We start from the raw sequence: 288,358 nt of genomic DNA, 5'->3' as shown, positions 1-288,358 counted from the left end.
TGTTACCTTAGCTGGAGGGGTGAGACGGGGTGGGACAGGCCAAAGAAGGATTGTCTTGGCAAAGAGTATGTGGTCGATGCTGGAGGCTCGTGACAGACTAACCTGAATCTCAGACAGGAGGACAGGGAGAATCTGACTCAACAGGTCAGAAATGACAGTTGGTAGAGAGTGAAACTGACGATTAAGTGTGCCAAAGAGAATTCTCCAAGGCTGGTTGATACAACTGTGGGGGAAAACTGAACTTTGACCTAAAATCCAGTCACCAGACCACATCCTGTAGAGAGAAAACTCAGCATCCTCAAAGGTCTAATCAGTGAGCTTGGATGGGATGTGACTTGACATATCACTGTGCTGTCTGGGCAAGACTAACTGAAAGGCTGTCCCCTGAGATATGTATTTTTTTCCCCTTCAATTGAGCCCTAGATACTAGGAGGAAAACTCCTGAAGTTATTCAATTCATTGCTTTTGGAACAAATAACTGGGAGAATAGTTCTCAGTGAAGACAGATTTCCATAGGCAGTTATCACGCACGGAAGCTTTTCTTGACCCAGCTTGCATTTCTTTGACGTTGCTTACAACCCAATACCAGCTAGAATCAGATAATATTACATAAAAATTCTCTTTGTTTCTGGCCTAATTTTGCATATTCTGAGAAGACAAGTATGAATCACAGGTACTTAGCAAGCTAACAGGCTCTGAGTACTTGCCAACTTCTGTAGTAACTTGAAAATTTCCCTGTTGGCTCCTGGCCAATGGGCCCTGTAGGCAGCATGGGGATGCTGATCTTTGAACTTCAGGGATAGTAAATGCTTTAGTGTAGTAAAAAGGGGATGAAGGACGGCTTCTCTCCTTTCCCTTACAACTCCATTCTTACTCAGATGGAAACCTCAGACAGTGTTTCGACTGCCCGAACTCACTAACCCCCCTAGTAAGTTCTGTGGCTAGTATGGATGCACTAGTCATTTTTCACTGGGGAAGTCACTGAGAAAACAATGTAGGGGAGGGAGACTTTGGGCTCACTGCTTTAGTCCATGGGCACTTTAACCCCATGTCAACTTCACGACCCATGTAGGGTAATAGGGGACTGTATGGTAAAGTGACTCACCTCATGGTGGATAGGAGACAGACAGAGGAAGAGGTTGAGGACAAGCTACATCGTTTAGAAGCATGAGCCCAGCCACCTGCTTCCTCCAGTCGGATCCACATTCCAATAGTTTGCTCGCTTACAGTAAATCCGACAATGGTGAATCTATCGGTTACATCATCTCTCTCAGGATCCAATCTCTTCCCCAAGCCGTTAGCATCTAAGCAAACCTTCAAACACATGACCCTCTCTGGATGGGATACCTTAGGTCCAAATCACAGTAGAGCTAGCTTTGATTTTATGAGAGTTTTAAATTTTCCTACCAGGGCTGAAATTTAGTCATAATATTGAAGAGCACGTTTCTTGAATAAAAAGAGAAACCCTGTTTTCAATATAGGGTAAAATTAAAGTCCAGTAACAACCCCATCAATAATTTTGACTCCAGTGATGTTTATTTCTTTTATTTCTCCTTCTTGTCTTTGAGAGGAGCCTGTCAGGGAATGTCTTAAGGATCTTCTAAGAACAAGGGGTTGTTCCTTGTCAGGCTTCTTCTGGGTTGATAATTGTCACTGTCACCTAAAAAATATCTAATCTATAGAATAAATAATTTTCTAACATTACATAGTTAACAGTAAGGAATACTTATTTTGGCCTAATTTCAGAATTCCAGTAGCATAATTCTCAGCAGGGAGTGGAAAAAAATAGCTACTAGTCAAATAACCTTTGTTTGCTGTGACCTCATAACCAAGTGTTTAGAAGTAAGACCTTTTACCATTTTCAACCTCTGTCTCCACATAAAATTGTCTTGCTTTCATTTTATTCTACACACTAATTTTTAACATTCTTTTGTACAGCTCTGGGACCAACTTTCAACCACCCTTAAAGACCCAAAGATGACAACTGACTCAAAGGAACAGAATTCAGTTACAGAGGGCAGGGACCAAGAGGTTTCCCAAGAGTCTTTTCTCCATGAGTGAAGGTTGAGGTCAAAGCTCAGTGGTCCACTGCATAGTGACAAAGCAGTATGGACAGAGTTGAGTAGATTGGCACTAAGGACACTGTAGCTTGGTCTATATAATGTTGGCCTATCAGCATTGAAAAGCTTTCTTGTCTGACTCCCCCTGCCCTCAAAGACAGGGTTTCTCTGGGTCACAATTCTGGCTGTCTTGGAATTCCATCTGTAGACCAGGCTGGACTCGAACTCACAGAGATCTGCCTACCTCTGCCTCTCAAGCGCTGGGATTAAAGGCGTGCACCACCACTGCCTGGCTAAAGTGATTCTGTTGTACATTATTTGGCAGGTACAATTACGTTGCCTCTCCATAGGTGTGGGCAGAGTGTTCAGCTCGCTTTGCCTATGTCTTCTCAGGTGTGTGGTGGAAGGAATTTCTGTCCTCTGGAGTATTTAGAGAAGCTTGTCTGGGTCCACCTCAGTGGAATGAAGCAATGTTTTAAGGTAGTGGCTAATAGACGTTTAGCCTATAAATTGCCAGAGATCTCTTGTAAGGTGTCACAAATGACTGTGGGTTTTAGTTCTAGTGAAACTTACTCTAAAATATGAAATCACATTTCTGAGGAAATATATAACCTGGGACTATAAACATCATATAAAAAAATCAAACCAAGAAATCACCATAGAGGCATGTGCTCTGACTAGAGAGTATTCGAGATGCCCTAGAGCATCCAGAATGAAACATAATTTTCAAGAACTTGCCTTATGGCTCTCATAGGTCCTGCTTTTCTTTAAGCGCCCCATGTGGCAAGATTATTGACTTTGTATGTCTGAACACTTGCTTGACCCACTCATCTGGTAGCTGTGTGTTGCTGGGTACCACCACTAACTTCCCTGAATTTCATGGCTATGGCTTGGCTTGTATGAAGAGATTTGGCTACTTGCCACATTATATCCTCTACCATGTTTAACATTCTGTGATCTGATGGTGTCCTATTTGGTTCCTTGGGGGGAGTGGGATCCCCACAATTCACCCCACACCAATGATTTCCTTTTATTGTTATACTGTTTTGTGAATACCATTACTCTTAATAATTTCTTCTTAATTGTTTCTTAGACTGTCATGGTATAAGTTTAGTAACTACTGGAAAGAGTTTGGAAAATATATCTTGACCTATCAGGTTTTTTTTTTTCCTTAAGGAAGTGTATGGCTCCAAGGCTTCATGAAGGAATGTGTACTGTACTTGTCTACTGATCTGTTTAACACACATAGAGTTGGGGACTGCTTAGGCTACAGGAAGCTGGAAGTCACCTTAATTTTATTCAAAGCTGAGCATTTTACTTCCTGATATTTCTGTTTTGTCCTAATCGTGTCTTTGTTCCCTTTCCTTTGCTTTCAGGCCAGATAAGCTGACATGTTATTTTACAGAGTGAGGGTGTTGATGGTGTCTGAAAGGAAAACAAACTGATTTTTGGGCAGATTGTTTTTTTATGGGTCAGCACTTTTGTGACTATAACAGACCGTGACTGATTAAGACGAATGGTTGTTGGATCGCTGCAAGGAGCACGGTTTTGTTTAGTGAGTGTCTGTACAGGGCAAGAACTCTGGGCTCTGAGAGCTGCCAGGCGTTTGTAGTTGTATGGACGACATACTTTAGCTGTGGAGATGCAGGCTTTGCACAATCAGGTCTACTTTCTGCAACTTCTTACACTGGACTCTCCTAGGTTCCTAGGTGGAGAGGGGCAGGCCTGGTGACATTGTAGCTAAAGACCAATTTAATAAGGTGAAAGTGCTGTTCTATTGGCTAAATGGAATTCTTGGTCTTGCCTTGAACTTTAGAGGAGACACAAATGCCTAACGGACGCCCTTGGCACAAGCAGTACCAGTGGATTGAGGACTGTAAGAAAATAAAGTGATCAGAAGAGGAAAGTGAACTGTTACTAATGTCAAATTTTCTGACTTTAATTATTGTTCTGTCATTATGTAGACTAATGTTTCCCTTCCCTGGGCACGCATAAAGGAGCGTGTTGTAAGAAAGGGTCTGTTGTACGCAGGTGATTTTTTTATATATTAAAAATATTTAAAACAACATGAAAGAAGAGAAAAGAGGAGAAGAGAAGGAGAGTGGTAGTTCTCTTTGCGGCTTTGGGGAGGAATGCTAGGCAGTAGCTAGGTCCCCATCAGCAAGATGGCAAACTTCTAAACAAGAAATTCAAAGATTTAGCTGAAAATAACAGTCCTAAGCTTATGGAACCACAAACCCTTTCCCCTGCATCACAACCTGTTTTTTTTTTGTGTGTGTGTGTGTGTCTCATTTTCCCTTGTCTGCATCAGACTGGGTAGAGCTTGAGCTAATCAGTTTCACTCACTCAGAAAGTCCATCTAATACCTTGACCTAAGTCAGAAGAAATATGTGTCAAATCTCCCCAGGAACTGGGGTATTTTTCAAGCCAGAGGGTCCCTTTTTTTTGTTGTTGTAAGCCAAAGTCTATAGATTGTGTTTCACCTTTCTCTCACCCTGGCTTAGTCTAGGCTCCCCCTTCTCATCATCACGGGCTAACCCCTATATTCTGGCTTTTGTGAAGCCATGTTTGTAGGCAGGGGCATGCAAGTTCAAGTTTGCTGAACCATCTGGGACAACGCTGCCCAGCCAATAGTGCATAACCAGTTTACCCTTTCTCAAGCATCGAAATTAAAACAGACACACAATCCTATTTTCTCTGAGTTTCTTGCTAGAGTTGCACCAGGGGCGAGGGAGAAGGACACAGGTGGGCTGACACACACACACACAGAGAGAGAGAGAGAGAGAGAGAGAGAGAGAGAGAGAGAGAGAGAGAGAGAGAGAGAGAGAGAGAGAGAGAGAGAGCGCAACGGCCTAGAGTCTTGTTTTAATGGAGCGTTTGTTTTTCCACGTGGAGGGGCTTCACGCTCCTGGAGCAGCAAGGGCATAGCACGAAGGATGCGCGTCTCATATTTTCAATTCCCACCCAAAGAGCTACCTTTGATCTCATCTGGAGTTCATATTCTGGGGAGTCTCGGGGAATAAAGGGCTTTTCTTGCTACTTCATAGCTGTAAAAGCATGCCTGACTCAGGAGCTTCGTGCAAACGGCCTGTGAAGCCGAGGCTGCTTTGAAGGAGTCTGCTCAGCTGGAACCTTCCTTCAGGAGGAAGATGGCTTGGGAAATGTAAGGTTTCTTTCTCTTTTTTTTTTTTTCTTGGAAACAAAGACTTGCCAGGCTGAAGGAGGTTAGAAGGATACCTTTGCCTTCGGGGTGTCCCATCTCAGCCGCTGGGTGCTAGTCCGGGCAGGTAACGCTTTAGTTGACACCTTCAGGAGGAACAGACAGGGAGAAACTTGTAGTCATTTTTCTTGGCAGAAGCCACAACCCAGCCCAAGTTAATTATGTCTGAGAAGAAGAATAGTGTCTGGGCACCTGCAATTTTCAATTTGGTACCTTGTTTTTCCCGTGCCAAGTGTTCTATCGAGCCACTCACATGTATCGCCACAAAGTCCTTTTCTGGTTTCACATCAGACAATGGGAACGCCGAGTTTATAAACGTCTGTGTAATTGTCTCTGTTTACTGAGAACTTTGTATGTGCCAGGACTGATTAAGTCCTGTGCATGCATCCTGTCATTTAATCTTCCTAACAGCCCTGTGAGGGATGCAAATTTATTGCTCACACTTAGCAGTGGAGAGGATGGGGGCCTTACATAACGTCTTGCCCCAAATCATGTGACTAAGTAACCCGGAACTGGAGCTTGGAAATTAAGCCTAGCAGCCTGAAAGAATCAAAGGGTTTGATAAAGTTCTGTCAGCATAACACACACACACACACACACACACACACACACACACACACACACACACACACACACTCCACATGCACATCCCTTTGAATTAGAGGGTGGCCAATATTAGCCTTGACATCCTAAATCAGATTTAACTTAGGAATAGTTTCTGAGAAATACAGTTTGTTGATGCCAAATACAGGATTTTTATTCTCCGTTTAGCTTTCTACATTTAATGGGAAATATTACACATGTTGGGCCTTAGACCATAGTGCCCCAAAGTGTGGCCCTGTGGCATACTGAGTGCTTTGAGCTGAGGTAAGGAACTTAGAAGCACAAAGTTCATTCTGAACTTTTGTCCTCCTGTCCCCTTCCCTCCCTCCCTCCCTCCCTCCCCATTGACATTTTTGTCTGCTTGCTTAGACTAATTATTAGCATAGGATGTACTGAAACACCTAACTACAGTTATTGATTACGTGTCTCTCTCTAAGTTCAATGAGTTTTTGTTTTGTGTATTTTCAACGCGGGTATTAAGCACATGCACATCCGTGGCCCTCTGACTCCTTTATCACCATTAAACGTTTCTCCTCTTCCCTGACGTTCCTTGCTTTGGTGCCTGTGTTCTTTGGTAGTGGCTTTCTCCATCCTCCCACTTCTGAGTTTTGGTATTTGAAGCAAGGTTCTCAAAAGCAGCACGGGTTTTACCTCTGCATCCGAGTGAATAGATTCGCCATTTGCACCGAGCATTTATAGCGATAGCAATTGACATGACTCCTGCTGCGATTCTGTTTCATTCTACCTTCTTTGCATTTGTTTTCTTCCAAGGCTGTATAATTTTTGTTTGTTTTAGCCTCCCTTTGACATGAGTATGCCATGTGATTAAGCTTCTACCACCTTATTGGAAATAATCCTTTGCTTCATGTTTTAACCACTGCAGTTAGATTTACAGTATATAGCCAACTTATCTCCATCTATGTTCCAATCACACTCACTAGCCTATTTATATTCAAGACAAGGCCCTTACAGCAGTATTTGTCTATTCTGCGTCCCATCTCTTTGGTTATTTTATAAGAGATCCACAGTACATGATTAGTGTCTTAGTTAGGGATAATGTTGCTGTGGTAAAACACCATGACCAAAGCAACTTGGGGAGCAAAAGGGTTATTTGACTTACACTTCCACAGCACAGTTTATCATCAACAGAAGTGAGGACAGGAACCCAATCAGGGAAGGAACCTGGAGGCAGGAGCTGAGGCAGAGGCCATGGAGGGGTGCTGCTCACTGGCTTGCTCAGCCTCCTTTCTTATAGAACCCAGGAGCACCAGCCCAGGAGCAATCTCACCCACAGTGGGCTGGGCCTGTCCACACCGATCAGTACTTGAGAAAGTGCCTTACAGCTGGATCTTATGGAGGCATTTTCTCAGTTAAGGTTCCGTCTTTCAGATGACTCCAGCTTGTGTGAAGTTGACATAAAACTATCCAGCACAATTAGTATTTTGGTCTTAAATGTTTAGTTCTTTGAGGTATAAAAACATTTTGGTATGTGTGTACATATATGTTATTCCTATTTAGTCCTTTGTATAGATAGATCCTTTAAAAACTTGGTATAAACTTCCCTCTGCTCAAACAGTGGCTTGCGGTGCAGACCTATTGAAAATAAGAAATTTGGAGTTTCACTTGTTCCAAGAACACTTATTTTGCTTTCATTTTGGAAAAATATTTCCACCAGACACAGACTTCTAGGTTGACATTTGTTTTCTTTTATCATCCAGAAGACGGCATATCAGGAGAGGGCAAACCTTGTAGCCTCACACTACATAGCCTCCATTCCCGCATGTAGCAACTCCATGTTCTAGTCCACGCACAGGTCAGGGGCTCTCTGTGGATGTGATAAAGATATGTGCGCTTCCTCCTTCCATCTCTAATCCTGTCAGTTTTTTATTTTCTTTAAGATCACACATATCCAACCCCCCCCCCCAGACACAGACACAGACACACACACACAGAAACACAGACACAGACACACACAGACACACAGACACAGACACACACAGGCACACAGACACAGACACACAGACACAGACACACAGACACACACACGCAGACACATAGACACACACACACAGATACACATACAGACACACACCACCACCACACCACCACATGTACACACACACACACACACTTCTCAGTTGTGTCTGGTCCTCTATGAAGGCAAAGACCATGTTCTATGCAGTCAGTATTATCTATCCATACCATGGCATCTAACCCTACACAGCATCTTCACACCCTCTTTTTCTGTGCTGGATTCCATCATGTAACTTAAGTTACTCGTTCAAATTTAGATTACCAGAATCGAATAGGTAATAAACTACTGGCCAACTTCTTTGTCTGTCCCTGCTAAGAACTGGAAACTTAAAAACCTGAGCTAACGAGCCCTTACTATCTTCCACTCAGAAGAGATGAGGCAGGTGTTTGCTTGGTTTTCACGCTCAGTTTCATCTGGGTAGCATTTTCCTCTTTTGAGACTGGGGATAATTATCCCCTCCAAGCCTGCCGTTCTCTGGAGATCAGAACTGCGTCCATCTACCTACACATCAGTGTTAGTCTATCCTCTGCCACCCATAGGAAAAAATGTACACTCGTGTTCATGATCACAGAACGTGGCCCAATTCATTTGATATACTGGTGTTCTCAAGGATATTTGTTGAATGAATGAAGGAAGGAAGGAAGGAAGGAAGGAAGCAATTAGGAAGCAATTACTTGAGTGCCACTGCCTGAATCCTGAAGTTGCCCTAGAATCTGTGATGGGCAGATGATGCGGAGTGTAGATTTTAGAAGTATCAACAAACCTTCAAAACACAGATAGTCTATTTCCTGAAGTCACTATGAAGACTGTATTGAGAAATCTGTTTGGAGGAAAAAAGGAAAACAAACCCTCTGTGATATCTGATGGGGGTGGTGGTGGAAATCTTCCAATGTAATAAAAGTGTTGGGGATACTGCTAAGTCCATGCATCTTAGATGATATTTGTGATTTTCAGACATGTATGAGCAATTCGGTAGAGGTTGGATGGGGAAGAATATTTTTAGAAGTGGTTGATTTCTTTAATGTGTGAGGCCAAACCCTGATGTAAGAGTGCATGGATAGGGAACACGGTGCAGGTCCCTGGAGGATTCAGGCCTATTTATATAGAGACCTCTCCAGATTGGAGCCGGCAGGGTCAGGAAATTGAGGCAGGGAGTCTCCTGTGTCTCCTCTTTTCCATTGCAGGAGTCCAAGAGAAATGCTTTGGCAGGATTTTAGAGGTTTAGTCCAATCTAAACATAAAGTCACCCTTAGGAATGAACAGTAGTCCACTGACTCTTGATACGATCCACAGGAAAAAAAAAAGCAATTTTTATTTATTTTGTGAACGGGTAAAATACTCATTAGCAATTTCTACAGTTAACACAATAGGACTCAAGTATACAAAATTATTCAGGAAAGAAAAGAGAGAGAAAGAACACTGCTGGGCGCATGCTCATCACGGTGTCCTGGGGATGTTTATTGGAGGTAGGCAGGGATGTTCCAAATTTTGCATAATTTAGTTTGGGAGCTGTTTGTACTAAGAGAACCTTGGCAAGGACTACAAACAATGGATTCAGAATTAAATTTATTATTTCTTTTTTAGAGAAAAACATATTACACGATAATGAGACTTCAGGATTAACACTGTTATGTCCAATTTTTTTTGTCACATCTGTGCTGCAGATTTGGGTTTCTTAGCCCTAGATCTGGAAAAACGTGGCCATCAGTTACTATGCCTGTAAATATGATCTAAGTGAGGCAACACATGTGAGTTCACACACAAGCACAGATGCCTGATAGGTGCCTTTTCACAAGTGGGATTGCAATCCTCACATAGGCTAGAGCCTATAGGTTATATTTGCATGCATGTGTTTATCTTTTAACAGGTGACTAGACTTCCAAGGTTATTTATCAACCAGCCATTGCAAGAGCACAAGGTCAGAAGCTCTCAGGATAGTGTGCATCAGAATTTGATGGCTTCACTTTTGGTGTGTGTGCTCTATTCTGCTCCATACTCGTGCCATCCGCAAACAAGGCAAAGTGGCATCCCTTTTGTTTTGTTTTGTTTTTCTGAGACAGGGCTTCTCTGTGTATCCCTTGTCTGTCCTGGACTCTCTCTGTAGATCAGGCTGGCCTCGAACTCACAGCAGCCCACCTGCCTCTGCTTCCTTGAGTGTTGGGATTAAAGGGGTGCTTAAGCACATGTTATGGACTTGTTTAGGTATCATTGATAGGACAGTACAGGCCACCTGCATATAACGCAAGACCCGAGCTTTCAAATGGGGGGGGGCAGGGTCTTGGTGACAGCTTTGTATGTCTGTTTGGAGCCACACAGCTATGCTTATGTTAGGCTGTAACTTCTATCTGTGAGCCTTCAAGATGGAGCACCCCTCATGATCAAGCAGGATTTATTCTTTAGATTACATTTGGACACAAGCTTTTATTAATTAATTAATTAAATAATTAATTAATTTTGAGACAAGGGCTAATATAACCAATGCTAGCCTCCATATGGTACGCAGCCATAGACTGCCCTTGGTCCTCCTGCCTCCACCTCTTGAGTCACTGGGACTATGTGCATGCAACACTGAGAATTGAACCCAGGGTGCTGTTCGTGTTGTTAAGCAGACACTCCACTAATTGGCCTAATTGGACGATATTCCCTACCCCGATTTTAAAACATCCACAGCCTAGGGCTTTAGCTTTCCAACTTTGTAAGTGTCTTTGAGCACCACGCTCTTGAACTTCGAACGCTTGCGTGCTGTTTTTAAGGAGTGTCTTTGTTTTGAGGTCAGGCGGCTTGACTTTGTCAGGTAATGCCTTTACTTAGAAGGTTTTGTATTTGTAGCAAGGGGCTACCATGGCTACCATCTACTGCATGCTGTTATTTTGTGGGGTCCAGTGGTGTCTCACAAGATGCTCAGTATCTGGGAAGTGCTTGGTAAACCTTAACTGTCCTTACTACAATTAGAACCTTTATTAGTGTACTATAGTAATTTGTTCTGAGAAAGTGATCAGGTCTGCTGAGGTTTTGGTAAATATTCAGCTTCATAGTAAACATGAATTTTACTTCTGTGACTCTGATATACAAGGAAAGAAGCCATATGTAATATTTAAATAGGCCTGTATTTTTAGAGCATAATTAAATGTGAAAGCAAAGTTAAATAAAGAACATTACGAAGCCAGCCCTATTTTACTATCACGTTGGCAATTAGATGGGGTTATCCTAGAGCAATTTTCAGATGATTTCCCTTATCACAGGAACCAATTCATTTTTCACACACACTGCAAGCACCCACTTGTATGTGAACATGTAGTATCCAATTATCGATTTAGGAACAAAGACTCTGTAGTGGAATTAAAAAAAAAAAAAAAACTGCTCTGTCCCAGCATGCCATTCTATAGTGTAGATCCATGTCTGAGTCAGCAGAAATGCTCAAGGAATCCTATAAACTCTGATAACTCCCTTGCTAGTCCATGAAGTCAGAACCCACACATGAGGGTCGGACGAATTGCTTAGCCTTTCCTGGGTCTGGAACATATCATTACCACTGAATTCATTGCCTGCGCAATCACCAGAGATGATGGTAACGTGAGAATAGCTGGGGCACGAAACCACAGGAAGCTGACAGGAGGGCTGCGCATAAGGTGGGTCAGACACAGAGGTGCTGCTGTGTGATCTCTGCGTAAACGACAGCGTATTGAGAGCCGAATGGTAGACCACCAACTTCGGGGCTGAATGATAAAAACCATATCTTTGCCATTAGCTGTGGTGAAATCCACAACCACTTACTTGCTTTTAAAAAATATGTAAATGAACATACACTTGGAGACCTCCTGTGCCACTGCAAATTGTTTTGGGACAAAACTAAGGCAAAAAACTGTAGTGTCGTCTTACAGAACTCTTCCTCATAATTATCACTTGAATTTTGGGGAAGAGACATTTCGTGTGTTCAATGAGCACATGCAGTGAGTAGCTACATGGCAACACGTCTTCATCTTGCATAGAGTATCGAGGTGTGTCTTGTATGTGAAGTACACACACACACACACACACACACACACACACACACACACACATTTTGGTTTTTCGAGACAGGGTTTCTCTTTGTAGCCCTGGCTGTCCTGGACTTGCTTTGTAGACCAGGCTGGCCTCGAACTCACAGTGATCCCCCTGTCTCTACCTCTCTAGTGCTGGGATTAAAGGCGTGTGCCACCATGCCCAGTTGCTCTGAATTCTTTATGGACAGGATGCATATATAATGTATTTTTCTTCTCTTTTCACAATTCACATGACACAATTCACATGTATTGAATAGCCACTCAATTAGTGGATTGAACAAATGAGCATATTATCATAGAAATGAATGAGTGATGAAAATCTCTGAAAGGCCAGGTTAACTGTTTTTATTTATTTATTTTTAATCTGTGAACCGGATGACTTGACACTGGTGCAGTTCTATTTATAGTCATATCAACTCCCAGGATTGTCTTTCCCCTGCTCCATTCAACTAGATCTTATTAAATGTTTACCATTGTATAACTGTATGTTATATGGCTGCTATGTGACTTCAATAAGGTATTGTGCTAGAAGACACTACTTATTTAATGAGGCGACTGGCATTACTGTAACAGTCTTTGTCTCAGTCTACTGACCTCAGTGTCAGGGCCAGGTTCTCACACCATCCAGTCAAGTTGGTTGTGAAGCTGGGCCCCACAGGCAGCTCTTCTGGGGGTACTATGAGCAAAGTGGTCTCCTAATTTAGAGAAAACTTGCAATTTCCAAACACCAGCTTTGAAAAGGGACATACATCTCAGCATGCTGGTCAGTCCTCAAGGATGTTGCATGCCTAAAGAGTGAGGTGTTTTTGCCTAGGAATCTATTTTAAGGGTGCCAAACAACCTTCATCAAAATGTACTCTCTCAAATGACATTATTTTTGAACACCAAATGAGAGAATATTTTAAATTCATGTCACTAACTTGCAGTAAGTTATCTCAAGGGAACTTAAAGAGTAATATTATTTTGGGCACAGGAGGGAAAATTAACATTGTGTACTATAAATATATCAAAACACCAATTCAGTTCAATGGTGTGGGAGCATCAATTCCCTGAGAGAGTTTCAAAATCCCTGTTCTGGCCCTGAATGCTTAATCATGTCTGTGTAACTTTAGTTGGTAAAAAGTGTTTGTCTCATACCTTTCTTGAACTGGGAGTTTTCTGAAGGTTAGGAGTAAAAATCTATCTATCACCTATCTATCTGTCTATCTATCTATCTATCTATCTATCTATCTATCTATCTATCTATCTATCATCCTCATCCTCATCCTCATCTATTATCTATCATCGATCTTATGTACCTTCCTAACTACCTACCTCCCATCTGCCTGCCTGTCTCTCTGTCTATCCCTCCAGTTGAGCGCATCGCACAGTTTCTGGTGCATCTTGGTAGTTCAGTGATTGTCTGTTGAGGTAATACAAAGCACAATTCATGTTGGTTTCCACTTGTGAATCATGCTGGGAATCCTCGGAAATCAATGATGTGCATTTGCCAAAGAAGAAAAATGTGAATGACGAGAGTTGTGCCTTCCGCTGTATTTCTGTTCACTGACTAACCCTGTCCGCAGGTTGTGGTGCGCTTTCCTATAATGCCTTTATTTCCTCACACACTTCCCTCTCTGTGTGACTCACATTGTTACAACATTAATCATCTTGAAACCACAGTGCTCTGAATCATGGCTGAGTCCTGGGTTACACGGAAACCTGTCCACTAGGAAGTGAAAGAGCTTCTAGGAAACTTCTTGCCACATTCATACTTTGATAAGACTCCTGGCTGCCAACCTGGGCCCATGTAAAGCAGAGGCCTGGAGTCAATCTTCAGTCCTCCTGTGGGTAACTAACACGTATATTCTCCTCAGTGCTGGCAGTTTCTCAAAGCTATTGCATGTATGTGAAGATCGTGTGATCCAACAGCTCATGATTTTTATGAGCATAGCATGTAATATGTGATTGAGAAATGAGTTTTTACGTAGAAGCTCTATAGTGGTCATTAAACTGCATTCCTTCTCCTACTCCTGATTCATGCGTGCATTGTTAGATGCTGAACTTCCAGGGTTTGTTTGTAGACATAAAACTCGGTTGTCAAAGCCTCTTATGGTAGAGGCCTTTAATCTTCCTATCTAACCATCTTAACATGGGTTATGTTTGTTTTTATAAACATACTAGCAAAAGATTTGAAACAGTTTGGGCTCTGTGAGAGAAAAATTGCCGACCGAATAACTGAATGGATTGTTGGAAGAGTCTGCAGCGGGTGTTTCACTGGTTGTGAAATCAAAAGCTGCATAATCTCAGTTGATTTTCCGTGTCACACTCCGCTGCCTCCAGATGAGGGAGGTAACACATTTTAGTCAGGGGAGAACTTGGAGGCATTCAACACCCTCTGTACCATTGTTCACCAGCAATGGCTCAGTACTTTGTTTTCCAGAAACGAATAATTGCTCCTTGATTTTTATTTTAATTTTCAAAAGCATGTGACAGATGTGCTGATGTTTTTGGAGATATTTATAATTTCCTTTGTGATCACAAACTCTGCAGGATTTCAACACCCTCTTGACCCAATTTAGTAAAATAGCATACGATGCCCGAATCCTGAAAAGCGGGGCTCGTAGTTTACACTTGAGACAATAGTATGGTTTTAATGTGCTCCATCTAAGTTCAGCCCTCAAGTCTGGCTTTAACTAGGCACTAGCTTCATGTTGTCCATACCGAACCACAGATAGTGTGAGGCCTGCGTTTTGGAGCCTCTACCAAAGCCGAAACCAACGCCTTTCCACTTCTAACAGTTCAACTTAAGCCTAAATTAATTTCTGCTATATTGTTTATTGACATTAAATTGGACACAGTATTTTATGAATTTGTTTAATTTTTTAAATATTTAATTATGTTTCATCTCTTATCTGTGTATATATATATATATATATATATATATATATATATATATATATATATATATATATCTATACCCACATACATACGCCTTTGATTAAATTGCTGACCGTTACACTTTATCAGTTTCTAGAGCCAGTTTTCTGTTTGATAATTCGCTACTGTCATTATCACCACTTTTTTTTTTTTTTTTTGCTGTAATTTTTCTCCGTTCTCTGGTTTACTTTACTTGTTGCTTAGCTTCTAGAGTTCAAGGTGTATTTAGTTTATATGAAAAACTTATAACTAATCACTTTTTGTGAATATTGGCTTAATTGTACAGCAAATGTGCCCATTCAATGTACATCTGCCTGCTTTTTTCTTTTCTTTCCAATTTCTGAGACTTTAGTAATCTATCCCATATCTAGATGTGTGGTTTTCTTCCAGTGTTTCAGCTTGCATTTGATTTCTTCTTTTATCTAGGGGTTCTGTTGCTCTGGACATCTGTTGTCAACTTTTGGGCTGCTGATATTTTGATGTGAACTCTGAGTTTTAATTGGATTTTATTTTATAGGATTTCAATATAATGGTACTAGATTCCAACACATTGAAATTGTCCATTTGTCTTTTGCTCTGAAATTATTACTTAAAAAATTCCTAATACATGGAGTGTTTGTAAATGCCCCATCTGTTTGTAATGACCAGACACATGTATGCTTAGACAACAATACTCTACAACAACTCGCATTCCAAACAAATGAACATTACAAACCTAGATCACTGTTAATGTTTCAAAGGTACTTGAGTTGGATTTCTCACTGGTTGTGGTAGTATCAGATCTAGGTTTTATAAGAGTTTTAATTCTGAGGCAAATTGTGAGGTGTTTGAATATCCATGACCACACCAATGGTTTTTTTTTTCTCTTTTTCTTTTTTTTTTTTAATTTAAATAATTTATTCAGATGACATCTCCCTTCATTACTGTGAAACATCAATCTCCTTTCCTCTTTTGGCATTTTATCCTTAATTATATTTTGTCTTTAATTTTACTTTATCACTATTTTTTGGTAGCTCTTGCTTTGAGTAGGCTTTTTCTTCCCCTCCGTGCTGGTTCACTGCACTTGACTTTCTCAAGAGAGTGTACACTACTATTTCCCCCACTGTGAGCGTCTCCGCCTCTCAGTCTAGGTTGGTTGGAACTGCTCCAGAGTTTGAGACAGTTTGAATGCTGCTATGATGCCATGGGTGGGAAATTTTATATTTGGAGGCTCTGTTTCATGTACACAGCTACTACCATCTCTTACAGAATGGCCTCCAGGCAACTGCGTAAGCGAACATGAGACTTTAACTTCAGGCCTGGATTTCATTCCCAGTGTACCTCACTGTGTACATGCAGGTATTCCTCATGTCCCAGAATTCCTGAAACTGGAAATGATTCTGATCCTAAGCATTTGGAATTAGAACATTCAGCTGTGCATGGGCTTAACCCAGAGACAACGTGATGATTACTGATAGACTTGGCTGTGATTTGGCCATTATATTTTGTGATTTCTTATTTGTGTGCTTCTTGCTAAGTCTTTTTCTTTAGGTACATACATACATACATACATACATACATACATACATACATACATACATACATACCACCTATGTGTTCTTTGCACATTTTTTCTCCAGCTGGCTTAAGAGTAACATGACATGTTCTAATCTGCTGTAGTCAGCCTTGAGTATTTTTTTTACAAGCATGCTATACTGTGTAAAACCCAAAACCCACAGCTGACCAGCACCTGAATTTCTTCTCCCATGTGATTGGGCCATCTTCCCTCAGTTTTGCCCTTTTCTGGTCTTCGCCACACTCCATTGGCTTCTTTCTCTTTCCTTTTGTGCTCTGTCACCCTCAACCTCCACTGAGGCTGGGAACAGGCGAAACCACAGGCTTCAGTTCTTCCATGTTGATGGTAGAAATCTTTAAGTGACCAAAGTACTTCAGACTAAATGCAGGCAAAAGACAATCTTTTAGATGAAAGAGACTATGGCTTCCATATTAAATTCCAGTGCATAATTTCAAAAATATTAAACATGAAGTAAATAAAGGGACAGATAATATGACCCCTCCTTTAAAAAAAACCTCAGCTGAAAGTTTCTCCAAATTTAACTTGATGAAATATTCTACATAAACCATGAACATAAGTTTCATGAAGAAACTCAAACAAAGATATGGAGTAAGTCAGGACAAGATTTACAAAGAAAAATGAAATCACCAGTAAAGGAACGGACACTCTAGAGATTTGAAGTGGAAATTACAATAACAGATGAAAAAAAAAATAAGGCAATTCAAAGTCAGTAAGAAAGCAACACTACTTGAAGAGGAAAGATGGAATTACTGAGTCAAGAATCACAAATCAGACCAAACAAAAAGTGAACAGAGCTTAACAAATCCTTGGAGCACTTTCAAACTGACACTGCAGAAATTCCAGGAGATAAGTAGAACAGGCAAAGAAATATTTAATAACTCCTATAAATTTCCTAAATCTGACATATGACATAAGTATAAAAATTCCATGGCCCCTCATTGCCCCTCTGACTGTGGGTGCAATATGGCTGGCTGTTTCAACCTCCGATTTTCTTGATGTCCCAGCCATTATATATTGAACTATAAGCTACATAAACTCTTCTCCCGTAAGTTGCTTTTGTCAGAGTATCTTATCACAGCAACAGAAGAAGAGACTAGAGCATTTGATTATTTTTATAACACATATTTTTCCTGATACCTAAAATATAATCAGCCAAGGTATCACTGCTAAGAACTGACTCTGTGAGAACATTACACTGGAACATAAAAACACATGCCTTTTTCCTTTAACAAATGCGTTTGATGGCCCTTAGATGCAGATCCGTAAATCCAGCGTATGCAGATCTTTAGTTTGTAAAGATCTTAATCAGATTGTCACACAGTAGATCAAAATGATTTTTATTAATGATCACTATTAGGTATTTGATGTTGCTAATAATTTAAATTTTTAATTTTTTCTTTAGGTAAAATGACATTAAGCAGTGAATAAAAAGTACTGTGGCAAACCAAGAGTAATATCTTAAAGAAAGTGACTGTACATACTGCCATTAATTTTAAAAATTTAATTGATGAAAAACCTGTATGAAAATCTTGTAGTACTAAAATTAGATATAGGCACACATGGCATTATCAATTGATATTTTTATCTCCCCAAATATTGTGATCATTTCCTTACAATAAGAATGCACGCTTTCCTTTAACTGTTTTGAATTGTGTAATTGTTATAAGACTACCGTATTCCCCCCATACTTCAAAGCATTAGAACTACTTCCTCCAATCTTGCTATAGTTTGATACCCACTATTCACCCTCTCTCTCTCTTTCTGTTCTCATTTTAACCCATTAGTGACCTCTATTGTGCTATTTAATACTATGTGGTCAACTAACTGGTTTCATCTGGACAAGTGAGAAGATGCAGTATTTGCCTTTTGGTGCCTTATTTCAGTTAATATAATACTTTCCACTTCCTTTCATATTACCACAAAATATTTTATTCTTTTCATTTTAAGATATACATATGCTACATAAAAATCTATTCATCTCTCTATGTCTTAGTTTATTCTGTTTTGCAATTATTCATAGTGTTAGAATAAACATGCTATTCATGTTTGATATAATGACCTTATTTTCTTTGGATACATAACAGTGAACTTTACCAAATTATATAGTAATTTTATTTTCAATATTTTGATGACCCTTCACACTGTTGTCTCTGATGGCTGAACTTATTTACAGTTCCACCAATAGTGTACAAGAATTATCTTATGTCTTCATCTTTACTGTTTGTTAACTTTTGTCTTTTCAATAATAATAATTTTCACTGTCATGAAATGATTTTGTGGTTTTTGATTTGTTTTATCCTGATAACTAGTGAATGAAGCTAGCATTTTTCCACATACTTGCTAGCCATATCTTGTATCATTTCAAAAGAAATGTTTCTTACCATTGCTTTATTGATTTTGTTCCTGTTATGCTGAATTTCTTCTATGTTCTAGATACTAATATTCTATCAAATGATAAATTTACAAATATTTTCTCCCATTCTGTCACTGTGTAGATTATATCTTTTTCTATGCAGAAATAAGTTTGTAGTTTTATATAATCCCGTTAGTCTAATTCTGCTTTTGTTGCCTGGAGTTTTAGGAACATTTCCAAAATTCCTTGTACAAATGCCTTGAGATGTATCCTATGTGTGTATATATACATATACACACAATATATATATTAGTTTTAGATTTTGAATGCTAGCTGTTAATCTATTGTTTTGTGTATATACGGTAAGAGGAAGAACTACTACTCAGGAGAGGGTTATTTCTCCAAATATGTATTTGCAGCAACGTGTTGAAATTCACTGGCTATAACTGTATGGGCTAACATTAGGATTTCCCACCCTGTCCCATTAGTCTATCTGTCTACCTGACTTTATGCTGGTAGCTTGGGAGGATGCTTTAAAGTCAGGCATCGTGATGTTTTTCTCTCTGACCTCTGATTTTTACATTCAGTATTGCTTTGGACGCTCTTGGTTTTATATGGTTTCCTACAAATTTTGAAATTGTTTTTATACTTTGGCAAATGTCGTGGGTATTTTGCTGGATATGTCATTGAATCTGTGTATTGCTTTGGGTACTATAGACATTTAAGCTAGATTGATTTACACAATCCATGAGGACAGTCTCCCCCCCCTCTCGATTGGTGTATGAAAGATTGATTTACACAACCCACAAGGACAGAGTCCCCCCCCTTTTGGTTGGTGTGTGAAAGACTGATTTACACAACCCATGAGGACAGAGTCCCCTCTGCCATTGATTGGTATGTGACAAATTGATTTACACAACCCATGAGGACAGAGTCCCTCCCCCCTTGATTGGTGTGTGAAAGACTGATTTACACAACCCTCAAGGACAGAGTTCTCCCCTTGATTGGTGTGTGGAATACTGATTTACACAACCCATGAGGACAGGAGTCCCTCCTCCCTTTTTGGTTGGTGTGTGAAAGATTGATTTACACAACCCACGAGGACAGGAGTCCCCCCACCCCTTGATTTGTGTGTGAAAGACTGATTTACACAACCCACGAGGACAGGAGTCCCTCAACCCCTTGATTGGTGTGTGAAAGACTGATTTACACAACCCACGAGGACAGAGTCCTCCCTTCATTGATTGGTGTGTGAAAGACTGATTGACAACCCACAAGGATAGTCACCCCCCCTTGATTTGTGTGTGAACCCCTTATGATTCAGTTCATTAGTTTCTTATCTTTTCATTGTAGAATTTATTTACTTCACTTTTACTTTTGGTGCAGGAGGCTGAGGCAAGACTATTAGAAGTTCAAGATTAGCCAGGACAATTTAAGAAGCCCCTCTTTTAAAATAAAAAAAATGAAAAGGAAGGCTTGGGGTATGATGAAGTGGTAGGGTATTTTTCTAGTATGTATGAGCCTTTGAGCACAATTGTCTGTAGCTCCCCCCCCTCCACTGCTAATTTTTGTATGGGTGAATAAGCATTTTATTGCTGTTCTATTTTATATATTGATTTTATTATCTTCAACCTTTGTTCCCTCATAAATTCTGTTTTTTTAAAAAAAGATTTTAGTGTTTCTATTTATGAAGTAATATGAAAACAAGAGTAATTAGACATCTTCCTTTCTCATTTGAGTGTCCTTTATTTTTGTTTTTTGTTTTTTTGTTATTTGGGTGTCTTTTGTTTTTTTGTTTTTTTTTTTTTTTTGTTTGTTTTTGTAGTATTTGTAGTTTCTTGTAGTACTAGAAGGTGTCATGCAAACTGCCAAAAGAGAAAAGTAATCAATATTCCTGTTCAGTTGTGCCCTGGGAGTCCATAGCGCAATGCTTCTCAACCTTCCCATTGGGGCAAACTTTTAATACTGTCTCTCACGTTGTGGTGACCCTCCAACTATAAAGGTATTTCATAGCTACTTCATAACTGTAATTTTCTATTGCTATAAATCATAATGTAAATATCTGTTATGCAGCACATCTGAGATATGACTCTCCAAAAGGGATTGTGACCCAGAGGTTGAGAACCAATGCCATAGAGGGCACTAGATCCCTTGAAATGGAATTTCATACAGTTGTAAGCTGCAGTGGGGAAGCTGGAATATCAACCCAGGCCCTCGGCAAAGCAGCTAGTGCTCTTAACCAATAAACCATCTCTTCAGGCCCTCTAACTGCATTTTTAATACTTATCTTGTATTCTTAATACTTATCCTTATAACCAAAGACAAGTGCAACTCTTATCCAGGCAGCAAAGAAGCTTTTCCTGCCCCCAGCAGATGGAGACCATTAGAGAAAGCCCCATTTGTTCTAAGTGCAGAGAACCACTTGACCATAGATGCTCAGCCCCGATGAATACATCTACAATACAATCCCAAGCCCTTATAGCTCAGGAAAGATCAATGTAAGAGGAGGAAGAATCATTGCGAGAGCCAGAAGACCCAGAGATGTGCAGCAGGAGTGTGATGTCTGTGTATTACATGAAATCTGCACTCATGGAATCTCAACAGTGTGCCTGGCTGAACTAGACTCGAGCAGTAACAATACTAGCTGACATGCCAACGTGGAGAGGAAAATCTCATAAACCCCACCCCTAGATGAAGAGCAATCAATAGCTACTAAAAGAGAAAAAAGTACTCTTTTCCAGAAATGAACCTCCAACTTGATTATCTGGTATCAAGTGGTCAGCCATAAAAACAATATATGCAAGTAACACTAGGACTTGGTAGGATATATTTATGTATGTACTCACATATGTGCATATATATATATGTATGTAACAATAATGCTAAAGAAAAAGAGGTCATGAATTTGGGAGTGAGCTAGGGGAAGATGAGATGGGGGAGAGATGGGGGAACGGTATAAATATTGTATACATATATGAAAATTAGAGAAAGAGTTCTGGTGCTATGTTGAATGGGAGTGTTGAAAATGAATGTCTTTGTCTTATTCCAGGTATTTCAAAACCGATCCTCAAGTTACCTCCCTCAAGCATGTTGTAAGCTGATTTTCATATTTCATATTGAGGTACATTATCATATTGAAGTACAATTCTCCTTGCACAATTTGTTGAGGGATTTTAAAATGAAGGTCTGTGAAATTTTTTCAAATGCCTGTCTGTATCTACTATAGACTGTTTTGTCATTCAATCTGCTGGAGTGATGTATTGTGTTTATTGCTTTGCGTATGCTGAGCTATTTTTGCATGCTGGGATGAATCCCATGTGATTGTGGTGTGTATAAAATTTATGATGTCTTGTTGGATTCAGTTTGCTAGTTCTTTCTTGGTTGATAATTTTTGCATTTATGGTCATCAAAAATGTTGGGGTTCTAGTTTCCTTTTGTTGTTACGTCTTTGATTTTTGTATCATTGTAATGCTTGCTTTGGAGGATGAGTTTGTCAAAGTTCCCTCATTTCTAATATATTGAAATAGTTTAAAAGGAATTCACATCACTCTTCTGTAGGCTTTGAACTTTTCCAAACCTACTTTATTTGAGATTCTTTAATGCTTATATCTCCCTTCCAACCCACCCACCGTAGATAGGCGAGAAAAGAGGTTCCTGGAAACAGGAGTAGACCTCCTTAGACTCGGTTCCTTGGCGTGATTCCACTGGTGTAGTCGGCAGGATTCCAGCAGACCTGTTAAATAGCAAACCAGCAATTCAACAGAAGTGACTGAACTGCAGCAGCTGGAACCCAGAACCTAGAAGTGTTCGCTAGAGCCATTCTCTCTAGGAGCATCTAAAAGTGGAGTGATGAACAGCCAAGACCAAAAAGCCCTGCCTCTTGTTTTGGGCAAATATATATATATATATATATATATACACACACACACACACATATATACATACATATATATATATATGTATATGTATTTGCTCTCTGATTCCATACTAGGATGTTTATTAGTTGGTAAAGACCATGCCCCCACAAGAGGTGGTTCCTTTTCCAGTAGACAAACATCACCTGTTCTCTCACAGGTCTGTTTTCAGCAGAAAAACACTGCACACCCTTACACAAGTCTGTTTCACATCTGACACTTGGGATCAAAACAAAACCCTGTTTGCGTCCACTGCGTTCTTCCTCACATGTTTTGTAGAGTTAACCACTGAAGCCATCAGGTCCTGGTCTTCACTATGTTTTGTCTTCTTATGACTTTTCTGTTTTCTTGTGGTTCAATATTTATAGATTTTTATGTATTCTGATGTTTATTCATTTCTTACAGACTTTTCAGTTGGTTGGTATGTAGTTGTTTTTAATAATTTTTAATAATCCTTTTATGTCAAAGAGGCTAAATCTTAAATATTTGGTGTAACTTAATATATTAATTGTAATGGCTCCTTTTCAAGTCGTTTTATTTTGGGGGGGGTCTTTACTTTTCCGTTTGTTTAGCTTTCTCTGTACATTTATTAACCTCACTTTTGCACCCCAAGGACAACCTTATTCCATCTTTTCAATTTGTCTACTTTGTTCATTTCTGCTCTGATTTTTGTCATTTTTATTCCTTCTACCTAACGTTGCATTTGTTCTGTTTCGGCTTTTATTTACGTATCATAGTTGGTGGTGTAACTGTCGGCTTGCAGAGTCCAGAACCAGCCAGGAGATGGACTTCTCAGTACATCGGTAGGGCATTGCCTTGATTACATTAATTGATGTTGAAAAGTCTATCTACACTGTGTGTGTGTGTGTGTGTGTGTGTGTGTGTGTGTGTGTGTGTGTGTGTGTGTGTCGGGGGGATGTGGGTACTTCCAGGCCAAGAAATCCTGGACTGAATGAAGTGGAGAAAGTGAGCTGAGTATTAGCATAGATGTATTTATTGCTCTGTGCTTGTGGTTGTTTCCCAATCTGAGCCTTGAATTGAGAGTGAAAGTAAGACCTTTTCCCATTAAGTTGCTTTTGTTAGAGTACTTTTGTCTTGACAAGAGTGAAGGAAACAGAAAGTTTATTTATTCTCTCTCTCTCTCTTTCTCTCTCTCTCTCTCTCCCCTTGATTAACAACTTTCTAATAATATTGCTTTCTTTATATACCACAAGCATTTATAAGTTGTATTTTCTTTTTTGTTTATTTCAAGACAAAAATACAATTGTCCTTTGTATTTCTTCATTGACTCATTACTAATTTAAGAGCTATTATTTTGTTTTAATGTATTTTTATCATTTCCTATGTTATTTCTGATTCTTATCTTTTGTTTCATTTCTTTATGACCAGAGAAGAGGATACGATTTCAATGTTTAAAAGTTGTTCAATATTTGTTTTGTTGGATAATGCCTGGTTTCTTTTGACTAGTACTCTGTGTGCTTGTGAAAATAATATTAATTATTTTGCTATTGTAGAAGATGTTCTATAAATGTTTGCCCATTTGGTTTATAGTATAGTTTAACTTTGCTGTTTACTCACTGACTTTATTTGGTCTGTGTGGTTTGTCCACCAATGAAAGTAGGTATTCAAATCCCCAAAGACTACTGAATTGATATCTTTCTATCCCTTTAGGCCTTACAATGTTTTTTGGTTGTTTCTTTTGTATAATTGAGTTTTCAGAGTTGGGAGTGCATTTATAATAGTTATCTCCTTATCTCCTCTTGTTAAATTGATCCACTCATTACAATCTTCCTTATCTCTTTAATCAATTTTAACAAAAAGGCCTGTTTACTTGATTTAAGTGTAACTAGTCAAGCCAATTTGTGTTTCCATTTTTGTGGAATACAGTTTCCCCTCTTCATTTGCAGTCTATATGGTAAGTGAGTTTCTTATAGGCAGTATATAGCTGGATTGCATTAAAAAACTCATCAAGTTACCATATTTACTTTAATTAAGAAATAAAACTTTTTGCATATAGGGTTAATAAGAAGTAGAATTACTGTAAATTTATTACTGTAATTTTCTTCATTGTTTTAAAATTATTTTGTATGTTCTCTAATTCTTACTATTTACTTTTATGTTTTGGTATTTTCTGCAACAATAAGATTAAATTACTCAAAATATTTTTGTGTGTGTGTATCTGCTTTACCAGTGATTTTTTTCCTTTGTATGTTACTGTGATGGTAGCTATTATATGTTTTTTCCAGATATAGGACTCCTGTAAACATTTTTTTATATGTTCACCTTGGTAAATTTTTTCCTATTTTGCATATCTTAGTAAGTAATTGTCCTTCACTTCTGAAACTTGTTTGGATATAATTTTCTCTTTTGGGGGCATGTTACCCTTAACAGACACATTCTTTCACAAATTTAAATGTCATCCTATTTCTTCCTAATCAGTAAGTTTACTGCTGAGAAATATTTTATTAGTTTAAAAGTGATTCTTTTCACTTTGTTTTCACACTTTTCAATTTGTTATTTTCTGCATTTTCTTTTTAAAGAGGGCTTTTCACAAATTGGCTATAGCATATGTGGTGATTGGTATTAAATTTCACTTGGCAGCATTTAGAATAAATTAGGATGTGGGCCTCTGGGCACGCCTGTGAGGGATTACCCTGAGTGTGAAATGTCCCCATAGGCATATGTGTTTAAACACCTGGTCCTCAGCTCGTGGCACTGCTTGGGAAAGTTGTAGAAGCTTTATGAGCAAAGCCTTGCTGGAGTTAATAGGGCACTGGGGACATGCCTTGAGGCATTATAGCCTGACCTCACTTCCTGTTCACTCTCTGTTTCCTGAGTGTCAATGACCTGTGATAAGCCAGGCTTCCTCTCTTATCATTTTAGGAGGTGATAGAGGCAGAAACTATGGCAGCTAGTCATGGCTACATCCACAGCTAAGAAGTTGAGTGATGGTGAGCATGGGTCTTCCAGCATAAATTAACCTAATTCAGTGTCTTAGTTACTGTCTTGCTGTGGTGATAAGAGACCCCGATAAAAGCAACTCAAGGAATAAAGGGGTGGCCTTGGCTTATAGTCCCAGGGCTTGTAGGTCATCATGGTGGAGAAGATGTGTTAGCAGTCAGGGAGGTCATAGCAGGAGCAGGAAGCTGCACAATCTTGGACGACAAGATCTCTTGTCAGGGATGAGAGGCATGGGGCTCAGTGAGTACCTCACCAGGCCCCTCGGCAACAAGATCTTTAGTCATTTGGAGCTTTAATAAGTGATGGTACATGAAAAAAAATGAAATATGTGTCTTTGGAACCAACAAGGGGCAGAATATTTCAGTGCGTGAGCTTATTTTATATTTGGACTATAACAAGCACTTTTAGCCCCCTTAGATCTATTCTAATGGTTTGGTTTTCTGCATTTAGTTTGCTGAATATTTTTATTTTTGTCTTTTATCTTCTATTATCCTTCTGGAATATTCATAGTTATTTCCTTAATTGTTCTATAATTTTCATAGGCTTTGCTAATTTTTTTCCTTTCCTTTTCCTTTCCCTGCACCACTCTTCCCATCACTCTTCATTCATTTCTTCTTTTTTGATTATTATTTCAAAAGACACGTAATATTCAGAAATTATTTCTCCTGTTCAATCTAGTCTGTTGTTGAAGCTCTCAGGCATAATTTTTCTCCCTCATTGATTTTTTTTCAGCTCCAAGATTTTAATTGATTATTTTTCATGATCTCCATGCATTTGTTGAGTTTATCATTCAAATAATGATTTTTCCCACCAATTTCAATGAATCGCCTATTTGTATTCACTGGCATTTTGCTGAGTTTCCTTAAGATCATAATTCTGAATTGCCTTTCAGGAGTCTCACAGATTTTATTTAGTTTGGATAAATTATTATTTTCAAGAGTCATGTTAATTTATTTTTAATACTTGTATGTCTTTACAATGATGTATGTCATGTACACACTTACCTGTTTTTATATATGCCTACGTATGTTTTTATATATGCCTACGTATGTTTTTATAGAGGTGCTTTCATAAGGAGAGATGTTTTCCAGTAGAGAAGTCATAGGATGTCAGTTGGTTGGGGTACACTGGCCTTGCTTATAAGGAAGCACAAAGGAGTAACATGTGAAAATTCTCCAGAGGTAGTTGATGACATCAGGAACCAAGTGTCTCAGTGGTTTATACTTTGGGTGTTATGAATGTGGTATGTGACTTTTGCATTGGATGGAGACTTCCAGAAATGAATGATTCCAAGAACATGGGGCTGGCTTAACTTCTGGTGGTAGGAAAGGCAGTGCTGGGGTACAGGCAATAGAGGCTTCTCAAGGGCAGAACTTTTGGGAGAAGGAACTACTGGCAACACAAGTATTGATACTAAGGAGACGGAGCATGGGGATATTTGTTTATGAGCTCTGTAAGGAAAAAGATCTCTTGTCAGGGATGAGAGGCATGGGGCTCAGTGAGTACCTCACCAGGCCCCTCGGCAACAAGATCTTTAGTCATTTGGAGCTTTAATAAGTGATGGTACATGAAAAAAATGAAATATGTGTCTTTGGAACCAACAAGGATGAGCCTTTGGAGGGGTAGGTTTTTCTGCCAATGGTGGTAGCAGTGGAGGATACAGAGTGCAGTGGCCATGACCCCTGTCTCTGTAGATTCAAGTGCTACAGGCACAAGAAGAATGGTAGGTATCACAGTCTCAGCTTTACAGTGTTGTATATGGATGATGGTTGAATTGGCGTGCATGGGTCATAGAAGGTACATCCTTAAATGGCACTAGTAAGTACCAGTGGCCTTCATGGTTGGTAGAGTGGCATATATGTGGGATACAGGTGTCAGGTTCTAGAGATGTGAGCCTTAGTTTGTTAAGGATTTGAGCCAGCTTCTCTTTTTGTGTGTGGGAGTGTCTGCATTCCATAGTTCAAGCCACTGAATGGGCTTGGGTGCTGGCTTTAACAGGAAAGCAGCTGAGTCTAGTTGTGGTCACAAGGTTGCAGCTCTTTGTGCAAGTATACTACAATATACACATAGAGAGGGGGAAGGAGAGAGAGAGAGAGAGAGAGAGAGAGAGAGAGAGAGAGGAGATGGGAAGGAGGGCTTCTGCTCCTTAGGGTAGTCTAGACTCAAATAGGGGCCCTACTTTTAAAGGTAGCATGTTCTGGGTCTTAGAAAGAGCTGATCCCTTCTGAACTACTCTGAAGCAGAGCTACTTGGAGGACTCTAGGCAACTCTTTCCAATTGGCTCCAAGCCTGTCTCTATTGTGAAACTCTCCTGTGTCTAGGATTTCTGCCATCTATAGCAATGCGGTTTGAGGCCTCTTCCATTTGCTGTTTATCTGAAATTTAGAGTCCCCAGTCCCCCTGACCCGAGGCTGGGGAATCAGGGTTCCACTTGCCATGCCAACTCTTTGTTCCTCACAGGATTCCTAATTCTCCATTGCTGAGTTCCAGCACACCCACCACACCCCCAACCATCATCTTCAAAGTGAGGACTCACCATTTTTACACTTCTTTATAGAGAAAGTTGTGCCTGGGTACCTCTGCTCCACCACCTTGGACTCTCTTTTCTTTATGTTGCCTTCACGCCATCCCTTTGGAAATTGTGTAGTTGACAACCCCCTTCTCTTTCTTTCAGAAACAGTCCAATAATAAGCATACAACTCTCCATTTTGGGGAGCAGGATGAGGTGAAATGTGAGGGTTAACTAGGAGAGTGCTCTGAGCTGCCTGGTTGTGATCTTTTTTCCAGTGACTGAGCGCTAATTCAGTGCCAGCTCAGAGGAGGAGATTCTTGATTCTATGCCACATTCTTCAATCTAGCTGTACCAATAACAAAATGACAGTTGGATGACCATCTGACTCTGTTGCTGCTTTCCGAAATAGAAATAGAGTAAAATTTCAGTAGAGAACTTGATTTTCTGTTTCTCAAACAGACCTTAGAGGCCGAGAATGCATTTTTTTAGTCTTAGGAAACAACACTGTAGCTACCCTGGTCTTTAAAAGGGACTTTTACACTTAACTACCAGATGCAGAAAGCAGATTTTGGTAGGGAGATGAGAAGAAATGCATTGTCGCTATGGTTCAGGTATGTTGGAACCAAATAACATGGTGGTTAGTGTGGAATGCTACCTATGGAGTCAGCTAGAATTTAGCTCACTCAAGGCTTTTGCTCTTTCCTTAGTGTGTAGGACGGTATGATTTTCCTCATATATGTCCAGCACATAGACATGTTTGGAGGATGATAAAACGCCAAATAGCATAGAGCCTGGTGTAGAAGTCTTTAGTGAATAAATGATAACTTGTTATTATTGTTAAGATTTGGAATTACTCTCCACACAGAAGCATATGCACTTTCCCCAACTTCTCTCTTTTCTCTGATTTTCTTTCTTTGCTCAGTAAATTTACCCCTTAAGGACAGAGATTCCTAGGCCTTGCTTGGATGGGACAATGTGGAAGTATATTAAGAACAACATGGGTAGGGAACCATGTTGGTTCCCAGACCAACAATTTCCTCATGTAGTACGCAATTGCTAGTTTCTCATCCAGGCATGTGTTGGGGGTCTCTTTGCAATCAGAGGGGTTGTACTGTAATGGGTGAACATTCGTCTAGTCTTGATGAGATGTCATTATGATGGTGGGACAATGAGGAGGACTCCACCTGGTGCAGTCACTGATTTCTGGAAGCCTTCTTGGAACTGACGACAAATTAGCTGAATTTGAAAAAAAAAGTTATTCAGAGGGACAGAAAAAGGCTTAAGCTCAAAATATTGAGTTTGTTGACATTTTCATAGACTTGGGGAATAGGAAGATTGGACAACAGTCATTTATTTTCCCTTATTTTATGGAATTTGTAGTGGCACCATCCATAAGGTGGCCTTCCAGGAAGCAAAATCCCTCATACTTGGTGCAGGTGGTCACTGTACATGTGCTCATCTATACAAACTCTGCACTTTCTAAAAGAAAGTTTGCACCATTTTGTGGTTCCTGTAATAGTGCGCTTTAGTAGAATTGCGATGAAAAGATTATGAGTCATCTTGGAAAGATACTCCTACCTCAAAAAGTGTTTTTTTTTTAATGTATCTTTTATGTATCTCCCTGCCCTTGACTTGCCAAACAGAAGTCCAAACTTGTTCCTGTTCCTAGAGAAGCATTTTAGTCGATGACATTTAGCTATGGCAGGGAACTCTTGCCGTCCCATGCACTCATGTCCGGCTGCTTTCTGCACGGACTGATTAGTGTGAAACCCTTCTCCAGACACTCAGAAATGACACTCAAAGTGTGTCCAGTCACGTGCTTCCTTTTTAGGATGAGTGCATATCTAGTGACTTGTCAGTAGAGCCAAAGGCCTGGCCCTTTGTGATATTTGGGGCACCTCTAATTGGTTATATTGACTTCGGTGTGCCGTAAAAGGTGCTTACTGCCATGACTTCCTATTTGAATTCTTCTTTCCCCTATCAGCTTCCCTTCATCCAGTTGTTGAGTACTATTCTCCAGTATTCTCTCCCTGATTTTTTCCCACATACCTTTTATCTGGGTGCATTTTCCTACTCTGTGGTGTGTATACCTCCAGATAGTCAGGACGTAAGAATTAGAGAATTGCTTGAAACCACACAAGTCATTCAGATAAACAGAGATGAGAAAAAAGTCTTTGGCTTAAAATGATTTTGTTAGGTGTTTCAAGATTTATAAATGGTGAAAGCACTATCTAATATCACTGTTTCCTAGCTCTGTATCAGCTGATTTTGACTCTTCTTGAGAAAAAACTACCTTGGTCAAATGTGCACATGAAATAGCAGGTTTCATCAAATACTGCCATTACTTCATTGCTATGACTCATCACTTGAACTCCTGGACTTCACTTCCACTTACCCAATCTCTGTTATTTATTTGTGGAAATTCCACAGTGGTGGAATTAATTTTTTTTTGAAATTCACAATTTGTCTATTAAGTCACACTTCCCCAATAGGTAATATTGATCTCTTCTTCAGTTGCAGGCGCAATGCCAGATAGTATGGGTAAAACCACAAACAAGAAGACTTGGTTCTCAAGCTATTGGCATCTACTTTGTGTTCGTCAGGGCCAGGGCAGAAGCTGAAGTCATGTAGGGAGGTGAAGGCGCAGAGGGTAGACAGTTCAGCTGTAATGTAGGAGGTTAGGGACAGTATCCATGGCCTCTAAGAGCAAGAAGCAGAGAAAAACACCCTAGGTGAAATAGCTTCCCTAATGACAGTAGAGAAAAGAGTGACAGTTACAGGAAGCTTGAGCAGTTACAGTCTATGGAGATTAACTATAAACAGAAGCCCTAGAGACACAAATAAGTCTACGTTGGGTTTTCCAGTCTCAGTCTGTTCCCTGCATATCTACAGACACACAAGCAAAGCAAAGCTACAGCTGGAACCTCCTAAACACTGCCCTGGTGAAAAGCCTCATATTGCAGGGCCAGGGACTGATAGGTGACAGTTATTTCAGTGTTGTTTTTCAGGGCAATTTGTCATACAGCAACGAGTAAGACAAATACGTGAGTTAATTATTTATCTAAGCACAAGGCCCTTTACAAACCAAGTTCCCAGTAGCATTCCTCTAGAAAAATCTGTTTTATGGAATGTGTTCATGCTGCCCCAGGTATGGAGACGAGAGGCCTTTGCTGTTCTCCAGCTGTTCTTTTCTATATCATCCAAGTTTCAGCAAATACTTGCTGGCCTGAAACACTCTAAGACAGGGAGAGATACTCAAGACAGAGCCCAATCCCAAAAGGAAAAGTTTTCCATTTGGTTTTATTTGAATATAGCTTGCTTCATTCCAACCAGAATTGCCATAGCCAAATAGAACTGTCTCTGAATGATTAAAGTAGTGTATTGATGCCAGCAAAGCAGTTCTTTGGGAAAATAAAAACCAATAACGACAACGACAAAATTCCTTCCCTACTGAAACTTGGTTTGCATGAGCGAACAAGCTTTAGAAACTCCTCTAAATACTTAGAAATAACAAAGGGTGTAAAAGGAAGAGCCCCGGGGTGGCTTGGATAAAGGGAGACCTCTCAGAGGGACCAGTATTTGTGTTGGGGTAGGAACAATTGGGCTACATCTTAAAGAGACTACTTTCTATATATGTAAATAAATTGATGTCTTTAAAGGATGCTAGGGCAGGTGAGCCTATCACCTTTTGAGGAGGAACATTTAAAAAAAATCATCTAAGCACCCACCGGCAGAGTTTGAGTTGTCTTCGGCATATTTTGTAATAGCGAAGGGCACGTTTCTGTCTCTCTAGGGAAAGAGTCTTCGCTTTGACGAGGTGGCTCCCCAGAACCTTGTTACAGGACTCGTTACAGAACCTGCCCTGGCTCTAGAAATCTGCAGCAGTTTGTGCTGAACTGACCCTCCCAAAAGCCTGGAGCACTTGGCAAATATACTGAGATATAAAAGGCAAAACAGAGTTCAGCAATTTATTATTTTTTCTATTAACTACATGTAACCTAAATGGACTCCAAATGATGACTCAGAAAGCCAATATCTAGTTTTGCTTAGCAAACATTTGATGAAATCGTTGCTCATATGATAATCCTTATCATTACATCATTGAAACTTGAGACAAATTCGAAAGAGTAGTGGGCGTGGTGTAGGCTGGGGTGGTCCCATCCCTCTTAAGCCCTAGTATAAAACATCTTTTTTATCTGGTTCTATTTATATGCTGAAGCAGTTACATTTCTCTGGGAACAGAACCTTTAATGTGCTATGAACTTTATTCAAGGAAATTTGACCTAAAATTCTTTCCCAGTGTTCTTGATGCCCATGGGTATTTCCCTTCTAACACCCACCTACTAACGAATCTTTAGTCATCTCATGTGTTTGCCAACAATCCTCCTCCAGCTTGGTCACCATAACTGATACCAGGAATGATTCTCCTGAAAGCGTACAGAACCCCAACAGCCAGCTCTGTCCTTATGTCTCGGATCAGTTCTTGCTCCACGTGGTCTTCATCCTTCACAAGCACAAGGCCTGTCGTCTGCTGCCTTCTTTCCTCTCGTCAAAACGGCTGCTTCAGGCAGAACCTGGCAAGAAAACAGAGGCCACAGTTGGTGTTGGTCCAAGGATAGTGAGTGTAGAAAACCGATTACATAAAAATGTAAAAACAAAAAGACCAAAGGCCCCCAAGCAGAATGGGGAAGTTGAGGATAACCCATGAAAGTGACTGCAAGAAATATTTATTCTCTCTCTCTCTCTCTCTCTCTCTCTCTCTCTCTCTCTCTCTCTCTCTCTCTCTCTCTCTCTCTCTCTCTCTCTTCCAGACAGGTTTCTCTGTGTAGCCTTGGCTATCCTGGACTCACTTTGGCCTTGAACTCACAGCGATCCACCTGCCTCTGCCTCCCAAGTGCTGGGATTAAAGGTGTGCACCACCACACCCATATTTACTCTTAAACCTAGGGAAATCAAAAGAAAAGTTGGGGGTATTGAAGCTTGGTGACAGGAGAGCTGCAGAGCTCAGGCCCCTGTGGAGAGATTGCTGCCAGATTTTTGAAGGCTCCAATGAGGATGAGGGAAAGGCCCCAAGAAGCTGCCAAAGAAGTCAGGGACATGTGTTTGCAGACCTGTAGTGCTATTATGTTAAAGGGACAGTGTAAAGAGTGTCACTGGAAAAGGCAATCGCTTGGTAACTGGGGCCGCTGGGACAATCAATCACTGTTCTCTCAAAAACAACGAACTTTCAGACAAAGCCTTATCAACTAAGTGAGCAGTAGATAGTTGTGAGTTCAGGAAAACAGTTTAGCACACTGTTGTTTTCCATTTAGATTTCTTCTTGGAGTCCATTCCCCAGCTGCTCAGCACCTCAGCTTTTGAAGGCTCACAACTTAAAAGGGCCCAGAAATTGTCCTTGAGCAGAGGACACTGCTTTCCTCAAGGCTACTCTACCGTGGGTAGCTCAGAGTCAATGTCTGGCATCTAAAAGCTCCAAACCCTTCCTTTGCTTTGAGACAACTCTGGCGAGCCATCCTGACACCCTTAAGACTGTGAAAGCATCTTGAATGTCAGCTACCCTTCTGCCTTCCCACCATTGGTCCTCAGGTCCTTTCCGTTGTATCTGACTAGAGTAGTCTCCTACAATCCCCACTGACTTTCACACAACCCTCCTTCTCGGTTTCCAGAGCCTGAATGGCAGCTGGTGGACAAGGACTAAGCCTGGGAAGTGGTTCCTGGAGTGGAATTTCGTGGACAGCTCACTCACAGATACTTGGCTCCAAGGGCACCGATACCGGTGGTGGGTGGAATGACGGTAATCCGTGGCATGCGAAGGAAGTGCAACCATTAGAACTTTTACCAGGAATGAACCAACAGAGCATAAGGTGGAAGGGGACGCACCAATAATGGAACACACTTTAGGCATTTCAAGAGTATGAAGGGAATGCTGAGGATAGGAACTATGGAATTGATTGGCTCTTTTGAGCACTGTTAAATTATTAAATAGATGGTGGCCAGTGTGGAGGTACTGTTCACTAAGTCAAGTGGAAAGATAAAAGCTAGGCTGTCTCCCCCACCCCCCCCGCCCCTCCCCCCACCCCCGTGAGCATTCCGGGAAACCTTTAAATGTCCTGGAGTCAGAGGACAGAACCAAAGAGCAGGCTGGGTTAATCATTCAAGCAGGAAGGCTTGACAAAGGTAGAATTACTTTCAGCAGATGTTCTGTATCAAGCTCAGGGAATGAATGGAGAAGGAAGGTGACCCTGAGATGTGGGACGGTAAAATCCAAGCGTATGCACTTTAGAACCACGGTCCCAGAAATAGAAAGTTTTCTAGAGTCAGCCTGTCATTCCCATTAGAAACTAGGGATGTGTCCTCTTGTTCCAAGGCCTGAAGTGAGCCAGGTTCTTGCATGAGTTGGGCCTAGATAAAACTCCCTGTTGGGCAACTGGTGTCTTGCAACAGGAACCAAATATCTGCACAGCCAGACTGGAACCTGCTGGTCTGATAAAGTAAGAGCATTATTATGCTAAAGAGACTGAAGCATATATGAAAGATGATGACAAGCACTGAGGAGGCTGGGTCAGGCAAAGTGGAGCGTGCAATGCGATGAAAGGGCATTTAACACTGGCAAGAATGCCAACAGCCAGTCCTGTGTGCCCACTGCCACACATCTGTTTACTCACTTTCTCACTAAACCATCGTGTCCTAAAATGTTTACCTTTGTTAACACAGCGCACTGGCCTATGAGAGGAGGACAATGGTGCACAAGAAGGCAACTCTAGTCATTGGAATTAGTTTACAAATATTAGGAAATGCTCTTCATATATTAACTAAAGTTGTATGCCTTAAAACAATAGGCTGACTCCTCCTGTCCAGTGAACAAAGATTTAAAAGACTGAGGAAAATGATAAAAGAGAATGTTGGAAATTAGGTGCTTCCATTAAAATAAAAAAAAACTAATAAGATTTCAAAAGGCTATGGCGGTTCGTGAGAGGAGTACTGGTGTACATTATCAAAAGGTTACATTGTGACAGGGCAGGACAGTGCAGAGGTTCCTCCATGTTGTATTTTTGCTGAGGCCATTCTAGGACTCAGCAAGAGTATCAGATACAATGTATTCTGATCTACTTGATGGAGCATCTCATGACAAACTATACAACTCTATTCTAGAAACCAAAGCTCATGCTGTCCTTACTGACTCATGTTAACCTTTGTTGAACAACCTATTTGTGCAGAACCGCCCCCACCCCATAGCCAACTGATTATCCTTTTTTGAGGTTTCTTTCTTTTTTTTACATTTTAATTTTTATTATTAATTTTTTTACATATACCTCTATATTATTACACCTACATAAAACAAACTATGTACAGCAAAAGAACCACAGAACATTCAGGAATTACATTCATGTTACATTCATAGTGTTTTGTCTGTTTGTATTTGGCAACCTTGAAGAAAACATTTTCCTATCTCAGCGAGTCTAAAATTCTAAATGTGACTCAATATCTATCACATCTCATCTCTATCAACTTAAAACATATCTAGACCTAAAGACATCTCAGTCCCCAAACAACTGGGCTCAACTGTGACACTCAACTATTTGGTCTTCAACCCCATCAGATATTTGAGAAGGAGTAAAATTAATTACCTGAGTAAACAGGAAATGTGGGTTAGCAGCTTCCTAATTTAATAATAAAAGAAAAACATGACAGAGACAGTTTGCTGCCTGAACAGTGACCCATAGCTCTCTAAAATGTTGGAGCATCATTTTCAGCCTTCTGGCCCAGTATATGTCTGATAGACATATTTATGAGGCAGGAACCATTGAGGACTTGCTTACCCTGTCTTGGCAGAGTTTGGCCAACAACTCTGCCTGCATCCAAGCTTGAGCTTTTTCGGGCAGCATTCTGTCTGTGGTAGAAATGAGGACATTTTGCCCAGTCTCTTGTTTGCCACATTTGAAGCCATCTCCATAAGGAGGTTCTTTGATGCTCATCATCCTCTTTGAGGTAGGCTGGGTGTTGTCAGGAGTTAACCTGTCTTTTTATCAAGACAGGTTAAACATTAAAACAATATAAACATCTTTAAATGCAAAATTCTGTAGGAATCTGAGGTTTTTGAAGACCTTAACTAAGTATTTTACCTTACATGTCTATAGAGTCCTATCTATTATCTGTTATATCTGTCACATCTAGGATGTACATTCTTGTGGTATAAATAGACCAGTAGTTGAAATGACCATGTTTTGATCAATTGACAATTAACTTGTCTAACTTACTTATCCTACACAGCCTGCAGAAGCATTTTCAAAGTATTGGAGGTAAACTTCACATTCTACTTGAGTGGGATGAATACAACACCTCATAATAAAGTTTATATATGTACACACACACACACACACACACACACACACACACACACATGTGAGTGAAGAACAATCTCAAATTTGAATTCTAGACCAATGGATCCAAATTAAACTTATTTTGCATCAACATATACATTTCTATACCAATGAATTAAAAATAACCTTGTGTGCACAGTTAAGGTCTTCAGTTGAGCGATCTACTCAACCATCTACTTTTTGTCATGTCGTTCCCATGCACCTCCACATTCCCCCCAAACTGAGTACCTTAGCTGCTAATTTTTGGTAGAGCCTTCCCCCCCAGCCTCCTGCTGATCTTAGCTTCTGTCAAAACTGCTTGATTCAAACTACTTAACTGGATAAGGTCTCTGCCCTTAAAAACCTCTTGTTTTGGACACTCAGGGCCACACTTAGATCCCCAAACCTTTGGGTGTTGTTCCAGACAGCTAGAATAAAGCCTTTCAGTTGGCTGCCCTCTCTGTCTGAGTGGTCATCTCTGGTGGGCTCCCTATGACAACACATGAATATTTTCATGTTTGACCGTGACTATGAAGAATAATAGTTATTGTAGTCTTCTGCATTGTTTCATTTTTCTTTTAAAATTTGAAGAAAATATATAATAAATGCCACTCTTCGATTTATCATAGATTACAAATATTTCTAGAGTTTTCCTTTGTTTCTAAGTTGTATTGATCAAGACTGGAACTGGGATGAGGAAAAGGAAATGTTTATCAAGTAAAATGTAAGGAGTTACTGCGGGGTGGGAGAGAGAGAGAGAGAGAGAGAGAGAGAGAGAGAGAGAGAGAGAGAGAGAGAGAGAGAGAGAGAGAGAAGAAGAAGAAGAAGAAGAAGAAGAAGAAGAAGAAGAAGAAGAAGAAAAAGAAGAAGAAGAGAATGATTTTTGTGGTTTTTTATCTGGTGGGACTTTGTAAATAATTTCCCATGGAGAAGAGCCCAAAATATATGTCATTGCCTGAACTGAGAAACCAGATAGGAGTTCACAGCAAGCTGAGCACCTGATGGCATAGGTCTGTAATTGTAGCTACTCAGGAAGGCAAGAACAGAAGTCTATGTGGGCTTCAGAAAGAGTTCAAGGCCAGCTTGGGCAACTTACTGAGACCATGCCTCAAAACGAAGAATGAAAAGAGGGCTGATGACCTAGCTGTGGTGGAGCACACGGCGAGTATGCACAAGGCCCTTGGGTTAATCCCCAGCGTTCCCTCCACTGGCAAAAAAAAGTTCATGGTAGCTTAAGCAGTAGGAATTTGTGGCACAGAGGACAGGAGGAGAAAAGCTCCAGACTTGCAGAGGCATTTCTTGAATGATCTCACTGATGAACGTTGAGGCATTCATGCATATGACAAAATTGCACGGGCATGAACAGAAAGCTACTGGTGAGTGATAAGGATAGACAGTGCACGACTCACAGAGGGAAGAAGGTATTTACAATGAGACCAATTAGAACAGAAAAAAAATCATCATTGAATACCTAAATATTTGTACGTTAGAACAAGCAAATGGGACTTATAGAAAAACCATTTTGAGTATATTTTAGCACATCTAAATCCCAACCCTTCAAGGAAATCTAGTTTATTTACAAATAATTTAATCGCCTACTTCCATTTAATCTTGGGTTCTTTGTGTGTGTATATATGTGTTTGTACATGTATGTTTGCATGGTTCTGTGTCATTTCAACTACTGGTCTATTTATACCACAAGAATGTACATCCTAGATGTGACAGATATAACAGATAATAGATAGGACTCTATAGACATGTAAGGTAAAATACTTAGTTAAGGTCTTCAAAAACCTCAGATTCCTACAGAATTTTGCATTTAAAGATGTTTATATTGTTTTAATGTTTAACCTGTCTTGATAAAAAGACAGGTTAACTCCTGACAACACCCTGCCGACCTCAAAGAGGATGATGAGCATCAAAGAACCTCCTTATGGAGATGGCTTCAAATGTGGCAAACAAGAGACTGGGCAAAATGTCCTCATTTCTACCACAGACAGAATGCTGCCTGAAAAAACAAGCTTAGTACATTCCTTGATCCTTGAACTAAGGACTAGTCCTTTGATGGATCAGGCATTTGCCCATGTTTTGGCAGGTGTTGGCTCTTAAGAGCTGGGTTTTAAGGTCAGAATGGTACCTCCAACATGATGTTAGTTGTGTCCTGGCCTGGGGGCCTGTTACATCAAGTGGCCTTTGGTTGTGGTGTTCTATTGCAGCCATAGAAACCTAACGGAAGCACTATACAAAGACTTATGTATGAGCAAACACATTTGTGAGTCATAGCCCAATCTAGAAGTGACCCAGATTTCCGTGACAAGGTAAAGGGATGCATCGACATTGTGTGTATTAATTTTATGCACCAGGAATAAGTGGGGAAAAGAAATGAACTACTGACAAATACAATAATGTAGTCGAATGGTAAAACATACTGAGTGAAAGAAGTTAGATTTAAAAAGCACATGCAGAAGAAGAGTCCATTTCTATGCAATTCTAGAAAAAGGAAATTAGTTTAATCCAGATGGGCCAGTGACAATGTGAGGTTGACTGCGAATTATCATAGGAAAACTTTGTATTTAATGCATTTTGTATCCTGATTGTAGTGACAGTTATGAGTGTATCTGTTAAAGTATGTATATGTAAATGATAGATCTATAAATTCGATTACAGTAATTAAATATGAGTAGCCTTTGAAATAAATTCTATCTCTCAGAATTTATCCTGGACAAGAGCTTTAATAATACCAAAAGGTTGCTGGGAATTGACCTCTGGAAGAGCAGAAAGTGTGTAGGCAGAACATTGTATATGTAATAATTAAGTAAATCTTTTCTAAAAATACCAAAAGGTGTTTATTGCTATGGTCTCCACATTCTTTGCAAAGCATGTTTAAGGTATATTCATATGATGATTAATGTAATTCTCAACCTGATGGGACCTGAGGTCACCTAGGAGACACACCCCTAGGCACGCTGGGAGGAATTATGTAGACTGACCTGGCCTTTGAGCACGCCTGTTTGATTTGGTTCGTTGAAGTGGAAGATGCAACCTTAAGGAGGCTGGCACCATTCCCTGGGCTTGGGTCCTGGATTGCATGAAAAGGAGGAAGCAGTCTGAGCATGAAAATTCATCATTGTCTGCTTCCTGATTGCAGGTGCAATATGACAAGCTGGCTCGAGTTCCTGTTGCCATGATCGCCCCTGTGACACACTGTGACCTCAGACTGTGAGTTCAAACAAAGCCTCCCTTCCTTGAGTGGTGAGTGGATCTGCGCATAACTTGTAAAGCGTGTTTTGATCTGTGTCTATCTACGCATATGTATGCAAGCATTTGTTGGTGTTCTTTGGAGAAACATAGCCAATGGGATAGATTTTGGCTTCTATATTTTCTTCACTTACATTTAGGAAATCAATTTAAGTGATGATGGAGGCTTTGTGAGTCCCACATGTGCTGGGGGAGGCGAACAGGCTGCAAGCCCAGGAGAAGTGCCGATATCTTTCAGAGGCAGTCTGGGATGGAAGCATGCAGAACAGAGATCGTAGTGTGACGAAAGTGGCTCTGCGGGAGAGCTCCCCCATAAGAGGTGGAAACGGGACAACCTCTTGTTCTGCTTACTTCTGACCAATTGGACAAGGCCACCACCACATTGGCAGGCATTCTGCCTTGCTCAAATTTCACCAATTTAAATAAATGCCGGCTTTATCCAGAAATGATCTTGTAGAAACTTCCAGAATAATGTTTAACAAATACTGAGGCACAAGCCAAGGTATATGCAAAATTAACATTAGAATATCACTTTTTCCTTTTAATGCTTTTTTGGAGTCATCTGTGTTTTGAAGGTGGGGTATTTGCTAAATATTTAGCCACTAGATTCAAGACAGTTCTGTTTGTTTATTAATCATTTTTCATTTCATTTATTTTCAAAGTTATTCTTACTGAGGTAGCGAATACAAAGCAAAATTTATCAGTTTTACAATTTAAAGTGCATATTTCTTTGAAGTTAAGAACATTCACATTATTGTGTAACCAGCACCATTAACCATTTAACACAAGCATTAGCAAAGCAAAAGAAAGCCGTGAAAAAAATGTTACAATCTGACTTCCTTATATTTAGTTTTACTTGTGCTAAGCAATAAACTCAGGTCCTGGGTGTGCTGGGTGAGTTCACCTTCATCAAGCCATAAGTTCCTGTCCAACTTCATGTCACCACTATCATCACTTTGCTGAGTCTGGGAGTTGAGCCTAAGACCTCATGTATGCTGGCCTATAACTCTACTATCGGCCCAAGATTCTATTAAAATTTTTATTTACTTAATTTTTAATTACGCGCCTGTGTGATGTGAGTGTCTGCCATGTGTGCTGGTGCCTGAAGAAGATAGAGGGTCCAGTCTCCCCCAGCTGGGTTTACATCAGTACTAAGGCCCGAACTCAGGTTGTCTGACAGAGCAGTGAGTGCTCTTCACCGCTGAGCCATCTCTCCAGCCCCCAAACTCCACTCTCACCGTGAAAGCCATATGTGAATGGTGTATTAATTCGGTTTTAGCAATCTTACTTTATTTGTGTTATGTCGTCTTTGTCCCTCAACCTCCTTTTTGAGTAGTTTACTCACTGATATTATATACAATCCTTCAGTGAAAGAGACTGGAGAGTCTGCATTAGGGGTGATTTTCTAATTCTGGCTATTTTCTTTCATATGAAAGAATCCTCTATTAAAATAATCTCAGCCTTTTAAAATTTATTTATTTATTTATTTATTTATTGCCTTTCTAAGGGAACATTTCACTGGTTCCCAAAGGAAGGAGAAATGCTGCGACTGGTGAATTTGTATAAAGTAGCTGGGCCCCTGCTTCAAGAGAATACGCTTTCATCTAGTCTATCCTCTGTCCGTTTGATGTAGATGCCATTTATCTGATGGTCAGACATGAAGGTTTCCAGTCCATCTGATTCTGGAGTTGAGATTTAGGAGCCGACGGCATGGCAGAGCGAAGACACGTTCTCGAGCATAAGCCTCAACAGAAGCAAAGCTTACATGCTGCTTTTCCTCTGCATCACCCCTGATTCCGTTAGTTGGCTGCGGGTACCTATGTCAAGCCGAGAGCTTATCTCTTTACATCCAAACATCCATAGACCAGTCCCTATGTAGGATCTGTAGAAGCGAGCCTCACAGCCCTGTAGATCTTCTTGGTTGAATATCTGTTGAAGGTGAATATTCCACATGAATAGCTCTGAGCCCTGAATTTTATTTTTAGTGACTGTTGAATGTGGATACTGCTAATTGAACATCATCATTTTTATTGCACGATTCTAGTGCAGATGTTTATGCGTAGAAAAGAAGTAAAGGCTTGATACCTAAGATTTGGTTCTCACAGTGTCTGCATGGTTACTCGTAGCTGTCGGCTTCATCTTTCCCAAAACCTATTCTATTTGGAGTTCTTTAAATGCTTATACCCCTCTCTCTTCTAACCCACCTACCCTAGACAGGAGAGAAAGGAGGTTTATGGGAACAGGAGAGGTAGACCTTGTTGAGTTCAGTTCCTGGGAGCGAGTCCCCTGGTGTAGTCAGCAAGATTTCATCAGACCAGCAGTTCCACTAAAGTTGCTGCTGGAACCCAGAACAGCAGCTGGAGCCAGGGGCCTCGAAGCCTTCTCTGGAGTGGTCCTGTCTAGGAGCATCTCAAAGTAGAGTGATGAACAGCCAAACAATACCAAGACACAAAAAGCCCCGTGGGTGGGGATATATATATATATATCCTCTCAGAGTCTGTACTAGGATGTTTTATTCAGCTGGCAAAAATCAAGCCCCCTCATAAAGTGGTTTGACTTCTAAATGGATAAACATCACCTGTTCTCTCACAAGTCTGTTCCCCATCCCACACTTGGGATCAAAACAAGAACATGTTTACATCCACTACACATCTCCATTTTTCACATAATATTGAAATTACAGGAAAAGTGAAGCTATATGCTCGTTCCCTTAAAAATGTTCTGAGGGCCAGTGTGATGGTGCACATGATCAATTCTTGCATTCAGGAGGCAGAGACTGGTGACTTTCTGTAAATTCCAGACCAGCCAGAGCTACCTAGTAGTACCTTATCTTGAAAGATTTACTTTATTTCCTTACAAAACTATGACCTTCGTGTAAGAAGTATATGTAATACGATGCCAGCATGTTCAAAAACCATGTTCTTTTATAGCAGCTATGATTATCTGCATGAGATTGTGTCCAACTGTATGCTCTCATAAGATGGGGAGAGACACAGAAGTCTCCACTCCTCTCTAAGGAGCTATTGGAAATCAGTGGTTTCTGGGAAAGAGGAAGACATTTTCTCCCACGGTGTGGCCGTGGGTTACATTTCCGGGCTCCTGTCAGCAACTCTAATGAGGCTCACTGTGCCTCATACACAAAACTAGACATGAAAGTGGAAGGGAGACCAGTTGGGAAAGGAAAAAAGATCAGTGAAAGAGGGAGGGGAACAGCAGGGGAATGTCAGGAGAACTCTGTCAAGACACACTGCATACACACAAGAGAGTATTCTAATAAATTACACTCTGGTTATGAATAATTAACATATGCCAACCAACTTGTGTTCTTGAATAAAATCATCAGAACATTAACTTAGTAATGTGTCAATAAGGGTTGTGCCTATTCGAAACATTCATTCAAAACTTGAGTTTGAATTTGCAAGTTTTTGACCAAGCATGATGGTCCAACCTGGTCTATAGAGCTAGACCAAAAATCCAAAGTAAACAAACCAACGAAAGACTATGAACATCCTAAATTTATGTGTAAACTCTTCTACTGCATATTTTCTTAGATGAATCAAATAGAACTTAAAATTTTCCATCTGCATTGTTTTATGTGTTCAAGAAAAGCTTGCCAAATCTTATGTGTAGACATCTAGTTTTATTGTCCATCAAGTATTTTTGAGCAATCTATACTCCAATGAAAATGTCCCTAGGTACTAAAAATGAAAATTGGTATTATACAGTCAGCCAACACATACCATTAACATTTGAAAAATCAGTGGGTGGCTATTGGTAAGACAGCACAGATTTAAAATGGGAAAAACAGAGAAACTAATTTTAGTATTGTTAGCAACTGAGATGGATAATACATGCATTTGGGAACTATGTTTGTATTACACGTCAAATCCCATTACAAAATATGTCATTAAAGGGGAAAGGTTCATACTGAAAAGGATGTCCACACCCTTGGCTGAGGGCCCATTTGTTTCAAGCAACATTCAATATAAAACAGAGACATTTTCCCTACCTTTGGAATTCACTAATAACTTTGGCTTCCATTGTCGTGTACCTCTGGCCAAAGGGTCCCATCTAGGCCCATTCCTCGACACAGAGAGCCGGAGTTGCATTCTTTGTCTTTCCTTTCCACACTCCCTTGAATTCCTTCTGCATTCCTGCTAGTCTCCTGATCTGGACCACAAATTTTATTTTTTATTAAAGCTTTAGAAATGGGTCAAAAGCATTTTGAGACAAGTCACCAGTTCTTTGGGAGCTCTTCTGCAACCTGATTATTCTAGTTGATAAAGCATTGTCTTCGAACACGGGTCAGGACTGGGAACATAATCTGTGATGTCTCAGGAATGTGGCTAGGCAATCCCCTTGGTGTCAGGGCTTTCAGAAGATTGACTTAGGTGGGCTCCAGTGAGAAACAGAATCCAATTTTAACAATAGGAACACAAACTGAGACCACATATGACAAAATCGTCGAAGCTGAACTGATATAATTGAACAAGTCCCCAATACAAGAACCAAGTGACTAACGCCTGGAAATAGACTTCTCCCTGAGTTAAATAATTTTACTCTTAAAGTTTGTTAACCTGAGTTGGGACCAGTTACAAGCTAAGTAGAAGGAACTGAATTTCAGAGAGAAAGTACTTCCTGGTGTTCAGATAGACACAGATTAACACGCAGTTGAATAATGACTTAGCTGCTTGGTTGAGAGCTAGTTAAAACTAATAGGGATATCACTTTAAACACCAACCATGGGAATCTTTTTCCAGTAGAAATGATTGGCAATTTTTTTTGGCAAATGTAGAAATCATGGCATCTTAATTTAGACTTATCAATCCATTTACTATCCTCAGCCAAACTTATAACACTTGCCTGCCAAAGAAGCTCAAATCCCCTCTTGGTTAAGGAATAGACAATTTAGGGAGATCTTTTTGTGGTCATGGGTAGTTTTTGTTGGAAGAAAAGCAAAAGGGAAAAGAGAAACCTTTAAGAACTCTTTGTTCATGTTATATCATGTGTGAGCTATGGAGGTGATGACCATACAGCTCAGTTCAGTCATGTGTGGGGAGGCAAATGGGCAGAAGAGTGAAGAAAGGAATGCTTCCAGGCACCCATTTGCTGCAATGTGACACTATTTCTTACTGTCTGTGTTCCAAGGTCATGACTCTTAGCTAATCACAACATGATCTAGTGTTCTTGCTGCCCACAAAGGCATCGTCCCAGTTTTCTCATTTAACACATGAAAAATAGTTTGTTGTCTTTCTCTGGATACAACAGGACCTGGAAAAGTTGGAATCCTACATATTTATGAAAGGCTAGCTCATGTGCCCATCTTGAACTTGAAAGTCAAGAATGCAAAGGAAACATCTGAAGTCCTTTGTGTTAATTCCAGAAGTTATACCAACTCTTGATACCCCTCAAGAGACCAAAGGGAAAACAGCAGCTTCTGTCATAAGGATTAGCCTGAAATTTCTGTCAACAAACACCAAGTTCTTCTTAGTTCACTTTTCTCCTTATTTAGTGGCCTGCTCAGTTGAAATAGCAGAGTTTTTGTTGTTGTTTTTCTTTCTAGTAACATTCATGATGATTTCATGAATGTTGTCTAGCTTTTATCTTTCTAACACGTTTGTCTAGTTTGTCCTACACAGCTTTTAAATTGGGCTCATCCTATGTTTTATGTCCTCCCTGAGTACAAAGAATGATGCAGATCCTTATTAAGAACTTACAGTGGGAAAATAGCTTTTTTGTGTGTGCTTCTACTGCAGTTTTCAAAATATAAACCAACCAGGCACCTGTACCTTCCAGGGCAATAACAACCAGTTGTACTGTATGGTTTACTAATTCTGAAATAAAATAACGGGGTTTGTTTGCACAGCCCAGCCAGTAAAATGGTTGCTATGTGAGCATAACAACTTTAACTTAATCCCCATAACCCATGTTAAAAAAAAAAAGTTGGGTTTGGTGGTAGGTGCTTTTCCTCCCTATATAGCACAAGCAGAGACAGATGCTGGCTGGCCAGATGGCCTAGCCTACTTGGTAAGCTTTGGGCTAATGAAAGACTCTGTCTAAAAACCAAGACACACACACACACACACACACACACACACACACACACACACACACACACACACACCTAAACACCAAGGTGGACGGTACCTAAGGAGTGACGTCCAAGAGTGGCCTCTGGTATCCGCATGTACACACTTCACACACTTATGTATGCACATGCACATGCACATAAAAGAACATGCGCACACACAGTGTTTCAAAAGTAAATACAACTTTAATTCACCAGTCACACTAGCTACATACCCAGTGGCCATGTGACTAGTGGCTTTCCTGTGGTACCACGAAGGCAGAAGACATTTGCATCATTACAGAAATGCCTACAGAACAGCTTTTGCTTTTATGAGAAGAACAGAATTTGCACTTAAGTGTATTTTAAATGTATTTTATGATCTTGAAAAGGAACTGTTATGACACCCAGTTGTCAAAATTCCAAAGCAATCAATAAGAAATCTTGTACAGTCATGTATTTTACTCTGCATTGCTTATATTATTTTACACTTCACCATCAAAATGAACTACAGGTATGTGTGCAGATATTCTGGTGGAAAGCCACGCTTCCTTGTTCTTTTTTTCATTTGGTTGCCATGATTGAACATAAAACTCAGCAGTTGAAGAAATGGCCAGAAATCCATAGGAAAAGACTCATAATTACCAATGAGTAATGCTGAGTCCTCCCCTGAGAGACCCACTACTAACTCCTAGGCTAACTTAACTCTTCGCAAAAGGAAAAGCCCTAACATTCCAAGGGCTGATGGTTCTGTCGTTACTGATCCCAATACTGAGAGTTCAAAGTTTCTCACTCAGCCCCTGTTAGAACAGAGATATTTGGTGTCAGGTAAGAAAATGAATCTTGGTTTTTGTCTATTTCTGTTTCTTGAGGTTGAGACTCACCCACCATCCATGAATGCACATTCAAGCTCAGTGTGTTTAGCTTTTATTTCGTTTTCCGTTTATATAAAAACTACAGAGCCAGAGAATCCCCAGAGACTATCTCCATTTTGACAAAAAGAAACGGATAACAATGCCACTTTTGAAGATGGTGGAAGATTAAAAAGGTAAGTGATGCGAGGAGGGTAATTTTCATTCCATCCCCCAGTTAATGCACCAGTCTTGTTCCTGCAAAAACTTATGGTGCGTGACCAAATGGCAGTCGGCTAATGAAACCGTGACTGGGCCCAGCTGTTTTGCCAAATGTAGCCTCTTCATCTGTGCAGGGTGTCCCTCCCCTGAGCTGGCATGATGCTGCCGAACCGACGAACTCATTCTTTTCAGTAGCCAGCAGACACGAGCATCCGCAGTTCACACTGCCACTGGGCAGACAATAGTATCCACAGCACAGTCAGCCCTGGTCTGTGAGCATTCCTTCTGTATCAAAATATTGTTCATTAGATACAATGAAAAAACAAAACAAACAAACAAACAAAAAAACAAAACCATAGGCCGTCAATGCCTATCTCCGTAAGACACGGACATCCCTGATGAAACAAGGCAAATTATGGAAAGATTCAGGACCCTGTTGCAGTCATGATTTTTTAAGAGGTAGACCTCACGCTTTGGAAGGCTGCAGCACCTTCACCCAACTTTACTCTCCCTAAGGTGAGGAGGAGGCACATCTTTGTACTTGGGAGAACTGTTGTGACCCATTTATCAATAATTTAGTGGATCCATGAACAGAAAGGATGTTGTGGCAAGCTCAGGCTGTGTAACAAGCATCACCACCATTTGGGCTACAGAGCCTGCAGAACCAATAGTGCTGGAGATATCTCCAGAAGAGGACCCTCCTTGGACTCCTGGAGAGCTTCGGCAAAGGAATTGCAGCTAAAGGCCCTGGAATAAGGCCCTGCCACCTGGTACAGAGCATCAGATACTATTTTATAGCATAGGCACATTCCACTAGGCCATGGTAGCATTCGAGCATCTATTTGCTTAATACCTTCTGCTAAAAGTAAGTTTGGGCCTAGCACTGAATCTATTACAAAGCGGGAATAGTAGATCCAGCATGGGTCTGGAGCAAGTGTCAGGCGAGTACCACCTGTCCCTGTTTCACATGCCAGTGTTTCACTAGTGCCCCTCCCTTGGCTCCCAGATAAGGGATCTTGGGAGTTGCTTGCCACTAACAATGAAAGAGACAAAAGCCTGAGCTTGCTTCATTATTACTCAGTCTGGTACTTACGTGCAAGCTGGATAAGGACTGCTTGCTGTTTGAGTCACATAAAAAAGGGAACTGAATGACAGGTGGCCCTTTCTTTCAGACAGTGATCTGATTTAGTCATTGTTTTGGGGGGCGGGAAGGGGAGTAGGTGGAAGTAGATAGCTGGAGACCTGTGTACAGCGATGAGTGGACGATTGGAACACAAACCAATGGCAGTGAATGGTTTAGTTGGTTGGCTAGAAACATGGTTCAGCAATACTGAAAGAGCGGGGATAAAGAGTGTCTATGAAAGAGAAGCCCGGAGAGCCTCTAACACTCGGCGTAAAAAGTACATGACTTTGGGACGCAAGATGTTGGTAGTATGCTAATCAATGATGTGGGCATGTGCTCAACCTGCCTCTGTCCTCAGCCACTTCAGGCTTATACAACGAATGGGCTTGTGAGCGATGTAGATGTGATAGGAGCAAAGGATCTCGGTATGAGTTCCCTCTCGTTCATAAGAGCTGATTGAACTACTCGTGTTAGTGACACTGAGCCTACTGGTACCCAAGCCAGTGCTGCGTCTCCCTACCGAGATGCAGTTTCTTAAGAAGACCGAGTTTTCACTCTGGATTCCCTTCTATGCTAAAGGGAAAAGCGATTCATTCTGACAGAATTGTCTTGTCCTACAGAAAGGGTTGACACTCTGAGCCTAGGCTAGCATCGCTATCCGAGGGTTCACAAAGTGTCTACTGATGTGGGCTTTCACACTATATTGCCTAAACAAAGGAACTGGTGCTACAGTAGAGGAGAGGGGATCATGAGTTCATGACTATGGAATCTACCAGCCCTGCTACACAACATGTCATCCCCAAACTAGATGGCCTGGTAGAGCACAGAATGGAATTTCTTCTCACCGGCTTGAAAGGACACTCACCATGTGGTATGTACAATAACCAGTGATATATAGAGGAGCCAACGGTTGAAATGGTCTCAAGGGTCTCAGACTTTTCAGTGGTAAAATGAAACAATAAAACCACCATATTGGTGCGGATGCCAGTGGGCAGGGGGACCTTTGGAATGCTTTAAGGGTTGGACAGGAGGCATACCATGGAGAAGGGAACTTCATGGGAGAGTTGCGGGACTCTGAGCACTATGGGAGTTAGATGACAATGATGCCGCTGAGGTCCTGATCAACTCCACTTTAAAGGAAGGTGTACTTAACTCTCAGCTTCAGTGCATGCTGGATTGCCACCTTCCTGTCTAGTGTTTGTCCTCAGCCGATGGAGGCCCTCTTTCCTGGACGTGGTTCTTCTTCTCTGGAAGCTGACACAGGCCATAGAACTGTGGCTTGCTTGCCTGGAGTTGGGAAGAACTGCGGCATGGTGTTTACCATCACACTTCCCATGGGACCAGGGAGAAACCCATATCCAATCTCAATAGCATCTTTGTTTACCTTCCCCCTCTACCCTGGCCCTTCGCAATTAAAGATAGTATATGCTATAACAAATTGTCAAAAGCTGAAACAAAAAAGAGAAACAGAATCTTCTGCTGTATATAATCCTTACTTTCCTCCCCGATACCATTTTTCTCAAAAAGTCTTTGCACAAGTCATCACAGTTTCTGTTTCTAGGGAGCTTGGAGCAGGATGAGGCATGAAGCAGATTTCCAGGAATCCTGAGGGCTATGAATCCCAAACACAACTCTTTACAATCCAGTGGATTTCTTAGTAGAGGAAGAGACTTACCCACACATAGATTGCATGCTTCCATGAGTAAGCCAACTTCTACCATCCCTCTTTGCTAATGGTCTGGGAATCCTTTCAGTAACCAGAGAGAGTGGAGCTTCAATTGCTGCATGGTGGATGTGCCTGCTTCAGTGGCTTGTGGGTACACGCATCCTCTTGGACAGGCATGTAGCATGGGAGTGCCTGGGATGACCGCATGACTCAGTCACATGTCTTGGAAAAGAAGAAGTAGGCACTCAGGCTCTTATGTGGGAGACAGGTGAAGCAATTTTGTATTATAAATGTACTTTATAAAGACTTTTATCTTAGGTAACAAGCAGGACCTTTACATTAGGCTTGGATCTAATTCCTTGGACTTGACTATGAGCGGAATTTTTTTTACAGTTAGAAATATTATATTGGGAAGATAACTTATAGATAGCTGAAAAAGAAAAACGAAAGATAAGATCATCTTCCCTGTAGACAGAGATGTGTGTACACTTTGGAGGTCATGATGATGAGAAAATACGCTCAATGGCTTGCACAAAGCACCACTACAGCAGGAATAAACATCTAGATCAGAAGATCTGCACCTCAGAACACCCCCAAATAAAAATTTAAAAACCCTCTTTATTTGTCTGCTAGAAGCTTTCCTGGAGCCACATATGTGGTTATTGAAATATTTGATAAATGTCAGAGTGACTCTGGCCCAACATTTTAGTACACTTGGTTTAGTTTTATTAACAATTTAATTTTGAAGGTGACCTTGTCAGTGATCTTTCATATGCTAAAAATATCAAAAGAAAACTTAGAAAATTGATATTATCTAATAATAAATAAAAGTTGCTCAAGCTGTTTTTTTTTCATGAGAGCAGGGATATTTTAAATCCCTCAGAGGGATTACCCATCAAGTGACTTTGGGTGAGGACAGATAATGTGAATTTCTAATAAGGGCTGATTTGGAACATAGATAAGACTTCACAGGAAAAAAGGGCTACACTGATAACTGGCTTTTTGTTCCAGACAGGTGAAAATTAAAGAACAAATAAGGAGCTGTGGGTTGTATTTTTACAGATTCTCCCTCCTCAGCACCCTGTGGAACCTCTCTCAGGCATTTGGGGCCTTGTGTCTAGCAGCAGCCTCAACCCTACCAAGTTCAGCTTTATGTAATTGTCCTGCAACTTCTTCCTGCTTGAGGGCTACTCTCTGACCTGACCAAGAAAATGTCATTTTGGAACATAGTTGCTGCAGGCTCTCTTCCATTCGGCTCACAGGGCTATTTGCTTCACACAGGTCCAGTCCCCTGAGTCATGCATCATGAGCTGGATGTTTGGGACCTGGCCATCGAGTGACCCAGGCAAGCAATAAGACATCAAAAGATTTGGCACTCAGATCTCTGGAAGCACCTACGAGGACAGACACTTCCCCAAACCCCATGTGCTCTCCAGTGCCAGGAAATCTGAACTGGAAATCTTACAGTGAGATGATTTCCCATGACGTGTTTGGTACTGTACTTTGTTTCCTACTAGGTCATAAATGCCATGACAACACATTTCAAAAGAGAAAAAACCCACCATATTTTATATTACTAATTCCAGTTATGATCTTGTCCCAAAGATAAAAACTCAGAAAGACAAATCACTGGCAGAAGAGAAGGTATGAAGGAGAGATAAACCTGGTTTTTTAGGATCCCAAGTGTGGGATTGGAACGGTCTTGTGAGAGAACAGGTGAGGTTAATTCACTAGAAGACCGACCACCTCATGTGGGAGCTTGATTGTTGCCAGCTGAAAAGATCCCATGAACAGACTCTGGGAGGAGATATATAAATTTAATAAATATAAAATCTGCCCAAAACTGGAGGCAGAGCCTTTTGGAGACTTTGGAAAGTTTTGGCTGTTCATCGCTCCACTTTGAGACGCTCCTAGAGAGAATAGCTCAAGGGAAGGCTTCGGGGCTCCAACTCCTGCTGAGGTTCTGGGTTCTGGTTGCTCCAGGTTCCAGCAGAAGAAATCCTGCTAATTAAGCCAGGAGAATCGCCCCTCGGAACTGATATCCTTACAGTTTTGTTATTGTGTTCCTTAATCCTCTTTTCCTATGGTTTTGGTTAGTCAGGTTATAAGTGACGTGTGCTCAGATAATACATTGTAATAAAAAATATTGGTTAAGAAAATTGATCCTACAAAGGTAGATGGCTATATAAAAGGAGCCCAGGGGAGTTTCTGACCCAGGGGAATCTGAGGGGGGTTCCCATGTAGAAGTCTCTAGTTCCTCTAGCAGTTGAAGTGATGGTTCTACTGGACATCTGGATGACAGCCTCTACTAAAATTACCCATCTCTGGAGGAGCAACACTTTCTGTAGACAAGGTTAAGAACTTGACAGCAGAATCTCAACTGCTCAAGGCTACACTTGCACATCCTTTGATTAATATGAAGCCATCTCTAAAGATGCCATTGTCTCTCTTTCTTTTTCTTTTCTTTTCTTTCTTTCTTTCTTTTTTTTTTTTTTTTTTTTTTTTTTGCCATTTTCTTTCAGAGGAATCACTAAGTCTGCAGTGTGGAACTTGGCAGTAGTAAAAACAAAACCAACCAACCAACCAAACAAACAAACAAAAACCAAGGCAATGTAGTAGAACACTTTGCTGAGATGGGTGAGGGAGATATGTGTGGGGACAGAGAACCCAGGCTGGTGGTGAGGGTGTCCGTGTATGGGGAGAGAGACATCTGTAATGATCACCAGCCCCTGGATGCCTAGAAAGATAGCAGAATCCGCTACTTAGAGACTAACACCTGATGGGGGCTCCTTTACCACTTTGACTTTCCTAAGAATCTCTAAAGAAACAAACGTCTAACGAAAAGAATGAGAATTGTGGAGAAAAATATCCTTTAATTGAATTCAGTCTTTTTATTGTTTACTTTTCTGTTACTGTGACAAAATACCACAACTGAGAATGACTTCTGGAAGAAAAAGTTTATTTTGGCTCACAGTTCCTGAGGGCTACGGGTCCGTCACACTGGGGAGGCATGGCAACCAGAGGCAGGCATGGCAGCAATGGACAGCGCATGCTCCACGGTTGTCGGGGAAGCAGGGACTGCCTCTGACATGAACTCTGGGGCTGCTGATTAGATCACCTCCCCTTGGTGGGGAAACCATGTGGGCAGGCCATCCTGATGAGACCTGATAGCCTGTGGTCAGATGGTGAGGAAGGAGCTTCCCCAGTCCCTCCCCCCCATCAGAGGTCTAGTGGAGGGGCGTAGGGTGGCAGAGGGAGAGAGGGAGGGAACGGGAAGATATAAGCTAAGGGATAACAATAGGGATGTAATATGAATAAATTATATATAAAAAATAGCAGGAAGCTGAGTGATTACACCCTCTCCTGTGACCATGAACTGGAAGTGGGGTGAGACCATGAACTCTCAAATCCCACCCGAGTCATGTACTTCCTCTATAAGACTTTATCTCTTAAGCCTCCCCCAAGCAACGGTGGTGGTGGTGGTGGTGGTGGTGGTCACAAGTGTGCAAATATGTGAACCCATAGGGGACATTTCTCATTCAAACCAATACATTCTTCACTTTTATCTAACATGCATAATGTAAAATAGCTTTCTAATGAGGGCGCACTCTTCACTTGCACTACCCAAGGTCTACCTCCCCCCCCCCCCACCACACAATACATTAAGAATGATTAGGCAGAGGGCCTAGTCTTTCATTCAGTCTTTTAGAGTTCTTTTGATAATGGTTTAGTCTCAGGTACTGTGATTCTCTGGAATCTCAAATATAAACAGGAAGTTGACTGACACCCTCCAATGAGTGCAAGGTTCCTGCACATGGATACCCCAATCCCACAAAATGTTCCATTTAAAATGCCAGGGGACGCCGCTGACTTAATTCTCAGGTGCCATTGTCTTAAAATCCTTAAACTATTTGAGCAAGAGCCTTGTGTCTTCACTTGTACTGAGCTCAACGCAGCTGGCCCTGTTAACAAAGCTTTTTGGGGGAATAAAAAAGCCTAAGTAGCTAAAGTAACTAAACAAAATACTAGTTCATATATTGTGATAATGCAAGAGAAAGAAATGAAATGAATCCCGGAGGGACATGTGTCTACATGCACTTGCTAGAAGCCAAACGCTTTCATGTAAGATCTGCTCTTTTAGTGATAATTTCACAGAAATTTGCACCTTATAACTTATCGCTTTGCTTAGACACTGAAGAATTACGTTAATTTGTGCTGGTTGCTGTAACCGTGCACAAAAACCCAGCAGTTATAATGTAGAGGGGTCAGGGAGGGTGGGGTCAGGGAGGGTGGGGTCAGGGAGGGTTGGGGAGAGGTCAGGAAGGGTGGTGTCAGGGAGGGTGGGGGAGAGGAGAAAGGAAATGGAAAGGAGAAACAGGAGGGTGCACGCACGCGCACACACGCGCACACACGCATGTGTGTGTGTGTGTGTTTAAGCATGTGCACGCACATGTGATGTCAGAGGACAACCTCAGGTGATGTTCTACACTGCTTGGGACAGGTTATTTTGTTATCTGCTGATTTGTCAGGTTTGCAGGCCTACATTTGCAAAACTATCTGCACCAAGATGTTCTGTACATATTGAGAACTGTGTTTGGTGAAGAGTTTACGATTGGGGTGCATGATTCGAAATCCACACAGAATCATTAAAAAGTAGACAAGAAGATTGGAGTTTGAAAGAACAGCTTACCAGGCTACCAAGATGAGACTTGATAGCCTATGACCATAAAGTGGGGGAAGAGATCCCCCTCAGTCACAGTCATAGAGGGGGAGGGAGGGAAGAACAGGAGGATACAAGTGATGGGATAATAATTTAGTTGTAATCTGAATAAATTAATTAAATAAAAATTTAAAAACCCAGCTTACCAAGAAAGAAATGCAGGTTCTCTCTCTCTCTCTCTCCCTCTCTCCCTCTCTCTCTCTCCCTCTCTCTCTCTCCTTCTCTCTCTCCCTCTCTCTCCTTCTCTCTCTCTCCCTCTCTCTCTCTCTCCTTCTCTCTCTCCCTCTCCCTCTCTCTCTCTCTTCTCTCTCTTTCCCTCTCTCTCTCTCTCTCTCTCTCTCTCTCTCTCTCTCTGGGGTACTCCTCCCCCTTTCCATCTCTCCCTGTGCTCATTTAATAAATTCCTCTATTACATAAAAAAAGAAAGAAATGCAGAACCCTGGAAAATCATTAAACATAATTTGGAAAATATGAATGACAGAGAAGATATCTAAAAGCTAGAAAGGAGGCAGGAGGACAGAAACTGCCAGGCACATTGTTCAGCTTGGGTGGCATTCAACATAACAGCACCACACCATGCTAATGTCACATTTCAGGCATGAATGAAGAACTGAGATGTTTCCCCGAGATCTTTGAGGAAAGGAAAACACTGAAATATGGTTCCTAATGTTCAATATAGAGAAATTCTATAGTGCATTGCTGTGTAATGCAAAAAGTGTGCCTCTTTGGTAAGTTCTCTGGGGGAAAAAAGTGACAAGAAGAGTTTTTTTTTTTTTCTTATCAACTTTTGTACATCAGAATAATGATGCATTAGCGAGTGTTCCTTTGAGTATATCAGAAGTGTTAGCCCTGGTTCCACAGATAACTTTGTGTACACTTGTGGTTTTAGGGCCAAAGGGCCCGGAGAGAGGAACACGTGGAATAGTCACTCCATTACTTTCACCATTATGGCAACCACTACCAACATACAGCCAGGGATCTGAGCCCCATGATGTGCTACAAATCTCAGCTGCTAAGAGGCTTCTAAATCTTCCCAAGTAGTGAAGTCATTGTCCAGCTCCAATGCTCTCTCCGAAGCTTGGGCTCTAGGTCACGTTCATTATCTCCAGCCTCTCTGCGGAATTGTTTCTTTCCTTTGTTCCAGTCTCTGCCCTGGGTTTTCTCAGGTGAGACCGTCTTTCTTTCCACTCTTCACACCACTTGTCCACTTGCTCCCACTCTGTTTTTCACTTGCCCTGATTGTTTCTTTCAAATGTTGGAACCCTCCGCCATTACATGATGGTTTGGAGAGATGGGGTTTTGAGAAGATGATTACATCAGGCGCTAGAGCCTTCAGGATAGAATTGTGTCCTTAAAGGTAGAGACACAGGATAGATTTCTTCTCTTCAAAGAGGCCATGTGTTGACATTATCAGGGAGAGAAGAGGTGCTCATCAAACCTTCCAATCATGTGAAACTCTGATCTAGATCTTCCAGCCCCCAGAGCGACATACAGGAATGTTTTGTTGTTGTTGTTGTTTAAACCACCCACTCTCTGCTCAAACTAAGACTGTGATTACACAGCACCAATGAAAAGCCAAACCGATAAAGAGAACATCAGTCATAGCTGCTTTCACCTCTGTGAACAATTGCCTGTCTGCCCACACTGTTTGATGGCTCTGTGTCTTCCCTCCCTTTGGCCAGGCCTTTGTCTTGTCCCTGGTTCCACTCTACCAGCCTCTAGTGGCCTGAACCCATGCACTTCTTATTATAGTATAGCTTAACACCTTGCCTCCTGCTCTTAGCTAGTCATACCATGGACAATGTTTTAATATAAAATATTGCTCCTGTTACTTTACAATGCAAATGTTTGACGGAGCTGTTTCTGTTTGTCTAAAAGGTAGTCTACCATCAGTGTAAGACTTATCTCTCTGAAAATAATGTGCCAAGACAAAAATTAAAAAAAAAAAACTAACCAAACAACAGTAGAAATTTAGAAATTTCATTTAAAAAAAATTAAGTGAAAATTTACACATGGCATTAGACATGATCAATGATTTAGATAAGAAGTGCTCTTCCTGGTTAGCATGTTGTAGCATGTTGGACAGCATTCTTTCTTCTGGGGGTACAAACATGATCTTACAGTCTTAATGGTACAATGGAAACAATTGTATGCCAATTGCATAAACACAAGAATCTATAAATATAAAACTTCAAATTGAATTGTATATATGTATTTCAATTATATATACAATCAAGAATGCTAACATTTAATTTATCATAGGATCTATCCCTATTCCCAATGGCCATAACATCTGCGTACTTGGTAGTTGGAAATTGTGTTCATCATCCTGGAATCTAGAAAATTGAGGGTCAAATTAGTCATCAAAAAGTTTGAGAGCCAAAAAATTATTTAGAAATATGTAATAGCAAACTGTAGGGAGACATTTTTCCCTATTCAAGAAATTCTGACGAACTTTCACTCTCCTGGTGTCCCTTATGAAAAAGTATTTTTCAGTTCAGGCCATTCTCTTTCATTTGACACACAATTTTAGAAGCTCAATTAATAGTCATGATTGATATATAACTAATCATGGTTTGTATATAACAGAGAGGAGATAGCAGGCTCTGGTCATGTGATTCAGTGTCCCAGTGTTGGCTTGGGCTTCTACCAGCTTTTACTAGTTGTTGCTGCCACAGCAGCTTTGATGCTATTCGAGCGGTGTTCTGAGGGGTGAGTGGAATCAGTGCGTGTGAGAAGGGCCGTGTTTAATAAGATGGATGAAATCAGATCTGCATCCCCGCTGCGTAAGTGTTGTAGTTTGTTCTGTGCTCCTACTGGGATAGGGGAAGATCAGGTCCTTGCCCTTTCCTTAATCTCTGCCCCCTTCGAGGCAGAGACTTTTATTAATGGGCAAATCAGAAAAAAGTGAAAGATCTCTAGGAGCTCAAGTTAGATGATTAGTTAGCTAGTTAGTTGATTAGTTAACCTAGTTAATTTACACAAGAGCTGAGAGAGAGAGAGAGAGAGAGAGAAAGAGAGAGAGAGAGAGAGAGAGAGAGAGAGAGAGAGAGAGAGAGAGCAGGATAGTGATGGATTTTGTATAAGGGAGAACTTGGCTCCAAGTTGGTAAGTCAGGAGTAAACAACGAGAGATTCTAGAGTCAGCGTGAGGAAACAGGATCAGAGGGATGACCAGGAATTGGGTTGCAGTGGGTAGTGCATCACACAAGGTAAGATCAATATAGTTTGTAGTGATTTGTGGTTATGTTACTGGACTGTTTCTTTGAGTGAAAGCTCTTGGATAGGCTGGAGTTCTGTGGTTTATTTGATCCCAGGCGAGAGGAAAGATATATTGTTTCTTTAGACCGAGTCATATCAAGACGTATGAGTACTGGACTCCTGAGTGTGTGGCCCGCACAGGGGCGGAGAGAACCGTAAGATTAGAAACATACCATGTGTTCCAGATCTGCGGTAAAATTCTTGGGAATTATATCTGTGAATTTATGTTTTTTTTTTTTAATCTGTAGATCAAGGGAGTGTATTTTTGAGGTCTTGGGTTGGACAAAGAAGAGCATTGGTTGGAGACAGATGGTAATTGGATGATTGGAGGTAGGACATGACAGAGGGGCAGTAGTGAGCAGTATTACAGGGAAGGACATCCTGCTGCTCCTGGGTGCAGGCACTGAGTGATTACTGGTGTGTGGGTGCCCATTTGCTCTGAATTAGGCAAGTCACAGGAGAGGTGCTTGAGGAATGATTTCACAGGAACTGGTGAGATAGGAACCCAGCCGAGCGAACCTGTGGGAGAGCAGGCCTGTGGGAGTGCACAATACCTTCCATGCTGCAACGCCCAGGTTTCCAGAGCCTGGAAGCAGGGAAGAGAAGGCAGAGTCTGCAGCTTGGGTTGCTTCCCTGTCCACTTGTGTTTGTGGGCACCCACTCCTCCTCCTTCATACTTTCCAGCGTCTAACTTGTCTCTCTCCTTTCTGGTTAGCTCAGGGGATCTTCAAGGATAAACCACTCAGTATTAACTGGGAAATTCCAATATTTCTCCCCCTACCCCCACCAAGTAAGCAATGTATTGGCATTTAAAATTGTCACTAAAAAATGTGCAGATAGATATTAAAATTTGTGTTACTCATCCCCCGGATGGTGAGGCCTGGCGGCACTCAGAGGAAGGATAGCAAGTTACCAAGAAGAGACTCGATATTCTAAGAGCATATATAGGGGGAGGAGGTCTCCCTCAATCATAGACATAGGGGAGAGGAGAAGGGGGGAAGTGGGGGGGAGGGAAGAATGGGAGGAAACAGGGGAAGAGCTAACAATCGAGATGTAATATGAATAATAAAATTAAAAAAAAATTTGTGTTACTAACTTAAAATTTTAATCTTTTCCTTGCTTTGGTTAACATCAAATAGCAAATTTCAACTTTATTTATTTTTTATTTTTATTTATTTATTCACTTTACATCCCAGGTGTAGGTGCCTCCTTCCTCTTCTCCTGGTTCCATGCTCCCTCTTCCATCTCCCCTTGCTTATTCCTCAGAAAAGGGGAGCCCCCTACCCACTAGTCCCAGCGCATCAAGTCGCATCAGGACTGAGTTTGTCTTCTTTCCCGATGGCTTGGCAAGGCAGTCCCATCAGGGGAAATGATTGATCGAAAAGCAGGCTCAGAGTCCATGTCAGAGACAGCCTCCTCTCCCCTTACTAGTGTCCCCACGTGAAGCCTGAGATGCCCATTGGCTACATCTATGTAGAGGACCTAGGTCCAGTTCATGCATGGTCTTTGGTTGGTGCTTCAGACTCCACAGGCTCCTCTGGGCCCCGGTTAGTTGGCTCTGTGGAGCCTGTGTCACCTCTAGATCTTTTTATCCTTCCCCCACTTTTCCAATAGACTCCCTATCCTTTGCTCAATATTTGGCTGTGAGTCTCAGTATAAGTTTTGAACTGGTTGTCTTTCTTCCATGGGGTGGGCCTGTGTTGGGCCAGACATCATTTGGGCGTTCCCTCAATCTCTGCTGTATCTTTATCTCTACACATCTTGTAGGCAGGATAAATTTGGAGTAGTGGGTTTGTGTTGCCCTCCCTCCACTAGGCCTCTTGTCTAGTTAAAGGGTGTCCTCTTCAGTCTCAATGGCCTCTGCTACTAGAAGCCTCAGCTAGAGTCCACCTCATATCCTCCCAGAGGCTTATTCTGACTTGGGTCTCCAGCTTGTCACAGAGATGCCCCACCCACAACATCTCTTTTTCTCTTCAGGCCTTCTGTCTTCCAGCCCCTGCTCTCCTCAGATCTGATCTTATTTCTCTCTGCAATTCCTGTTGGAGATTTTATGCTTATGAGAAATAGATAAGAGCTTTCATAAAGATCAGTAAATGGACTGATTAAAGCCTTTTAAATATTCTTAATTTTCAGAATATATCTAATTTTATAGCCACAGAAGTTAAGGTCCTGTAAGTAAAATTACTTTCATGCACACATGCAGATAGATGCTAAGGGCTGTGTCTTCTGGCTTACTTCTCTTCTGTTAGTGATTAATTTAAAAGAACATTCCGCTATAAATATTTATATTTGCAAAATTTCAGAAATGTTACTAAATAGAAAATGTCAATAATAATCTTTACTTAAAATTTCTAATAGTATTAACCTAATCAATATATAGTTTTTATATTACCTTGTTTTTGTCAATCATAAAGCTAATCTTTTTTCTTTTCTTCTTTCTTTCTTTCTTCTTTCTTTTTTCAAGGTAGAATCCTCTCTGTATAGCCTTGGCTATCCTGGAACTCTCTCTATAGACAAAGCTGGCCTCAAATGCAGATATCCTCCTATCTCTACTTCCTAAGTATTGGGATTAGAAGGCATGTGCCACTACCAACCAGCTAATCTTTTTCTTTTAAATGGAATTTTAAACTGAAAATAAAAAACCACATGATCATCTCCTTAGATGCAGAGAAAGCATTTGATAAGATCCAACACCCATTCATGTTTAAAGTTTTGGAGAGATTGGGGATACAAGGCACTTTCCTCAACATAATAAAAGTTTCATGAAATTTTAATGTTTTGTTTATTAAACACTTCCAAATGAAAACAAATCTCAATTATGAAATGTTATAATTTAAAGATGAATAGCACGTTTGGAGAAATTTTTGCAAACTCTATTGTTGAAGTGTCAGTGCCTTCAAACAAAGGTACCTAGAAAGACCACAAAGAGAAAAAAATTGGAAGAAAAATTTTCCTTCCCAGCGAAGTGCTGTAATAATTAATTAAGTACAATGCTAGGCAGCTCCTGAGTTTAGAACAGTTGTCAGCTGCTGTGGCCTTATAGTGAAACTTGTTTGTTTGTTTGTCTTTGAAAATTGAATGAGAAAGGGTAAAAAACATTACCTTGCTTCTATTTTTTTTTTTGTTAAAAATTTTCATCAAAATTCTTATTTGTAGAAAAAAACTATGATAACTACATAGGTACATGTGTAAAAAGAAAATTCTGTGTGTAGGGGCCATAGTAACCTGCAGTGAATGCTGAGAGTTCTCTATAAAGATAAAGATGAGGAAATTTTCATCTTCTATGTCTAATTTTCTGTAAAAATAGATTTAAAAAATGAATACTTTTTGCATAAACAAAAAGTAACTTAGATGCCGAGACCCGGATGAGACCACACACATCCTGTGAGCTCTGACGGAACTGATTAAAGGGGTTTAAAACCCTTCGTCTCAGTCAAGGGAAGCACAAGGCACAGTTGGGAGGCGTAGAGGTGTGTGTGAGACAAGTTCACAAAGCGCTGGCACGTGGAGGCATCTGTAAATCAACGTCTGTTAGCTTTGGTTTGCAGTGTGGGCAAACACATTTGTTGAAATATTCCCCTTCTTTAAGCGTTCTCCTGACTATTGACACAGCGAACTCTGGTTTCCCTACACTCTTGGAATGGGGTTGAGAGGAGGCAGAGGCGAGCAAGAGGAGGAGGAGGAGGAGGAGGAGGAGGAGGAGGAGGAGGAGGAGGAGTCCAAATCCGGGAGAAGGCATTCTTCAAGGCGGGCTGCGATTTGCAGAAACATCTCGGAGTGTCTCTCAAAGGTACTCCTGTTCTTAATTTTGCTTGAAGCCACGCACGCTCTTTGATGTGCTGGCCCTAGTAACACACACCTCCTTCCTCTCCAGACAGCCATATGAACCCATTTAGATCACAGTCCCCTGCCAGAGGCCAGGAAGGAGATGTGTACAATAATTCCAAACATGGCCAGAAACAGGAAGTGGCTCGGCGGTTTTCATAAAACTCACCGACACCTATCAAATGGCATTAGAAATATGTAGGGAGGACTGTTCACAGTTGCTTCAAATTGACATGCTAGTACCTGCCTCACATGAAACTGCGCATTACTGGACGGTCTTCTAACCATTCATACAAAGTCATGCAGTCAGCAAGAGAATTTCAACTGCCCAGAAAAAAACAGATGTTAAGTGCTGGTCGCTCTTTGATTTAGAAACGAAGTCAAGGGTCTTCTATTGCTTTTGAGTAAGTCAAGCTGTCTGAAAGCAAAACAACTCAAATGAAAAACATTCTTTTTGTATTGTGGGCTCCCCCCACCCCTTGCAACTCACGTTGTGTAGTCTTTGTCTGCAACAAGATCTGTCATATATAGTTGGGAAAAGTCTAAAAGCAAAGATTGAACTTAAAATTGCTAATAGTTGGAAAGCACTGGCCTCCAGATCCTTTGTTACACTGCAAGGAAATAATTAGTTTATCAAAGCATGTCTCTTGTGTTGACAGGCCAAAAGCTATTTGTTACCTGCTCATTTTACATGTTAAACAGACAGAGATAAATATGCCACTTTAATTATACATCGTTGGCTCTGTCTTTTAAAACAACAACAACAAAAAAGTCTAACTTTATAAGTGAAAAAATTTTATATTATCAAAATAATACTGTCCTTAAAAGTTCCTCATTAAAACTTACACGCTGGCTTCAGGCAGATGCAATAGCACCTAGAAACATCTTGTTAGTAAAGCATTTAATTTTTCACAGAGGGCTAGGTTCTCTCAATAAGCCCTGGGATACCAGCCACCAAAAGCAGCTCAGTCTGTTCTCTACAATCCTTCAGTCCAGCTGCTTGAGGCATCTTCCTTTCAGTCTCTCTATGCACAGAGATCACCACCCACCTTTCTTAACCGAGAGCAGAAGGCTCACTCAGCACTCTTTCCCGTTTCCAGTACAATGGCCTTTCCTCGAGTGTGATGGCAGCCCAAACTCATGATTAAGATGAGAAATAATTATCAAGAATGTGGCATTCATGTCTTATTCCGTCTTTAACTACCCAAGGGAGTTTGGTTAGCTTAAGTATGCATATGTATATATCCAGACACATACCTTATGTGTGTGCTTGTATCCTTAAGGAGCAATTGAGATTTACATAGCATGTTGATTGTAAAGGAAATGTTAATTTTTAAGTATTAATATTTTCTCCATGAGCATACAAATCCCTGAGGTACAATTTAGTCCAATACTGCTTGGACAAAATTGCTAAGCAGTGACAGCCAAATTCCTGTTTACCAAGTCTTAGGCTGTTGCTCACGTGTTTCAGACAATATTCCGTATTTTAAAAAAACAAATTAGGGCACTCCCTTAGAGACTGAATTAATAAGACTTTCTAGAATTTGAAAACCAAAAATTTAAAATAATAAGTAGAATATTTCCCCAAACCCAGATGTTTGGCATTATATAGCTAAAATGCCTGGGTGGCTTTTTTTGTTTGTTTGTTTTTTTGTTTTCAGGAAGCCCTTCATCCTATTGTTTGAAGTCAGGTGGCAATGGTCTATGTCAACTATGAAAGTAAGCATGGGACCAGGATTTGCCCAGGGTTTCTACGGGGTCAGTGTGTGCTCAAAGGAAACAGGCAATGTGCTTAATGGGCATCAGGCACCATGCCCTGGAGATGTAAAGGAGACACTCATTTCTAAAACAGTGGGTTTCACATGTGGATTATAATCAAGCTGATACTGTTACCTATAGATAGTAGAGTTTTCTAGAATTAGGCTCCAGTAAATGCTAAAGGCATGATGATGGGTACACCTTTAAACCCTACAAACAGCTGCCCTTTAGCTTTTGTGTCCACCTTTCATGAAATTTCACTAGGTGGTTTCTTTCTGCTTCAGCCTCCAAACTCTCAGAATGTTCACATTCTTGTGGAAAACTGGAATTGAGACCAAGTAGTTGTCATTCAGTTGGGCTAGCCACTTATTTAATCAGAAGAGAAATAAATTGGGGGACTTTGATGGGCACATTGGAGGCAAAGGAAGCTGCTCAGAAAACAAAACCAAAAAAGTGAGAGGTGGAAAGTGTTACTCTGAGTTCCACAGGCCTCTGGAATGGGGCTATGGGAGGCTGCCTAGTCTTCCTTGGGCCCCCAAACCCTATCTGTGGGAGATGAGGAACTCTTCTCCGGTGCCCCCAGGACCTGGCTGTGGGAGGCTAGCTTTCATGAGAGCGGGTGATGATGATCAGATGATCGCTTGATGTTTGACTTCATTTGTAACCAAGACTTGTGACTAAGCCACTACAGGTGTGCTGTGAGGCTCAAATCAGAACAAGGCACATACCACCTATAATGACTGTCAGAAAGTGGTTTTCTAAGAAGGAGAATACCAGGTATTATCATTACTGTAGGTCCTGGGGGGCACCATTGTGCACTCTGCCCACAATAGTCCATTTTGGTTTAGTCTGGTGAGTGGATGAAGAATAGGAATAAATTTGTCCTAACATGGGACAAAGTATTAAAAATTTGGGGAATGTTAAGATGTTAACATCTAACTCAACATTTTAAAGCCAAGGATTTCATGTTATCTAAGTATCTCTAAAAATATTTATAAAAATTCCAAAGCAGAATAAGCTGAAAAACTTAGCAAAGCTCCCAATTATTCAAATATTGAGGCAGACTGACTAATAGAACTTAAACCAGCTATTAAGATGCAGGAACAGCTTCAGAGGTCTAGGGGAGGGGAATAGGGCAGGGGCAGGAACAACAGGAAGATGCAAGCAAGGGAATAACAATCGGGATGTAATCTGAATAAACTATAATAAATTTTAAAAATTTAAAGATACAGGAACAGCATTGTAACTGACAGATTTTCTTTTAAATTATTTTGTTTGTCTGTGTTTCATGTCAGTGACCTCATGTCAAGAATGCTTAGCCTAATGTCATGACAGGGCAGAGTGTATTGAAATAAAAAAAAAAAACTCCTTAACTACATACTTACATCAGGTATTATCTGCAGTGGATGTAAACATGTTTTTTGGTTTGGTCCCAAGTGTGGGATGGAGAACAGATTTGTGAGAGAACAGGTGATGTTTATCCACTTAGAAGTCAAACCACTTTATGGAGGGGGCAGTTGAAAAACATCCTAGTACAGACTCTGAGAGGATATACATACACACACACACACACACACACACACACACACACACATATATATACACACACACACACACACACATATATACACACACACACACACACACATATACACACACACACACACATACATACACACACACATACACACACACACACACACACATACATACACGAGCCCACACAGGAGGTGGCGGCTTTTTGGGTCTTTGTATTGTTTGGCTGTTCATTGCTCCAGTTTGAGATGCTCCAAGAGAGAACGGCTCCAGCGAAAGCTTTGAAGTTTTGTGCTCTGGCTGAGGCTCCGGGTTCTGGTTACTCCAGGTTCCAGCATCAAACTTTGGTGGAAATGCTGATCTGCTCGCTCCCAGGAACTGAATTCAACAAGATCTGCTTCTGTTCCCATAAATCTCCTTTCTCTCCTATCTAGGGTAGGTGGGTTGGAAGGGAGGTAGAGGCATTTAAAGAACCCCAGATAACGTAGGTTTGAATGGTTGAAGCTTACAATTATCTATAGATTCAATAAATATTTTCTGTAAGATGGAAGATAAATATTTTCATTTTACAACTAGCCTATAGACAAATGCTTGTTGTAAATAATTATCTGAATTCATAACTGCTTGTAGCACACCTGAATTGTGAGTCCCAAGCCTCCCCCTCTCTTAGTTTGGGCTTTATTGCTGTGAAGAGACACCATGACCATAGCAACTCTTATAAAGAAAGATATTTAATGGGTCTGGCTTACAGTTCAGAGGTTTAGTCTATTGTCATCATGGCGAGAAGCATGGCAGCGTGCAGGCAGCAAATAGACTGTGTGCCACACTGGGCATAGCTTGAGCATAGGAGACTTCAGCGATCACCCCCACAGTGACACACTTCCTTCAACAGAGCCACACCTACTCCAGCAAAGACACACTTCCTAAAAGGGCCACTCCCTATGGGCCAATCATTAACACATGAGTGTGTGGGGATCATAAGTATTCAAACCACTACACCCCCCAAACTTTATTATTTCTACCATAGATATTATTTAGTCGAACCATGTAATACTGCCATTTTCATTAAAAGATTAGTGATATTGTGACTCATTTTCATATTAGTATTAGCTTTTTATAAAGAACAATAAATTTGATTATTTGACCAACATGCAATTTTTCAAGATGAGTAAATGTAAAATATAGTCGCTGTCTTATAAAGTCTTGTTCTAGTTTGGGTTTTCTAAGCGTTAGAACTTGTCAGGAAGACGAAAGAACTTGGGCTATCATTTAAGGTAGAAATCCATAACAGCCAGAAAAACAGAGAGGGGAAACAAAGCAGGGTTGGGAAGCTGGCCCTTTGTCTGGTCAGGTAATTCATCCATTGATATATCTCACTACGGAACCAATGGAAAATAAAAAAAAAAAAAAAAAACAACTCTCTGTGCTAAATATGAGAAAATATTTTTCTTGTCATTATTCCCTAAGCAATGCAATACATCATCAATGCAGCATTTTTCGTATATTAGTTATGACATATAATCTAGGGATAATTTAAGGCAATGAGAGGATTGTGTAGGTTATGTACGTATACTATGTTACTTTGCTTAGGAACTTGAGCTCATCTTCAGACTCTCACATCTGTTGCGTTCTGGAGCCAACTCTCTGGGGTTGGCTGGACTGAAAATTACTGAGCTGGTCACAGCTTAAAATACACACAGGCGCGCACACACAACATATTTCTGAAGTATCTTGTTTAATACACCATTCTGAAACTGCATGTCCACACAGCTTGCTTTGTTCCTGTTTCCTCATTCTCACTGGTCCACATTTTATCCCTTCTTTGGGGAGATGCCCTTCCCCTCATCATCTACAGCTGGAAGTCATATGGAAAGCCAGACTCTCAATAGGTCAGGTTTGACCACTACAAATCTGACCTGGGTTCAAAATAAAAAGTTATGGGGGAGAACCAGCCTCACTCTTTCATCCATCCCTTTGTGTCAGTCGCCACCAATACCCAGACGCAGTCTCCACCTGGGAACCTGCTGGCCACGCTGGCCTGGGGGTCAGGTAGGTAATCCTCACTTTCCTTCCTTGTCCTCCACTTTAAGTTTCCCAGTCTCAACCTCAGCCCTGTAGCAGACTGCTCAAAGGGACCCATTATCCCTGTCTAACTCACATCCTAGGGACTCTGTCGAACCTCGTGGGAGATGCACTTTTCCTCCTTCTTGTGGACCTCTTCAGATCCCCCTCTTTTAGCCCATCCCCATTCCTTTGTATCGCCCCCAAATACCTAGAAAAAAGTTTACCCAGAATTCTAGTGGACACACATGCCAGGGATTAACACACACACACACACACACACACACACTGCATATATATTATTTATATTATATATAAACATATATATTTTTTCTGCACTTCTTTTCAAAAAAATTTTATTTATATTTTGTTCACTTTATATCCCAATTGTCACCCCCTCCTTTGTTACCTCCTTGTCCCACCCTCTCTTCCTCATGCCCCCTCCCTCCCTCCCTCCCCTAGTCCTCAGAAAGGGGGAGCCCTCCTCCCCTAACATCTGACCTCAGCCCATCAAGTCTCATCTGGACTGCCTGTATCTTTTCCTCTGTGGCCTGGCAAGGCTGCCCTTCCAGAGAGAGTGATCAACATGAGTCCGTAACCAACCAGAGTCTGGGTCGGTAGACCCTACACCCCATATTATGAGACCCACAAGGAGACTCGTTCTTAACAAAACTGCCAGGCACCAATCTTAAACTTTTATAAATAAGCCAGAACCTCTTAAAACAGTAGGAACAAACCCAGTCTGCTGCTAAAGGAAGATGAACTAGAAATATTATGTGGCCCAAACGCGAGGTTGCGTCACTCATAAATGTCTAGGGCTTGTCTCCATTTGAAGAATGATGTTTGCTATTTTTAAACCCTTCCAGAGACTTCTCTCTCTCTCTCTCTCTCTCTCTCTCTCTCTCTCTCTCTCTCTGGAGGCAGTGCCTTTCATGACACAGTGCCCCAAACACTGCTGGATGGAATAAACCCAGAGAAGCTCTCAGTTCCCCAGACAGCATTTGACCACTCTTTAGTTGTTGTTGGATGAATCCCGTGGCTGGATTGACCTTTCACAGTTGATGCATTCCTAACAGCCCATGGCTTGAGGTGTTAGGATGTCAGCCAACTTGAAAGAAATATAATCCTAGAACACAGTGTATTGTTAATTTTTTTCTCTCCTTTAATAGATTTTCAAAAAGAGCTTAGGAATGAGAAAGTGGAGTGGAGAAGGAGCCAAGAGGACAAGAAAGAAAAAAGTAAAAGACACGGCTCACACTCTCATGTTGTGGGGTTGCTACCGCAGTGACCAGCCATGACAACGGCTGCTAATGGTCTTTTCCTTAATGCCCAGGCCCAAATATTGCTTAGCACATAGAACCAATGACAATACAGTGTGTTTTGCCTGCCCAAGGGGATAAATGTAACAGAGATGCCCCACATTTAGAAGAATATAACTTGTTCTTTTCTTTCCTTAATAGAGCTCTTGTTCCTACTTGAAACCTGCTAGAGAGCACAGGCATGATGGAAATGTTTTTCACACTAAGTGTCCTTCAAAGCTTCACCAAAGCTTGTAATTTGAAGACTATGTGTTAACTGTAATTTGCTGTAGAATTGGCCACAACTCACCAGCTAAAAGGACTACAAGTCAAAACTAAAAGGTCACAATAGAATTGCATAAGGGTGGGCAAGAGAGCTTGGAACTGTGTCAGACTTTGTCTTAGTCTTTATGGCCCTAGATTTGAGAACATTTTTGAAGTTAATAGTAAAATGGATTTTGAAAATCTGTGCCTGGGCACTCCATGCTCCATTTCCCTGGTTTGCTCCATGCGCTAGCTCCCATCGTGCTCCATTTCCCTGGTTTGCTCCATGCGCTAGCTCCCATCATGCTCCATTTCCCTGGTGTGCTCCATGTGCTAGCTCCCATCGTGCTCCATTTCCCTGGCATGCTCCCTGCTCTAGCTCCCATCATGCTCCATTTCCCTGGTGTGCTCCATGCGCTAGCTCCCATCGTGCTCCATTTCCCTGGTGTGCTCCATGCTCTAGCTCCCATCATGCTCCATTTCCCTGTCGTGCTCCCTGCTCTAGCTCCCATCGTGCTCCATTTCCCTGGTGTGCTCCATGTTCTAGCTCCCATCATGATCTATTTCCCTGGTGTGCTCCGTGCTCTAGTTCCCATCATGCACCATTTCCCTGAAGAGAGAAAATGAAGAAGATGTCAGAAGATGGAAAGATCTCCCATGTTCATGGATTGGGAGAATTAACATAGTAAAATGGCCATCTTACCAAAAACAACCTCCAGATTCAATGCAATTCCCATCAATATACAAACAGAATTCTTTATAGAACTTCTTTATAGAACTATATTAACTTCATGTGAAAAAACAAAAAACCCAGAATAGCTAAACAATAAAAGTCTTCTTGATATATCTCCACCCCTGGTTTCAAGCTACACTGCAGAGCAATAGTAATAAAAACTGCATAGGACTGGCATAGAAACAGACTGGTTGACCAAAAATTGCCTTACCTAAAAGATGTGCAGAGATAAAGATGAGTAGAGAGTGAGGGAATGGCCAACCAATGCCTGGCCCAACCTGAGGCCCACCCCATGGGAGGGAGCCAACCCCCTTGACACCATTAACGATATTATGCTATGCTTACAGACAGGAGCCTAACTTAACCATTCTCTGAGAGGCCCCACCCACCCACCAGCAGCTGATGAATCAGATGCTGAGACTCACAGTCAAACATTAGGCAGAGCTCAGAGAGCCCAGTGGAAATGTAGGAGAGAAGGACCTGAAGGAGAGAAGAACTCTGCAAGAAGACCAGCAGATTAATCTAGACCCATGGGGCTTACAGAAGATGGAAACACCAACCAAGGAGCATGCATGGACTGGACCTAGGCCCCTTATACATATGTAACCTATGGGCAATTTGATCTTCATGTGGGTCCCCTAGTGGGTTGAGCCGGTGCTATCTAACACATGGACTCTTGCTGCTTTCAGTCACGTTGCCCTCACTGCACTGCCTTGCCTGGCTTCGGTGGATGAGGATGAGCTCAGTCCTTTTGCACTTTGAGGATCTGGGGTGGGTTAGTGAGGAAGCCTCCCTTCTTCTAGGGACAAGCGGAGGGCGGATAGGGGAAGAGGGTGGGAGGGAGGGACCAGGAAGAGAGGAGGGAGGGGGATACGATCAGGATGTAAAGTAAATATATAAATTAAAAATAAATTTAAAAAAAGGAACAGGAGAGGAGAGGAAGTGAAGAAGGATATAAGGGTGGGGATAAGATATGGGGAAAGCAAGGATGGGAGGACAGAGGGCTTGTAGAGAGAAAAGAAACCATGGGTGAGGACATTTCTGAGCCAAGCTGGAGACCTATGACAGGGTAGGCTCCTGGGAGGATATGGGAGTGACTCTAGCTGAGATCCCAGTAGCAGGGGTAATGGAGACTAAAGAGGATCCCCTGTAACTAGACAGGACTCCTAGTACAGGGAGAATAATTCCAACTGACCCACAAAAACTTTGACTCAAAATTTGCCCTGCCTACAAAATGTACAGGGATAAACATAGAGCAGAGATTGAGAGAATGTCCAACCAATGCCTGGCCCAACCTGAGATCCATCCCATGGGAGAGAGCCAACCCCTGACACTGTTAATGATACTGCTGTGCTTGCAGACAGGAGCGCAGCATAGCTGTCTTCAGAGAGGTTTCACCTAGAAATTGATGAAAACAGATGCTGAGACTCATAGCCAAACACTGGAGAGAGCTCAGGAAGTCTTGCGGAAGAGTGAAGGGAAGAATAGAAGGACATGGAGGGGCCAGTAGTGCCACATGAAGACCAACAGAGCCAACTAACTTGGGCCCAGGGGATCTTGGGGAGACTGAATCACAAATCAAGCACAAACCATGCATGGATTGGGCCTAGGCCCCCTACACCAATGTAGCTGATAGGCACACTGGCTGATAGGCATAGCTGGTCTACCTGTGGATCCCCTAGAAAGGGAAGCAGAAGGTGTCTCAGACATGAACTCTGCTGCCTGCTTTTCTATCACTTACCCCTGGCAGGGATGCTTTGTCAGGCCACCTTGGAAGAGGGTGTTCTCAGTCCTGATGGAATTTAATGGGTAGAGATGGGCTAGTGGAGTGTGGTGGGTGTGGGGGCTCCCTTTTTCTGAGGAGGAGGAGGAGGAGGAGGGGGAGGAGGAGAGGGAGGGAGGGTGGGGCCAGGAGGGAAGAAGGGAGGAGCCTATGATCAAGATGTAAAGTGAATAAATAAGTAAATTAATTAAAGAAAATCTACAAGACTCTGTGTGATATGACAAACCACGGTCAATTTTACTCCATTACTAAGCTACATCCCCAGTGTTTTCTTTTTGAGTTGTGAAATCAGGTATCACTAAGTTGCCTAGATTGGCCACTGCCTTAAGATGTCTCTCATTGCCCTCCTAAGTAGCTGATATTCCAGGATTGCATATGTATGCCTGGCAACAGCATTATTCTGGTGAAAGTCAATAGTAGAAACCAGGGTTATGCATTTTCCCCTCTAAAATTTTCCATTCTGAATTATACTACTTATTTGAGACTGTTTTGGTTACTATGCATTCTTTAATGATTAAAATACCCAGGAACACAGAAATGGTCAGAATATACATGGGTTCAGAAAAATGACTGCTATTCAAATATCTGAGTGTGGTTTATTGATAAGTTGAGATCTAGAAGTAGCACAGGCTAAAGTTTCTGAATTTTATGAAATTTCTAAATGCTTCATATCACTCGCTTAGCCTCATCTAACCTTCTACTCCTTTACCCTTGCCCTTCCCTGCCCTTCCTCGCCCTTTCCCTCACCTTTTCTCTTTACTCTGCCCTCCTCTCCTCCTTTTCTCTCTCCTACCTCTCTCTTTTCCCTTCTTTCTTCTCTATTCACCCACCTCCTCCTTCCTTTCTTTCTTTTTTAAAGTTGGTGCTCATTGTCTTTAGTCATCAGGGAAATGCAAATCAAAATGACTCTGAGATTCCATCTTACACCCATCAGAATGGCTAAGATCAAAAACTCAAGCAACACCACATGCTGGCGAGGATGTGGAGAAAGAGGAACACTCCTTCATTGCTGGTGGGAATGCAAACTAGTACAACCACTTTGGAAATCTATCTGGTGCTATCTCAGAAAACTGGGAATAGGGCTTCCTCAAGACCCAGCTATTCCACTCCTTGGAATATACCCAGAAGATGCTCCAGCACACAACAAGGACATATGCTCAACCATGTTCATAGCAGCCTTATTGATAATAGCCAGAACCTGGAAACAACCTAAATGTCCCTCAGGCAAAGAATGGATAAAGAAACTGTGGTACATTTACACTATGGAATACTACTCAGCTATTAAAAACAAGGGATTTCTGAAATTTGTGGACAAATGGATAGAACTAGAAGTGATGATCATAATAATGAGTTAACCCAGAAGCAGAAAGATTCAAATGGTATATATTCACTTATATCTGGGCACTAGCCCAAGGGGCAGGTCCCACGAAAGTCTTCACTTTCCAGGAAAGTGGGACAGAAGGGAGGACATCTTATTGGGACTCTAGGTGAGAGAAGCATGGGAGAATGGGGAAATAGAAGGATCCAGAGGGTCCTAGATTCCTACAAGAAGAACATTATGATGGGCGGATCTGGGCCCAGGGGTCCTGCTCAAACTATGGCACTAACCAAGGACAATACGTGCAGTAAACTTCAAACCCCTACCCAGATCTACTCAATGGACAGAACATTCTCCACAGTTGAGTGGAGAGTGGGGACTGACTTTCACACAAACTCTGGTGCCCTATATTTGACCACGTCCCCTGGATGGGGAGGCCTGGTGGCACTCAGAGGAAGGATAGCAGACTACCAAGAAGAGACCTGATATGCTATGAGCATACACAGGGGGAGGAAGTCTCCCTCAGTCACAGTCATAGGGGAGGGGAGTAGGGGGAATGCAGGAGGGAGGGATGAATGAGAGGATACAAGGGATGGGATAACAACTGTAATATGAATAAATTAATAAAATATATATAAAAACAAAAAGAAAAAAATAAAGTTGGTGTCTGGCCAGAGATAGGAAAAGGAACATGCAACTGTACTATTGCCCCCAAGTCAAGCAACACTTACCTTCTGGTCGTTAGATATGTGACATGGGGTGACAGAATGTCCTTCAGAGGTTCATCTCTTTGAACACTTGATCCCTGGTTGGCAGAATTGTTTGGGAAGGATTGGGCGTGGCCTTGTTCAAGAAGGTGTGTTACCGGGGTGGGCTTCAAGACTTCAAAAGACTCACAGCATTCCCAATGCACTCTCTGTTACCTGCTTGCTCTTTATGGTGTGAGCTGTCAAGTGCTGCTTCTGACACCGGCTGCCACCACTCAGACATCATGTATTCTAGCCCTCTGAAACCATTAACAAACTCTACCGGTTGCCTAGGTCATGATGTCTTATCACAACAATAGAAAAGCAACTAAGATATATGGTTTGACTAGAATCATATACGTAGATTCTTCCTTCAACTTCAAGGTATTGATACATCTAGAATAAAAGGAAGAGAGACACATTATTGCACCGTAAACTATGGTTGGTTGAACATTTCCTTAACCTGTCTCCACCACAAACTATTCACACATGGTATTATTTCATTACTACTCTAATTCTTAATAATTCTTGTCATTAGGAGCAACCTTCATGGTACCTCAGGAATCAGGTTTGGAGGATGCAATCTTAGACTTCTGGGCTCAGTGTGGAAACGGACCCACCATCTTCAGATAATTAACTTCATATATATTGTTTTTTTTTTTTTTGAGACAGGGTTTCTTTGTGTAGCCTCAGCTCTTCTGGACTAGCTTTGTAGACTAGGCTGGCATGAAACTCACAGAGATCCACCTGCCGCTGCCTCCCTGAGAGGTGTGCACCACTACTCTCGGCTGCTTCTCACATTCTTACGTCATCTCTCTCATAAGATGTAACTATCCTAATGGAGTCCCACGTGACTTTTCAGAGAACACTCATTTGAAAACAATATGTTGCTTAACAATAAAAAGACAACTCAATTAAAAAATTGGCAATGAATTTGGATAAACATTTCTCCAAAGATGATGCATAAATTACCAGTAGGCACATGAGAAAATTCCCTGTGCTAGTAGTCATTAGGAAATTCAAATCAAAACCACAGTATGGCAACACTTACACCCATCAGGATACAACAATAAAATAGACAGACAGGAGCATGTGCCAGGGAGGATGTGAAGAAAATGGAACTCTCTTACTCTATTGGTGCCACAAAATATGTAAATGTCGCAATCAGTTTAGAAAACAGCTTGGCAGTTTCTCAAAAAAAAATTGAACAAAGTGTCAATATGTAACCCAGAAATTCTGTAACTAGTTATATGAGGGAGAAGAGTGAGTGCCATGTCTACTCAAAAGCATGCACCCAACCATTCACAGGCTCAAAGGGAAAGCAATCCAAATGCCAAGCAATTAATGACTCTGTAAATACAGTGTGGCATGTCCGTACAGCAGTATGTCAATCTGACAAAAGAAAAAAAAACCAGTGTACAAACAAACCATTACTACCATGTAAGTAAATCTTGAAAATGCCCTAAGTGAAAGATCTGGAAAGACAAATGGGGTATAATTTCAGTTATATAAAATATTCACATATCTAGAACAAACAAACAAACAAGTTTATAGACAGAAAGTAGATTACTTACGCTGGGGATCTAGGAAAGGAGGAAATGAGGATAACTTTTTTTTTTTTTTACGATTTATTTATTTATTATTTTGTATACAGTGCTCTGCCTGCATGTACAGCTACAGGCCAGAAGAGGGCATCAGATCACATTACAGATGGTCATGAGCCACCATGTGGGTGCTGGGAATTGAACTCAGGACCTCTGGAAGAGTAGCCAGTGCTCTTAACCTCTGAGCCATCTCTCTAGCCCTGAGGATAACTTCTTAAAGACCTGGGCTAATAGTAGGGTAATAAGAATGTTCTGGAGTTAGGGAGGAATGGTAGCTGCACTGCTACATATATACTAAAAAGCACTAGATAATATGATTTAAAAATGAATTAATAGCTCTGTTAACTATATCACAATTTTAAAAATCTTCATGCTACTTAAAAGACACTGGACAATTAATTTTAGCTTAACATTGATAAATTGCTGCTAATTAAATTTTACACCCTCAATAAGAAGGTGAGAGATATGTTGCCCATAAGGGAAACTTTGGTTAGTTGACTGTGTGGCTATGCTAGCTCTACTACAAACCACACCCACCCCCCACATATTACATACCACACACCACCCCCCTACATGCACACACACTATGCACACTGAAACACAAACCATATAAACCAAACACACACACACCCAAATAACATATCACACCACCCCACATACATAACACACCAAACACATTTTGTGTTACATTTTATCACATATATAATGTGATCACTTTTTTCAGATTGGTGTTGTAATTTTTTGTTTTGTTTTTTTTTTAATTCTTATAAAATAGGTCATTCTTTAAGGGTTTCCATGAGAAAAAAAAACTCTTGGTACACAAAATATGATAATCACAAAACCTGATTTTATTTGTGTGATAACTTAAGAATCATTTGATAAAAAGTTTACTATTACACCAGGGTTCTGAAAGGCTTTACAACCCATAAAGGCATTTGACTTGGTTATCAGACTATTTTGTAAATCATAAAAAAAAAAAGAAAGAAAAAAAGAAAAGAAAAGGAAAGGAAAGAAAGACAAAAATTCTGAATTTATAGCTTCTTTTAAAACAATTCAAATGGGATCTGACAGTACAAAATCTTTTTTATTCCCAGAAAACAAGTGGCTCTGTGTAAGATGCATCTGCTGTACTTGGTCAGGGTGCGCAGCCTTCACTTTATTTATCTTTCTGCTTCTTCCTCTTCACTCTGCCTTTGCTGTCTTTCCCCTGTTTCCCCTTCCCCCTAGTGTGTAAATTGTTGCTAACTAGCTTAATCTGAGAACCGTTGATTTAGGCTCACCAATGCCTTTATTTCCCAGCCAATGTAGTCTATCTGGAAAAGCTAGCCACACAGAAAGTATCCAGAACAGTTCTCCATGCAAGCTGGGACCTTCCTCCCTTTTCTTTTTAGTATCAACTACTTATGTCTTGCATTTTAATGATACTATAAAAGCACCTCCATTTCCTCTCCCACTTGAAGTTCATCAGTCACTGTAATCACCCTCTGTCACGTTGTCCAGGCAGGAGTGCAAGGCGGAGACACTAAGAGCTTGGAGTACCCAATGACTTTAAGCACTACAGATAGCGTTCATAATTAGAGGGTTGGCCTTGTGCTTACGACGTATGAGCCTCACACTGTCTACCTTGTTAAGGCAAAAGGACACTAAAAACATCAGTCTAACAGGGCCGTGTAGTCTCCTTCTATGAAAGGAGACTTTGGGACTGAATTGAATGTGTAGGATGTTGACCGAGTTCAGCACCCCCTTTATGGGGGACATAAAGGCAGCTGTGGCTGGCCCTACCATGGCTCCAGAGCTTCGGCTGTCGTTCAGAGTTGTTCATAGTATGGTCAAGATGTCCGGAGCACTTCACACTTCTGCTGTAATAAGTCATTAGCTCTCCTCAGTCACCTCAGGGAAAGATGGGACTGAGAGAGAAGACCTTCTGCAGGTGATACAGAGCCTGAGGGGAATGGCAGATGTTGTTATCTGCTCATCCTTCTTGTAAGAGGCGAGTGTGTGGTCCAGCACAGTGCCCACTGCAATCCCACAGTGAAGGCTCTCATTCCATTCTCAAACAGTAATTGACAGGTGGTCTATACACAAAGTAGGTGTTTGGGTGGAGAAGTCTTTGTTGTCAATTACTTGATTGAAACTCTCTCTCTCTCTCTCTCTCTCTCTCTCTCTCTCTCTCTCTGTTGTATGTGTGTGTGTGTGTCCATGACACCCCCCCCAATGAGCCTCTCTTTGGCTTTGTCTCTTTAAAGCTGGGGATGGAAAGTAAAATCAATGCAGATTGGAATGCCAACCAACAACATACACGTCAACTCTTAGGAAATCATAATTAGCCAGTCCAGGAATCCTCTCACCCAAATACCAACACCCTTATTAAGGCTGGGCAGGAAAACAAAAGGAAGCCAATAAAAGCTTCCCTGGGACTATCCCTGATCTGGAGAAGCACGCGCTTCTCAGGATGTCTGAGTCCTGAGACATCTGCTTCAGGCCTCCAGGAACCGGGCCCTCACAAGTCTGGGTGATGTTGAGCAACAGGACAGCGTTTCTCCTTCTGGCCTGGGCCCACTGAAGCAGAGCCTCGGTGTCTTGGTTGTGTGAGGACCACTGATTCCTTTGCTCCTCTTAATCCTTCTTTCTGTCTACTGTCAGTCACTAGGATTTTTCTCCATTAGTATATTCTACTGTTTCCTTTTGGCTGTGTTTGAAAGATTCAATAACTCAAAATTTTTTACTTGTATAATCTTCAGTGTGTATATATTTTTTATTTCCTTAGAAAATACCAGCTTAAACAACATTCCCATTTTATCCTTCATTTGGAAATGTATGACATAGTTTTCTTAAGTAATAAATATGTAATTTAATTTCAAAATTGTTTCTCAGTGCACATACTGTCTTTGCAAATGCCTTTTACATAAAGTTATCTCCTGTTTTATAAACATGTGTACCCATGAATCAAAATTACTTTACAATGTGAAGCATTATTAAGCTTTCTAACCATTTATTTCAAAAAATATTCTGGAAGTTAGTACATTCAAAATGTATATACTCATTTAAACTAGCCCCCAACATAGATTTATAATCAAATTTAAAACTCAAAGCACATTCAAACCTTAGACTACACATTTTAGCTGCATAGTGTGCTTTCATGTCCTCTGTGTGGCAGGTCTCCCAGAATCCTATTCTCCTCCTACATGGCTGAGCACAGATTTCATGGGGTTTCCTTTCTAACTCAAGTGCCTCTGGTAGCTTTGAAAAGAATCTCTTCGACATGACAAGTTCTATTACTCTCCAATAGAATTTGGAGTATAACGAATAGTCCTTGCCCACAGAGCCCTTTAAATATTTGTTGCCTCGGCAATCCACAGCACTTAAGGATTTTTCATTCATCCATAGTCTGTTCCTTGTTAAAATATTTCAAAATTAAGAAATAGTGAGTCAGTTTGGGCTATGCATTCACCTTTGTTCTCAAAACATTTTAAATATTGACAGAGCATAATTAAAAACAGCTTTGTTCACTATAAACATCCTTTCATATGGCTACAATTCATAATGTATGTCACTTGTCAGTTAACAGGAGAAAAAGCAGTATTAATTAGGTACAGATAAAAATGTCAATGGCAGTTAGCATGCTATAGGGTATTTGAAGCCACTTTTGATTTAAATTTTTTTTTTGCCTGAGGTTGATGAGTGGGCTGAGCTGCTATGGGAACATGCTGTGTAAGGGGAGTGGAAAGGCTGTTAGAAAACAGTTTGGGAACAGAGGAAACAAATGACAAATAGAAATTGTTCATTTGTTAAGCTTTGTCATGATCAAAAGGTAACATTTTAAAACATGTTCATTTTATTACATCTGCTAAGCTAGATAGAACAACTCACTTCCCATTACACATTGCAGTGCCGGGTTTGAGTCTTTCCTCATTTTATGCTCAGGGTAATTCCAGGCAAATTAGGAGAGAGGAGATGCTATCTCCCATAATCACTGTTCTTGGAGGCAATAGAAAGAGAAGATTTATTGATAACCATAATTTCCTCTACCAAATCACTGAGAAAATATTTCATTTCCAGGAACACTGACACAAAGAGAAAGCAAGCTAATAAATGGCCGATGAGTCAGGTTGGACAAGGAAGCCTACAAAGGCCTTTCTTAGTAGTGAGTCATGTGGCAATGGCACGTTAGGCGGCAGCTTTTCTAATGGCTCTTTGTAATCAGCAGTCCCAGTGGTCAGCTCACACTCAGCAGATGTGAGACAGACACAAAAATGATTTTTATGCTGTTACATAACACCTGGAATTTGTTTTCCCTTCCCCACAAACCTCAGTGCCTTTTCTGTCTTCTATACATTAGAAATGGATTTTTAAAAACCCACTACTTCCACTGTGCTTTGTTATAGGCTTCTTATTGTACATATGTGATGTCATTGTCTCATTTCTACTCTTCAAATGTATCTCAGGCAATAAGTTTGGATTGCTATTAGGTTTTTAAGTACCTTGTAAATATACACATCTACTTTCATGTATTAGGAATGGTTCCTTAGAGAAACATAATCAATAACATGTACATAAAAAAAGACATTTATTGGATTGACCTGCACAGTAGGGGCTAGGTATTCCAAAATGAATTCAGTAGCTACTCAGTCCATAAAGCTAGATGTTTTTGCCCCTTCCCCAAACAGTAAGAATCCAAGGAGTTTCTCCGGGTGCTTGTTCACTTCAGGGGACTTAGCTTCCTACCCATCACTCTGATCTAATTTCTCAGCATTCTTTATTTCTCATCTCCACTAGAAAACTGGGACCCTGGAGAGTCTCCTTGAAAGGACACACTAGATTCAAGTCAATTTAGGGTGGGGTAGTTAGCAGAGAGGTGAGGGCTGTACTACGCGACATCGGCAGTCCTTTTCTGCAACATTCTATCGTGTCCTGGAGCCCCCTGGCATCTCTTGTGATGTCACTAGTGTTGGGGGTGACACCAACTGCGATTTGGGTATGAGCTTAGCACCTTCACTGTTGACCCGTAGGCTACTTTGGTGATATAAGGGAGAGCATAAGATGCAGAGGGCAGCTGGCTTTCAGTCACAGTGTACAGCACAGAGAAGTAAGAGGTCATGGGAAAGGCACAGTGAGTTCTGCATAGGGGATGGAAACTTCCTAGAGGTGGTGAGCTCAAGCTGGATTTTCCGGGAGTGGGACTCAGGAAGTGGGGGTGGAGCTGAATTCCTTAGCAGTGCCAGCTCAGTGCTGAAGACCTAGAGCTCCCTGGACAGGTGTTGGTATGGAGATCACACTGGACGGCTGCAGACATTGGAGTGTGGCGTCAGCAGAGGAAGTGAGCAGCAACGGATGATGTGCCTTCTAGAAAAGAATGGAAATCAGGTAGATGTGCACTGGTCTACCCTTGGATTCTGTGTTTGGAGGGGTGACCTACAGGTAGATGTGCACTGGTCTACCCTTGGATTCTCTATCTGGAGGGGTGACCTACACCTTGATTTCTGAAGGGCCTCCCAAAATCTTGCCTAGATTGGTTTGTTATAGTTTCCTATTAACCTGAAGCATGGCATAGTCCAAGTAAGAGATGTCATCTTAAACTGCTGTGGTGTGGAAGTACAATTACCCACCATTAGCTCTGTAATTGTTTTTTTAGCCTGACAACTCATGGGCCTAAGGAGACTGAAGTGACCAAGGAAAAGCCAAGAGCTGTATCTCACAGGGAGAATAGTTATCTGCTGATGAGAACAGAGCCTAAGTGCCAAATCTCAAAGTTTCCAACGTAGTTCACTTATCAGAACTTGCAAAAGCTTGCAAATAACAATCCTACCTGGACCTTATGAGTCGGCTATGTTATAGGTCCAAGTGGCAGAGCCACCTATGCCAGCAGCCTGCATCTCTTTCAGAGCTTTCTTTTTTAGGCGTCAATTAGAACCAGTAGCTTTCTGGGTCACTTGGAATATGGGACAGAGTGACATATTCAAGTGAGAAGTGTGCTGCTTCCCCAGTGCATGGGCCAGCGGTTCTTTGCTCTTCATTGGTGGTACAGGGGTACAGTTACTCTGCATGCTCCATGCCAGTAGAATACCTACACATTTATTATTATTATTATTCACCCCAGAGATCTTACTGATGTGTAGAGCTGTTGAGTTTTTAGTTAGATTTATTTGCTATGCTCTGATGCACAAATGCTTAACCAGCAAGACCAGAGTAGAAACGTCCTACTATTCAGTGGGCTCATTTACTGTAATGTCATCAAAGTACTGAATGCCTTGTAGAAGAGACAGGCAATCAAGATCCCAGCAAATGAGGTTATTGTATGTGGTTTATAATTCAATATCCCTGGGGTAGGATAAAAAAGGTTGATATTGTTGGACTTGCTAGCTTAAAGAAATTGCTTCTGGCAGGCTTTGTAGACAAGTATGAACTAAAGAGCATTTGCTAAATCAAAAGCTGAATACATGAGTACCAGGCGGGTTAAACTGTCAGGGTAGGAAACTATATCTGGTACAACAACTGAAATTGAGGTCTCACTTGTCTAAGTTTATGGTAATCACCTACCATTCTCCAAGACCAACATACCTTCTGCAAAGGCCAAATAAGAAAGCGCAGTAGACATGTTGTGTGAACTACCACCGGTGCATTCTTTTAGTCCTTGGTGGTGCATTGTTTATGCAACCCCTGCATGGGTGCAGTATTTGTTTTGATCCATTGTTTTCTCAGGTAGATGCAGTGCTAATGATTTCTATTTGGCCTTTAAACTGTAATAGCCCTACTCAATAATCTGACAAATGATGTCTTACTGAGCATCTCCTTTAGGAGGAAAGTTACTGCTTCACCACAGATATTAGTTACTTCAGTCAAGGGTGGAAAGGCCAGTGCTGCAGGGGTTGAGAGTGAACGTGGGGATCCATCTGCTACTAAAGATGGAGATGCTGCTTCCGAAGGCAAAAGCAAGTGCCCCAAAACCTGGGAGTTTGCTACTGTAGACTTGAGCAGGGTTCTCCCACAAACCTCCATCTCCGGTTACACTATCCCACTCTTTCCCAATCAATGTCCTCAATTTAAATGAAGACGCACTTCAGACAAACAAATGAACATGTACTATAAGCCAGCTGATCACATAATGAGTGAGTAAGTTTGGTTTTGGGCAGCTTTAGGCCTATGGTCACTGGAGAAAAGATTCCCTCTCAAGACTCTTTGGGACTAGTTACTGGACAGCTCCAGAAATCACCAAACTCGTTATATAAATTTATCCTTATAATTTTGTTTCCATAGAGCCACTCTTGGTGCTAAAGTATGTATTTATTAGTCTAATATAGAGAAACACAATGAATAAAATATATATGTATGTACATGAATGTGCACACATGTACACACACACACACACACACACACACACACACACACACACACACACACACACACTGGCCTCCGCAATAAGAGTGGGTAGTTCAACAGTGGCTGTCTGCCCACTGGAGAGACAGAGAACCGTATAGCTCAGTCTACGAAGCCGACGCTCCGTCTAAGATATAATAGCTCCCATGGCTTGTGTTGTGTCTAAGCAAGAAGGAGATGACTTATGCCCAGGGATAGATTTTATACCATGTTTAACAAGTGTAGGCTCAATTTTGGCCTAATTAAATCAGAAGAGTCAAAAGATGTTTTGGACATTATGCTAAATACTTAGTGAACATCGGCTCAAGTCATCTCCAGGAAAAGTACTTTTCACATCATCATTTTGCATATGAGGTGGCTAGGCTTCAGGGGAGCCCCAGAGTTGGCTAAAGACCATCGTGTAGTAAGTGGCAGCATCTACGAATGTAGGCAGAAAGTGAGGCAGAGACCACAGCCATTTCCTCCTGGCCGCACTACCTTCTAGGCCTGATCATTCACTTCTTCCACTTCACAGAATGCCGATTAGATCATTAAGCTAAGCGGTTCCTGAAGGAAAAAGAATGGAAGGATTAAGGTTAAATATTGCTATTAGGAATAAGGCAAAAATAGAAACATAAACAACCATGGATTTACTCCTGCCAAACATCCTAAATTACATGTAGCTGTGTCTTGTTAAGCAAGAGATATAACTTCATGCAATGCTCTCAGAAGGGTTTTTTCCCCCCCAAAACAAGCAAATAGTGGCATTCATAAGAGCAACTCACGCTTTTGAATGCTCTTCAACTTCCATGATCCTCTTTGGTCCTTGATGGCTTTTTACAATAGCATCTAGCTTATGTCTCTTAAAAATATGTATTTTCTTTCCATCATTGCTCTTTTGCTGAGGCATAGATATGGGGATGGGTAGGCAGAAATTGAGTATCAATTCTGTGATCTGGGAAACCTACAAGACTGAGTGAGAGGTGATGCTCAGTCTAGATGGAAGGAGTTTGACCAGCCTGAGGTTGAGGCTTTGGGGCATGAACTCACAGCTTCAGGTTAGCTTATATGTGTAGTTTAGTCTATAGTCTCTTGGCTTTGTTGCTTTGGGGCTATGGTGGTACATTGTATAATGGTGGGAACACATGGTGGAGGAGGAAAGCCTGTCCACTCTCTCAAGTCAGAGAGAGGGAGAGAAACAGGGAGAAGCAGAGGCAGAGGGAGGGGGGGAGGGAGAAGGACAGGGAGAGAGCAAGAGCAGAGAGAGTCAGACCTAAGATCTCAGTGTTTATTTCAAGTGTTTCCTTCAGTAACATAATTTCCTTCCACTAGGATTCACCTCCCGAGGGTCCTAATAGTACCTCTGGGACTCCCAACTGATACATGTTGGATCTTTGTGGCATAGAACCATCTAGAACACCTTCTTGACTGTCAAGAACTTGGAGATGAGCAAAGAGGTAAAGGCACAAGTCCTAGGCTTCCATCATTCTCCCACCGTTATTGGCCGAGTGAGCTACATGACCTTGTCTTACTCTGGAGAGGGATGGGAGAGTCAGGAGAATAGATGGAATATTTGGTGGGCCCTGTTACATTTGTCCAGGCAAAACATTTCTGAGATTTTTTTAAAAATGTGTTTCTATCAGCAAAGGGCATTGTGGCTGGTACATAGACATTCTCAGTTAGCACGCATCCTCTTGAATTTGCTGAGCATTTTGATCCAGTTGTTTAGCTTTCGTTGAGCCTACCCTTGACCTGCTTCAAGGGGAACCTGGCTTTTCGAGTGCCGCATTTTTGTCTGAACAACTGAACTTTCATGTACCAGAAACTAATGCCTTAAAACAAGGCTGAAAACAAAGTAGAGGCAAGCATGGTAGCTGGCTCTCGTCGTGAAATTCTGCCACCCATCAACATATGGAGGTTCTTCCTTTTGCCAGAACATCTGTTTGCTGTTGTGTTGGCCTGGCATCTTCAATGTGATCTCTACTTAAAAGCGTGTCCTTACATATTGGTCCACCCTGAAGGTTGCATGTGAAATCTTGTGAGACTTGCTGGTGGCTCTATCCCCGGGGGGTAATGTGTCTGCAAAGCCCTCATTTCTGGAAGAAGGAGAACACAGATTCACACCGTGCATGAGGACACGTTTCTCCCATGGGAGGATCCTGTTCCTCAGACGGGTGGGAGATCATCTGTGATGGCCTGTGAGTGGTGCTGTAAAGGAATCGAGGGGAGCATTAGTTTCGGTGCTGTTCACAGCCCTCTGCTTCTTGGAGCTTCTCATCTGTTCCCCCACTTCCTTCTGTGACCCTGTTTCTATTCTGACCTCGCTAGCCTTGAAATCTAACCAACCTGGATGACTGCGTGCACCACCTTTATATACACATTGAGTCTACATTGTAAGCAGAAGATGAAAGATCCCAGTTTCCCCTTCTGCACGATCTAGAAAGCACTGGCATAAATCTCACAAGACACGAGTCTGGCTCTGGCTTTGGCTTTATCGTCTGATGGGGTCATGGGATAATTTAACCTCTCTCATCTTTGTTTTCCTTTCATTTCAAATAGAAGTAATGGAATTTTCCCTTGGTTGGTCTTACAGCGAGGTTAAAAAAGCAAAAAGAAAAGAAAGAAAGATAAGGAAACAATTTACTGTACAACGCTATGAAAAATTAAATAGTGACAAAAGGACAAGTGTAAGGCCATCACCCAGCCTGTGCACCTTGGGTGTCAGTTCTGAATGTTCCTTCAGGCACATCAGTTCAATATTCTCAGCAAGAAAGTCTACCTCTCTTTCCCTATGATGTTAACCTCCCCACCCTGTGCCTCCTGCGCGTGTCCTCTGTTAGTGTGTGACACTACTATCCATGTGCTTTCCCCCCTGGGGGACCGCAGGGTCATCCATCTAGTTGATCATTACATTAGCCCAGGCAGTTTTCGCATCTTATTCTTCTCTCCAAACTGCCTCCTCGCCACACCCGCCATTGCCTTCAGCCTGGCGCTCTTCTGTCTCGTTCTGATCCTTCTCTGTTTTCTTCTTTGACTCCATCATGGGTGTCTCAGCTCTGAACCAGTCCTGGCTCAGCAGGAGAGAAGATCAGTGGTGTCCTGGGGACCTTGTCTTTGCTACGGTCTCAGAAGACAGTCTGCGTAAACAAGACAGACGACGTAGTTCACTCCTCTCTGAGAAGTCCACATACTTCACCGTTTGGGGGAGCAAGAAGAATGACCCTTCCTGGATAAAATACAGGCCATTTTTGGGGGGATTCTTGGTCCAGGGGTTCGGTGTATGTTTGACAGGAAGATTGGGCTGATATATTCCTGCCACTGCAATCAACATTTTATCTGCAGTGGCTATAAAGCTACAAAGCCTTACTGAGTTGCCATGGCAATTTTGTCCACTAAGGGTCAGGCAACTAGCATGACATCCTAGGTCTCAAGCTGCCCATCTGTGTACCCCAAAGCATGTGACGTTGAGAAACAATCTTGTATTTGCTTTTTTTGGGAACAGAAACAGCGGAAGATAACACGGGAGGTAGCTGCAGAACTCAAGCGCATTACTGCTTTTATCTGAGCATCTTCCTGCGTACATAAAAACCTGTGAACCAATTAAAAACAATATTAGGTCTCACAGAGGCAAGAGGAGGACTTTCTTTTCCAAGTGTTTTAAATTATTCCAGTTTGTTCGTTAGTGGAAAACAAAGCAGTCAACTGAATTCCTGGCAGGGCCTAATCTAAAAACTATCAAAGGATTGAAAGATTAATACAACATTAAGACAGAAAGGCTGTAGCTCCTATTTACTTGCCAAATGCTAAAATATACCAACATGGAAAGGCTCAAGTATGATTCCAACTAGTGGTGCCTGTCAGCATTTCCGACATGTTAATATTTCCTTCTTGGAGTCTGAACGTATGAATGTACAGGCACTGACCTTTTCAGTTTTGAAATGGCCATGGTTGCATAACCATGGTGAGGTTAAATCTGTCTGTTTAAGAACAGTTCTGTTCTCAACAAAATGACAAGATTATAAAAAGTCACTAAGGCTTTAAAAGCTCTTTCACATTTACTTGTTTACTTTCAAGTCTACTCCCCCCGATAAGCTAGTCACACGACAAAAATTGAAAATAGGGAATATTTGCATACATTTTACATTGTGCTAGGACCATTTAATAGAAACAGGAAATCTACAAGTGGATACCATTGTACACAGGAAGACATAAGGGCAGTGAAAAAGTGGAAAGAACATCTCCTTGTGCACACTTTGCTCAAATATAAAACTCCAAGGGTGCTTGGGTTTCTTCATGCTCACCTCTCCAACCTTCCATCTTTCAAGGCTTCATAGAGAATAATTTATTCATCCAACAAGTATTTGGGGGTGCTTAGGGAGATGGTTCAGCACCTGAGTTTGGGTTCCCAGCACACAAGCCTGAATATGGCACTGTTTTTCTAGCCTTACTGCTGTGTAGAGGGGAGAATGGGTGAAGACCGGTGGAGTAGATGGTCAGCCATCCAATGAGGGTACGACCTTCTCAAGAAATAAGGTGGAGAGCTGGAGTGGAAGTGACCTACAATCTTCCCTGACCTACACATGCACCAACATGCATGCCCACCCATCGACACACAAGTACAAGCACACACACAAACACACACACACACACGCAGACACACCACATACACAAAGAGATTATGTAATGAAGCATGTATTCTAGAAAGCTCTTCTGGTTGCAGAAGAGCTCATGCTACGTCAAAGAAGGAGACAGACCAGGGCAAAGAGAGAGGGGAGGAGGTCCAGGCAGAAGGATGCAGGTCCCTTGCGCTTGAGGGCAGGTAGAAAAGGGAATGTCGCAGAACATAGGAGTGGACAGACAGGAGAAGTGGCGGGAAGAGGCCTGCGTGGAAGTAGCACACAGGGCTGTGAAAAAGAGCTGGAGTTTTGGAATCCATCTGGGAAAATGGCTTTTGTGTTCATCCCTTATTTGCCAGACACTTTGTGTGAGCCTTAATTTCTTTACCCATAAAATAGAAGTGCTAGCTCCTTCAGACGGTCCTCATGAGAATTGAGCGAGACGATGCATGCGTATTAGGTTCCTGTGGCTGCTGTCCTGTCACAGTCGAAATCAATTTTTGTTAAACAGTTCTGAAGAACAGAAGTCTGTAGATATCTGTTAGCTCCATTTTGTGTGTGTGTGTGTGTGTTGTTCTTTTTTTATTCCTCTTTTTTAAAAATTAATTTATTCTTGTTACATCTCAATGTTTATCCCATCCATTTTTACATCTCGGTTTAGCGTCTGTTTTGCTGACCTCTCCTTTGGTGACAGTGGGGTATTGACGCCTCCTGCTATTAACGTGCGAGGATGGATGTGGGGTTTAAGCATTGTTAATGTTTCCTTTACAAATGTGGGTGCCCTTGTATTTGGAGCCTAGATGTTCAAGAACAAAAGTCTGAAATCAGCATCTCCGAGACAAAGGTGTCCTAAGGACTGCCACTCCCCCCTTCAGGAGCCTTGGGGAAAGAAGCCACTCTGTCTCTTGTCTCTTCCATGCTTGGGGATGGCCAGCATCCTTTTGTTTGTAGCGTGAATCTGTGTGGGCCTTGCCCCACTTTCCTCTGCTTCTCTCCTACAAGCTCACTTGAGACTGCTGTTAGAAGCCACCGGAACAAGAAAGGATAATTTCCCCTTCTCGCAAGTCAGCAGAGATCCTTTCCCAGGTCAGGGTGATGCAGAGTCCAGGAAGTAAAATCTATGTGGGGTGGTGGACAGGCAGAGGCAGCAGGCTTCAGCCTTGTGCAATGTGTAGGGTCTTGTTACTTTAGAGGTCCTCAGTACATGCTAATTGTCACCGTTCCTGTACTGTGCTTTTGTTGGGCCATCAAAAGGGCTTTCACCTCAAGAGCCTGATTTTTAAAAAATATTCATTCTTTTTTCTTTCTTTCATTCTTTATTTCTCAGCAAGAGTTAAACAACTTTGGTATTTCAGACAAGCATGTCGCTATGAAAAAAAAAAAAAACTTTAAAAAAACCCCACAAAGATAAATAGCTTTGTGTTAATGCAGGAAATAATTTTTGTTTTTTTCGCTAATGCAGCCTGGCCCATTAAGGTGGTTGTGTTGAGGACCCTGTGGAACAGTTCATTGAGAATTTCTTTCTCACCACTCATCTGGCAGACATGGCATCGGGCTCTGTGCACAGTTTAGAGTAGTTTTGTATTGATCTCTTTTCTTCCCCTCTAAGGGTTACTAATTCTCTTCTGCCCATCAGCATATGGGAAGAATCATAATTGCTGAGGTCAAGTAGCACTTAGCAGCAATTTAAGATTCAAAGCCCCAGGCTGCAAGTCATTATTGCTTAACTCTACACAGACTCATCAACCCTTACATTTGTTTTGACAGAGACAAATGTTTTCGTAACTCGCTGATCCTAAGTCAATAGGGCAAATCCCAGGATTTGACATGAAATGTTTATTGCTCAGAAAAAGTAAAAACTGGTATTCACTTTTAAAATTCCTGTTCATTGGACTAATGAGTAATCATATTTCCAGAATAAGTAATGACTAAAGAAATATAAAAGGTTAAAGATGTGACACACTCCAGGTTCCAATGATTGGCTGACTTGTATGTCTCTTTGGTCATTGGACTAAACTTCACACATTCATATTTTGATAGTCACTTGTCTCCTTCAAGTGCTGGTATCTACTAAACATGTCTACCAAATATAACACACTTTGACTTGCATTTTTAGTGCTCCCATTTCTTTTCAATCAAATTAAATCCGTAAATACAGCCTTGGTACCCTCACTGTTCAAGAAAGAGTAAACTTACTAATATCCAACTCTTGGGAAACCTGAACTGAATATCCCCAGATCGTAGAAGCTGAGGCAAAAGACTTCACAGCAATAGTGTGTTTGGGCAATTGATTCCAAAGATCCAGCGTAGGAAGTTGAGAAATTGAAACAGGAACTGAAGAACAGCCAATACAAAGGTGGTGACTAAGCTACAGGCAACTTGAACACCATTTCTGTGAAGACTCATTGAGGACTTGTAGAGAAGAGCCTGGGACTCCAGCTCAGGAGACAGGGCAGGGGACTGTTTGTCTACTGGCCCTTGATCTCCACTGGCCAGGAACCTCTCGTACCTTCAGGATTGCCCAAGCTTCTGACTGCCTAACACTGCAAGTGATGTTGGCAGAAGGGCACCAGGGTAGAAAGGAAGTTAGTGTGCACGGGGTAGGTAGTTTCCTCCTATGCACACCTAGTTTCTATACTTGAGTCTGAATCGAAAAGATAGTCCATGAGAAGGTGAGCTTACATGGGAGATCCAGTGTATTAGTTACTTTCTGTTACTGAGATAAAATACTGAGCCAAAAGTGATTTATTTGGGCTAATGATTCCAGAGTTTAAATTCTACAATAGCAGGAATGGCATGACAGCAGGTACCTGGAGCAGGACCCTGAGAGATCGCATCTTCAACAGCCAACACTAAGACCAGAGAGCAAACTGGAAATGAGGCAAGGCTATAAGTTCTCAGTGAATATGCAGCACATGCATTTCGTTTCTTCCCATCATCCCATGTTTCTCGCCCTCACTGGTTATCCTTCTTTCCCTTAATTCATTTCCTACTTTCATATATGTATAAATATAGACATACTTTCTATATAAGAGAAAAACATGCAATAGCTGCCTTTCTTTATCCAGATTTATCTTGCTTGGCATGATCCCCAGTTTCACCCATTTTCCTGAAGATGATAAGGTTTCATTCCTCTTTATGGCAAAGTGAGACTTCATTGTGTGTATGTACCACATTTTCTTTCTTCACTTGTTGGTGGGTACTTAGGGTGCGAGAAATGCAGCCACAGACATGGATGTGCCTGTGCCTCAGTGCTACGCTGACTTAGATTCTGCCAAGGTTAACTCTGTCAATGTGGCATGCCAAGGATCACCTGGAAAGAGGTCTCAGTGAGGGACTGTCTAGATGAGCTTGGCCTGTGGGCATGTGGATGGGAACCATCTTAATTGACATAGGGAGGCCGAGCTCGCTGCAGGCAGCACCAGTCCTAAGACAGGCTGTTCGAAACTATGTAGGGCTGAGCATTTTGAGCTGAGTACAAGCAGGCAGACTTCATGCATTCACTTTCTCTGCTCTTGACTGCGGATGGGATGTGGCAGCAATCAAGCTGCTGCCGTGACTTCCTTCCAATGATGGACCGTTGCCTGGAAGGAGGAGCTAACATAATAAAACCCTTTCCTCCTCCCTTGCTGTTTGTCGAGGCATTTTAGCATAAGCAACAGAAATTAGACCAATATGTAGATTCATTCGATTATGTGCTGAGGAATAGAGTAACTGTGCCGTATTGTGTCACCTATGTCTTGGTTTCGAGAACCTCCATACTGGTTTCCATAGTGGCTACCCATGTTTATGCTCTCATGATCAGTAAATAAGGATTTATCATTCCTCACATGGTCACCAGCTCTTGTCATTTGTTTTCTTGATGATAACCATTCAGTTTAGGGAGATATTGAATCCTAATGTAATTTTGATTTGCATTTCCTTGGTGGCTAATGATACTCAACATTTTTTAATACATACGGGGAATTCATTTTTGAGGGGAGGGATATCTAAACAGTATCTAATAATTTCTCAGGATTTATCTATGTTGTTTTGTTGAATTGGTTGCCAAAAGACTCAAATAAACAGTGAACATATCTGAAAATTAAGCGTGGAGTGCTTCAGAAGTAGATGTTCAGAAAAAAATGAAGCAGAAAAGTTAGGTTTAATCTAGACTTGGGCCAGAAGCAACATAATTGATAGAAGGCGTGTTTGCTACTCGGTATCTCTCTGCCTTTTGGGTAAGATCAGAATTCCCTCTAAGCCATGGCTTCTATCCTCTTGGCCTATGTGCTATGGCTTTCACAAGCTTGTGATTTTCACCTCAGCAAGCTGAGGCATGATGCTCCTGCCTCACTGACACTCTGACTGAAGAAAAATTGCCGTAATGAGATGAAACTTTGGCCAAAATGTCTGGAAAAGAGAGTTTCCCTTATCTTTGAATGTACAGCAAAGAGTACGAAAAACAGCTTTGCAGAAGTCTCACTGCTCCTCCTGAGTCTGATGTTGCCCAAGGACATGAAGTTGAAAAATGGAAACAGAAACTAAGACTCAGAGAACTCTGAATCTCTACATCACTCAGTTTCAGGAGCTAGCATGCACTAGTCCCCTCAAATATACAAAACAGTAATGTCTTTTCTGTGTTTATGCCAATTTGGGGTGGGTTCTCAGTGACCTCCATGACAAAAATGGCAACACGGTTTGTAACTTAGGTAACCTTCGGGTATTTTTTTTTCTCTTTTGGTTCTCTAATTTATTCTGTTTTCCTTAGTCTATTTTTAATGATCTCAGTATTTGATTTCTTAGCTCTTTTTCCACTGGAGAATAAATAGAGAAGAGTGACTATTAGATAGCACGAAGACTCAAAATAGAACAGGGCAATAACCCACACCCGTGTTCTAGGCTAAGTTGGGCATAAAGGGGGAAAAAAGGATATAAAGTTGGGAGAGGGATGTAAGGGGAGATGTGGGAAGGGAGCAAGTATGGTCAAATTATATTGTAGAGATGTGTGAAATAATAGATAAGTAAAATACGTTTAAAAAAAAAATAGAGCAATAAGGCTCCAGCTTGGAGGAACTTGCCTGTTGAGCTGCATCTGGCAGATGTAGGGTGTCATAGTTATGTTTTCTCTAGCATTACCATGTAGGTGAATGGCTCACAGACTGCACAGCACTTCCTTGTCATTGCCACACTTGTTGTTGTAGGTACCTGATCTTATATACAAAGGATGAAGGCAGAAACACTGACCTAACCCAGGTGTCTGTGAACGATCTACCATCCCAAGTAGGATGCAAGAAGAGGGAATCTGAGTGTGCAGAAAGAACTGCATTCTGGGAAAGCACCAAGCCAATAAGGCCATTGCCTGCCTTTGATAGTCTTGGGTGTGTTTATCACTTACGGCCTTCTGGACATAGTTGTGTATTAAAATCTGGCTGTGTCTTACATTATTATATAATAGGGCGTGGTCAGTATTAGTTCCTTTCTTCATTGATGCGATGTGACAAAATGCTGAGCCAAACAACTTAACCGAGGAAGGATTGTTTTATCTGACAGTGTGAGCGGAAGTGACACAGGGAGGACATGACAAGGAAGGGTTGACACCCAGAGTGTCAGTGCTGGTCAGGCACCCTCACAGGATTGTCTCCCAGGTGATTCTAGAGCCTTCCAGATGACAGTCCTCACAAATTAGCCACCACATGACCTGTGAGATCGATAACAAGAACATCAGGGAAGTAAACATCGTTTCAGATAAAGCCGAGCCGAGCCGAAGGCCCCTGGTGATAGCAGGTTAGCTGGGGAAGCTGAGTGGAAGGCCACCTCGCTAACCTCAGCCTACTCTCACTTCAGATTCCGAGCGTGAACCCAGCACCCTGCTGCTTCTTATCCTCAGAGCTGTCAAAGCTTCATAGAAGTTATGGGATGGTTCATACAGTCTTGGCCTTTCTCCTCAACAGTGGCCTTCACTCTCCACATACCATGGGTGTTTGAAACCACACAGACAGCTGTTTGTGCTGATCACATATTTTAAAAGTTTGCTTACTGGGTGGGCGTTGCCTTTGCCTGAAATCACATAAACATAAAAACATTACATTTGTTTAGAGAGTTGAGCTGAGCTGGAAGGATGGACTAGGACCTTTGGTCCACAGCCTTAGAACACCTGGTCTAGAAACAGCTGTGTAAATCACTTCCTGTTCAGCATTTCCTTCCCTGTCTCGGGTCTTTGCCAATACTCAGCATTCATTACATGCTTTTCAGGTTGATAAATGGTGTGATTGAGCTTGCTTTCGGGGATGGTAGAAATTGACATTGTGTCCAAACACTTTCAACACTTTATTCCTATCTTGTTTTAAAATTAGATGAAAAAAAAAAAAGATATTTTAGAGAAAACATATTTATTCCTTAATTCTTTATCCTAGTTTACAGATATAATTCAGTTATTCCAAAAATAAGGAAGTTGAAAGTAACTTCCAAAAACTTAAAAAAAAAAAAAAAAAAAAAAAAGAATGTGGCCCAACACTTAGCCTGGAAGTAGAAGGTCAGGACATCAAATAGTAAATCTCCCTCTAGCTGTTTCTCCAAACTAACCAGGAGGTGACTTGCTTAAACACAATGATTTAGATTATTTAGGTCCTCAGACACACTATGTTAACATAGGGAATCATTTTGAAAATTATTTGGGTATTTAAAATTGCTCAGTGAATTACTTTAATCCCCTCTGATGGGAGATTTCACAACATCTGAGAGAGGCTTGATTGTGCTAAACTCCTAAGTTCTGTGCTTGGCCACATCAACCTGAGAGCATGATTAAGGTTGGGAGAGAGCCTCTGTAGACGACGTCACCTTCCTACTGAACCATAGCTGCGGCTCCCTGTTTGTTTCTGGCTCACATCTGTGCACTGACAGAGGTCCAACCAATGTCCTCAGTCACTCACATGCAACCTCAGTGAGGGATGTGTGTGTGTGTTCTCACAGGACATCCTGGCCCCAAACACAAGTTGCACTACTGTCAGCCTTGTAGTCCATACTGCTAGGAAATTGCCCTGGATTTTGCCCTCTCTGTCATCAAACTCTCATCTCAGTTATTAATGCCCAGGGCTTTGCCTTCTGTGGGGCAGGAGAAACAAATGAATGGCCACACCTTGACCTCTAAATCTCAAGTAGGTCTATTTTAAGGTAGCTGGGATGACAAAGTATCTTAATCGTGAAGTAAGCTAATTTTGTGGGGAAAGTTGACATCTACAGAGTGCAATTAAAAATGTTTCTTCCCCCACAAAAAAGTATGATGGTATAAATCTATGTTCTACTCCCAGAACCCTCCACAACCATAAAGGGATTAAAAAAAAATAGAGTACAGTTCCTAGAAGTAAGTGTGAGATGTTGAAAATTTTTATTTTACTTCTATACATTGGTTTCTCAGAAAGTTATGAACTTAAGGCTAGGTACTATGTCGGTTTGCCGTACAGCAGGAAGTCACTGAGGCGATCAGTGCATATGTTTGTCAAGTGATGTCATTAGAGGAGTTGTGTTGGTCACCTTTACCGTTGCTGTGACTAGAAATGACGTAAGATAAGGGCTTAGTGCTTACAATGGAAGAGTACAATCCAGTATGGGAGGAAGTCATGGTGGCAAGCGCTTGGTGCTGTGAGTTACCTTGCATCTACAGTCTGGAAGCAAAGCGTGCTGCGTGCTAGTGCTCACCCACATTTCTCTCTTTAATTCCTTAGGCACATCAGCCTGAGGGTAGCCATCTTAAAGTAGCCATCCTCCCTCAGTAAACCTAGTCAAGATAATCTCTCACAGGTGTGCTCAGAGGTTTGTCTCCTAGGTGGCGCTAGAGCTTGCTAAGCTGTCCATCAATATCAACCATTAGATGAGTGAATGAAAGGACAGAGGAGATGGGATTCCCAGCCCAGGCAATAAGGATGAAATCTAATACACGAATTTGAAAGAAATTAAGTGTCTTCTTCTATTTGGAATCTGCCTATTGGGAACATGTTTTGTGATGTGCCTTTGGCCCTGAGATCTTAGAGACTGTCTTAGTTTGTTTTCCTGTTGCTCTGTTTGAACACCTTGACCAAAGCAACATAAGAGAAAAAGGTTTATCTGGGTCAAGGTACAGCCCTATCCTGGTAGAGAAGACTCAGTGGGAGGAGCTCACAGGAGCTGGAGATGAGGCATCTGCTGTCAGGGAGCAATGAGCTTATGTAAGCTACAGTCCCTTCCCCTGCCCACTTACACAGTTCAGGCCAGGGGATGGTAACGCCCATAGTTAAGATGGGTCTCCCAACACTGATTAAAACAATCAAAATAATTCCCCCCCAGTACGGCTAGAGGCCTGTCTCCCAGGTGACTCTATAGCCTGCCACGCTGACGATCAACACTGGCATCATTGGGGGCCTCATCTGAAGGGGAAGCCAAATGATGCTCACCTAGTGTCCAGACTGGGAAAGTCACTAATCTAGACCAGAACATTAGTACCTCACGTGGTCCCACACGCACGTTTTCTTTCTTCAAACATTCCCATCATGAATAATAAAGGTAAGACTTTAAAACTACTGCACTCCTAAGCCCATTTCTTCCTCCCCCCGCCCCCCTAGTTTTGAGAGACTATATCATTAATGACTATCTGACACAGTCAAGTGTTTCCTGCACCCATGGAGATGAGTTTCTGTTTTTCTTCTTATCAGAACATGAACATAGGGGGTGCAGAAAATGACTCAGCAGCTAAGACACTTGCTGCTCTTTCAGAGGATCAGAGTTCAGGATTCACATATGGCAGCTCACAGCTTCCTGTAACTCCAGCGCCAGGGGATATGATATTCTCTTCTGGATTCCACATACACACAAATAAAATAAATTATATTTTAAAAATGAACATAGATATGGTGAATCACATTGATTTTTATAAAACTGAACCAATCTTATATTCCTGAAATAAACACCAATCATTCTATATATATAAGGTTCTGTTTGCTAATTTTTGCTGAATTTTTGTTTACATGTGCATTAGCATGTTGAGGTTTTGTTATCAGAGTAACACTGGTCTCACAAAATATGGAAAAGTTTGCCTTTTTATGTTCTGGAACACTTTGTAAAATAAATATCATTTCCTTCTTAAATGTTTAGTAAAATTTATCAATGAGGGGTAAGTTTTAAATTATTAACTTACATATTATGTATAGAGCTACTTAGGTTATATTTTTGTTGAGAGAATTGGAAGATGTTTTTGCCCTTCCATGAGTTCACCCACTCTACCCACCATATCGAACTTCTGTTTGTGAAACAGTGCAAATGTACAAATGGAAAGTAGCTGCTCTTTACTGTTGTGATGTCTGCAGAATCTACATCAAACAATTCCTCATCCCTGATATTAGTAACTCACCATTCCTGTCTCCCCTCGTTGCAGTAGTTTAAAGATAATGCTCTCTTACTCTCTTGTATGGGTGTTGAAAAGGAGTTAGCTGTGATTCTTGTCTCATTGCTTTGACATGGTGAATATGTTTTCCTTCTGGCTGCCTTTAAAGTGGTCCCTCTGCCCTCATGAGGCTGAGAAGCTTCTGTAAGGCAGGAGACACTGTCAAGAGAACAAAGCGACAGCCTACAGACTGGGAACAGATCTTCATCAACCCTACATCTGACAAAGGTCTAATATCCAAAATATATAAAGAACCCAAGAAATTAAACACCACCAAACCAAATAACCTAATTGAGAAATGGGGCTTGGAACTAAACAGAGAATTCTTAACAGAGGAATATCAAATGGCTGAGAAACACTTAAAGAAATGCTCAACCTCCTTAGTCATCAGGGAAATGCAAATCAAAATAACTCTGAGATTCCATCTTACACCCATCAGAATGGCTAAGATCAAAAATTCAAGCAACACCACATGCTGGCGAGGATGTGGGGAGAGAGGAACACTCCTTCATTGCTGGTGAGAATGCAAACTAGTACAGCCACTTTGGAAATCTATCTGGTGCTATCTCAGAAAAATGGGAATAGGGCTTCCTCAAGACCCAGCTATTCCACTCCTTGGAATATACCCAGAAGATGCTCCAGCACACAACAAGAAAACTTGCTCAACCATGTTCATAGCAGCCTTATTCATAATAGCCAGAACATGGAAACAGTCTAAGTGTCCCTCAGTAGAAGAATGGATAAAGAAACTGTGGTACATATACACTATGGAATACTACTCAGCTATTAAAAACAAGGAATTCCCGAAATTTGTGGATAAATGGATTGAGCTAGAAATTATCATAATGAGTTAACCCAGAAGCAGAAAGACTCAAATGGTATATACTCACTTATATCTGCATACTAGCCCAAGGGGCATGTCCCACGAAAGCCTTCACTTGCCAGGAAACTGGGACAGAGGGGAGGACATCCTATTGGGACTCTAGATGAGAGAAGCATGGGAGAATGGCAAAGTAGAAGGATCCAGAGGGTTCTAGAAACCTACAAGTAGAACATTATGATAGGCAGATTTGGGCCCAGGGGTCCCGCTCAAACTAAGGCACCAGCCAAGGACAATACAGGCGGTAAACTTTAAACCCCTACCCAGATCTAGCCAATGGTCAGAACATTCTCCACAGTTGAGTGGAGAGTGGGATATGACTTTCTCACGTACTCTGGTGCCTCACATTTGACCATGTCCCCTGGATGGGGAGACCTGGTGGCACTCAGAGGAAGGACAGCAGGTTACCAAGAAGAGACTTGATACCCTATAAGCATATAAAGGGGGAGGTAATGCCCCCCAGGAACAGTCATAGGATAGGGGAATAAGGGGAAAATGGGAGGGAGGGAAGAATGGGAGGATACAAGGGATGGGATAACCATTGAGATGTAACAAGAATAAATTAATAAAAAAAAATAAATAAATAAAAATAAAGTGGTCCCTCTGTCTGTGGTTTACAGCAGTTTGCCTAATGTGTGCCCATTATGTATTGGACTTTTCTTCATGTACTTCCTTCATAGGTTTCTCTGCGATCATTGAGTTTGTAACTTGTTGGCTCCCGTTAATCTGTGGAAATGTTGCCTGTTACTAATGAGTCAAGTTAATATAGTTAGGACACTAATTTGAAAGAGAAGGGCCAAAGATAAAAGAGGTCACACCACCGTGTGATTTTAATATACATTACATATCTATAGTAATCAAATCATGTAATATCAGATGAAGAACAAACTGCAGATGTTAAGCCAGAACCCAAATTTGTAAATGATTCCTAGATAGCCCCCCTTGTGTACATTTGAATTTTGAGAAGCAAGAATAAGAAGCAACCATACTGGGGCTAGAGAGATGGCTCAGCAGGTAAGAGCACTGTCTGCTCTTCCAGAGGTCGTGAGTTCAATTCCCAGCAACCACATGGTGGCTCACAACCATCTATGAAGTGATCTGATGCCCTCTTCTGGCCTGCAGTTGTACATGCAGGCAGAGCACTATGTACATAATAAATAAATCTTAAAAAAAAAAAAAAAAGCATCCATACTAGGCATCTTCTGAAATAGAACCAGCTGCACGTTAATTCACATCTTTTAAAATGCCATCATGGGTTTCTTGTTCTTTTGTGGTCCAAGCCCCAATGTTATCCTTGATGCTTCCTTCCAGCTCGGTCTCCTTCAAAATCATGTCTACCAGCAAGTCTGGTTGGCTCATATTTTCCAGCCAGATGTCAGTCTGCAATGGCGCTCTTCTCATCACTATCCTACTCTGAGCTGCTGTTTCAGTTCTCTGAACCTCTCTTGTGGTGGAGTCATGGTCCCTTGGCTTTTCTCTGTCCCATACAGACAATTTATAAAACACCTGCATTGATCTTAGAAATTTTTATCTTGATGGTGAAGACAAATTAAAATAATCATCACTAACTGTGATACATGTGATAAAAGAAACCAGCACCATGATGTGACCGATGGGAAGGCAGCCATACGCCTCCTGTAAAGGAAAACTATCTTGCTCTGATGAGGGCACCTCAGCAAAGTCCAAACAAAACAAAACAAAACAAAACAAAAAAACCAAGCAAAAACAAACAAACAAACAAACAAAAAAACCAAACCAAAACTCATGGCTTAAGCAGTGTTTGCTTCCTCATAGCTCTGGAGGTTTTACCACTTCAAAATCCAGAAGTCATCAGAGTTGGTTACTGGTGAGGCCCTGTTTGGGCCCTCTAGATGGCTAACTCCTTGCCATGTTTTCTCATGACCTTACATCTTTCATGGAAAGGAAAGGGAGAGAAGAGGGGAGAAGGGGGCGGGGAATGGGAGAGGAGAGAGGAGAGAGAAGAGAAGAGAAAAGAGAAATCAATTTGTGTCACTTCCTCTTCTTGTAAGGACATCTTCTGCCATTAAGGCCCTACCAATTATGACTTCACTTAACTGTAAATGCTTCCCTAAAGACTTTACTTACCTCTAAATATAGATACATTTGGGGTTCGGATCTTGGCATGTGAATTTGAGGGAGGGTGTGAGTCTACCTGTAACAAGGAAGCTGGGAACGCTTTTAGCATCTGCAGATCTGGGTGCTGAGTAAAGTAGGCTGATGAAGAATGGGGAAAAGATGTGAGGTTCTCTCACCTACTGGACGGTTCTCTCACCTACTGGACTTGCAGGTCATCATTAGAAAGACAAACAAACGAACACAGCTCGCTCGCTCTTTATTGGTGGTAAGAGCTTGGTTTGCAATCAGATCTATAATCTTCAGGTGTTTGTAGTCGAACTAGCATTTAGGCAACGCTGGGAACACGACAAGGAAGCTGATCGGAATTGAAGTCTTGCTTTTAGTTAGTCCAAAGCTAAGCACCTCACAGAAACTGGTTCCCTTGCTCCGTGAAGGAGACAGTCTTGGGATGTCTCAGTAAGTGGCTGTACTTCCGCGCCAAGAACGGTGGCTTAAAAACATCTCCCCAAGCTACTCTGAAGAAAAAGACATCCTCAGAATGTCCTAATAGTCTCCATTGCTGATACGCAAGGGGATTCCTAATCTCAGTCTAAGTCAACGGAAAAAAACCAATCGAAATCACGTGTAGGCAGACTCTCCGTACGGGCTGCCAGGTGAAGCTTTCAGCTGTAGCTTTCCGCTGTTTACCCAAGGAACAACACAAGGCAGGTTATAGTCGAGACGTGCTCCAAGGCAGGAACAAGGAGCGTAAAACGCTGAAATCCTTTCACATGCGCAAGCCACGCCTCACTACCATTATCTGCAAGCAGGGAGGCAAGCAGAGAGGACAACTAAATACAATAGGCGTGGCTTGTGCTTGCTTCATTCTTCGCCACCTCAGACACTCACCATCATAGGCAGCCGACAGCGTGGAGCCCAGTTCAGGTCCAACCATCTTTTTCCTCTCGCCATGGTCTTCAGGAATTGTTGGCTGTCTCGTTTGCTCCGTGCCACCGCACGGTGTCCACGGGAACCTCCATCTTAGCCTTCACCTGATCAAGAAATCTATTTTGAAAAACCTTAAATCTTACCAAAGCACATTGCTATCTGTTAAAAACAAATCCATGGGGAAGATAATACCCACTGTACATTCTGCTGCCAAGGCACATGTGCTCTTGTGGGCTGGGTCTTCTCTGACACACTTCTCCGGCGTACAGCGTTGCTGGGAGGCTTTCTGACGTAATGGCCAAGGAACCTGACATTTCATTGCATACACGTGGCTGGCGTTCTGTGCTGACGGCCGTTCTACGGATGAAAACAAGCAGAGGACTAACCAAAAGTGAGACTTAACCTACATTTCTGTAGCTTAACTTGTACACATAGGATAATTTTCCTCAATGGGTGAAATTGCAAAAGCTGTAAAAAAAAAAAATCCCTATGAAAAATCTATTATTGTAACTACCATGGTGAAAGAAGAGTTGTACATTTCCCATCATATACCATGTAAAAATATCTGTAGATACACATGAAAAAAAGAACTATTACAATTTAAGCATGTATGTTATAAGCACATATGCTGTTACTCCCACCCAGTTTCCTTTTAGTGAGCTGTGATTTCTGACTACCTAAATCATTAAGAATGGTTACAGCAGTATTTGGTGGGCTGTCAATGACAATTACGTGGGTAAATTGTTTGTTTGTTGTAACTGTTTTCAACAAAACCTGTGAATTCTCCATAGTTTGCTCCAACTTGGAGCAACTTGGGATCACTTTATTTTCAGTTTGTGGTAATCATCTTTTTCTCCCTTACAAATAATTCCAAGCTTACTCTAGTAGAGATGATATCTGTCTATGGCCCAAAACTCTTTCTAAGATGTGCCCTAGCTCAATTAACTGGTTCTGAAATGCATCTTCAATGTAAATAAACAGTCACAGCAGAGATTCACGAAAAGCTAGTCCTTGAAGTCTACCACCCTGGCCTTGGCCCAGTGCACAGATGGGAGTAGGTTAATGGCTAAACACCAAATCTAAAAGACACACATGTAAGAGTTTGAAAACTGACCAAATGGCTCTACACGTGATTCTGTGGGAATGCTAACTTAGCAGCTTCCACCTATACCATGTTGAAAACAAGATTGTGTATATAGCTCAAAACCCTGCCAGACAGAAATGGCCACAGCCTTCAAATGAGCTTAGAGACCAAGTACAGGAATATGAGCCCCAGATGACACTTGAGGGAAAAGACTGGTGAGTTCATATTTCCTAATTCAAAGTTTTCTCTTAGATCTCCTATTGTTATAAAACTGAATTTCAGAGATGGAAGGAATTTTTGGTAATATAATAGTGATATATATACTAAACTAGCTTCCAGATGTTTGTGTATTTTAATTACTTATTAAAGAGTCCATAGATACAAGTATGTATTAGTTCTTATTAATCTCTTGCCAGTTACATAGCCAATGAATTGTTTTTCTAAAAGAGACTATTATTAGAATTTATGAAAAGAACTACCAGTTCCTTTTGGAAATACTGTTAGCTGGTCCTGGTAGGTTGTTCTGAACATGTGCTGCCACCCAATGGAGAGGTGGCCAAATGACACCAGCATTTAGGTCCGAACACCACACATCCCTCCCCAGTAGTTAGCTCTTCCAACAAAGTGTCAATCAGTGTGGTGACTATGGTCTGGTTTGGCTGCCCTACTATAGGAGAGGAATCTTTACCTAAAACACACTTCTATAAATCCTAACCAATGGCTTCATTCAAAACGTGGTCTAACGTGGCTGCAGTCAAATCGCCTGTGAATAACTGAAGCCATGTCAAGCAGCAATAATCACATCCCAGAAGCACTTCAGGACAAGCTAGCGCTGACCTTTCCAGCTTATAGTGGAAACAGACAGACAAACAAACAACACTCTCAAATTTTCAGCCCTACTTGGCCTGGGAAGGTCAAGGTTGCTTGAAAGGATATTTGGCTAGAATGTTCCATAAGGTATCTCTTTAGTCCTGTGATAGTATTAAAACCACTGTTTAAATTTACAATGACGCATAAGTATTGTATTTTTTTCACGTAAGTGTTTTAAAAAGGGAAAAAGATAACTATCCTGAAAATTCCTCACAAGAGAGGACTATTCTGCAAGATTTGGGGGTAGGTAGGGTGGGATCATGCTTTTTGCATGTTTATTTAGAGATTGAGACCACTAGAATTTTGTTCTGTAATTTTTAGTTTTTAGTTTGTTTTGTATTCTGTTTTTGGGTTTTTGAGACAGAGTTTCTCTGTGTAGCCTTGGCTGTCCTGGACCGCACACTGTAGACCAGGCTGGCCTTGAACTCACAGAGATCCACCTGCCTCTGCCTCCCAAGTACTGGGATTAAAGGCATGGGCCACCACCACCATTAGGCTTTTAGTTGTTTTTTTTTTTGTTTGTTTGTTTTGTTTTGGTTTGTTTTTTTTGTTTTTGTTTTTAAGTCCCTGCTGTTAGAGGCTTGCTCTGTTTAGAAAATTCATCATTCAGAAAAACAAAAGATGAATCGTTAATTCGGTGAAATCCTGTTATAGAAGGCTTCTTTTCTTCAAAGCATCACTTCATATTCATGAAGTAACAGAGAGTTCCAAGCACTGGGTGGGGCGCCTCCTACCAGAGACACACACACACAAAAAAAAGAGAGTTGTCAAGAAGGCATAAGGTTAGCAAGACCCTACTGGGAATGCTTTTTAAAAATCTTCCAAATAGCAACTATTTTTCTGTATTTTATATTTTATCATCTTAATACACAGTTCTATGAAGGGAGTAATTACCTAACAATACATCACATGCTAATTCCAGTTATAGGGTATGAAAAGCAAGATTAAACTGATATAATAAAAATGTGATGATAATTTGTGTAACAAGCATCTCTGGTGTTCTGAGTTGGTAATTCATTGTAGAGTGTGCATAAAAACGTGAGTCAAAAAAAAAAAAAAAAAAAAACCAGAATGTCCACGAACTCGAGAAACACTACTATGGCTCCAACTAGCACATGCTGCCTTAAGGTCTAAGATAGAAGCTACTTCAAAATATGAATTCCATCTTGTTAGATGGAAGAGGAATATGCCATTACGTTATCTGATTACCAAGTGACTTCATACGTTGTCGTTATAATGAGCAACCAGCCTCCTGTGCTGCCGAAAAAGAACTCTTTAAAACGTCAACAACAACAACAACAACAACAACAAATGGTGACAAGGATGGGGTCCTTTTTGATGGAAAGAAGTTCAGTTGGCCAGACTAGATTAGCAGCAATAAAGAACTCTACTAAAAAGTCATAAAAGTTGTGCACATGTAAGATACATGGCGGACTCTGCTAACAAATTAAACGCATGGGAACACAATTTCTCTGCTGGATCCTCATTAATAAATTTGTCTCTAAGAAATTTGCTAGAGCACTACAGGGACCTCTGGATGGTAATCAGGACAAAGCTCTTCCAAGCCTCACTTGGAACTCACAGGGGCTGGGGTAAATGGAGAAGGGTGTGGACATCTTATTCTTGCCCGAATCACAGAAGGATCTCTCTCGTCCCCTGTTTGCCTTACACTTGACCAATTTCTCCAAGTAACTCTCTCTCTTGAGTCATTGTCTTCTTAATCAGGTATCAATTCCACCCCTGATTAAAAAGCTTTCAAACAACTTGGGGTTGACAAACCTCCAAAAAGGCCCAACCATCATCCAGGGAGTAATTTGTGACTAGAAAGTCACTGATTTTAATCTCTGTGGGGCTCACTTTATAGACCATAAGGTGAGTGGACTAATAAATATCTTCATAGACTATTCATATTTTGTATATTTATCCACTGGGATAGTAGGGTCAAGTTCAATTTGCCTAATTTTATTCTGTTATCTATAACTTTGTTATCCCTCATTAATGACCATAGTTGCACATTATTTGTAGAGCCCTCTGTCATCTTTCTAGTTTTCTAAACCCTTTTAAGGGAGATATTTTGTTTTCTTTTGTCAAAATTTATTTCTGCTCTTCTCTTCTCCAGTGGAGTGAGAAAACAAAGTGTTCTGTGGGGGAGAGAGGTATTTACTGTGCAGAGTCTGTTCTGTGACCTCATCCAGACCCTTTAATTTGAATAGTATACAATAAAAGTCTTGATTGTTTGGGCTGATAAAAAATGCTGCTTAGAATAACGATTTTGTGATAAATCAATGCTTTATGAATGGGGAAAAACAAATCCCACAAGTAGTTAAGGAAGGGGTGGCAGTGGTCCAAAAAACATGTGGTATTTAACCCATACTTTAATACAAAGCAAGCAAACATTTTAAGCATCTGAGATTTCTCCAGACCTCCTCTCATCTTCCACTCCCCCACCATCCACTCCTAGAAATCCCCTTCCTTTTTTTCTGATTTTGAAGCCTTTTCTGTATCTTTAAGACCATGCAATGTTTCTTGTTTGTCTGTTCTTTCCCATGGTCGTTGCCCAATGACACCAGGGCCAGCCAACTTCCATCCACAAGGATCTGAGTTTGCCCACAGCTATGTCTCCCAACTGTCCTTGATTTCTGTTCTCTTCTGTTCTGTGTCCTCAGCTGCAGCTTGTCCCTGGAACCATTCCCAGTTTTAGGAAATAGTTGGGGTAAGTTGACCCACAATCCAAGAGGACTGAGAGAAATATTTCTCCAGATTTTTCTAACTCTTTGGACCTGTGTGAAGTAGCAGGAGGAGTCAACATCCAATACCACGTTTCTGGCCCTTGAATCTTCATCACTTACAATCACATGAAGTACATAATCCTTTTTACAGAGAAGGGAAACAAAGTGCCAGGAAGTCAAATCACATACCCATAAGGATACAGCCAGTGAGACTCAGCGGCAGGGTTGGAATCCAGGTGTGCTTGGCTCATAGAATCCTGCTCTTTGATCTTGGCAGGGCATTGCATTGTAGACATCCAATGCTTACACAGTAGAAGACAAATGAAGTGAAATCCAAATGACTAATCAGCTGTGTTTTACCTAGCATAAGTAAACGAATTGCCTTTTAAACTCATTGTAGCTTGTATGTTTTTAATAGCTGTAATGCCATGCATTGGACTATGTACTTTATCTCACATATATGATGTATAAGCATAGGTATTATTATTATTATTAATTATTATTATTATTATATCAAAAATAATGGCAGAGACAGCATTGTTAGGCAATTAACTCAGATTCAGCGATCTGAGAGAAGCCATGGAAGTGAAGTGCCTCACACCCATTGCACTTTGGTTTTAGATGACTCTTTTTACTGTTGGTGCACTCTAAAGTTTGCATTGTGGAAGAAATTATTTGTACACTATTCACCAAGCTTGCCTATCAGATTTGGGAGGAAGAACATTCTCAATTATTTTTAAAGCTGATGGAATTTAGAAACGCCTGCAAATAACTTTTCAGGATGACCAGAGATGATATTAATAAGTCAAAATGAAGAAGCAAACAAACAAAAAGAAAAACTTCCCATTCTTTTGGCAAGCCCATTCATCTTGGGATTCTCTCGACTCCCCATATAACTTCTTCAGCATTTGAATCATTAGAAGAAAGATTATTGGACTGGGTTCCGACTGTTGGCCACAGTTGAGTATATATGGCATTAGCCTTTATATCCTACCTTCTCTTTGAAGGATTAAGAAAGCCATTTTAATGCTTTGCATTTTAATTGCACACAAGTTGACTGTCATAGACAGACCATTAAAATGTCTGTCAGCAGCCACCTACTCCATCTTCCTGGAGTACGAAAAATGTTTCTACTGTAGCTAGTTTCCAGTAGCTTCAGGCTATGTTGTAAATCTGGATGGTGGAGCTCCGCTGGCTCTCCTGGAAGCGCCACAGGCTCCTCCTGCAGCCTGTGCGCTGAGGAGCGTGCATCACCTGCCATGCTAGCTGTACTCTGTTGCCTTGTTCAGACCTCATCTCTACTCTCCAGGTTGCACACTCTTTGTCTGTAGGTTATCTGATCTCTACTCTCAAAAATGCCACATCCTGCTTGGGAATGAAAAGTTCTGTGATTTTTATTTTATTTTAATTTATTTTATTTTATTTTATTTTTTGGTTCTTTGCTTCCCCACCCCCTCTCCCTTCAGGCCAGATTTTTAGACAATCTCCATGTCTCATATTATAATTCCCAATTGTATCGGCATTTGTATTTCCAAGTTGAACATCATTTTAGGTTTTTATGCCATATTTCTAGCCTTGCTTTTCCACAGTGCATCATATTTACTATTGTAATTAAAAAAAAAAAAAAACAGTTGCCAACTTGAAGCATTCATCAGACCAGCAGAGGATACTGTTTACCTCTCACCCTTTACCAGAAACAGGAATAAAGATATTAAATTACCTGGTCTCAGTCCAGTACCATGGAGACCTCACTGGACACCTTCCCTGCTCCAGAGATGGCCATTTATCACTGCTTTTGGATGTCGTAGCTTGGCTTGCTTTCAGCCTATGTAACAGGGCTCTGTAAGAATAAATCTACTTCAAGGGAGGGCTCTGTGTTGCAAGGTATTAGTTGTGATATTAAAGGTCGGTCCTTTTAGGCCTACTGAATTCTTTCCTTCACACTAATTTTGGTAATTCATTCAAAAGAGGGATTAAGTGTGCCTGGCATTACACACACACTCTATTCTGTTTAGAGTTCCATTACCCCAGATGTTCAGGATAAGCAGCTGTGGGCATTTTCCAGGAGGAAAATAAAATATTCTCAGGCACCCTGTTATGTTCATAAATTCTGGAACTGGCAGATGACTGTAAAACACATGGTTTTGCATGCACACAGTGCTATGCCACTTAAATACAAGGATACATTCTAAGAAACATGTCCTTAGAAATTTTAGCCTTGGCAGGAACATTGTGCTGTATACTTCTAGTAACTAAGATGGCTTCAGTGTCTCTTGGCGATATTATCTTACTGGACTAGCACGTGTGTGATCCATTATTGAGAAAAAATGCCATTTGCAATATGTGCTCGTATTTGTGCTATGTCAGAAACACAGTGATGTGTCAAGCTGAATTAAGCATAGGCCAGGAGGCCCAAGACAGCATGTCTGGAGATTAGCATCTCATCCAGTGTGAGACTCCCTATTGATATAGCTGTTGACCCAATTTAAAACATCCTGACTTGTAGAGTCTTGTATATGAAGTACTAGATGGCTCAGGAGCATTTCTAAAATGCATCATCTAGCATCTGGTTGAAATATTTTTGCTCTAATCTTTTTTTTCTTAATGTGTGAACAATGTTTTGAGATCGACTCAATAAACTCATGTGCCTTGTCTGGCTTGGTGTCTCCTCTGAAGCCACAGATTAGGGGATTTGGGCTTCCTTTGTGCAGAGGATATTTTATTCCTGTATCAAACCACACATTGTGTGAGGAAGAGGAGCCGTGTCTCTAAGTCTGAACTGCAGAGTTCACCCTTCAGCTTGATTCCAAACCTTAATAACTCAGGATTCTTGAGAGTAAAATAGAAGCTTCCTTGCCTCTGGAAGACTCCTGTCTTTGAGACTCAGGGGCACGGGAGGATATGTGAAGGCCACTTCACTAAGGCTCCTGATTGATAAGACCTCCCTTAGCTCCCGTCTTCTGTAGGGCAGAGAGATGAGGACAGGAGTTCATAGCAGAGAAGCGATTCTTGACTTGGAGCTTTGCACACAGTGGGGACTGGGGAGCACAAAGGGATCTTCAGAGACCCTCTACCCCTTGAGGGAGTAGGGGAAAATGGCAAGGCCAAGTCTCCTTTTTTCTGCTTCTCCCTCCAAACCACAGCAGGGCAATTTGTCCCCTGTCTTGGTCTTTTGTCCTAGGGTTTTCACAATTCAGTAGTAAGACAAATGCCCATGGCCTCCCATCTTGGAACTTTTCTTTGACCTAGAGTTCAGTGAAAGCCGAGAGGGATGCAATATGGAAAACTAAGAGATCATGCCTGCCCCCAAAGCACAAAAGAGTTGGAAAGTTGTTTATTCACACAAGCACCAAAGAAAAGTACGCATACTATTCAACCAAAAGGCATGCCACTTGAAAATTGCTTCCCGGGGTAAATTACATCCATTTCCATTACCAATAAAATTCTCTGTCTTTTAATTAAGACATCTGAAACTCACAAAGTAGTAATAAGACATCAAATATTTGCCAAAAATTACATAAACTCCCTGCAATCACCAGATTCTAAGAGTGGTTCCGAAAATAATCAACTGCACTAATAAGGGTTTATATGTTATAGGAATATGAACGGGAGAATACTCACCGCAGCCCGGTGCTCACCTACGGCTTATCACCGTTTGGAAAGCTTTCCTTCCTCCTGACCCTCCCTGCCCGTTGCCGCCCATAGCCTCTTTCCATAAAGCATATCCTCGGAACCTAAATTGGCAAAAGCAACCTCGTGTGGAACAATGTTCATGGAAAGCTGCTCTCCAGGTAGCCATGAAACCCCCGGGCTTGCAGGTTATCACGGGCAACTCCACTTCCTATCCATCCCGTTTCTTGGACTTGCATTCTCTGGTTCCTTTCAGCCGCGGTCTGTCAGAACGCTCTTTTTTGACAACCTCACGTTCCTTCATTTGGTCTCAGTTCTACAGCCCCGAGGTGTATGGACAGCGTATTCTTTGGTGCATCTTCTAATTGTCAAAAACTCTGAAAAATTTTCTCGGCCCTACATGTACACTCTGCTCTGAGTGATCACTGTATTCTTTTCTTTCCTCTGGGTCCCTAGCAGCTTACTGGTCCCACTGTTCTGTCCACGTGGAAATCGAGGATGCATTAGATGCCTGAGAATGTCACATATATGGGGCCATGTCCTCAGAGAACTCCACGTGCTGAAGGTGAATAAAGATGGAGTCTGGCAGAGCCGAGTGTCCCTTGAATGAGGGGACCAGTCATTTCAGACACAGAGTGTAGGGTGAACAGCAGTACAAATGCACAGGACAAAGGGCACACTGTGCACAGGGACCTGCTGGTGGCCTGGTGCTGTCCACTGGTAAGCTGGGACAGACGAGACGCCGTTGCGTTTCTCTGATCTGCCAAGGGTGTGACCTGAATCTTGGCCTTGACAAATTCACACAGTGACATCCTCATGTTCCACGTGACTTGTTTGGAAGCAGAGCCTTTAAAAAAATGAAAGCCCATGAGGTCTTAAGGATGGGGTCTTGGTGCTTCAGGGCTGGTTTTATAGGAAGGTACATGAGCTCTCCCTCTCTTCCTCCTCCTCTCCCTCTATTCACACACAGGTATACAAGAAGCTGTTACTGAAAACCAAGGACAGAGCTCTTAGCAGAACCCACCACTGTTTACGAGCTATTTCTGTGCTATTTTGTGAAGCCACCCAAGCTAATAGTAGAAGTTTGGAACTGCAGACTGGGGTGTCTCCAGAGGGAAGAACTGATAATTCATGGCAGAAATCTTGGCTATCATGGAAGGCAGTGCTGGCGTTTACTGGGTTGGGTCAAAGGAAGCAAGGTGTCTTTCCCTACATCAAGGGTCACATGCAGTGAGGAAAATGGCAGACCTGCCAGGTACTTATCTAGGTAAAACACCTAATTGTCACTCTCTGGGTTTAGAAAGGAAAACTTTACTTCACTTACAAATGTAAAGTGTTTTTATGTAATTTGATATAATGTAATTTAGTAACTCAAGTTTTCAGAAATGTTACAACTGGGTAAACTGAGAGAAAAGATGTAACTTGAATCTTACTTTAGTAGGAGAATCTATTTAAAGGAAAAAATGTAGACTGTCTTCTATAAGATTAATATGTAGTTCTTAAAACATTTTTGTGTAATATTGTGTGCACTGTGTGCACGCACACAGACCAGGCACACATGTGGGAGTCAGAGGACAACTTGGGTCTCTCCTGCGACTATGTGGTTCTCAGATGAACCTAAAGTGGCCAGTCTTGGCCGCAAACACCTTTACCTATTCAGCCATCTCACTGGCCCCTTTTCACTATTTTTAATTGTGGCAAAATACACGTAGTATAAAACAAATACCATCTTAACCACTTTGACATTCAGCAGTTTTAAATAGTTAAGTTGAGGCAGGCATCATACTTAAATAGTTACTCTGAAATGATTTTCACCTTATAACAATGACAATATACCCTTAAACAACAACCACTACCCGCTGTCCCACTATTCTATCTGCTACCTTTATGTCTCTCACTGCTCTGCTTCATATAGTGCAATCATATAACATTTCTTTTTTCTTTTTTCACTCAACACGATGTTCACCCATGTTGTGGCAGATTCAGAATTTCCTTTCTTCTATTAAGACAGTAATATCTTATTATACATGAATTCCATATTTTATTTTCCATTTACTTGTGGATCAACAGTTGGATTGGCTCTCTGTGGGCAGTGATTTTATGACTATGGGTGTATGTAATGATTACTGTGATTAACTTCGCAGAAATGTAGGATCACTTGGAAGGCAAACCATGAGGGAGAACTGTGAGGGGAGGGACCTTTAACCTCTGGACGAGCCTGTGAGGAGTTATATTGATTAGAATAATTGATGGGGGAGGCCCCACGCTGGAAGTTGGCAGCACAAGTCACTGGGTTTGAATCCTGGAAGTGTGACAAAGAGGAAGCTACCTGAACACAGGCATTCATTCGGCCTTTGCTCTCTGTCTGTGACATGCTCAGATGCTTCAGGCTCCTGCTTGAAGTCCAGCCCCACCATGATAGACTGCTGAATCCTTGACCTGTGAGGCAGAGTAAAGGCACGCTCTCTCTCCACATGCTTTTGTTAGAAGGAACCAACAGTGTTCAAATACCCTCCTCAGACTCTGCTTCCTATTCTTTTGAGTATGAAGGGAAAGAATTGCCTACTATGAATTACACAGGAATTCTACTTTTTATTTGGTTTCTTTGGCTAGTTTTGGTTTTTGTTGTTGTTGTTGTCGTCGAAGGACCACCATACTGTTTTCTATAGTAGCTATACATTTTTACCATCTCATTATCAATGCAAAGGGCTCCTATTTGTGCACATCCTTGATTTGTTGGCTTTATTAATAGCACCCTTCCTAATGAGTGTGACATTGCATTGTGTGGTTTTGATTAGTTTTTCCACAGTAGTAATGTTAAGTACCATTTATATAATTGTTGCCTTGTTGATCATTTGTATTTACTTGGAAAAATGTCTCTTCAAGTCTTCCCATTTTTAGTCAAGTGTTTATGTTGTTGAGTTTTGGGATTTAATATATTAATATAGTAAATTATATGTTATACATTATTAAGTACATGGTTTGCAAATATTTGCTATTATTCTAATGAGTTGCGTTTTGTCTGCTGTTATTGACTGTCTTCTGGTAAATACAAAATTTTACTTTATGAAGTACAATTGGCACATTATTTTAGTTGTTATCTGTGCCTCTCTGTCATATCCCAATATCATTATCCAGTCAAATTCTGTGAAGTTTCCTTTTGTTTTCCTCAAAGGCTTTTATAGTTTTATGGAGTTTGATCAAAATTTAGTTAATTTTTATTCATCATGTTAGGGGCCTAACTTTGGCAGTTTTTAACATATTTTAGTTCTTTTTTTTTTTTTTTTGGTACAAAGCATTAGGAACCCAGCTTTATTCCTTCCCAATTGGATATTCCGTTTTAAACTACTTGAACATATGAGTTTAGGTCTAGACTTTATATGCTATTCATTATTTGATAGACTTGTGTTTACTCCAGCAACATACAATTTTGATCACTTTGTATTTGGTTTTGAAGTTAGTATGAGTTCTCTAGTTTTGTTATTTTTCACGACTGCTTTGGATCCTAGGAGTCTGCTGGGATTTTTCTTTTACCTGCACCCCTATAAAAACTCTATACATTGATTTGAGCAGTACCAATATCTAAGCAATATTAAGCCTCTCACCCATGAACATGCGAACTGTTTATGACCATTCGTCTTCTTTGACTGTTTTCAGTAGCATTTTGTAGTTTTCATCATATAAGTCTTTTGCTTCATTGCTTAACTTCTGAGTGTGTTACTCTTCCGATGCTATTTTTAAATACAAGTTTCATTTCTTGTTAAAGATTGATCACTGTTAACATACAGAAAAAGAGCTGAATTATTGTATTTTGACTTTGAATCCTGGTAACTTTGCTTATTCTGGAGTGTGTGTGTGTGTGTGTGTGTGTGTGTGTGTGTGTGTGTGTGTGTAGTTGTGAAGCTTTTCAACATAAAAATTACAGCATCTGCGAAAAAGTAATTTTTGATGTCTAAACATTATTCACAATTTCAGGAAATCATGCTGCCACAAAACCATTCTTGGTGTTTTTGTCCTCAGTATGTATGCCAGTGTTAGTCGGCATATGGAACTGTCAGATTCATCATACAGCTATGAGCATCTGGATACTATTTCATGCATTTACTGATAGAATCTATGTTTTTATATACTACTTTCTTCTCATTTCTGTTTTATCTTATCACTAGATAAATTCTACCTTTTTTTTTATTCATGTGAAGATTGTACTTGCCTATGAATTTTATTAATAAAAAAGATTGCAAAGTATTTCTTTAATTTTTGAAATTTAAATAAATTTAATTTTGAAAATAAAAGTAGAGAGTTAATAATTGCTACTACTGGCTGCGTGGCAATGTCAATGCAGTGATTTCTTTATATTTACTTGGCACCTGTAACACGTCCTTTCTCTGTGGGTTAGGACATCAGCAAGTTCCCATTTCTGTCTTCCTGCAGCCCATTAACCCTGTTGACATTTGTTGAGTAAGTGCCCCAAGGGTGCTAGATGTCTCAAGGAAATAAATATGGTTGGTTAAACATGCTTATCTTTTTAGCTCATATATATATATTTTTTTTTGGTTGTGAGCTTAGCCTTTAATGGATAAGCCATCTCTCCAGTCCTCTTTTCAACTCATAGTTTGAAAGTCACTGAAATTAAGGCATTGTATTTGACTGATGCTCGCATTTTCCAAGCCCAGGGCAAGGTAATCATACTTGAATTCAATTTGAAACAACTACGTCAAAACGCTCCCCAGCACTATCCTAGGCACCTTCTCCTGAGGCTGCAATTACTTCGTGACACAACATGCTTTAGGATAATGTATGCCAGCCTCTAGTCTCACACTTTTAAAGAATAACAAAGTGTCCAGGTGCGTGCCTTTATCCAAGCACTCTGGAGGCAGCGGCAGGCAACTTTCAAAGTGCAGGACTAGGGTGAGGGGGGGGAGAGGGAAGAAGGGAGAGAGGGAGAGGGGAGAGAGAGAGAGAGAGAGAGGAGAGAGAGGAGTGTGTGTTCTAGGACATCAAGGGTTACACAGAGAAACCCTGTTTTGAAAAGAGAGAGAGAGAGAGAGAGAGGAGAGAGAGAGAGAGGAGTGTGTGTTCTAGGACATCGAGGGTTACACAGAGAAACCCTGTTTTGAAAAACAAAACAAAACGAAAACAAAAACAAAAAAATTCCAGAAAACAACAAAATAACCCAAAATGATCAGGAGCTCCTTTGTCCTCAATAAATGGCATGACTAACAGCTTATCACTGACGCTGCTATAGTTTGGAGCACCCCCCCCCCCCCCCACACACACCCCAGCAAATTCTTGTTAAAGTTTAATTTTCACTGCACAACACTAGAAGATGGTCATGTCAGTGGTGATCAGGTCACGGGCTGAGCCTTCAGGGGGCGGTTAGTACGATGTAAGTCCTGTCTCATGCACGCTTTCCTGCCCTTCCGTCATGTTAGAGCACAGCACAGGGGTTCTTATTTTAGAAATGACCTTGTATCTGATATTGAGTGACCATCCCTGTTAGCCGAATAATCTTTCGTTGTTTGTAACTTCCTCAGGATAGTAAAGCAGTAGAAAACACTATATGCCTGAGACTCCCGAAGATACCAATCACCAAGCACATTATACAGTTAAGCATATTGTACAAGCCCGGCTCTGTAATTACTGCCCTAGGGAAGTTTTATAAATGTTCCATGTAGCCAACGTCAGTGATGTTAGCTACCCACTTCTACAGACTGGTAGATGTCTACCGTCTTCATGTCACCCGCATCAGTGGCAGAAGGATCACATTCCGTTTGCCTCCCTGAATCCCTAACACTGCTGGTACCAGCCCATGTCCTCTCCTGGTGCTCCAGGTGAAAACCAAGCCTGCTGCCTCGTCCCTGGAGGGGACTTAAAAGTCCGAAAGCTTTTCCAGGAGCTAAGGTTTTGTTTCTAGCTTGTGTCTGTGAAATATTTGTTGCCTTGGACTCATCACTGATTGACGTGTCAGACTTAACAATGTACTCCAAAGCTCTAGCTTTTGGAAAGTACCAGAATAACTTCACACCTTGTTAGCCGAACGCCCGGCAAAGCATTGTGAGAAGTGTAAGGAACAGATTCTAGTGCCACTGACAATGTGCTTCCGGGCTATACTGCAGTTCTCCACCCTTTGACCTGGCGCCTGTGGCTTCTGGTGAACTGCGTAGTCTGTAGTTAATGAAGTGTCTTCTGCTTCACTGACCAGGTTCCCCCTTAAAGGGCCATGTAATTCCTATACCATGAAGAAGCAGACTCTTCAGTTCAATGCTATTCTTATTGTACCTTCTTTTCTTTTTAGTTCACCTTATTTTATTTTATATGTGTGCCTCTTTCTTATGTGTGCCATGAGCATGCCTGGTGCCCAAAGATGGTATTTTTCCCCCTCATCGCGAATAAAACTGTGTGACTTCTTCAAGGCAGATGCATGGTCTCTTTGAGCCGGTTTCTCCTCGCCTTTACAAAGGCACCCACTCAAACTTAAGGGGGTGGGGGAGCTAACCACTGGATTCTTAGCCATGATTTCACAGCCCCCAGTTTCTGTGTGAAGAAGGTGCTGGCAGCAGCTTGCTTCTAGAACAGACCTAAACACAGATATTCCATCTTAAAATATTTTAAATTATATTTATTTACTTGTTCATTTGTGTGGCTATGGGCATGGATATGCAAGGGTATGATACACCACAGGCCCTGTGTGTAGGTCAGGGGATAACTTAGGGGGAAATGTGCTCTCTCCTTCTACCATGTTGGGCCCTAGTCATCAAGCTCCGCAGCAAGCCTCTCCACTAAGCCACCTCTCCAGCCTGGCCATACCCACTGAGCTGATAACAATTCCTCAAAGTTCTTGGATCCATTTATGGGGTGCTATCCACAAAACTTCGACAGCATTGAGTTTTGAGAAAGCAATAAATGGGTGGTCTGTGAAGACCTGCCTAGTTTAGAGTCAGGGTACTTTTCCACACTGCGGTGAGAGGCTGCGACGTGCAGTTCAGAGTCCCTTTCCAGCATAGGACTTACTGCACAGATAACTGAACATGCTACTGCAAACAGCCCTTGTGGGTCAGCCCTCAGCCCTTCTTTACGTAGCGGCCAACACTGAATGCAGGGGAGCATAAGCTTCTCACCCCTCCCCAGTTTTAGATGTCTCGAAGGGAACAGTGCATCATCAGAATCAACCATAAGGTTGGCTGGGGCTTCTGTTGAGGCCATAAGGACCTTTAACTCCTTCCTCTGCCTTTACCCTGCCTTTTCTTCTTCCTTTCTAAACATCTTGGCCTCAGACACAGTACACTTTAGTCCCACAGTTTGTCCTCCCAAAGAACAAAGCCTCAACAGTTGGTGTCAGGAGTGCTCTGAGAAAGTGGATGATGGGATGTGATGTTGGAGCCTTCAAGGATTGGGAAACTTCATATTCCTAGGGTCTGGGGAGGGTATGTACCGGGCTGGGTTCTGACAGTGCACTTTAAGGAAAGAGGAGCATAGGACGGGAACAGGAGGGTCTACCCTTTGGGCTCATGCTGCATGTATGTAATTTGACCCTGGATGCCATGCACATTGCTCAGAGGGGTGATGACCAAGAGCACCCGGAGAGCAACCGTCCACACGAAGTAGGACAGAAATATCAAAAGTATCGTGTTCGATACCGAAGAAAAAGATACTAAGAAAACGTACGTAATAGGCTGCAGTTTTAGACTTATATCATTATAACTTGGCTCAAAATATCTTTACTAATCAAAAAACCAATTTTCACTTTGCCAATGAGGGAATGAGCTTGTTCATTCATTTCACACAGAAAAACCTGCACTTTGGGATCCAGTAACTCTTCAAGGCCACCCTATTATGTTGCTCCAATTAATGTAGTAGGTGACATCAGAGACTGATAGATTTGAGATAGCTCCAGAATAAGAAACACCTTCGTATCAGTTCTAAGCCTCAGTTCTAGCAGATCTATTGATCTCATGGTACGATCTTAAGATATTCTATCATTAGATATATAGCTGGCGAGGAAAGCCGCTTGACAATTTTAAGAGGTCTCTGTGGAACCCAGTGGAACATCTGATCTTGAGACATCAATGTATCGTCCCATGAGTTCTACCACGAACACTGTCAAATCCACGGAACTCCAAAGACACATAGGTTTAATCATGACTCAATGCGGATATTATGATACTTTCATGATATTAGTTTAAGCGGCATCTCCAGAACAGAGCTCGGGGAGGACCTGAAGGAGAAGTGCAAGTGCCCAGGGCTGGGAGCCGAGACCATCTACTACTTACTGTACACTAGGTCATTGAATAATGAACAGAGATTTGCGATATAGACCCAGTTCTCCATCTTGTTTAAGAAAAGAAATATCCTGAATATAAAACATTCAAAAATACTTGGGCTTACTCCCAGTACGTACTCATTTGCTTTGGCCTTTGGAAACCCAGAGATAAGAATGTTTTAAGTTGTAGGTGAATGGGTTCACAAGACGAGAGATACTGTGTGAAAATATTTTTAGTGAGGCTAAAGAGATGGCTCAGCAGTTAAAAGCACTGTCTGCTCTTTCCAGGGGTTTTGAGTTCAATTCCCAGCAACCACATGGTAGAGCACAACCATCCATACTGGGATCTGATGCCCTCTTCTGGCATGCAGATGTACATGCAGATAGCACAATCATACACACAAAATCAATTAATCTTTTAAACTCGTGTCAATGCTTATCATAGGGAGTGTCTCACAAACAAGGCCCTATATGATCAAGTAGTCTAAATGTCCTGGCAAGGAATATTGGCCAGATTATATCATTGACTTTTCCTTGGTGGTCACAGTGAATACAGAAATTAGTAATTCCAATCTGGAAAAATGAACACTCTATTAGTCTCAAGCATGGGTTCTCCTGGAAAGTAAATACCCCTGTTAGAGACAATGGATTGATCTGGAACCCAGGAACAAAGGATAGCCACACAGTAAGGACTGGCATTTATTGATATACAATTAATATATAGCTGGTGGATGAGGGAAGTTAGGGGGCTGGAGAAATGGCTCAGCAGTTAAAAGCACTGTCCGTTCTTCCAAAGGTTCTGAGTTCAATTCCCAGCAACCACTGGTGGTTCATAATCATCTATAATGAGATCTGGTGCCTTCTTCTGGTGTGCAGGCATATATGTAGGCTGAACACTGTATGTGTAATAAATAAAGCTTTTTTTTTTTAAAGGAATGCTTCATAAAGGCCCATGAAAAAGCAGTAATCTGGGAATTAGAAAATATTCTTTGCTTTTATTCGTGGCAAAGGACACTGTAATCTTATCTAGAGCAGTTTCAAAGGCCACTAAAGCACAAGAGAATTGAAGTGTGCGTTGGAATTGAAGCAAGGAATGCACTGAGCATCGACTGCGATAACATGCGCCATGCATTGTGGGAAAAGGATGGATGGTTTGTGAAGAGGGAAGTAGCTATGGAGCTACTTTAAGTGGGAAAGGGCAGCCATTTACATTAATGGCTCATCCCACAGTGACAAAACAAGCCAAGGCTGAATTCCACACATTTGCACTGGCAGCAGTAGTGAGATTCATATGTGTTTGGCTTTTAGGGGGCAGGAGTTCTTGGATTCGTTAAGAGCTAACATTAAAAAAAATAAGGCTTTCCAGCAGCATGTGTTCATTTCATGTCAACTAGCATGGCACAGGTGACTCGGAGCCTCACTTCTGCTTTATTCTTTCAATTTCCACAGCCTATGTGAAACACAAACCTTTCCCTGAGTGACTGCTAACTCCCAAAGTAGCTGTTGCTTCCTAATCTCCCTCTGAGTTCTTACACATCAACATGACCTACACTATTTTAATTCTGGAGTTAAACTTAGCTCTTAAAAAAATTTTTTTTTAAACATATGAGCGCTCTGTACAGCTGTATATGCACACGCAGGCCAGAAGAGGGCACCATATCCCTTTATAGATGGTTTAGACCCACCATGTGGTTGGTGGGAATTGAACTCAAGACCTCTGCAGTTCAGCGCTCTTAACTATCGAGCCATCTCACCAGCCCAAAACTTGGTTCCTCGCCTTTTTCACTGTTAAATGACCTGTGAGACAAATCAAGTTAATCATTGTTTTTGTGGAGTTAAAACTTACAGGTGGGTAGATGGAAAAATCAATAGTGTGCAGAATGTCTGTCCAGGAGATGTAGGCTGTGGTCTCAGTACGGGTGTACCTGACTGACTAAAAGACATCTACACAGACATAATGAAGTCAAAGTTGATTCATATTTCTTATATTCTCTCTCTTTAGGAATTTTTCTTCAACTATAAGAATGCATGTAAAAACCCAATAGTAGTGGAATTTTGTTGACAAACCAACAGGTGCAATATTCCTATTCACGTCTATATATAATTTCCTTAGGGAGAGAATAATTTTCAGGGCAGCCACTCACTATTTTCCTATTTGGCCTGAACAGACTGAAAAGGGCTGGACTGACAGTACCAAGTGTTGGCATTCTGCAGCACTGTTACAGGGCCAAAAGGACTTCATGTAAGTTATAAACTGTATCCTCTTGAAGGACTGTGAGAGAGACAAAGAAAAAATGTCACATCTCATTCTTCTAGCTCTATTAGAGGGCATGGTTACAGGGACTGCATGCTGCTCCTGTGGCTGAGAGGCTGCCTAGTGGAGTCACGTGATGACCTGTCACCTATCAGCATGAAGAAGCCCATGCGGAAGTGTGTAAACAGAAAATCTATCTATTAAGCAAGTGCATATTTCAACTTCTGCCCCAATAATCAGATTCCTCCTAAACTAATCAGTGGTGCCTTTATTAGTTTACGTAGATGAATACTATTTTGGCAAATTATGAAACAGTTTGTTATACTTTTCAAAAAGCCAATAATACAACATCTGATTCTTTTTAACAAACAGTTTCTTCCTTTGAATACTTTCATTACTTTTTTTTTTTTTTTTTGGACTGTGGATTATAACCAGTTGTTATTTCCATTGAATAACCCAACTTTCCCAGTTTCTGGCTCCACCTAACTGGGGCCCCGCTATACTCAATTATTGTCAGAGGAGACTGGCGCTAAGCCGCTGAAGCGTGCCTCTGCTAGGCTGAGTGTGACTGTGCCGGGACGCGCTGCTCACTCATGTCCTAGCTTCACACTGTGCTGCAGGAGAGCTCATCTGGGTGTTCCTGTGAAAAATACTTGGACCAGGTCCTGACGAATACCCAACAGATTCCCAAATCATTAATTTTTGGGTTCGGCCTTTAACTTTGGCAACATGTGAACAAATAGACAGACGTGGCCGAAATTAATTGATTGCATTCAGAGACATCTCTAATTCTGCAGTTACTCAGGGAGAAAGAATTAAACAATTTCATCCTTGACCATGTCCCTTAGTTTTCATCTAAATAAACCTTGCCGTCCTAACTCACTCACATTGTCTCTTTCAGCTGATAAGAAAACAAAGAGCCTTCGTGTTTGTACACTTCAGGACATATAGAACAACGAGATGACAAAACAAAACAAAAACAAAAGCTAAAAAAACCATATAATGTAAGTTCAGAATAGGGAAGAATTTAAGTCTAGTGTTTCCTTCCTGAAGTGAATCTTTCTTGTCTGTGCCAAAGTTGACAGTACAAGCCATGAGAGAGGCAGAGGTTTGAGATCACCCGTTTACACCTCTGCACTATGAAGACTGGCATCCCATCCACGCAGCAGCTCATGAGCCTGTGGAGTCAAATCCAACATGGATTCATTTCACATTTCCTTAATGTGGTTTTTTTTTTTTTTTTTTTTTTTTTTTTTTTTTTTTTGCCTTTTCTTTTAAAAAGAGTAAAACCAGCCAGGGGTGGTAGCGCACGCCTGTAACCCCAGCACTTGGGAGGCAGAGGCAGGTGGATCTCTGTGAGTTCAAAGCCAGCCTGGTCTACAGAAAGAGTACAGGACAGCTAGGTCTAGACAGAGAAACCATGTCTTGAAAACCCAAAATATATTTAAAAAAAGAGTAAAACCATGACAGAAAAAGTGTGAAACAGTATGGCAGTGTCCTTAGTCTATTTGAGATGCAGCAAAGCTGCAGGACCAATGTCTTTAGAAACAAGAGGAATAAACAAAGGCCAAAGGGAATTTAAAATAAACAAGGATGGGTGACACTCCTACTCCAGTAACTAACGTTTAGAGGCATTATTGTGGACTCAGAAAGATGGAGGCTTCTCTCAAGTCGGCATGGTAGTTGGAATGGAAATGTACCCAAGAGCTTATGAACTTGACTATTCAGCCCCTATTTGGAGTTTGAGACGGATTGGTGCTGTGGCCTCGTTGGAAGAGGTCTGTCACTGGGAAGTAGGCTGTGAGGTTTCTAAAGCCCATGCCAGACCCATGAGGCGCTCTCTCTGCCTCATGCTTGAGGATAAAAGGGGAAGCTCTCAGCTCCTGTTCTGGCACCATGCCTGCCTGCCTACTGCTATGCTCCGTCCGCACTGTGATCAGCAAGGACCCACGCCCTGAAACTGTTAAGTCCCCCGATAAAGGGTTTAAGTTCTTTGGTCATGGGGTCTTCGCAATGATAGGAAAATAAGAAAGGGAGTCAGCAAAAAAGAAATGTTAATCCTAAGCGACTATTGGGAAGTGTTTGTGGCTCTCATTTATGGCTGTTGGAAGGCGTTGGGAAGAGGGAGAAATGGAGGAAAGAAAAGATGTACATCCAGGTGGTGGAAGAGTGGACAAGCGGAGGAGGAAACCTGGCAGTACAAAGACTATGGGGGGGGGGGCAGGCCTTTACTTCACATCAAGAACACATGAAGATGCTTATTTATCTTCATTATAGCAGTCCTTGTATTAAGAAAAATGAATTAAGATATTTTAATGGCCATCAAGAGAATACATGGGGAATAGTATTTTATGCAATTAAAGTATAGCAATGAAAAGAGATATAAACAAATGAACCATTGGAAATGTCATAAGCGTACAGTAAACTTTTGGGGGTGTAATTATTCTTTCATTGTTTTTTACTTTTTGAGATTACAATATAATTACATTATTTCTACCTTCCCTTTCCATCCTCCAAAGCCTCCCATGTAGCCAGCCTGGTTCTCTTTCAAATTTATGTCATTTTTAAAATTGTTGCTGAACACAAATGTATGTGTGTGTATATTTTTCCTAAATACATAATTATAACTTGCTTGAACTTTATAATGACAGTTACATGTATATGCTTTCAGGGTTGACCATTTTGTATTGAATATAGTAAACTTTTAAAGGCTATAATGTGTGACCATTTATGTGAAATTGAGGATTTACAAAATAATTTATATTGTTTAAAGATGCATTAAAACCTAGTAAAAATACACAAAAGCTCAGGACCTGAGTACTGTTGTCAAGCAAAAAAGAAAATGAGTGAAAACCATTTCGGTAGTTAGGGTGAGATAATCAATGTCTAATTCATTGCCTACTGTGCTTGTGTTTTCTGGTTTTGAACTTTTTCTTTTTTTATTTAATTAATTTATTCAAATTACATCTCAATTGTTATCCTTTCACTTGTATCTTCCCATTCCTCTCTCCCTCCCTCTTTCACCCTATTCCCCTCCCCTAGGTCTGTGACAGAAGAGGACCTCCTCCCCCACCATATGGTCACAGCCTATCAAGTCTCATCTTGGTAGCCTGCTTTTCCTTTCTCTGAGTGCCAGCAGGCCTCCCCACCAAGGAGAAGTGGTCAAATATGGGGCACCAGAGTTCATGTCTGAGTCAGTCCCCGCTCTCCACACAACTGTGGAGAATGTCCTGTCCATTGGTTGGATCTGAGTAGGGGTTCAATGTTTACTGCATGTATTGTCCTTGGTTGGTGCAGTAGTTTGAGCAGAACCCCCTGGGTCCAGATCCACCTGTCATGATGTTCTTCTTTTTTGTTTCTAGAACCCTCTGAATCCTTCTATTTCTCCATTCTCCCATACTTCTCTCACCTAGAGTCCCAATAGGAAGTCCCCACATCTATCCCAATCTCCTGGTACATGAAGACTTTCATGGGACATCCCTTTTGGGCTAGTGTCCTATTATAAGTGAGTATATACCATGTGGGTCTTTCTGGATCTGGGTTAACTCACTCAGGATGATCATTTCTAGTTCTATCCATTTGCCTTCAAATCTCAGGATTTCCTTGTTTTTAATAGCTGAGTAGTATTCCATAGTGTAAATGTACCACAGTTTCTTTATCCATTCTTCAACTGAGGGACATTTAAGTTGTTTCCAGGTTCTAGATATTATGAATAGGGCTGCTATGAACATGGTTGAGCATATGTTCTTGTTGTGTGGTGGAGCATCTTCTGGGTATATCCCAAGGAGTGGAATAGCTGGGTCTTGAGGAAGCCCCATTCCCAGTTTTCCAAGAAAGCAACAGATTTCCAAAGTGGTTGTACAAGTTTGTACTCCCACCAGCAATGAAGGAGTGTTCCCCTTTCTTCACATCCTTGCCAACATGTGGTGTCACTTGAGTTTTTTTTATCTTAGCCATTCTGATTGGTGTAAGATGGAATCTCAAAGTCATTTTGATTTGCATTTCTCTGATGACTAAGGATGTTGAGCATTTCTTTAAGTGTTTCTCAGCCATTAGATATTCCTCTGTTGAGAATTCTCTATTTAATTCTGAGCCCCATATCTCAATTGGGTTATTTGGTTTGGTGGTGTTTAATTTCTTGAGTTCTTTATATATTTTGGATGTTAGAGCTTTGAAAAATGCAAGTAGACCCATATTTATCACCATGCACAAAACTCAAGTCCAAGTGGATTAAAGACCTCAACATAAAATCAAAGACACTAAATCTGTTAGAGGAAAAAGTGGAGAAGAGCCTGGGACACATTGGCAGGAGATAATTTTCTGAACAGAACTCCAACAGCCCAGGCCTTAAGGTCAGCAATTAATAAATGGAACCTCATGAGGCTGAGAAGCTTCTGTAAGGCAGAAGACACTGTCAACAGAACAAAGCGACAGCCTACAGACTGGGAAAAGATCTTCACCAACCCTACATCTTGGTTTTCTTAACCAGAGGCTCAACTCAGGGTACATTAGACTAAGACTTATATGCACTATTTTAAATACTTTTCATACTGCAGCTATTTAGGATAAGTTGGGAGGGAGGTTGGAGAACAAGTTCTTTTTTGGTGTATGATTTCACTAAAGAGATGAAGAGTTTCAGAAAAATCACTGCTCATCCATAGTATTTAAAATACTTTTTTCAAAGCCCCCGAAAGCTGTTAAAAAGGAGAAACTACCCAGCACCAAGCAGAGCTCATCTGAATGCGTGCCCTCGTCCACATACAAGCTAACCAAAAGAACTCCCATCTCTGTTGAGTTCCCTACCTGGTGAACATTCGCGAACATTCTTCACCAACAGCTGTTGTTTTTTGGAATGGTATAGGACAGTTGGCTGTGTGGCTGCCAATTGTAATATCAGAGTTCACAGGTCTGAAACCCATTTCTAAGAGATTGTTGATAACATCCTGCTATTATAAAGAGAGCAAACTTACAGGGGGACAGTGATTGGCAAGGACACCCAGCATCAAGCATGTGCATTGGGCATGCATGGAAAAATTAACTTATGAGCGCCCGATACAATCCTCATTTCTCACACCCTTCCTCCTCAGGTGAACAATGTAAGATCCCTTTCCCTCTCCTCTAAGTCGTCCCTCTCCTTACAACAGTGGTATATGATCAGTCATGCATTTGTTCCAGAAGTAAAAGTAGATTATAAAAGCCAGGCAAGACTTAACAGCTTATATTACCTAGAGTACCAGAAAATATATTTCAGGTTTCCTGTGATTTTACAGCAAACTGGGAGTGGCCTTCTGGTGACACCTAGTCAGCATTTTTCATACACCACACTAATATACACACCAACTTTACTGACTTAATAGAAAACTTTCTAGGTAGCTACTGAGCTAGCCAATTGCACAGGAATGGTATTTGTTTCATCTGTCAGTTGGCAGTAAAATATTTGTTGATCAGTGGTCAATGATGCTAATCAATTCTAGAAAGTACACTTTAAATATATCTGTGGTTTTTCTTCACCTTTTAAACACCTTAATTTATTTACGTCACATCCTGATTGTCATCCCTTCACCCTTATCTTCCTGTTTCCACCCTCCCTCCTCTTCCACCTTATCCCCCTCCTTTAGACCTCTGACAGGGTGAGGGGGTCAGGGGGGGAAGTGGGGTGCTCCTCCCCCACTGTCTGACCACACCCAACAGGTCTCATCTGGATAGCCTGCATCCCCTTCCTCTGTGTTCCCACAGGGCCTCTCCACCAAGGGGCAGCGATCAAATCGCGGGTACCAGAGTATGTCTGTCTTTTATAGAAATCAGTATTTTTTTTAAAGATTTATTATTATGTATACAGTGCTCTGACTGCATGTACACCTGCAGGCTAGAAAAGAGCATCTTTTCACATTATAGATGGCTGTGAGCCACCATGTGGTTGCTGGGAATTGAACTCAAGACCTCTAAAGGAGCAGTCAGTGCTCTTAACCTCTGAGCCATCTCTCCAGCCCAGAAATCAGTATTTAAAAGGGAGCCAATGTGCTTTGTGCTTGTCCTCCCTTCCATTCACAAATGTGAGAGCTCAAATTTGAAATCAAAACATAAGCACTTGTTTATTTTTTAATACTTATATTTAATACTTATATTTTAAAGGAAAAACTACAGGTGGTTTTGATGAGCATCTCATTAACAGGCTGATTTTTGGAGAATTTTGTTCTCAAAGGTTATATACAATTCTGGCAGTCTAGCTCTCAAGAAGGGTAAGACCGTTGAAGTCTCTCAAAAACAAACAAAGCAAAGGGCACTGTGAAAACTGTGGTCACCAAGCTATTTGCAACCACCCAGGCTGAAGTGCAGTCAGGGCTGATGGGCTATCGGCATGCATATCCTCCGCCCTCAGAATCCAGCCCTGAGAGCAGTGTGGCAAAATGCGTGTGTATCAGAACATGGGTGAAAACACTGAAATCTAACAGTGCAAACCAACAAGTGGAGAATCGTGGCTACACTGAGCTTACCAGAAACTGTTTGTGATATTGAATACATTGGCCCTAATGAGAAATAGCTATTTTTATACACTTCTTTTCCACGTAAGCTCTAGTTTCTCTGTCTCTACAAAAAGTATAGATATCCAGGACACATTTGGGGCCTCATCAGGGGCAGATGCTGGAAGGATTTCATGGCTCAGTGAAATTGGCAGCAACTCTGCCCTAGAGATACTGGTTGTCACTGCAGAAAACTGGCCAGGCATGGTTGGTACCCACAGCCCTCAGACTGAGTCTGGCTTCCAACTGCTGATTCAAGTGAAGGAATGGTTCCTTCTGTTTTGTAGTGATCTTATTGTAGATATAAGGAAATTGTGGTTGGAGGTTATGTTGCATGTATCTGCTTTGTATAAATGTTTTATTTCACTTGGAAAACATTCAAATGTTCAAGAGATGTTCCTCCCCCCCCCCCAACTGGTACAGACAGACAAATGATGCTTTGGGTCTTTGGTAAATAATAGGGCCGTGTTTAGTTTTTCAGGGATGTTTGCAAAGTGTCCTTTCTATGTACACAAGATATGGTTATTGTAGAAGGCACATTTTGTTTGCTTTCTCCCTACTCAGAGCCAATATACATAACACTCTACTTTCCTGAAGATGTTTCCTCCTTCCTTTGTTAGATTTCATCCCAGTATCCTTCCAAAGCTACATTTGAAGTGCACATCCTTCAGGGCTCTCTGGACTGACCTGTAACCTCCTAGGCACTCACAATGTCCCTGTTTGGTTTTCTTTTTATTTTGTAAGAATCATTGATTTATTTAATATATGGGTCAATCATAGGCTTAGGCAGTTAGCATAGATAATAGGACAAAGTAAAGTTTTTCCCTCAAAGGGAAATATTTTGAGAAAAGCAGTGTGACAAATTTCAAGTTTAGCAAGGCCATGGTATATAGCTGTGGCTATGAATGTGCTATTTAAAAAAACAAATTACTATTTAAGTTCGTAAATTTAGAGCTTGGCAAAGTGCTTATCGTGATGTGGGCAGGCCCATCCAATTAATTTAAAAGGTATGAGGAAAAAGCTGAGGCTAGGAGGTGATGCACATCTTTAATTCCAACAACTGAGAAGCAGAGGCAGGCGGATCTCTATGAGTTCAAATCCAGCCTAGTTTTTACAGTGAGCTCCAGGACAGCTGCAATAACAAAATGAGGTCTTATTCAAAGACTGGAGTCCTTGAGTCATAAGGATTTTGTCTTCTGATTGCCTTCAGAACTGAGCACTAATACCAGCCTTGCCCTGCATTCTCAGATCGCTCTTGTCTCCAGTGTGCCTTGAAGAATTTGAACTTGGTGGTCCCCGAATAGTATGAGGCAAGGTCCAAAACAACAACAACAACAACAACAACAACAACAACAACAACAAACCAACCAACGAACGTTATTTCTTGATGCATCTAAACACGAGCCCGCTCAGCATCTGCATTCTTTCGTTACTCGGTTTTGCTTCTCTGAGGAAGCCTGACCGCGCAGAGGGCCATATGTGAGGGTAACAACCAGGTACAAATTAGGGCACGTGAGAAAGTGATAGGTAAGGAAGAACACATACAGAGCAGGTAAAAAACAGAGACTGGGCTTGTTGGAGATGGGGACTGGGTTTGTTCTACTTAAGGAAAAGTCATGCGAGAAAGTGAGGTTTGAGGGGCGGTCTGAAGAAATTGGGAAAGACACTGAGCGTCTCAGGCAGGCCCGCTAGTGAGATACTGAGCATCTCAGGCAGTGCCGCTAGGGTAGGCGAGAGTGTGCCTCATGTGCTCAGGAAGCCGCAGGAGAGCTGGAGCGGCTGCCACGGAAGCTCAGTGGCTCGAGCGGCTGGGGTTGTGGGCACAGCAGTCACGTGACAGCACCACTTTCGAGGTCGCTGTGGGTGCGTCCACACGGTGGAGGGCATCGATAATGTGATTGTCGCTGTGTTTTTCAGAAAGTTACCCTTGTCTCCTGGACTGGAGAGAGAGATGTGTCAGGAAGTTGTATCTACCAGCTTTGCTGAGTAACAAACAAGCCGTCTCGAATTTCAGCTGCTGAAAGCAAGAACCACTCTTTAGCTCATAATTATGTGGACTGGAAACCTAGTCTGGTTTCAAGCAGGCAGCTCTTCTGGTCGTTTGACAGTGAATACAATTTCCAATAGGAACTCAAGTTTGACATGTCTGGAACCTAGTGTGTCCTTAATTGTCTTCCTCCCTCCCTCCCTCCCTCCCTCCCTCCCTCCCTCCCTTCCTTCCTTCCTTCCTACCTTTCTTGCCTCCAGTCTCTCAGTTCCCCAAATGCGTTGTGTAAACCATTTGATTAATCATATTAAGGCCTTGCTTTCGTGCCATTTCTCTTCTGAAAAATATACAATAACCACTGCTTTCCAGAAAGATCCATTTGCTCCCCCACTCACTTGGGCAAGTTGGCTAGCATAAGCCAACAGCATTTCCAATTTTCCCCCTTTGACATCCTGTCTGCAAAGGCTGGAAGAACACAGTTTTCTTGCTCCCTATTTCAGCCCCAGAAGCCCATTGACTCAGCTTGGGACAGTGCAATATAAGACTACTGGGAGGTTGTAAGAAAGCCTTTGCTTTTCTCTTCAAGGAACGGGTGCCATCGCCTTTCTTTCCCCCATCCTAAATGTAGATACGCTGCCTCCAACGTCTATCCTGCAACTACAAGGAGGCAGACAAAATAGAAAGTTCTTAAAAATGGCACAGGAGAAAGTAGAAAGCTTCGGTCCATGATAATTCTGTTTACTTCCTGACACAACCCTGACATTGCCTAATTCTGGATTTTTTTTTTTTTTTAAATTAAGAAAACAACAAACTTTTTTTGTGCTTTAATCTGGTTTTCTATTTATTAAAGATGACATTACTCCTAATTAAGTCAGCCTGCGACTCAGATACCTCCACTACCTTTTTGAATGCTTTCTTTCCACACCCATCTGCCTTTAGCCCATGTTCAGCGTCTTCACTGGCTTCCATTTCTACAGCGCTTCCTGGGCCCTTTCTCACTATAGCTCGGGCCACTGTGCCCTCGGGGAATTCTTCCATATTCCAGCAATGCCACCTATGTCTTGTGTCTATAGCTTGCTATCAAGTCCTCAATGGCCAACATATCTATCTCACTTCTTCCTGAGGACCTTTCAGATCTTTCCAGGGGTGACAGCTTAAAAAAAAATTTACAGAGGTGAATTCTTAGAAGAGTTTGACTTTATGTGATAAAGATAATATCAAAGCAAAGGACAATATATCTATGCAATCTCATGTAACAAATTTATATCAGCATTTCCCCGTAGGGAGGGATTGAAATGCCATATCTAAATATCCCCCCCTTTCTCCTCGATGAGCCAATGAATGCATAAAGGAGAAATACAGAGTTAGGTTAGAAGCAATAGAATCAAGAAAGGGTAAAAGTCCACAGGATTCCATAGACATGGAATAGCAGAGCATTCAATGACTGTAGAGAGGTCAGGGAAAGTTCCACAAAGGTACAGGACAACCTAAGTGACACTACGGCCAATGGAAGGGGGTGAAGTAGCTCTTTGGTCTCAAGTCACATTTTAACTGCTGAGTGTGGTGAGTTTTTGTGTATTGTTCTCATTATATTTAATAGGAATTGGGTACATAATTCTATATATTGTACAAGGAAAACTGGATCATAAAATATTCTAATTAAAAATTGTGCTCTTTGTGGTTTAATTCACATGTTTTCTTTGTGTTACAACCTAATATGCTTGCTTAGGAAAACACATTTCATTGTTTTTGAGTCATTTCCCCATCTTGAGTTTATTAAACTTGAATTAAAATAAATTATTCTAAAAAACAAAGCTGAGGGTTGACTTTTTTTTTTTCTTTTTTGCACTGGCACTTGAAAAACCTCTGAAACTAAATAAAGTTAAAATTCAAAACATAATTTAAGTGTTAAAAATGGTAAGGTCTTGCCCATCACAAATATAGACGCCCATTGTGGTAACATGGGAGCCACCATGGTCTCCCAGCCTTTTCTGGCTTGGGCAGTTTGACTAATGTGATGTCAAATGGCTAATATAAGGCAGTAAATTAAGTTACTCATCCTACGCTCAGCCTCTTCCACCAGGTTCTTGCAGCAAAGGGTAACAGAGGATAAACAGTTCCAAGAGCTGATATAAATATTATACCATAGATGTGTACTACAGCATGTCGCTTACCTTAAAGAAGAAGAGAGGAAAAAATAGCTTTGGGAGAAAATATTTCAAATGTTTCTTTCTCTCTCCCTATTATGTTTTATAAGTATGTATTACAGAAGAAAAGAGTTCTCAGCAAATTAGGCAAGCCCACTAGGAATCCCCAAAGACTGCTGTCACTACTAGACCCTGATGACAGCTGGCATTCTGAAGAAATATATCTAAATTGTGGGGTTTTTTTTTTCTTTTGAAAGTTAAGAAATACAGAAAAGTCATAGGTTCTGATTGCATATTCTGGCACAGTCTCATCCAGCTTGTAGACATCGTGTCCCCTCTGTTGTAAACCCACATATGGGCCCTCCTTCAGCCAAGTTTTTCACACAAGCCTGGAATCCTATCTGCTCCTTTCTGATCTTTCAACAGTTTCAAGGAGTTACCCTTCTTTGTTTCCGTAAAGCAGCCACCCACCCTTTCAACTTTATGTCACTGACATTACTCATCACAGGACAGGAATAGGCAATGACAATTAGATGTTTTTAAGCATTGGAAACACACCAATGTTCTAAATCTCTCTGAAAAACTGTCTAAGCGCTTACCCAGCTTTTGTTAATTTGCTCAGATGTCATTAAACATTTCCTTAATTTGTTCTTCCATTCACTTCTTCACTCAACACATATTTATCAAGCACCTACTATGTGCCAGGCCCTGCTCTAGGATTGTGGGATAGATCAGTAGATAAAACCCTAAGAGAAGCACGAGTTCTCGTGGGCAGTAAATGGCTATCATAATAGATAAGTGCAAAGAAAGACAGATAGTGGTAAATGGTGTAAGAACAATCAGAGTAATGCAGAGAGAGAGAGAGAGAGAGAGAGAGAGAGAGAGAGAGAGAGATGAGAGAGGAGAGAGAGAGGAGAGAGGCACAGACTGCTGATGGTCACTGAGAGGTCAGGGGAGGCTGATCATGGTTGGATGTAGCAAATGGATAAAAGATGGAAAGATGGTCAGGGTTGAAGCAAATGACACCAAACAAGGAAATTGAGGACAAGATCAGGGTCCTTTTTAAGGTTCTGGAACTGGTTTTAGATGAAAAGAGATGCCTGGGTGTTTTTAGCAGAGACAGTGATATGATCAGATTTAAGTCTCTAATGTATGGCCTTGTGTTCAGAACTAACTGTAGAGGTCAAGTTCAAAAGCAGGGAAAATAACTAGGGGGCAACGGGGCAGTGCAAATACTAGTTGAATGCTCTCTTGGAAATACATGGTTCCCTAGGTGAAAAGCTACAGGGAACTAATGGCTGCTGAGAGAGGGAGACTCAGTCTTCCAAGGAACCAGCCTCCTAACTGGCTACTCAGTGCTCAGCTCTAAAATAATATATATAAGCAACACCATATAGACTGACCAGGTTAAATTAATATGTGTGTGTGTATATATATATATATATCAATATATCAATAATAAAGATAAAGAGGTCACAAATTTGAGCAGGGGTGACATGGAAAGAGTTGGAGAGAGGTGAAGGAGGGGGAGAAAGGATGTCAATACAGTGCTCATATTTAAAAACATTCTCAAAAAGCAAATATTAAAATAAAATAAATGTGCATATTCAGCCCAGCGTGGGTTCAATGTCAAAACACAGTGCTCACCTCATGGCCAGTTTTTCAACATAGCATTTTCTTAGAGCCACACGGAGTCTACTCTGATCTCATTTATGTACATGGGCCAGCACTTGTAGTCCACCTCCACCCAAAACACTATCCAAGGAGAGGAAGACATTTGGCCTTTGGCTCAAAACAATGTTTCTCTGTGCTTTAGAAAAGTTGTATTTGTAATGTTTTTCCTCTTCCAAGGTATCCTTGATACTCCAGGCTTTCATGAAAATGCTGTCTTGTGCCTGGATTTATCTTTTCACTTTGCATCTTCTTGGTTTCAACTGCAGTACATCCAGCTACATGTCACCAAAGCAGACTGGTGTTTCAGCTGGCACTTGGTCTCCCTGTCTGTCTCAGGGATGCCTGAAAGAAGCCTTCCTGCAGCTTACATATGGTGAGTGACATCATCCTAGGGTTACCAGTACCTCATTCTTCAGCATTAGCACAATTTGATTTGCCTCTTCCAGTTTTCAGACCTCCTACAGTGTTCTTATTTCCAGCCCTGGAGTCATCCAGAGCCCACTTAGCAGCAATAACGATCAACAGTCCTGGAGCCCTCAACCCCTATTTCAGTTCTGACTACCTTCTCCCATTACCTATGCCAGAGGTTGCTGGCAACCCACCAGCCATATCAGCCCGCAGATGTGCTTTGTTTGGCCCTGATTGTGCTTAAAATGTCTTGAGTAGTTGCCAATGCTTAAAAATAATAAAATTTATATGAAAAAGTAAAATCTTCATTTATCTTCAGACATTGGAAGACTGGGCTAAGCCAGGTGTGATGTCCACACCGCAACAGCCAGCAGGAATAGAGTAGCAGCTGCGTCCTTTGACAGGCACTCTGCAGTTCTCCGAAGCCCACCCACATCTTCTGCATCCTGTTAAGATTCCAACAAGCTAACAACTCCCTATATATGTCAATGAAACAACTACAGCTTCTCCTCTATTGCTACTTATCACATCATCCTTTCCAGAGTTATCTCATCCTTTCCAGAATCATTGGGGATAATGAACATATTTTTTTTAGAAGTAGATCTTACAATAAAAAATAATGTCTACTAACATACAGAAAAAAACAAGAGACATAAATTACACAGAGGAAAAGTGGATTGCTTTCTCATGTGTTCTCAAGACGAAGGTCTGAATGGATTCTCGGGCTGTCTGCTTTAGCGCAACCTGCGTGATGTTAGGCGTGCCGTGTCATCTCTCTGTGGCCCACTCCCAACTGGATGTCGAGGAAGGCAGACAAGGCAGTGTGGCTGTGAATGGACACTCACCATGGCCACTTCTAATTGGATGCTATCATTTCTGTTGATCGTCTGACCATTTTCAGCTGCCTCCATGGATGAGGAGACATTCTGCAGGACCCCATGAGAGCTGATGAACCGTCCAGTCAGTGTGGTATAAATGCATAAAGGATTTATTTCTTCTAATCGCCGCCTTCAACCGTGCCTAATCCAGTCTTCATTTCTTGTCACTTAATACCATCTGGGATAGAGCCCATGAATTTCCAGCCACTCTGAGCCACTACAGCTCACTACACTTACTTTAAAGTATCAATCTCAATTTTGATGTTAATCCTTTCCCTCCCTTTGGGATCTTTCTTGTGTGGTCTACAAAAAAGTCCAGACTCTCCCAGTGGTTTCTATAGGACCCTTCTACTATTGGCTGGCTGTCCAGGAGATGTAGCTCTTAACTATGCATCTTCCATTTCTTTCTCCCGTCATTATCTAGTGCCACAAACTTACAGCTTCTTCTCATCAGAATTTTCTGTTTGGAGCAGTCACCACCACGAGCAGGATGATAGATCTGAAAGCTGGCTGCTTTCTGCAACACCTACTTGGCCTACAGTTGGCTCCGTTGTCTTAGTGACCTCTGTCTTTGTCTCTCCTTGGCCCCTCCCTTCTCCCATCCCTGTCTCTCTTTTGTGGTACTGGGAGTTGAACAAAGCATATTTCACATACCTCTATGTAAGTGCCCTGCCACTGACATATATTCTCAGCCTGCTTTTTGCTTTTTATCTTGAGATAGATCTGCCTAAGCTGCCGAGGTTAGTTCTAAACTCACTCTGTTCCCCGAGCAGACACTGAACTTATGAAATTCCTGCCTCAGCCTCCTGTGAAGCTTGGATTCCAGGCATGTATCACAGATCTAGCCCGATTGTCTCTCTAGCTGGTTCCCAACCCAGACAGGAACATGTGCAAGTCAGATAGTAGGGCCTACACAGGCACCTAGCTAGGGAATCCACCTTCCTCAAGAGTAAGAATCTGTGGGCCCCAAGCTCTTGAGTCTTTTGAGCCTTCTTGTTGTTTGTGGTGGTGGAGGAATACTTCTTGCTCTCCCCAGATAGAAGAGAGAAATCACTTCTGATCCTAAACCCAAAGGTTTCCTCAAAGATGAGGAGCCCATTGAGGCCCACCCTTTCCTCTCCTCACTAGTCTTGGTTCATAAAGACTAGACATGAGCTTGACTCAATTATTCAGCCTTTATTTATTTCCCGAGAGCCATCTGATTGATTGTTGGCCACTCTCTTCCAAGTGCTGAGTCTGAGAAAGCACTGCTCATAGCCTCATAAATTGCTCCATTTGAGCTTGGAGAATCAGCTAGGGGACTTTTCAGTAAGAGGGACAGAGAATCTGACAAAACATGGCTCCACTGGTGAGGAAGTATGTCACCTTTCCTACCATACAAGTCTAACCAGAAAGATGCACTTCGTGTCACACTTGGTTCCTGGCTCCCGAGATCCCCACTTCCACTCTTTCTCTAGACAAAGAAATAAGTTGATCAAAGAGCCACAGGGTTTCTGTGGAAGCCCCCGAGACTCACACCATCAAAGACAAGCTATCCCATTGTTCATATAAGTCCCTGAAGTGTGACCTGGGTTCTTCTACATGTCCCTGACCACACTGCCATGCTCAGTGATAAAACATGTGACTCCAAGAGTGGCTTGAAGTTTGGAAATAGCTTCCCTCCATCCTTCCGCATGATGTCCATCAAAGAATAGCTTTCCTCCATCCCTCCCCCCTCCCCATGATGTCCATCAAAGAAAGTCACACATTTCCTACATCCAACTATGTCCAAACACAGTCTAGTAGACAATGCAAATCTAAGTTGTGCACTTGGCAATATCCTCAAAATGCTGCCTTGGAATAAGACTGACCTGGATCCAAATCCTTGCTTAGTGCAAGGAACCCTTGGTTAGAACTTAGTTTCTCAGAGACTCAGTTTTTCCAACCATAAAAACCAGGTGTCACTGATAATGTCGAAGTTCTCAAATTGTTAAGAGGGAAAAATAAAATGTGCCTGGCACAGTTATTCTTATGTAATATCTAGCATAGCTGGGCACTAAGTAATTAACATTGTTATTAATAGGTACATCCATCTTCTTGGAGAGAAATACTATGGGTAAGGACTAAAATATGAAGGCTGCTTCTCCACTTCTTAGAAGAGGCAGTTTGATAGTGTTATCCCATAGAATAAGCTGGCTTTCTTGACATTTCTTCTGTCACTCTTTCGATATAGCAGAAGGAGGATAATGTGAAAGCTGGGAGGTGTCAGAGACTCAGGGGTGTGAGTTGTCTTAAGTAATGGCAATGCATGTGCGTATATATAGATATGACCATCACATATGTGTGTATTAATATATGAAAGGATGGCTTTATGAGTTTATGTGGTCACTAGGACACTCAGGACCAATTAAGTAGATAATCATAATTTCCAAAACAACACTCAATACTTTGGTGACTACAAATTCAGGATACCTATGCATTTAACAGCATTTCCACACATAAAAGGAGCCGCTTAGTGCACTTTTTGTTTTGCTTTTGTGTTTAAAGCAATGCAGTATTTGTCCAATTTTTTTTCTTTAAGCAAATTACAATTTTTGTAATGTTAATTCACATTTTTAAAAAATGTATTTTTAACAATTTTCATTTTCTATGTCTCACAGCAGAGGCCAGTCAGCCTGAAACGAACTATGCAGCCAAAACTGGTTTCAAATTTATAATCTTCCTGCCTCAGCTACCCAAGTGTTGGTATTACAGGTATGCACCATCATGGCCTGCTTAACATTTACTTTTTAAATGAGATAATACCACACTTACACTTCAACTTTAGCAATCTGAAATGTTACTTTGGAGAAGGCAGTAGTAACAAAGTTAATCTTCCTAAGAAACTGTGAGTGTGCACTGAATGGTTTGGATAACTACATAAATACAGTAACAATTCATTGTTTCACATTAGCATTCTGAGGAGAAGATATCAACTGGCTCCCTCTTGTGGAACTGGTCATTTAAGCTGTTAGAGAAGAAAAATGTATAAAACAGCACTGAGGCTATCTTTTTCTAGACACTTTCGATGCCTCCAAATTAATTTTATAGGTTGTTTTTTTAATGCACAAATCTAGAAAAGGAGTTAACACGGAAGAAGGAATGACTGTATAGATTTAAATTCTAAGGCTTTTTCTTATTTTCAGCTGGCATTATTAGACTGTCCTAATTCAAACTAGAGATTGTTTAATTAAGCACACTTATATTTCATCTCAAAGTTGAGCTAGATTAAGTTCCTTACAATATAAGTGGAATGCTTTATGGATCCTGTGGTACAGATCCTACGTGTTCCCATCTACACTGCTTTTCTATATAGCACGTGACCTCTCAATGACTCTCTTGATGCCCCTTCCTGAGAATGGCTCCCACCCAAGTCAGCAATCTTCCAAGAATGTCAGCAGCCACAACTACCACCGCCGCCTTCTTTTTTTCTTTCTTCTTCTCTCTTTAAAATTATAATTTATTTACATTACATCTTGATTGTAATCCTCTTGCTCTTATCTTCCTGTTTCCATGTCCCTGCCTCTTCTGCCCTATTCCCCTCCCTTAGACCTCTGACTGGTGTCCTCCTCCTCCAGCATCTGACCACAGCCTATCAGGTCTCATCTAGATAGCCTGCATTCCCTTCCTCTGATGTCCCTTGGTCGAAGAATGGATAAAGAGACTGTGGTACACTTATACAATGGAATACTATTCAGCTATCAAAAACAGGGAAGTCTTGAAATTTGCAGGCAAATGGATGGAACTAGAGACAGTCATCCTGAGGTAACCCAGACCCAGAAAGACCTGCATGGTCCACTCATTTATAAGTGGATATTAGCCCAACATACCTCCAGCTTCTTGGTATATAAAGAACAGACCTAGTTGCTCAAAACTGAAAGCAATTCTTGGGCTGTAGGATTGTCAGGCATTCAAGACACTTAAGGAGAGGGTGGTCAGATGCCCATTAAACACTTGGGAGAATATGTTCAAGTTCAGTCAGCTATTTGAACTTTATAATCTTTCCTGTGTTAGATGATTCCAAAGCTTACCCATTTAACCCGATACCTAACATTTGTTACCTGTTGCTGTTTTTTCAGTCCTAACATGGTTAAGATGTTTCAAATAGTACAGCAAAGATCTTCACTTTTCTCTGAAATTACCACTCTTAAAAAAAAAAAACACACACCCTGGAATCTTTTGTTGTTGTTTTTAAAGATTTAATTATATATTATGTATACAGTGCTCTGCCTGCATGTAACACCTACATGCCAGAAGAGGGCACCAGAAGAGGGCACAGATGGCTGTGAGCCACCATGTGGCTGCTGGAGATTGAACTCAGGACCTTTGGAAGAGTAGGCAGTGCTCTTAACCACTGAGCCATCTCTCCAGCCCCCAAACTCTGGAATCTTAAGAGGGACATCCCCAGTACACTGACAGCCAGTGGACCATGGTAGTGACCCAAGCCTCTTTCACTATTGTTTTTAAGTGTATTTAGTTGGGACTACATTGGCTATTTCTTGCAGCAAGTGTACAGGTACAACTAAGGATGACGTTTTAATGCACATAACAAATGGACAATACAGAAGGCAGAGGCACACTCATCCTGGGGCCACATGGCAGCACGCCGGGGTGAAGGGTGTGTGCTGTGCTTGAACTGCATATGGAACTTTGCTCTGCTTCTTGCTAGATGGGAGGCCTTGAGTGTTTGGGCTCTCTTTAACTTATAAAGCAAAAATGATTATGTCATCAGGCTTTTGTGAAAATTAAATACTACTAAGAATTGCCTGGACAGAGTGTGGAGCTTTCTTCTCTTAGAGAAGGGAAGCAACAATATAAAAAATGGGGTCACAGCAATAAGACCTTGCTGCTTAAGATGTTAATAAGCAAGGATGGTAGATGACAGACTAAATAAAATTTTCTAGTGCATACCCACATTTCCCCTCATAGTTTCACCTTGTGAATAAAAGAAAATTTCTCAATCTCTCATATACTGTTTTGTAATATTCTGATCTGGGGTTACTATTTGGGACACTTTCATTTCTCAGACGTGGACTGGCACAGTGGGAGATTCTTAACTGCCCTGAAATTTAAACCTGCATTAACAGAATGCTATGCTTTGTACCCATTTTCCTTTGATCTGAGAGCAGCATTGAAACATGGTAGCAAAATCTTTCAGAAAACACCAGCTTCCAGTCTTCATGAGTTGAGGAATCTTCAAACATATTCATAGTTAAGGCTTAACTAGTAAATAGTTAAAAGTATGTTAGGCAGAGTTGGTTGGGCCTACAAATCACGTGCTTGCAGTGTATGCTGAAGTTTTATTTATGAAGATCCAGAGGTATTCAAAAGATGCATGATTAAAGTCAAATTTTGGAGGCCACTGTTTGCCGTTGTTAATTGAGGTGGTGCCATCATGTGGTGCGAGCAGAAACAGCATTTAGAGAGCCAGTACTGCAAATAGCAATCTCCTTTTAGTTTTTAATATATTATTTTTGATAATTTGACTCATTCATAACTCACTTAACTCTAACTTCAATTGTTTCAAATATTAAACAAAATGTGTGTTAATACTGGGAAACTTCAAATGAGTACATAGTAATTCGGCTGTGTATAAAAGGCGATATATCTACAATTAGCTTTTTGAACCACAATTTCATATGGACAAAAAATAACAAAATGAATTCATGAAATGTCTTGAATTCTGGACAATGTTCTTAAAACATTATATTGCTTCGATTTGTCTACTAATTTGATTTCTTCTTTTGTCTTTATTTGATTTTTCTTTATTAGTTTTAAACTTTTCATCAAATGATAATTACATTGTTAGACATCTCTCTTTTCTCCCTCAAATCCTTTCCATTGGCCCTCAATTCCCTTTCAAATTAAGACCCTTTTTTCCCTTTGTTTATTATTGTTATATGTATATATGCATAAATATGTAAATACGACCTCCTAGACTGTGTAGTGTTGCATTACACAGAGAGGCCTAACACAGAAAACCACAACTAGTCAAATCGCAGAGGAGAACTGATCATGGGGTTCATTACGCATCTACTATAACTTCCACAGACACGTCTACTACACAACTCCTGTACCTAAAGCTGAGATTGCATTACTGAAGACGGAGTGGAAAGGTGGTAAGAGCCGGAGGACCAGAAAGTCTGCTGTGAAATGGTATCTCCTAGAAATGGTACGGAAGTCACACCCATAATACTGCCACAAGATGGCTGGTTAAATAAGATCCAAACAATGTCGACACTAATAGACATACTAACATGGAAGTGGGATATCGCAAGTGACCCAGCCCCATATACAAAGAACTATGGCAAACTAAGGACTGTTAAAAGATGGAGAATTAGTCCTCCTCAGGGATGAGCCCTCCTAATTGGTTATCCAGTGCCAAATGATTAGCCTTGAAATAATACAGTAAAACCAAACATATAAATATGATGTTCTGTGGTTGACATGGTAGATTGCCCATATTATAACTTAAATGGTAATGAAATTTAAACAGTGCACATATAAAAGGAGAGGGGAGGAAGAAAGGGAGGGATGGAGGGAGGGGAGCGACAGAGACAGAGGAGAGAGAGAGAGAGAGGAGAGAGAGAGAGAGAGAGAGAGAGAGAGAGAGAGAGAGAGAGAGAGAGAGAGAGAGAAAGGAGGAGAGAGAGAGAGAGAGAGAGAGAACGAGCCTATTAACTGGAAATAACCGGTTGGAACATGGGCCACTGTAAGATTAGGATATAGTGGGTTGTGGCATACTCTCGAGTATTTAAAGAGACAGACGCAAATGATGAGGTTTTTAATTAGGCCCCGAAACCTGAAGCTACAGATAAAGTACTGCTGTGTGGAGCTAAGAAGGTGTTGCCATCAAGGATGGAGAAGTCTAGCTGGGGCCTAACTAGAAGTTTTTACAATTACCAATTAGTGTTCATGGTACTGGAAGGTACTCAGCATGCTAACGGAGGGAAAAGGCAATCATATCTCCCTGCCTGTGCGTGCTGGTGTAACAGTGGCACTACTGTCATAGGAGTAACCGCCCACCTTTGTGTTGGACTTCAGGCCCACTCCATGAGATGGAACCCATACTTGACATTGCTAAACTGGCCAAGAACTTGGCACTAGATAGGTTATAGGCCTAGGGAAAATTTAATACTGTAATTCTGCTTTTTTTTTTTTTTAAAGCCCATAGCAAAAAAAAAAAAAAAAAAAAAAAGACTCCTAATTACATATTATCTCATAGATCAGTGCTTTGCTCAGCTGTCAGAGAAGCTTCTTCTTGCAGCAGATGGGACTAATACAGAGACCCACAAAGGGACAGAGAGTGAGAGACTTTGGAGCACCTAGTCTTAAGTAGGACGTCTTCCTCAGAACTGTCAGCTTAAGGCTCAAGGATACATATGGAGGAGGAGGCTGAACGATTGTAACACCAAAGATTATGGGTTAAATCTAAGGAAACAGCATCTTCCAGACCAACAGGATTGATGCACATGCTAACTCACAGGGACTGGCAGAATGTACAAGGCCTGCACAGGTTCAAGCCATATGATTTCTAGCACCGAGAAGGGGAAGTGGACGCTGGCTGCCACCCCTAACCACGACTGGAAGATGCCAGTACCATAGGATGGAAGATGGCAGTACCATAGGAGGGCAATAAAGAACGGCAGCAACAGTAGTTGTGTTCCAGAAGCTGTGAAAGTGAAATCTGGATTGCTTTGGAGACCCCAGGATGTCAGAGTTCTGGGCCACCTGCCAAGGAAAGCTGCCAACAGGGAGTGGAACCAGCCCGAGAGAAAGAAGTGTGTTGACGTCAACAAAGCTGAAAGGAACTGGAGATCTGAAGATTGTTTTGACATCAGACATGGAGACACAGAGTTTGGAGTTTGCCCAGTTGGTTTTTGGTCTTGTTTTGGTTCTATATTTCCTATGATCCCTTCTCTAGGTTTGGAATGATGATATATATCCTGTGCCACAGTATATTCGAAGAATGTGACCATTTTTTATTTTGATATTACAGTTAAGAGGGGATTACAGTTAAGAGAGTTCATGAATCTTAGAAAGACTTTGAACTTTGGACTTTTAAACGTTGTTGAGACTGTAATAGACAATGGGGGGCTTTTGAAGTTGGACTGACTGCATTTTTGCATTATGATATGGCTACAACACCTATGGAGGCCAGAGAGTGGGGTGGGATGGTTTGAATGCTTGGCCATAGGGAGTGGCACTATTAGGAGGTGTGGCCTTGGAGGAAGTGTGTCTCCGTGGAGGGCTGGGCTTTGCAGACTTAAAAGCCCAAGCTGTGCCCAATGTAAAACACTCACACAGTCTCCTCCTGGCTGCCTCTGATCACAATGTAGAGCTCTTGGCTCCTCCAGCACCATGGCTTCCTGCGCGCTGCCATCCTTCCCGCCATGGTGATAGTGGACTAAACCTCCAAAACTGTTAGCCAGCCCCAGTTAAATGCTTTTCCTTATAAGAGTTGCTTTGGTCATGGTGTCTCTTTACAGCCGTAAAACTCTATGACAGGGTATTTACCTAAAATCAATGCACCTGATTATGTGGCAGATCTATTTCTCTCTCTCTCTCTCTCTCTCTCTCTCTCTCTCTTTTTTTTTTTTTGTTTTGTTTTTCGAGACAGGGTTTCTCTGTGTAGTCTTGGCCATCCTGGACTCACTTTGTAGACCAGGCTGGCCTCGAACTCACAGCGATCCACCTGCTTCTGCCTCCCGAGTGCTGGGATTAAAGGCGTGCGCCACCACGCCCGGCTCTATTTCTCTCTTTTAAGAAGCACATCTATACTGACTTCCAAAGTAGCTGCACTAGTTTCACTCTCATCAGCAGTGAATACATGAAAAAAAAAAGTCTCAGCTATTCACATCTTTTTATATACAGAGTTCCACACAGTTTCATGCCTTAAGAAACAAGCCAGAGCATGTCTCTTTTCATCTAAATCTGAGGAGAAAGGGCTGCTTCTGGCCAATGGAGAGTACCATTGAAAGAGCTGGAAAACTAGTCAAAGCATATGGATCATTTCTTAGGCTATTTAAACATCGGGCAATAAGGACTTGACTATCATGAGAAACAGTTAAGGAGGACACTAGAACAGAGCCAACGCAGATCCTTAGTTGAATTCCTATACTAAAATATGGAGAAATCCAGGCAGAAATCGATGGTTTTCTTGGGTTAGAAAAGCCAAGTAAGCTAGATATCTGGACCTGACAGCCCTGGAGATCTGCTGAAGCTCACTGTAAAGCATTCAGCTGGGTATGGATCAGTGTGTGTGTATGCGCGCGCGCGTGTGTGTGTGTGTGTGTGAGAGGTGTGTGTGCGTGTGTGTGTGTGTGTGTTTCTCTAACCATATAGAGAATCACCATACAAGATTAAAAGAAAAGACCCTCAGGGTTCACAGATCCAGAGTGAGTGTCTATTATCCCCAGGCAACTTGGAAACTTAAAAGTTAATTGGACAGAGAAACCCAAATAAAATGTCAGCATAGTCTTTCTTTTCTCTTTCCTTTTCCTTTCCTTCGTTCTTTCTTTCTTGGTTTCTTTGTGTCTTTCTTTTTCGAGACAGAATTTCCCTGTGTAGCCTTGGCTGACCTAGACTAGCTTTGTAGACCAGGCTGGCCTTGAACTCACAGACATCTGCCCATCTGTGCCTCCCCATGCACATATTGGGATTATAGGTGTGTACCACCATGCCCGGCTAGTATAATTTTTCTTAACAATGCTTTAAAGTGAACTTCCCCAAGGTAAACCACTTTTCCAGAATCTTATCCTGTCCCAGCAGGAAAAAAAAATTAGACTATTTGCAGAAATACAAAAAGCATCCTCATCCCCCAAATTTAAAATTTACTATCTGACATCCAATAATAAGTGCCAGATACATTAGTGCCTTTTACACTGGAGTGACTGAAATGCTTCATAGAAACTACTTAAAGGAGGGAAGATGCATTTTGGCTTGTGATTCAGTGGATTGCAGTCCACTGTGGCAGGAAAGATGTGCTGTCACTTGAGTTTTTGATCTTAGCCATTCTTGTGTGGTTACGGAGAAAGAATCAGTTATCTTAAAAAGTAATCTTATAAAAACCTTAAAAGAATCACAAATTTAAACTTTCATCTAAAAACAACCAGACATTTCTGCTTTAAATCCTCAAGGTGCACATCTACTCATTAACAATTTTTATTAATGCATATCAGGAATCTGAGGGCAAACATGAGTCCAAGGACTTAATCATTACCTACCCACCAAGCCAGCTTCAGCGAGAGAGTCACGCCAGTGATGGCTAACTGGGCTGTTGTTCTTCCTCCCTAACCCCAAGAAGTCCCCAGCTCAACTATTAAGAGTGTAATTTTCTGATCTTCAAATTGTTCCTCAAGATTTCCTATATCAAAGCCACTGACAAAAACATCTTAGCCTAACTTCCTAAAATGTATTTAAATCAAATGAGGAATTCTGTAAAATCATTAATCTATCTAAACAATGTTATTTTATGAAAGTTCATCTTTGTGTTGATCTGGAGGAGAATTGCCCAAATGAGTGGGCGGTCACCAAGGGAACAACCACAGCAGGCAGTGAGGGTCTCCCTGTGCCCAATCGCAGCACACCACATATGTGAGGGACATAGCAATGACACACATGAGAAGAGATAGCATCAGCAAGAAGCAATCTGGAGACAAAGCCCCTGGGGCTGTGCCCCTCCAAGGTACACCTATCACAGCTGACAAAAACGGTGTGCCGTCTCCAGGAAACTCAGCTGCCTAGTGATGCTCCCCCTGTTCGGTGGCCGCCAGAGACCAACAGATGTTATGAACACAATGGACCTAACATATCGACACAGCATTTCACCCAAACACAAAATACTATTCCTTCTTATCAGCACCTCATGGAATCTTCTCCGAAATGACCATATAGTTGGTCACAAAGCAGGGCTTAACAGATAAAATGAAACTGAAATAATCCGTTGTATCTTGTGAGAGCATCGTAGATTAAAGCTGGACTTCAACAATAACAGAAACAACGGAAAGCCTACAAATTCATGGAAACTGAACAACTCTCTACTCAATGACCACTGGGACAAGGGAGAAATAAAGAAATTAAAGGCTTTCTAGAATTCAATGAAAATGAAGGCACAACATACCCCAAACTCATGGGACACAATGAAAGCAGTGCTAAGAGGAAAAGTCAGAGGACTAAGCTCCTTCATAAACTGGTACGGAAGGGATATCATTACCAATCTCCCCAGGTTAATTAAGTTTTCTTTGAAATGAGTGCAGGTAGAGCAGTGTTTAGATTAAAACCAGTTCTCAGTGGATTATGTTTAAATTCAAGAAGTGTGGTTCAGGGTCACCCAACAGCACACAGACGTATAAGAACGGACTCCCTCCTTCAGCTAGAAGTGTGGTTCAGGGTCACCCAACAGCACACAGACGTATAAGAACGGACTCCTTCCTTCAGCTAGAAGTGTGGTTCAGGGTCACCCAACAGCACACAGACGTATAAGAACGGACTTCTTCCTTCAGCTAGAAGTGTGGTTCAGGGTCACCCAACAGCACACAGACGTATAAGAACGGACTCCTTCATCAGGTATAAGTCTTGAAGGGGAGATGAACATGTTTTTGTCTTGGTCCCAAGTGTGGGATGCGGAAGAGAGTAGGTGTTTATCCACTGCGTTGGGGAGCTTGGTTGTTGCTGGCTGAAAAACATCCGTGAACGGGGGTGGGGGGTGGGGGAGGCTTTTGGTTGAGACTTGGTATTGTTTGGCTGTTCATCACTTCACTTCGAGGTGCTCCTAGAGAGACCTGCTCCGGGGAAGGGTTCGAGGCTCTGGGCTCTGGCTGAGGCTCCAGGTTCCAGCAGCAACTTCAGTGGAACTGCTGATCTACTGAAATCCTGCTAACTACGCCAGGAGAATTGTTCCTGGGAGGTGACACCCAGGTTTCATTCTTGTTTTCCTTGATCTCCTTTTCCTCTTCTTCAGGCTAGTCAGGTTGTAAGGGAGGTAGGCCCGTTTAATGAGTTCATAATAAAGTGTAATTGTTAAGGAAATTGAGCCTACAAAAATCTCAACTCAATGCGATTCTATTTTTCTTCCATTCTCACACTCTCTTAGTTCTACAAAATATAATGAGGGGTCAATAGTTTTTCGGAGCTCTCAGATGAGCAATGAGCTGGCTGGGTATTTGTTAATACACCGAGACTTCCCATGTGTTTGAGACCATTGCTCTTCCTTCTATGACTGATTAGTCTATTTTTTTAAAAAAATCTTAGTGACAATTGTAATATATTTTGAAATGTAACATATCCTGAAGAAATGAAGAGCAAGGACGTAACTCGTTGTGATTGTGCCATATGACACTGCCTTCCAATTTTCTGTGAGATACGAAATTCCCTTTCAATCTTGAAATATAACAGATTGATTCTTTTTAATTACCATAATAAATTTGGAGGTGAGGAGCTGTATTTTTAGTGAACTTGTCACTAAATGTGTCTAAAACCAATGAAAAGTAGTACAGCTTTTACATGGGTAATTCTTGACAACTGTGAATAAGTGATCATTTTCTCATTGTGTTTTGAAAATATTTCAGCCATAAAATTGATAACTACTTACCATTTAATGGTGGCTTTTTGGAGATAAAATAAAACAAATACTGTTATTCCTCCTGTTTAAAAAACAAAAGGCAGAGGAAGAGGATCTCTGTGAGTCTTCACCAGGGTATGCTAAGACCATTAGGAAACACAGATATTTACAGTGACATCACAATAAAGGTAACTATGGTAACCTCTTTCAATGTAAACGCACTGAGGACGTTAGGCTTATTTTCTATCATTCTCTGCTACCTACTATTTGCATGATGAAAATTTGAAAATAAGTTTTATTCACTTATTTGGGGCTGTAATATATTTCTCCATTGTTAGGCTAAATTTTTGTTTTTCATTTTATGCAAACTTACTGAAAAATTCATCCTAACCCATCCATAATAATTGCAATGTGTCTCAGTTCTGCCCTGTAGCTCGTTGTTTTTTTTTTCTTCAGTTTTATGAACTATACAGAACTTGTTATCAAAGATAGTCTGTGGGATAAATAAGCTCATATTCTACTTGTTAAATGTACAGAAAAAGCTATGTTCTTTCACTGTTCTTACTGCCACTGGCTGTTTTCAAACTGTTATAGCAGAACGGGCATTGAGGAGACAGATCACATGGCCTGGGAAGGTTAAATCCTTCTGGTCTTATTTATGCTTTACAGAAAAGTCTGCTGACCCCTACAGTTCAGGGAAGGGACAGCAACCTATTTGTAGTCTGAGAGCACAAGGCAGAGTGAGGATATGATTGGAGAACCCGTGTCAGGCATATCGGCCTATTTCTGTTCTCCACGGCTTTTAAAGGGTTAACTTTACATCAGGCTGCCATACAATGTGCCCTAAGTATTCATGGGGATAAGGAGTTGGTCCCAGGTTCCTCCAAGGCTGCCCAAAGCTTCAGGTGATCAATTCCCGTATGATTATCACACATAAATATGCATATATTATATGTAACATATAATATATACATATGTGCATAATAATAGTAAGTAAATCCTTGCTATTTGCATATATGATTTATACCATCCTATTTATAAGGCTTGACTGTATAATAGTATGATTGACTTGTAAGGAGAGAAATCCACTGCTCACAGTTCTAGGGGCCAGAAGTCTGAGGTCTGGGGGCCACAATGTTTGGGTTCTGTTAAGGGGGGTCTTCACTCTATACAGGAGGAACCGTCTGGTTGGTAGGCTCCTGCCTACAAGGGCAGCTATCCCTTTAATAGGGCTCAACTCTTACATAATGCATTTGGTTTTTGTTTTGTTTTGTTTTTTGTTTTTTAATACATCTACCACCAAATGCCATCAGCTTGCTGAGGGGCAGGGATTCAACCTAATGCATTTCAGGAGGATGCAGACATGCAGGTCACAGTGCTGGGCATTTGCTCCTTGAGCCCTGAAAGAAAGCTGGACTTCAAGTCATACCCAAACTCTCGCCCTATTTCACTCTCTGGAGGCCTATAATACATTTGAGGAGAGACTTGCTGCTTGTGTTTCTGTTTTTTATTCCAGTATCAGCCACTGCTACTGCCAAAGGCTATGAGGTGTGAGAAGGTGGGTTTGGTCTCCTTAGGGAGCTTCTCTAAGACTAGGACTTTGCATGGGCTGGTCACTGAGAGCAGACATAGCCTGTACTCTGCCCAGACATGGCTTCCGATCTGCTATTCTTTATCTTCTAAAAGGGTCGGTCTTCTATTTCTGCCTCATTGCTTTTAGCATTTTCCTTTTTTATTTTCCCCAAATCTCCTTCCTAATGCTTCAGAGAAGTCTGCATTAGGGAACTTTCTAGAATCCATATTATGGTTCTTAAAGGAGATTTGGTTTGCATCAGCTAGCGACTCTTTGACCAGCTCCCCTCGCCCCTCCCTCTTTCCCAATTTGTGCAGACCTTAGATTCTGCCAACACGGAAAACTCAGACCTGGCTTTCCATTCCCACCGTCAGCCAGAAGAGTGCACATTGCCTTTCAAAAGTGTTTTTGAAAATGATAAAAATGTGTTTAATAACTGGATACTTACTTTTTGAGGTAAAAGATTTGTAACAGATATAAGTAGGTACAAGAGGAGTGTGTGCTTCTTTGACCTTATTTCAACTAACAAGTATATGGCATTTATATGGGGTTTGCTCTTTACAGATTACTAATCCATAAAATTATACAAGAAGTGTATCATATTTTCAAATACTCTCATTTGATCTCAAAACTAACTTAATATTTATATACCTAGCAGGTGTGCTGTGTAAGGCAGTCAATAATTGTGTGTGTGTGTGTGTGTGTGTGTGTGTGTGTGTGTGTGTGTGTGTTCAATAGCCTTTGTACTTTGTACACGCCTTTGTACTAGGCATGCGTTTATAATACGCCTCAATAATAAATCCGTCTTCATAAAGTCATTTGTGTGGACTGGTGGTTGAAATTTTGGGTCACCCATTAAGATGCATAATTTCAGGTGGGTTTATATGAAGCTAGCATTTCAAACAAAAAATAACTACCATGCCATCAGTTTTTCAGTGGCATCTGAAACACTTGAAAGACACACTAGTCCAGTGTGTCTCCTCATCTCACACCAGCCCCCAAACATCTTCAGAAATATTTACTTCCACCAATCGATCAGGATGTCTCTTATACTCAGAGTTGCATTGAGGCTGAGACTTCAAGATCTAGTCCCTATGCTTTTAACCATATCATATGATTTTTTTTTTCTTTCTTTCTTTTTTTTTTTTTTTTTTTTTTTTTTTTGTTTTTTCGAGACAGGGTCTTTCTGTGTAGCCTTAGCTGTCCTAGACTCGCTTTGTAGACCAGGTTGGCCTCGAACTCACAGCCAACCCCATCCACAGAATTTCTAGATTGGAACTCTCTGTCCCAGGTCACTCAAGGCTGTGGCAGGTGGACATTTAAACCAACCAGCACAGCGGGAATGTGCTGTAATGACGGTGGAAGGTATTTACGCAATAGTAATTGGGCCCTGAATGAAGCTACTGTGTCTTCAAGATTTGTTAGAAAACCTAATGAGCACATCCTGCCAGACATTTCTGGGAAATACAATGTTTTTTGGAAAGGAAACAAACATGTTTTTTGAAATCCATTCCTAAGATGGCTACCTTTATGAGATCTTAATGGATCCTTTTGTGAGGAACCAAAATGTTCCTACATTTCTAATTTCACAGAGTTTAAGTCTTTTTAAAATCTGAAAATATAGTGGAAATGTCTTTATTTGAACTAGCGCTATTTTCAACTAAGTGGCATTTCATATAGTACAGACTGATAAATTAGTGACTCTAGATTTTTTTTATAATAAATTGTAACTTAATAAAAAAATAATGACTTTACTACTAAAGAGGTTAGGCTGTTCCTAGTATAATTTATTATATTCCATTCTAATTACCCACTTATAACTCAGAAGTGAAACAGGAAGGTTCCCAACATAACCAGCTAAGTCTGACAAAGATATTCCTTTTTAGCTAAGTCATTAACTTAAACTCATTAACCGAAAAACGGAAGGGAAATAGGTGGCCGCTGAAGACATTATTCTAGCTTCTAAGAGATGTTTATACTCTTACTTTTCAGGGCTGTGGGTTGTAGCTTTACCCTAAGCTACACCCCCAGCGCCTAAGAATCCTGTAAAGAGGCATCGTTATGAAAACTATAAAGAAATTGACATGTTGTAATCACATACTTCAATTCCGGGCAATTTTCTTTATTTTCAAAATAAATGACATTCTGATGTCATTAACACTTTAGACTATAAATGTGGTCTCATAATTGGCTTTTTAATATTTGAGTGAATTAAAACTTTATTAAGCTCTGTTTTTGCTATTAATGTCTTCATTACTGTGCTATTTATGTTAGTCACACTTTTAATGAAATCTTTCCCAAAGAAAGTGTTTTTATAGTTAAGATTTTATTTTTTATGTGGGTGGCTACTGTGCCTGTACAGCTGAGCATCACCTACGTGGATGCTGAGAACTGAACCTGCATCCTCTGGAAGAGCAGCCAGTGCCCTTAACTTCTGAATCATCTCTGAGCCCACCAAAGAAAGTGTTTTGGAAGGGTTCTTGAATAACTTTTATGGTTATCCCCGCCCTTCTCCCGCCCCCCCCTCCCCCAAGCAATCATGAGCAATTCGCTCTGGCCTTTATGCCAGTTGGGCTGCATAACCTCAGCGAGCCATGCATTTTCATTGTTTCTTAGCCTTTTGTAAACATTGCTCATTGCTGTCACTGATTGTCACCGAGGAGCCTAGGGTTACTGTTACAGATTCCTTGTTTTCCTAACTGGATGTGGACATAAATCTTCAACCTTAATGCTTAGCAACCTTATCAAACTATTTTTTTTATGTAAACATAAATCAGGCTTATTATGAAATCAGCCCCGTTCACCAGTATTTTTTTTTTCCTTCCTTGAACAGGGAACGCCCACCTTGTCAACTATTTTCCTTCTGGGAATTTATTACCCGGACTTTACACTCCCATGGCTTGACCCAGAAACATAAAATGACCTCCCCTCCCGTACTTGTTACTATTTTGGTAAATTTACTTGGCACAAGAATCTTCTTGTTGAGCCAACCACGCCTCCTTATATGCTCATAAAAAAAAAAATATATATATATATATATATATATATATATTTTTTTTTTTTTTTTTTTTTTTTTACTAGGATCACTCTGGGAACACAGTTACCGTTAACCTTTATGAGCCCTGCTGCTCAGAACCCAGCGCTAGCGCTAGCGAGGGCTACTTAAAATCACATTCAGAGACTCGCAGCTAGGAAGTCTGGATGAAGTCTCCAGCTCGGAAACCACTGAGCGCCTAGAACGCCGAAGCGTCAGTCAGATACAGTCCCCACTCTGGAAAAAGAACCCGGATCCCGCACTGGATGGAGGAACCGTAGAGACGAGACTGGGGAAAGTCACCCTTACCAGGTCCAGCTGGGCCCGCAGCACCGACACCCAAAAGAGCAAAGGCAACTTCAGCAATGAACTTTTGCAGGTCCCGGGGGCGGGGGGGGGGGGAGGCGGGGGCGGGGCGAAGCGTGCACATGCGCAGTGTCTACACACCGGGGCTTGGGCACCGCCCGGGGAGGTGGTGCTCTTGTCTGCGCATGCGCCTCGCGTCACCCGGCTCCTCTGAGGTGGTAAACCTGCTCCGCGGTGTGTAGCGGGATGGTCCCACGGTGCCAGGTAAGAGGTGCTACCCGCGGGCGAGCTAGCCTGGGCACTGGGCTCCACCACAGGCGAGGACCTTCTCGGGAGGCCCTTCTTCCCCGTTTCCTCCCTGGTTCCGGGCCTTGCTTCTGCTGCTCACTGAAAAGTCACGTTCTGTCTCCGAACGCTGGGTGTCCGTCCAGGTCGTGGTCTTCACGGCGGACTCCTCCTTCCCTGGAGGCTCCTAGAAATCCCCCACCTCCCCGCCCCCCTCCCGGCCATTCGTTTAGACAGATTATTTTTTAAAAAACTAAAACGCACCTAATTAAGAGTTGTTGCGAGGAAATGTGCGTCACCCCTTGATTTGACAAGCCCTGGGTAATTTGCAGAAGCCGTGATTGTGGTGGAGAGGCGCAAGCTGTGCTGAGCGACAGATGCGCGGCCGGTCTGCCTGGTCAGCACCCTTAGTTCCCGGGCTGGTTGCACAGGTGTGGCCTAGAAAGTACCAGCTTATCCTGTAATTCAAGGCCAGTTGCTTTGCGGCATGTCTCTCTGTGTTGTGTAACTTAATCGTAATGGCGACTGGAGCCAAAGGTCGTTTGGCCAACGTGAAATGGAAGCTTAGGCCTTTGCTGGCTGGGTCACTCATTTCAGTTGTGCAGTTCACCTCTTGACTCAGACCTCTGTTCACCACGTCACGGTTTGTGGATGAATCAAGTCTAAGTCAACCGAAGTCAGGCCTACTATGTTTCCCAAGGACATGCACTAGGATTTTAATGGTGCCGCACAAGTTTGCGACAGGTATAGAAAGTATGCAGAAGTCAGAACTGTCTAAAACTTTTGTCCCAAATGTGAACCTGGAGTTATAGTGCAGAGTTTCTGTTTGTTTGTTAGTTTTCTGAGGCAGGATTTCTCTCTGTAGCCCTGGATGTTCTGGAACTTGCTCTCTGTAGACCAGGCTGGGCCTCGAACTCACAGAGACCCACCTGCCTCTGCCTCCTGCGTGCTGGGATTACAGGCGTGCGCCACCACCACAGGGCTTTGTTGGAGCTTTATGAGCCGTTTCCTTTGGGAAGTGAAGAAATGTCTCTGTGTGAGGTATTTAAAGCCCCTTCTCTCTTTTTAGATTGAAGTGTTGTATTTTGCAAAAAGTGCTGAAATAACTGGAGTTCGCTCAGAGACCATTTCTGTGCCGCAAGAAATCCAAGCATTGCAGCTGTGGCAGGAACTGGAGACTCGGCACCCTGGGTAGTTAAAGCTATACAGTGCATACGATGAGCATGTAAATGTCTTTAGGATTGTGTGTGTGTGTGTGTGTGTGTGTGTGTGTGTGTGTGTTTAATACAAGAGTACCAGAAATGTCCAAGTACAAGAATGTTACAGATAATTTACTAAAAGAACACAGCTAAGTGGGTACACCCAGACATGTTTATATAATTTACAATCATTTTTATACTTTCTAAGGCAGAAAATGTAAGTTCCGCCTTTTATAGGCTAAGATAAAATGTTTAAAAAATGATGCACTGTAAACTTTCTCTGTCCTTTTTCTCTTCTTTGGGATACTCAGAAGTTTCTGAGATTAAAAGAAAACGAATCCTAGCAAACTCTGCCCCCTGGCTGAGCTTGAGTTTTTATGACACTTGAAAATTTCCCCCTGGCCCTTGCAAATCTGAAATTGAACTGCTATCATTTTTCTTAACCTCCAGCCTTTGTTGTGAAATATACACGGGTCTTACTCGAAACTGCCCCAGGAATATCAGTAATGCTGCTTCCGCCTATGGAGAGGGTTGTCCCAGAGCTCGGTGCTTGGTGCAGAAGACGATGCACTGTGGGCAGAGAAGGAAGTACTCCTCCCTGACCAGGGAGCTTTCAGATCACTTTCACTTTCAGTGGAAAGTTGGCAAGGCCTCTGTACTGTTTTACCTACCTGCAGGGACACACCTGGTTTCCTGGGGGACCTCTCAGCCAGACTTAATTACTATGTGTCCACACTTAGTAGGTAGGCCTGTGAAAGAGCCGTGCACTGATTAGGAAGTTTTATTTTTCCCCTAATGTTCTGAACATTGGCCCCTGCCTAGTTTGCGGGTATTAGTTTCTTTCCCCCCAGGGGAAGATAGCCTAACATATTTTTGTAATTAAGTATGTTCTTCAAGGGATGCCCTTCTACAGAATGAGTTAGCCTCATACCTTTGTGACTGACGTGGTACGTAATGCAGCTGAGGATGTGCGGGTCACCTCGAAACCTCCAACAGGACTGTTTCTTCTCTAGACTGGCTGATGTTAGGAACCAGGTGATATTTGCTGTCCGCCAAGAGTATGTCGAGCTCGGAGATCAGCAGCTCCTGCTTCAGCCTGGAGACGAAGTTGCCATTGTCCCTCCAATTAGTGGAGGATAATGCACCTGAGCCATCTAGGTATGTGGTATCTCTTCTTTTAGGCTGGTCTTGTGGTGGAGGATCACACACGTCCTAACGTGTGTACGGTTTGCTGTTGCTATGCATTCTTTGTGAGTCTGTCTGCACCAGACCTTCACTGAAGCAGTCCTTTTGATTTGCATTTCTCTGATGACTAAAGACGTTGAGCATTTCTTTAAGTGCTCCAGCACACAACAGGGACACATGCTCAACCATGTTCATAGTGGCCTTATTCATAATAGCCAGAACATGGAAACAGCCTAAGTGTCCCTCAGTAGAAGAGTGGATAAAGAAACTGTGGTACATTTACACTGTGGAATACTACTCAGCTATTAAAAACAGTTCAGGTTTTATGAATGCGCACGCGCGCGCGCGCGCGCGCGCGCGCGCACACACACACACACACACACACACACACACAGCTTTGGTCACAGTGGCAGAAAGGAAATTTGAATTCATCTTTGTAATATATGATTCTGTCTACTTTTTAACAAATGCAGTTACTTATACCCGATAATAGCTTTCTTGGACAAAAATTGCATAAGTTGGAAGTTAAATTTTGGTCAGGGTCTCGGAAAAGACAGTCCACCATTGTCTGACACAGAGGAGCATTGTTCTCAGCTGTGTTGCAGTGGGGCACCACAGGCCAGTGAGGTCACACTGGAGTGGATGCACATAAGCAGGCTTTAGGATAGTCTGGGAGCATCCGTGTTAAGGATTGAGTAGAAACAGCTTATTGTATCATCAACTGAAGAATAAATAAACTGAAAACTGAATTATTTTTGGTTAAAAACTCTTTAGGCTATAGATTAAAAAAAGATAGCAAAAATTCCCCCCAAAGCAACAGTAAATATCCTGCACAGATGCAAAGGTTCGGGCCCAGTAAACACAAGCCAAAGGTGTCTGTTTTCTCTGCCTCACTTTCCTGGAAAGCAATGGAGCAGATGATGCTCACACCTGGGTCTTTCTCGGGCCTGCTATCTGAACATGGCAGGATTCCCTGTGAAAGATTATCTTAGTTTCATGTGGACATTCTGACCAGCACATCACCGTGATGATCTCAGGGAGTTCTAAAATGCTATCTTTTAGAATTTATTCAGAGAACAGCACTCCGGTTTTAAAAGCCCACCTGTGTGGCTACAGCTACTCAAAAGGGTGAGCAAGATTGCTAGCAGCGCTGCACAGTGTTTGAGTGAGCTAAGCCCAGTTTCTCTTAGCTAGTTTTAGAACCTGCAAGCTGAGTGTGAATAGTCTTGTTCAATCAGAGCTATGGGAACTCAGTATGGCTGGAAGCACTGTTTGGGTTCAGTGTCATCAGAAAAAGAAAAGTAGTAGTTCTTTTTTGTTGTTGTTGCTGTTGTTTTGTTTTTCTATTCAGATGAACGTTCACGGGGTTTTCAGTTGTCCTTCTCATGGCATACAGTGTAAGGTCCTTTCTCCTGGCTAGCCTCAGGCTAGCCTCTCCCCTCTACTCCTGGCCAGCCTCAGGCTAGCCTCTCCCCTCTACTCCTGTGCTTGTAAGCATATCGTATTCTTTACTGTTCGAGAACCTTGGCATTTGCCGCTCTCTTTCATCACCTATGCCCTCTCCCCACTTCTTCGTGTTGCTTCTCATCGTTCAGGTGTCAACTTTGAGCATTGCCTCTTTAGAGAGACCTCTCAGATCCCTTTATGTGCAGAAGTCCCGAGACCTGTCTCACAAGTTTGTTTTCATATAGTTACCCTAATGTGGTAGGTTTGTGATTGCTCTTAATTTTTTTCTTTTGCATTTTTTATTGTTTGTGTGCATGTGTGTGTAAATGTGCACGTGCCACAGGGTGCATGTAGAAGTCAGAGGGCAGCTTGTAGGGGTCGATTCTTTCTTCCACCATGTACGTCCTGGGCATGAAACTTGGTAGTTTGGCTTGGTGGCGCGTACCTTTATCTGCTGAGCCGTCTTCCTGGGCCTGTGGTTCTTTGTTGGTTTGCTCCTCCTGTTCAAATGCAAGGATCTGAGGGCAGGAGACTGCGCTTTTGGTTCCCTGCAGACCAGTGCCTAGGGTCCGCTCTGGCTCCTAGTCATTTGCCTTAGTTAGTATTTCTATTCCCATGAAGAAACACCATGACCAAAAGCAAGTTGGGAACAAAGGACTTCCTGTTTGCTTACAACTTGGGTCGTAGTCCAACACTGAGAGAAATCAAGGCAGGAACTCAAGGCTGGAATGAAGCGGAAACCAGGGCGGGGAGGGATGCAGCTTCCTGGCTTGTGCTTCCTGCCTTGCTCATCATAGTTAGCTTCACCCGCTTCCTTACAGCACTCAAGACCACCAGCCTAGGGGTGGCACCGTCCACAGTGGCCTGCGCCCTTCCACATCAATCATAAATAAAGAAAATGCCCCACAGGGTTACCTACAGGCCAATCTGATGGCAACACTGCCCGTGGAAGGGGACGGACACTTTCCAGTTTTAGTTTTACCTTAGTTGCTTTTTGATTAGCAAGCCATATTAACTGGCAGGGAAAATAAAGGTATGATAGAAGTCAACGGATATAAAGCTACCCGGTTGCATAGTACTGTTTAGGGAATAAACAGGAACTACGAGACTTTACATAATAGCAATGCCTGGAGCATAGGTGTGCAGTTGTTACCCTCTTTCCTCCATGACCTGCTGGGCTTCAGCCAGGTTGTGAAGGCTCCTCATTCCTATGAAAGCATATTTTTCTCTCTTCCGTCTCTTGCTTGAGTAAAAGGGAAGGCCATTCTAGATGTGCGGCTGGGTGGCGCAGTGGTTAGTCGTGTTCTAGGTGTGGGGCTGGGTCGTGTAGTGGTTGACATATGGATGAAAGTGGTGAGACCTCAGCTGTGTCCTGATGAGAGGGATGCACAGCAGTTGCATTCTTGGGGTGTATTGGCACGTGAAGTGGACACGTGTTAGTGCTCACGCTCATGTAGAACTCCTGTAATAGTTGTATTAATTTGTTAAAACTTTGGACATAGTTTTTTTTTTTTTTATCATTTAAATCAAACCCACCCCCCCCCCCCCCCCCCCACCCCTTCTTCCCACCTAATATAGAAAATGTGGACATAGAAATGACACGTAAGTTGAAAGCTCTACTTCCGGCATCCTTCTCGCTAAGGGTTGTTGACATCTTTATTTCCAGCAACGATGTGGATGAGGTTGAAGAGAAACCGAAGGACGTAATACAGTTGACTGCCGAGAAACTTTCAGTGGACCAAGTGTCACGGTTGGTCATCTCCCCGCTGTGTGGTGCAGTGTCCCTCTTTGTAGGTGAGTTTGGGATTTTTCTCTACTTCTGCAGATTAGAAACCCATGTTGATGTCACAGTCTAAGGATGTGCAGGACTGAGGAGCAAACCAACACTGTCCATGGAAGGGGCGGACGCTTTCCAGTTTTAGTTTTACCTTAGTTGCTTTTTGATTGACAAGCAGGGAAAATAAAGGCATGATAGAAGTCAACTTTGACTTTTGTATGTTTTTTGCAACTTTGTACTCTCTAAACTTTGGGATGAAGCACTGCTGCTGGTAAGAAGAGGAATAAACTAGATTGTCATTCTGAGACTTACATGGAGCTTGCTCAATTATTATCATTCTTGGTCACCTTGAAGATAATTATCTTTGGTTCTCCTAATCAAACTTTGCTTGTAAAACAAAAAAATTAAAGTAGGTTTTAGACAAATGTACACTACTTCTTTGTAAATTAGAAGTAATCCTTTTTTTTTTTTTGCAATTCTGTAAATGAAGTATTTCTGCTATAGGAAAAAAAATCTTATTTCCATTGCCTGATTTCTGTTTGAATATTTTGTTTTTTTAGGGACTACAAGAAACAACTTTGAAGGCAAAAAAGTCATCAGTTTAGAATATGAAGCATATGTACCAATGGCAGAAAATGAAATCAGAAAAATTTGTAGTGACATTAGACAGAAATGGCCAATCAAACACATAGCGGTGTTCCATCGGCTCGGGTGGGTCTTTAGCTTCTGAATGTTGAGTGTGCTTGCCTTCCCTCTGTGTATTGGTACTGACTCAGAGACTTTTCCTACAAAGAAAGGAAGGCTTGTGCTTTCTCTCCGGAGGACATGGAGAGGGCGTCCAGCCTTTATCTTTGCTGGTTCTCGGCCTGTGGCCTTGGATGCCCTCACAGCGTCTTTTGCTATCATGAGATGTAACTGCGCCAAGACCTTCAGGTCCCGGCCCTCAGTGCCCGTGGGAACATCTGACTAACTCCTCAAGGCTTCTAGACAGTTGTTCTGGGCTCTGGGCTTAGTGTGTGTTGAAAGTTGGCTACAGATCTGAAACCATTAGAAATAATTTGTTTCTCATACAACCCAAAAGAGTGGCGTTCCAGGGTTTTAAAAGAAGCCGTCAATTAAGACATCTGTCATTTTGTTATTAGCTATAATTTTATTGCTAACTGGTAATGCTACTGGGTGTTGCCGCTCCTGTTGCTTAAGTGTAATTGATATTTATTATTTTTTTTAATCCTGTGCTCAGTGTGCGTGGTCACTCTGTGCCTTGTGGGATCAGGTCTTTGCTGTATTAGAGAAGGAGAACTTTTCTTCTTCGTCCCCGTCAAAGAACTTTTATGGATAGATGGCAACTTCCTCCGACTGTAACTGACGAGCTGTCATTTTCTAGTTAACCCAGATATTTAAGTAAACTAGAATTTGTATATATATATATACATATATATATATTCACTGTTTTAGTGGTTTCTTTAAAATGTGAATTGGGTGGCAATGGTAATTTTTTTCTGTCATCTTGTTCAAGTTTGGTTCCAGTGTCAGAGGCAAGCACGATTATTGCTGTGTCCTCGCCTCACAGAGCCGCATCCCTTGAAGCTGTGAGCTACGCCATTGACTCTCTAAAAGCCAAGGTGCCTATATGGAAAAAGGTAAGTGAGGGAAATACCTCTCGCCACATGGACATGATTTTATTCTTAGATAGAGGATGGGAGTTGAGTACATTCAGGATTTGGCTTCATGTGCCTTGCTTACCGTAGAATCTTGTTTTCCTTATCTGTGAAATATAGTGCATTTATGCAGTGCTGTGTTCTGAGTTTAACCATATATATATCTCGTATACGTGCATACACACATCTGTCTCTGTCTCTGTCTCTGTCTCTATGTGTATCTCTAGCCCAAGGAATGCATGCTGTAGAATAGACCTCCACAGTGCTGGCAGTTAGAATCTGTAATCCACACTGTTTCTGTGGTTCATAAGGTAATCTCGCTTCAGGTAGGAGTCTGTTCAACTCGAGGTCTTTCTTTGGAAAGTTAGAATAATGTTAGCTCTTTAGTCTCTGGCTAAAATAGAAATTCCTCAAGGCAAAAGAGCGTTTGCCCAGTGTTCTTATTTTATTTTATTTTTTTTTTAGGGTGGAGACTTGTGTCTGAGAAAATGCTTAGTAGCTGAATTAGGAAAGAAATAGGCAGCAGGAGTGTTGTTGTACATCCACATTCCCAGCACTGTGGGAGAGTCACGCTCTAGTGTGTCGTGGGCTACATAAACCCCACCTCAAAAATACATATAAAAATATAAACACTGATAGGACATTCTGGTGTGTTTTCTGCCATTAAGTCAAGTCAAATAAGAGCAAGTGATTCTCTGGCTAATGGGGCCTTCAGAAGGGACAGCTCCCCCCCCCCCCCCCCGGCTCCTGCCCCCAGTGTAGCAGCATTGGGCAGAGTGTGCTGCACTTGAAAAGTGTGTAATTATGTACCTGAGCCCAGAATCCCTGAGTTGCCCTCAGCAGTGCGGCTTTTGCCAAAGCTGAAGAACTAATGATAGCTCAAGAGATCAGAAGAGCCTCACAGAGGGCCAGGGCTCTCCTCAAGGGATGGCTGGCCCCAGGCAGTGGGAGAGATGAGCAAGTGCAACAATGAACTAGGGTCAGGGAGATTTAATGGACATATTTTCCAAGTAAAACCTGATCCTCTCTGTGGGCTAAAGACTTTACGAACTACTTCGGGATTGCAGGATATGCTATGTGTAAGGAGCTGGTGATCCTGAGAGAATGTAAGGCAAGCCTGGACAAGGGATGGGAGCTGAGATTATTCCAAATGAGGTTCTAGCCAGATGCAAAGATAGCTCTCTCTACTGGAGAGGAGAGGGCAGGCAGGCCAGAGAGCAGAAGAGGGCCTGCAGGTGAGAGCGAGAGGCAGGTTCAAGGATTAGCGAACTTTCTGTTTGCTCTTCTTTGTAGAGAGGTGAGGAAGTGCGGATGCTTTGAGGCGGTCAGGTAGGGGAAGGGAACCCAGACCTCACCCAGGAACAGACAAGACACGTGATGTGGCCCATGAGGTGCAGACTCAGCACTTGAAATGGCTGTCGTGAGGGAACTGAGAAAACCTGGACAAAGAAATCCAGCTGTTTAGTAGAGAGAGGTGAGGTGGGAGGAGAGGAGGGGAGGGGAGGGGAGAGGAAGAGGAGAAGAAGAGATGAGTCTTAGAGGTGAAGCTACAGGGATGGACTTAAGGGCAGTTGAGCTTGGATTTCTCTCACTGTGGAAATGAAATCTGGCCAGGGTGGGAAGCGGCGATGCTCCTCTTCTTCCTGTTCATAGCCACTTGAGTCCCAGCCTGGTTCTTTGCCTTCAGGTGGAGATCCTCTGTGACACAGGAAAAACAGCTGCAGACAGGCAGGGTAGGGTACTGCACAGAGGTCACACCCCACTAAGGCGCAGGCCTGTTCAAACACTTCCCTGGCCTCATGTCTCTTCACAGCTGGTGGAAATTCCTTTTAGCAATGTCCCCGTAGGTGAGTTTGGAAAGAAGAAAGGCTCAAAGCTAAAGACTTTCCACTTTCTTGTACATAATTTAACCCTCAACAAGAGATGAAAGGGCGGGGGCGGGTGGCCCAAATGGAGTTGTTTACCCTTTTCCGTGGTTTCGTCTTGCCTTGTGACAGCTTCCGGCCTGTCCTTTCCTGGCCTGAGTTAGAATGCTCGTGCATAAGCCATGTGTATTTATTTATGTTTGTGCTCTCAGAGATTCATAAAAGTGTCCATAGACTGTTAGTAGGAGATGTACTAGTCACTTGTCAGGCTTAGTCAAAGTATTTTATTCCCCCTTGTTAACACAATGCATTTTGAATACCTGCTGTGGTTTGTTTTTTTAGGAAATATATGAAGAATCAGCTTCATCTTGGAAAAGAAACAAAGAATGCTTCTGGGCAGCCGGTGACTAATCAGTTTTTGGTGCACTAAATCTTTAAATTAGGTAAACAATCTCTTAGGTTACACAAATGGAGAAATAGCAAAATGCATGAGTGTGCGGGACGAGGGGCTACCTAGGAACTAAAAATGGGGAGAAATGGCTTGATTCGAACATGAGGCAAGGCACCTGTGGCAGACCCATCCTTCTGTGGCTAAGTCCTGATGGGAGCCAGCTCAACAGTGAGCTGTGCCCTTCCTTTTACTCTTAGCTATCTCAGGAAGACCACCCCCCTCTCACAGTGTGTTAGGAGCATCGCAGTCAGGCACGCGGCACAGATAATTGGCAGAGTCAGGAAGTCATTGTCAGTTTCGATGCTGTATATTTTACATCACTTAAAAGTGAACCTAGATAAGTCATGGCTTAAACAACTCAAAAGTAGATCCTGTCTGTGTATAATCCAGCGGTAGCACCTAAGGAATTTTATATTATAGAGACCACTATGACTTCAGAATCTATAATTACACAATAAAGCTTTTTATATTTCACCAGTTGTCAATATTCTTATGACTGTACGAATGATCGTAAAATTGTTACAGAGCTAGCTAGAAGCAAGGTGGTTTGCGTTTAAATGATGTTTGATGTTTGGAAGTTGCCCTACAACTGTTTAAGGAGATTGTGTAATTATTTATTAAAGTAGTTTGGATAGTTTTCATGTTTATGTAACATTTATAACTTGTGTGAAATTATTACTAAACAAATTTTCTGCAAGATTTTTATGCCAAACATTAGATTTTGATTGATCAATCCATCATGGCAAGTTTGAGTATACATGTCCCATACCATATGTTTTGAAAATGTTTTCAGCTTTATTGACATATATTTGAGAAGTAAAGTGTACTTAAGCTCTATACCGTGGTGTTGTGGTGCTTGTGTTGTACACTGACTGTCACAACCCGGATGACTGACATAGCCATCACCTCATGTGGCTCCACTGGGGAAACTTAAGATGCATTCTGAGCTCATAAAGAGTTGAAACGTCAGCAGAACTGGAGAGGTGGCTCAGTGGTTAGGAGCACTGGCTGCTCTTCCACAGGACCTGGTTTCAATACCCAGCAACCACAGGGCAGCTCACACCTGTCTATAACTCCAGTTCTGACACCCTCACACACACACATGCATACAGACAAAACACCAGTGAACATAAAATGAAAATAAATAATACATACACGTGCACACACACACACACACACACACACACACACACACACACACACACACACACATAAAGTTGGGCATTGGTAATGTACACCTTTAGTCCTAGCACTCAGGAGGCAGAGACAGGAGGATCTTTGTGAGTTCAAGGATAGCCTGCTCTACAAAGTGAGTTCTAGGACAGCCAGGACTTATACAAAGAAACCTATCTATCTATCTATCTATCTATCTATCTATCTATCTATCTATCTATCTATGTGTATATATATACATACATACATATATACATACATACACACACACATACATAGTTGGGCAATTGTCATCATCCTGGAGTTAGCATTGCTCATAATAAGAATTAAAAACTGCTTTGAAACACTTAGATTGAAAGGCTTTTTCTTTTCTTTTTGGCAAGTCGCCTAGTATTCCTATTATATCCAGGGAGACACATCTTACCTAATTAGCTCATATATTCAACAAGTGTTTCTTGAACGCCCATCCTATGACGAACCCCTTGCCTTTCCTATCACAGGAGGATCGTCTAGCCTGAGTGGCTGTGAACGACAGGACACTCTTGCATCTTCAGGAATCGTTTGGTTACTTGGTTACTCAGTCCTCCCCTAATGGTTAGGTAAGAAGACCACTGGGAAGAGAGAAAAATCTCGATCCCCTCACGCTCTGGGGTCATCTGTGTGTCTCAGCCTTCTCTCGCCGTAGAACCTCTCTGTCCTTCCACCAGGCTTTAGTCTGTGTCTCTGGGGATCAGGAGCTGCGTGTCGGAGTCAGTTGTCCTAGACCTGAAAACACATTAAGTTAGTAGGCCAATGTGTATTTTTTAAAATGGTTTTTGCACCCATGATGTTAATATATTGTATGTAAGGTCAATATAGGAACTTTCAAGTTTTAAGATATCTGTACCAGAGCTGGGAGTGGTGGTGCATGCCTTTAATCTCAGCATTAGAGTGGATCTCTGAGTTTGAAGCCAGCCTAGTCTACAGAGTGAAGTCCTAGCATGCCAGGGCTACACAGAAAAACTCCTTCTCAAAAAACAGAAACAAAACAACAAAAAGCTTTTCTATTCAAATGTTCTTTAAAAAGAAAGAAAGAAAGAAAGAAAGAAAGAAAGAAAACAGGCCTTTATTGAAGGTAATTATGTTTTTAAAGATCATAGAGTGGTGGTTAAAAATGGTTTTAAAGAATCATGCCTTCATTACATAGGCTTTATGCTGTGTGGGACCCAGACTACTGTGGTTTCAAGTCTCCAGTGTGATGTGGGACTTGTTGGAAGAAGTGGAATGGAACGTCCTTGAAAGTTTATAGTGCACAGCACTGGCATTCACCAGGAGCTCCGTTAATCACCTGTCTCAGGGGTGGCAGAGCTCACTGGTTGTTGAGAGAATAAGTGGCTGATGTCACTCTGACTTCTAGCCATTGGCAGTTCAAGTAATAGCAGCCTTTAACAGCTTGCTTGCTTTGGACTGTGGCTTTAGTCAGGAGCTGAGTTCCCTCAAGGACATCGATCATCATGAGCTCATGTTTATCCTTCAAGTGCCTATGAATGGGTAGAGAATGGAAAAGTCTTATCTGCCCATGAAAGATGTTGAGCCATTGATGCAGCCTGTAGATTTGTATCTTCTGGGTGTGGTCTGTAGAGTCAGGAGATGTCTGCAAGATGTTTTTTGAGACGGTGATTGAGTCCTTTGGGTCTTGGCTTTGACTTTGTGAGTGTGAATTTCTTGGCTAATAGGGTTCCTGGGTGAGTCTTGAATCCAGTTTCTTTACTTCTCTTTCATGGCCCAGGCCTTGTGGACCACAGTTACCATCTAATGGTCATGTCTAGCCTCACTCATTCATCTGTCTAGCACGAGCCTTCTCACAGGTGCTGGATCCCATGGCCCGTACATAGCTCTCACCTCTGTGACCCAACAGAGGATGTGAGCCCTCCTCCCCACCTCACGTCCCGCTCCAGGCTTGCTGCTTTGCTGTGGCTGGTGTGGGCAGGCTATTCCTGCCTTTTCTAGATTGTTCTTTGAGAGTTATGTGCTCTGCTTTTCCTCTTTGTTCCAGTCTCTGAATGTTATTTCCACAGAAAGCCTTCACAGGCTACCTTGCTTAAAAACAGAATCCTGTCTATTTCCTCTGCCTCATATTTTGTTTTGGTAACCAGTGCTACCCCAAGTACTACAGCCAGTGTGGTTTATCACGGTCTTTAGTCTCAACTTCATATCAAGGACTGTCACTAAAGCGCCGAAGCAGTGCATGAGCTTATTATAGTATACACTCAAATACTTGTTGAATGAATACGTGTGTTGTGGGTGTCACATGCTGTGTCTCAAATTAAACACACCTCACAAGTAAGTTGTACCATGTACAGATGTGAAAAAGCATCTGGTTAGACATAAGTGGGCAAGTACAAGTCTACTGTGTGTTGTAATTACTTGAATCATCCAGCAGAGGGTAGTAGATCCAGGGCTATAACTGTGACTGACTTAAATTGTAGTTTTATATTGCTAGAACCAAAACGTTTAGTTTAGTGTAGCCAACCAATAAGGCTGGAGTGGCCCTTAAGTGAGATCTAATGTTTGATCTTTAATTGGTATCTTACTGAAAAATTAAGGGTTAAATAGGGCGAGGGGCAGACTGTTAGAGGACCTTTGTAGTTTTTAATAGTAATATAGAATCAGTAAAAGGAATCAGTTACTGTTGAAAATGAGTAACTATAAGATGATTATGCAGTTACTTGTACGGGACAAGATGATGGTTTTAAAACAGGTTCTAAAATGCCAGCACTGACTAAGAAGAGGGAAATGGACATAAGGTCCCACCCTGACCAATTGGCTGTTTGTAATTGATACCCGATAGGAAATGGAAAGTTAATCAAGTGTCATTCCGTGTATCAACCACACTCCATGTATCGCAGACACACAACATGGGGGCAGATGCCATGTTGGCTACACAGATGGGTTCCATATTATCTTTTATTTTCTTTTGCAGACAGCAAAACAAAACCATAAAGTTGGACGAGTGGGGAGGTGGGGAGGATCTGGGAATGTTGGGTGAGGGGAAAGAATATGCTCAAAATATATTGTAGAAACATTCTTAAACAAGAAAATAATATAGGTCTTTCTGCAAAGAAAAACATGTAAAAACTAGAAAACTAAAAACAAAACAACAACAAAAAATGTTCTTTGTCTCCAGCGTTGTATTTTAAACATATATTCCAGTTGTTTTTGTTTTGCTTATGTATGTTTTGGGGGTGGGGACCCACATGGAGGAATGCCCGATACCCGAGTGGGGGCTATTTTAACACTGATACAGATGGAAACCCTCACACTCTCCTTCAGCTCCGCCGCAGTCTGCCATGTCTGTAAACGCCAGTGCGTCTAGCTTTAATTCTTCAGGGTGCTCATGTCAGGGTGCTGGGCTTCTTTCTTTTCTTTAGCATTTAAGTCTCCCCCACATATTTAATATCCAAATGTTTTGACTGTGCTTTGCATGTGGCACCACGTCAGCTGCTTGGTTTTCTACCAGACCAGAAGTGCACACTGCAGCCCGTGCCTTCCGAAACTGAACCTTGACTGTGTTCTGAGGAAAAAGGAGTCCCTAAGACAAACTGAAGTGTGTAACTTTGCAATAAACACTCAAGAACAGTAGTTTACTTTCAAAACAACTTTAATAATATTTAACAACAGGGCATGAAAAGAATGATTGACAATTAAATAAAACTTCCCTGTTTCTTATGCTCTGGTATCAGAAAAAGCTTTTATTCATGCCAGTCACTACAGTTGGATTGTTTCTAAGAATTCAAGTCAATTCACCAAGTTGGAGTACAAGCAAATACATTCATCTTATATACTTTTGGTGGAAAGAAAAATGACAAAACACATTTAATTAAAACCAGCAAAGATCACATCTTACTAAGATTACTCAGCACATGTAAAGGAAGACAACTTCCTCCTTTAAAAAAAATAGACAATCCAAATACAGTTGTGCAATATATACATTTACATTTTTGGCTTCATTTGCCAAAATCAAGTACAAACAATACAATCTATATTTACACAGTGACAACATCTTTATACCCTAAAATTCAGATTGGTAAATATTTTACTTCCAGCTTTACCCCCATGTTTATCTTTTACCTCTAGATGTTTACTTTCTCGTGTTGAAAGGAGCTTCCTGAAAACACACAAGGGCCGTAGTCCTAGGAGACTGTGTAGGAGATTGCTCTTTGTGTGCAAGGAGACAGATGAGGGGCTCAGCTGAGCATCTACCTTCTGTGTAATAAAATCTTACTGGAATTTTCACATGTTGGGTCCAGCTATGTATCAGGATAGACACAGTATAACATAATAATTTATAATAATCATTTATGTGACTATCCAAAATTGGCTTTAGTTGTTTTTTGTTTTTTGTTTTTTTAATTCTTCACAGTTAAAAAGGCAAGTTTCACTGTTGTATAAAATAACACTGCTAGCTAGAAAAAAACATCTGTCCAGTCAGGCATTCATAGTTGGCTGCTCAAATGAATGGTGCATAATTTTAAATGAGTCCAGTTTTCTTATTATGCTATTTCACCTTGCTGCTGTTTGTAGAGTTGTGTGGTGACCATGCAAGAAGCACGTCAGGTTTTTAAGATCACATTTTGTGATCTACCATCTATGAAATGGAAATTTTAACCCGACGTCTGTTGAGCCCTAGACTTACTTTTAAAGCAAAGGTATGACTGGGTGGGTGGGCAACCATAACTTGATTGCAAACGCCGCCTGCTACCCCACAATGATTTCTTGAGAACATTCATCTTTGCTTAAAATTTCTTGAAAACTACAGGAGCCCTTTGGTTAAGACTGGGGACATCTGTTATTGTCAGGATCACGGGGGAAGATGCAGTCTATCCTTGAGGGGATGGCTGCTTAAAACCCTGTAAGGCACAAGACAGCCCTCCCTCCTGAAACTTCTCCCAAATGACAATACTGCTAAGTGCACAAAACCTGGAGGAATGTGAGAAATGGCTTACCATCTGTGTCTAAGTCTTAGTTGTAACCCAGCCTTACCCCTTAGGAACTAGTCAAAGCTGATGACATAAGCCAAGGCTAGCTAACGGTGTCCTGTTCTGTGTCTGGTAGGTAACCCTGGTTTGCTGCCTATAGAAGGAAAGGGAGGCAGTAAAGCAAAGAGACGGTGTGCTGGAGGTACTTGTAAAGCACACTAGAAAACTGTGTGTGTGTGTGTGTGCATGTGCGTGTGTGTGTGTGTGCGTGTGCCTGTGTGTATGTGTGTGCGCGCGCGTGTGTGTGCGTGTGTGCGCGTGTGTGTGTGTGTGCATGTGCGTGTGTGTGTATGTGTGTGTGTATGTGTGTGTGTGCGTGTGTGTATGTGTGTGCGTGTGCGTGTGCGTGTGTGTGTGTGTGTGTGTGTGCGCGTGCGCAGTAGGTTCAGTACATGCTGTAGTATTCTCCAGCAGCCCAGTGCCTGATTTCTGTACTCTTCCAGATTTTGGTTAGAGTGACATAGCGACTCCACACAGCTGTTAAAACAACTGGACTCAGGGTGACAACCACGAGAGCACCAGGCTGTTTCTGCTCTTCCTCCCTGATTTTTACAGCTAATATCCTCCCCTTGTTTGTTTAGCTTTATCAAAGATGAAGTGAGCGAGTAAGTGGCCCAAGAAGCTTTGGACTCTGCCACCCAGGGGCCTGACCATGAGGGCAGTGAGCACCATCCATCCACACACACACTGGGAAGTTGTTTCCCCGCCCCGACATCTCTAGGTCACATTCTTAGAGGTTGTATAGCAGGGAGTCCTTATGGTTGGCTTTTAAGATGGAGTCAGTGCCGAGCCCTAAGGCCGACTTCCCCTTTCATTAGGAGAATAATGAAGTTCCTAAAAGGTTGAGGACTGGACTAAAGCTCTTTGCCCATAGTGGACAACAGAGGGGGTTCTCCTGTTGTCCCCCAAGCCTTTTTCTTACAGCTCTCTTCTAGGGAATGTCTAGGCTCAGAGATGAGGTGCAGAGGGCTGGAAAGGACCCCGTCCTCCCTGGAGTGCCATCTGTTTACATCACAGGGCCTGGGTGCTTGCCAGATGCAGGCTGCTGGACTTGCATAGCCTGTTTCAAGAGTCAGACCCGAACAGTGTTGCCTGCCTGCATGCAGCACAGAGGCCCCTTCTAAGCTAGTGGCCTCTGCTACTGCTCCGACCTAACAACTTCCTGAGCTGTCCCATTTACCTTTATTTATTTATTTATTTATTTATTTATTTATTTTTATTGCTGCATCAGCTACAAATTCAGGTTTAGTTTTCTTACTTGTTTAGCAGCAAATGAAAATAGCTCCCTAAAGTTAAGGAGTGTGTCAAATAATCCACACAGGTGTGTGAGCTCAACACTTGGGGGTAGTGCGTAGGGTCGGGTGGGTTGGTATTCAATAGTGTAGGAGATGTGGGTAGCAGTTTACAAAAGAAATTGTCTCTGACAAATGCACTAGATCATTCCCTGATAGCTGATCAATTAGAGGAGCACCCCTGTGATTCCTAAAAGGAAAGACAGCCCCTCCCTTTCATTTGGCAACCATGGCCCCAGCAGACGGTCACACTGTAAGTTTGTTATATTTAGATTACAAGTAAATTTTAGTGCCTTGGCTTTTAAACATCTTACAGCTTAATGTTTGTGGAAGTTTCTTTAGTAGATGGTATACTTATCTGCAAATATTTTTTATATACTTGTATATATGTGTGCTTATATATAATACATACGTATATTTTCTTGATTATTCTAGAATGTTTACATTCTAGACTTAGAATGGACTTAGAAGAGGCAGTCAGGGGCTGAAAGAAAACACATGTTTTATCTTTTTTTTTTTTTTTTTTTTTAAGATCCTGCTAAGCAAACACTCTAAGCCCTAGCTGTCATTTTGTCTTTTGCTTTTAGACAGGGTCTCCTTAGGTTCTCCAGGATAGCCTTGAACTCACTATACAGCTCAGAGAAACGTCGGACTCCAACTCCTGACTCAGCCTCCTGCGTAGCTGAGATTACTGCTCTGCAACAGCAGGATTTTTTTTTAACTTAGTTTATAAATAAGATTACCACTTAAAGGTTATCTTCTTTGGATCAACCTTGGATGTGCAGCAGAAATGGAAAAACAATCTGTGCTGGTTTTTTTCTTTTGTCAGCAAACATTCATATTCTTTATAATAGTAATATCGTTAGTTATATGTGTGTGGAAAGTACTTAGTACACACACACACATATAAACACACATATATAACCTACAATATGATACATCAAAGTTATATATATGTGTATAATACATGCTCATGCTCTATTATAATATATAACATATATAATGTATAATATACATACCAGGTACTTTCCACTTTTTTTGTTACTGTTAATCAAATTAAAAAGAACATTCCCCATGCACTTTCCCGCCCCCAAGTCTTTAAAATGTTACAGTTTTCTTGAAGGTTTGTCAAGCCTAGAAGCATCCCACCTTCCTGGTAGAATGTCAAGGCTGGACTAGCCAGGCTAAAGATTACTTTGTTCCTTTCTATATCATATCTTTGGTCTTAGATCTACCCCTAGCTACCACCCACAGTTTCTTTCATTACCCACTGTCCAGCAGTTATGCTAAAATTATCAGGCTAGTTTGCCTATTAAACTATTTAAAAGTGGACTTTAAAAGAACTCCATTCACCATACTAGCGAGCCCTAGTTGGGCCGGCGCTAGCCCCCATGCAGTGGTGTCCACCGTCGTTTAAACTGTTGAGTTCTGTGGTCTCGTCCATCTCCTCTGGATTTTGGCCCATTTTTTTATACTGTCTTTTGAAGAAGCCAAGCTGTAAGATGACGACATAACCAGTTACCGCCCAAGACTACAGTTATCTGGATTTGATCATTACCCAACAGACACCCACATCCGCATCACACAGTGCCCAGAAAATACCAACAACTGAAAGAGTGACGTTCCTACCCGTGCCTAATTCAGCAGGCGCCTTTGACCTGCTTTGCTGCCCGCGTACCCACAGCCCCTCTGGACTGCCTAGAGGTTTTGGGGGGCATGAACAGGCACTGACTGATACCTTAGCACCCATATATTGAGGAACTTTATGTCTAGAGGGTCTGGTTTCCTTGTGTGAAATTGACTGTCTGCCATTCTGTTTATTTGAAACGGAACAAAATGTTCAGGGTGCTGGGTGATAGGGAAGTTAAAACAAAAGCAAAGCCCTTATTGGTTTTCAAAGACTTGAATAAGGAAGCACAATCTTGCTTGGTTTTTTGTTTTGTTTTGTGTTTTGTTTTTCTCCACGGCAAGAGGTAGCATGCCTTATTCAAGTTGCTGTTTTGTAAGGGGATTCAAAATAGGAACCTTCAGCAGTGCAGCACTTTAGCCACGACATTTTCTTACCTTCCACAGACCTGCAACCACAGCCGACAGCAGGAGGATCCCAGCAATTACGCTTCCAATTATAACCCCCGTTGGCACTTCCGCCTTCTCACCGGGCTTCGTTATCATGAGGGGAATCTGTGAGGGAACACATGCTCCACACTGAGTTTACCTGCTTAGCAGAAGAGTGAACCTAGTGCAATCCAGTACTTTATAAGACCCCCAGTTCTAGAGGGGGTGCTGTTCCCCAAGTGCCATGCAGAGTACGTTGTAGACGCAGCCTAAAAACTCAGACATGCGCAGTCTTTCTCCTCTCTCGTCCTCGGCTATATCAGTGACTTGTGGCTATGCTGGGCTGAAGGCATCAGATGCTTTGTTTAAATTAGGCACTTCAGTTCCGGGTGTACATTTTTTGTGATCCAAGGAGACCAAAGCATCCTAGGAAGCAGTGGGGGTGGGGGAGCACAGCCGCCGCCAACCCCTCATTCATTAATTTCGTACTGGCTTTTAAAATACTGGCTACAGTCTCATTCAAGTTTGATATAAAACACTGGGGAAGTCGAACCAGGTATCTCAGGGGTGAGCTCACACAGCCCTTGAGCAGATTCATGACTTTTATGTCCATGTCCCATGGTGATCTTTGTGGCCGTGGAGTGCAAAGGCAGCCCCAGGGGTTTCAACAGCCACACTCCACTCGTATTCTTTTTCTTAGTTGAGAAAAGGCTCTTTACAAAAATAGTCTTGAGGGGTTACAGAGCAGAAGGGGACAATAGTTAATTTATTTACTTGATAGTACGTTAAACTGCAGTGACAGAGGACCTGCTTTTAATGAGGTGGGAAAAACAGGAAGCCACCCTCGGTGGCTGTTTCTCCTTGATTGTATTGAGAAGCTAAAATGTCCTGAAGGAAATGATATCAACCCGTGCAGTTCACTACTATGCAGTAGTGCAGTACCAAGGCTGTATTCCGAGGTCACCGATCTGGCGCTTGGACCTCCCTGTACCCTTGAGCACAATACTACATGTGGGCCTGGGTCTCTTCAAGTAGGGGTGTGCCGGTATATGACATGGATCCTAAGTATTCCTAAAAGGCCTGTCTAAATTGTTTGGATTGCAGAATAATTTCACAGACACACATAGAAGTCAGCCTCTGCTATTAATTACTATTGCAGAAAAACGAAGAAGAGAAAAATCTGATGGATTCATTAAAACAGAACTTTGAATTTTCAGTGAACATGACCCAGCGATGCTTTCATGAAGGAAAGAAGTTAGTGGAGCCCATGTATCCCTCAGATGCCGCGTTTTCCTACAAGGAGCCTTGAAAACAGTCGGCATTGCTCCGTTCCCAGCACTGGGTTCACTGCGCTCTCTGGCTCTCTTTCTGGCTTTCCATGACCAACCTCTACAGAGACGGGCGTGGGCTTTCACCAAGGTTCCCGAACCAGTGGCAGAAAAGTGTCCTCTATTGTGTGGATCATTTTTCCTGGGACAAGAGCGGGGACAGCAGTCCTCCGAACTCAACACAGGCATTGAGAGAGGCCCAGAGTTCATGGGGCCCTTGGCTTTCTAACCAATCTGTAGGCTGCGGGCACTGGACAGGGGCCAACTGTCCAGCTGGCCTTGGGGGCAGAGTTGTGAACTGGCTCCCGGTTCTTAAACAAAAGCTTCAGGAGGAAAATGCTTGGGGTTCTGCCAGCGGACTAGCCGGGCATGGAAATCCTGTCATGTCTAAAAATGGCACATGCTAACCAGAGTCTCACTGCAGAGGAAGGTTGCCTGTGCCAGGCTGAAGAACAGACAGCCTTTGTCTTCTGTGAAAGGGCACTTCTCCATGGTATCCCCCCCCCCCCATGCCTTTAAATGAAGGGTTACATTTGTAGTTCTCCAGAATGCAAGGCCATGAATGGACATGTCACTGTCTGGATAGAAGAAGCACTTTTAAAAAAGCTTAATAAATACCTTATTTACATATTCTTTTGCAGTGCTCTAGATCCAATTCAGGACTTTAGTCAGGATAACTTAGGTCTTATTTCTCAATTGCTGGTGGTTTCTCACAGCACAGAAGCAGTGGTAATGCCACTTTAGGCATGGTATCCAAATACGATAGACCCCCTCTGTTTGTACCTTTCGGGTGTGTGGGGGGGCGGAGATCATCATTTCCAATAAGCCAGCTTTGCAACATAGGAGGCTAGGAGGAAGGCAAGTGTCTGGGCTTTCTGAGTCACAGAGAAGACACCCTTGCCACATCTCAACCTAAGGATGCTCAGGGCAGCCTTCAGCATTTCGGCCAGAACCTTCTACATGCACACAGATGAGAAGATGACTGTTCGTGCTTCATACAATAGGACGTCTGTCAGGGAGACAGGGAAGGACACATCTCACTCACCGTGACAGTGTTTTCCTCAACCAGGTACAGCTGAGGGTTATGTGTGTCGATTTCTGCCACTGCTGTCAGCTGCACAGTCTGGAATGTCGACTGGAATACAGAGTAAAAAAAAAAAAAAAAAGTTTTACCCTTGCAGCAGTCAGCACAGAAAACCTGGCACGCTCAAGATTACCCAGTTCCTGGCGGAAAGTCACAAGGAGAAACCCGAGGCCTGAAGATTCAGCCCTTTGCAAGCTTGAACTTGCTGCATGGGCCTGTCAGAAGTTTCTGAGCAGCCTTTGAGATGCGCGGTGATTGACCACCTTGCCTCTGCAAATTAAACCAAGTCTTAGGGCGGCACCCAGACTGGAGTCCCGGAAGCACATCCTTATATTATTTAAATTTGAAAGTGATTCAACCAGAAGGCTTACAAGAGCTGTTTCTAAATGGAAAAGCTTGTCACCAAGATTTTCTGGGGTTTTTTTTCCCCTTAAATTTAATGAAGCTTGATACATAAAAGAAAATTGCACATAACACTTTTACCCATACCTGGTCAAGGCACATAATGAAGTAGAAAGCAGCATTTGAGTTTCCTCTTGGGTGCACATGCATAAAATATCACTACCTAAAGATGCACCTGAATTTGACAATACACATTGGTAGCAGAAACGTTGAGCCTTCTGACATGTTGTACCACATTAGGAGTGATTTTTCACGTCCTAATCTAAGTGTCTCTATCAGGTGATAGTGACTGTGGGGTGGATGCATAAGGACACATCTGTATGCCAATGCCATGGGTAAGGACACATCTGTATGCCAATGCTATGGGTAAGGACACATCTGTATGCCGATGCTATGGGTAAGGACACATCTGTATGCCAATGCCATGGGTAAGGACACATCTGTATGCCGATGCCATGGGTAAGGACACATCTGTATGCCAATGCTATGGGTAAGGACACATCTGTATGCCAATGCCATGGGTAAGGACACACATGTATGCCGATGCCATGGGTAAGGACATATCTGTATGCCAATGCCATGGGTAAGGACACATCTGTATGCCAATGCCATGGGTAAGGACACATCTGTATGCCGATGCTATGGGTAAGGACACATCTGTATGCCGATGCCATGGGTAAGGACACACCTGTATGCCGATGCCATGGGTAAGGACACATCTGTATGCCAATGCCATGGGTAAGGACACATCTGTATGCCAATGCTATGGGTAAGGACACATCTGTATGCCAATGCCATGGGTAAGGACACATCTGTATGCCAATGCTATGGGTAAGGACACATCTGTATGCCAATGCTATGGGTAAGGACACATCTGTATGCCAATGCTATGGGTAAGGACACATCTGTATGCCGATGCTATGGGTAAGGACACATCTGTATGCCAATGCTATGGGTAAGGACACATCTGTATGCCAATGCCATGGGTAAGGACACATCTGTATGCCGATGCTATGGGTAAGGACACATCTGTATGCCAATGCCATGGGTAAGGACACATCTGTATGCCGATGCCATGGGTAAGGACACATCTGTATGCCGATGCTATGGGTAAGGACACATCTGTATGCCAATGCCATGGGTAAGGACACATCTGTATGCCAATGCCATGGGTAAGGACACATCTGTATGCCGATGCCATGGGTAAGGACACATCTGTATGCCGATGCCATGGGTAAGGACACATCTGTATGCCAATGCTATGGGTAAGGACACATCTGTATGCCGATGCCATGGGTAAGGACACATCTGTATGCCAATGCCATGGGTAAGGACACATCTGTATGCCGATGCCATGGGTAAGGACACATCTGTATGCCGATGCTATGGGTAAGGACACATCTGTATGCCAATGCTATGGGTAAGGACACATCTGTATGCCGATGCTATGGGTAAGGACACATCTGTATGCCAATGCTATGGGTAAGGACACATCTGTATGCCGATGCTATGGGTAAGGACACATCTGTATGCCGATGCCATGGGTAAGGACGTATCTGTATGCCGATGCTATGGGTAAGGACGTATCTGTATGCCGATGCTATGGGTAAGGACACATCTGTATGCCAATGCTATGGGTAAGGACACATCTGTATGCCGATGCTATGGGTAAGGACGTATCTGTATGCCGATGCTATGGGTAAGGATGTATCTGTATGCCGATGCTATGGGTAAGGACACATCTGTATGCCGATGCTATGGGTAAGGACGTATCTGTATGCCGATGCTATGGGTAAGGACGTATCTGTATGCCGATGCTATGGGTAAGGACACATCTGTATGCCAATGCCATGGGTAAGGACACATCTGTATGCCGATGCTATGGGTAAGGACGTATCTGTATGCCGATGCTATGGGTAAGGATATAAAGTAGGTTTACATGCTGTCATCAATGTGTCTATGGAAAGAGTCTGTTCAGTGACATGATTGATGCAAATGTCTTGTCGCTAGCATTTCATGTATAATGCAGACAAACTGTGGGCTTCATAGTTACTTGAGATGGAAGCTGATGTGAAGACTTCAGAGCTGTCTTCATGGGCCGTAGCTGTTAGGACCCTGTTGTTCTGGTTACTAGGGTACGGCCTCTCCATGAAGTAATTTGCAGACTGTATCTGGGAGCCAGCTAGAGAGAATGTATTTCCAAAAAGTGAGCAATTTGTTTCCTTTCTGCCGGACCAGCCTCTGGTTATTCTTAATGTCCTCAAGATGGCAGATTGCATCAAATGTTAACCCTAAATGCTGACTTTTAAACACATAGGTGAAATACTAAGAGTATTTACACTCTGTGTGTGTGTGTGTGTACGTGTGTGTGTAGACAGCTTGGCTCTTGCAAAGGATACCAGCTCAGTTTCCACCTGCACCTCCAATTACAGAAAATTCAGTTCCCTTTTCTGAACTCCAAGGGCACCTGCGTGCATGTATTACATACACAAAAACTTACACAGGCGTGCACACAAATTAATACATCTCTCTTTTATAAAAAAAAGTTTTGATAATGGTACAAATTTAAAGAGAAGGTGGCTGTCACGTTAATATGAGGCTGTAGGCCCTGTACATTGTGTAATGAAATAATTGTTCTCACAATGCTAATATAGCTGCCCACAGAGCTTGCCCAGTGTCCCACAATGTTAACTAGTAGCAGAAGGCGTACTTCACGTACCCAGGAGAGCTGAGTAACAGCGTTAGCGTTCACCAAGGCTTTCCTTACAGAAGGCAGCCAGTGCTACTGGGAAGCGTGAGCAGTCAGTACGGGATAGGATACTTGAGACATTAAGCTGATGTGCACTGCATCAGCAAAGCGGGTAGGAGAAGGCACCGCATAGTGAGCCCCATGCTGGAAAGGAGACTCGCGTGTGTCCACTTGGCTGTTAAAAAAGTAAGGCAGAAGTAAACAGTTGTCCTCTCCAGGAGGAGAAAGACATGCTGGGCTTGACACCCAATAACTCTGAAGGATGTTTTCTCGGCTTAACAACCGTAACTATTGTGAAAAAGGATGAATTCTCTACAGCTTAAGAATTTGGTCCCCCAGTCAGGTGTGGTGGTGCACACCTTCAGTTCCAGCACTTGGGAAGCAGAGGCAATTGGATCTCTGTGAGTTCAAGGCCAGCCTGGTCTACAAAGTGAGTTTCAGGACAGTCAGGACTATACAGAGAAATCCTGTCTTGAAAAAACCGAAAGGGTTGTAGTGCTCTTACCGAGGCAGAGTTAGATTCCCAGCACCCATGTGAAGCAGCTCACAGACACCTGTAAGTCCAGTTCCAAAGGATCCTTTACCTCTGCCCTAGGTAGGCGCCTGTACTCATGGCACGTGCACAACCCTGGCCAATACCCATAGTTAGGACTAAAACAAATCTCAAAATGCATAAGACTACTCTCAAACTATTTGGCAAAATGGCTCCAAACCCATGCTGTGCATGCCTGTGCATTCCCCTTCCCAAGAAGAAAATAAATAAAATATAAACAAACAAACAAACAAAAACAAAAGAACTTGGCTCCCAGAATAGAAAGGCTGCCTCCGAGCCTGACGGTTAAAATGATGAAGCTACAATCAAACTCCAGAAAACCCCCAAATTCTCTTCACAAAGCCAGAGCGACAAAATGCTTTGATGTTCAAAAGTCAGTTTTCCTTTCCACTTGGAAAAGTTTGTTATGAAAATATTTGTTCTTCAGTTCTAAGGAGCCAGGAAGCAATTGGTAAGACTGAGAACCACGCTGCAGCAGCTGGGGAGGATGGTGGTGCCTCTGACAGCACACGTCACACCTTAGGCCTCGGAATTGTCCTAGGTGCTTTCTAGGCAATGAGAATGACAAACAGACAAAAGACGACAGTGTTTCCAAAGGGAATCCCAAGCCCTCGGTCTTACCACTTCCCCGGCTCTGTAATCTTTCTCTAAACTTTCACCGCCACTTTCATATTCTGTCTCTACTCAATCTTACTGCTTATGTTTAGACTCCAGGGCCAAGTTAGGAGGGTGCTCTCTAATCTAACACAGAACTCCAGAGAATGCAGATTATTGCGGATTGTGGATCGGTGAAAACCGAAGGACCAGAGTATTAAAAATGGCCCATCGAGAGCCATACCCTGCCATGCACATACTCGAAGATTCAGACTAAGATATTTTGTCAACAGTCAGAGCCAGCATTGGAAGAAGGACTAGTCAGTCATTCGGGTGGTTGGGATGAAGGATGCTGCGGCCTGGCTCCTCAATTCCTGCTCAAGTGGTGCTGAGGTAGACCGATGCCTGCTGTGCAGAGAAGTAGCACTGACCATTATTTTGGGTGCTTTCTTTCTCATGGAGACTGAAGCAGCCTAAGAGGTGTGTGCCTTTTGGGCTTACTTGTCAAATTAAAGGTAAGCCAGGGAAGTGAGTGCCTGCCTGCTTTAATAGAGGGACATGGCCCCTCATGCTGGGTTTAAGATCAATAACACACCTAGCTGAGACCCCAAGAAGAGAGACGGGGGCGTGAACATCCTGGTTCAGGTTTGACTGCAAAAAGAAAACTGGGGACATCACAAGGGAGACCAAGAAGAAGCTTTTTATGGCAAAGACAGCAAAGGTATCTTTGGCACCATTCATGGACATGCCATGGGCTGTTGTGGCATCTCAGAGGCGGGCCTCTGGATGAGCTCTCCAGATGGTTCTGAGGCAAAGCCAGGCAGGGTGAGCATCGGACAGGACAGGAGCTTACGGCCTCCAGTATGATGGCTCTGGTTTGTTTGGGCACTGCTGGCTGCAGGTAGGGTGCCACCTCCTCAAGAAGGAAGAATAATTTCGGCAATGAAGCCGCCTGTTCCCTCCCTTGATGAGCCCGGTGGATACAGCTGATACTTACGGCAGCAAAGGTCCTGTTCCAAACTCGGGTGGTGACATTGATAAAGTACTCTGCTTTCGGGTGAAGATCTTTCAGCCAGCAGGTGATATTACTGCTGCAGGAGGCAGTTCTGCAGTCCTTTCAGATTAGAGTCAACAGGAGAGAAAGGGGGAGGGAAGGAAGGAGGGAGGGGGGTGGGTGGGAGGAAGGCAGAGGGGGGGATAGGCACAGGAAGGAGAATGGGTGTTACAAGTGCCAACATTTTAGAAGTAGATCAGGTAAAGCTCAGCAGCGCTGGGAAGGACCTATCACAGTGGTCCTCAACCTTCCCGGTACTGCGACCCTATGACCCCGGCCACAAAACTATTTCTGTTGCTGTTTGTGGCTGTAATTTCGTTGCTGTTGTGAATTGTGATGTAAACGCCTGATATGTAGGATATCTGATGCACATCCTCCGTGAAAAGGGTCATTCGGCCCCAAAGAGATCGGGATGCACAGGTTGGGAGCCGCCGTTGTACAAGTGCCTCTAACTTTTCTTTGAGGGATTTTGGTATCGTGCCTCAGAATATAAAGGGTTGACAGCTTCCCCCAGCCATTTCTTGTTCCTATGGATCGCCTCAGAGATAACGGAAATACGTGAAAAGAAGGGCCCAACCTGTTCATTATACTGTTTGTGGCCGTTAAAGCAAAGCACAGTAACTAACTCACGCTATCAGCAATGCGCTAGGCGAGTAAATTATTGAATAGAAACAACACGTAGCATAATTTAGTCATTAAACTTAGTGATAATAATGAGTTTCTTAGATTAGAATATGTGAGTAAAAGAGCCAGTAGCCGTCAGGGGCTAGGGGAGAGGGGAAGGTATGAGTCCACGGAGCGCAGTGGAGTTTTAGGGTTGGTCCGCCACTCTCTGTGCTGCCAGGTTCAAGGACACAGGTTGTTATACATGCTCAAGCTCCATAGCGTGAATGTTTGAAATTCCAAACATGAGCCTCAAGGTAAACTATGGTTTTAGGCAATGATATGTTAGTGTGCGTCTGTCACTGGGGTACATCTGTACCACTGTACCGTGGGGTTTTGATGGTGGATGAAGCCATGGCTATGTGTGAACAGGAGGTAGATGGGAAATTCTACATTTCACATGATTTTGTTATGAGTTGCTTTTAAAAATAAAGCCTGTTTAAAAAGAGTCTGAGGGCCGGGAAGATACCGCAGAGGATAAGAGCATTATGACTAGAGTTCAAGCCCCTAGCATCCCTGCAGAAAGCGTCTCCTGGCTGTGTGTGCCTGTCGCCCCAGTGCCTGGCTGTGTGTGCCTGTCGCCCCAGTGCCTGGCTGTGTGTGCCTGTCGCCCCAGTGCCTGGCTGTGTGTGCCTGTCGCCCCAGTGTCTGGCTGTGTGTGCCTGTCGCCCCAGTGCCTGGCTGTGTGTGCCTGTCGCCCCAGTGCCTGGCTGTGTGTGCCTGTCAGCCAGTGCCTGGCTATGTGTGCCTGTCACCCCAGTGTTTGGGGAGAAGTGGATCCTGAGAGTTCTCAGGCAATGCAGCCTTGTTAAAATGATGGACATCCAGTGCAGTATGTTGGAGAGTAATAGAGAGTGCCCCAGCCTGTGTAACACTCAATGAGAACACGCTCTCATACTCCTGTGCATGTACCATATAGCACGCACACACACACATACATACACACACACAATCACACACACACATGTACACACATGCACACATGCACACACACCACTCAGACGCATATACATATGCACACACACTCCACACCACACTCAGGGACACACACACACACACATTGTACACATACACACATACAAAAACCCTGAACAACCAAAATTAATCTATGACACTGGCTTATAAATGGCCCCAAATAAAAAATAACATGTAACAACATACATATCTACCTACATGCATATTAACACAAATAGAAAAGAGTTTTCATCCTTTTTTCCCTACTTATTCCATCCATCACAAAATAAGACAACTGCAAATAAAGAAAGCAAGTCAGGAGAACTACAGCACCACCGATGGAGACGAGCCGTAGCTTGCTTGGAGTTTACTGTGTGCTTACTCAGTGACTGAATCTGTGCCAAGAACCTTTGCTGGCTGTTACACTGCTCTCTCCCCAGAGAACAGGGCAGAGCTGGGAAGGAGGAAAGTGAGCACTGGGTTCCTTTTCAAACTTAGTAGGGGAAGCACTGGCTCTGTTGATTGTCTCTGTCCTACTCACCCTCCCCTGACCTGTCTGTCCCCTCCACTCACCCTCCCCTGACCTGTTGGCCCCTCCACTCACGCTCCCCTGACCTGTCTTCCCCCTCCACTCACCCTCCCCTGACCTGTCTTCCCCCTCCACTCACCCTCCCCTGACCTGTCTGACCCCTCCACTGACCCTCCCCTGACCTGTCTGCCCCCTCCACTCACCCTCCCCTGACCTGTCTGCCCCCTCCACTTCCAGCAGCCTCTATTTCACTTCCATGTCACATCCCACGCGTCCTGTTGATGCTATGAGCTGTTGACCTAAGCTTGAAAACATGATCGCTGTATCGTAGTTCGCACACACCATCGAAGGCAAAAGGGCAATGGTTCTAACCTTCCTAACGTTGTGGCCCTTTAGTACAGCTCCTTGTGATGTGGTGGCCCCCGACCCTAAAATTATTTGTGTTGCTACGTCATAACTGTAATTTTGCTACTGTTATGAATCATAATGCAAATATCTGATATTTCTGATGGTCTTAGGTTGACCCCCGTGAAAGGGTCATTTGACCCTCAAATGAGTCACAACCCACAGGTTGAGAACCCCTGCTCTAGGTTGTTGGGATGAAACAAGAACCCCGAATCCAGATGCAACAAACACCAGGTCACTAAGAGGCAAGGTCCGTGTGACAATGACCTCTCCTCACCAGTTCTTTTGTGTGCCGGAAGTTTTCACTCTTGAAAGATGCAGGAAAGGGCGCGTGTCCTAGCTTCAGTGGATTTACTTCTGCTGTGCAGCTGATGTCACCAGCCTACAGAGAAGAACACCACATCAGACTTGGAAGCCAAAATGATATGCGCCATTCCTTTCAGCCTGCCAGAAAAATCCTGCTGTCCTGTGTGGCACGGGAGGGGCCCTTAAGCTCCTTTCTCAGGGGCTCAGTGGCCAAATCTTTTGTTCTGCAGTAAAGCCTGAAGTGCTGCAGTGAGCTGGCATGACCTGGTGAGGCAGGCTAGCTTCTCACAGCTTGTCATGCTTGCAATACGGTTTGTTCCTCATGGTTCACACATTAGAAGAGTAGCCTCTCCAGAGCCTAGCAGAATCATCATCAAAGACACCAGAAAGACTTCCTCCAGCAACGGATGGGAGCAGATGCAGGCAGGGTACCACAACCAAACATTAAAGAGCTCTGGGAGTCCTGCTGGAGAGGGGGAGGGAGTATCACGGACACTGTAAGAACATGGCCGACAGACTCAACCGACAGGGACTCTTGTAGCGATCAGGGAAGCTGTAGGTGCCTGGCCTCGGTCCTCTGCATGTATGTTATGGCTGAGTAGCTTGGTGTCCTCGTGGGAATCCTAACAGTGGGAGTGGGCACTGTCCCGGACCCTTTGGCCTACTGTGGGGCCATTTTGCTCCTACTTGTCCAGACCTGATGTGATGGTTTGTGCCTGGTCTTATTGTAGCTTGGGATGCCATGTTTGTTTGGTGTTCCTGGGAGAACTGCTCTTTTCTGAGGGGAGATGGGGGGGTGTATGGATCTATGGGGGGGAGAGACTGGAGGGGGAGAGAAGGGAGGGGAAACTGCAGTTGTGGTGTAATATATGAGAGAGGAATAAATGAAGAAGGAGTAGGAGGAGAAGGTGAGGAGGAGGAAGAGGAGGAAGAGGAGGAGGGAAAGGAGGAGGAGGAAAAGGAGGAGGAGGAGGCGTGGTCCCTAAGGTAGCAGTATGGAGAGAGAATGGGACCTTTAAGAGTTGGATCCCAGTAGAACATCTAATTAGTTAAAGGGATGTCCTAAAGGGGGCGGGGAGCAGGATTCGATTCCCTATCCAGTTTCCTACTTGGCAATGCCCTTCCCTTTTCCCCTTTCTTTCTAAAACCAGCTACCACGAGACCTTCACCAGAGCTAAAATGATGCTGGCATCATATTGCTGAACCTCAAGAGGTGGGGGGGGGGCAGTTAAAGAAATCTTTTTACTTGTAAAGTTAATCTAACCTCAGGCATTTTATTGTAGCACGCACAGAGCTAATACTTTGCCCGTATGACATGAGATAAATTTGTATAAAGACAAACATACATAAATAAATGAAACAAAAAACATGAATGATTCAGTTTAGTGTTCTTTTCTCTGAAACACCTTAGGGCTTTAATTTCTTTCAGTCTACTGTGCATGTAGAAGAAATAAAACTACTGTAAGAGCAGCTAGGTGCTCAATTAAAGGAGAGCTAGTGTTAAGAGGGTCGGCTGTGACAGGCACTGCCTCTTGGTCCAGGCTGCATGGACGAAGCCCTGGAGCTTTCATAGGAAAATGCCAGCATCCTGCCCTTCTCTTTAGATCGACTTTACGGCCTTCACGTCTCTCCTTTAAAAGCAACTGAGGGTGATTAAAATGACTGACTCGGGCTGAGAACTACGGACTGAAAGTCCGAGCCAGCCGCTTGAAGACCACCTACTAATTGCAGCTCTCTAGACCTACTGTGTGGCCATAGTAGACTGAACCTCTCGCTTCTCGGTTTTCCTCTCCTAGCAGGGATCTGACCAAGTCAAGTGCTCTCCTCCAGAGACTGCAGAATAACTTCAGCCACCTTTCACAACCCTAGCCAAGTTGATGATTTTCTCAGGCCATAAATGCTCGTGTGCTGGGATCTGGGATGTAGATGTGCTGCTCTCTTGTTTCTCAACTTCCAGGTGCAGACACCATCACCCTTAAGTCGTGCGTCGTTTCTGTTTTGTGTGGCCAGCTGCACTGACCTTACCTGGTCTGCTTGTATCCCAGTCAGATACAGGAGTGGGTTCTTTGCCTTGGTGTACTGAGGAATGTGGATGGTTACCACTGCCATGCTTACTGGAGCACTTCCGGTTGTTACCTGTGTAGAGAGTAACACGTGACACTAATGCTGCCACAAAAAACGCCATCTGTGACGCCATCAGTGATGAGGGGAATCAAGGGTATCCTTGTGCCTTCGGGGAGGAACTGAACCTCACTAAAGATCAGCTTTTCACCTAAAAATTAAAGGTCATCAAACACTGAGTGGCCATGCCCTCCCATGCTATCTGTTCCCACTGGTGGGGATTAAGTTAACAGTGTGGAAAATACTTGGTACCATGGTTGATACTTAACACTGTCAACAGTGTTACTTTTCTTTTACTGTGAATTCATTAAAAGTCCCATAAGAACATGTGGGTTTTTAATTTTTTTAATTTTTATTTTTTGTCATTAAAGACATGAAGCTAAACTGCAGAGCTGACACTGTTTGTGGGTGGAACTGCTCAGACAATGCGCAGGAGGCAGGGGAATACATCATGCTTTTCTAAATCAGCTGCTCTTTCGTCACTTAACCCCGCCCACCCCCTTAGCTATACTCTGTGGCCCAGACTGGCTCTAAACTCACAGCAATCTCACTCCCAGCTGCTTCCCAGGCTCCGGGATGACAGGCGTTTCTCTGTGAATTTCTCTGAATAACTGATTCCAATCTTTAGATTAATAGTGACTTACTTATAGATACAGCCATGCTGTATTGAACTGACTCAAAGCATTTTTAGATTCTGCTTAGTATAAGTGCACAAAAGCCCTATTTGTAGCATGCTGGTGAACTTTTCAAACAGGTCTGGTCTCCAAGCATATGGTAGTGAAATGGACACCCACCCACAGGAATGGCATTGTGATGACACCTTGTTGGTTACTTGTATTTGCTTTGGAAAATGTATCATTTCCCTGTTACCCAGGACACACAGCTAAAGATAAACCCTTCCACTTATCTGCCATCTACCGCAGACTTCTCAAAGGGAGGCACCGAAGCGAGCAGCATCTGCAGCGCTGCCTTGTGTGCTTGTCAGAGGCGCACACTTCAGGCTCACCACAGACCTGCTGAGTAAGAAACTGGGGCTTGAGGCTCAGCCGAGTGTGTGTGTTAACACGCCCTCCCCAAGGGACTGCACACCCAAGACTGACAGCCACTGGGGCACTGCAGGTTGATTTTCTTCTCCTCTTAGACTCCTTTATGGCTTTCCTCCTCTTCCGGGTTTGCCATGCTTATGACAAGCTTACCAACCTTGAGGGAGAAGATGAATTTAGGACCAACATCTTCAACACTGTTTACGACGGAAGGAGTATTCTCATCCGAAGAGATTTCATAGAAATTGATGCTAGTGGATCTGTTGGGTGACATCAGTGAGGCCAGTTATTTGGTTTTGATGTTTTTCTTGAAGCATAATATTTATTTCACTTAAGTGTCTTCTAGCTTGGGTTACCATCAGAACAGCTCTTTTTTAACATATGAAAACACCAAATGGTTAGTCTACCTCCACGTCAACTTTTTAAGATTCTACATGAGTGAATATGAGAAGCTGTCTTTCTGCCTGACTGGTGTCTGGGGAGGGTAGACATGGCAACGCCACTTAGCCCTGGCATTAGTGGTATGCATGCAGTATAGATACGCCTTGAGCCCATAAAATATAGAATTATTAATTGTTATCATAATATAAAGGTTAAAAATACTGAAAGCTAAAAATAGTAAATACCATATAAATAATCATAATACAAAAGTTTTAAAAAGCACTAAAATTACTTGAATAACTTTCTTCCAAATCACACCCCTCCACTGTCTTTCTGAAGAAAGTCTGTGTGTTGATCAGTTGTCAAGTGTCTAGCATAGGTGTAACAGTCTTATTTCAGGACTGACAGTTGCACTAGTCTCCAGTCCATGGCTACATTGGCAAGTGTGGTGAACAGGTAGACACGCCCCAGCTTTGGTGGCTGGATTGGCCCTGTAAGCCAAGATGTTTCTGTTGCTGTCACTGTCACCCAGTGATGGGGCCCAGCTACCCCAGCTCCTACAGTGCTCATTACTAGATGCCTTTGAAACAGGGTGTGGATTCATTGCATTAATCTTTCTCCGCTTTAGACCCATTCTAACAGTTGGCAGTGAATTGAGATTTGATCCAAGTTGTTACCACCATTGCAGAACCACTTTCAACATCCACAGATTTTATTGTGAGATCCTGACCACATGATTTCGGATTCCTGATCAATGCCTGCAAGCACAGTAACGCCCAGGCCAGAGGACTCCTCAGGGGACTGTTGCGCTGTGTGGAGTACTCAGGCGCTGATAGCCAGAGCAGGATTCTGAAAAGCATTATGCATTCTCTCCCCCCCCCCCGCCCCCGCCACGCCATATATTCCCAGGGGACAATTTGTCTAAATTATAGGATGTTTGGCTGATTTCCTGAGGAATGGACTGGACGTCTAGTGAGACAATGGTTTCTATCTTCTAGGCGGCCCCTCTCCATCTCTCTCTTTCTGCCCTCATCTTTCTCCCACTTTTATAGAAAGCTCTTCCAACTTTTCAAGAGGGAAATCTGTCACAAGGAGAGCTGAGTGTAAGTGGTATTTGTCAAGGCTTTATATGTATTCGAGGAAGCAGTGATGTGTCAGCCTCGTGTGGAAAATGGGAAAACTGACTAAGGCTTAAAACATAGAACCCAGCTATGTGCGCATGAGTTACTCTCTTTGCTTTCCAGATGTTTATATAAGCCCCTGCACGGAGCCAACTCCTAAATTGATTGATACAGTCTGCTTTTTGTATCTTAAGGAGATGTGACACTTTTCCACTTTTTACATTAGTTTTCCATACATTTCTTAATGGTTACAGTAATAGCCATCTAAATTTAGGAAGATCCAGTTAAGATAATTCTGTATTTGTTATGTGCATAGAACATAGCTGCGCATTTATCCAGTATTACGGTGGTTGCTAAGGACATGCTGGTTAGGTAGTACTTTCCTCAAAAGTTTACAAAAGGCCAAGCTTTTTCGAGTATTGTGTTTGATGGTTACACAAAGAAGATGTGAAACAACCAAATATCTAATTAATACTGGAGTGCCTGCGTGAGTTATCAGTTATCCAGAGATAGAATGACAAGTATATCCTGATATGAAAACCACATAACTGGAGGAAAGAGGGTTTTAGCATTCCCTTGGAGCAAGGAAACTGTGTGAGCACGTGTGTGTGTCTGTCTGTCTGTCTCTGTGTGTGTGTGTGTGTCTGTGTGTGTGTGTGTGTGTCTGTCTGTCTCTGTGTGTGTGTCTGTATGTGTCTGTGTGTGTGTGTCTGTATGTGTCTGTGTGTGTGTGTGTCTGTGTGTGTCTGTGTGTGTGTGTGTCTGTCTCTGTGTGTGTGTGTGTGTCTGTCTGTGAGTGTGTGTGTGTGTGTGTCTGTATGTGTCTGTGTGTGTGTGTCTGTATGTGTCTGTGTGTGTGTGTGTCTGTGTGTGTCTGTGTGTGTGTGTGTGTGTCTGTCTCTGTGTGTGTGTGTGTGTCTGTCTGTGAGTGTGTGTGTGTGTGTGTCTGTATGTGTCTGTGTGTGTGTCTATATAACCTTGTGGATAAATGAATGTGAACTGGTTGGACAGAAGATATTCTAGAATAGTCTTGTTAGTCATCTGTTGGGACTGTCACCAAGGTAGTAGAAAATGCTAACCTCACTTTTCATTTCGTGTCTTACTGTAATGTTTGTATTCCCCAAATACATATAGCTAATGCTTTTTTTTTTTTTTAAGCCTGTGGGAAACTATCTGGGTGTAGGTTCAGATGTCACTACTTTAAAAATTCTCCATAATGAAGCTTTGATTAAATGGCTTAACACTTTAAATACATACTATAGACTCAAAAACTAGAATGCATTAGAATAAAAATTACAATCACAATAATACATAGATAAGATGTCAGGAAAAGTAAAGTCACATTTTAATCCTCAATGTATTCCATGTTAACATACTTGAAAACACATAGACTTTCACGTATTGGCTCCACACATCACAGTAGCTTTCTCATCAATGACTTATTTTAGCAAGGAGGTATTTTTGGAAACTGCAGTTACTGATACACTTCTCAGAGCTGGACAACGTGGGCTACGCTTTGTTTCTACTTGTGCCTTTCTGACTCACTTGATGCAGACATGCTGTTTTTATGTTTGCTCATGTGTCTCAAGCTTCAAACAGGATGGCATGCGTCCCTTTGCATTTTTGTTTTATGATTTATTGCATGAGCTGAATGCTCTATGGTGTTGTAGGGGTCTCTGGCTCAGTTCTGAGCTAAGGTGGGATCTGCCTATAGCACCTTTAGGATTTGTATGCTACTCGTTGCCCAAGACACCTGCTCATTGGAAGAATTCAAGCTAATTGGTGTTTACTAGTAACATTTTAACCACTGTCCTCTGGTTGACCTGTGTTTGGAAGGCAAGAAAAAGAAGTAAAGCCTTTTTTTCATGGATGGCCTCCTTTGGAAAATCCCTCATTTCCTCCTGGTCGGAAGAAAACTATCACCAGTCATTTCTGGGGTTTTCCGTTAAGGAGCTAGACTTAGTCTAGTTTCCGTGTCAGTGTATTCTGCCCATGCCTCCATTTTATATTTGTGCCCCTTCTACATCTGAGACATAGTGCTAGGGACTTCCATTCTAAGCACAGGTATATTGCTTGGCATCCATGATTCATAATATAAGGGGGTCATGAGAAGTGCTGGCAGGTCTCAAGGCCCCCAAGGGTATGTTTCAATGACTTAGGATAGATTTTATTTTATTTTATTTTATTGATAGATCACAAAGCCTCTTACCAGCTTCAGGGGAGTTAACCTATGACATGTGACAAAAACACTTTTTCCCTCTGCCATTCTGAGTCAAAGTGTTGCTAGGCATCAACTTGCCTAGTTGACTAGTGGGAAATAAATTCATGTGCTAAGACTGAGCAGATAGAATACTGTAGTCATGAGCTAAGTGGGGTATGTACTAGGGTGCTGTCCGTGGTAAAAAGCTACCCAGCCACGCAGCCGGCTTCACCTACCTGGTTAGGTGCAGCTCAGCATCGTACAGGAGAGGGACCTTGAGACTTACTGAATTGTCTGCTTTGTTTGTTTCTTGGCTCTCACTATTGAAACAAATATTAGGCATTACTTAAAGAGGAATCTCATAAAAAGCTACCGGCTACCAGCTTATGATTTCAATGCATCTTACCTGAAGGCTTGGAAGTTGATGGATGCCTGATTCTGGAGGTTTTGAAGATTAAAGTCGAAGCTAATGGTAAATGTCACCTACACACAACATTAAAAATCCATCAGTCCGTGATGCACTGTACCGGAAAAAAACAAAATGTTCCCCAGCAAGGTGACCCGTTCTCATGTAATTCTGAATTGTACGGCTCTAAATTTTGTTTGCAGACTATATCTGCCCACCTCGCTTTAGCTGGCTTGACTGAGAGCCAGAGCTTAACTTCTGCTGGACACATAATGCCATCCAGCTAGAGTTGTCAGAATTGTCAAGCTTTGAGCTGATGTGAAATTACTTACGACACTTTGACCAATATCGGTCAGCCTACTCACACACATACCAGATTGTATGTGCACTTGGAAAAGGGAACTTAGAGGGAATCCCACCTCTGCTAACAATTTAAAGCTGGTAACCTCAGTGAGGTAGTCCCGCCCAGTGAGGTAACCCCGCCCAGTGAGGCAACCCCGCCCAGTGAGGTAGTCCCGCCCAGTGAGGCAACCCCGCCCAGTGAGGTAACCCAGCCCAGTATGTGGCTGGTTGTTTGGAGATGTCTGTTAAATAACGATGTCCAGGGAGAACAGTGCTTTCACGTATGAAGGGTTTGGACAGGAGGATGCACACTGTACCTGCTGCTCACTCTTTAAGGCAGGGTATCCCACGTCGCAGGTAACAGATTTCTGTGACGAACCAACCTGGCATGTCACTTCAGTTCCATCGACCTGAACCAAAGAAACAACAAATAGGTGTGTGTGTGTGTGTGTGTGTGTGTGTGTGTGTGTGTGTGTGTGTGTGTGTGTGTGTGTACCCACACTGAAAGGTGTACAAGGACATCTTAACAGTGATATTGCCTTTGATTTAAATATTTGATTGCTCTCAAAGACTTGAGAAGTTTGTAGTAGTATCCAAATGGTTAGCACACTGTTCTTATTGCCAACCCTAAAGAAACACTCAAGAAGCCAAAGGATTGGAAATGTGCACTAAGATGGAAATCAACTTTCATATTTCAAAAGCACAAATCTCTTTAACATAATATTCAGAAGCCTTATCTTAATAATACATTCTCCTTAATATTTTTGAAATGCATATTTTCAAAGGAAGAAAAATACATGTTGGTGTTTGCAATATTTATATCTATCTATTATCTATCTATCTATCATCTATCTATCTATCTATCATCTATCTATCTATCTATCATCTATCATCTATCATCTATCTATCTGAGACAGGGTTTCCCTATGTAGCCCTGGCTATCCTGGAACTCACTCTGAAAACCAGGCTGACCTGGAACTCAGAGATCTGCCTGCCTCTGCCTCCCAGGTGCTAGCATTAAAGGTGAGTGCCACCACTGCACAGCAGCATTTGTATTTAAAATATCTAACAGATTTAGCCAGTTTTTCTCAGTTCATTTTGTCTTTAATGTAGGAGGTGTTTTGTGGCATGAGCCATTTAAACATGAGGTCAGTATAAGTTTGGAATTCTAAATCTATAAAGTTCATATTAATTTGAAATAGGAAGACATTTTTTATGTGTTTTAATGAAATAGTCTACTTGGAAAATAGGTTTTCCCGATTTTCTTTTTCTTTCTTTTTTTTTCCCTTTCTCTTCATACCTTGAGAGGAGAGGAATTAGGGCTGTCGGTTAAAGTGTTTAGTGATCTCTGGTTTAGTGATCAGGTCCACTTGATAGAATGGCTTTGCAAGAATGTATCATCCTGGCTGTGGCAGCAATAGCATCTGCAGATCTGAGACTAAGCTGTGGGGCCCAGAATGCCACTGAGCAAGTGCACCGCATCTGTCTAGCACCAGGACAGGCGCCTCCTCACACAGATGGCTGGAAAAGTTATGAGCTGCCGCAGCCAAGGCCTAGAGTAAAGGAAAAAGTGACCCTTGCTGCAAGCACAGCCGCCCTAGATTCGGAGCCAGGCTGTGTTCTCAGGAGGCTTAACTAACTGGAAGCCTCGGGGTAGGACTGAGCATGCCCTGGGTCAACTCCGGTTTTTCAGACAACTTGGAGGACAGGGAGGCCTGAGTACTAGAGAAAGCAATTTTCAAGGGTGGGTAGTGGGTCGGCAGGGGCTGGGGATGAGGGGATGTAGGCGTGGGTGGGAGAGGTGATGTGTGAGAGGGGTTAGGGGTGTGTGTGTGTGTGTTTGGGGGGCGGGGCGTGTCCTCACATACCGGCATGGAGAAAGAAGCAAAAAACAAGTTCTCAGAAAACTCAGCCTGGACAGCACTGTTGTATGCACTTTCCCCTTTGTTTTTCAGCATAACTGAGAACGTTAACCTTTTGTTTTGGTTGCTGACAATAAAAGGTTGGTTTCTGTTAAAAAAAAAAAAAACAAGAAAAGAGAGAAAGATAAACTCACTGATGTTAAAGCCACCCCACTATTCAGAGACTTCATTGATTCAAGAAATTCTTTGCATTTGCTCGAAGATGACTTAATAATAAAAGACTTTCTTCACAGTAAAATGATGCTGGCAAGGAAGCAGCAGCTGCTGGATCTCATCCCTTGTAGCTTCTACTGGCACTGCAGGGAGAGAATGCCCCGCCTCCAGCAGCTTTGTATTCCTCGCTGCTTGGCTTAGGTGAATGGCGGAGATTGAAATTCAGTTTTAAAACGTCTTAAACTATATTCTGGATACCTCCTCTTTAGAAAAGAAAGTTAAATTGCCGTGTCGAATGGAGAGCTGCCATGTGCCCTCTGTCTCTACAGTTTACACAGAAATGTAAAGTTGAACATACTGAGTGTCCGGCAGCTGTTGGACATCAAGGGTCAGGTCAGAGATGCAAATTCCATCACTGCCACACTCCTTGTGGAAAGGGACCTACAACAGAGGACAAAGCACCATCATCATCCTGGGTGCTCTTAGGTGAAAACAAAGTGTGAGAGATTACGTACAGTATTATCCCCCTTTACATAAAGGCCAAAGCTATGGGAGGCCAAGCCAAGTGTCCAGAGCTTGTCCATGCTTAATATAATCACACACACACACACACACACACACACACACACACACACACACACAAAAACAGAAATTAGACATAATCAAGAGAGACAACTTCTGAAGCACTTGATTTTTTTTTGAAAAATGGGTAGCGAGCACAAGCAATTTGGCAGGTTTTATTTTTGTTGTTTATGTCTTCAGATGCATTTGTTGGACACCTGTGGTGGCTTGGTACCACTCTTGAGGCCAGAAATGGAGTGGTGATGAAGACATCTCTGCTTTGTGGGATTAATCAGCCAGTGTGCTGTGAGAGTCATTGCACTGAGGTGCTGCCTCCTTAACACCTTTAATGCCACAGCAATGACTGAAGCTCTTAGCCAGGCCCCATTTGGGGAGGGTAAGCCACACTCACGCTGAAGACTCTGACAGTGTCCGAGTAGGCTTCAAGGGCAGGGCTAGTGCCAGGGTTCTCCAAGCTGATGTCCACACGCAGATCCAAAGGGTTGACAACATCAGAGGGCTTCTAAATATGGGAGGAGGGGCAGGGAGGGGTGATTGATATTACTTAGCCATAGTAACTTGAAAACAAAGCCCACACATGTGTTTGTGATTATTAGGGCCATCAGTTACAGAGACTCTTGTCCCAGTTCTGCTGTTAGCCCCAAATCTCAGAAATGTAAGGTGACTCAACTACAGTAGAGATCTGAAGCAGCAATTCCTACTGGGACGGTGAATAATCTCATTGTTTACACGCACGTAATTATAAATATTTAGATGATATGTCCAGTTCTCATACTCAACAGAGTCCCATGTCATTGCCCAGCTCGTGGGTGGCCTGGCTTCTCAGTCCTAGCATCGTGCCCCCTTCATCCCATGGAAATCTGTAATTCCATGGGTAATCGGATCCCTGAGTACAGTCAGGAGAGATGGAAGCCGAGTTTCTTCCCTGCGTCTTCTCCTGTTTCCCCTCCCTTCCTGTCTCCTCTCCAATTTCTCAATCCTTTGTCTCCACTTCCCACTCCCACCCCGTGTGTGTGTGTGTGTGTGTGTGTGTGTGTGTGTGTGAGAGAGAGAGAGAGAGAGAGAGAGAGAGAGAGAGAGAGAGAGGAGAGGGAGAGAGAGAGAGAGATGCAGGGGGATCTTCAACAACAACAAAAAGAAACCCCAGGTGTTCACAAACAAGAAATCCTATTGACCAATAAGTAAAACAGCAGAACTGATTTCAATGCATCAAAAAATTCAAGGAAAATGTTTAGTGCTCTGTTAGCACAGTGTGTGTGTGAGTCTGTGTGTCTCTGTGTGTGTTATGTTTGTGTGTATCTGTGTGTCTGTCGTGTGTAACTGTGTGTGTCTCTGTGTGTGTATCTATGTCTGTGTGTGTGTCTGAGTGCTTGTGTATGTGTCTGTTGTGCATGCATATATGGCCAGGATTCCACTGAAGTGCCATCTCCTATCAGGTATTATTACACACTTGCTAAGAGGGTTCATGATGTTCTATATAACTTAAAAGAAGTTTCTAGCTGGAAAAGTTTCTCCCAAGAAGCATTTTTCCTACATTAAAGATTTTTTTAAATCTATGCAAACGCTAGCAATTCTGGCCTAATATTAGAACATACTCTCTATACCACTACTTACTATACCGTTTTCCACCTAGTGCGGCAGTTCCCAACCTGTGGGTGACAATTCCTTTAGTGGGGTCACATATCAGATATCCTGAATATCAGTTTTTCACACTACAACTCATAACAGTAGCAAATTACAGTTACCAAGTAGCAATAAAATAAATTTATGTATATATACATATTATGTATATACAATATATATACATATTGTGTGTGTGTGTGTGTGTGTGTGTGTGTGTGTGTGTGTGTATATATATATGGAACTGTATTAAAGGGTTTCAGCATCAGGAAGGTTGAGAACCGCTGACGTAATGTAAGTGCAATCCTAGACACCACAATTAAGGTTTTCATTTTTAGTAGCTTAGAATGAGTACAGCTTTTACCTGACGGAAAGCATGTCAAAATGAAATTGTCAATGGTAAGTTCACCCTGCTAGTCATTTAAGAAAACCGTCTTTCATTTTAAAAATATTTATTTAATTAATCTATTTATTTTATTTAGTGTGTGTTTGTGGTGTGTATGTAATGTTTGTGTGTGTATGCTTGCCCATGCACATGCATGTGTGTGTACATGTGTATGGAGGCCAGAGGAGGAAATCAGGTTTTCTGCTTCATCACATTATATGTATCATATTATATATATATTAATATATATTTTCTCCCTTGAGGCAGGGTCTCTCGACGATCCTGGAGTTAGGCTGGCAGCCAGCAAGGCACAGACAACTCCTTGTTCCCTATGTTCACAGCGCTGGGTTACAGGCACACACACAGCCACACTTGGCTCACTCACATAGATGCTGGAGATTTGAACTCAGGCCCTAACGCTTACACAGCAGGTGCTTTCACCTGCTCAGCCATCCCTCTAGCCCCTAGGCTTTGTTTTCTTTAACAACCTTTTAGCCTCTTGGTAAAATGTGGTGTCACTAACACATGTAGGATCAGAATGGGACTGTAAGTGTTAGCATGGAAGAAACGAGCTTCTTTTTCAGGGCTAGACAAGAAATGCAGTCATTAGAAAGACAAGCATTTTCTAAGCCAGGTGTGGTGGCGCACACCTTTAATCCCAGCACTCGGGAGGCAGAGGCAGGTGGATCTCTGTGAGTTCAAGACCAGCCTGGTCTATAAAGTGAGTCTAAGACAGCTAAGGCTAACACAGAGAAACCCTGTCTCAAAAAAACAAAACAAAACAAAACAAAACAAAAAACATAGGAAAGAAAGAAAGACAAACATATTCTAACATGACTTCAATCTTAGACTTTGTCCTGCCCTCTTTAGTCTTTTAAAAGAAAGGGGGTGGAGACCGCGAGGCCTCACCTGCACGTCGATTTGGTGCTCAGAACACTTCTGCACTTTGTTTACAACCATAGTCTTCTGCAGGAACCGTTCACCGTTTTCTCTAAATGTCCCCCTGGAGGTTACTCTTGATGAATATCCATCTGCATCAAGTGTCATGTTAAACAGGATGGCTGTGATAAAAATTGCAGAGAAATATGTCAGGTGAGCTCTGACAGAAGAAAGCAGCCTGGCTCCACTGTGTCTTACCAGACAACGCCCCTGAGATCAAAGAGACACAGAAACTATCTTTACATTGGTGGCTTATGTGCAGAGAAGTGTGCGGTGTTTGTAGTTTCATGGTATTTGGTCTAAGTAACTGTGAATACAAAGAAAAAAGAAGGAGGAGGGAAGGAGAAGGAGGGGGGGAGAGAGAGAGAGAGAGAGAGACAGACAGACAGACAGACAGACAGACAGACAGACAGAGGAACGTGGCTTGTAGCTGTGAAAAACAACAGCTATTGGGCTTGCCCCCAGAAATCTACTAAATAAACTTGGACAAACTGATCCATTCCTGCATGTTAGCCCCTCTATAATGTGGGGCACATACTTGGGGAGCACACAGGGAAGAGTTGTTGTACGGAATACTTCCAGGTGAACACACCCTCATATGCTACCAACTCTACCATAAGCCTGGACCACTGGACACTCAGATGCTATTTTTGAGATAACAAAACTAGATTACATGAGACCGCATACTTGGCATGAGCTCACCCAGCTGGGACAAAGTTGGAAATAAAATCTGAGTCATTTTGAAATGAGAGGTTATGTTCTTTCTACCCCCCACTCCATTACAAGGACTAACTGTCACTATAACGATTGTGTGTGATCGTCTGAGATAGCATGTCCTGTGCCTGACATATGCTAGATGCGTAGGTGGGGAAGGACAGGCAATGTTGCAGCACCAACATTTGAGTCAGACATCTGTAGGCTGAGCAGTAATTCCACAGTTTGTGTCCCCCTTGACTTGGAGCACTTTACCTGACTTCTTTGAACCTGTGTTTCTTTAGCAGGCAGAAGTTATTACTATCAACTCAGAGGAGTGGATGAAAACCTACCGTGTGACAGCAACTAAAGTCTAACTAATCAGACTGGCTGCCTTTACAAAAGCCCATTGGCCACACAGAACGTCAGAGTACTCCCTGCTGTTTGCAGCAGCTCCCTTATTGGCAATTACTTTGTCAGATTTATTCAGTATTACAAAGTTGAGTATACTTCTGAGGACAATATATTGGAATCTTTAATGTATCTATTAAAGAAACTGGAATTTCCGTGCCTCAGTGATTTAATGAGACCAATAAACATGTCGAAAACATGAAAAAATTAAATAGCCAGACTAAAAATAAATGATAGAAACAGACAAAGAGGTAACCAATAGTGGGGGGCTCGGTAGCCGTGAGCTGCATGAAGTTAGTACACATCTCATTTTTTTTTTTCAAGTAGCTTGGTGAAATAGAAAGTTTCATAGATTGTATAGTTTTAAAGATGGGACCTATTTCTTAAGTGCTGTCATTGTCAAGCAATGAAGTGAAAAATTATGACCAGCCAGCTCATCAGCATAGACCTGAGCACGGTGGGAGAGAGTCAAAGGGAAATATTCCAAATGGCAAGAAAGGCCCCAAATCCTCACCATCCAGTCAGTGTGAGGAGGATTCTCTGCAAGTACAGGGTTTCCTGTGTGCCAACAGACCGTATGGACATCCAAAATGTGAAAGATGCGTAAGGCATATTCCTGCTTCAGGGCCAAGATAGCTGTGCAGCCAGCCACGTCTGCCAGAGAACACATTCTCCATTTTAATCTTTTAAGCAGACTAAAAATCTTTATATGGCGGTGGGGTGGATGTGTGCACCAAGCCAGGTCTTTGAGGCACGACATTCAAAGGTGGGTCTATATTTGAACACCTGAAGGTAGGAAAACCTGGAAACTGTTCCAGCTGTGAACCTCACTGTAGCTTTGTCTCCATGCCTCTGCCTTTCTTGGTATGAATCATGACAAACACTGAACTGACTGTTTTCAGCCTTTAAGTTAATTTGCTTGCAATTAAGTACCCCTAGGTCCTAGGCACCTGTGCTCTCTCCCATCTGATGGGACACACTCAGGCTTGTACTATAGAAATGGTAAAACCATGGGTACAAACTGTGTATTCCTTTCTATTTTTCTTCTTCCTTTAGAACAGGAATAATCCTCGGTGCCTTCACTGAGCACACCCATGTAGGCAATGGCATGGACAGTAGGTGACACACTCACTTAAGAACTCTCCACAGCTCTTAATCTCTGTGTGCTGAGGATCTACAGGAGGGCCCTCTGGGTAAGAGAGGCTCAAAGGCAGAGCCCATGATCATAGCCCAGGGAGTATAATGTTCTCTAGCAAACACCCCCACCTAGACCTGGGCAAGGACGCTCTAAATACACCTCCTGTGCCCAATGGGCTACTCCTAGGTACTGAATGTGTGTCCAGTAAAGGTCCTCATTTCTTCCAGTCTGCAGACCAAACTCCCTAGCTAAAGCTATGGAGACAAACCCAATGCTGCCCAGGTTATTTCAGCTCTACCTACCCACTTGATTGTTTTGCCCCGAGGGTCTAAACTTTGCTCTGAAGCAGAGTTTGAGGATCATCTTTGCATCCTTGTTGAGCAAAGTGATTTTTTCCGGAGTGAATGAAGCTTCTATGGCCACATCAGCAATGCTTTGTGACCTGAAAAAACACAAGTGGAAACATATGCACGTTATTGTTCAGCATACATATGAACTTTACATTGATGACCTAGGGACGGTGTTGTTGAATTTTCCTCTCCATTGTCTTAGATCTTGAGAGCAGTATTTCGTATTTGAAAGCAAAAGATGGCAGCAGGGGTCAATAGATTTTTGGTTGGTAACTGTAGCCCACAGAATGATCCTGTCTGTCTGTCTGTCTGTCAGTCTGTCTGTCTGTCTGTCTATCTGTCCATCTATTTAATCTATCTATCATCTATTATCTATCTATCTATCTATCTATCTATCTATCTATCTATCTATCTATCATCTATCTATCTCTATCCCCACCTTAATAGCACTTTAACTGACATAGACTAGAAGCCTGAAACCTCTTTGCAAATGAAATGTTAAGTCGTGTCCCCAGTGTTAAGTCATGTCTTCCCAACTGGGTTCAGTCTTACTTTCACTTCTTGAAATGGAGAGAGAGAGAGAGAGAGAGAGAGAGAGAGAGAGAGAGAGAGAGAGAGAGAGAGAGAGACCTCTCCATGATTGGCATCAATTGTCCATGATGGTGGCAACTAGCATGATGGCAGAATATGGCTGAGGAGTTCATCACAGGGTACCAGCATTTTCTACTCTGCTGCAGCCCTTTGTATACCTGAGCCACAGTCTTATTTGCTCCCTCAAACACTGGTGTAAATAGAACAGATACTAGTTCCATTTTATTAATGAAAATATCTGAGGCCCAGGTACTTGGAGGCTTACCACTTCCCTGGGTACTTGTCAGTGAGGAACTGGAACCTGCACTATCCGCTCTTCCTTTAGTAGAATTTGAACTTCCCCACAGCGACTCCTGTGTAACCACCCTCTATTTATAAGGCAGCAAGCTATGATTGATAACTGGTTCCACCATTTTGAAAAGTACCACAAATATGTCCAGAAACCATTTCTTTTTATCCTCAGGTATCACTGGGAAGACTACCTCAACAGTTACTATGAATCTGTGGTTTCTCTTAATAGGCAACCCTGACATGCCTAATAAGAAATGTAACACACTTCCAGGTTTATAACCTAATATGCTGTGTGAATTTTAGGACAACTATTTGAGAGATTGAGCATTAATTCTAATATAGGTGACACTGACTTGCATGTTTTGTAAATTTATTACACATTATTCTCAGAGTTATCCAGAAAGGACAGTTCAGCACTTTGTAGGAATGCGCATGGAATATTAGCTTAGCTTGAGTGTTCAGCTCAGCACATTTATTTGATCCCATATGTGCTGAATTTTCTAAAGAATCAAATCTTCCTTTTTGAAACAGAAGCTTGGCCACATCACTGACTAAAAGATGTCATAGTGTAGTAAGTGCAGACGCACAGCGTGGGAAACTCGTGGAGAGGCTCACTCAGTGCAGCTTACTGCCAGCTCTGTGTTTTCATACATTATTTTCGATGAAGCCATCTAACTATGAAAACACTCCAAGCTTGCCTTTCTTGAATTGTTTTAACTAACTTTACTCAGTAAATGTATTTGCTAGTTTCCCACACAATTCAGATGTGTACAGAGTAGCATCAAACTTAGAAGTCACAACACGTCAGTAGACTCTGTTTCTGTTCCTGCTATGTCTGGACAGTTAAGACGTATATTTTCAACAGAGAACATTGAATGCATCAGTATTCCTGATGGAACAATCAAGTTCTTTTCAATTCCAGGATCTCACTAGATCATACACGTGTGTGTGTGTGTGTGTGTGTGTGTGTGTGTGTGTGTGTGTGTGTAGCTGCACATTTATGTGTTCCCCTGCATCCTGATGCCAGTGGTCAACCTTGCGTGCTATTCTTCAGATTCCCTGTTGATTGAGACATGGTCTCTCCTCCACTGGAACTTGATAACTAGTGCAGGCTAGCTGGCTAGGGAGCTACAGGCTTGATAACTAGTGCAGGCGTGTAGTCTAGCTGGCTAGGGAGCTACAGGCTTGATAACTAGTGTAGGCTAGCTGGCTAGGGAGCTACAGGTTTGATAACTAGTGTAGGAGTGTAGTCTAGCTGGCTAGTGACCTACAGGCGTTCTCTCTGCCTAACCACCACTGGGGTTCTATGCCCATGCCACCATGCCTGGCTTTTTGTTTGCTTGTTTGTTTATTTAAATGGCCTCACTATACAGCTATGGCTGACCTGAAGCACTCTGTGTAAACCAGCCTGGCCTCTATCTCAGAGACCCACCTCTGTTGGCTTCCCAAGTGCTGGGGTTGAAGGCAGGAGCTACGTCACTTGGCTATGTCTGGCTTTGAACACGGGCTCTGGGGATTGAACCCAGGTCCTCGTGCTTGCACACCAGACTCATTAGCCAACGTATCTACCTTTCCAGGCCCTTTTCATACCTCGCTTTTAAACGCTTGAACCATATTTCCTCTGAATTCTTTCTAGTTCCCTCCTCTTTTACATCTGTGCAGGGGAGTGAAGAGGTCAGAGAAGCCAGAATAATGGTTCTTTTGTTCATGACTTAACGATTTTAAAGTATGTGTTTTATGCACGTAAGAAGTTTCACTTTATGTCCTATAAGTGTGTGTTCTCGTAAGGTTTCCTGACTGGAAGATGAAATGAAGATATAAGAAGATAACAATCAGAAATATGTGAGGTGTCATTCCAAGCTCTTTGTCTTTTCTTCACACTAAATCTTTTCACATAAGGAGAAAAAAAAAATAACCCATGACTCTAATGATAAGGAAATCCCCCCTCCCATATACATGTCAGGAAAACCACGAATAGTTCTTCCTTTGTGCAAATGATGATAAATACATTTCCTAAGGTCTTATATAATACATTGGCATGACACATATTACACAATAAAGCCATTTTAATTTGCTGGTCTGAGCCCTGTACTTACTGACTCACCAGAGTTGAACCACTTGCCCCAAAGCACCAATGGATACATCAGTGATGGAATCCCCATTTAAGTCTCCATGGCCGTCTAGGGACCGTCCAAAGAACTGCAGATGGCTCCTGAAGGCCCCATCGGAGCCAAGGATTTTCTGAAAGAGCAGATTTAAAATAAAGTTATAGTCCACCCAGCAGAGTTGCAGAATGACAGCCTTTATCTTGCCCCTTGTATTCTCTATGTGGTCTTTTTTTTCAGGTTGTCTGGTTCAGGAATTTGTGCTGTTTTCTGCCAGCACATTTTTATCTCATCTATGTGGGTTTCTTTTCTTTTCTTTTTTTTTTTTATTACATGCCTCTTTATCACAAACCATGACAAAGTGCTGAGAAATCTGTGGGCAGAGACTGAGCTGAGACAAGTTCAGGTCTTGATTCCTATCATAGTCAACTTTCCTCAGGACTGACATAAAGTTGCCTATTAGTGAGAAATCCTTCACCATCCTTAACCATCCTTCAGTCATCTGATACCCTCTTGAGTTTTATGTTCTTATGTTTGACCCTTGGCATTTGTATAGATGATAATCTATAACACTGCAACTTTTCTCTTTTCATACTCTCTCTATTGGAATAGAAGGTCAACAAAAAGCAGAGCTTTGCCTGTTCTGTACAGAATGTTTTGTGCAGCATTCCCAGAGCTAGAGGAGTGTTTGACATGTAGTCAAGCTTTGCTCAATGCTTTCTGGTGGAAAGAACATGGTGTGCATAGGGATGATGCTGTCTAGCTCTGGCATTCACGTGCACAGCACATCATCACATTGCTCCTGGGTTACCTGGGAATACTTGGTGCGAATGGTCCTCTGGTGGCCGTTGTAGATGTACACAGCACCAGAGTTCTCGTTCTCCACAGGTGAGCCAACGATCACGTCATTAAAGCCATCCATGTTGACGTCGGAAAGGCTCGCAATTGCTGAGCCAAAGCGAGCATTTCCAGTGCCTTTGGGTCCTTCAAGAAACTGATGCTGATCCAGGATGCCCTTGCAAATGGGAAAGGAGCCATTACAGCAAGACTCTCAGCATGATGTGTGCCATTGACACACAAACCAACTATGTCCAGACAGGATTTCAAAGTAGAAAAAGTAGATAGGGTTTTAATCTTAGAATCATTGACTCTCTCTGTGTGTTGAGAGGTATAAATTAGAATTTCATAAAGCAAAGTCACAAGATATCTGCTCCTAAGCCAAGAGTAAATGAGTCCATAGTTCTCTTTGCTGTACCTGAAAAACCTACGTGAAATACCCAACCCCCCGCCTCCACTTTCTCTCGCTATTAGGATCATCGCCTCTTTCCAAACCTGTAAATTAAAAACTTTTTGGTGGGAATCTAATATCATGACTGAAGTGAAGATAGATACAAAATACAATGTAACACGATAATCTAGAACTTCCTTAAAAATTGCTGAGCAGTGATGACATAAACAATAACCAGGTAAGAGGCAGAAAACGAAGTCGCTAGTGTTCTCACAGCAACAAGAGAAAAGACGTTTCCTCATAAAACACAGTTTTTCCTTTAGGTTTTGTGCTCAAGTATGGAAATATTTAACGGCTTTCCAAGAAAGCAAAATGCCTCAAGCAGGAAACGGGTCAGTGTTGATTCTTCTTTCTAATTCATAGTAATTGCATGGAGATTACTTTTTAGTGAGTTAGAGAAAGCATTAAGAGGGTTGCTGGGCCTGGAGAGTTGGCCCAGAGGTTAAGAGCACTTTCACTCTTGCAGTGGACTTGGCTTCACTTCCCAGCACTCACATGGTGGCTCACAAGCATTGCCACCTCCGGTTATAGGGGATCCAACACCCTTTTCTGATCTCTTTGATCATGTGGTAAATAAACATGCACGCAGGCAAAGCAGTCATACATGCAAAAAACAAGTCAACCAGAACAAAATTTAAAAAGCCATTTTCATGATCAATAATTAATGATATTTCAGACTATTTTGCAAACATGAAATACTAAAGAAAGAGGAGATTTAAAAAAATCATTCAAGAAGGGGCTATTCCCTTTCTTTGCATATGATTTACATTGTTCACATAGAATTAAAAGTATTTTAACTGCTTGTGTCAGTTTTTACATTAATATATAGTAAGCACCAAACACAAACTGTCCTAAGAACTAAATGGAGCTTTCCGTGCCTTACCTTCTCTTCACCCTTCCCCTGTCTGCTTTTCCCTGTCAGCCACAGTCTTTCATTTGCTTTTCTTCCTGTCCTCACTGAACGCCAGATTCCTGCTGAAATGGATTTTGGGTTCCGACTGGCTACAAGTTGGAAAGGCTGGGCCATCTCTCTTTGAGTCAGCTCAGTTTTATGGGAAGCGTCTGAAATTCCAGGAGTTGGAAGGGCACCTTCGTGTGACACTAAACACTGGAATTTTCTGACAAACCAGTGGAGAAAGCACTGTGGGTCATCTGGGAGTTGTTGCTGTTGTTGTGACAACTGTTTTCACTGTGAGGTGAAAAGGTCGCATCACCCAGTGACTATTATCACTTCACAGAAATGTCACAAATGGACTAATATTTATCTGTACGTGTATGCCAAAAAAATCATTTGTGCTTATAATAGCTTCATTTGCATAGGGACATATATCCAAAGACCTCTTGTGGAAAATGGGACACATTATATATTAAGCTCCATGCCTTTTAATGTACTTTTAAAAAAATATAATGATGGTGACGCCTTGAATTTGATTAAACATATGACACACTATGTGCGAAAATTGGCTATTACTCCAGAAAAAATAAGTGTCCTTCAAATTTCATATTAACTTCTTTATCAGTGCCAGAGTCACTTAAGCTGCTTGCTGAATGTGTAGTTTTACCTTTGTGATTGGGAACAGGTAGACTTTTCCCTCTTCTTTCTTGAGGTCGTTCATGTATGTGGGAGCACCTACCAAGAGCACGTCTGTAATGGTGTCCTTATCCACATCGACTGCACACAGCACGCTCCCAAAATAGGAGCCAAGCTGGAGTATCAAAGCAAAGTCATCAGGAGTTACATCATCACATGCGTATCCTAACACGTACGGCTCTAGGTACTTCTGATGCCAGTGAGCCAGAGGCCACATTCAGAAGAAGAACCCTTCATAGCTGTGTGAGCTGTGACTTAGAGGAAGACAGGAGGGAATAGGGCCAGCCGAGGAAAACAAATAGCCACGTTACCATGAAAACCAAACCAAAACAAAATATAATAATAAAGGCACCTCATTAGCATGTAGGGAGGGCGTAGAGAAAAGGATCAGCTGAATAGGATCTTACGGACAAAAGGAGCTTTCTAGGCGAAGAGAGAGATGAGTGCTGTAATACCAGGGTCATGGTCCAGCACAGGTGATGTTCCAGGTAAGAAAGATGAGAGCATTAGGTAGATAATAAAGCAAAATTGTAAGGGCTGGCACCTGAATGGCATCCCATCCAGCAATGCTCAGTGAGTGCCTGTGTGAACATCTCTTAAGGATTTAAAATTTAATAAGGGATTTCCTCCACAACACTCGTTGTTTTTCTCTCAAAATAGAAATACTATTCTTTTAAACTACAAAAAAAATGAGGCAAAAGCATGATTTGCTAGCTAGATTGGAGCTAGTGTGTGGTCTCCTTTCTCTTAGAAAACCAATGTCAGTAGCAGGATCAGGCTTAAGCCCAAAGAACCTTCTGTTGTTAGGGTTTAAAACAGACATGAGGAAATTCAGATGACACGGAGGAGTCACTCAGTAAATACCGGTCTCCACTTTACCCACTGCGCTCTCCCCTTGACCCAGTTACCCATAAAATTAATTAAGTTATCCATAAAATCGAACTGATTGCTTAGTAATGATATGTACCTGGTCCCCTCTGTGAGACTGCAGCACTGTCACTTCGCCATCCTTGTTAACACTGAACAGCACGATCTGGCCAGTATAATTTGCCCGAGGCGCACCGGCAACAAAGTGGACACCCCTTTCCGTAGAAACCGTAGCCACAGAATAACCTACGAGAGAAGCACTTTGTGCGTCACTACATCAGACATCACTAACTCTCTCAGCCAGAGAGGGCGTTCGGAGGGCGCAGAGATGCTCAGAAGTCTTGGTGTTAGCCGCCATGACTCCTCGAGCTCCTGAGATGAACTGTCCTTTGTAGCTCTAGATAGCATAGACAGGACTTCAACTTACAAAGCCGTCTCTTGACACCTCAGGGGCAGATCGGGTGCTGGGGGAAACAGTGAACAAGAAGCTGCCCCCGAACGCCAATGAAGAACATCCTGGTCCTCACAGTGGACCGCTCAGTACCTGGCTCTTGTGCTTAACCTTTATGTAGAAATCTGTCTTGCCATTGGACTGCTTTTCAGCCAGTGTTATGTGTCTACCAGTGATGGGGGAGTTTTGTTGTTCGGTTTTCTTTCTTTAGTTAAACAGGGCTGGAAATAGGAGGCCCTATAGGTGCCCAGTGAGAGTAATTACTTATGACTTATTGGAGTTACTGAAGTCAACTGATGTTGTTATTAACCTTCTCAATGGAGGAAAGCTAAGTGTGGGATCTGGATAAAAATAAGATTCTAAAAACTTAAAAAAAAAAGCCATCAATTGGTTCTGGTTTGTTCTTTTTGGCTACTTATAAGCCTCGCTATATGTTAATTTTAATTGTCAACTTGACACAACATATGAGATACAACAACATGAGACTCTGGGAACAGAGTCTCAGTGAGGGGTTGTCTAGATTAAGTGTGCCCCCGGACATATACCTGTGAGGAATTAGGTTGAGGATATTAATTTAGTAATTAAAGTGGGAAGCCTTTCCCACTGTGGGTGGCACCACTCCTTAGTCAGGGGGTCCTGAACTAGAAAGTGTAGAGAGAGTGAGCTGAGAGAAAGCATGCATCCAGGAAATCATTTCTCTCTGCTCCTGGCTATGTGCATATAATGTGAACAGCTGCGTCAAGTTCCTCCGAGTCCCTGTGTGATTTCCTCACAGTGATGGACCATGACCCAGAATTGTGAGCCCAATAAACCCTTTCTCCTTTAGGTCACCTTTGTCAGTGTAACTTATCACAGCAACAGGAAACAGAACAAAGACACTGGCTCTCAGCCATTGTTTAATGAGTGAATAAATGGAAATGAAATGGTGTGCTGTCTCGTGGAAAGGACACGGGCCCTGGAGTTACGGAGGGCTACGTGAGAGTTCTGGGTTTGCCGCTTGCTAAGTTGTTGAAGTTGATAAACGTTACTAAGGGAACTGGCTCTCAACGGGATTTGGAAGGATCAGCATAGCTAGAATACAAGCCCCCATAGCAGGGACTTACCATGCAAGTGACAGCACAAACAAACAGAAACCCCTAAGGACTTTGAAACAATAGAAGTCCACTACTCATTGAATTGCCTTTTAGACCACATGAGCTTAAGAGACACCTACAGTGAACTGTGTGTAGAACCCAGCTTTCCTTACTTATGGGCTGAGGCCTGACTGGCAGAGGTAACAGCTGTGCCTTACGAACAAGTTAACTAGAGGGCAGTTTACAAGCTGAGCTGACCTGAGAGATTAAAGGAAAAGAACCCGAGTGGTCTGTGCCAACCGTTGCTGTGCCTCACCTAAAAACGAACTGTGATTTCTATCCTGCAGAACCTGGTCAAAGGCTTGTTTGGGAAATATCACATGCTGCTCATGAGCTGTCTTCTGGACAACAGTTCCGCTCCAGTCAAAAGCTCCTACTGCACCTAGCATCAGAATACCCTGAAACAATTGAAAAAAGTGAAGATTAAGACAAGACACCTTTAATGCAAACAAAATTGGATCAGTCAAAACATTGAAACAAACTATCAAAAATTAAGGAAATTTGCATAGTAAACTAAGTACACACACACACACACACACACACACACACACACACACACACACACGTCCTGTTGCTCATGACTCTTTTGGGGTCAAACATCCCTTCCACAGGGGTCATCTAAGACCATCCTGCAAATCAGATATTTACATTACGATCCATATCAATAGCATAATTACAGCTATGATGTAGCAACAAAGGCAATTTTATGGTTGGGGAGTCACCACAACATGAGGAACTGTATTTAAAGAAAGGGTTGCAGCACTGGCAAGGTTGAGAGCCACTGAGCCGTGCTGTCTTTGAAGAACTTCTTATAATGTGTCATGTAGAACCCTTAGCAATAGTGCGGGGTGGGTGCGTAGTCATCTTCAGTTCAAAGGCACGCCTTTGCAAGTGCTGAGCCTCTCAGAGCTTATAGAGGAATCCAATGAGAGCTTCTCCTCCCAACTACTTCTAGGAAAGGCTCATGATGAATACAAGATACACTGAGTCAATAGAAAGTTCTAGCCTCAGGAGGAAGGAGGTGCTGCTGTTCCCTAGCCTGTCATGGGAGACCTTCTTCTGACCAGGGGCGTGTTCACCTCTCTTCTTTGTATGTTTGTTTGGATGTGCATGCTTGTGCACACAGGAGCTAAAGGAAGACATGAGGTGCACTGCTCTGTCACGCTCCTCCGCCTTAGTTCCTTGACACGGGAGTCTCTCACCGAAGCAGAGGTGGAAGCCTGCAACCTCCAGTGACCCTCCTGCTGGGATCAAAGTTACATGGGTAACCATGGGCCCCTTCGCGCACTGTGGGTGCTGGGATCTGAACCCCCCCCCCCCCCCCCCCCCCGCTCTTATGCCTGTGCAGCAAGCTCTCTTACCCACTGGGTTACTGTTTTAGCCCCACAGTCCCTCATTGTTTTCTTCGGTCCCTTGCATAAGCCTCAGTGGGGAAGGGGAGGGCCAAGCAGTGCAGGGCTTTCAGCATTGTTCAAACTCAATCTAAGTATCAAAGGCTGCAAGTCCTTAGAAACACAGGCTTGGGCAGAATGAGAGATGGCATTTAAAGTTTTTTTCCCCCAGGGATGAGGAAACAAGGGTATGATGTGGGGTTAAAAATACAAATAAGGGAAAAACAGCCTACTTTGATGAGAAAACAAAACAAAACATTTGGGAATTTAAGCATAATACAAGCACAGATTCTAAGCTGGGGATACGAATGGATTCCAGGGAATGGACAGTAGACTCACGGCATTGTGTGAGAACATTTCAGTAATATTGTGCTTATTTATTTACCTTTTTCCTATGGGAAGGGTTTCTAACCTGTCAACATCTCTAAGGGTTGCTGAATCAGTAAAGAGAGTCTTTATTCTAGACCAGTGGTTCTCAACCTGTGGGTCGCAAGCCCCTTGTTGGTTGAACGACCTTTGCACGGGGATGGCTTATCAGATATCATGCATATCAGATTCGTAACAGTAGCAACATTACAGTTGTGACGTAGCAAAAGAAATGATTTTATGGTTGTGGTCATAGCGTCAAGAGGAGCCGTGTTAAAAGGCCACAGTGTTCGGGAGGTTGAGAAGCCCTGCCCTAGATAGAATACGAGCTGTTATTGACCCTTTGACCTGTTTATCACAGACCCTCTGATTTCAAATCAATTCCTAAGTATTTCTCAGAATCGGGTATTGTTTGTCCTTTGTCCTCCCATGTCCTGGGCAAAGTCAGGGTTCAGACCTAGAGGTTGTTTCTGAGGACCCCGCAATGGACTGACTCCCAAAGTTACAAAGACTGGACTCCGGCACCCCCTCAGATTTCACAAATCCCCTGTTTTCAAAAATTCAGTGTCTTTGAAAAAAAAAAAAGGCTCTTTGAAAAAAACAATACCATGTTAATGTACACTGTGACTGTGTCAAGAGTAGAAAGGGCTTGTTTCTCTGACAAACTTTTCAGGTAGGTTAGTTGATGGCCACAAAATTTTATAAGGCTGATGCCTGGAATTAGTATGTTGTTGTTGCTTTAGGGAACTCAAAGCCTTTGCTGTAATTGATGTTTTTATATTTTTCTTTGATATAGGGAAGGGAGAATTTAATTGCGCTTTTTTTTTTTTTTTTTTTTTTTTTTTTTTTTTTTACAGCTTAGTGACTTGGCTCAGGAATCTGAATCATTGCTCACGAGATGGCTATTTTTCCTACTTTATGTCTAAGCGATTGTGTATGTGGGTGTTCTGGAAAGTGACAGCATTGGCTTAAACTTATCTGATGTACACACATTTTGAGGAGAGTAATCTGCGCTGAATCCTACTTGTGCCATTTCCATCTGGAAGTTGTCCCCTCCTTGAACAGTGCCTGTAAAATATCATTTTCAAAAATTACCTATTGTCATCAATTTAAAAATCAAAATTTCAAACACAGACACACACATGCTTGTATGTGCATTTACACACACAGAGGACCTCGGTTCAATTCCTAGCACTCAACATCCTTTTCTGGTGTCCAAGGGCACTGGGCACAAAAGTAGTACACAAACATGCATACAGATCACACACACACACACACACACACACACACACACACACACACACACACACACTCACACACATTTTTAATGTCAATATACAACTATAGCCTGGATTATTTTAGAAAGAACAAATCAGGAAGACAATTTGCAAAGTAATGTTCAAAGTTGGCTTTGATTCCCATTAAGCGTTAGTTAATTTAATGTAATATTTATGCTGTGCCTAAGACCAAATTAGTTCCAGCAAAGGAAGAGCATTAGTTAAGGTGAAAATTGAGATCAGGATATTCTTCTAAATTTATCATTACTAGCTAAAAAAAAAAATATTTGGGTTTTGCTTTTAAATACTGGGGTTCCTAGTAAACGAATGGTTCAGATGCATTAGAGCAGTGGTGACAACCTGCACATAGGCTGGACGGAGGAAGCTGTGTTAGCCAGTGGAAACCAGGACTCAAGACCAGAGTGACTGCCTGGGAGTTTGCTTTAACGGTGCTAAAGTGTCTGTCCCTGTCTAACACCACAGGGCACAGTTGCTAGGCAGGTTCTTTTCAGTTTGGTCAGAATGGCTGTGTTTCAGTGGTGTTCCTAAGAAGCAAGGCAAATGCCTCCATAGACCCTTCAGTAGAATAGCAAACTGTACTGCTGTGAGATGTACTCTTCCCTGGGAGATCTCATACTCTACATAGATTGCAGAGAGACGGTTTGGGGGAGAAATGTGGTTATGCTGCTTGAATGTCTCCAACACCAGAAAATGTCCAAATCATTTCAAGTCATCCTTAAGTTACATTGTTCTTCTTCTTCTTCTTCTTCTTCTTCTTCTTCTTCTTCTTCTTCTTCTTCTTCTTCTTCTTCTTCTTCTTCTTCTTCTTCTTCTTCTTCTTCTTCTTCTTCTTCTTCTTCCTCTTCCTCCTCCTCGTCTTCCTCCTCCTCCTTTGTTTATTGTTTTTTGTTTTTCGAGATAGGGTTTCTCTGTGCAGCCTTGGCTGTTCTGGACTCTCTTTGTAGACCAGGCTGGCCTCGAACTCACAGAGACCTGCCTGCCTCTGCCTCCCAAGGGCTGGGATTACAGGCGTGTGCCACTGTGCCTAATTTGTAATTATTCTTACTCATGAGCTTCTAGCAAATGTGCCGGTACAGATGCCTTAGTAGTTTCGAATTATTGCAGGAGGCCTTAGTTTTCAGTGATGATTCAAATAACTCAGAAACAATACACTTCCACAATTAAATTTGTAGTGGGATAGAAATTTCTAGTGCATTGCCAGAAGATCGAGGTCGGACTACAGCAGCGGATGCCTATGCAGTACCTTTGAACCCAGTTTCTAAGGCTATACCTCATATGCAGGTGCACAACTCGACACCAGCTTTACTGCTGAGAGTTATTGGGTTAACTCGCTTTCTTTCTTTCTTTCTTTCTTTCTTTCTTTCTTTCTTTCTTTCTTTCTTTCTTCAACCAACTGTAAAGAGTGTTTTAGTTCTCCAGGTCTGAGTGTCTGCCTGGGTGACTGTGCTCCTTGAGGGCTTTCCAAACCTGTGGAAACTGCAATAAGGAAAGCCTTTCCCCCAACTAAGAAAGTTCTGGAGGTCACCATTGCATTTTCACTATTTTAAAGGCACATGTGGTAATTATAAACAGATTCAAGAATTTCTGATATTATGCAATATAATATCTAGGTATTGCTAGATCATTCTCTCAAAAATTGAAAAATAAATCTGATCAACCATGTGTGAGATTCTTTGCACCTCAGAAATTTCTGGAAAATTAAATAATATTGATGTGTCATAATTTAGGCAAAACACAAAAGTACTTGGATTCACATTTTTCTTCTGTTTGCTAATCACTCTCATTTTTAAAAATAATTTCTTGCTGACATATCTGAGTTACTTTTTCATCAGGTCTGTGAATTAATATCCGTATAGCAAGTATATTGTATGAAAATAGCAAATCTACAAAAATAAAAACAGTGTTTGAAAGACAGTTCTAGAAAGGCCTTTTTACCTTCAATGCTGAAGATGTGCTCCCCGAGCGTCCCAGCCTTCTCCAGAAGCGCCGCTTCGTCGGCCACGTTGAAAAAGTACCTCTCTGTCGGAGTACTAGCAATTGCTTTAATTTCTTTGATTAGGTTTTTAGTATCAAGGGCGTTTCTGTTTAAATACCCAAGAACCTGGGGGAAGAAAAAAAGAGAGACGTGGGGAGGGGCGGAGAGTCGTTTCTCTTCTATTTCTATTTCCTTGTCTGTTCATTTCAGCACCTTTCTGATCGCCATAAACCTTCTTGCGGACATTTCCGCAGCCATTTATCTAGTTGGCAGGACTGAACATCAGCAGGAAGCGGGGAGACGGTCGAAACCGTAGCCCTGGAAAGCCACGGCATTACAGGGCCGTGCACCCGCCAACCCAGGCAAAGCCAAACAGAGGCCACTCACTGCTATGCCGAACCTCAGTATCTCATCGTCATTGCACTGCTGGATCACAGCTTTCAGCTTCGCCCCATCGTGGGATTCGCCGTCGGTCACAACTACCATGACTTTAGTAGCACCTGGGCGCCCACCAGAAGCTGGCAGAAAAGCAACGTCTCTGTGGCAGACACAATTATTCGTTAGTAACAGATGCTAACGTGTAGACCCCTGCTCTGAAATGGAAACAGGAAACGAGCATCTTTAAACACATCAATCGTGAGCTATGGTGTACTTCCCATGTCAGTTTCCTTCTGTGTCAATGCCAGGGCTGTAGTTAAGAGCTTTACTCCATTTGTGGCTTCTTCATAGAAATATAAAATATAATTCATATTTAGCTGTAATTTTAGTAATTTCATTCCTCTCTCTCTCTCTCTCTCTCTCTCTCTCTCTCTCTCTCTCTCTCTCTCTCTCTGTGTGTGTGTGTGTGTCTTTGTCTGTTTGTCTGCATGCTCTGAGAAGTGATTAGAATTTGGGTGAGTCCTGATTCCTAGTCTGTGGGAAATTATGGTGGTAGGGGAAATTCCAAGGCCTTAAAAAGGTGATAAAAGCCAGACCAGCCACCCTAAACCAAAGTGATCATGCCCTTTTTTGGAGAGGAAAGCTTGCCAGGAGCCCAGGTTCCTTCCTTGGGGATAGGCCCCAATCACATTCTCTGCTGAAGGCAGGAGCCTTCCAAGGTTATCTTGACAACATTCTTTTCTTCAGTCTGAGTTGCTCGACTGGAAATGTCTCTCTACTTAATGACAGGTGACTCATTTTTTTATGGCCTGCAGTTTAAGAGATGGTCAAACCCCCAAAGAGCTAGAGACGGGAAAGATGAAGCCGACCATATCTTCTCTTTTGATACAGATTAAAAAAAAAAAAATCTCACCAGTTGATGAAAGCAGCGACTCCAGGAGAGAGAGAGAGAGAGAGAGAGAGAGAGAGAGAGAGAGAGAGAGAGAGAGAGAGAGAGAATGAGAATATGGAGGAATGGAGATCTAGAAGTGGCCAGTGTGACGGTGGCCAGATGTGTATTTGAGGGGGAGAGGAGAGATAACATTGAGGCTTTTGTCTGACGACTGGGTGAAGAGACGGCAGCATCTTGAGCAGCGTGGGAAAGGAACGGGGCTGGTGTAGGAATTTGCTAAGTGAGATGGTACTCTCCCAGTAAAGATGCTCAGCTCCAGTGGGATGCCTCATGACATCCGGCAGAGTTAAGAGATGATACAAGAGCCGTGAGCAGCCCACATAGGCATGGTGCTCACAGCAAGGGTAGTGACATTATCTCTAACAGAGGACTGTGGAGGAGAGAAGAGAGGGCTTTGTTCCGTGAAGAAAAACCAGGAGAAGGAGCCAGGGAAGAGGCCAGAGTTACTGACCAAACACTGATGAGAAGTTTCTGGTGCTTAGTAAAGACTGAATTCATAGCGGTGTGTGTGTCTGTCTGTCCTTATCCGCTGCCAAGAGGTGCTAAGGACAGTGAGGCTTGAGGTAGGAGCATTAGGCTAGCTGATGCAGGAGCCATGTTCACCTAGTGGCAAAGCTACAGGTTTCAAGGAAGAGGTGAGAACTCACAGACAACGTGTTTTAATGGCTTTTGAGAGAATAACACCGGAAGATGGAAAAGGCCAGGAGAGGTGTAAGGGCAGGGGCGTTTGTTCTTTTTTTTTTTTCTGGTAAAGCTTATGGAGTTGAAAAAGAGAAACTGAGATAAGAAGAGAGTGGGTGCTATGCAGCTGCAAACTCCACACTCCCCGTGGGCTGCGGCAGACATAGTAACCTCAACATCCGGGTTCTTGTGTACAGTGGTCCGTGCTCTTCACTAACGTGTACACAATACCCTACTAGCTTAATTTGTCCAGAGCTAATATTAACAGTGACAGGTTGTTTCATTTCGTAGTATTTTAGCCCGAGATCTTTGCATTGTATATAATTTATGAAAAGGCACGTAAACACATTTCATATGTCTGATAGTCCCAGAGCCTCTGTGTGTAACTCCATTTCCTCTGTGCCTTGTCAAGGTGCACAAGTCACGGGAATTATCATCTTATCATCTCTGCCCTTCTTCATTTTGTTTCACTTTTTAAAAAACTTTTTGCACTCCCATACTGTCAAATTTTTGACCCAATATCGTCAAAACTTACCTTGCAAACTGAATTGCTTTGAAGGTGTTCGTGAGGTCCCCACCATATTGGTAGGTCTGAGATGTGGCAGTAACCATCTCCTCCTTGGTTTTGAAAGTGTTCAAGTTAAATACAACTCTTGGGTTATTGGCGTATTGAATTAACGCCACCTTCAGAAGAGCAGAAGTTTATTAGCTGTGCATCGTTAGCTCATGAACAACTTGTATTTAACCAATATAATAATAATTCAAGGTGAGTTTAGATGTGGGATGATAGCTTAAAGGGACTAATTTCAGTCTCTACTTGACAGTTATTCTTTCTGCGGAATGATCTCTTTGTGGCCATCAGAGTGTGACAGGGGCATGACTCCCAAGCAGGACAACCTGTTACAGCTTACACTCTCAGTTCAGAGATAACTTGAAGCACTTCCTTAGTGTGTTTAATGCAAGTGCACATTAGGTTCAGGCTTCCAACACAGAGACTAAAACAGATAAAAATAAACCAGCTTTCTAATTGTCAGTGGATACTAGCTGGAAAACAGCTGTATGTGATCATAGTCAGAGCTGAACTGAGGAAAACCTCACACCCTTCTGAGCTATGGACCCCACGTGAGGGGCTGTTGGATTTCCCCTGCGGTGGGCCTGAGCATTGCTGGAGAAAGGAGCTGCATGTCTACGTGGGGCAGGGAGCTCCTGACCTCCAGACAGCACATCATCTGAAAGGAACTTACTTGAGAGCGCTAACAGAAAGATAAACTTATGAACAAGGTACATGGGGCGACATGTAGGGTGCTTACATCTTTCTATCAATAGGTCTGCTCCCAAGCCTTGAGAGAAGAACTCTGCCAGCCTAGAAGCTGGCACTGTGTGAGCAAAGAGTAGGGGGTTGGGTGGGAAGAGGCTCTCTGAAATACACAGACTCTCTGAGGCCAGAATATAAGATCCAATCAGAAATTGGAAAAAGAAAAAAGGGTTATGATGATAAAAAACAAAAAAAGCAACTCAAAATATTTGGAATTTCCACCCTCTCCCTCACTCCCCTACTCTCTTCTTCCTTCCAGGTTTTTGCAGTATGGTCCAGGCCAGTCTCAGAGTCCTGGGGTCCAGAAAGGCTCCTGCCTTTGCTTAGCAAATAGTGGTTATGTTTTAAAGTACATGCTACTTAGTCTTGGGGAGCTATGAAGCTTTTGTGCCTGAGTTTTAGGTACCTACGCAGAGAAGATATAATAGCATCTAATTAGAGACTCCTGAAAACATAGGAAATGATTTCAAGGTTTTGAAAATTCTTGCTCCTATGCAAAAATACAAAGGCAGATTGGGCTAGATTATAAACAAAAGGCTATAAGCTAATGTTAGAATTATGCTTAATGGGTTATTTTTAGATTTCACAGAATTTACATAATTATTTTACCAGAAAGATGTAAATAAGAATTCATTATTAGTCAAAACAGATGTAAAGAAAAAATATGTGTCCAATTTTAAAATATTATTTTATTTGGGTGCATGTGTCTGTGTCTGTGTGAGTTTATGTGCACCTTGTGTGTGTAAAGGTTCCTGTGGAGGCCAGAGCACTTTGGATGTCCTGGAACTGGATTATAGACTGGGAACTGAACTGGGTCCTCTGCAAGAGCAGTAAGTGTTCTTAACCACCAAGCCACCACTCTATTCCCTTAAAATATATCATTAACAAACTTACAGGTAAAAGAATTAAAATAAGCAGCTTTTAAAGGAGATTTCAGTGCTAGAAACCATTTTTTGATGCCCATGTCAAAAATAAAACTATAAAATTAACAACACTGAAAACAGTCACAGGCAGAATAATGACCTTAGAACTATACATTTCAATTAATTTCCCAGGCTACCATTAAATTCACTTAAAATAAATATTTGACAAATGATAAATTTTAAAGTTTATATCTAACATTATTTTCCCCAAAAGCGAGCCATTGGCTTGCTTATTTATTTATTTATTTATTTGTGACCTCACCTGTGTCTTTTTGGGTCCTATGTCCAGGCCTTGTACAAACTTTTCCAAAAAATTCTTTACTGCTTCCCAGGGATAAATACTGTTTGATTCATCACACACAACTACAACATCTATGAGGGAAGGGCAAGCTGCATGGGAAGAGATGAAAAAAAGAACACATTTTCCATGGATAAGTCAAACTTGGTAGCCGCAGAGAGGTTGGACCTTGATACCCTGCCCCGTTTAGTGGTAAGGCTGTGCTCAGACTTCCGTTACATTGGTGACTTACCCTGAACTGCCGGTGAAAAACTGGTCAGGGTCCGAAAGTCTGGACTAACATCAGAACAAATTCCAGTTGCGTAATACTGATTTCCACACTGATGTGCCCACAGAGGACCACAGGTCTTTAAAGAAAGGAAGAATTATATATATATATGTGTGTGTGTATGTGTGTGTGTACACACACACACATACACACACACACACACACACACACACACACACAGAAAACGCAACTTTCTACCTTGCCTTTTATGGAATTAAAACACCATATCCATTCTTACCCAAGAGTCACCAAATATGAGTGAGTGTGTGTGTGTATGTGTGTGTGTGTATGTGTGTGTGTGTGTGAGAGTGTGTTTGATGTTTATGCATGTTTGTGTACTGCTTTTGTGCCCAGTGCCCTTGGAGGCCAAAAGAGCTATTGGTTGCTGAGAATTGAACCCAGGTCCTCTGGAAGAGCAGCTAGTGATCTCCATCACTGAGCCGTCTCTGCAGCACCAGATCTGCCAGCTTTCAAAACCAGCAAGTCAAAACTGCATCGGAAGGACTGGAGAGAGCGCTCAGTGGTTAAGAACACTGGCTGCTTTTCCAGAGGACCTGGGTTTACTTCCCATCCTCGTCCCCGCATGGCAGCCAACAACCCTTTATAACTCCAGTCCAGGACGTCTCACCCCTTCTTTTAGTTTCCACAGGCACCTGCTGTGCAGACATACATTCATGTGGTTGAAATAAGAATAAACCCTCAAAAATTTTCTTCAAATGCTTTTGAGTGACCATCCTCTGGGAAGGCTGCGAGGACAAGGAAATACAACAATGTGTTCTAGAAAATGCCTCCCCCAAAAAACTGAATGCAAAGTTGGCTTTGTGTCTGTCAGATGTGTGAGTTTCACACAGCTCATTTGTGAAATGAAGGCAGCCATGGCTTTTTGCTTGTAAGAGTGCTGTGAGGGTTCGATGGCCCACAGACATAAACAGGGAAGTCAGGGGAAGAGCCAGTGCTGTGCTTGCCTGTCATTGTGGGTGTTTGAGCACCAGGCCTCCTTTTGTTCCTCCCCTCCAGGACTTTTTAACAGGAACCAAAACCCTCTAAGGGCAGGCAGGCATCCTCAGGAGCCCTGGAGCTGTGCATACTCACCACAGTAAACAAAGAACACACTTCTTACATCCAGGGCCAGACTGCTGTAAAGCCATTAACACACCAAACAACACAAATGAAGTGAACCTCTGCCTCTTGACCTTGCTATAAACTGCTTTCAAGGTCCCTTATTTCCACTTTCTAGTTATTAAGCCAGAGAAGCTGGCTGGCATGTATTCCCTTGCTCAAAGCATACATATATTCTAATTTTTAACATCTCCGTATACAAAGGACCAATTCTCTCCTCCTCAGCCCTTTGAGGAATGCTGAGACCTGCTCATACAGTTATGATTAAAACACACAGGAGACACTAGACCATAATACTCAATTTTCTAGATGAAAAGAGGGAGAGTGGGAAAGAGAGGTCAAGTCTTTATAATTTCACATTGTGGGGCATGGTGGTGCACGTCTTTAATCCCAACACTTGGGAGGCAGAGGCAGGCGGATCTCAGTGAGTTCGAGGCCAGCCTGATCTACAAAGTGAGTCCCAGACAGCTAAGGCTACACAGAGAAACCCTGTCTCAAAAAACCAAAACCCAAAAAACCAAAACAAAACAAAATTTCACATTGTGTAAAGCTGTGATCCATGCACAGAGCGTTGGGCTTATGGACAGATCAGTTATTAAAACTGAACAAAGTGTGGGCTATAGCAAGCGATTGAAATTCATTTGACCCATTTTAACTGTTGGTGGCTTAATCCCAGCAGCTGTGCTCCTGTTTCATGCTCAGTGAGAGAGCACTGCTTTTCCTCCCATAAAACCGGAACATTTTGCCAATCAGGAAAAAGTCATTGTTGCTCCTGGCTAGTATGTGCAATCACACACACACACGCACACACACACACACACACACACACACACACACACACACACACACACACACACACGATGATGACAATCAGTGACACCCATGTCTGTATCTGCAGTTGTTTTATCACCTTGGAAAATAGCTCATCAAGTATGCAAGACTAGAAGTTTTTTTTTTTTTTTTCACAAGCAATGGAAAAGATCATGAAGAAGCTGACGTTACCGTATGCCAAGAGTCAATGCCAAAACATTCTTGCTTTAAGCCCAGAACTTAAGAAGGTTCAGAAATATGTGTTGATTGTCAGTGTTTTCCACAGAATTCTTAAGAGGAGCTCAAGACACTGACCTTTGAAATGTGTAAAGAAAGTTTGGTCTCTCCTTCAGCTCCTTTACAGTGACTACTAATTTTCTTGTGTGTGTGTTTTTTTTTAATCTAGAATTAAGGATTACAATTTTTAAAGTACACCTACAATGCATGAATCTCAAGATATTTTTCTGACTTAGCCAGCTGCAAAAATAAACAAAAAACACGAAATCAGCCCTATTATAAAGACTGCAGAATATAAAAAGTGCAAGACACCTCACAATAGCAATTTATATAGGTATATGACACATATGATAATCAATATTTAATATATTTAGTGGTAATAAAGCTGTTTGAATGTAAATATCTGATATTCTAAGTAAAATGATAATATTGGCTACTTTTAAAAATCCAGTTTGTTTTTTTCTAAAGCAAGATTTTAGGTAAGTATGTCATTAGGAAGACAAACTGGGCTTTTGAAGACATATTTTTTGCAGAGCTGTCTAACTAGACTAATGGTTCTCAGCCTTCCTACTGTTGCAACATTTAACACAGTTCCTCGTGTTGTGGTGACCCTCCTCTCCCAACCATAAATTATTTTTTGTTGCTACTTCATAACTATAATTTTTGCTACTGTTATGAATTGTAACACAAGCAGCTGATATGCGAGAGATCTGATATGTGACCCCTACAAAGGGGTCTTTCACCCTTTAAAGGGGTCGTGACCCACAGGTTGAGAACCTCTGAACTAGACTCTTCTTATATGAGCCATAGGAAATTTAAAATACAATTTGGCTTTTAACTTGTCTTCTGGCTTTTGGGAGGGGGAGGGTTGTGTGATTTTTTTTTCTTCCCTGTTCATGTAGTCAAATATTTCCAACAATTTCCTATATTAAACTAAGCCCAGAAATTCTTCTTTCCTTCAGGAATTTTCCTTTCATGGCATATTGGGAAATAAGTGAGAGGACAAGCAGATATATGACACAAGCGACAGCCTCTCACTTTACACAGGCTCATTTTAGCCAGACCTTGGCTTTGAACCGGTGAATGGAAGGTCCTTGCACATGCTCCTTGAAGAAGCATAAGCAGGACTGAGGACTTTGATGCTTCACACAGCCACTCAGAAGGCAAAAGGCTTCTTCTGCCTCCTCCCACTTCGTTCAAAACAGTCTACTGCTGTGTGTGTGTGTGTGTGTGTGTGGTTTTTGTTTTTGTTGTTTGTTTGTTTGTTTCTTTCGAGACAAGATTTCTCTATGTTATCTTGACTGTCCCGGACTTGTTTTGTAGACCAGGCTGGCCTCGATCTCACAGCGGATCACCTGCCTCTGCCTCCCAATTGCTGAGATTAAAGGCATATGCCACCATGCCTGCTCATCTTACTGTTTTGATGAGCACTCAAGAGGGCTCTAGTTTTCCCCTTGGATGTCCAAATGGCATTGTTGGTCCAAAAGCAAACCTCAGTGATTACATCTCCAGAGTGTACTTGACTAGAGGGATGTGAGGAAAGCACTGGACCACAATCTCTCTCCAGAGGAGTGAGGGTCTGAGGGGACAACACTCACTAGAAAGCCGCCGGTCTCTGAGTTCCTGCTGAGGGTCAAACCCAGGCTCATGTTGGTTTTTATCTCAGTAACGTTTGAGATGCTTGCTGAATCTTTTGGTGAGAGAGAGAGAGAGAGAGAGAGAGAGAGAGAGAGAGAGAGAGAGAGAGAGAGAGAGAGAGATATGTTTAAAGTATTAAATATTTACCATTTGCTCAAGGTCATAATAAAGTAAACAGGCAGACTCATGTTTTTACATAGGTTGGACTATAGCATAACATATCCCGGAACAATCATTATTTAACGAAGAGTGAGGCTATGGTGCTGTCAGCCGCTCTCAGCTCTCTCCTGTGCATGAGGTTGCTAGGCAGCTGCCTTGCCAGGCCATTTAAATATGTATTTTTAAAAGAACAATGTTCTGGTCAAACAAAACACATGTGGAGCACTATGCCTTTCTCTTTGTCACCTTGCCTCATGCTTTTTTTAAAAATCATGATTATTTAAAATATTCTTAATGAACACCATTTGAAAGTCTCTGGCTCAAAGCAATAGAATAATTATAAGAAATTAAAAGGGGCAGGACCAGCGAGGTAAAATAATACATGAATCTGCCCCTCCAAGACAAGACACCACCCACTGCCTGACTATTTCCTCTCCTGAGGCATTAAACCCCACACTTCTCCTTAGAAACATGCTTCACCCATGTTCTCTAGGTTCAGGCACGCCATCTCCCACCCCCGCCTTCACTAATCCCTGGCAGGGCTGCTCCCCTCATTTCCCAGGGGAACTGCCTCAAGACTTCAATTCCGCTCTCTCTGTCAGTCTTAGTGAGAAGTCACAAACTGTGGGGATGGATCACACTCTCCAGACACCTTGGCTCCCCAGCACTGAACTCACCCTTCCTCCTTCCTGTCTGTCTTAGAGGAGGAGACAGTCTCCTCAGATTCCCCCAGGCACCACTGACACTCCTATGGTTAGATTAATGCTGCACTGTCATTGGCCAATACCCACCTCCTTCTTGTCACCCTTGGCACTCTTTTTCTGAAAAGAGTTCGTAATCTTGCTGCCCAGTATAGTGGTCTTCCACCTGTCCTGTATTACCTAACTTCTAGAAATGGAGGCTGGCTATCAATCCTTGTACTTTCCCCCATAAATTCTTCAATAATTCTTCTTCTTCTCCTCCTCCTCCTCCTCCTCCTCCTTGTCCTCCTCTTATTCCTCCTCCTCCTCTTCCACCTCCTCCTCTCCCTCCTCCTCCTCTTTCTCCTCCTCCTCTTCTTCTTTCTCCTCCTCCTCTTCCTCTTTATCCTCCATTCTCCTCTTCCTCTTCCTCCTCCTTCTCCTCTTCCTCCCCCTCCTCCTCCTTGTCCTGCTCCCTCTTTTCCTCCCTCATAGCCCATTGGACTTATAACTATGTCAGTTACATATGATTTGAAAGAGTACAGAAAGAAAATAATGGAACTCCTATGTATATGTTCTTATTTTTAAATTTATTTTTAAGTAAATACATCATTAATAGGGCAATGTGCCAGGATATGTGTCAGCTTAAAATCAAATATGTGTATGCATCTTCTTAATTCCTCACGTTTTACTCAAAATATTCGATGATTGTTTTGCTTAATATCCATCCAGTTACACATCAACACTGTTCCGCCCCCCCCCCCCGCTTGGCTATATAAACAGTGTCACAGTAAGTACAACTCACTTTGCAGATTCAGCTTTTCACATGTGGCAGTGGGTAGGTCCACAGGGCACTTGTACACGTCGCCCATACGGTTCTCAGGAAAGCCACTCCATGGTGAACCAACCAGTAGCCTAGAAACAGGATGCTCTTGTTAGTCATAGCATATGGACAATTTATTAAAGGGGAAACTGACTGTAGGTTGGCAGAATCAGCAACTTTAATTTCAGTCTTATATAAATTCACTGTTTATATGCATGCATTTGTAATTTGACTTGTTTCCTGTCCTCATAGTCGATAAGGACACTTAATGAATGTCTGTAGCATGGCTACTTTACAAAACACCCAAGCTGTTTCTCCACAGCGGCTGGAGAAGCACATTGCATGTCACAGTATGAGCCACACAAGAAATTTCAAGTTTTCTACTAGTCAGTCACATCAATACAATAAAAGTGACAGGAAAATTAATTCTAGTAATGTATTTTTAACTTTACATGATACAAACTAGTGTGCAGTGAACATAAAAATTTTCAATAAACTACTTTTAATTTCCCCTACAGTCCAGTGCATACTTTATCTGAGAGCATATATCTATATGCAAGCAACATGTTAAGTAAAGGCGACATGTGGCTGGAGACTGCTATGTGTGTCGGCATAGTGCTGGAGAGTGACATCATGTTCGTTCCTACCCAAGAATGACAACTGACATTTTTAGAGTTCTTCCTATGCCGTTAGTGCTGTAATAGGCTATATGTCACTTAGGCAGCAGGTGATTTATCTAGGTGGCTTTATGGTTTCTGCCTTTATAAAGAGGGTACTTAGCAGAAATACTGACCATAGGCATTTGGAGACCCCTTTCTGAGTGCAATGCTGGCTGCATATCTCCAGTACAGGGTGAGTCTGGGGTTCATATCCTTCCTATAGTGACTTTCATTTCCTTCTAGAGACTTCTCCCCACAAAAATACACACCGGCTGTGTATGCCCATAGGGTACAAAGTAAAAAAGAGACCATGTACTTTTTAATTATTTTTTTCTCTTATGCATGTGTGTTCATATATGTGAAGACGCGTGCATGTGTGCAAGTGACTGTGCACATGTGTGCGTATGGAGGCCGGAGGATAGCCTGAAACACTATTGATCTGCTTTGAAACAGGCTCTCTCATTGGCTAGATGTTCAGTTAGGCTACATTGGCTCCCCACCCCTTCCCAGCACTGGTAACAAAAAGGGCCACCACGCCCAGCAGTTTTACATGGTTTCTGGGGCTCAAGGTCATGCTCTGAGACAAACACTTCACCAACCGAGCTGCCGCCCAGTCAGCCCCCCTCAGCTGAATCTTCAGAGACCGTAGCAGGCTGTTTATTTTGTTCCACACAGTTGCTAAAGAAGCAGCACATTCACTTTATAGTTAGTTGAGAAGATGATGTGTGGAAATTTTCCCTTGTGCCTTCTCTGCTCGTGGTTTGCCACCGTCAGTCACACTTGTGCTCCATGCTGAATGTTGCACAGCAGACATGTAGAAATCTAAGACAGACCCCTGTCTGCCAGAACCAGCCAAACTGTTTACTGTATATAACCAATAAAGCAGTCGCGCCAGAGAGGCAAAGGGCGTGAACTAAGGTCTTCCATGAGACAAATGTCAAAATGGTCAAAGGATGCAAAAACAGTCATGAAGACCAAAAGACAGCTTACAGTCCAACTATCAAATTACCTTATTCATTGTATAAAATTACTCTTAGCGTCCTGAGATATTTTAACTCCGTTACGTCATATTAATGTCACCACTGAAAGGTTTTGCCCCCTTAGAAACAGATAATTAAGCATCACCTCCTTAAATGTTACCTGTACTCATCCTTTCAGTCCCATTTAGGCACATAGATTCTTGAACAGCCAGAAATCTGGGTGACGGATATAACATTGTTACCATGTCCACCTCAGTGGTGGGGTGCTGCTGGGAGGGTTTGGCATGTGTGCCTGAGCAGATCTGGTGTCCCTCACGACCACTCAGAGGAAAACAGGGATCTCCTTTGTCCTCTGATAAGTGTCTCACAGTGGCTCAAGCATCTCTATCTTTAGTAGTCTCTAGTATTCAGGTACAGGGTAAGACCACAGCGTTTTCCCTATTTCTGTGCACAGACACATCTTAAAGAAGCAGGGAATACAGTTCCTAATTTCCTGTCCAGCCCTGTCCTATTCTTATGTTCTCCTTGGATTGAAGAGTCCAGTCTTGTGGAACTCCAGTCCCCAGACCAGAGTCTCGACTTCTTCCCGACACTCATTCATGTGACGCCACTCCACCCACGCCACGTTCTACCCATCAGCTCCGTCTCCTGTCACATAACCCTCCCTCCAGAAAGCCACTGGGCTTTCCAAACTCTGAGGACTAGATCCTCTAGTGGACATGAAGGCTGGTGGGGGCCGAAGATTCTGTGCTTGTAGGTTAAACTATTTTTGAACAAATGAATTAAAAAAATAAAAATTTCAATTATTGGTAGAAAGAACTGTCTTAGTAGTAGAAAAGTTAAGTAATAATCTATAATTATCTTTTAGCAAAGGACATATTTTTTCCTGTCCAAGTAAAGGCAAAATTAAAGAGCTAATAAATACATTTTATATATACATAATACGTATACATAATACACAGAGCCAAGGTGACTACTCTGTCACCTATTTCAGACTCAGCATCTACGTCCTATTATGCATCAAAGTTACCCTTCTAAACTTTATAAATAATGTTTTATAGTCTTTGAAAACTTCACACATGTGTACAATGTGTTTTTTATAACGTGTCTTGATCTCAACCACCTTCCACTCCCAAGCCAACTCCCTTATGCCCCAGTACATACTCCCAAAGTCTTTTTCAAACCAACCCACTGAGTCCAGTGAGTGCTACCCATAAGTACATGGGTGTGGAGCCCACACCCCTGAAAAAAATGGGCTTTTCCTTCCCAGCAGCCATTAATTACCAATAGCTCCTCAGCTTGGAGTGGGTTCCCATGTGTCCCTCCCCACCCATGATGGGTGTTGACTGGCTTGATCTTGTGCAGATCATGTGGAGATGGAGCGTAGCTGCTGGGCGGAGGGGGCACGGGGGGGTTGATTTGTTCAATATGCAAACCCAGGAGTTGTCATTTCCCAGCCTAACTCCCCATCCACTGGTGGCTACGTTCCTTTGCCTCCTCCCTAGTCTGTGTAGCTTCTTGAGCCTTAGAAGGTGAGAAGTTGATGGAGATGTGACCCAGGCAAGACTCGGCACTTGGTGTTGACAGTTGGCATGTCGACCAGCTATGAGTCTCAGTGCAAGAAGAAGCTTCTCTGGTCAGGGATTAAAGCATAAAGGGAAGTAGCTTGCATAGTCTATTTAGGAAGAAAACAATGCCATGATAGTTAATCTTCATAGTCAGACTTGATTGGGTGTAGTGTCACCATAGAACCACAGCTCTGGCTGTGTCTGGCTGTGCAGGTGATTTCCCAGAAGGCTAGACTGAGAAGGGCATGTGGGCTAAATGTGGGCAGCACTGACCCATGGCTAGGGGCACTGAACCAGTAGAAAGGAGACATCTACGTGAGCTCTAGAAGTCTCTACTCCCTGCTTCTTGACCAGACATGAACTGTGACCAGCTGCCTCGTGCTCCTGGCCTCGCACCTTTCTCACTGTGTTGCCCGTCCCCTCAAACTGTGAGCTGAAATGACCTATTGTTCAGTAAGATACCTTGCCAGATTTTTTTTGACACAGCACTAAGAAAAGAAGCTAATGGAATTACCTTAAGACCAGAAGTTACAGAGAGTGTGGCTCTGGACTTTCACGTTCCAGGAACTCCTGTTAGTTGATTCTAGTAAATCTTACAATATTTGGGAGTAGGTATAAGGTTTTCCTAAAATTATCTTATTTAATCTGCAAGGAAAAATCTGAGAATATATTATCAGCACTTTGCAACGGAAGCACTGAGACAGAGACACGAGTAATTCGCTCCTTATCAAGTGGTTGGTCAGGGGCAACTGTGCCCCTTTTTGACGGTCCAGTTTTTAATTTCCAGGCAGCTCTCTTTCTTCTTCAATGCATGACGCCTTAGCGTAAGCCTCAGAAAACTATCTGAACAGATGAGATAAGCTCCAGAAATTATTGTATGGAATAGAAATTGGAAGCAGAGGGCCAGGTCGCACTTACTGGGAACAGATGTATGGCTGTGTTGCATTAAAGGGAGCCTTGATTCAGACATCTGACATGGTCATCCTTGGGAGAGCACAGGCACGCAGCAAGGCACAGGCCATGCTCTTTGCAATGATTGTCAAGGACAGGTTATGGTCGATACATACCAGATTTGATCATATGAGTGATTTTTGTTATGTTCGTTTCCACATCTCGTTCCCAAATTAAAGTTAAATGTTTCTGAACTAAAATGTCCTGTTTCCCAGAGTCTCCAGCAGCAAAGTCACAGCACCAGATCTTTGCTAGTCTCCCTGAGAAGAATCAGGAGATGCTTGCTGCTTCCTGTCCCACGGAGCACCTTAATGGACATCTCCTCACCTCCTTTCACATCTTCTAAGAACTCTGGGCTATTACCCTTGAAACAGAGAGGGCTTATGATGTCACCATCACCACTGCTGCTGGGGATGTTGTGGCTGTCCTGAGGCAAGCAGACATGAAGATGAGGGAGAGGTATACCTCTGCTCTGTTAAAAAGCACTGGCTTATTTTCTTCACCTTCTCCCTCAGACTCTTAATGTAAGACGGGAGAAAACAATGCTAAGTATGCCTTTTGAGGGGCACCTGAGAAACAAGGGAGTCCTGGTCCCTAGTTTGCACGTGACTCATTCTGTACATATTACAGCATATTGGGTAACCTTCAGGCCAACAATTCCATGGAAAGTTCTAGACCACTGCCACAGCCTTTACTGCTGACGTTTCCCCACTCTGCAGCAGACATCTCCTGAAACCCACGGGTTTACATGGCATCCTGTTCCTGACAGCTCACCCTCATGAGAGGAGGCTATGACATCACCACAGGCCACTCCCAGGGAATCAAGACACTCTTATATTAACCAGACAGGAAGTTAAGGGGGCCGGTATTGGCAACCATAAAATTTCACGGACCTGTGGCTGTAACAGGGAGAGGTACACCAGGACAAACGTTATAAAGGGAGGTATGGCACCCACAGTGGGAAAACATGACAGGAATTCTTTGTAGTTATAGATTTCATTGACTCTCAGCCAGAAAAACAAAACAAAACAAAGCAAAACCAGAGCTGTGTGGATAACCGTGAGTGGTGATTCCCCAAATTAAACAAAAGCCTAAGATATAAACTTCTCCTGCTCTACAGTGAAACTGGGAATTCTTCCAAGACTATCTTAACTAACACTCACTGTTCAATTATCTTGTGGGAAAATAGTGATTATGTAGACTTCCAAAACGTAGCCAATTTGCCCACCTCCAGTGGAATTCAAAGTGCTTTGTTTAGTTAGTAAACAATGTTTACAGTGGTATAGGTCAGACAATTTTAGACCCACAATCCAGAAGCTGGTTTCTAAGTCTCTAAGCTGTCGAGGCTTTCTTCAACAGTAAGGACTTACAGAGATTGCTGCTGGATGTGCAGTTAGACCAATACAGCGTCATTGAGAAGTGTTTAATGGGTGCCTATAGCATAGACGTGCTACCCAACCCAGGAGGCACCTTTCTTATGTAAACTTCCAGCCTAGCCTTGTATGGTAGACCCCCTGTGAGGCTGTGTATGGTAAAGAGACTTACTTTCTTAACTAGGGTTACACTGCTGTGATAGAACAAACACCATGACCAAACGCAAACTGAGGAGGGAAGGGTTTATTTGGCTGACACTTTCACTTTGCTATTCCTCACTGGAGGAAGCCAGGACAGGAACTCAAACAGGGCAGGAACCTGGGGCCAGGAAGTGCTGAAGAGGCCATGGAGGGGTGCTGCTTACTGCTTTGGTCCATATGGCCTGCTCATCCTGCTTTCTTATAGAACTCAGGACCATCAGTCAAGGAATGGCACCATCCTCAATGGGCTGGGTCCTCCCCCATCCCATCAATAACTAAGAAAACGTGCTACAGGCTTGCCTACGACCTGATCATATGAAGGCATTTTCTTAATGGAGGCTTCCTCCACTGATGACTCAAGCTTGTGTCAAGTTGACATAAAAGGCAAAGGCCTACTACGGACCATACTCAATCGTGGATACTAAGGATACATTAGGTTACAAGTTCCTAAAGAGACTCTGGCCTCATATTTTACATTCTAGGGAGAAAGATAATCAATCTAGTAAGAGAGCCGTATGGTGGCAGGAGTTCGTGCTTCAGAAGGAAGATAAGTGGAATAGAGTCAGGAGTGAGAGGCAGAGAGCAGGGCAGTCTTTATTTGAATGTTTAGAGAATAAAAAAAGTCATGAGACTTTGGTGGAAAAAGTGCCTAAGGATGAAGCAAGTGTACAAGTCCAGTGTCTGGGGAAAATGACAGGGAGTGGAATTAACTCTCAAGGGGCCAGATCATATACAGAATTATGTGTAATTAGAAGGTTCCTGTTTTTTGTTTTGGTGTGTGTGTCTGTGTGTGTTTCTTGTTTTGTTTTTGTTTTGTTTTTCTCAGTAAGAAAGCCTTCAGGGGGTTAAGTAGAGTAATCATAACATGATATATTTTGGGAACTGTGACAGATGCTTCATTGAGACAATTGCATTGGACATGAACTCTGGTGTCTCATATCTGACCACCTCCCCTTGGTGGGGAGGCCTGGTGGCACTCAGAGAAAGAACAAGCAGGTTACCAAGAAGTGACTTGATAGCCTATGACCAGATAGTGGGGGAGGAGGTCCCCTCGGTCATAGACCTAGGGGAAGGGAATAGGGTGAAAGCGGGAGGGAGGGAGGAATGGGAGGATATAAGTGATGGGATAACAATTGAGTTGTAATCTGAATAAATTTAAAAAATAATTAAATAATAAAAAAGAAACAATTGCCTTGGGGCCATAGGGGAGCAGATTAAGTGTTTGGAAGGTCCTTGCAGTCTTCTTGGTAAAAGGTGGTGGAGTCTCAGAAAGGCTCAGAAAACTGCAAGTGCTGAGCACTTGTCTTATTTAAACTAGTTTGTCAAAGTAGGGCCAACAGGATTTCTTTAGATTCTCTTTCAAAGAAAAATTAAACAGAAAAAGGAAGAAAGAGGGACAGAGGGACAAGAGGAAGGAGGGGGTCAAGGAGTGACCCCTAAGGTCAAGAAAAATCCCTAAGAGCTGAGAAGTAAAACAGAATAAGCACTGTTATCAAGAAAGGTTCTGTCAACAGAGGATGGTTTTGAGATGAAAAAGCTCAGTAACCCGGAAGGGGACAGCTTACTTGTGACTAGACGTCTGCTCTATGTAGTATTTATATTAACATTAGGAATGTCAAAGCCCACAGTGTATGGATAAGAATGTCATCTTTTTAACATTCTAGGTTATTGACAACACAGGGCACCTGGAAAGTTCTAAATAGACCCTTGCTTCTTGCGAGTGAGTGGAAAAGACGTCTGTGAGTGAAGGAAGTCACCCGTGAAAAGTCGCCCCTCAGGGGAAGGGGCGGCAGGCAGGCTACATCTTTTAGGTGGTAGCATTGCTATTCGGGGCTCAATAGTCAATCACCTTGGCATAAATTAAAGGCAACCTTAGCATGTCAGCCTCATTGTGTGACCACAGACTCTCCAGCTTCCTCACAGTTTCCTGAAGCGGTGAGACAGCAAAACCCTCAAGGTCTTTCAATGTCACAACGGAGTCCACCAACCCCGTTATGGCTGAAGAACCTTAAGCCTGTCCTGTTTCATGAAATCCCTAGAAATTAGCTTTCTTACTGGAAGCAAAGGAGCCGATAGACTCTGATTGTTGCAACTCCTCCTCCGTTTCACCCATCATCTGGAAACAAGTATGGTTTTTAGGACTGCTGCATTTTAGACGTCAAAGCCCAGCTCTCTGCTGGGTACTTGAGATACACATTGGAATAGTAACAGCATTATGAAATGACATTATGCTTTATAAAGGACTTGCGTGCATTATCTCTTTGGTCCCTATCATCATGAGGCGTTTTACCCATTTCTGCTTTTGTATAAAGGCCCTGGTTCCAAGTGTCTGTGCTGGTTTGATTGAGATGCACACACTCCCCACACACTCAGGCATTTGAACACTTGGTCCCCAGTTAGTGGTGCTCTCCGTGGGAAGTTTGGGAAGTGTGGCTTTGCTGGAGAAAGTATGTCACTGGGTGTAAACCTCCAGTTTGCTTTCTCGTCTCTCTGATTCTGATTGATATGATGATCTCTTAGATCTCTCTCTGTTCCTGTTGCGTGCCACCACATCTGCAAACTATAGCCCAGCCAGCTCTCCTTTCGTTAGGTTGCCTTGGTCATGGCATTTTTACCACAGTAACTGAAAAATAGCCACTACAGTGTCTCAGTGGCACGTTCCTTCCCTCCCAAGTCCCCAGTTCTATCATACTGGGTCTATTTTGATCTCCTCTCGACAAGAACTCAGTACCTGCTCATCATAAAGACCCTGGAAACATTATCAACTGCCGCCTCTCTGTGCCACTTGCCATTCCCCACGCCCATGTTCTGAGAGAGGGAGATGCTGGCGATGGCTGAGTGCTAGAAAGGTACGTGTGTCGAAGCTCTTTACTCTTGTAAATAGACTCTGTTCTGGGCCTAACACTCAATATTATCATGGTGGACTGTCTGATATGATGTCTTGGGAGCATGGAGGATTTTCCCATAGGTCATTGGTATGCCCCAAGCATCCTAGAACAGCAGGCATCTTCCAAGTGGGCATCACAGCTATGTGGGGGGGGGTGTGCATGCGCGCACGTGGTGTGTGTGTGTGTGTGTGTGTGTGTGTGTGTGTGTGCGTGCATGTGCGCTCGCACCACAAACTCATGTCTAGAATGGCTGATGGGAGAAGCAAGTTAGAGCAAGGAATATTTAACGCACACACCTTTGGATCCTTTGATGTCTGCTACAAAACTGAATATTTTTCACTTCAATCAAACTTTTTATTCATTTAAAATTCTACTACAGAGATATTTGTTGGGGGGGCTAACACACTTATAGTAAATATAGAAGTATACTAAAATTTGTCTTAGCCAAAGAACTAAAACAATAATATGTGCCCATATCCAGGTGCAAAGGTTCTCTTTTTGCTGCTATATTCATTCATAGTTCTCTCTTTATAAGGAAGTAGAATGTACCACTCCTTGACCCAACAAGAAAATACATTTCCATGAGTGGAAATACCCCTCCTTCTTACTCACTCTTCGTCTCACAAGTGATTTCAGTTACAATGATTTTGAGTCACGGAATGAAGTCAGATTATTCTTTGGACGAACTTTCAGATTACACAAAGAAACAGTGCACATCACAGCCAGTTCCAGGAAATGATCTTAAATATGTCTCAGGCCCTTGAAGATTTGTTTGTGATAAGGATTGCATCATCCACGTTGAACATCCGGTGTGAGAGATTCAGGCTGGAGGCATGCCGGCCCTCCTCCTCTGCCTACACTGAAGGAAGAGGCTTTACTGTTAGCCAGAGGCTTCCCTAGCAGCTCTGCTTGGAGATCACCTGGCTTCGGAAACTATGCAGTTCACAGGAAATGGCGGAAAACACTCAAGAAGTAATAAAGAGCTGTCACCAATATTAGTCAAGTAGCCTAGAGTGTAATAAAAACCTAATAATAATAAAACTACTAAGATAGCCACGTTTGCTTCATTGAAATCTGGTAGATCTTGAAGGAAAACATGCCTATATCCTGGGAGACACAGGACATGTAGGACAGCCCAAGCTGTGCTCTAAAATAACAGCGTGATTTAGGAACACCCCAACTAGAGCCTTGAGTGTGTTAGGCGGAAAGGGCCGAGAGAGCGCATCAAGGATAAAACATCGTAAGGAAGTTAAAGGGAGCGGAGGGAAAAGGTGGCTAAACCTGCTTCAGAACAAGCAGTAAAAGAGCAATGAGCTAAAAGCACGTGTGTGTGTGTGTGTGTGTGTGTGTGTGTGTGTGTTACTGACTTAAGAGCAAAGGCAGTTTGTTGAAAGAATTCCTAGCAAAAGTTAACTTTATTAGTATCAGAAAGAGAGTTTTCCCTATCTCGGCTACTTCCATAAGGTCTGGGCAATTGTCATAAATTAGGAGTGGGGAAGGGCACAAGGCCAATTGTCAAAACACAGACGATTCTGGAGCCCAGGCTTCTCACTACTTTTCCTCCTTGCTCTGAAGTCCTTCTGACCTGACTGACTAAGGCCTACCTAGCATTGGCACGTTGTTCCCCGGGAAGGCCCACGGACAGGGTCAGGCTAATGACACAGTCCTTGATCCAATCTTTTATCACTGGAAAGGAAAAAAATGCTCCCTTGCTGTTGAGTTAGTGGAAATGAAGGCACAAAAGCAACAAAGCCACCAGCAATTACAAGGCGTGGCACCCAATTTTCCCTTCTCTCTTGTTCACGAATTCCTAGTCTGCATATAAATCTTCCTCCTAGACTGTGCCACACTCCAGAGGGCCAGCCCCATGGTCTATATTTTTTTTCACCCCCTCATAGGTCCAGTGTCCAGTCCACAGTGGATTAAATCATTTTGTCCACGGCTTGGCCTGGTTTATTTCTTTTCTTGGAATGACTGGAGACAGTGAGGGGAGGTCAGACAGGCTGGCCCGCCAGCTTTACTCTCTACCTTTCTGCTTTTTACCTTCGTAGGATTCAGTCCCTTAGACTGACACGAATTCTCCCTTCTCTTCTGTGTGGTGCAGTATGTCTGTGCAGGCTCATGGTTAGATACTGGTTAAAGGGAAAGAAGGTGGTGATCCTTTGCTAAAAGTTTCGCCTTATCGGAGAGCTCCATACAGGTATTCAAGGCACTGACCCAGCCAATCACAGAGCAGAGCCTTGTTTACCAATAGCCATTACAAGGAAAGTTCTGGGAAGGCTAAGGCAGGATTTAGATTTATCTGATGTCCCTGGTTTTGACATTAGTGCATCAGCAGCACTGGAATTTCATTATGATCTGCTAGTGGCTTTTATCTGCTCATGCCTTTTTAAACAATGTCTTGAGTTCTTACAGAAAGAGAAACCACAGCGGTGAGTCTCGCTTCCCCAGGTTTCTACCTGTCACAGCTCTTTGTCATTTTAGTCTCATTCATGTGCCAACTGTCACGGAGCCAGCGGTTGAGTTCTTTCCAAGCAAACAGACTTAACATCTCTAAGGACATCGATTACAGAGGGTGGCTTTTTCTCTCTGTTAGACTTATTCTGCCCCAGAAAACTGGAGAGGAAATAAAAGTCAGTGCCAGGTTGTCCTTAGCTAGGCTGTGCCTTTCCAGTCACCCCGTGGAGTTCACATGAGCTTTTCTTTAGCCCATGCATGTTAAGGTAGTCTCAAATAGTTCACCTCATAGGCTATCTGTGGCCAATCATTTGGAAGTAGGCCTTTTCTTAAGTCATTTTTAAAAAATTTAAAGATGTATTTTAATAATGTGTTTGTTATATTAATTATGTGTGCAAATGTGTGCATGCGAGTGGAGGTGTCAGATACACCTGGAGTTGGAATCATATGTTGTTGATAGTCACCCTACATGGGTGCTGGAAACAAAACCAGGGTCTTCTGCAAGAGCAGGATGCACTCTTAACTTTGGAGGCATCTCTCCATTCCCCCCAAAATAGATATGCATCTCGTTGGGAACAGATCCAATCTTGGTGTTCATTAGCAATGTAATGAACTGCATCCTAAGGTCAGAAACTGGCTTGTGTCACCATGGTAGCTTGCTTTCTTCTCTACAATAATCAAAGAAAAAGATCATCAGCAGGCCTGGGCTCCCACCTGTACTCCAAACGACTGCAGGGAGTGCTAGGCCTGACTGTTTTCCTCTCTCACAAGCTATCCATTTCCAGCGGTCATGGCTTCCTGGATAGCCTCACAGGAAGTGGCCCAGGCTCTTCTCCAGGGCACCTGTCTCTGTCATTTTCATCCCAGCTCAATAGTTGCTTCTTCTAAGGTGAACCATGGTAGCCGCATTTTCCTTTCTCATCACACAGATAAGCATACCCCAATGCACGAAGAACATGAACTTAAAACGATTCTCCTGTGAACGTCATCTGAAGTCCACGGTGTTGTTTAAAAGCATCTAGAAGGTGAAGAACTGCCTCTAAAGCTCCAGGCTGCATTTGCAGAGCTTAAGTCCTTGTGTCACAGTGGAGAGGACCTGTCCACAAGCGGGCATCAAACTGAACGGGGGAGAAACTTGCTTTCTTCAACATAATTTTCAGCGTCATTTGATTTCCTTGAATTTTTTAAAACTTACTTTCACAAGAACCTTTAAATTAGCAATGGATATATATATGTATACACACACACACACACACACACACATGTATATATTCATATATAAGTTTTTATTACTTTCACAGGAAATAGTAACAATAATAGCTAAAGGGTTGCTTTTAAAGGAAGATTGGTTCAAAGGTTAAAGACTGAAGGCAATATCCATGAGTCTATTATTTGTTTATCACACTAATCATTAACATTGGTCTTATCAATAGAATTTTTAGATAAATTATTTGGGCTTTCTCCCCACTAAAAACTACCACTATAGTATTCCATTAATTATCAGTAATCAACTCTCAAAGAAAAAACCCTCACTTAAAAATATTTTATTTAAAAAAAAAAAAAAAGGCAAACGAAAGAACTGAGTATGCCTTTAACTCCAACCAACACAGCTTGGAGACAGACAGAGAGAGAGAGAGAGAGAGAGAGAGAGAGAGAGAGAGAGAGAGAGAGAGGGTTATGGGCCATCCTGAGTTACACAGTGAGACTGCCTAAGAACACTTTTAAAGCACTGTCCACTAACAGTAAATTCACTCATCTGTTTATATAAACAAATTGATTCAAATATTACATCTGTGCAGTGGTTTTAGTGAAACAATAAGGAAGAGAGTAGTCTTACCAGCTGCCTTGTGGGTTTGTAAGCTGCTGCAGGGCATAGCCGAACTGTTCACTTGAAGGGCCGGAAAATATTTTTGCTCCTGGGAGGCCAACATTGTATGCCAGACAACTTAAAATACCTATTTAAAATTGAAAACATAGTCCATATTTACAATTTCTAATGTAAACATATAATATATTTCTTAAAGAGCATGTTAAGAAAAATAAAACCCAACCCTACATGCCATGATAATTAGGCTCCTTATTGGTTCTGATAAGAAATAAAAACTCCTTAATCTACAGTCCTTACATGGCCCGGCACAGACTACACAGTCCTTACATGGCCCCGGCACAGACTACACAGTCCTTACATGGCCCTGGCACAGACTACACAGTCATTTACAGAATTCATTGCCTTCACGGTCCTCGAAGCAGCTCAGGAGACAGTCACCTTGACTCCACAGAGATTTTTAAGGTTCCAGGTGTGTCTCTCATGTGGTAAGGGGAGGTCAGGATTTGATCAAGACACTGGACTCTTAAACTGCGCTACTGTTTCTTAGACTTATGACATGATTTAAATCCTATTTGTCTTTCTTACAGAGCAAGGCTCTAAGCTACTCACACACAGGGTCTGAAGGGTGCCCTGTTCTTAGACATGGTTTCCATATGAAATGTGTGATAAAACAGTGCTGGGGAGGGAGGAAAGTCTTAGCCTAGGAAATCAGTATAATTTTTCTTTCAGAAAAATGATGCTTTGTAGGATAAAGGTTAAGGCAATGGTACACTATGTTTTTGTTCCAGTGGAAACTGCCAAAAGCACTGTTGTCTTTTTATTTTTCTTCCTCAATGATCAATCAATCAATGACAATCGTGAAAAATAGAACAAAGACCAAAGAAGACAACATGTGATAGACTTTTTTTTTTTCTTTCTGATGGCAAGGGAGAGAAGAACAGGGTTAAATCCATCTGGCACTGAAAGCATTAGTGCTGGGAGTCTTCCTGTCTATAGAAGGGAGCTGTGTGGATTCTGTGTAGCATCAGCATTTATCTTTGCAGAGCCAAAAAAAAAAAAAAAAAAAAAAAAAAAAGACTGGTCTCTTTAAGTGTACCTCACAGCTCCTGTACCCTGCGTCTCCAGAAAGGAAGATTTTTACTTTGGGGGCAGCCTGAGGCCGCATGGTGCATTAGGAGCGTGTTGTTCCATGCACTGGAAGCTTGCATGAAATGGCTTGGTTTTGTTTGTTTGTTTTGTTTTGTTTTACCACTGTGCTTCTGAACTTATGGGAGGAGATTCTATAGACAGTTCCAAAGGAAAAGTGAGGTCAGCCATGAAGCTTTGGGGACTTGAAGTTGTCAATGTGCCTTTTTAAGTGCCAAAAATACTCTACTGGGCGTTTGCTCACTCAAAAAAAAAAAAAAAAAAAAAAAAAAAAAGCCCAGTTCATTTTTTTTTCTTAGAAATATAAGCTTGCCAAGAAGAAAAGGGGAAATACTAATTCTGAAATACTCTGTGACATAATCTGCACAGCCCAACAATTGCAAGTTTGCAAATTTCTATCTCTTCATAGGGACCACTATTCCTTTTTCCTGAGGAAACAAGAAGATTGGTACTCACAATGCTGGTGTTTGCAGCCAACGCTCCATCCTTGCCCCGCTGTGCAGAACCAATGCTACTTAAATATCGATGAGACTTTGAATAGATTAGTCAGAGCCTGAGGAGTTGTGTCAAACACCATCACTTTAAACATGTCTGACACAGGGGAAGTCCATGCAGCTGGACATACAATAATGCAACTCTGTCCCACGGTTAAAAAATCATGCAATAGGAAATGAGGAGGGTGGAGATCAATTTATTACTTAGTGTTAACTTTTACGATACGTGGTGTGTATGGTCGGGGTTATTTCTCTTCATGACAAGCATATGTTTTAAGGAAGGCTTTGTTACGTGCCTTATGTGCCTTTGCTCCTACTGCAATCACAAAATGCAAAAAGACATGCAAGATCACTATTACACTTTTGGGAAACATAATTTTTTAAAAAGTTTTTAAAATTTTTTTTATATATTTTAGTTATATTCTTTCCCCTCCCCCACTCTTTTCTGTCTCCTCACCCATCTGACTTTATCTCTTTTCCTCTCTCTCTTAAAAATTCATCTTACTCTATGTCATCCATTTTTTTACTAAAATGCTGTTGTACGGCACACACATATGTATACGGCATACACATATACAGCACATGTGTGTTATTTTATATGCGTATAGACTTAAATCACGATTTACTTACAAATAAGGAGTCTGGGGTTCACCTTAGCAGCCTGATTGTATTATACACGTATGTATATTAACATTTATGGACAATATTTTCTAAAATGGAAGAAACCATTTCATGTTCCTGTTTAAAACACCCCAAGGTCTTGTTGTAGCACTAAGAACACCTAGTTTCTGCCCAGGGAGAGAGAGAGAGAGAGAGAGAGAGAGAGAGAGAGAGAGAGAGAGAGAGAGAGAGAGAGAGAGGACCTGGGTTAAGTTCCCAACACTTCCATAAAGTGGTTCACAACCATCTGTAACTCCAGTTCCAGGGGATCTGACATTTCTGTCCTCTGCACATACACACACATGCACACACACACACACACACACACACACACACACACACATATGCACATGCTTAGACATGTGCACACTATTAAAAAAATTTTAAAGATCATAAAAACTAAAATTTTCAAAATACAGGTTTGCGAATGCAAATTGCAGTACATTAACTAGATGGAATTTGACACTGCTGTTTAAAAACAGTAATTATGAATGCTATAAAAGAGAATGGAAATGCTCAATGAAAAATATAGTAAAATGACTTTCAGTATAGGAGAAAAATGTTTTAAAAGCCTACAAAATATTAACAGAGCAGGTAATAGAACTGTGAATGAAGAAGTTGCCTGTCTTCTATGTTTCCTGCAGTACATTTTAATATTCTTGAAATAAGTAAATAGAAGGTTAGGACAAGACACTTACTTCCCTTCCTACTGAACACTAGCAGAATGGCATACACGGACAGTTCTCTTCAGCCTCCCGTGTCTCGTCTGACCTTCACACCTTTGTACACACCATGGATAAAAGGTAAAGGCCAGTTCTACCTCACTAGAGTGACTTTAATTCTTAATCCTAGGTATGATCTAAGGTTCAGATTTCTTTAAATAAATGTCTTCATATGTAAAAGACATCAGTTATGCATGCTTTTCATATCTTTTTTTAAAGATTTATTTATACAAATCTCATTATAGATGGTTGTGAGCCAACATGTGGTTGCTGGGAATTGAACTCATGACCTTTGGAAGAGCAGTCAGTGTTCTTAACCTCTGAGCCATCTCTCCAGCCTGCTTTTCATATCTTAAAGGCCTAGATGACAACTCTTCTGTTCTTAGGGAGCCTATGGAATATAGTTCTGTGAAAACTTAGTCGTATCCATGAAACCTGCAGTTTACTCCAGTCACAGCTGTCCACAACAGAAAACTGATGGATTTACTCACACCTGTACTTAATAGGTAGACTTCATTATCTCATTTGAATAATGAGGAGAGATAAACATGTTTTTTGTTTAGATTGTAAGTGTGGGATGGGGAATGGTCTTGTGCGAGATCAGGTGAGGTTAATCCACTAGAAGACAAACCACCTCATGTGGGTGCTTGATTGTTGCCAGCTGAAAAGATCTCATGAACAGACTCTGGGAGGAGATATATAAATGAGCCCCAAACTGGAGGCAAGGTCTGTGGAGACTTGGGAGACTGTTCACTGCTCCACTTCCAGACACTCCTAGAGAGAACCGCTCGAGGGAAGGCTTCGGGGCTCTGGCTGAGGTTGTGGGTTCTGGTTACTCCAGGTTCCAGCAAAAGAAATCCTGCTGATTACGCCAGGAAACTCGCTCCTCGGAACCGATATCCTTACCGCTTTGTTATTGTGTTTGTTAATCCTCTTCTCCTATTGTTTAGGTTAGTAGGATTGTAAGTAGGGTACTCTCAGTTAATAAGTTCATGATACAATATATTTGCTAAGAAAATTGAGCCTACAGAATAAACTTTTTATTTAGTCAGCAAACACTTATCAAGTGTTTACTACACAGTCCATACCACTCTTAGTGGTGGTGTCTTAGTCACTTCTCTGTTCCTGTGAAGGTTCACTATGACTAAAGCAGTGTCTAAAAGGAAGCATTTGGTTGTGGGTTTGCGCACCGTCTCAAGGGGGCGAGCCCATGACCATCGTCGTGGGCACATGATGGCAGATGGGCACATGATGGCAGATGGGCACATGATGGCAGATGGGCCCGTGTGGCCCTGGAGCAATAGCTAAGAGCTTTACATCTGATCCATCAAGTCCACACCTCTTAACCTCTCCCCGAGCAGATCCACCGACTAGGCAGCACGCATTGGAATATCTGAGCTATTCTCGGACAGCCACAGATGGAGACAGTGACACAGATGGGGACAGTTAACTCATAGAGCGGGGTGTGGCCTGGACATAATGTCCCAATGCACAAGTGATTTCTCTCTCTGCACCTGAAAAGCATCTGCAGCTTCTACCAGCCAGGCCTCCCAGGAGTGCAGAGCTGGGCCCCACCACCCTAAAACAGTGGTACTCTGCACCCAGAGATCTGGAGGTCCTGGTCTTGCTGCCCGCATTTTGTTGGTCCTTCTTTAAAAGAGGCTTTCCCCAGCCTCCTCACATTCCAGCATCCCTCTGCGAGAATGGGCTAGAGTGAATCTGAGTAACAGTGTTCATCCCAGCTTGCTCATCTGAGTGACATTCCTAACTTTGAGAATTGTAGACAAATCACATGAAAAAAGACAGCACTGGGAGTACGGAAGACAGAGACTCAACACCTGCCGTGCTGCGCAGGGGCGGGGTCCTTCTGAAAGGCTCGCATTGTTAGTCTCTGAAAATGGACACTTCCTCTAAGGCTTCTTCGATGTATAGAGAATCTACTAATTAATATACTTTCTCATAATACAACGTAATTGGAGATGCCGATTATATATGAATTTCTCGTTTATGTTTTGCGACTCTTCGATAAGTGTCTTCTTATTTAAATGATTCAATTTATTTCAAAGCTAAAATTTTTGAGGCCATTTTTTGAAAGCCTTTACAGAACTTTGGATGTCTAGGTGGTTAGTGTTGTTTGTCTGCATGACAGGGTCTGGAGTCACATAGGAGAAAGGTGAAGGGTTATTTACACTCAGGGCCTGCCTGTGGGGGGCTGCCATGACTAGGTTAATATGGGCAGTGGATTAGTTAACGTGGGAGTCTCGTCTCGAGTGTGGGGGTGGGGCACCCTGCCTTCTAGATCTGAGTAAGTCTTCTTCCAGGACTCTTCCATTTCCTGCCTTTCTCGGTCTCAGCTTCTCTTTCTCCACTGCCATCCCTTGCTCATCTCCCCCGAATGAGTGTGCCGTCACTGTGTTCAATCCTGAACTGGTTTTAAATGATGTCAGATGTCTTGTAGGTTTTTAAATGTCAGTGCTGGGGAATTAAAGAGATTTATCTCTGATAAAGAGATATTTTTCTTGCACAGAGACACAAGTTTAGTTCCCAGGATCCATGATAACAGTGCACAAATAACTGCATGTATAGTTTCCAGGAATCTGGGGATGCCTGCATTGCACACAGTGTACATAGGATCACATGGACAAACACATACACACAAATAAAGACTGTAACATATCAATGCTATAACCAATTGCTATTTAATGGAGGAATGCTTACATACCTTACGGAAGAGCTACCTTTGCTTACGAAACTTCTTGATTAACTTCTGAGAAGACACAAGTTGTAGGACAGTGACAATAGAAGCAGGGTGAGTGTGAAGAGACAGACACAAGGACTGTGGAGCTGGTGATTAAGGACGTAAAAGAAACGCAAAGAAGAGGTAACAACCGGCAATGAGAGGGTGATAATGGGTGGAATTTTATAGGAAGAGGGGAGCCACACACTGCAGCTTAGTCTGGGTGGGGCCACTGGCCTGCCTTTTATCTTCCCTAGCTACACACAAAAATCTGGATGAGGGACTCTGTGGTGGAGATTAAGTGACTCAAGGTTTTAGCCAAGGTAGAGCAACTAGCAGAGTGTTAGTGTTGAAGGAGACGGTCTCTCTGGCTCTCTTGTCCTAAGTGCAGTGTATGAGTTTCCTGTGGCCACTGCAGAGGATCGCTAGAAAGCCAATGGCTTAACACAACAGAAACTTGTTCTGTGAGATGCTGACAGCCAGCGTGTCAGTAGTCTGTGAGCCTTCCTGACAGTCCAGGGAAGACTCTTCTACCTGGAGACTCTGGAGACTCCCAGAGCGTGTCAACCTTTACCCGCATTGCTCTCATCTGTCACACTGTCACGTCAGCTCCTTCTTTGTATTGTATCTGCCTCTGCATCACTTTATATGGTCACCTGTTGTTGGACTTAGTGCCTTCTAGGTAAAAAAAAAAAAAAAAAAAGGAAGCTTTATTTCAAGAGCCATAACCTAACTGCATATGCAGAAGTCTTTTACCAAATAAAGTAGCAGTCACTGGTTCTAGTGGTTAGGACATTCACACACTTTTTTTTCCCAGAAATGACCACTAAAGTCTATGATGGTCTGTTATCTGCCTCCCTGCCAGGTCGCATCCCTGCTTTACGCAAAATACCTAATGTTTCTGCAAAAGTTTAACCCATTCTGTACTAACTATAGGCCCCAAATCTCATCTACCACCAACCCACAGTCCCAAATTCACCACCTAAATTACATATGAGTGATGTTTCAGTTTTGTATCCTAGAACAAGATTTCTTTTCATCTCTACGCTTCCAAATAAGTTATCTATTTCCAACATATAATAAATGGGGTAGACACAGAGAAATTCGATTCCTTCCCAAAAGGCAGAAATCAGAATAAAGGAGTCGCCAGTCTCAAAGAAGTTCGATGTTAGAAGGGGAGTTTTCTCAGATCTCAGGCCCGCGAATAATTGTTATTCATGACTCTGTCCGATGAACTGTCGGCATTACAGGCCTGGCTACCCACAGCAATGGACTTTGAGGTCTTGCTCATCCCATTTAAAATGGTAGCATTTCTATCGGCACCGTGTCCTTAACAACCTTGTAGTACATGTCACGGGGACCTGTGCCAACAGATAAACAGCCATTAAGGGATCTTTCTTGGGTAACATCCTCTGTGCTGGGTAACCTGGCTGTGCCAAGACGGCTGAAGGCTCATGAATTACATCCTAGTCAGCTTTGCAAGACTTTGTCTAGCCAAACATTGTCCTTGCTGGGCATGCCTTTGTTTTTGTTTTTTGTTGTTGTTGTTGTTGTTTGTTTGTTTTTAATTTATTTATTCTTGTTACATCTCAATGTTTATCCCATCCCTTGTATCCTCCCATTCTTCCCTCCCTCCCATCCCATTTTCCCATTATTCCCCTCCCCTATGACTGTTCCTGAGGGGGATTACCTCCCCCTGTATATGATCATAGGGTATCAAGTCTCTTCTTGGTAACCTGCTGTCCTTCCTCTGAGTGACACCAGGTCTCCCCCTCCAGGGGACATGGTCAAATGTGAGGCACCAGAGTACGTGAGAAAGTCATATTACACTCTCCACTCAACTGTGGAGACTGTTCTGACCATTGGCTAGATCTGGGTAGGGGTTTAAAGTTTACTGCCTGTATTGTCCTTGGCTGGTGCCTTAGTTTGAGCGGGACCCCTGGGCCCAAATCTGCTTATCATAATGTTCTACTTGTAGGTTTCTAGGACCCTCTGGATCCTTCTACTTTGCTATTCTCCCATGCTTCTCTCATTTACAGTCCCAATAGGATGTCCTCGCCTCTGTCCCAGTTTCCTGGTAAGTGAGGCTTTCGTGGGACATGCCCCTTGGGCTAGTATGCAGATATAAGTGAGTATATACCATTTGACTCTTTCTGCTTCTGGGTTAACTCACTCATTATAATCATTTCTAGCTCAATCCATTTATCCACAAATTTCAGGAATTCCTTGTTTTTAATAGCTGAATAATATTCCATAGTGTATATGTACCACAGTTTCTTTATCCATTCTTCTACTGATGGACACTTAGGCTGTTTCCATGATCTGGCTATTATGAATAAGGCTGCTATGAACATGGTTGAGCAAATTTTCTTGTTGTGTGCTGGAGCATCTTCTGGGTATATTCCAAGGAGTGGAATAGCTGGGTCTTGCAGAAGCCCTATTCCCATTTTTCTGAGATAGCACCAGATAGATTTCCAAAGTGGCCTTTGTAACGGTGAAAGTCACACTGCTGCTTTGCTCGCACTGGGATTAGCCTGGGAGCTTATTGCCCATAGGTGTGCATCAGGGTGCTGGCATGGCTGGGCTGCAGTAGGAGCCCTCTTCTAGCTTGCAGATGGACGAGTTCTTGCTATTTCTCCTTCACTAGGCAGGCAGACAGGACACCAGTTCCTTGCACGAGGCCTCCCATATGATAACCTAATTATCACCCATAGGCTCACCTTTAAATTCTATCACTGGGGATTTCAATACACAAAATGTGGACAGGCACAACCAGCCCGAATGTTCTGTACTGTGTTTTGCTTTGAAGTCTGGATAGGCTGAGGGTTCTCTGGATTATCAGGGATGGTGGTTCTTCCTCAACATACCTCTTCTTTCCACAGTTGCTATGGTTACCAAGGAAAAGGTATTCCACATTTTCCTCAAGGTACCATATAAAAAGCCTCTTGACAAACAAAGCGATTGTCTTATGGTTTTTATGCTGTGATGGTCAAAAGCAACTTGGGGAGGAAAGGGTTCATTTTGCATATATTTCATATCACGGTTCATATTCAAAGGCTGCCAGGATGGAAAGTCAAACAGGGCAGGAATCTGGAAGCTGGACGTGATGCAGAGGCCATGAAGGAATGTAGCTTACCTCTCGCTCCTCTGTTAAGACTTGCTCAGTCTGTGTTCTTATGGCATCCAAGACCATCAGCTCAGGAGTTACACCAGGCACAATGGGCTGAGCCCTACAGGCCTGCCTACACCCAGTCTCATGCAGCCATTTTCACAACTGACCTTTCCTCCTTTCAGGTGACTCCAGCATGTGCCAGATTGACAGAAAACTAGCCAGAACAGCAACAGCCATAGGTTTTAGGGACTAAGTGGTGACTTATTTTTGAGGGGATATCATTCAATACAATAAAGTTGGTAAGGTAAGAATGGAGAATAACATTTGCCCTCCTCGCCCTCCCCCAGAGGGTTCAGCTTACATTGAATGACACTGGTAGATAAATACATCTACTCAGGACAAAGAATGGGCTTGCAAACCTCTTGCAGTAAAAAGCAAGTTCTTAATTTCATTACCTCTTTCTGTGGACAATGTACTGTACACATAGATGTTCACTTAGCCTTTCCACACAGCTGCTGTGAAACTAGCCACAGTGGATCAAAGGGAGCCGGTGTCGGCCAGCTCATCCTGCTTGCTAAGCTGTGAGTGGTAATATCTTTTTTTCTCTTGTTCGCAAATATCTTTACAGTGAGTGCATATATCATGTATTAGCCAATTAATCTATGTTCACATCAGGGAAATATCATCACTTGCCTGGTCAGAAATAAACATCTAAATACATTACTCAGGCTGAGGGAATGCCATGGGCTCCACTCAAAAGTCCTGCAAAGAAGCCCTAGTTTCTACCAAGAGTGCAATTAGAGACTGACAGGGAGCGACTCAAATTAAATGAGGCCATTACAGTGGAACTCTAGTCCAACATGACCAATTTCCTTCCAAGATGAGGAGAGATACCAGGGCTATCTCTCGCTGCACACACACACACAGACACACACAAACACCATAAAACACACCCATACCACACCATGCACACACCATACACACACCTGTAACACACCATGCACACACCATACACACACCTGTAACACACCATGCACACACCATACACACACCTGTAACACACCATGCACACACCATACACACACCCGTAACACACCATGCACACACCATACACACACCCATACCACACCATGCACACACCATACACACACCTGTAACACACCATGCACACACCATACACACACCTGTAACACACCATGCACACACCATACACACACCCATACCACACCATGCACACACCATACACACACCTGTAACACACCATGCACACACCATACACACACCTGTAACACACCATGCACACACCATACACACACCCGTAACACACCATGCACACACCATACACACACCTGTAACACACCATGCACACACCATACACACACCCGTAACACACCATGCACACACCATACACACACCCGTAACACACCATGCACACACCATACACACACCTGTAACACACCATGCACACACCCATACCACACCCATACCACACCATGCACACACCATGCACACACCTGTAACACACCATGCACACACCATGCACACACCTGTAACACACCATGCACACACCATGCACACACCTGTAACACACCATGCACACACCATGCACACACCTGTAACACACCATGCACACACCATACATACATATAAACCACACACACACCACACCACACACACCACACATACATATCGCACATACCACACACACAAACGTACACCACACAGACCACACCACACTGGGAACACACCATATATACAAACTACACACACCGTACAAACACACCCATATCACACACTCTCCACACAGCACACACACTGCACACACATAAACACCACATCACTCACACTCCGTACGTACATACCGCACACACACACACAAAGGACCACGCACAGACAAAACGAGAGGATGGCCATCTGCAAGAGGCCCACCCATTGCAGTAGCTGTCCCCAGAGCATTTAGACTGCTGGCCTCTGTAACTATTAGAAAACAAATTTCTGTTAGTTAAGCCACTTTGTCTGCAGTATTTGTGATGCAGTGCTAGGCAGTGCTAGGAGACTAATGAGGGTGAAGTGTAGTTCTCTCAGAAAATTTCAATTTATTGCTCTAGGTTTCGAAGATCCTGTCCATACAGGCATACATATAAATATGAAGAAAGATATAAATATGTTCCAGATGTTTCACATAACGTTCATATTCTTGTGAAAAATTTAAAGGTGTGTGCGTGCATACGTGCGTGCGTGCATGCATGTGTGTGCGTGTGTGCATGTGTGTGCATGCGTGCGTGTGTGTGTGTGTGTGTATGTGTGTGTGTGTGTGTGTGTGTGTGTGTGTGTTTACAGGGGTTAGAGGGGTAGCCAGAAGGAGGAGGAAGAAAGAGAAGAGAAACTGCATCAAGTCCTGGGGAAGGGCTGCATGTGCCCAGGGCATTTCAAAGCCTTTTCACATTTCAGCCGTTCGATCTTGAAGGCAAGAAACATCGCAAAAGTCTCACTGTAATTGTTTCTTGCATCCATTTACTGTGACTTGGTGCCATCCTAGCAACTCAATAGATTTTCTTCATTTTCAAAAGGGGCGCAGGAGGGCGAGCTGCGTTTGGCAGATGCTTTGTCTCCTGACAACCGAACTGGAGACAGTGAAATAAGCTCGCTGGCCCAGAGGCTGCTGGGAGAACTCCTGAAAACTCCTCCATTGAATCCTGTCTTTGACTTCTCCCTAAATGCCTTCTGTGGGAAAGAGAAACCCGTTTCCTGTCTGGTCTCCCGCTACCTCTTTCTATAGTTGGCAAGCCAAGGCTTGTTACCTACCTTGGTCACTACCAAGTGGGTTTCACATATCTTCAGATAGTGTGTGGTGGAAACCATCATAATGAAAGTGAGCATTGCTTGTTCCGTCTCTGACCACAGGGAACTTCTCTAAAGCCTTTTGTAAAATGATTTTTTTATATACTACATTCTTATCACACCTCTTCCTGGATGCTTCCCACTTCCCCTCCTACCCAACTCCACACACTTTCTTTCTCTACAGTCTTTAATTTTGTTTTTATGATTATACTAGAATTACATTTCTCCACTTTCCTGTAAGCCCTCCTATATGTCCCTCCCAAATTCATGGCCTCTATTTTCCACTAATTGTTATCATGGTGTTGCACAGAGAGAAAGAGAGAGACAGACGTGTGTGTGTGTGTGTGTGTGTGTGTGTGTGTGCGTATGTGTGTATATGTGTGTATGTGTGTGTGTATGTGTGTATGTGTGTGTGTGTGTGTACATACCTATTCCTAATTATATCCTTTCAGTCTATGTAATGTTACTCGTGTATATGCTCTCAGGAGTGACTTTGGCACTGGGCATCGATTGGTGCACTCTTCCCTGGGAAGCCAGCTCTTCCTCTCCCAGTTTCTGCTGCTCATAGATCTCTCGGTCCACTCTCTCTGTCCACTCTCTCTGTCCACTCTCTCAGTCTACTCTCTCTGTCCACCCTCACATGCCTGTGGGTGTGATCCTTGTTGAGACCACACTTTGCATGCAGTCTTTCCTGGTCACCTGAGCCATCCTTCACTTGTCCTTTTAGTGTCTCCTTGATAAGCCCCAGTCCTCTCCAGCTGCATCTCGGGAAGGGGTTCGGTCCTCAGCTTCATGTTCAGACATCCTCTACCACTAGGACTGTGGTCCTCAGCGTTCCTAAGGCCACGGCACTTTAAACAATTCCTCATGCTAGTTGTGATGAGCCCCAAACCATAACATTTTATTTTTGTTGATACTTCATAACTGTAATTTTGCTGCTGTTATGAATAGAATTTTAAATATCTGTGCTTTCCAATGGTTTTAGGTGGCCACTGTGAAAGGGTCATTTGACTGCAAAGGCATTGCAGCCCACAGGTTGAGGACCACTGCTCTAGGACCTCTCTCCTCACTCACCTAGAGCTCACACAGCTGACAGCCTGACACTCCCTCCCCCACCACACATCCGATCTAATCTGTCCCTTTGTTTTCTGTGAGCTTCACTCCCCTCCCCCCCCCCGAAAAAAAGCCATGTATTCACTTGCACTGCCCCTCAGCTACTCTCACACATCAACCTCTCAAAGATTCTTCCCCTAGCACCATGGTGGACAAACTATAGTGTCCCCACCTCCTGACACACGTGCCTTTAAGTGAAGGTAGGACCCTCAGCTTTATACATGTAAAGATTAATAAAGAAAACAGAAGCAGATGTCATGTGAGGAACTGAAAAGTAATTTGTCAGGCAGGCAGTCAAACCTGCCTTCTACAAGAGTCTGAAAAGGCCCCAGTGGAGCCATGTCCAGACTTTGGTGCCTCAGAAACTCAGAAAAGCACACACTCTTTGACATCAGCACAGCTGATGGCAATTCTCATACCATAATATAAGCAACACAGAATCTATCCACAACATAATGCCCCATTTCCACCCAGCATTCTCCGTCTTCTTCTTTATGTTTTATTTATTTTTATTCATAATCTAGTAGAATTTCTGTGTCATATGCTTTAGTGTCTGCCTAATCCATTAAAAGGTGTAAGGGGAGACACAATGTTTTGCAGGGGTTAAAGCTTCCAAAATTTGAGGAAAGTTCTTCAATAAACAAAATAATTTTTCTAGAAAATGTAGAGATAAAATATTTATTTGGAGTGACAAAAACAACCCTAGGAATCTTTTTTAAAAACCGTCAATAAAATCATAATTTCCTAAACAGGTCTACAGTAATCTTTTTCCTGCAGTTTGTGGCTGTACATTTTTTTTATCACCTCTTCAAATGACAGTTTTATAAAATAATTTTCTAAAGGCAACATCCTGATTCATTTCTTTTTTTTTTTTTTTTTTTTTTTTTTTTTTTTTTCTTTTTTTAGCATGGTAAAATTATACCATTCAAGTATGCCCCATTCCTCAGCAAATTTTGTTTTTAATGTCATGTAAAAGTCTGGAATTGTTTCCCAATTGTATAGTAGTTAGGGCATTTCAAGGCATCTTATGTTTTCTTTTATAGGAATTAATCCAGAATTCTGAATTCCAAAACTTAATCATTGGCTTGTGTTTGATGTTTCTGCTGTTGAAATATGTTTGAAGAGAGACAGTAGTTTAACATTTTCATATTTAATAAAAATATCAGCCTGTGTGAGTGTGTGGGACAGGGCCTGTCCCTAAAACAAGATCACATGCTTCGTTTACACTTAGCCTTCCATGTCTCTAAGAGTAAGGACCATACTTAATTACTAGCTGCCGTACAGTCCCATACTTAGAGCAGTGGCTATCAGTAGTAACTGTTGAATGAACAAAAAACCAATTACTTTGCCTTTCCTCTGAACAATAAGTTGCTTATGTAATAGTGGGTGAGCAACAAAGACATGTTTAACCAAGAAATGACTCAGTGTTCTGTCTGGTTCAAAGCAAGGGCTGGTATGCAAGGTGGCTTATAGAGACAGATTAGTAGATACATGAATGGCTACACGTTACACATTATTCTGTATAAATTCAAGTCATAAATGCATGCATTAAAAGTATATACTGTACATACATAGTATATACAAATACACATAGTTTATTTTCTATTTAGAAATCTATAGAATAGTGGTCCTCACCCTTCCTAATGCTGTGACTCTTTAATACAGTCCCTCATCATGTGCTGACCCTCAACCATAAAATTACATTGTTGCTTCTTCATAACTGTAATCTTGCTAAAGTAAATCCCTGACCTTTGACCCCCCCCAAAGGGGTAGCAACCCACAGGTTGAAAACCACAGTGAAACATGCTGAGACTCACAGCCAAACTTTGGGGTGGAGCGCAGGGAGTCTTATGGACGAGTTGGGGGATAGAAGGACCTGGAGAGGACAGGAACTACACAAGAAGACTAATAGAGCCAAAAAATCTTGGCCCAAGGGGGTCTGCAGAGACTGATGCACTGACCAAGGACTGTGCATGGTGAGGATCTAGACCCCCTTCTCAGATGTTATTGATAGGCAGCACAGTCTCCTTGTGGGTCCCATAATATGGGGAGTAGGGACTGTTTCTGACATGGACTCTGGTGTCCACTCGTGGGTCACTTCCCCCTGGTGGGGCCGCCTTGCCAGGCCACAGAGGAAGAGGATACAGGCAGTCCTGATGAGACTTGATAGGCTTGGGTAAGATAATAGGGGAGGAGGGCTCCCCTTTTCTGAGGATTAGGGGGAGGGGGGATGAAGGATGGTAAGTGGGACCAGGATGGGGTAAAATTGGGATGTAAAGTGAATAAATTAAAATTTAGGAAAAATAAAGAAGAAAGAGAGAAAACCCTTGCTATGGAACAGCTAACTTTTCTTCTTATGTAGTTGCAGGAGAACCCTAAAAAGAAGATTGTTCACATTTGAAAGTAGGATGGCAGAATTACGCCAAAGACAAAAGTTATTTATTTTTTTATGTGAAAAAAATTATCCAGTAATGGAGCAAGGGAAATAGTGTGTCATGGTGTCTAAAAGCTTGGTCTGTGGGGTTTGAGCAGGCTTATGGCCAAGCTTCTCAGTCTATGGCAGCTGCTGCCTTCTCACCCTGAAATGGGTCAACACATGCGCTTCCCATGTGCTTCCTGAACATCACATAACGCATGAGAGAAACTCTCAACCAAGTGCCTGACCTGTGATGGGCACAGAGGAAAAGCCAGTTTCCCTCTGTGTTTACTCTTAGGATCATTGCACATGGCTGAGGTAGCACACACTTCTTGGGGGGAATTTCACAAAGCATACCACTTACTAGAACACAGTCACTCTGGCCACACACAGAACAGCGTATCCAGAACAAATTCCCGTTTACTCTTCCAAATCTGCTGCATCATGAGTAGCTGTATGCCAGTGTGGCTGCACTTTGCTGATACACAGAAAAAGCATACCATAAAACCCAAGAAAATAGAGTTAGTCCATGGGCCCTCCCAGGAAGCCGCAGTGACAGGAAGTGGGTCATGCAGACCCTGCTATGGAATGACGCAAACAGGTTTCAACTCTAACTGCAGCAAAATCATTACCCAGAATACACATGGCTACGAGAAATGGTCACAGGTCACATAGAATCTTCTAAACACACACACACACACACACACACACACACACACACACACACAGCCACAGGAAATCCGGTTTTCAGTAGCATTGTCTTCAGGATAAAAAGGATTACAGATGCAGATAGAAGGTGCCTGCTTCCTCCAGAAGCTGTTAGGTTGAGTTGCAGGCCTCTGGGGATGAGGTCATGCCACGTACAATGAAGCTCTGTAATGCTTGGCTTGCACACACGATGCACACTAAAAAGCATGCAAGCCAAATGCAGAAAAGGACTCCTTCAACTTCTTGTGAATGTAGTGGCAAAGCCTGCGCTTGGCTCTCATGGAGAAAGAAAAATGCACTGGTAGAGTGTTGCATACGTAGTCTTAGCATCTGAGAGGGAGCGCCTGCCCAGGCCTTTTCAGCTCCCCAGTGTCTCACTCTCAAGTGGAACGTGATACCATAAGTAACTGGTTGATAGGAAAAATGAATGAATACCAGCCTATGGATTTATAATACGCAAAACTCCCTCTCATTTATAACAATTACACTTGATCCTCCCTGGGAACCAACAAAGCAGAAAACAATTTGCTCGCGATTTACATAAAGGTACCTAGAAAAGTGATGGCATGTAACCTGCTCTTCACAATTACTGTTCTATGTAGCCACCAGCAGGAAATGCTCTCGGTGCGGGCTTGTTTTCTCCAGTGGCTCCCCTTGAAGGGACATTTGGGAATGTCTGACATACTTTTGATTGTCACCCCAAGGCTGCTCTATCTGGTGGGTGGAGGCCAGGCATGCCCACCCCCTCTCCCGCTCTTAGAAGAGTTACCAAGCCTCAGATGTCGGCTTTGCTGGTGTCTGAACTGTAGTCTAAACAGTGAGCGGGGGCTTGTAAGCAGCATTAAGTTGTTTAAGTTTCCGTGGTGGACTATTCTGATACTCTTCCACCGGGTCATGAGTCTCATTCTCCTCCCCTGAGGAGAATGGAGTTTGCTCATTGCTTGGATGAATAGGTGCAGTGATGTGATTACCAAGCCAAAGACAGAAGGTCCCGGGTTGCCTGCAGCATCTCTTTAAACTTTCTATTATTTTTAATCATGTGTATAAATGTGTCTCTGTGTAGGTATAAGCAAATTAATGCAGGTGTCCTTGGAGGTCAGAGGCGTTGGGCCTCCTTGGATCTGGAGACAGATGTGGCTGTGAGCCAGCGAGCCACCCTCTGTGGTGGCTGGGAGCTGAACATCAGGCCCTCTCCATGAGCAGAGTGTGCGCTGCACCGCCAGCTCCTTTCATAGTACCTTTTTGAGACAAGTCACCACACATGAAGTCAGGTTACCCAGGAGGTGCAGCGCTATGGAGAGCAAAGGACGCCCCACAGAAAGAGATAGCCACCTGCTTTCTGACAGAAGCAAATGGCAGTGTCCCCAGCCAGGACACCACTTAAAGTCCCAACCTAATAAACTACGAGACATAATAATTGGTGGTTGACCTGTTAAGACACTGGCTTTGGGTGGCTCTTTGCATGGTGCTAAGTAAACAGTGCAGCCTGCAGACTCGGCCATAGTGAACTGCTGTGACAAACAGAATGTCTTCCCTCCCTGCGTAAGGGTTCTAACGTATTGAAGTGCTGAGCATCCTGTTCAAGTGACAGCTGTTGGGACTGTATGCGACAAAAGAAAAAAAAAAGACAAAAAGGAGGTTTTGTCCAGGAAATTTTCAGAGAACATCTTGAAAACACATACAGAACACTGTGTGTTAGACTCCTGGGCTTTAGTCATTTCAAATTCCAGGTGTAAAAATAGGGGGTAGGAAGTGAATTCTATGACCTTTTCAGATTTCTTTTGGGCCTACATCAGATGACCCTAGCTCTAAATTCTTTAACCTGAGTCTGCAGATACTTTTCACAAAATATACTTCCAAAAGTGTAACTTGGAAGCAGCGATTCCTTGTGAATAATTACAAAAAGTCAATGAAAATTTTGACACAAACTACCATATAGACACTCAAGAACACACATAGATACACCCTATCCCCTCCATGCCCTACCATAGACACACCACAGACACCCCCCATAACTATATACACACACCACATATACACATATAGACACAGCATGCACACAACCACAACTCACCACACATATACCACATAGATACACATAGACACGCATACATGCATGCACACCACATAGACACGTGCATGTGCGTACACACACACACACACACACACACACACACACACACACACACACAGAGAGAGACACACACCATGTCTGTAATTGCAATGTTGCTTTAAGAAATCATCCAAAAGGAAACAGGAGAAAAAATTCTTGTGCCATGACTTTATGGCTACATTATATACAGCAGGAGTGAGGGAAACCCCACAGGAAGTAACCTAAATATCCAACAATGGGACAATAGCTGGCCAGGAGAAGGCAGGATACATTGACTCATGCCTGAAGGAAGACTGCTTAATGCACAGATTTTCCTCGTAAGTCATAGCATTGACTCTTTCAGATTTAGAAGTATTCACTAAATCTTCACCACTGTGTCTGGGAGCAGCTCTAAAACAACAAAGTCAACAAAACCATATATATATATGTATATATATATATATATATATGTATATATATATATGAAACAGTGACTAGAATATGCACACTTGGGTAGGCCAGCAAAGCTGAGACACCAAGACAGCAGCTCACTTCCCTGCTGACCTCAGTTGGGGAAATGTGCATTGGGAAAACCCCGTGTTCTGCTGCCACGTTCCTGTCCTACCACAGACGCACCTCTACCATTGATTTTGGGGTTCTAAATATAGAAGCTCACCTTCTTCTGTAGTTTCTCTTTCACAGTTTCAGATCCTCACAATGAGCCATGATCCAAATAGTAAAATGGGGATTTTTAGAAACAACTTATAATTCCTACTTTGCATGCCAGCCTAAGCAGCCCGATGGTGAGCTCTCCTCCTCTGTGCTCCAGGAGTATTAACTACCCCTCTCTCAAGCATATCCAAGCTACTTGCCTGTTAGCCACTCACTGGCCATCTTGTGTCTATCACAGTCTTACAGAGATTGTGCTCAGGTCTTCCTTACACAGCAGGCTGATGCCACATCACAGTGTCTGTGTTAGCTACCTCACGTCAACTTAGCACATGGGCATTGCATCATGGCAAAGGAAAAGGTACAGGGACGCTGTATGCTTTTGAGGGAGACCGTATTCACACAACTTTGTTATGGAACTTTTATAATTGTCCTTTTATTATCATTATTATTATTATTATTATTATTATTATTATTATTATTATTATTATTATTATGTACTGTTCGTAAATTAGTATTTTTCTGTGCCTATTTTCTTTTTTGCTTGAAAGAAGATATTATGGTCTCAATACATCATGTAGACTAGGGTGACTAATAATTCTCTATCTTCCTGTGTTGGGGATTGCAGGTGTATACTACCATAATTGTGTTTAATTTATAAATAAAAACTACCATATACATGTATGTATAGGTGAGAACAGAACATAAAAATGTTATAATATCTATAGTTTCAGGCATCCCTTGGGAGTATTGACATGTAACCCCCCGAAGATGACAGAGGTCATTTTAAACACGCCCTAGTGACTAGGTAAATTTGTAAATACAAATTGTGAGAAATGGAACATCAATTTTACGTGTGACTGAAAGAAAGGAAAATGAGAAACAAAAAATGCATGTGAAGAAATATTTTAATACTTTAAGGCATGCTGGTTGAGAAACTTCATGAGGAAAATAAGGAAAAGTATGAAAATAAGACCCCCAAATTACTGAAATGGACATAAATGTGACAGGTAAATAATAAGTGAAACTGAAAGTTTCTTTCTCAACAGCATTTATGAATCTCATAGCCTTACAGTGAGAATCATCCAGAACAGAGGTGACAATAAGTTGTCACTATGGATCTTACATGAATTAGAGCTGAGGTTATTTATGAAAATCATTTCACGTCCATTGACATTTTAAATGAACAAGTTTATAGACAAGGACAACTTATAAATATAAGACAAGATGCTCATGTGTTTGGATTTGGCCCTGCAACTCACTTTGTGACCTGTACCTTGCTTCTGCAGCTCAGCTCAGTCCTAACGCTTGACTCAGCCCTGTGACCCTGCATGTTGGGTCTGCAGCAGCACCTCCAGCATCTCTCCAAAGGGTTCACTACCCAGCCTCCCGCGAAGATCCTGTTCGCATGCCCACCAGTGTTTTGTCTCTGACTCCTGTAAGGCAGCCTTGAATTCTGATGAAGCATCTTATCTAAACCCTGTAACTTACACACACACACACACACACACACACACACACACACACACTGACTGTGCAGTATGAGATGTTGTGGTGGTTTGAATGCAAATGGCCCCCGTAGGCTCATATATTTGAGTGATTGGCCCCCAGTTGGTGGGACTGTTTGGGAAGGATCACAGGTGTGGTCTTATTGAAGGAGGTGTGTCACTGGTGGTGGGCTTCAAAGTTTTAAAGCCCATGTCATTCCCAATTCTCTCTCTCTCTCTCTCTCTCTCTCTCTCTCTCTCTCTCTCCACTTTGTGTTTGTGGAAGAAGATGTAGGCTCTCAGCTACTGCTGTCTTACCATGCTTGCCTGCCTGCTGCTGTGATGGTCATAGACTTGTTGTCTGAAACTATAATCCTGCAACAAACTCTTTCTTCTGTAAGTTGCTTTGGTCATGGTGTTTGGTCACAGCAAAAGAAAAGTAACTAATAGATTTATTTGAGCATTCAAGTCAATAATTAAGGTTGGAATAGTAATTTTAAAAAATCCACTTTGGCAATATCTGACTATCCTGACTATTTGGCAAACTACAGCCAACAAAACTGACACAATTTGTGAATTTGTTAGTTAATAAAGTCTGACATAATGGAAAGACAAAAATTATAGGACAAAAAGATAAATTATTAAACATTCTAGAACTAATTCAGATATCTAAGCTATTATTGAAACTTTCACAGTAAAAAAAAAAAAAATGTAAAGAGAAACTATTTTCCCCAGAGCTTTCTATCAAGAATATTCAACAGAAGCTTGCGGCATGGCTCAGCAGTGAGGAACATCTGCGGCTCTTCCAGAGTACCTAAACTCAGTTCCCACCATATAGGGTGGATCACAACCCTAGCCCAAGGGGGTACAACACTCTCTGGCCTCAGCGTATACACACACACAAACACACATACACACACATACATATACACACATACACACATACATATACACACACACAGAGACAGACAGACAGAGACACAGAGACAGAAACAGAGAAATACTTTTAAAACAATATGATAGAATGAGAGCTAATTTTACACAAGCTTTAAAAAAACTATTGAGCATGTGCACATGCCCATGTGTGCCTGCATGCACGTGTGAGGGTGAGAGCATCATAGTTAGAGGACAATATTTAGGAGTTGGTTTTCTCTGCCCCCCTCCCCCCCGCCCCGCCCAGGCAGGATTAATCTTGTTGCTTCTGTTGCTCTCGGTACTTCAGGCTAGCTGGCTTGAAAGCTTCTTATTTCTACCTACAGTTTCTCAATAGGAGTGCTGAAATTACAGATGCAAGCTGCTATATCTGGTTTTCCATGTGTGCTGGGGATGGAACTTGTGTAGCATGTATGAGAGTCAGCTTGTGAGATCAGATTTTTTAAAAAGATGTATTTAGTTATTACATATACAGTGTTATGCCTGAACTCCAGAAAAGGGCATTAGACCTCATTATAGATGGTTGGGAGTCACCGTGTGGTTGCTGGGAATTGAATTCGGGGCCTCTTGAAGAGCAGCCAGTGCTCTTAACCTTTGAGCCATCTCCAGTCCTACACAGAATTTTTTGAGAGATTAAAAAACGAGGAAATGGTTTCCATTTTATGACAATAGCTCAGTCTTGACATCAAAATCCAAAGGAAGAGTGCATAAAAATCAAATAATCCAACAACCCATTACGAATGTTAATCAGACTGGGGACAGTCCACTAATACAATGCTTTCATCATATTTGAAAAGCAATCAAGGTAATTTGCCATGTTAATGGATTATAGAAGAAAATTTACATTATCATCAACATGCAGAAAAATACTTATAAAAGTTAAATCATTTTCAATATTAAAAACTGTCTTGGAAAAGTAACAGGGAAGGAGAATCATATGATGAGAGCATGTCTTTCAATGGCCAACAGTAAACACCACACTGAGCACTGAGATGCTGAGGTCTGTTCATAAGAAGGAGTCTCCTCTTGGCTTTTCTTTTCAATATTCAACACAGTATTTGTTACTATACTGGAGGTCCTGTTTAGCTCAGTATGGTAAGAGAGGATTAAAAAGGATAAAAAACAACACAAGGCAAAACCCCCAATATATCAAACCAACAAATCATCCAAACCAAAACCTTTGGGAAAGAAATAATGCATATCAGATATGATAATTAACAACTAAAACTAAAGAAGATTAAGAAATATTAGAACTAAGGAATAAAATAACTAATAACCGTGGGGTGTGTGTGTGTGTGTGTGTGTGTGTGTGTGTGTGTGTGTGTGTGTGCGCGCCTGTGTGTGTGTGTCACACATCATGGCATATGTTTGGAGGTTAGGAAACAACTCTCTCAGGAGTAGGTTCTCCTCCAAACCTGTCAAACCTTGGGATAGAACCCGTTTTTTCAGACCCATGAAATAATGATACAGAAATTGCATTTCAGTATATCAAAACCCTGATTTCACATATAAAACTATTTTAATAAATTATTGCTTATAATAATATTACAAGAATCACATTCTTCACAAAAGTCTAACATATGCTACACGAGTAGTCTGTACATAAAACTAGAAATCCTACTGAAAGAGTGACAGATCCAAGTGAGTGAGGAATTTGCCAGAATGGTGGGCTGGAGAACTCATTATTGGAAATACGTCAGTTATCCAAAAATTAATTTATGGACTCAATGCAGTTACATATTCAAGACATCTTAAAATTAAAAAAAAAAACCCACTGGTATTAACAATCTAATTCCAAAGTATATACTAAAAGGCCAAGTCCAATGTGGAGGAGTGTCTTGAGTGGATGTTTAAAAAGTAGCAGTTTAGATTCTGCCAGGTATAGAGCTTGCAGCTTTGAATTACATTTCAGTCTCTTTGTGTCAGTTATTGGCCTCCTAGGTGGAACAGATACAATTTATTGAAACAGTCCAAGACTCCTGAAGAAGAAGCGGAAAGGGACGGTGTCCTGTTGGAGTAAAGGCTCTGCTCTGATTAAGACAGAGTGCTCTTGGAACACCGTGGAGAAGCCAGGGCTGGAAGAAAGTATCCACACGACCTGAGATAAAGAAGGGACTACAGGATGAGCGAAGGCTGCAAGATCACTGGCTGCTCCTATGGTTTTTAACTTCCAACTCACCATCCACACAAATATCCGCTACAGGAAAATGTAGGCCTAGGTGAAAACACCAGATGAATGGTGCTTTAGGGAATGCAGGATGAAATCTCTACCACGTTGAATTAGGAAACCTTCCTTGACGTTATATTTAAAGTGAGCACAAGCAGCCAAGCACAAAAATCTAAGTTCCACTACACTTCACAATAAGATTGTCATTGGTACACATCATTAAGAGACAGAAATCCACCGAGTAGAAGATAGTCTTCAATACTCCTGCGGGAGTACTCAGCAGGTTAAGACACTGGGTGCCAAGCCCGGCCACCTGAGTTCCACACTCAGAACCCACATGGTGGGTGGGTGTCTGCCCTGTGTGCCATGGCATCCACCTCCAGTAAATGAATAAATATAAACATAATTTAAACGATATTAACAAAGCATCCTTGATGCAGATGAGGAAGGAGGTAGAGGTCTGTCCTGTTAGAGCTCAGGGTCTATCAGAGCAAACAGGGAAATGGCAGGTGACAGCCTCTAGAGGGTCCAAGTGAGAAGTGACACTAAATTGCACAGGGGATGGGTTTGCTTCCTGAGAAGCAGGTACTTCAGCGAAACACAATAAAATGATTTGCAAAACAGGATTTTAGAGCTTGAGGATATCCGAACACAAGGCCACAAACCAAAAACAACAACAGCAACAACCAAATTATAGGGTTTGCATTGACACTTTATCACACTAAAAGCATGACAAATCCTCAACCCTCTTTCAAATAATAACCAGAAATAATAATATTACAATGATACTATTACAACCTGATTATTTGGGGGCAAATATTAAGCATTGTAGCAATGAAGGAATTTCTTACTTACTATGGTATTTTCATAGATAGTTTTCAATCCTGTGTTACATTTTCATTAGAACTATATATTACATTTTTATTCCAATAGAAAAGAATATTGGGGCTGGACAGATGGTTAAGAGTACTAACTGCTTGTCCAGTGGACCCAAGTTCAGTTCCCAGCACCCACACGGCAGCTCACAGCTATTGGTAACTCCAGGATCCAACACCCTCACATAGACACACTACCAATAAAAATAAAATAAAATTTAAAACAGAAAGAAAAAACTACATAAGTCTTATAATTTTCATTATTATAGAATTGTTACTAATTGCTTATAATTTCTGAAGCTTTTCTTTTGCCTCCCTCTCTGCCAGGGAACTACATTAATTAATACCTAGAAAATCAGTGCTTGTCTGCTTCATGCACCCGGCCTTCACAATGAGATTTAGAAAGTGTTATAAAAATCCAAAACATCACTCCACCAAACTTCCAAGAAATTATGGGCTAAAAGAACTGAATGTGACTCAAAAACCATCGGAGCAGAGCTGTGTGGCCTCCCTGGCCAGACTTCAGCCTGTGTTCCGTCTGCACAGCGACATGGTACCCACGGAAATGAGCTTAGGCCCCACACAAAGACAGACAAAGTCCACCTTTCCATGACTGACAGCTGCCAGTGTCCACAGTGGCCATTGGGGCAGTGGCTTTCCTCTTGCTTTCTAACAAACAATGAAATCATTTCAGTCTCTGGCAGTTCAGGCCTAACGTGCTCTTATTCGCCTTCCTGTGTTTAAACACCAGCCCCGTTTTTATACAGAAATTTGTAGTAAAAACAAAACAAAACAAACAAAAAAAACCTGCCTCTGTTCGTTTTTAACTAATAAAAGCAAAAAGTTCAGTTGTAGGTTGAGAGCACAGAGTGGTGAGGCAGGAGTCTTTGCCTACAGTGCTACAGTCTTCTTTTAACTATTTGGACAATGAAACCAGACCAATCTCCAGAAGACACTACAAATACATTTTAAATGATTGCCTGCCACAGTAGCCTGTGAGCTGAAAAGGCTGGCCCTATATGCAGTTTAAATGGGTCCAGCATAGTGAGCACAGCTTTTCTGTACATGAGTCAGCAGGCACAGACTACATAAAAACCTTAAATATTAGCTGTCACCCTAACAGCATGAAGACTAGGGCAGGGTAAAGGGCTCAGCCTGCTTCATAAGCTCGAGGACCTAACTTTGGGAACCCAGGACCTGAGTAAAGAAAGTTAGGCATCTATAAGGCTAGCCCTTGGGTGGATGGGGGGAACAGAGACAGGTGGCTTCTGGAAGGTTGCTGGCTAGCCAGTCTAGATGTAAGAGCAAGCTCCAGATTCAGGAAAACACCTTGTTTCAAAATAAATAAGGTGGAGCTCAACAGCAGAAGTCGCTCAACATAGACATCCTGCCTCCACACATAGCCACATAAGCAAACATACACACACTTGTGCATGCACACACACACAACACACACACAATTAAGAAGAATATTGCTTCCCCCTCCCCACCGCCAGGATCCTTTACACATATACTAAAGCTGTTTTCCCATTTCTCTCTTGGGTTATGGATGTCTGATACCCACAGATGCCACAGCACAATTCTGGAAAAAAAAATTATATATTCACCATGCAGGATTATCAATAGAAAGTTTGGAGAACTGACTATCATAAGTTACACAGAAATGTTTCATCTTTGTTTAGGTGAGCAGTTCTCAGCCCTTTTGGCAAACTCCTATTCACAAAAGTATTTACATCACTGCTCACTACAGTAGCAAAGTTACAGTTAAGAAGTAGCAGTGGCCGGGCAGTAGTGACAGGCCTGTAATCCCAGCCCTAGGGAGGCAGAGACAGGTGGATCGATGTGAGTTCGAGGCCAGCATGGTCTACAAAGGACAGTCAAGGCTACACAGAGAGACCCTAAGAAGTTTGCAATGAAGATCATTTTATGAGGCACTGTATTAAAAGGTCACAGCATTCGGAAGGTTGGGAACCTCTGGTTTAGATGCTTAAAGCAACTTCTCTGGCCTTCCCCTCTCTGTGCTCTCTCCCCAGTTTTCCTACCACGTGTCCCTCACTGTCTACATGACCTCACTTCACTTGCTCACTCCACAGGGACTTCCGTTAGCCACGCAGCACCCTCACTTGACTTCTGCACAGTTTCTCTTTTCCCTTCTCCAAGTGCTTCTGTGATGCCTCACTTCCTACAAACTTCTTGCAACATTTCCAATTGTCATCCTCTCCGTCTCCCCACACCATGGGCTCCTATTCTGACCCTCTAAGGTAGTGCCCAACTTGTGGCTCGAGACGTCCTCCTGTTTCTTTGACAGACTCATCAACGCCATGTGTTCAGGTGTCCCCAGGTAGGATTCCTCCCATCTCTCTCCATATGTCAGACACTTGGCTTAGCTAGAGGGTACCCCGGGGTGCCTCTAAGTCAACCTCTCCAAAAGGATCATCTCTTCCCTACAACTTGCCACTTCTAGCACCACTTGCCTCAAGGAATTACTATACATTGTGTTTCATATATCATAAATCTAAACACCATCTTTAACTCCCCCCTCCTGTGGCAAAATTAAGTTTATTGCCAAATTCTATCTCGTCTTCTTCATGGCATTTAAATTTTACTTTACTTTCTTTCCCTGTTGCTACTCTCTGAAGTTTTTACCATTGTCTCTCTCCTGGTGTAGAAAATGAACACTGAAACTGGTTCTCCCCCAGATGTGTTTGGTACCTTCTCTCTGCTCTCTATCCCTCTGCCTTCCTGGCCACTACAGTGACATGGCAGTGAGACATTCTGAGCATATCACTTCCTTGCTCAGTACCTCTGAGCCTTCCTTCATCCTCCGGATAACACTCTGGATCTGCCCAAGTTGGAAGCCTTCAGGCTGGGTGACCACTGACCTTTCATCTCTGTTAACACCATGAGCTTCTCTTCTCTGTGTGGTGACTCACATTTATTTTTGTGTGCGTTCCTCTCTGACTTAGGAAATAAACTCGGGTCCTCCTTCTAGAACACTTTCTGCCTGTCTTGCCGCAATGCTGCATCCATCCAGGGACACTAACAGACTGGACCCCAGTGGCCTCCACAGTCCTCCGCGGAGGCTCAGAACGCTGATGACTCCTTTTTTCTTTGGGGGCTTTTAGCAACATGGTGGTATTTCCTTCTTTAAGCTCAGCATTTTGTTTAGTACTGCTTGCTAACTGGATGCAAATGTGATGTTTATTATGCCCCTGGAACACACTACAATTCTCAGCTATATAAAGCCTAACTCAGTTTAAAATTTTTATTTAAAAAAAATATTTTTAAAGAAATTGAGGGTAAGGGCGACTCAGAGCCATTGAGAGACTGAAATAGAGAGCAGTCTAGATTAGAGATTACTCCGTGCTTGCTTGCTTGCTTTTCTTTTCTTTTCTTTTTCTTTCTTTTTGTTCTATAGAAGAAAACTGCCCTACTTTATAATTGTGTTTGGGGTTGTCTCTTCCAAGATTGGAGAAGGGTTGGATGCAAAGAGAGGAGAGGATAAGGAGAAAAGCAACGGTGTAGTGAAGGTCAAGGGAATATAATCTGGGAAATACATGTTGGGTATGGCCATTGTATTCGCACATAGAATGGCACATGAAGGTGTATTTGTAAGGTTTGAAATGTGTACATTGGGTACATGGGTAGAGTACTTCTGTGTACTTATATATAGAATTGGAAAGTAAAGAAAAAAATGGTTGGGTAGGGAAACTGCAGTCAGATGGTAGAGGATCTTTATGAATGCCAAGAAATTTGGACTTTACCCTATGTTAGATGTGGCGGGAAACACCAAGTGTTTGAAGTCAGGGTGTGCATTGATGGGCACAGATAAGTGTTTCATAAAGGTATCGATGAGAACAGTAAAACTGGAAGGACAAGAAACAAAACGGGGAAAGGCAGTTTCAAAAGTCACAAGTGCTTGGGCGCAAGAACATGAGGGCTTGAACTGAGTGGTGGCGGAAGTTGCATAGATTGGTAGGAGGAAATAAAACACCCAGCAGAACCTTACAGTGTGATTGTGAGGCTGGACACGTGGAGGACACATCCCCAGCCTCCCTACTTGCGTGGCACACTGCCTTCAAGGCACAGTGGACTGTAAAGGGGAAATCCTGGACGGCAGGTGGTGAGTTCAGCTTAGAAAAATGGTGGCTCTGGCATATTAATAGGTAAGCGGGGCTAGACATCCTGCCGTAGAGAAGGGGCTGGGACCAGGAGAACCTTTCCATTCCAGAGTTTAGAGTGAAGAGGGAGACCCAGGACAGAGTTCCGAAAACACTATGTAGCAATGAGTAGAAGATGAACCTCTGAGGGAGAGATGAAGTAGAAGAAGAGAGGAGAGGGGAGGAGAGGGGAGGGGAGGGGAGGAGACGGGAGGGGAGGGGAGGGGAGGGGAGAGAAAGGAAAAGAGAGTAAAGGAGAGGAGAGGGAAGGGGAAGGAAGGGGAGGGGAGGAGGGAGGAGAGGGGAGGGGATGGAAGGGGAAGAGAGAGAAAAGAGAGGAGAGGAAAGGAGAGGAGAGAGGAGGGGAGGGGAAGGGAGGGGAAGGAGAAGAGAGGAAAATGAGAGAGAAAACAAAAATCAGGGGTAGAGGGTGTTTTAGGAGGAAATCAAAGATTGAAAAGAAGACGTCTTACCATGAGAGGAATCCATTGAAAATTTTTCAGATGCAGGACAGTAATACGAGGGAGAAGGCTGACATCTCAGAGAGCAGTTAAGAAGTGATGTGATTTGGAATCCACACAGGGACTTCCTTGGCCCATGAGGCCACTAGAGAGCGTGTGACTTCATTCATGTTAAGGCTGCTGTTGGTCTCTGCATGCACACTTACTTACAGGTTATGTAAGTGTCTCCTGGTGTCTCTTTTCCACCCTCATCCTGCCCATGAATAATGCAAAGTGGTGACTATGGAGCAGAGTTGAGTACATGTTCCTTTTATCCGCTTGTGAGGAGGATTGTGGAAAACAAATTTGAATCTAAGTGTTAATATGAGATCCAGGATGAATTTGCTTCTGATGCAGTCTGCCTGTGTGCTCAGAGAACGTAGGCGGCAGAAACACGTGTCCGCGCAGGCTTTTATGTGTTTAACTTTCATATGTATTTGCATTACAGTTGTGGATGCCTGTGATTTAAAGAATAGTATATTTGTCTGTTTAGTGCTAAGTTCAAAAGGTTCATACAGGTAGGGTAAAATAAAATTTCAAGGTTCTATTGACCAAGGGCTTTCAGCTGAATGTTAACCTCAGCCACTCAAGGCATTGGCAATTATGCTACGTGCCTAAGAATCTTCATCGCTCTCTCAAATGACAAAACTTTATTGTATGATTTTATTTAGTTAGATGATTTAAAAAGCAAGAGAAAATGTGCTCCTTGAACATACAAATAATTAAACCAGGAGCAGAGAAATAAATAACCTGGAGTAATCTTTACAGATGCCATATGAATCCTGTCTGCTTGCTGACTTTGAGTCATCCTTATTAACTACAGAAGAAAACCTGGGTACCTGACTCTATGCCTTCCGGCAACACATTCCTCCAAGGCTCTTCTTACGTCTCCTCCCAGAACAAGCCTCAACATTTCAAAGACTGGAAAATTACGTTGTGCTTCCATGGCTCCTTTTAATAATACCAGCAATTAAAAAGAGACGGAAAGCCTGGGTTTGTGTTTCTAGTGCCTCTTAGGAGAGTTCCAGAGTCTGAATTTCAGAATCCGATCCAACACTCTTAAACCCCTAGCTTAGAGCTGATGGCCCCTCAAATCAACCATGTGTCCCTAGGACAGAACAGGTTAGCATCCCAACACTTGACCATGCCCTACATCTGCTAGAGAGTCGGGACAGCCGCCCTACTTTTCACTTCTCTCAGACATACAGAAAATTCCATAAGGCTAACCTGGACTAGATTTTCTCCACTTTACAGAAAGATCAACCTCTGAGAAGCCAAGTTTAGGGAATGCTTTTTTTCTTTGTAAACCCAATCTCACCTCGAGTACCTTAAAATCCTACATTTTAGGCATGGCCAGGCCGTAGATAAAATAAAGATGGAAAGTTCTCCTGAGTCTATCAGCAGCCCACCTCCCCACCTAGCTTCCTCAGTTAGGGCAAAGGAAGCCCAGCCAGGCAGCCTAGCTCAGGCCTCCACTGATCCGGTTGCCATGTCTAAGATCAAGAAACCGGCCTGAGTTTACTTTCCCTGAAGGAAGGCATTACAACAATAGGAGGAAGGCTGGAGGGAAGCAAGAGCTCCTCTCTGCCTAGTATTTAAGAGGTAGGCAGTTGGCTTTTCTGCCTCTTATGGAAAGAAACACTAGCGCTCCTTCCTGACAAAAGAATGAGCATATAAAGGGGGAAGAGGTCCCCCTCAGGCACAGTCATAGGGGAGGGGAGTAAGGGGAAAATGGGAGGGAGGAAGAATGGGAGGATACAAGGGATGGGATAACCATTGAGATGTAACAAGAATAAATTAATAAAAAAAAAAAAAGAAGGAAGAAAAAACAAAAGAATAGGGGGCACTGTGGCGTGAAAAAAAAAATACACATCAAAGTTTCCTGCAAAGCCACTTACTTATTGGGAGCTGCAAGCTGCAACCTTGCGCTAGCTAGATCAGGGATTCCTGCTTCAGGGCTAGTGCAGCACCTGCCAGATCTATGGGGGAGTGGGATGGCGGCAGGTCGCAGGGACCACCCACAAACGCTCCAAACTTGAGGGTATGAGAGTACCGTCTTGATGCGAGCGCGGAGTGTGTGTGTGTGTGTGTGTGTGTGTGTGTGTGTGTGTGTGTGTGTGTCCGTCCGTCTTTCCGTCCATCTGTCCAACCGCTCCGCTCCAAGCAGTCCAGATCCCGGCAGAGCAGATTCCGCCGCTCCCCAGCTCCAACTCCATCCCTCCTTGCTGTCCCGGGACCACTGCGGGTCCCGCCAGCCTAGGACGCACTGTGGAGTTCAGACTTACCTTGAGTGAACACCAGCAGCTGCAGCAGAAGCGCGCCCCCTGCTTGTCCCGGTCCCATCGTGGATCTGCGCTGGAGAATCTAAGACGCTGCTCTGTGGGTGCGCACAGAACCCTAGTCGCTGCCTCCAAGGCTCCCAGAAGTTAGGCTTTCCAGAAGTTGACCAGACAGTGGACTTCTCTCCGGCCTGAAGGAGAGAGAGCAAGGAAAAGTTGCTTGCAGCTCCTGAGCTAGGACCCGCCTCTGCCCGCCCCTCCAGCCTGGGTAAACTCCGGATCTGCCGTGCCACGCCCCACGGAGCCCAGCCCCCGCGCAGCTCCTCCTGCGAGCTTCACACAAGAGCCATGATCCCCGCGACGCCCACCCAGCCCTGCATCCTGGAGTCACTGCGGATGGGACACCCGCCCTGTGGCCTTTCTAACCCCATACCAAACTGCCCTAGCACACCCACAGGACTGCCCCTTTGGTCTGCTGTCCACAGGAAACTCCTAGCCAACCCCCAGTGCGGTGGTATCAGCCTTAGCCCTGAAGAGCTCAGCAGGGGAGCCATGACACCTGAATTGTAGCTCCTAGACTGGACGTGCTTGCCCTTCTTTCTCTCTGCTTTTCCTGAGTGGGTGGAGAAAGGGACAGAAATAAGCTCAGAATGACCAGGTTCAACTCTAAGTCATCAGAAAGAGCTGCCCTCAAGCTATGATTACTCCTGAGGTACTATTTTTACAGCACAGGGGTGCCTCTGAGAGGGGAGGGGACTGTCTATATCCCAGGTGATGAGGAGTTGGATCACCCACCGAGTTTACTTGATTTATTTCAGGACAGGTGAGAAGAGGGAAGAGTCCAATAAAGACTAAAAATAAAATAAAATAAAATAAAGCCCAAAGCAAACAAACAAAGACAGACAAGCAACCGCTTCCTAGAGAGCAAGGGTTCTCAACCTTCCTGACGTTGAGACAGTTCCTCAGGTTGTGGTGACCCACAATTATAAAATCATTTTTGTTGCTACCTCGTAACTGTAATTCACCTACTGTTTGAATCATAATGTAAGTGTCTGTGTTTTCCAATGGTCGTAGGCGACCCCTGTGAAAAGGTCTCTTAGAACCGCCCCACACGGGGGTCACGACCCACAAGTTGAGAACCACTGGCCTAGGCCTCACGCATCAACATTTTCCAGTCTTTCGGATTCTAGAAAGATAGCATTCGTCTGAGTCTTTCTTTCATTTACATACCCAGGAAATAGACTATCCACTTTTAATCGTCTCTAAAGCCAATGTCCCTCCAGAAACTCAGCCACAGATTTCCTGAGACTCGTTCCAGTGACTGCTTCCTATGAAGCAATGAAAAGGTCTCATAAGCGAGAGGATTGCTTGCCTAACTGCTGTTACTCGCTCCGCTCGAAACCTCTGGGGAGCAAGCCTCTGAGTAGGAAAGGAGAGCAAGCAAGACACTTGCAGGTGGGGCCAATGTAACCACTTGGTAAAAGCTTCAACTCTGTTTATAAAATGGTGGGTAGAGACGAAACCTTGAATTCTTATGTGTGTGTGTGTGTGTGTGTGTGTGTGTGTGTGTGTGTGTGTGTGTGTACAGGTTTCTGTGTACAGATGCATGTTTGGGTCCATAGGTATGGAGGCCAGGGGAGAAACCTAACTGTTGCTCCTCGGGAGCCATGCACCTTTCGTGTTGAGAAAGAATCTCCCATTGGCCTGGATCTTGCCCAATAGGCTAGACTGACTGACCAGCTAGACAGTACCAAGTTGACACTCGCTGGAGCTTATGATTAATATCATACACTCAGAACCCTTGAACCTCATAGCCCAGGCAGCTTCCTGCCCTCCCACTCGCCACCTTTTCTACTTTACTCACATAACAGACAGTTCTGACCTTCCTTCGGTGTGGTGCTCTGACTGCTTACTAAGCCCCCAGGAACACTGAGGTGGCTGCTACCTAGCCCCGACACACAGCTGGGCAGCTCACAGGGTGGGAAGCCTGCCAGGTTTCAGGAAGATGACTATCTGCCTGCTCCCTTCTGACTCACTCAAATGTGAGTTCTGTTTGGGGCAGACGCTTGTTTGGGAGGCAGGATGACTCTTTTAATGGTGCTTTGTCTGATTTGGGGGAGAGGAAAGTGCATCTTTTCGGGGCAGGCGTTGTTGCTCTTAGAATAGGACAAATTAGCCCTACACTGCTACAGAGGCAGAACAGGTAAGGGGCTATATATGTTTTTCAGAGCAGGCAAAAAAAAAAAAAAAAAAAAAAAAAAAAAAAAAGTTAGAGGAAATTTGTGAATTACAATATTCAACAAGCATGAAAGGCTGCGACAAAATAATTTTGGTAGTCTTACCTCACATATACCTTGTCTGGGTTAGTTTGGAAACTGTATTCCCATCAGGAAATAGGCAATAGGGAAATAGGGAAAACTGGGTTTTCCCACTGTAGCCTCAGGATCTTTTTTATGCCATTCAAACTATTAAAGACCTCTTTTAAAATTACACTTACCATATCAAAGATTAAAGCAGAGCATTTTTAGATATTTTTAGATGTTGATTTTTGATGCCAGTAATTATTACGTTTACACAAATGTCATATGCTTAAGAAAATAATGCGACAAGAGTACCATTGCTCTACATTTTTGTTAATTATTCTAATATCTGGCTTTAAAAATAGGCATGTTAGTTCTCATATCTAACTCAGCATGCGATTCTGATGTTTCATGTCCTTCGAGTTAAATCATGGGGATTGATGCATTGTCACGCAGACCTGTAGTCTCCAAGCCTGTAAAAATCTTAGATAATACTATAGTATTGTGAAAAAATTCAATAAACAGTATTTTCTGGCCCCCTCCTCCCATCTTGGTTCTTGTCTTTTTTATTAACTCATACACTATTGCTTGCTTCCTGGTTGGTTGGAGCAGTTAGCCAGAGAGCACTTGGCTGCCATAAAGTCTGTCAACCCCAGCACGGCATTCATCAAAGGGTGCTCCTGATGACGGTAACTAGGTCTGTCATTTCCATCTAGTCCACAGCGTTTCAGGACAGCCCTTCTTTAACCTCTGCCTAATCTCACGGGAGTGGCGTACGACTCAGGAAGTCTCAGGGCAATGGAGAAGGTGGGTTCCTCTTGTGTGTAGTCAGAAGTCTACCCACCCTCCAGCTGCTTGTCAGCAAAGACTAGCCTTTGCTGATTGGGCGGGGGTGGAGGGGGAGGGGGCAGGGAGATCCCTCCCTCATCCTGCATCTTGGCCTTTCGTATTCCATAGTGCCAGAGAGTGGAGGTCTTTATGGAAACTCTCATCTTGGCAGAGAGGATCCAGGCAGATGGAAGATCAGCAAAAAGGGAAACCAGCCTCTTACAAACGAGTTAAGAATTCTGAAAACCTATCAGGAACTTTCCCTACTCTACAGCACTATTTCCTTCTCTCGGAGCTAGAGCTGACTTAGGTTCTCAGGATGCCCCTCTCAGCTCCTTCTCCAGCGCCATGCTTGCCTGCCTGGCACCATGCTCCCCACCATGACAACAATGCCTCTGAGCTATAAGCAAGTCCACAATTCAATGTTTTCTTTTAAATTGTGCCTTGTTCACGGTGTCTGCTCACAGCAACAGGACAGTACCTAAGACAACAGTCTTCCTCAGAGTCTCTCTGAGCTTCCTCCTCCCCTGCCTTTGTGTGCACTTTGTATTTGCCATCACAGTCTTCTTTCTGAGATGTGAGGTTGAGTGCTATAAATCTTTGGATACTGAGCTGGGGATATAGCTCAGCAGGCAAACTCAAGGACACGAAACTGGATCCTCAGCACCCACACACAGATGGAGAGTAGCACCACGAATCTGTAAGTCCAGTGTTGGAAGGTAGAGACAGGCAGATTGCCATGGCTTGGTGGACAGCCATTCTAGTCAAAATGCTGAGCTTCAAAATCATCGAGGGTTCCTTTCTCAAAAATTAAGGTGGGACATAAACAGACTCAAGTACAGAAACCACAGGGTCATCTTATTAGAGTCAGAAAGTACCTTAGACAAAAATCCAAAATGCCTAAATGATAAAAGTCCAGGAGAATCTTTGGACACAGCGGACATATCTCAATGTAGGGAAGGCAATATATAAAACTCCACAACAAAAATCATGCAAGGTGAAAAAACAAAACCAAACAAACCTCAAAATGTTTCCATGCAAATCAGGAACATTCTTGCTACTCCTGTTCAATCATTGCTTGAATTATTACCTAAAGCCATCAGGGAACAGAAGGAGGTAAAGGGGGTATAAATGGGAGAGGAAGAAGCCAAAATATCATTAATTAATAGATGGCATGATGAAAGACCCTACAGAATCAACTGGAAGTCTCATACACTGACAAACATATTCAGCAAAGTAGCAGGATACAAAATCAGTAGCTTTCCTGTACACAAACGACACACATACTGAGAAATAAGTCAGGGAAGCAACTCCGTTCAAATGGTCTCGGGAGGAAAAAGTCTTGCAATAAATTTAACAGAGAAAATGAAAGACTTGTACAGTGAAAACTTTAAGACACCGAAGAAAGAGACTGAAAATGACACCAGAAGATAGAAAGTCCTACTATACTCATGGATGGGTAGTATTAATATTGTAAAATTTACCATCTCACCAAAACAAATATATAGATTCAATGCAACTCTGACCAGAATTCCAAAGAGATTATTCACAGAAATTGAGAAAATAACCTCAAAATTCATGTGAAAATACAAGAGACCCAGAACTATCCTGAACAATAAAAACACTGCTTAAGGTTTCCCTCTTCTTGATTGCAAGTTTATTACTATATTTTAGTAGTAAAACAACATGAGACCAGCTTGGGATGGAACTGAGGGTCCACACATAAGCCCAGAGTCTTATAGCCACCTGAGTTTTGACAAAGTGGCCAAAAACACACATTGGAGAAAAGATAGCATTTTTCTATTTTATTTTTGAAACTATAATTTAATTACATTTCTTCCTCCCCTTTACTCCTTCCAAGCCCTCCCATATACCCCTACCTGCTCTCCTTAAATTTATAGGCTTTCTTTACTAACTGCTCTGGCATGTATATATTTCTATATATACATATATATGTATATATTTCTCTACACACACACACACATACACACACACACACACACACACACACAACTTGTTAAGTCTGTATAATGCTACCTGAATGTATGTTTTCAGGAGTGACCTTCTGGCACTGGACAAGCAGTTGGTGTGATCTTCCTTGAGGAAGGCCATCTCTGCTGTCCCCAGCTCTCCTCAGCTGCTTACAGTTCCTTCTGTGGGGTGGAGGCCTGTGGGCTTTTACCATTCACTTTGTCATGTTTGTCAGTGTCATCCTCACTTAGTGCATGTTTCAGCAGTCACGCTGGTGAGATATCATGGCTACTGCTTTCGCTGTCTCTAGCCGACACAGTCTCACAGCAACCTCCCCCTACCCCCAGCCCTCGGGCCCTTACAGTCTTTTTCTTCTACAGTGTTCTCTCAGCCTTAGGCTCCCGGAGTGTTTTGTAGACGCGTCCCTTGGAACTTGGTTCCTCATCTGTGCAATCTAGTTGCTGTGCTTCTCTGTAATGGTCTCCGTCTGTGACAAAGAGAAGTTTCCTTGCTGAGAGGTGAGGACTGTAGTTATGTGTAGGTTTCAGGGCAATCGTTCATAGGTTGTTGTTTGGGATATATACTGGCTGGAACTGACTTGAAAGCCCCTTCCCTAAGGACTAACTTTCATGCCACCAGAAGTTGCCATGCAAGCTCCTACAAGAAGGAGGCAACCAACTGTCATCCCCAGCTAGGACACCTATGAACTTCCTCAATACAATGAGCCACATGCACAATAATGATAAGGCTGTGGCAGTGGCGTACCTCGGCACTAAGCAACAACTTTCCAATTGGACTTAAGACCTACTCAAGAAGAGAAATAGCGTTCCTGGTACTGTAAATGTAGGCAATTACTTCGCGCTAATGAAGTCATGTTACTGAAAGAGAGTCTTCAACCACTAATTTACAAAGAAGATAACTGTAGATGGCGCAAGGTCCTGGTGCTCAGAGACAAGCACTGGAAGAAGTGGAAGGTGAAACATGCAAGGTTGTCTCCTTAAAGAAAGATGTGTATAACCTGCTTTCCACTCAGAAGTCTAGCAATGTATATGTGGTTAATAGGTTGGTGACCTGTGCAACCTGTAGAGCCAGGCCATGCATGGTTTCCTCCAAACTCTTAGGTGTAGCCCAAACTCTTTCTCCCTACACCTTTATCTTGAACATTGTTTCTCAGCCAATGGGACCCATCCTTATGGTAGATGTCACATGTACTTTAAAAATGGAGCAGAGGTGGTTGACAACCTGGTGACCTCTGCTCTATCTGGATGTCCGAGTCAAACCTGGCTCACCTTAGACTTCACGTGTATCTCAATCATTTTCCCTAGACCCTTACTTTGAGCACTGTTTTTCAGTCAATAGAACCCTTCTTTATGGAAATGGTTATATGTACTTTGAAAAGAGTTGCATCTTAAGCTTTGTTGTACATGCAGGATTGGGTTAATTGTCATCAGGAAACTTTTTTCCCAAAATTGTGCTGTGTTTAAAAATGCCTAACATAAACTGCCTGGGGTCAGACTCTAGAAGTTTGAACCAATAGTTGCTACTTACTGTGTCATGTTGAACTGGATTTCCTTCTAGTCTCCCTTGGATCAAATTCTGTTGTTTATGGTGTCTGCATAGAATTTATCTTACTTTTCCCTATGCACAATATATTCATATCATATTCTTTCCAATCCCTCATCTTTTCTCATATCCTCTCTCCCTCAATACCCACCGACCTTCATTTTCTCTCTTTTCCATCCCTCTCATCTCTCAACAAACAAACACAACCAAAATTCAATGAGACCAAAAAATATAAAGCAAAACAACAAATACACACACACACACACACACACACACACACACACACACACACACACACACACCGTGGAGTTCCTCTGGGTTGACTACTTGTGGCCTTGGGGCTTTTCCTAGAGCATGATTGCTAGAGATATTTAGGTGGAGAAAAGGATTTTTTCCATTTCCATGCAGTTATCAATTGCAAATAACATCTTGGTTAGGAGTGGTACTTTGTGTATACTTCCACTTCTGTGTTCTGGGGTTTGTCTGGTTTGAACTTATGCAGTCAGGTTTGTGCATGCTGCCACAGTTTCCATAAACTCATATGTCTGTCAGCCCTGCTGTGTTGGGAAGATGCTAATATTGGTTTTATAAAACTGGGCTTGTTTCTCTCTTAACCTGGCTATCACACAAATAACTGAGACTCTAGAATATTATTATAACAAGCTTCACAGCACAAGAACTGAACAGTTATTACTCTATTCTTCGTGTTTTGTTTTTTGGATTTTTGAGACAAGGTCTCTTTGTGTAGTCTTGACTGTCCTGGACTAGCTTCGTAGACCAGCCTGACCTGGAACTCACAGTGATCCACCTGCCTCTGCCTCCTGAATATTGGGATTAAAGGTGTGCGCCACCACCGCCCACCAAGGATGATGTGGTTTCCTCCCAGTGTACATGCCAGAGACAGTTGTGCTTTGTAGCTTTCTTGATCCAGCTCCTTCTCCTGATGTCTCTTGGACTTCTCCTGTAGGTGAACCTCCTACTTCCTCCTCTAACCCCTCCTTCCCTGGCTGGCAGGAAGTCCAGCCCTATTCTCTCTCCTACTCAGTGACTGACTGAGCCACTTTATTGGCACATCTGGGGACAATTAGGGAGCAGTTTTTTTTTTTAAAGATTTATTTATTTCATATGAGTGCTTTATCTGCAAGAGGGTATCAGATTACATTAGATGGTTGTGAGCCACCATGTGGTTGCTGGGAATTGAACTCAGGACCTCTGGAAGAGCAGGTGGCGCTCTTAACCACTGAGCCATCTCTCCAGCCCTAGGGAGCAGTTTTTATACAACACTGAGCCAGGAAATTCTCAGAACAAGGATTGCAATCAGATTGGGAGGGGGTAAAGAAATCAGCATTTGAATTACACCATAACCTTCTGCCTACAGGAAGACACTGTTTATTATGATCATCCGCCACTGCAGGCTCCTACAACCATTCTACCTACTCTTTTGCATAGAACTCCGACTTTTGAAGGGAGTTCATAACAAAGACATATAGTTCTTAGAGGCGAGCGCTCCGAAGTCTCTCACCCTCTGCACCTCTTTCAGTTAGGAGGTCCCTGTGTTAATTACAATGTACTGCAAGAAGAAGCTTCCCTAAGAAGGGTTGAAAGATGCGCTGATCCATTGGTAAGCAACACATCATCAGGAGTTATTTTATTTCTATGTTCTTTTAGCAGAATAGTAATAGTAGGTTTCCCTCTAGGCTCCATGACTTGTCTTGTCTTGAGTTCTTGGCCACTTTAGAATGTGTTACATCTCACAGAATAGGCATTAAGTCCAATAAAAAAAAAAAAAAAAAAAGCAGTTGGTTACTCCCTTAGTATCTATGCCATGGTCGAACCAGGCTATCTTCCATGCCGGTTGGTGTTGTACATTGCAGGGTTTGTAGATGGGTGATATCGATGTTTACTTTTCTCTTCTGGCAGTGTGAGAAATATCTTCTAGCACCATGAACTCTATTCAGTAGGCATGAAGCTTCTAGTTGCGCACCAACTCTATCTCTTCACCGTCAATGACATAAGGAAGTGGTATCTTTGTCATTTAACGTTGTGGAGAGGAACTGTTCGTCATGCTTGGTAGGGTATATGGCCCTTTGACTAATGATTCAACCAGGTGAAACCCACTCATGGCACTTGAAGTTTTACTTGGTGGCATAAGATGTTTAGTTGGGGTATTGTCCCTCCCTTTATATGGTGAACCTAATGAGATTTATTTCATATGTGTATATATTCTATGAAGCCTCTACCGTAGTAGGTTTCCATATGGCTTTTAAAAAAGCCTTTAGTGTCAGTAAAATACAGGATTTTAAACACGTGTTGCTGTGCACACTGGATAGATACATGCAGAAGAATGAAACAAGATTCTACCTATCATCTTGTTCAAAGCTTGACTCCAAATGGATCAAGGACCTTAATGTAAGACTTGACATCTTGAGTCTGATACAGGACAGACTAGAAAATTGGTTTCAACTTTTAAGCACAGGAAAGAAATTTCTGAACAAGACGCTAAGATGTGACAGATGGGACCTTTTAGAATTAAAAACAAAATGCCTTCAGTATAGCAAAGGATAGCAACATGTGAGTAGAGAGTCAATCTGCATAATTGGAAAAAAATCTTCACTAGCTCTAAAACTGGTGGATAGTTGGTGTGTAGAATAGATAAAGAAATCAGGAAATAAACACCAAGAAAATTAACAGCCTAATAATAAAATAAAAACTGGGGCATGGATCCTAAACAGAGTTTCTCATCAGGACAAACACAAATGGTTGAGAAATATTTTGTTTTGTTTTTGTTTTTGTTGTGTTGTTGTTGGTCTTTTGTTTTGGTTTTTTGAGACAGGGTTTCTCTTTGTAGCCTTGGCTGTCCTGGACACTCTTTATATACCAGGCTGGTCTGGAACTCACATAGCTCCTCCTACCTCTGACTACCCGAGTGCTGGGATTACAGGTGTGCACCACTGTGCCTGGCTGAGAAATTAAAAAATATATATATTCAACATCCTTAGTCATCAGGAAAATTAAAATTAAAACTACTTTGAGATTTCATCTTACTCAAGTCAAAATGGCAAAGATAAAACAAAATAAAACAAAGCAAAGCAAAACAAAACAAAACAAAAACCCACCAATGACAACAAATTCTGGCATGGAAAAAAGAATACTGCTTATACTGCTGGTGGGACTAGAACCTGGTACATCCACAATGAAAATCAGTGTGGAAGCTCTTTAGAAAGTTAGAACTACATCTACCATACGACACAACCCATATCTGGTACTGTTAGCTGGATTGATCTTGGGCTCTGGGGGAGAACCTATCAAGCAACATTTGTTAAACAGACATAGAAGTCAGCTGCCCCCTGAGTTCTTTTCTTTATGCCTATACATTACTGCATCTCTCAGCCTTCATCATAGAAGCTTTTAAAAAATTAAGTTTATTTAAAATTTCATAAATGTATACCTGTATTTACATCATCCTCCCCCCGCATTTTCTCCCACAATTTTTTCTTGACTCTTGGCTCTCCTAGGTTCTTCTGAAAGAAAAATAACGAATGAATCTGGCCTCTATCTGTCTTCTATTTCCCTTTCTCGGCTCCTTGGGAGATCTCGTTGCCCTTCATGCCTTTCGGTCCATGAAATGCGTCTGTGTCCTCTCAAGCTTTCTCAGGAACTGGTTTGAGCAGCAACGAGCTATTCCTTATGTTGGACTAGCAGGGACAAATGTCCCCTCCCAGGGGAGGTCCCCAAAGATACAGAACACGTGTCCTTAACTTCTTTCCTTCACAGTCCTGAAGACAGGGCCTGACACTGAATTGATGCACTATAAATATTACTTTAGTTAGTGAATAAATACACCTGCTCAACTAGTGGCGAATGCCTTTGCTTAGTTAAGAAAACAAAAACAAAAACAAAGAAAAAGAAGCTGATGTCTCAAAGGATGAAAAGGCCCAAGAAAATAGAAGCATTGCTCACACACACTTTAGATTATTTGTTTTTCCCCCAGAACATTTGCTATATGATCAAGGCAGCTTATGCCTATCTGCTGTTTTGCTCTTTCTGGAAAATTTGATCACAATGAGAGGTCAGTTGCTATTCAAGAGGGAGAAAGTTTGTCAAACTTAAAATTACTGTTGGCCAAAGTGTACTTAAGTGAGTGTATATAAAGAGATTTCAGAACCAAAGGTGTCAATGACAGCCCTGATTGAGATGGAAAGACACGAACATAACTTACCCTGTGCAACTTCTAAGAATTGTGTGACTTCTCAGATTTGTCTCACTGTGTGATCTGTTCCGTTTTCTGTAGAATGGCATCTTCTTTTTCAGTCATTCTCTCTGTCTTCCAACTTTAACTTGTTTAAAAAAAAAAAAAAAAAAAAAAAAGCTCTTCATGGCTTTTCTCTGCTCTAAATTCAGTAAGATCTATTTTCATTCATAAAGTATCCTTTTTGGTTTAGCACCCTCCCAAAAGCACTCAGGACTTTTTGTGTGTGTGTGTCTTTTAAGGCTTGTGTGGAGAATAAATAATCTTTTATCTGCTAGGGAGTTTTAATCCCCCCGCCCGCCCCGAGGCCAAGAACCCTTTCTCAGCCATCTTAGGCGTTTAACTTTAAGTACATTTCATGAGTGACGTTGACTCCTATTTTGTTTGAAATAATTGTGACTTTATCTTTCAGATCCGAGTCTGTCCTTTCTGATGGAATCACATTTTAAATGTTTAATATTAAAAAAAACAGAGCCAATAATTGCATTAGCATTTATTTGATTGACAGACTAGTGAGATTTGTTTATGCACGAAAAGCAATCTGTGATGCTGGGAGAACCTCAAGTTCTGTGGAGTCAGAACCTCAGTCTTAACCACCTTCTGAGTCTTTTCTGCTTCTGGGCCTCAAGGCAGCCGCTCCTCTGCCTGACGCACGCTTTTCTCCAGGCTTCCTTCATAATTTGCTTCTAGGCTGTTATTTCCTGCACTTCTTTCTACGTGACTCACTTGGATTCAGGAAGGGAGGAGTAATGCTGTGTTTGCTTGTTCATAGGTGTATTTATTAGTATCCACCACGTGCTAATTAACGGGCTAAGCACTGTAGTCAGAACCCATATTGGCTACCTCTGCGGGACGGTCGCAGCTGTAACGACACTGCATATGAGAAAGAATATAGGAACCCGCATTTTGTGAGACTCAGTGAGCTGAATGGCATCTAGACAGTTTCTTTAGATTCGTTTGGGATCTTTATAAAAAATAATTGAATGGAAAGCGTCTTGTACGATTTCGTGAGTGTGTGTATGACACGTGGAGGTCTCAGAACAGCCTTGGGTGTCTTCGATCTTGCTTGAGGCAAGGAGTTTGTGTTACTGCCCCTCCGATGTGCACGTCTGGTTCTCAGACCTACAAGCTCTGGGGATTCTCTGCCTCCCGGTTTGCCTGAGAGGCACTGAGGTTGCAGATGTAGCCGTCCGTGTCTGGCTTTATGTGAGCTCTGGGGACCCGACTTCAGCACCTCATGCCTTGGTAGCAAGTGATTGACCTACTGACTCAGCATCTTAGCCTGCCGTCTGTGACGTCAATGCTCTAGAGCTGTAGGTAAAGAAGGCACACACTGCGCATGCGGCTCGGCAAGAATCTGTCAACTTACTTTTTTTAAAAATGAGATTCTGTCTCCGTCCTTTTTTTGTCACTTGATTGCATGCTTATCAAGTATGAACTTTATAGATGACTGTTATACCTCAACGTTTAAAAGCTGAGTTGCTTTTATTTGAAGTTTACATGACGGGGGAAAAAACTGGCAGTATTATGGCCCTTAAAAGCATAAGTCTTCACATGGATTGTAGATTTCTTCTGATGGCGTATGAAGTACCCTGGGAATAACGACCGTCACAGTTGATAAACCTATCTCTGAGAGTAAATGAGGTTCTCTTCATTAAAATGCCCAAATGTCTTCTTTGGAACGTTTTCACTTCTGCGTATAAGGCTCCATTGTGTTGATTTGTTTCTATTTTTGGTATTTTTTTTCTCATTTACTTTTGTGTGTGTGTATGTGTGTGAATTTGTGTGTGGGCGCATGTATGTATGCATTCTGTGTGTGAAGGGGAGGTCAGCAGACAACCTCGCGTGTAGTCCTCAGGCACCTTCCAACTTTTATTTGAGACAGGGCCTCTCATTAACCTGGAACTTTTCTGTGTAGATGGAAACAGCTACTGCACGAGTTTCCAGGGATCCAGCCAGCTTTGCCTCCCCCCTCGCCTCTCATCATCACCGTGACTGCAAGCACGTGCCATTGTGCTTGCTTTTTATGTGGGATTTGGAGGTCTGAACACAAGTCCTCATGCCTCTGCTGTTGGTTTTTGCTGCTTGAGGCCCAGAGGTCTCTGGCATTAGAAGGTGAAGCTCTCTATCCATGCCCGTGGCCTGTGATGGCGCCAGACTTCATAACGCTAGGTCTACTTACAAATCTGCCTTGCAGTGGAGCTTCCCTTTAGACTGACCTCTTAAGGAAGTTCACAGAAGGTTTGCCCCTACCTGGATGTGTGCACACTGCCCAGTGAGATCTGCCTCTTGCCATTCCCTACCCCAGGTTCACACACGTATGCAGGCATCTACATACACCTGAGAGAACACTTAAAAACTGTTAGCAAATTATGAATGGAAGCACAATGTTCTCTTGACCTTTGTCTGTTTTTCTAGCTCAGAAGTTTTTCCTGCCGTATTTATTTGCAATTTTCCCCTGTTCTTTTCCACTTGTAATCTTCCTTTTTCTTACTGCCTAGTTCCACATGATTCATATGACTAAATGCCATCTCTGGAACTAACACAGACTCTTGTTTTGAATAAATAACTTAATATATATATTTTTTTTAATTTAGCATGCATTGAGCTATAATAAACACATAATAAATTGTTCATGCTTAAGTTGCACACCTGAATCATTTTGGTGTTGTGTATTTTGGTATTACATTATTTGAATAAAGTAAAAAGTATCAAATCTTTCTTGAGGCACACATAACTGTACAGTATTGGGGTGGGTGGCATGCGTGTCCATGTGTGTTGGGGTGGGTGGCATGCGTGTCCATGTGTATTGGGGTGGGTGGCACGCGTGTCCATGTGTATTGGGGTGGGTGGCACGTGTGTCCTTGTGTATTGGGGTGGGTGGCACGCGTGTCCATGTGTGTTGGGGTGGGTGGCACGCGTGTCCATGTGTGTTGGGGTGGGTGGCACGTGTGTCCTTGTGTATTGGGGTGGGTGGCACGCGTGTCCATGTGTATTGGGGTGGGTGGCACGCGTGTCCATGTGTATTGGGGTGGGTGGCACGCGTGTCCATGTGTATTGGGCTGGGTGGCACGCGTGTCCATGTGTGTTGGGGTGGGTGGCACGTGTGTCCTTGTGTATTGGGGTGGGTGGCACGCGTGTCCATGTGTATTGGGCTGGGTGGCACGCATGTCCATGTGTATTGGGGTGGGTGGCACGCGTGTCTGTGTGTATTGGGCTGGGTGGCACGCATGTCCATGTGTGTTGGGGTGGGTGGCACGCGTGTCCTTGTGTATTGGGCTGGGTGGCACGCATGTCCATGTGTATTGGGGTGGGTGGCACGCGTGTCCGTGTGTATTGGGGTGGGTGGCACGTGTGTCCTTGTGTATTGGGGTGGGTGGCACGCGTGTCCATGTGTATTGGGCTGGGTGGCACGCATGTCCATGTGTATTGGGGTGGGTGGCACGCGTGTCCGTGTGTATTGGGGTGGGTGGCACGTGTGTCCTTGTGTATTGGGGTGGGTGGCACGCGTGTCCATGTGTATTGGGATGGGTGGCACGCGTGTCCTTGTGTATTTGGGTGGGTGGCACGCGTGTCCATGTGTATTGGCATGTGTAATAGTGGAGGCACACACAGGAAGCAAGGCATTTAGAGGGTTCAGACAGTCTGCATGTCTATGGAGTGAGCCTAGGACACCATGTGTCTAGTTATGAATCACCCAGGGAAGGGCTAAGGCATGAAATAATGACTCCAGGAACGAGAAATTCCCAAGGAGCAGGACTAATTTGAGTAAACAAGATACAAGCTCTAAGTCATAAGAGAGAAAAAGAGTCACATCACAGAGTAAATACTGGGGGGGGGGGTGGGGTGGGGGAAAGGAATTTGGTAGCAATGGTGAATTCATCCAGTGACAGTAAGCCTCAGGTTGGCCAGGATATGACATATGTTGGCTGGTAGGTGCCTTCCACCCCGCTGACTCACATACACTACCAGGTAATGAATCAGAGGAAGGTCCAACTGTCGGTGACAAATCACAAGCATGTTCAAATGGTCAGTGAAAAGAGCAGGAGGAGAAAGCCGCGACACGAGCCTCACTGCACACAGTCTTTCTTGGCCATTTAGACCGTCGTGGTATTAAGAGATATAAAGGGAGGGCATCATTGCAGCCGGTGTATACGTACGAAGCACAGACCATAATAGGCAGCAGAGGCTCACAAGGCAAAGTTTTCCCAGGTCTTAGATAGCAGCTGAGCCACAGAAATCTTGTTCTAGTACTACCCTGCACCTGCAGCATGCCTGCAGCTGAGACTTCAGGGCTTACCCAGTTCCACTGGCTCTCTTGTGGGTGGTTGCAGATTGTGTAATATACCATATTCAATTGCTAGTTGGAGACAAGAACATGTTGCTGAAAGTAAAGGCAGGTGACTAGTACAATGGCAATTAGAAGAGTCAGGTCATCTAATTCTATCTATGTGCTAATGTGCCATTTAGTTTGAACCAAAAATGATAGCTTGTCGTTTCTATGCAGTTATGAATATAGATGTGTTTACCAGAAATTGTGAAAAAGTGCCTATCTTTGACAAAAACTATTAATACTTATTAATTCTTATTAATAGCAATACCAAGCTGGTTAAATTTGGTTTCTATGACATAAATTATGAGAATCCAATAGAAAAAATAACTTTGATTTGCCTGAAATTATCATAGAATTAAAAGAAAACTGCACATACTGGCCAAGCAAGATGGTTCAAGAGATAAAAATGTCTGTTGCCAGTGCTGATAATCCAAGATTGAGCCCTGGGGCCCACATAATGAAGGAGAGAAGCAACTCCAATTAATTATCCTGTGACATTCACATATGGAATGTGCATGTCCCCCGTGTACAAAATAAATAAAACTTTTAAAAAAATCTATATACACTGAACACTCTAATCTGTAGGGAGTTGAGGATAAGGAAGTGAGAGACCTACTTGACTTGGAGACTGGTGTATCTGTCTGTTACTATTTTTAAAGTCAATTTATTCTCCTCACAGCTTTATGAGCCAAGCATTATGATTTTCGTTGCATGAATGAGAAAGCTCAGTCTAGGGGAAGTGGATTCCAGCAATAGGCCCAAGCAAGAGCGAACAGTAAGTGGTAGGAACTAAGACTCGAGCCAAGTCCCCAAGTCCCCAAGTCCCCAAGTCCCCAAGTCCCCAAGTCCCCAAGTCCCACTCACTTTCCATTACATTATGGGGCCAAATTATATTTTGAGATACAAAATCTCTACTATATTTCTCAAAACTACGTCATTCTGAAAAGAGTCATGTTGACGCAGCAAGCTATTATGTAGCATAAAATATTTGAGGGAGTATCTGCCTGGGAAACTAAAGGCCTGCAGAGATCTTCAGTCCCAGGCTCGACTCTCTCCAGAAACGTATTGTATCATAGGAAATACAAAATGGAAAGTCCACAGTGTTTCTAACCTATAACAAGTCTCTTTTCACCCACAAGTATCGAAGATAAGAAAATACATCTATAAAATGAAATCTTGCTTAGCAACAAAAACAAATGAGGAATTGGTAATTATAGGCATGGGGTGAATTGCAAACACTGAGCTAAATGAAAATGGCAGTCACCAAAAGCTACAAACATCACGAACTCATTGGCATGGCATATTTTAGGGAGCAAAGTTGAAGACACAGAACTCATACTAATTAAGCAGGCTGAGGTTGAGGGGTTAAGCAACTGAAAACCTTTAACCATCACAGCTATGCACATTTTCTAAACAACTAGCACTTTGGAACTGAAAAGAATAAATTTTAGTATGTGTTCACAGTTTCCAAATTTGAAAAATTCAATTTAAGGTGAAAATACAAATGTATGGAAAAGAAGATAAGTGGGTGGAATCAAGTCTGAGTTGCATCAAAGCCATCTGGGTAAGGAGCTATGGTGGATGTTAGGAGCCATTTAAGGAAACAAAATGCCAATATTTTAATGCCACAGTGTCTAGGAAGAGAAGAAAGAGAGACTCACTTCATATTTAATCACTTACTTAAAAGGCATTTTCAATCTAAGCATATTTTCCTGCTTTGAGTAGAAACTGGTAAAAGAGAATAGATGCTTTTTTTTTTTTTTAAATATACACTGGAACCAATATTGAAGGATAAAACAAATGCTTGTCTGGAGAGCTAAAGTAACCTCTGGAGGGCTGAAGCCACACCCGCTTCCTGCATTATTTCTGTCCAAAGATGCCTGCCCGACGGTACCGTCAAAGGCAAGTCAATCAATATTTCCTGGGTAGATCTGGCGTTCGCTCTCGTTTTGGATAATAGCAACTTCAGGAAAGAGAGAGCACCAGAGTTCAAGGTAGTAGAGAGCCAGGAGGACTCTGTGCAGCGAGAAAGAGCCCTTTATGTTCACACTTCCCACTGCATCCAACCTACAGTGTGTCTGTGGACTCTTGCTGTAACTATAGCATATCTGTGGATGCTTGCTGTGACTACTTCACAAAGGCCGAGTAAGTACGAGGCAGAGCTGCAGTGTATCCTGCCCTCAGCTTCAAGGTAAGAAACAGTCATGTGGTCATAGAGACACAGTCACTTGGTCATAGAGACACAGTCACGTGGACAGAGAGACTCAGTAAGTAACACTAACAACAAGCATTGTGGCCTTTGCCTGGGATGGTTGAAGCCCCTGGCACAGCAGCCTTGGCTCTGTTTTTAACAGTATGATGGTCAATTCAGATGCTATTCTTTATCTACGATGTTGAGGCATTTCTACTCTTCAGAATGTGATTCTAGGCTATGGTACGTAAATGATTTCATACATACATCGAAAGATACTACCACAAAGAAGAAAAGGTAGTAGGTCAAATTGTAAACACGAAATCAAACCTTTGGCTCCTTGACTAGTCTTACTAATTCAAGCCAGTGCATTCTAGTCAACGCTAGCCCTGTTTTTAAAAAATTAATTAATTTTACATCCCAACTGCCATTTTTCTCCCTCCTCTCCTCCCAGCATTCGCTCCCCTCCCCTCCCTTCATCCACGCCTCTTTCATTTCTCTCCAGAAAAGGGGAAGAGCCTCCCATGGGTATCAACCAGCAGTAAGACTCAGTGCATCCTCTCCATTTGAGGCTGGACAAAGTCACCCAGTAGTGAGAAAAGGGCCCCAAAGGCAGCCGGAGACAGCCCGGGCCCCACTGTTAGCAGCCCCACATGAAGACCAAGCGGCCCAACTGTAACATGTGTGGAGCGCTTAGCTCAGTGCCATGCAGGCTCCATGGTTGCTGGTTCAGTCTCTGTGAGTCCCTCTCAGCCTAGGATGGAACCAGTGGAGTCAGAGGTTGGGGTGAGTGGGGGGCAACTCTGTTGAGCTAGAAACCTAGGGCAATGGAAACTCCCAGAATCTAGGAGAACAAAACTTCCAATAGAAGGATTGGACACCAACCCAGCCACAAAACCTTCGACCTACAATCTGTCCTGTCTACTAGCCCCATTTTATTTTTATATTTTTTATATTTAATTTTTTTGTAATTAGGAAAATACCTGGACCATTCTAAGCGCAACCTGTGTGAAGATTCCATGTCCTTTTACACACAGTTCAGAATTGTTTAGTCCCATGGACTTGGCCCTAAAGCAAGTTTCATTTCCAAGTACTAATCGGGCCAGTAAGACATCAATGTCAACACAAGCAAGTATCTAAGATTTTTATGAGATTAGGATTTATCCAGACGTCCCTGTGGCGCCAAACACATTTTAAAGTTTACTTTATTTGGTATCAATAGGTTCACTCCAATTCTCACGGTTTCTGCGCCTGGTTCTTTGCCCACCTTCTCCATTCAGATTACGTGAGTCTTTGTGTCTGAACTCCAACTCCTTTAGAAAGTGTGTTCCTGAACTCTTGTTTCATCATTCTCAAAATGTCTGCCATTTTGTCCTGGGCGTTTAGACCACTCATCATTTTATAACTATCAATATGGTCAGAACATATGGTAAGTGCATTTGTCATGCTACTGGCTGTTTACCATGTGTCTCCTGTTTCATTTCTTTTTTCTTTTTTTGTTTTTTGCCATTGCCTTCTTTTTGTTGCTTACAGTGCTGTGATTCCAACCTTTTCTTTATGGCAAAAAAAAAAAAAAATATTTTGTTATGATTGCCAGTAAGACAACAGTTGATTTTGGATAATAAGCAGGGCTGTGTTTTGTCTTTCACTGTTTGCTCTCTGCCTTGCTCCACTTCTTGAAGAAGTAGGCGAATGAATATTTATTCACTATGTGGTATGGAGAACTCTAGAATCCTATGCATGTACGTGTAGAGTAGTTACTGGCACACACAGAGGGGGCCAATTACATTATTGTCATCTCCATATCTAGGGAAAATGCTCGACTATTACGTATTTATACTAAAGAAAATTTTAATATATTTATACATTAAAAATAAAGACTTGAAGTGTGCGACTCTGATGGTTCCATGTGGTCGTTTATGAACTATTTATTATGTTTTAAAATTTTCTACCCTAAGTGGTTTTTCCACTTTGCTGGGAAGAGTGCCCACTTGGTAAAGGGCCTATGGTGTAAACACGAAACACTGATGTTGGGTCCCAGTACCCACATATGGAGTGGGTAATGGTGGCCTTGAGTTTGTTAGACTCTGCCTGTGCAGGCAAAGACAGGAAGATTCTTGGAGCTCACTGGCCAGCTAGTCTTGACAAATTGGTCAGTTCTAGGTCACAAAGAGACTGTGTCTCAAAAAATATAGTGGGAAAACATTTTTTTAATATATAGTGGGGAGCGGTAAAAGACAACCGATGTGACATCTGGTCTCACACACACACACACACATATGTCTGTGCATGTACACACCTACACCCATAAATGCAGGCACACACACACACACACACACACACACATCTGTGCATCATGTACATACCTACACCCGTAAATGCAGGCACACACACACACACAGGTACACACACACACACACCAGAGAGAAAGAGAGAAAGAGAGAGAGAGAGAGAGAGAGAGAGAGAGAGAGAGAGAGAGAGAGAGAGAGAGAGAATATTAATTAAAAGTTAAAACCATATGCCTATTCTTAAATATTTAAATATATCTCTAGAAGTCATTTCCATCAGCCTCTCTCCAGAGGATTCATACTTCACAACGAGGAGGACAGGCCTCTTGTGTTTCCCAGTCTACCCTCTCGGTAATTGCGCTATGCAGAGAGGTGTCTGTGGTTTCCCAAAGGACAAGGTCCAGAGCGGTCCACACTGCTAGACCAACAGAGGTCCCTGGAGGATGTGGTGCCCAGAGAGGCTCAGAAGCTGTGTATATCTTCTGCCACCCTGGGCATGTCTTCAGCTATGTCTTTAGTAATACCTGTCACAACAAGCCAGTGAATATAAGTGCCTCTCCATGTTATATGACAATACTGAATTCAAGGAGAGGACTGTGGGAGTCCTGACTCAAAACTTGTTGGTTAGAAACAAAGGTTAAAAACTCTGGTGGTGTCACCAGCAGCTAACACAGGGACAGCCTTGGATGAGTGACCTGGCATTACCTCCGGGTCGATCATGGATATTCCTGAATTGAATCAGAAGATGCCCAGTTGCTGTTGGTGTCCACCCCAGAATTGCCTGCCTGTTGATGGAGACACATCCCTACGTTTCAAGGTCACAGAGACTTGGTGTGTATCACTCTACATCCTCAGTGGTCTAAGCTATCATACAGCGAACAATTCACTATTAAAACATCCCACGAGAAGAAATCATGCAGTCGTATAGATTCTGTGGCTTTCGTCTCAAGTTTGCAAGACAAGCACATTGCATCTCGTACAGGAAACACCGCAGACAAGCCTAATTTGCTTTTTATGTCTTCCTTGTAGAGTACCAAAGTAAAGGCTGCTCTGAAACGTTAAAAATAATTGGTATTTTGGAAGAAGTCACATTCACTTTGGAGAAAATATGTATTTAAAATCACAGTAATCCTATTCTTCTTTGACTCATTTTTTTTTTTATTTAAGACATAAAACAGGATGCTCATCTACCTTGACGTAAATGACACAACTGAAGCACAAGACAAGGTGGAAGTATACAAAAATATCAAACCTTTGACCTCAGAGCAGTGCACAGGATACGCCATACACAGCACATTCAAAATGCTCTTTCACACACCCAGTGTGTTCTAATTATACATCTTAAATGACTGTCACCTTGCAGCAAATTCCACAAGTTTCTTTGGAAGAGTGTGTACTTCTTTGTTCTCAAGTGTCAACAAAGCATTTTTAACCTAGCCATTTTCTAAGAAGCCTATTTGCATACTCTTTAAGTCGTCCCTTTAATGAGTTCAGTTTTGAGGTAAGTTAGCAAAATCAGCAATGCGATACTTTAAATTAGACAGTGCAGAAATCTGTGTTGGAAGTACAACCAATGCTCCAGGGCAGGAGACAAAATGTAATATACTTTTTAATACAAAGGATACATAGTGCACACTACCTATTACCAGTCTTATAGGGTCACAGTAGCAGAAAACAGCATGCCCTGCCCACAGGCCAGCATTTGCTAACCCTGCAGACAAGACCTGCTGCTTCCTGAGGGAGTGAGTGCCGCAGGTGTCTCAGACTGAGGTGTTAGTCTAGTCACCAGGACCCCCCCTCGTGGAGTGGTTCCAGAACGAAGAGTCTCTAATATGCTGTTTCAGACAATGGTTTGCACATAAGTGTGAGGTGTGTTAACCCCAGAGAGTTAGCCTGGGGTTAATTTGTAAGTAAGAATGTACTTTTGCTCTTATAGTGACAAGGACATTTGTGAGTACTGTGGGATGGGAAACATAGTCTTGGGAGCCTTGGCCATGTTCATGGATTGGGTAGTAGACATCAGAGACAGGTAGTTTCATGGCCTCATCTACTCCCATTTCTTTTGTATTTATCAATGTATAAGCTGTCATGTGACATTAGCTCTACATGTGTTGGCTTCCTTCACTGTGGCTGCTCTATAGAGAAAAGGAAAAACCATATTCAACCCCTCTCTCACTCCATCTCTCTCCAGCTTTTAAAATACAGACACAGGGACAGATGATACTACCAGGAATTGTTTGTGGACACAGTGGGCTTTCATTCTGATGCCATTTGGAAGATTCCTTTTAAGATTTTTATCTTCAGTCTTTTTGCATAAGTCAAACAAATGAGAGATTAGCTACTCAGCCTTAGACTGTGGTGGATGAGTCTCTAAAACTCCACAGTCCTATGTCAGACACGGTCAAGGTGCTCAGTGCCTCGGCTCCTGCTTTATAGCCACGGTTTCCATGTTGTGATAGATAAAGGGCTTCCGGGTCTTTGTTCACAAAACATGACATGACACTGGCCTAGTTCCTACAAGGGCGTACAGCATGGGACACCCTTGCTGGGCTATGACATGACACTAGCCTACTTCCTACAACGGGTGTACGGCATGGAGCAACCTTGCTGAGGAAGGCCCAAGTGAAAACATCTGTAAGGCAAGGAAGGAAAAAGACCATCTGGAACGCCAAGGAGGCCTGCAAGCAGACTAGCTCCTGGTGTCCACCTTCTACGGCTCAAATCCTGCAGGCTGTTGAAGAAGAAAAACTAAGGAAATATTGCAGCAAGTCTCCAACTTATTGTATAGTGGGGAGAAAGTTTTGCAGTACGCAAGCAACAAAGAAACCAAATAGGGCTGCTCTCAGATGCAACAGCTGTGAGACTCTGCCTTGCACATCTTTGGTGTGGGAAAATTTCACCAAGAAGTGCTGCTTAAGTGCGGCTGGGGTGGGGAGCAGAGTCTTGACTGTGGGGACAGTGGAGGCTCTGGATTTAAGCTCAGGCCCTTCGTCATGCCAGAAGACCTATTTCCATAGGCTGGGAGCTGTGCATTCCCCAGGCCAGATGTTTTAGCAACGTCAGGGTTGGAACTTGCCTGACCCCACATGCTACCCTACAATCTCCTCAAAGCTGGTGGTTAAATCTCTTACCCTGAATTTCTAAATTCGAGGAAAATTTTTAATACGAGCATGAAAGATACGGATTAGCCTGCACAATTGTAACAGTTTAGCGCCGTTGCTTTTTATTTGGTGTTTTTTTTTTTTTTAATTTATATATTCTGTTGGTTTGTTTTTAGCAGTGTTGTGCTCCCATTTGGGAAACGGTGGCATGATCATACTCTTCCCTCTCTGTGGTGCTAGACCTCAAACCCAGCACCTTGCATGAGTTCGCTGTGCGCTCAACCACTGGGCTGCAGCCAGCTTTGCATGTGGGCTTTCCTTTCCGCACAGTGTTAGTGGGCAGTGGTGCGCTGTGGGTTCTGGGTGGGTGGAGCTTGGGGGCCACTGTCCAATTGGAAGTCTTTTTATACGCAATTGATTCACATATTACAATTTTAAGGCAGCATCAACTTGAGGAAAATGCTCTTCTTTCAGTTTTTAGAACTTCCCTTTGGGTGAGGGTGAGGATTGTAGAAGACTTAAGGACTTGAAGGCCTAAATCCCTCGTTTCTCCCATAGATCCCTGGAGAACAACAGCGGGCCATATGGTTGTAAACCTCTTAAGGAAGGATGCTTCATCTCGGAAGTTCATCTTACGGAATGATGCCATGCCAACCCTTTCCTTAAGGAAATTGGGTTGGAAACCATGAATAATCCATTCACTGAGGTTGGCATTCATAGCAAAAGGAGCACACGTATTATTAACAGGCTACCAAAATAATCTTCCTGAAACTTCCACGTGGGAAGAAAGGATGGGAGAAGGGTTCGTGCCTGGGAGGCTTGAAGAAGGAATAAAGGCTGCATAAAATGCTGTTCTCAACAGCTTGTTTTCCAGAAGCCACTTTATTTGTGTGATAACATGCACCTGGGACGCGAGACAGACTGTGGACCAGGGTCTTCTCTAGTTTGCTCAGCATTGTGTAGCCCAGGGTAGGGAGTTCATATGGAACTGATGGTGGGCTCGGCGAAGAAGCTACTATGGAAAGCACATTCCATGGCGGTCAGTGGCTGTGGCCCTAGTGAGAGTAAAACCAGGCTTTTCATACAGCGTGTACTGCAACACAGTCCTAGTGTATCGCAAACTAATATTTTCTTTCTTCTTCTTCTTCTTCTTCTTCTTTTTTTTTTTTTTTTTTACAAATATTTCTGCTTTCTAATTGAGCCTAGACTCTGGTTTATAGAATAAAAAGTAGATGACTTTCTATGATATTATATGCACATCACATATATAAATAAATTATACACACATATAATTTATTTATAGATAAAATTATTCCTGCTGTCTAAGCATCAAATTGTATAAAAATCTCTTTCTAGAAGTTTTTTTCAAGTATATTTATGACACAGAAAATATTTGGCGTCTAACTTGCCTAAGATGCTGGTGCGCAAAGAGAAATAATTTAGCAAATTACACCATCAAAGTCTAAATTGGATCACAAAAGTTAGAAATATTTGTCAAAGAAGACCTTCCCTCATGTCATGTCTGGACCCTTGAGTTCCTTGAGAAAGTGGGACTGTTTCTTTGTGTGTCCTGAGTGCTCCAGTTCTCAGTGAGGGCCAACCTGTATTTTCTTGCTTTCAACCCCTTCCTCCTGCAAGCTCATGTTAGTTTATTCATATTAAAGCATGATTAATTTTAGAAATTATAGCTAAAGAGTAATATGTAGCATCCCAAGTTCTGGGATTGATTATAGCGTGTGCTTAGGTGTGTATATAGATTCTGAACATTGGCCCTCATCTCTAACCATCAATTTTTCCATGATGTGGTGTATACTTGATTTCAGTGGTGCACTCTAGCATGTCAACCTAGCTAGTAACATCTGACACACATTTCTAGGAATCTTGCAAGCTAAACAGGGTCATGCTGTTGTTTGAAAGTGGCCATGGAGAGAAGAATAAAGCCACAGAAGTTAGAGATTGGGGTATTTTTCCTCTTGAAGAACACCTTGTTGAGGAACTTGTCTGTGTTCCGTTGTACGTTTACTCAAGAAAGTGAATGCAAAAAAAAAAAAAAAAAAAAAAAGAAAGTGAATGCATGCACAGTGCAGTTCATAGTGGAAGCAACACTGCTTTAAAAAGTAACCAAGTTTACAAAATATTTGGCAACTTAATTAAATCCATAAGCTCATGAATAGTCTTAAGTATAACCCAATTTTCTTATTATCTTG

At 42.4% G+C, this 288,358-nt stretch overlaps 2 protein-coding genes and 1 long non-coding RNA gene across 3 annotated transcripts; 1 reads left to right on the top strand and 2 right to left on the bottom strand.

Moving 5' to 3' along the window:
- Positions 1-128,289: 128,289 nt before the first annotated feature.
- Positions 128,290-149,899, bottom strand: LOC127212462 (uncharacterized). The gene is made up of 3 exons (XR_007833551.1): positions 149,855-149,899; positions 144,969-145,020; positions 128,290-128,404 (listed from the first exon to the last, which is right to left on the bottom strand). It is a non-coding gene; the product is annotated as an uncharacterized LOC127212462 (long non-coding RNA).
- Positions 149,900-150,000: 101 nt separating this feature from the next.
- On the top strand, positions 150,001-159,850 carry Mocs2 (molybdenum cofactor synthesis 2). The gene is made up of 6 exons (XM_051172493.1): positions 150,001-150,115; positions 152,349-152,493; positions 155,633-155,760; positions 156,304-156,454; positions 157,260-157,383; positions 159,609-159,850. Exons 2-6 carry the CDS (start codon positions 152,396-152,398, stop codon positions 159,675-159,677), a joined length of 570 nt encoding a protein of 189 aa, XP_051028450.1. The 5' UTR covers positions 150,001-150,115; positions 152,349-152,395; the 3' UTR covers positions 159,678-159,850.
- An 8,454-nt stretch (positions 159,851-168,304) lies between these two features.
- Positions 168,305-263,612, bottom strand: Itga2 (integrin subunit alpha 2). Its single transcript, XM_051172366.1, has 30 exons — positions 263,334-263,612; positions 232,226-232,343; positions 219,294-219,403; positions 217,610-217,701; positions 213,810-213,924; positions 213,542-213,669; positions 211,577-211,725; positions 209,418-209,568; positions 208,991-209,156; positions 206,749-206,825; positions 204,257-204,398; positions 202,517-202,662; positions 201,521-201,664; positions 199,482-199,685; positions 198,670-198,806; positions 195,636-195,775; positions 193,062-193,213; positions 190,539-190,649; positions 189,924-190,006; positions 189,359-189,500; positions 187,808-187,900; positions 187,149-187,225; positions 186,979-187,062; positions 183,198-183,300; positions 181,902-182,012; positions 179,848-179,952; positions 176,963-177,079; positions 171,629-171,718; positions 169,265-169,381; positions 168,305-168,695 (listed from the first exon to the last, which is right to left on the bottom strand). The coding sequence occupies exons 1-30, from the start codon at positions 263,389-263,391 to the stop codon at positions 168,558-168,560; spliced, it is 3,600 nt and encodes a 1,199-aa protein (XP_051028323.1). The 5' UTR covers positions 263,392-263,612; the 3' UTR covers positions 168,305-168,557.
- Positions 263,613-288,358: the final 24,746 nt, after the last annotated feature.

This window comes from Acomys russatus, chromosome 30 (genome assembly GCF_903995435.1).
Source record: "Acomys russatus chromosome 30, mAcoRus1.1, whole genome shotgun sequence".
Classification (NCBI taxonomy): Eukaryota; Metazoa; Chordata; class Mammalia; order Rodentia; family Muridae; genus Acomys; species Acomys russatus.
This window is presented reverse-complemented; position numbering and strand designations above follow the sequence as displayed.

Coding starts and splice junctions, on each gene's coding strand:
- Mocs2 (XM_051172493.1), top strand. CDS start 152,396: ATGTCGAGCTCGGAGATCAGCAGCTCCTGCTTCAGCCTGGAGACGAAG. Junction 152,494..155,632: donor AATGCACCTGAGCCATCTAG/GTATGTGGTATC, acceptor CTTTATTTCCAG/CAACGATGTGGATGAGGTTG. Junction 155,761..156,303: donor TGCAGTGTCCCTCTTTGTAG/GTGAGTTTGGGA, acceptor TTGTTTTTTTAG/GGACTACAAGAAACAACTTT.
- Itga2 (XM_051172366.1), bottom strand. CDS start 263,391: ATGGGACCGGGACAAGCAGGGGGCGCGCTTCTGCTGCAGCTGCTGGTG. Junction 193,214..195,635: donor GGGGCAAAACAATCAAGTGG/GTAGGTAGAGCT, acceptor TTTTTATCACAG/CCATCCTGTTTAACATGACA. Junction 190,650..193,061: donor AGCACCAAATCGACGTGCAG/GTGAGGCCTCGC, acceptor TCCCATATTTAG/AAGCCCTCTGATGTTGTCAA.